We start from the raw sequence: 288,358 nt of genomic DNA, 5'->3' as shown, positions 1-288,358 counted from the left end.
AGAAACATCTGCTGTGGAAAGTTCCCAGCAGCCTTAAAGCTTGAGAAGCATCCAATGGTTTAGAAAAACCTGCTCATTGTTATTGATTGGAGTCTTTGTTGATTCCTGTGAACACGGACTGAATAATCAGTGGATTTTCTTTAGGGAGACGTCTGGGTCAGTGAACACAATAAATACGCTCCAAACTCTCAGTGAGGACGGCTGAACTGAGCAGCAGATAAGTGGCTCAGAGAAGTGCTGGATTAGCTCCAGCTCCAACAAAATGTCAGCAGTTATGCAGAAAAGCAGAGCAAACAGAGCTGAAGCTGGGAGCCTTCAGCAGGAGCTAACTGACTTGTTTTTACAGGATGAAGTACAGAGACAGACTTTATTCTGCCGCTCTGTCATGTGTGTTATTAGGGAGGAAAAATTGGAAAAAAATGTCCAACACAGCAGTGTTGTAACATAAAAAAGTTCAACAGTCATACTAAAAGAAATCCATCAAACAAGAGTGGAAGAAAGGTTGTCAAGAAATAACAGCAGCTTTCAGATGTTCTTTGGACACGGGACATGTGTGTTGGACTGTCTAAGGGGAAGGGGTGGGACAAATAAAAACAGGTAGCATCTGACTGCAGACTGGCACCGCCATGAAAAATGTCATGATGTACAGATAAGTCGAAATAGTAGCAACAGTGGTTAAGATCGAATTGTTTCATGATGTAACTCAGAATTAGAGCAGAGCTTCCAATATTAAACATTGATTAGCACGTAGCCCTTAGTTTCTCTTTTTGCTCTTTAATTGCACTTAACAAACTTAGCAAACTTTTCCTTTTTGGTATGAACTCTCGACTAATTTTACTGGGATGTTTTACATTCTTTTATATTTTTTAACTTTGTTTTTTATTTTATTTTACTGTTGATGTTGTCCTTGTATGTGTTGTTTTCAGTGTGCGTCTGTGGGACAATAAAGGATCTGAATCTGAACTCTCACAGAAAACAATCTTTGAAGCGACAGGCTTGCAAAGAGTTTATTTCTACTTATGAGCAAATATTGATGGTTAAGACTAAATAATGACATCACAACAGTCTCATCCTAATGTTAATTAGAGGGAGGAAATGTTTAAAATGTCACATCTTATAATTAAGAGAGAGAAAAAATAAAGATATGGAGTGCCCTGGAAGGTGCCCTTCCTGAGAAAAACATAATGCCATCTACGGTGTCTTCCAGAGAAGAAAGCCTTACTGAGTGACATCTGGTGTTGTAGTTTAGAAAACATGACACCAAGCTGAAATGTGTGACTTTAACATTGACAAAACGGAAGCAGTGCCTCTCAAGCAGAGAGGGTACAATGAAATACCCTCTAGAGAGAACTTTGAGTGGAGAAAATGAAACCCACTGCACTAAAAGGTGCCTCAAAATGGATTAAAATATGATGCTGTACCACCTGGAGCAGGGGGCTCCAAACTTTTCAGTGCCAAGGACCCCCAAATAGCATTAGCCTCTGACAGGAACCCCCCTCTTGCATATTATAACTATTCAGTTATTTCTACATGGCAATGGAAAATATAAAAAGTTAAAGCTTCCAACTTCTACATACGTGTATATGCCATATATGGATGGATAGATAGATAGATAGATAGATGGATGGATGGATGGATAGGGAGGTAGGTAGGTAGGTAGGTAGGTAGGTGGATGGATGGATGGATGGATGGATGGATGGATAGGTAGGTAGGTAGGTAGGTAGGTAGGTAGGTAGGTAGGTGGATGGATGATAGATGGATGGATAGGTAGGTAGGTAGGTCGGTAGATGGATGGATGGATGGATGGATGGATAGGTAGGTAGGTAGGTAGGTGGATGGATGGATGGATGGATAGGGAGGTAGGTAGGTAGGTAGGTAGGTAGGTAGGTAGGTAGGTAGGTAGGTGGATGGATGGATGGATAGGTAGGTAGGTCGGTCGGTCGGTCGGTCGGTCGGTAGGTGGATGGATGGATGGATGGATGGATAGATAGATAGATAGATAGATGGATGGATGGATAGATAGATAGATAGATAGATATAATAGATAGATAGATAGATAGATAGATAGACAGATATATAGATAGATAGATAGATAGATAGATAGACAGATATATAGATAGATAGATAGAGGGAAGGGTGACTAAAGGCAAGGTGTCAAATACTTAATGTCCTAGTTTTAAAGTCAACCACAAGAGCACTGCTTCACATTTTGTCCACTTAAAAACACCTCATATGGCACTTTTTGTTTTATTGACCACAGGAGCATCCAAGATGACATTTTAGGGTAATGAATGCACAAGTCCTGATAGATGTGGGCCCTTCTCTTTTATATGCCTTCAAGAGGTCATATTATTACGGTGGCCGGTAGGGGTCAAACGCTCAGCAACTGATAAAACGACATACATATAGAAAAACGTGCCTGGGGATGGCGAAAGCACAAAGTGTCATGCTGGTAAAGCGGGTGCAGAGGGATGAGTTGCAGCTCGAGCTCATAGCCCCAGAGCTAGCACTAGCTCCAGGCATCCCGGGGCTACAGCCACGGACCCACACTCGGCTCTCGTCCCCGATATTAAAATCCCGGTCAGACTCGCTTTAATCTCTGCGTTTCAGTAACATTGAAGTTATCCTGTGTCATTCAACGATACAACTTCCCTATCTAAACATAACTTTCTGTTCCTAGCTGTCTCTCTTACTCTATCCCGTAGGCTAAATGAACAGTTCCACAGCGCCCCTACAGGCCTGGAGCACTTCCGTTTAAGGCTGAACTTGCAGCGTTTCTGTGTTTGCAGTTGTTTTCTGGTTGTGTGTGTTTTGACTTAAATTTAATTTCTGTACTTGCAGCACGTTTGATGCTTATGCAGTTGTTTTGCCTATTTTCAAATTCAAATTCAAATTCAAAAAACTTTATTTGTCCCCGGGGGGCAATTCAAAGGCACACAGAGCAGTAAATTAACAACAGTGCAAGTACGAAATATTTTAACCTAAATATAATGTGTCAATTTAAATACAACTTAAAGTGGACAGTGATCGGACTAACAGATGTAAACAGATGTAACTATAATTATGTGCAGTAGTGACCAGATGTAAACAGAACTATGTGCAGTAAACGATAAATAAATATATATATACAGAGCTATGTGCAAGTAGGCAAATACTAAATGATAAGTTAATAAGGTGCATGGTGAATAATGGAACAACAGAACTAATATATACAATATAACTGTAAAGGTAAAAATGAGATAAATAAAGTGACCGTAGTGCAATGATGGATAAGGACACAGGAATAAAGTAACCAGAACTGTATGAATACTGATATAAAATGGATAGAATAAAGTGATGTAGTGCATGAGACCAGATAAAGCAGAGGCAGTTAAGGTGCATGGTAAGTGGAAGGAAGTAAAAAACAGCAAAGTTCACAGCTGAGAGTCTGCATTGGGTGAGAGGTGTTGGTGTCTGTTGGAGGGGGTTAGGAGTTGAGGAGCTGGACAGCCCTAGGAACAAAGGTTGCTCTTCTCCTCTGTGTCCTGCAGCAGGGACAGCGAAGCCGGCGTCCTGAGGGGAGCCACTCAAACGCTGGGAAGAGAGCGTGTGAGGGGTCCTGCATAATCCGACCTGCTAGCCTGATTGTCTGTTGCTCATAGATCGATGTCAAAGTCCTTACAGGTAGTCCAATGATCTTAGAGCAGACTGTGACCGTGCTCTGCAGGCGGTTTCTGTTCTGGAGGGTGGTGGAGTGGAACCAGCAGGTTATAGAAAATGTAATAATGCTCTCAATGAAGGAGTAGTAGAAGGTCAGAAGAATGTTCTTACTGACTCCAAAGGAATTGAGCTTCCTTAGGAGGTATTTTTGCTGCTGACATTTCCTGAGAATCTCCTCGGTGTTGGAGGAGAATTTCAGCAGGCTGTCAAAGATGGTACCCAGGTACTTATACTCCTCTACTAGTTCGACAGGATTCCCATGGATTGCGGTGATTGCTGATGCAGCCAGTTCCCTCTGCTTGTTGGAGAAGGTCACCACCATGTCTTTGGTCTTGCTCACGTTCAGTTCGAGGCAGGAGCTGTCACACCACTCCACAAACTCCTGAAGAACTGGTCCATGGTGCTGAGAGGGGCCTGACAGCAGAGACAGGAGAACTGTGTCGTCTGCGTACTTCACCAGGTGACAGTTTGGCTGTGTGGTTCTGCAGTCATCGGTGTAGAGGATGAAGAGCAGAGGTGAGAGCACACAGCCCTGAGGGGAGCCAGTTGAGGTGTGTTGGAGGTTGGAGAGGGTGTTGTTGACCAGAACACATTTTTATTTTTATTTGCAGCGCGTTTCAGCCTTTGCATTTGTTGTGGTAGTTTGCATTTGCTTTTGAATGTGCAGCGTTTCTATATATGCTGCGCGTTTTTCTAAATGCATGTCGTTTCATCAGTTGCTGAGCGTTTGACCCCTACCGGCCACTGTATATTATGCCCTTTTTGGGGTTCGTATATTTAATCTATGTACCTACTAAAGTATGTTCACAATAGCTAAAGTTCGAAAAAAGTGTCTGTTTTCATGTACTGCCGCTCAATGCACCGGCTCGCTTCTGACTCTCTCTCTAACGCTCTGAAGTGTCCGCGTTCAGAGTCCCCACGTGTGCCAAGTCTGATCTGATTGGTCGGCCTGTCGGCTCTGCCATAATTGGTCAGTCGCTCAGCACGGTTCTCGGAAATGTCACGCCCCTTTTACCATATTGGGAATGCAGCCACTTTTACGCCGAGGAGAGCAAAAACATTAGCACCTTAGCACTACTGTGCTACCGCAGGCTACGGCATATCGTGGGCGTGCTACAGAAGTTAATGGGCGTGCAACATGAGCTGCAGGGCTTGCCACAACGAGCCAATGGGCTTAGATCAGTGATATCACACTGACAAGACGTCACACTGGCAAATTTTTATCGAGGGGGGCTAGAACCGAGCGTTACATGCAGCTAATGCTGCAGCTAACAGGAGGACGTAGGAGAAGCTGCGTTTCCGCGGACTTTGAATTTTTGCACATAGATGTACCTAAACATGCACAGAACACTTGGAAAACACACTAAAGAGCATATAAAACCAGAAAAAGCAAAATATGACCCCTTTAAAGGGTCGGCCCTTTTTTAAAATAATTCACTTGAAAAGGAGTCATGCTACGCTGTCTGTGGCTCTGATCATTAATTTCAATTACATTTGTCAACATTTCTGAAAGTAGGTAGAGGTAGACTTATTGTTATGAGGAAAAGTGTATGCTTAAGAAATATCATATAGCATGCATGAAGTTCAAGCCTTTACATAAAATTTAACTTTTAGATTTAAAAACACGTTATCCGAGTTGCAGCTTATCCCAGTGCAGAAAAAAAAGGGTTTACGTTTGCAGCCATTAATTACCCTAACTGCTGGAACACATTAAATACATTAATGATGCATAACCATGTAGAGTTCTCCAAGGGTGGAAGGTTGTTTAATTAATTAGCAACAAATTAAAGCTGTGATCCACAGCACGGCTCTGTAATGGAACAAAGTGGATGACATAAACCGATTTCCAATGACTGAAACAAACAGGAGGGTTCCTCACTTGAAGCCGTCATGATCCCCCTGGAGAGTTTTATTTTGAAACAACAGTCCTACAGGAGCTGCCCACATCGATCTGTGTAGCTGGGTTTTAGTTGGCATGGAGCCGGACTCATTAAAAGGAACATGAAAGTCCGTTTTACACTCAGTCACTGCCAATAAACAAAGGAAGAGCAGAGCTGTGGACGAGGCAGGAGAACAACAGTGAAACTTCAGAGGAACTACTGTGAAGTACCAGAGAGCTTTTAACATGAAAATCCACTCTGTTGCTGTAGATGCTGTATCATCCAATAAAGGTTTTTTTTTTTTTGTTATAGAGGTGTAATTTATTTTTTGTTGAGTATCCACTAACCCCTGGGTTACTACTCTCTTTACATTTTTTACACGCTTCAACAAGTCACGATGGAATTATTAAGTTACAATAAGCATGATAGAAAAAAAAAAAAAACACCTGGACATGCAAACACTCAACGTTTTAATAATAACTATGCACCTACTTTACATTTTGTGAATTTCTACAATTTTAAGAAGTCAAGAACTTTAAAGTTTAAGGGGGGAGTCAGTGTAGGTGGACAGCAAATTAAAGCCAGGATAAAAGCAGATCGTTCTCTTTGACAAGAGGTAGAAGGCACAAAAAGACGATTTAAGCACCATCACACACAGGGTCAAGATGTTGTCCCTAATAAAAGCACCGCTGTGATCTGTACCAAGGCATGAGGCCAAAGATAATCACAGCAGTGCTTCTATTGAGGACAACATCTTGACCTCAAGTGGGATATTGCTTTTGGACAAGTTATACGAGCAGCAAACTGTAGAGAAGAAAAAAATCAACAACAGATGATTATTTTTTGCTCCACTCAACTAGTTCAACAACTAAACTGAAATTGAACTGTTGCCAAGCAACCCAAACATCATCCTGCACTGCCTCACCATGGTTACCACTGACCACTTATTTGGTAGTATGTGTAATGCTTGTAAAACCCCAAGATGAACCAGGCGGACAACGACGTAGCAATGTAGAGGCTTTTATCCAGAGGCTGCCGGTTACATGCACAAACAGTGACTAACTAACTTTTACTGTGCTACATGACTGCTCTATATAAATGTGTCACCCATAGATGGCGTTGTTGCTTCACTTAAAGCTGTCATTAACATTACATTGCTCTTTTTTTCTTTTTTTTTAACAAAGAAACAAAATGATGCAAATGTTGCTATACTGAACCTGCTCTTCAAACATGCTTCAAAACTTGCCTGATAACAGAACATTGCAAATCTGAAAATAAAACAGAATAGATCAAATCTGTCTGAAAACAGAAAAATCAAGTTTTCTTTTTTTTTTTTAACTGTTCTACTTTGTTGTTGTTGTTTTTTTAAACTGTAGAATAATTGAAATTAAGAAATTAACAAAAGTTGTCCATCTTGGTATTCCAATGTCATTGTCTCTCCACTCCACACATTTCAAGTAGCAATTGTTTATTTGTAGTCCTTCAAGTATGTGGGAGGACATCTGAGTCGTGTGGGGTATCTTGGTGTAGTTGTGGTTGTAGAGGCTTCACTGTATTAACGACCTTCGTCATCAGGATCAGCTGAGATGTCCAGTAGCTGTGGTGGTATCTTCTTGAAGAATGAAGAATTCCTGACGATGCAGTGCCCATCTCTAGCTGCTGTAACCATGGAGCCTTTGGTATTGGTCACAGTGTATGGCTTGTTGTTGTATGGTGTGGTGAGCTTGTTTTTCTTGGGCTGACGATGAAGTACAGTGTCCCCTGGAGTAAGTGTGTGTGGTTTGGCATGACGGTGAAAGTCAGCATGAGATTTCATTTTGTCCTTAGCCTTGTTGTCCTTTGCTCTCACTTCAGAATCTGTACTGTTACTCGGTGCTTGAGTGAATGAAGGAATCTTCGTGAACATCTTGCGTTGGAATAACAGTTCAGCGGGTGAGCTCTCTGTTGTGCTGTGAGGTGTGGATCGGTACTCACGTAGGTAGATGTTCAGTTGTTGTTTCCAGTGCATTCCCTGTGTGTCCGCAACACGGATAGCTTTTCCCAGGGTCCGCATGAATCTTTCAGCTGTGGCATTGGCTTGGGGCCAAAGCGGTGTGATCTTGCGATGTTCGAATCCTAGATAGTCTGCGAAATGGGAGAACTGATCACTGTTGAATGGCGGTCCATTATCGGTTTTTACAACTCTGGGGATCCCAAACATTGAGAAGACCTTGTCTATGACCGGAATGACGGTGTTTGCCAAAGTTGATCTTACACTCTCGACAACTGGATAACGTGTGTAATCATCTATGACAACAATCAAATACTCTCCCGTTGGGAGCGGTCCATAGAAGTCTGCACTCACACTGTGCCATGGAGATTCTGGTAGAACTGACATTTTTAGTGGCTCATTCTGTGTAACTGGTGTATTGACTTGACATGCGAGACAACTGCGTACTGCTGTTTCTGCTTTTTGATCTATGTCTGGAAACCATACCTTGGTTCTGAGTAGTGTTTTAGTTTTAACAATTCCCTGATGTCCTTCATGGGCTAACCGTAGCACTCTCTCTTGTAGGGAAGTGGGAATAACTATTCTAGTCCCCCGCAGTACGATGTCTGAGTCATGTGATATTGATAGTTCACTGCTAACTTGTTTGAACTGCTTTAGTATGTCTGCATTACGTGACTTGTCCATTTTGTTCCATGTGTTGTGTCTGATGCACTCACCAACCTCTTGAAGGATTGTGTCTTTAAGAGTCTCAGCTTTGATCTCAGCGAGTGTCATAGCTTTTGGTATCGCATTACTCACGATGAAGTTAACATACTCCTCTGCCACTTTCGTTGCACGTGCGTTGTCAGCTGTGTCAAAACGGATGGGGTGACGGGACATGTAGTCAGCAGGGTTGTCAACTCCTTTTCTGTACTCCACCTTGAAGTCGTAGGGCTGAAGTCTTAGTCCCCATCTCTCAATTCTGGCAGGAAGTTTTGATCTTGGGTTCTTCCATATAATCTCTAGAGCTTTGTGGTCAGTTACTAGAGTTTCAGGATGACCATAAATGTACAGATGGAAGTGTTCACAACTCCACACAATGGCCAGAGCTTCTTTCTCTGTCTGTGAATATCTCCTCTCCACATCGCTGAGAGATCGACTAGCATACGCTATTATATGCTTTTCTCCTTTTTCATCCTTTTGACTGAGAATAGCACCCAGTCCGACAGGGCTAGTATCCACAACTAACTCAGTCTCTTTGCTTGGGTCAAAGTATGACATAACTGTGTCACTTGTTAGACCGTTCTTTAGTGCTTGAAATGCAGCTTGCTGTTCTGGACCCCATTCCCAGGGCATGTCCTTTCTGGTTATCTTGCGAAGTGGCTCAGAGATAGAGGCAAAGTCTTTTATAAACCTGGAGCAATAATTGGCCATGCCCAGCAGGCTCTTGACTTCACTGACAGTCTGTGGTTCTGCAGCATGTTGAACTGCAGCGACCTTCTTGGGGTCAGCTGAAACACCTTGTGCTGAGAAAACAAAACCGAAGAATTGAAGCCTGGATTTGTTGAACTCACATTTTTCACGGTTAAGTGTGAGACCGCTTTCTTTGAGTCTGTGGAACAGCGCTCTTAGGTTGTCGTCATGTTCCTTCTGAGAAGCGTCGTAGACTATGATGTCATCACTGAGGTTCTTGACGCCAGAGAGACCTTGTAGTGTTTGACATATGGTGTTTTGAAACACCTCAGCAGCGGAAGATATGCCAAAACTAAGCCTTTTGTAGCGCCTCAATCCAAGGTGAGTCGTGAATGTAGTTATGTACCTACTGTCTGGATGCAGCTCTAGTTGGTGATATCCAGCTCTCAGGTTCAGTTTAGAGAACACCGTAGCTCCATTTAACTCATGTATCACGTCGTCCATGGTGGGAGTGATGTGACGTTCTCTTTCTATGGCCGTATTAACTTGCCGCATGTCAACGCAGATCCTTACTTTGTTTGGAGCTTTAGGCTTAGGAGCCGCGACAATGGGCGAGACCCATGGCGTCGGGCCAGTGACCTCTTCAATGATACCATCTGCCTCCAGCTTCCGAAGCTCATCCTCAACCTTCTAGCGGATATGGAATGGCACTCGTCGATGAGGTTGACATGTGGGTTTGATGTCAGGATTTATATGTAGTTTCACCTGAAAATCTTGTAACTTTCCAATACCATGGAACAGTTCTAGATTGTTTTCCACCAGCTCATCAGCAACTGTGCTATGCTGTGGTTTGGATGATACTGCAGTGACTATTTTAATCATACCAAGTGCTTTCGATGTTTTATAGCTAAGTACATTAAAACAGTCACCTTTAATGACATAGAATGTGCACCTTGTTTATTTCTGTCCCTTTTCCACACTGCACTTGAATGCACCACTGACAGGCAAAGGAACATTGGAGCGGAAGGGGTAAATCTTGGTCGCACTGTGATTGAGCTGTGGGCGTGGCATTAGTGTCTCAAAACTCACTTCGCTAATACAATTAGCTGAGGCTCCTGAATCGATTAGCACTTGCACATCACGGTCATTCAGCTTGATTTGCGTCTGTGGCAAGTCTGATGTATTGTCATCACTAACTGTGAACACATACTTATCATCACTGCTTGAGGAGTCATGTTGTGTTTCATTATCTGGTGCAGCTTTTGTTATGTGGTGGACTTTCCTGGAGTGTTGTTTAACGGTGTATTGGGGCTGTCTTTTGATACTGTCTTTGGATGTTGAGCGGCATTGTTTAGCGAAATGGTATAATTTTCCACAGGCTCTACATTCTTTGTTTTTAGCAGGACACTCACCATCATGAGGATATTTGCCTCCACAGTTCCTGCAGCGGTTGTTGTGAGTGAGATGCTGTTTTTCAGGCCACTTTCTATTGTTTGGATAGTGCTTATCCACGGGTTTCCTGTTAACTGCATTCACCGAAGGCGTAGCTGCTGTGTGTTTTTCCATGCCACTCGCTTGCATTTCCGACAGTTCAAGTGTCCTTGCGTGATCAAGGAGCTGATCCAAAGTCATATTTGGTTCCCTCAGTGCCTTCCTCCGCAGCCTGGATGACGTACAGCACTGTATTATTTGAGTTTTTATCTCCACCGTAGTATCTGCAAACTCACAATTCCAGCCAGCCAGCATCTTCAGTCTAGTGTGATAACTGTCCAGACATTCTCCTGGTTCTTGCATGGCTTCTCTAAACATATACACTTGTACTGTGCGTTCTTCTTGGGAGAGAAATAGCCAGTTAGCTTCTCCTGCATGTCTGCATATTTATATTCCTGTGCTGCTAACGTGTCATATATGTCATGCACACGTTCTCCTGCGATATGCAACAGCAATTCATAGCAGTCACATAATTCTCAAACCTTTGCACCCATTTGTTCCACCGTGGTCCAATAGATCCAGGATCTGTTTCTGTGTCGAAAGGTGGTAGAGGCGCGTGTGCTGCGGCAGCCATGCTTGCTAGTTTTTATCCAAGTTGTACAGTCACGTTGTTCTGCGTTAGCTTCGTGATCGCTATTAACTTGGTCTCCGTACGTCCAGTTTACTTTTCTTTCACTGAAAAACGCCTCTTTGTGTCTTTTCCTTTACTCCTCGTCGCCAATGTAATGTTTGTAAATCCCCAAGATGAACCAGGTGGACAACGACGTAGCAATGTAGAGGCTTTTATCCAGAGGCTTCCGGTTACATGCACAAACAGTGACTAACTAACTTTTACTGAGCTACATGACTGCTCTATATAAATGTGTCACCCATAGATGGCGCTGTTGCTTCACTTAAAGCTGTCATCAACATTACAGTATGCACATTTATTTATTTGTATGTTTGAATCTGTCCTGCAGCCAGTGAAATTAAAGTATGTTGTATTATTCAGAGGTTTGCCAGTTGTCACCTTTGACAGACATGCAGCGACTTAAAAATAGTCCTCCTCACTTATAAATCCCTTCATGCCCTAGCCCCCCAGTACCTCTCGGACCTCCTACACCCACACACCACGTCCTGAAACCTCTGGTCCTCGGACACTGGCCTGCTGTCCACACCACACACCAGACTCTGCACCTTTGGGGACAGGGCGTTCAGTGTCCCAGCACCTACCCTCTGGAACATCCTCCCCTGAGACATCTGAAATGACCCATCTTTGAACTCATCTAAAAAAACTTCTCAAATGCTATCTGTTCTCCCCCTTTAAACTCTGTCACCCCATCAGTCTCACATCCTTTTGCTTTACCTGTCTCAGGTTTTTTTTAGATTTTTGTTCTTTGTTTGGTCCCTCCATGTAAAGTGTCCTTGGGTCCATTGAAAGGCGATATATAAAATATTATTATTAAAAAGCAATATACAGCAAAACTAGAAGAATTCTTGGTTAGACACACAAACTAACACTTTAAGTTAAATGAATTGTCCCTCAAGTTTCTATTGTACCACTGAAGGTCATGTATCATCCAGCACCAGATCATCAAAGGCCAGCTCAGTCTCTGACATAATTTGGACACCTTGATTGTAAGGAGGACCTTCTTAAAGATCCTGTGAGGAGTTTTTAACTTGTTAATAAACAGACTGAAACTAATACTGAAGCCTCATTTTTGGCTACAAAAGAAAATAAATCCATGAGCACAGTTAACTAATTGTAGTTATTTATATGCCTGTAACCTCTGACACACCGAAGGTGTCAGACAAGATGATTGACATCAAGCTAAAATAAACAAGGGTTGTTATGTCACCAGAATTTTAAACTCTTATATGGTACTCGTAAAAATAAGTGATACAACATATTTTCCTGGGAGGTCCTGAGCTTTGTTGTCTTGTAGGATTCTCGGGATTGTTAGTCGGGATGGCCTGCTGCCCTTGTGTTTGTTAGGGTTAGCGTTAGGGGGGGCGATTGGGCACTACTACCACCCGACGTCCCTGAAGCCCAGCCACCTCCATCGGACTGTGTCGACCCCATAAACCTCCGCCGTCGTCATTCATGCACGGCCTGCTCCGACCTCCACCTCAGTGGCAAGGAAGTGTGGACAACAGGGACGCGAGGACTAAAAAGGAGAAATCCTTCCTGCATATTATCTCTCCCTATCCCATTTTTCTTTTATAATATACATTTGAGTACGGTCTTTCAGCTTCTATTTTAAGTGTCTTGAGATAACATTTGTTATGAATTGGCGCTATACAAATAATGATTGATTGATTGATCTTGAACCGCAACGGGCACCCAAAGTTCAGAAATTTTCTTGTTTTAAGATGCTCTGCTTTGTCCACAGGGGGCGCCAACATTGTAACAAAATAAAAGTTCCTCAGCTTTAAGAAAGTGGTGCCAAAAGTTCACAAAAAAAAAAATAATGTCATGTGGAGCCAAATGAAAACAAAACATCACAACCTTTATTGTTTTGTTGATCTCTGATGTTGTGAGAGTCTCAACCATTAAACATGAATGACGTTCAAGTTGTTGGGCTATACAATAAATACAGGTAATCATTTCAACAGGAAAAGGAAAGGTGGTGCAGCCCATTCCATGTAAGAGCATTTACATGATTCAACTTCTCCTACCTTAAATATGACTAACTGAACTAAATCATTGAGTTTACATGAGATCAATGTGTACACAGTACAATAGATACAATCTTTAGATAACAGTCTACATCCGTTTCATTTAATCATTTTGCTATTTTCCAATCTAGCTGATGCTGTGTTTGTTCTTCATATTCATCCATGAGGTGTTGACATTTGGGCAGCTGGTAAATATATTAGACATTAACCTTTATAAAATCCCTTTCACTGGGTCTCGTTGTTCCTTTAAAATATCAACAGAAGTTTGCTAAAGTTTGCCTCTAACAAGTTAATCAGTGTCCTAAATATCTCTAAAAGCAAATCATGAGATACATGTGTAGATAAATTAGCTGGAGCTTTTTGTAAACAGACCACACGATGTAGATTTCCAATCAGTGGCCGTAGCTGGAATCACATACACCAGTTACACCCGTTGATGCAGTAGCAGCATACACAGCTTTATGGAGTGGGACATTTTGTAATACTTTACAGTAAAGACACATTTTCTTCCCTTGGATCGACTCTTTGCTGAGGACAAAAAGGTTCAAGTTTCTGACAAAGTTGGTACAACTCAACAGGGTGACAGTGGACCAGTCGCCAAGAGCTTATGCATCATATTTTTGGATGTTTTAACGTTTTGTTCAAAGCAGCACCCGTTATTCTGGTCCCTGCTGGTCTGCACTTTAGTCAAAGACATTTAACAAAATATGGCTGCTGTGCTTCAAACAGTGCCTGTAACCTGATCTCAATCAGTTTACGTACACACATTACAGTGAGCTGAATGCATGAAGGAGACGTCACACACTCACACACACACTCACACAGACACACACACACAGTTTCTTTGGCTCTGTTGGTGTTACATATTCCATCTTAGTCCGACTTGTGTGGCCAGCAGGTAGCACATGCCAATCATACACGTCATTATCATCATGGGGAATCCTAATCTGTAATGAGAAAGAAAACAAAAGATCAATTATATGTGTGAACATCTCATTCTAACTGAAAATAAACCACATGTTGGTAAATACAGAGTGTTATTTTACACTGAGTAAAGAGGTGCAAATAGAGATATGAAGGTCTAATTTCCTTTAATTATGAATTTGATGCTGATGATCCTCAGATTTTCCATTTACTGTCCCAAATTTTGCAGCTCAGGGAAGAGTGCACAGAATTTATACTAAGAGTACGTACCCTTAAAACCCTGAAGTGATGTGGGCCAAAAATATTTCTGATCTTTAGAAGCGTGCGTACACATACCTGCACGTAATATTATTTTAATAAACCGTGATCCACCTCGAAATGTGCACAAGTGGAGCAGCCTCTGCACACAGTCTACATTCAACCACTAAAGTTCAATGCAAATCAACGCAAAGCCCCTCATGAATGAAAATGCATATAAATGAGCTGGCAGATAAAAAGTGTCATGTATTGGAGTGCACATCAGTCAATGCATTGATCCAACATTTGTTTTTACCTCACCACCACCAAAAAAACAACAAATAACAAACAAGAACACAGCGCTGCTTGAAGGCTTTATGTTTGTTGATAGTATTCTAATATAGATTTTTCTTCACACAGGTATCAGAGGGGAACTTGGTTTCAACCTTTATACTAAAGTCTGCGTATATTCATCAGTACTGGCAGGAAAAATGTGACACTTTAACATCTCATCTTTAACTTTAAATGTTCATTAACCAGAAATCACAGTGTGTCCAGTTCTGTCCTGCTTTAAAGGCTTTATATGTGATTTTTCACACTTAAATATAATATAAATCAAGTATATCCTCTGAAAATAACTCTGTGAGTCATGACTGTCTACAATGGGTGTAACACCCGAGTCCCACTGTCTGTGATGTTTTCAGAGTTTTCAGAGTCCTATCTTCACTTTGTTTATATCGCCAGGACGCCCGGCCATCGCATCCCCTCGTGTATAAAAGTTGTTTAATTGAGGGACTAGAGAAAAGAAAAATTGAAAGAAAAACTGCGACACTGACGGTCAAAACACAACAACTTATCAGAAAACATAAAAACGATACGATTGACGATACGATTCTCTTACAATCTATTTTACAAAATGAGACTGAAGACAAATTATGAGAAATCTGAATAAGATTCCTTTAATTTTCTTCATGAATACACCAATGCACCTCGTCATTTCTTTGGCTCTTGGACTTGTTGGGGCGAGCGGGGCTGCAAACCAGCAAACCTGCTGTGTGGTTTGGCCTCTGCAGCTGCCATGACAACGCTTGCTTGTTACAACCAACCACCTCCACTCTACAGCTGCTGACGCTCACAATATTATTGCGATTCATTTTTCAGAGTACAGATGTGAACCTTGACACCTTTGAATCGATATTCAACTGCCTCACACTTCCCTATAGAACACACAGAAGGCCTAGCGGTTATGTCGTGCGTTATATAGAGGCTATATTCTGGCCGTGGGTTCAAATCCGACCTCGGCCCTTTGCTGCATGTGCAATAAAATAAAAATAATAATAATAATAATAAAAAGGCAAAAAGGCCCAAAATATAACTCAGAAAAAAAGGCAGCTGTGATTTTATTTGGGGAAACTTCTGCACACAAAGAGGCGAGCACTGGCGTTAAAATGACTAACTCCGGCTAACACTCAAAACAATTTTTAAGACATATATCAAATAAGGAAAAATGACATAAGCCCCGCCATTTCCCCCACATTTCTCATCTTCAACAAAGTAAAGGTTAGTTTAAAAATGTTTACATGCAGATAGCTTCAAGAGAAGGAGGAGAGCTCAGTATGAAATTACGATGGAATATTAGGTTCACAGTAATTTTTGGGTAACAGTTATAATATTGTGTGAATAACAAGTTTTACCTTTGGAGAAAATAGTTGTAGTTTTTGGTCACGGATAATGTACTTGTTATTATGAGGGGGAATATCAGATGAGCAGCCAGCTGTCTGCATTACAACAAGGAACGTAGACAATCTTGTGATACTTCTGGGTTGGTTTCACAAAGATCTGAACTCGCATCAGCACCAAAATCTCAGATTTATTTTCTCCAATGTGACACTTATATACTAAAAAAAAAGTAGCTGTGGCAGGCGGCTTACAAACATAATATACATCCTGTATGTAGAACTGAACCTGACAAGCCTGCATCTTGCTCCTGTACTCTGCAGAGTTGTCAGTTAATCCCTCATTAATTCAATGTCTGTGGTGTATTGAGGGATTCAAGCCTTACTTGGCCACTACAGTGTTGTGTTTATTTGATGAGCTGCTGGCCTTGTTCCTGATGTGTTCATTTCCAATTGTCAGTGGTTTCTATTTGTTACCATGCAGTGTAAATGTATTTCTGCACACTCGTGAAGTAACCTCACGATGGATCATCTAGAGTGAAAAGCATCAATTGTATCGCTATTGAAGCCACTGGATGAAAAAAAAAAAACAGTCAGGCTTCTTTTCAACCTTAAAAAAGCAGCAACACAACACTGTACCGTGTCCTGTTGCACAAAAGACCATGAGCAGCGCATCAAGTGTGAGTGAGACTTTGGTATATCCTGTTATTCCCTCTTTTCTTTCATGGTACATCGTGTTAACCACACTCCAGAGTAAACACGGAGAGCAGGAACTCACTGTTCAATCAATTAGCAGTCTGTGAGCAGCTCATCTGACATTTAGAAACAGGTGTCTTCAAGCCGCTGTCTTTTTGAGAAGCTAATTTTTTGCTGTGAGGTTGAGCAGCAGAGAGAAAATGACAATGAGTGGGAAACAAATGGTCCTTTCAGAAAACACCTGTCTTTATATTCTAAAATTTGAAAAGACCTTTCACCTCATTGCAAATGTTTTCTTGTATTGGCTGCCAATATCTATGTATTTCTTTTCTATTCAGTTTACACTGTAGAATTTGAGATTGGGCTTAAATTATATCGATGAAATAAATAAAAGTAACTTTATTATGTAACCTTTACATAATAAAAAAGAGTGAAGTGTTTGTAAGGGATCACAATGAGTCCTCAGAGTGCATCAGCTTTAAATCAATGAGTAAAATGTGATTGTACTTATAAGATTTATTTGACTTTTTGACTTCTTTGGTTTTACTCAAATGTCAAATAAGATATGTATGTACATCAATGCATGCACAGAGAGGTCTTGACAAGTCTACCAAGGTCCAAGAATCCAAGGCCAAGAACGGGGTTTTTTGTAATGGTCCATGAATACCTGAATAGATCAGAGAAGACCTGTGATTGGTGCTCACAATGACAGGTAAGTATTAGTGCTATGTGTGTAACTTGGGGGATGATACGGCTGACACAGCATCAGGTTGTGAGGAGGAAAGTAAAGGGGATTTAGTGGCAATTTGTTCAATCAAAAGTCACAAACCAGGGGATGCCTTTCTGAGATTTACTCTGGGCTCAATGCGTGCAGAAATCGATGGACTGTCGAGCAAAGAGCCTGCTGTGTTTGAAAATCCGATGAGTCGACATGCTAAGGAGAAGCTATACTGAACTGTTACTAATAGATAGGTTGTCGATTGCTCTGATCAATTACTTGCAGCTATTTTTCCTTGAACCAAGTCTATAATGTTTTAGACAGAAAGTAAAAGAGCCTGCACATATCTTCTAAACTATCTGAAAGATCAGGAAGTTTAAAATACGTTTTCCATTCAAAACATGACATAAAGAGTTGGAGGTGACTAATTGAATGAAACATGGATACCTTTTTCACTGAGGTGGAAAAGGAGCAAGGAGAAAATGAATACAAAGTCCAAACTAAGCGGCTCTGGGTCTCCTTTAAGACAACTAATGAGCCCTTTGTAGTATTCGACATGTTGCAGACTATTAAGGCTGAATCAATTAAAACAAGTGTTTTTAACATTTTAAGACCACTAAAAACAGAACTCTGAAACATTAACATGAGTAAACATCAACTTTAAGAGTGGGCTGCATCTGACATAACAAATGATTTAACATTTGAGGGGTATTTTCTGAAGGAATTTATTTATTTATTTTATGTCGTAAGGTTGACTGAAAGTTAGTCTGAGTCAGGATATCCAACATAGAGGCTGCTGCCGATGAGCCTCCGGAGCCCCCTGCAGTAACAGATGGCTGACGTCACTCAGGCTTCGTCCTTTAATATTTACAGTCTATTGTCCAGGTTTAGTGTTTGTGTTGTCATTGTTCTTACTTTCTATTTCCTAAACAGGCAAATAGATCTTGAAACAGACTCGCTGACTATTTGCCAACCACACACTATTTTGGCAGAAACATCTACAGTTTAAAGCCCTTAAGTGACTGTAGGAAGTGTTGATACTGCGTTTACAGAGACCAGCTCTACTTCATTTTTATAACTCAAAAGCAGTGATCAAACAGGAGCAGTAAGCGTGCTAAATTATATTTATCAGAATACAGGTCAGGACAATCCTCAATTAGCATCATACATTTTAGATGTGTCCTTAGAAGTCTCCATATCTGCAGATGGTTTGTCATTTGGATGTCTACCATGTCCTATATGGACACATGGCTGCTCCAAGGGCCAGAGATCTGTTCGCCCTCAGTCTCTGACACAGATCAGTTTCAGAGGCCAAGAAGAAAAAATAAACCACATATATATTTAACACACAGCGATAGAAAAAAATTCAGTCAGAGCAGCAGAGAAGCACAACTTTAGAGCGGCACTCTGAGAAATAAAGAGAACACATATCGTTCAAATATCATTCTGAGCAGATGCTGCTTTGAGTGAAGAGTCAATAATAAATTCGATAAATAAGTGGGGACCAAATAAAGCAGAAAATTAGCACAAACACAGCGCTACAGCACATTCATGTTTATTAACTGTGCTTCTATTGAGATTCATGACTAAATGATAACAGCGTGTTGTTCCTGCTGTACGGCCAATTACAATCATGATGAAAAAATATCATGGCTACGAGGTAATGGCTTTCCTGTTTGGCTACTAGCTGTGGCATCAGACATAAACACACCGCTCCATGATATAGTCTCACATTTGAACATACTTGTATCTTTTTTGTGTGAACTAGCCAGAACACTGGAGCACTGGACACATTAAGACAAGGCCAACGACACAATTTGATACAAAAAAGGAGAAAAACTCAAAATGACAAAACAAGGCAGCTTGTTCAGTGGCCCAACTCTTGACAATGTATGTTCTCCTAAAATGTCTGTAATGCCAACGCAGGGCTCTGTGGTCAACATGCTATGATTTTATCTGGGGGATTTTAACTCATGAAAATAATGTGGTTCATTTAGTGAAATTACCATCTTGTTTGTGAACATTAAAGGGTAAACAGTAATGCAAAGAAGAAATAAAGAAAAGGACTCAGGTATATATCATGACAGAAGTTATATACTGCAGTGTATGTAAGTTTAGTTACTAATAGACATCAGGTAACATCACAGCCATATTAACCTATAACGTACTGTATGTTGCATAACTTAAAACTAGGTTAACCACTAAAATGAAGACTAACTTGTTTGGGGCAAATCGATTAACAAGCCAAAAAGGACAAGTGACTGAAAAGCTTGGTAGAATTGCAGAGCTCCCTCTGAGTATGTTAGCACCAAGTGCCTGACTTCCCGTCTCTCCCTCTGCTCTCTCTGACCTACACCAGTACTGCACTCTGACTCTGCCCCCCCACCAACACCACAGCCTCCACCTGTAGGCTCCCACTCGGGGTTTATGTTATCATCCCATCACTCCTCAAGTTTCTGCTTGTTAAACAAAAAGGACTAATGAGGTCTGACCATAGACCCCAAACACAAATATGTTCTGCTGCTGCAATAAATATTTTTTAACAAATACAAACATGAGATGTGTGACTGAACTTAAACTAAAGATCTCCCATGCGGCCAATTAAGGCTAGGCAAGATAAATATCTGGATAATTTTATTTATGTCAATTTAAAAGTGTGGACTTCATTCAGTGTCCTAGTTCACCATTTATCACTGCAATCTTTTGTTATGCTGCACCATAAAGAATAGTTTCAATCAACAATAGTTAGGGAAACAGGGGGATCTGTGAGCTCGTGTTTTATTTGCTCTGGCAAAGGTGTGTCTGGTTGCCCTCCTGTTAAGACCGTTTTTTTTGATATGTCTGTGAACGATTGGTCAAAACTGTCGGACTAATAATGCCACCTATGATGGAGAGTTACTTATTGCAGATGGTAAATAAATCAGAGTCAATGTCTGCAATTCCCTATCATTTTTATTGAACATTTATCCTTATTAATCTCCTATTAAACTGTTGATGTGTATATAGAGAGGATAATCAGCCTGACCTTTGTGACTTCATTCAATGGATTATTCAGGAAGTTTAACTCCGACAATTTGAATGCATCACCACGCTGAGTTAGAATCATTATTCAATCAATCAATCAACTTTTATTTGTATAGCGTCAACTCATAACAAGTGTTATCTTGAGACACTTTACAAGAAGCAGGTAAAATACCTTACTCTTTGTCTGTTAACATTACAAAAAGCAGGTAAAAGACCTTATTGTTATGTTACAAAGATCCGGCCTATCCATCATGAGCACTTTAGCAAAGCAGCAAAAGTTACAGTGGTAAGAAAAAACTGAGCACTTAATGAGCTTAAGTGCTTGACTTGCCTCGTTAATACTTAGTTCAAGTCCTTTTATTTACATTTCCACATACTGAATGCAAACTGCTTAAATGTATACATTCAGGTAACACATGGACCTACATTTATTAAATATACACTCAGAGACTCTCAGAACATTCACTCTTTTATTCAGGGTCCATTGGACTACTTAAATATCTCTCCCAGCTTCTTTAGTGCAAAAGACTTGACATTTTGGACTCAGTTAAAGGTCATCTTAAACGAGGGTGTCATGCGTCTCTGAATCTGAGGATGTTATAGAGAGAGAGAGAGAGAGAGAGCGAGAGAGAGCGAACAGAAACAGAAGGACAAGAGCTGATAACTCTACAACTCTCTGACAAAGGAACTCAAAGGAGAGGACGCTTGTAGTTTAGTCCTCGTTGCCTTTTCATAATCTGTACCGTTTGTAAAATGACGATGTTGTGTCTTTTTTGGGTGGCGAAGTCTTTACTAAACCATTTTCTTTTTTTGCTATTTTTGCAGCCATTACTAATAAATAAATATAATATGTAAAAGTGTTCATTTCAGTTTCACAAGGTCGAGGCCTTTAAATAGCCCATTAACATTAACAAGGACCACTGTGATTTTTATCTACATGGAGTGAATGACCTCTCAAGATGGATGAAGAGGAATCTCTAAACTGTAATAATAATCAGACGAGCAGAGGTGACCTCTACATGAGTGAATCTCTTTGCTGAGAAAATTCCATTCCCCCATCACAGTCACAGCATGAGGGGGGACAGAGGGCAGATAAAAAACTCGTCACAATACAGCACAGAGAGGAACAAGGTGATTTCACACATTGATTTAACTGCATATGATGGAAACTCTGTGAAAGTCCAGATAGAATCTCAAAGACTTTCTTTAGATAAACTAGAGGGACTCGCTCCTCTGACCGTGGAGTCTTTATGCTTTCACCAGGACATCACTGCTGCCTGTGACAATGCTCGCCCTTTGCTATTCAAAAAGCCGTCTGACTTGCAAAATGCTTCAATGTTCACTGTGTAGGGTGTAGTGGAGGACAGAACATTTCCTCTGCAACACAAACATCAAAGGTTTTTTTTTTCATCTTTATGTGATCTGGGTCTTCTAGTTAAAGAGCATGTAATGAGGGAGCACACCTGCGGTCTTTAGAGCAAGTGATGATTGTCCCCTGCACAGGTCTCCTCTGCAGATGCAGGGAGCTATATGAATGGGAGAATTCATTTATGTGGACCAAATGAATGCCAGTCCTGCTCCTCTAAATCTACTCACATTCTTCAATGTGATTTCATTTTGTTAGTTTACTGCACCTGGGGTCACTGCACAGTGAACTGCAGACCAGGAACTTTACCGAAGACAAAATCAAAACCTGAAAATAAGTTATGAATGTGATCGTTTCAGCTGTGATTTTGCTTTGTGATTGCTTTCTTTCAAGGCTGGGCAATTATCCTGGATACACCAGTGTGGAGTAAATGACCTCAGTTAACAATCAGTAGTTTACTGTGTCTGCGCCCCGTCATTACACTGCAGGGAGAAAAAACAACTTGGTCACAGTTAAGAGTTTAGACAAGAGTTAAAAGCCAGTAATTTAACCATTGAGGGGGAACGGCAATTACGTACATTTAGGCTGAAACGGCTTCAAACTTCCACTCCATCACAGTTCAGAATAAAATGAAACTTTAACTCTACATATGACATAAAATGTGTGTGTTAAGTTCATAACGTCATTTCTTGTTAAAAGAAGCCATGTTGTGCAGCCTGTAAACTTAATATTCAAATTGGGCCCCTCCTCCTGGACTCATCACAACCCAAAGAGTACGACCACTGCCTCTCACAGCAGTTGTGAGAGATGCCTCTGTACATGGGGCATGAGCTAAACGCTAGGCCATCCAAGAGTGTCTAATTTTTTGTAACAAAAAATGGATACTAGCAATTCAATAATAGTATCACGAGTCGGGACAAAGACATATTGTCATATCAATATTTTGTCCCACCCCTAGTAATAAAATGACTTTATATTCAGATTCTGCACTATTGAAAAATGTTGTCATTTTTATTATTACATTGTATTTTACTACACCTCCACAAGCATGGTTCACACTCTGTCAAGCTGGACTATGAACCATGCAGAATACATAGAGTTGGTACTTTTGGGAGTCATGAAGGAAGCAACAGGGACTGTAGCGACAAGCTGCAGAGCTATTCAGAGACTCTCATCTTCCTTTGTGATGGTCAATCAAAAATGCATCCAGGTCTCTGTGGGCTCATCTGGGCTCTGAATTGAAGCACCTGATACAGCAGGAGCAGCTGCCCGGAGTCTCAGATACACTTTAGTCCTCCTTACCTGTCTCTGTGAGCAGCTGTGACCCCTGACACTCACAGCCAATTACAGGCTCTGCTCCAGCCCACGGCGATGCTTCTGCCCAATCACTGCAGACACGACTACACTCCGACAGGCTGCGACTGCTCTGATCCATTTCAATCAAATCCCATGATGACCCATCCTCAGGCTTTTCTGTTACCTAGCAAGTTTGTCAACATATGGTGCTATAACTAAGTGTGATGACAATCAAGTACATTGATTATCTCTGAAGCACTGAAGCAGAGTGAGAAGGAAATAAAACAAATCTCAGGGCGGCTCTACGATCACAGGTCAACAAAGACTCAGCGTGTCTGCAATATGAACGTTTGAATCAACTTTAATGAAAGACATTCAACAGTTGTTGATAGAGCTGCAGCGAGCAATCGATTTATTGTGAAGTGTTAGATTAATCCTCCACTATTGTGACAGCAATAAATCAGTTTGTGTTTCTTAAAGTAAATAGAGGAGAATTTCTCTGATGCCAACATCTTCAACATGAATATTGTTCTGGTTTCTATCACAATAAACTGAATGACTCGGGGGAGTTGAATACGGAAACTTAGGCTTAACAACTGATAAACATTATAGTCTGGCAAAAGACACATTTTATTTTAATTAGTTAAGCAAGTAGTGTGGAACAAAGTGGTGCACTGACTAAACAGCTGTGCCCCCCCCCCCCCCAATCACATTGTTGTTGTATCTAAAATAAAAATAAAAAACACTAGGGCTGTAGCCGAAGATTGATTTCAGTCAAATCAGATTGTAATGGTTGAACATGAAGCTTTGACTATTTGTTCCTTTTTTGCTCAGTTCAGGATAACACCAATCTCCTGCAACAGTCAACACTGGAAATCGTGCCTTAGACCTGCCGACTTCTTTCTTTCTGTTTTTGGGGTTTATTAGACATGACAGCTTTAGAGAGACGTGGGGGGAGCGATCATGTGACTGCAGCCTCTGTACAGGGGGAGCCTGCTGTACCTACTGAGCTAAACCAGTGCACCTGGCCCACTATACTTTCTTAGCGTTTGAAGTCAAATCACTGTCGTTTCAACGAAATCATCAAAATAAATGAAGGAATTTTGTCTTCTGATATCTGGATCTCAAGGAAATAAGTCAAGCGTAAGTTAGAAGCAAATCAGCTTGCAGCCCCAGAAGAAAAAATGGTAAATCTTTCATTCACCATTTATACTGGTTTAAATCACTGGGTTTGTTAGTTTTGGAAATGAGAAGATTCCTGAGGATAATATGGATTCTGATAAATACAAAGAGGGACTATGAACACACAAAAACAAGCCAAGAACCTGGAAAAGAGTGAACCCAAAGCTGGGCTAACAGCACGTCCTGATATCTGATGTCTGGTGAACAGCTATCTGGTTTGTAAAGGGAATCCGCTTTATTCAGTCTTTTTACTAGTTTAATTATTGAACTGAATAATCCAAGGACAGGCCTTTGGATAATTCTGCTCCTGGTAAAAAAAATTTGATTATGAGCAACACTGAAAGGCAGTTTGACAAGTTGTTTGAGGAGATCACAGCCTGCCCTGCTTTGTCTTCCGCATTGCTCTGTTGTACAATAATGCAGCTAAAAAAATGTGTTTGGATAATTAAAAAACAAAGGTACACTGGCTCAGGGGCACTGGTGGCGCAGTGGTTAGTGCGCACACCCATGTATGGAGGCTATAGTCCTCAAAAGCGGGCAGCCCAGGTTCGAATCCAGCCTGTGGCTCCTTTCCTGCATGTCATTCCCCTCTCTCTCTCTCTCCCTGATTTCCAACTCTATCTACTGTCCTATCTCTCTATTAAAGGCACAAAAAGCCCAAAAATAAATCTTAAAAAAAAACAAAGGTGGCTCTTCCTCATTTTATTATGACGTGTTAACTTTAAAGGGTCCTAACAAATTCTTAAATCACAAGGATCCCATAGTGCTGATGTATGTTTCCTCTCAAAAAGTCTAAAAATAGAGCTTCATCTTAATCACACATGCAGACATTCACATCTCTCTTTCTTTTTTATCATCAGAACTAATACTACTCTCAGTAATGAACTGCTATTTCAATTCCATTACATATTAAGCCTAATCAAAATCATTCATCCATCTTTCAACATCACTGACCACTTCCTCTTAAGTATGTCTGTCTGTTTCATCACCAGATAGAGAATTATTAGTGAGCAGGTGGTGACTGGAGAGGCAGCCCACTCATCATCCTCCAGATAAAATGAAATTTTTCACCATCACTTGGATTCACCAGAGAGTTCTCGAATCAAGCTTTCCCTCAGTGTTTCACTGAGTAACTATTCAATCAGACACACGTGTTTTTTTACTGTTTAAATAAGTTTGGCTTGTTTTTTTAAAAACATCTGAGCCCACTTTGTGACTGTTTGGGTTTCCTCTACTCATGTCGTAAACATCAGTGCCCTCACAGTGTGACTTTAGAGGACACAAACTGAAATCACTGCCTTGACCAAATGACCATTACTCATGTCTTCCAGGTTGTTTCCTTGAGGTACTTTACAGACCGAAGGATACACCTGCTGTAAATATCCTGAGCTAGGTCAGGTGGTTATCCTTAAAAGAATTTGATTCTTCTTATACCTGACATAGTGTAGAATATGACATAACCTTATTATCTAAATGACGAAATCACAAGTCTTCCAGTTTCCCAAAGAGAGGAACAAAAAATAGCTTTAAGAGCAAAGATTTAAAATATGGAGTTCTGAGGTTCTGGTGACTTAGTGTTTAGTTTGCATGTAAATGGTAAATGGACTTGAGTATATATAGCGCATGTCACATGTACAGAGGCTGTAGTTCTCAGAGCGGCAGTATTGGGGTTTGAATCCAACCTGTGTCTCCTTTCCTGCATGTCATTCCTCACTCCCCGATTTCTGACTCTATCCACTGTCCTGTCACTCCAATGATAAAGGCATGAAAGTCCAAAAATAAATCTTAAAAAATCAAGTTCAACAAGGGTTTCATTTAGTCTGGGATTACTTTTGGCACAGAGGGCTTTTTTTTATATTATTCTTGCAAACATCAGAACTTTCATAGGGTATTTCCTTTTTTTCGGAGAGTGGATTTCCTTAAAGACATCCTCACCTAAGTCAGACATGGACGGCTGTGTATAAGTATAAGTCGTGAGGAAAATTGGCTGCAGACTGACAGCCTGAATATGTAAATCACTCAGATTTTCTGTTCAAAAAGTTTCAATTTAAAAAAAATTAAATCATAACTTTCTGCAAGATCATTTGCTGCATGTTACCTCGACACCTTTAATCCCTTCTACCGATCTGTTACTCTAGACGGGAAGCTCTTGTTCCAGTAAAATTGTCATGTAAGCTCAAACACCGTGATATCTCTCAGTATTGTCAGGAGGGTTTAAACAGTTTTAGAATAACTTCAATGACACCTCAGCAAGCTCTCGTTTAAATGCTATAATTAACTATAACATTAATTAATGAAAAGGATCCAGCCTGCGGTCTCACAGGAACGCATTTTAGGTTATACTCCTTTTTTAAATGCAGACGTGCATTTTTTATCCATTTATTTAATTTGATGTTATATAAATGTATCTTGCTTAGCCTGAATTTATTGTCATCATCTGTACCGACAGGATCGAGCATTATTTTGATTAGCCTTCCAAGCAGAAAGTTGTCTCTTGTCATATTTGATCAACAGTCTGTCAGAAGGTATCAATCAGCTTTAGTAGTGTTAGCCCACTCACACACGCACCACCATAACTCTGAAGCACTGACCCCCACATATATTTAACAAGCCCTGATTTAATACCTCTTCGTTTTTTAAATCTTTGGACTCCTTGATATTTGATTCTTTAATATGTTTTATTTCTTACCTGAAGAACTCCATGAAGGAGAAGCCGTAGCCGTGTTGTTCAGCTATTCCTGCACACACGACGTTGGCTGATGCTCCTATTAATGTGCCGTTTCCTACAGAGACACAAAAAGAACATTAGGAACAATAGTTTGTATATTTGTATCATCAGCTTTCACTTTTCCTGTACTATTTATTTCTATGTCTTTATTTAGAAAAGTTTGACTATTTTTAATAAGTGTCTGCAACATTTTGACAGTCAGGGCTGGTATCCATTGTGCGTTCGATACCGCTCACATCTCAAAGAGGCGTCAGTGTGGCTGATGGAGCCGGGCCGATCGATGTGGGCCTGTCACAGTGCAGTTGATTAAACTGAAACACTATGACAGCTCTCTTACTCTCACTCTCTTTGTGTCCTTGCCACCCAGACAGAGCCGCACTGTGCTGAAGGGGGTCCTCTGACCGGGTGTGGTACAAAAAGCACAGCCCGACCCTGAACCCCCCCTCCCCCCCGGGGAGTGACACAGCTGTACAAAGTGTGGCTGTCACCTAGAGCATACAATGTCTCCTTCTGAGGTGGTGCCATCAATAAAGATCCACACCTTTCACACGGGGATCATCTATAACGTCTTTGTTGGCTGTAAGGAACACTGAGAGGTGTTTTTTTCCCCAGAGGTCACAGTCCAGTCCCCTATTTTTAACACTTCAGTTTTTATCTTGATGACATACAGAGGATAAAAAAATACACGTACCTCCAAGACAGGCTCCCATGGCCAAAGCGAAGATGAGAGGTTTAACTGGCAGGTTCACATCTGCATCCTGACTGAGGTTGATGAGAACTGGAATCTGTAAATACAGAGGTAGCTCATCATAATTATTCACTGATTTTAACATCTTCTGGCACTCTTTTGAGTGCAAAGCTTTAATCCAATATCATGACTAGTTTAACACAAACCACCAACAGTAAGTCCTCTCATACTTTCCAATACAAGCAAACCTCAGTATACATGCTAACATACATAGGGGCTCCATGAGTGATATATATATGTATATGAATGTGAGGAGTTTTACACGCTACATGAGGCAGCTGATAAGCCAGATAGGACCCCACTCTAAGGGCCGAGAGTGTTGCCTCCATCGTTTTTGAATTTTCTGAATTATGGATTTTCTTCTTTAGAAGCAATCGACTAAAAACTGCAGCGTCTGCTCTGAAAACGAGTCCACAAATGAAACATTTAAGACTTCATGTGCAGCGGGGTGGAGTGCATGTCCATTGATTCCTGCTGGTGAAGCCAGACGTTGCATGACTGAATTATTGATGTGAATATCACTTTCTCAAAACCATGCCAACTGAGCATGCATATACTGTACATTTCCTTTTATCACCCGATGTCTTCTGCTGGTTGAGGGAGCAAACTCACTCTGAGTATTTACATGAACTATAAAAAAACAAAAAACTGAACTTAAAGGATGAAATGGTTTGCATTTTGACACGTGTGTAAAATTTAAAGGACAACATTTACGTAGACACACCCTTATTTTTGCAAAACATTACAAGAGATGTTTCTACCAAAAGATGGTTAAGTTTGGTCAATTCAAATTGTAAAGCTATCTTACAGAAAAATTTCTTTACTACAGCAAAAATAAAGGCTTGACTTTTGAAAAAAACTGATGCCAAACTGCTCAAGGAAGACTGTAGCTGAACCTTAACAAACAAACATGTGAAAAAACTAATCAGATCTTTCAGTTGTACATTTTGAAGAAGTAGTTCATGAAGTCGTCTGAAGGGGAAAGAAGACTAAAACATGCAAAACATGCTATTGCTATGGATGTAATTAGTTTTTTTAGGCTGGCTCAAGCAGACAGTGGACGGCACAGGAAAAACAAAGACACAGTCCAGCTAATGTGCAAATTCCTCGTGTGAGTCAGCATACCTGGACAATAACGCTGATTCTGGTTGGGTAATTTTATGTAATCATTCTACAAACAAAGTAGGTAATATATCCTTGTTATGATGAACCAAACAAAAAGCATTCACAAGGACAGCTAAAAACCTTCATATCTAAAAGAACCTCAGACAAACTCAGCTGACAGTGAAACGTTAACAAGATCTCTTGTTAAACTATAACACCTGCCTATTCCCCCACCAGCCTCACCTTATTTTACTTTCCTCAAATCCTCTACTTCAATGAAAAAAAAAAACTTTTAGCCATAGTCAGCCACAATCCAAGTGAATTTGCCAAAGGAAACTCTTTAACCCCCCATCGATACTTTCATGAATTCAGTATAAAAGATTGAACGTGTCAGTTATTGCGTTAAAGGTGATGGTAGACTGTTTGACCTTTGGACAGGACATGGGAAGCCGTTTCTTCTCCTGCCGATCTAACCAATGCTGCCAGCTATAAAGTCAGCAGGTGTATTTACAAAAGACAGAAGAAACAAAAAATACTTTGAGAGTTGCATTTAAAAGAGCGCCTAAATGTATTCATTCAAAAACTCATTTCCCAGGTCTGAATGTGGAAAACAAATCTCTCCCCAGCTTCGGCGTCGTGTGACAATCAGGATTTGCTTTCTTATCAGCTGTGCACTGGACTGAAAATTGATGCAGGTGGAAGTCTATTACAGGTAGAACAACACTTGCATGCATGTGGAAATATGGAAAACAGCAGAGAACAAGACATCTTTTTAAACCTCTATATTAAAATATCTGGCAGAATAATTCCAGCAAGCAACAACTCATTCTGTCAGTGGGATAAGGTCTTTTCCTTTTCTCTCTGTCATTTTAATTGAGCACACCGCCAACACCCTGAAACACTGATTTCTTAATACGATCTATTAATTTCCAGAGAAACAGACAGCTGACAGCAGAAGTGGTGAGGTGGCTGATATTTCTCACAGACAGTGAGCTGAATAATTCATGAATGTTGGAGAGAATCTCTCTGTATCCTTTGATATTTTAAGATAAAGTTTTTTTTTAATGGAAAGTTAGATTTGGTATAATTTTTAGGTATCAGTATACTCACGATCTAACTTCAAGTAAAGGATGTGTACATCATATGTATCGCTGTACTAGTGGATCTCCAGGAAAATAAAAACATTGCTGATATTTTTTCATGTGAATCTTATTCCTCGTCAGCCATTGACACAAGAATTCAGATGCAGTGTTTTATTTAAAAGTAGGCTGGAAGTCAAATGATGAATGTCGAGGCAGCAATGTCAGCACACACTGATTGGGGGATTATTTTCAATTGTGTCAGGTGGCATGCAGTGGGTGATGGTGTCGGTTGCACTTATGTTCATGGTGGTCATGTCTCAGTATTTCATGCAGGTATATTGGTAGTATAGTATAGGTCGTACAGAATAGAATGCAGCCCACTTTTAAGATAAAAAAAATGTATTTAAAGTTTGTCTTTTATAGTAAAACCTACAGTAATAATACTGTAACTGTAGAATGAGGGGGGCGCCAGATAGCCAAGCGGTAATGTTGCAAATTTTCACTTGAAATAAGAAGAAATTCCATGGAGTAAGTGAAGTGTCTTAAATATCTAGTACAGAGGTAATATACTGTAACTTTAAGTTTTATAACACACATCTGGAAAGTATTTGTATCTGAGGTGTTGTTCCTTGAGTTACCCAGGAAATCCTTAAATCTAAGACAACATCCCCCACAGTGGAAACAGATGTCCTCATGTGTCCTGTGACATTTTGTATAAATAGCACTCTCATTGTATGTTCGGGGGAGATCACTTTTGGCTGGGTCTCTCCCAGGTCGAACCATGGCGAGCCTGGAGATGCTGTTCTTGTTAATAAATAATCCTTTTTGAAAGCAAGTCAGTCTCAACAGCGAATTTCTTCATCATCAAACATATCAACAACAAGGAAATCCACATCATAAGGTTTTTTTTGCTTGTAATAAAAAAAAACACTTACTCCATGGACAAATTGTTCTACTTATTTCAAGTGAAAAATTGCTTGAAACAAGTAAAAATTGTGGAAAAACAAGTGACTTTTTAGGTGATGTGTCTTATTTTAAGTGTAATGAGATTTGTTTTGACTAGAAATAAGACAAATATTCTTGGTAAGATTTTGAGTTTTTGAAACTAATCCTAAGTCACAGAATTTCATTACTTCAAGTATGAAAATAACTTCTTGAAGTGTGTGTGTGTGTGTGTGTGTGTGTGTGTGTGTGTGTGTGTGTGTGTGTGTGTGTGTGTGTGTGTGTGTGTGTGTGTGATTATACAAGGATAAACTGGAGTGTGAAATTAAAGCACCACGCTGAAGCCTCTTACCATGGTGGCAGTGAAGGGAATGTTGTCGATGAGAGACGAGGCCAGAGCTGAGACCCACATCACCAAGATAATGGCTATAGCCAAGCGCTGGTCTTCTGGCACCGCCTGAGAGGGGAGATAATAAGAGTGACAGATAACTCTTACTTTTCATTGCTACTGAGAGACATTTACCCATCCCTCCCGTCCTCCTCAGGCCATCACTGATTTACATCAAACACACCAATTACGCTCCTTCTTTGACACTGAACCTCTCATCAGGGAGCAGAGGCTGAGTGGGTGAAGTTTGAATGTGTGACAGGTGGTGGTGTTATCTCGCTGCTCTGCTGTACATACAAAGTGAGGCCAATTCTCCACATGTGACAGGCATGATGTTCTCTGAACCCTCTTGAAAGCCTCTTTTCTGTATGCGTGACCTGGTTAGAGGAGGCTATATCTCCTCCTTTCACCTGTCTCTTACTTTTATCAGGCGAGGAGCCATTACCCCACATGTTGTCCATTGTGTGTGTGGAGAGGCAGAGCAGGTCAGAACCCCCGAATACGCACAACCTGTCACGTGTGATTATTAGACTTATAGAGGCTCCCAGTCTAAACACAAACTGACGCAACTATTACTGCTGCAATTCTCTACAGAGACACACCTCGCCTGCATGAAGCCCACAGGCTGAAATATGGCTGGAAATTACCCCAGACCCCTTCTTCAACTGCTGACAGGTATCAGATGTAAACAAAGTAATTGGATTCCGAGGGGCGCAAAACAAAAGGATCAATATGCATGAGACGCAATACAGCATCACCTGTGCCCAATTATCAATTAAGCCAGTTGCATGAAGCCCTGAGAGACGAATGTTCAGGTAGAGAATCAAAAAGAGAAAACTCACTTTTATAAGCAGAGCCGTCTGTACTCCGATATAGTCGATGAGCTGCAGCTGGGCTAAAGCCTGAAAAAGAAGAGGAGAAGATTAATATGGAAAAAATATCTGAGAACGAGTTACTGGTGGGACCGAACGGAGAAAGAAAGGCAATTTGGTTTCGATTAAGTGTCCTCTAAGCAGACAGAGACAAATTAATTCTTGTTATCTTTATTGATCCTAAGGAAGAAAAAAAAACAACGTTCATATTCATGTGGTTGGTTGTTCCTTACGGGGAATACTTTCGACGACTATTACGTTAAATATTCTCCAAAGGCTGAATGAAATACTTTTGTTAGGTTCAAACTGAGTTATAACTTCAGAAGATTTTGATTTTAGAGTAACAAGTTTGCTTTGTTGTAGAAAACAAAGGGTGTAACATAACAATAACTAGAGGCTGACTTACAGCTCCTGTGAGGATTCCCTCAGGCTGCTGGTTATGAAACATACTTAAATTAATATGAATGCCTCTGAATGACCTATTTAAGCCAATAAGATCATCAGGAGTAGGATCCTCTGTTTCTATTTTGTTATAATAAATGCCAGAAACTGCTGCTACAGGGTTGGTGTCAGTGACATGATAGACATTGCACATATTCTTGATCAGTGAAACTATTGATTGGTAAAGAAAGCCGGTTTGATCTTTTATGAAACAAAAAACACATTTAAGCATGTCACACTTTGTCCACAGGGACACAGAAAATCATCACAAAGTTTAAAGTTCCTCACATGAGCTTTAAACTATGTCAGACTTACAGTGAATGGAAATACTGCTTCCTACTTTGGGATCCTGCTGGCAAGTGTTTTTGCAGTCTACTGCTTAAAGTTAGCTCAATGACTGTCTCCACTGTGTATTGTAAAGCAAGTGTAACAGGATGTAATGAGGTATCACTTAGAGCAACCTCTAAAAGCCTCTGGATCAAATAATTGGTGTAGTCCTAAAGACAACACTAATGATGGGGAAAATAAGAGGAGGGAGAAACGTTCATTTGTTTGAAAAATGAGTCTGGAAATCATTCTCCATAGCTTATTAAGCTAAAAGGAGGAAAAAAATGACTTCAATGGCATCACTGTATCATTTCAAGATCAGCACTGAACCTTGCCTTTACATTACCTTTCATGGTGCTGATCCCAATGAAAAACCAGAGTGCAGTAATACGGACATGCTATGGGAACAGTTCTGCTTTTCTCTGTAAAGCACTTTGAATCGCTTTATGTATGAATGGTACTCTATGAATAAACTTGCTCGCCTTGCATGAGAATTATGAACAAAGACAATGTTCCCCAATCATAGACTGTACCTGGACGGTCCGACAAAATGTTTAGCTGCCCAAGTATATTTACTTTGAGTGTCTTTTATTGAGCAAGTAAATTCAACATTCCAGACTAATTTTCATGATCCTAACAACTGTGCATGCAACCCTAGAGTTGTTTGGAGCTCAAATATTTTAGTAGCCACAAAGGTCATTTTTAAATAAGGCCATGAGGAAATAAAGTGCAATAACATCTGATATGCCCAAGTTTATTTGATGACCATTTTTACATGGTAAGAATGACATCAACAGGCGCTGCATAGCCTAACTGTTATGTTGCACACCCCACGTACAGAGGCTATGATCCTCATCGTATTGGCCTCGGGTTCAAATCCGACCACGGCCCTTTAATATTTCCCTGAAGCTGGTTGTTGTCGGTGTTATTCTGAACTGTCTTATTTTGGATATGCAACATCATCAACAACAAGCCATGTCCACCTGAGCGTACAGATTATGGATTACTGAGTGATACCTTTCAAAATACTAATTTGAGTTGTTTAGGCGACTTCATGAAACATATCGCCGATGAATGTTGACAAAAGATGAGACACATAAAGGTCAAGAGAAATGGTAGCCGGTGAGGGAGGAGAAGTACGAGGAATAATTTATTCAGTGTATTACAGTCGTTTGTGAACAAACACTGGAGAAAAAAAAGCTAAATGAATATAAACTAACCTGATACATATAGGTCAATTATTTCATCAGACTCAACCTAATATCTGTTGTTGCTCTTTTTGTGTTTTCCCTCCTATGTGACTGTGTTGATCTTTGATCCTTGTGTCAAACACTTACAGTTTATTGGCATTATAGTGTTTCTAATTTGTATTTCAGGGATTAGTCTGCTTCCCATTGACCCCTCTCTTCATGTAAACCTTTTGTTTCTCCTTTTAGATGTAAATGATTTGGCCAGTCTGCTCCTGGTTCCTTTCTCACTTTTTTTCTGCCAAACTTGATGGAGATTAGGGAAACAACAGATCTGTCATCACACTGGAAATATGTTCATTATTCCATCTTTTAATTGGGGGGCTTATGGGTAAAGAAATGCTTTAGATGAATACTAGTAAATGTTGTCCCTACAGATCTTAGCACTGATCATGTTAGTCCAGCTAAACCCACATTCATCCAAGTCCTGGCTCACTTTTGGTTTCTAATAATGACCTCCTGTGATGAGTGGAAACTAACAAGAGATCAGCATCAGTTATTGGATTGACTTATTTTTTAGTGGAGCCCAAAATCTTTCGAGTAACATGGGGGGGAAATAGAGGCTCAAATACCTCCATCAAGACGAAGAGGCCGGCAAAGAAGAGTAACGTCGGCCACTCCACCCGGTGCAAGATGATCTCGAAGTCCTGAATGTCAGCCAGAACCAGGAGCCACAGGGCACCCAGGATGGCAATCCAACCTGAGAAAAAGAGAGAACAAGAAAGACACTGTGACATTTCTCTTCACAGATACAAAAACACTTCCACATATATAAAAAATGTTTAATGGTCGTATCCAGCAGACACTGAGCTCAGATTTATAACAAAGGGAGAAATATTACACGGGGCACAAGAGGAAATAAAAAGATTTCCATCTGCTCTGTTCACTTAAATCTCTTTAATCACACCAATCAAAAAAAGGCAACCTTTATCAAATGGTACTGATGCTGCAATCTGCTGAACAGTGAAAACACTGATAAACAGATCACATTATGAAGTGCTACTTGCCAAGAAAGAAGTATTTGGTCCGACTTTGTGAAACATGAATTATCACAAAAATCTCACCTCAACACATTCTAGTCTGGGGGACAGAAGTTTGCACAGACCTGGTCCTATTTATAATTAGAGAGATCTTGAAGGTGGGAAGAGTGTTCATCCACTTGGGAGAATTTGATTAAACAGGTGAGCAGTAGTTATTACCTCGGCCGACTGATGGAGATTATGCAGAGAGAGAGAGAGAGAGCAACAGGACACAAAGAGGTGAGTGACACAGAGATCGGTTAGAAGATCAAGACAAGCAGCGAGACTTTTAAGCAGCTGTTAACATGTTGAAATGTTCAGAGCTGGGCTACAAATGCATTTTTAAACAGGTGCTAATGGGCTGTCACGATACCAGAATTTTAACTTTGAAGCAATACTAGTAAAAAAAATGTAATGATATCGATAACTGTTTGTAAGCCACAGCAACACCATAGAAGTCTTAGGCACCCAAAACTTGAGTATCTCTTGTTTTTCAAAACCAACCTGTGCCAAACAGCCTGTGAATGATAGTCTGCTGTGTCAAGGCTGTTTGAGAGCAGCAGCTCTGACAGACGGCAGAGCAGACACACACATGGCAGACAGAGTGAAGCTCAGCTGTACTAAATGAAAAAACAGCACCTCACTGCAGGATTTTCGCTAAGCTGCAGATGTGTTTACAGGTTCTATAGATTGTAACTGCAGCGAAACAGAAAATCATTTATTTCTCTTATTTTCCCTTTGAGTGACAAAAAGCGGCAGTGTAGGAGGCAAAAAAACAACCACCGCTGCTCTCTCTCTTTTGCTCGCGGCAGCTTTGGGTTAAATATGACTGAAGACCTTGTTTTTTTTTATCTAAAGCTTTGGTACTTTGTGTGAAACTATCGATCATAAAAATAACGGACATTGTTACGTTTTAGAGCACATGGAATCAATAGCATCAAACATGTTGACAACCTCATAAGGTGACACCGCTTCTTTCTTTACATGCAGCCAAAGTTAGCTGGACATCTCTAAACAACTAAGCAATGGGAGAGAAAAATAAAAATACTGATGAATTGAAATGGATTTTCATTGTCAACTCTTATCTTATTTAAAACCACACAGTTCAGAGATAGAGTTCATTTTACTGCATAGTGTGCTTTAGTGACAATAATAATCATCATGTTTTTATCCAATTATCATCCAAGTTTTAGCTCACTTTTGAAATGCCGAAAGAAATATGAATTTCGCTTTCCTTCGACAGATTTGGAGAGAATAGAGAATCATCCGGAGTGCAGATGTGAAAACGGCTATTGACAAGACGGATTGGCTCAGCATCAGCAGTATGGGGGGTGGCAGTAGCTCAGTCCGTAGGGGCTTGGGTTGGGAACCGGAGGGTCGTCAGTTCAAGTGCCAGTGCAGACCATAATATGGATCATGGTCTGGTAGCTGGAGAGGTGCCAGGACACTTCCCGGGCACTGCCGAGGTGCCCTTGAGCAATTAATAAAGTACATCGAAAATTAAATTGTGGGCGTGGTGAAGAGGGAGCTGAGCCTGAAGGCAAAGCTCTCAATTTACCGGTCAATCTTCGTCCAAACCCTCACCTATGGTCATGAGCTGTGGGTAGTGACAGAAAGAATAAGATTGCTGATACAAGGTGCCTGATGAGCTTCCTCTGGAGGGAGATAGGGTGAGGAGCTCAGACATTAGGAGGAGCTCGGAGTAGAGCCGCTACTCCTTCACATGGAAAGGAGCCAGCTGAGGACGTTTGGGCATCTGATTAGGACGCCTCCTGGACGCCTCCCTTTAGAGGTTTTCTGGGCACTTCCAACTGGGAGGAGACCCCGGGGTAGACCCAGAGTTCACTGGAGGGATTAATATATCCTGTCTAGCCTGGAAATGCCTCGGAATCCCCCAGGAGGAGCTGGAAAACGTAGCTAGGCTGAGGGAAGTCTGGGTTGACTTACTTCACCTGCTGCCACTGCGACCCGACCTCGGAAAGCAGAGGACAATGGATGGATGGAAAGAAATATGGACTGTACTTAACTAGACACACCTGATCTGTCTATGGGACAATAAAGTAGAGACCTCCCCAGAAAGATGTCTCTTTTGTGCAAATATACATTTTTGATTGGTTATTTCAGATTTTATTCAGCAAAAGAACTCTTTCAACCCTTTTAGACTACACACTCACTTAACGTAAGTGAGAGCAATATTGAGGTGAATGGGTCTATTTGACAGATAGTCTAAAGCCTGAAGCTGAAGGGTAACTCGTGTACATCTTGAATGAGACCAAAAGGGCTGAGACAAAGTGTATCTCAAGACAAAGGAATGAGAACATATGTCGGTAAATTGTAATTTCCATTAGAAGTCAACTGAACTAAATTCAAACTTCCCTTTAAAATGACACTGTACCTTCGATTACAAAAACATACAGACAACTTAAATTAAGTCACATTCTGTGCATCTTTCAAGTAAAGGAGGTGACAAATAACATAAAGATGTCACTTTTATTTTCTTGCAGTGCAGTAATATTTTCTGAGCCTGCGTTCTGTTCAAACTGCAGATAAAAACCTGAAGAGCTCTCTGAACAAAAGAAGCTGTAAGGCAGGAGTGAGCAGTTTATGAAAGACTCATTTATCAAACACAGGACAACCATGATGAGAGAAGACGTATGCAGCGACAAATGTCTTGTAGCAGTTTTCTATATGATACAGAACAAAGTAAAATGTTTAGTGGATCAAGTCCAAAGCCAAAAGATGAAGAGTTATGGGCTCTGACTCATGTTTCTGGTATTCTCATGAGCGTCTGATCAGACAACAGACTTTGCTGTTAGAAGTGTACTTTTGCCTTGTCTAGATTTTAAAGCTTCTAAAAATGAATGTGTGGATTGTAAAATCAATCTGTGAAATTAGAAGTTACATTTCTAATATTTAAATGTTTAAATATATCTGATGATTTATTTTCTATACTTCCCTGCATTAAAATATTTCATGAAACATCCTTTTCTTGTCTCACTACTCTCCTGATTTCTGCACAGGAATCAATAAAGTTTCACCCAAACCTCTGCTGTAACCCGCACAAGTATAGACACATCACAGGAATCAAATGACCAGGCAATAATCAGGCTGGAATTAAATCTTACTGTGCAGAGTTAATGCATTTTTAATGAGGATTAATTCATAAAACAGGAGTGAATGAATAGACCCTGCTGGCTGCAGTAGTCAGCCCTGACTGTGACCTGCATGCATTAATGAGAGCCGTGTTTGGACAAGCGCCTGTCCCTCCACAGAGACAGAAAACATGCTGCTGCAGGGTCATTCCCATTTAATAAATGTCACACGGAGGTAGTCGAAGCAGCGGCTGTAATTAACCGAGCATGTTTGGTGGCTGAGTGGCCTCGGCAGCATTGGGAGAAGATGACAGGGGGTGTATGAAAACGGCCATCTTGATATAGGGATAGTGTTAGCATTAATGGTGAGTCAAAATATACTGACAGGATGAACACATGCAAGCTAACAGAGCTTACTGTAATTTATATAGGAACAATATGAGGTTAGGAGGATTTTTGATACTTTCCAAAAGTTTTAAAAACAACATGATTGCTTTTGTTTTAATGATTTAAAGTCTCCCAAAGTACTGAAGCTTTAGAAAGTACAGATCTTCAGTGGCATTTAAACTAAAATGTGCAACAAGTGTAAGAGAGAAAACTGTTAGCAACATTTCAGTAAAACATTGCTAATGTATTTGTGCAATTTAGACAGTGTGCAGGAGTGGCACGGTAATTAAAAACAAGACATTTCAAAAACTTTCTAAAGACTGATGCACAAAATCTCAAGCAATGGCTGTCAACCATAGACCATATCCCTGTGATGGAGAATCTAACCTACAGGTTGAAAAATGAAGAAGGATCATTGTGCAAAAGGCTGAGGGAAATGGTTAATAAATTTAAAAAAGTAGCTCAGTCTGCAGGGGCTTGGGTTGGGAACTGGAGAGCAGAGCTCGGTGCAGGTTTTGTATGGAAATTGGTCTGGTAGCTGAAGAGGTGCCAGTTCACTTCCTGAACATTGCCGATGTGCCCTTGAGCAAGACACCAAACCCCCCACATAGCTCAGAAGGGCTCCTTGTGGGCAGCCCCCTCATACCAACATCTCTCCATTAGCATGTGTGTGTAACAAGACTCAACAACAAAGTGTAAAATAGAATTTCCCCTCACAGGATTAATAAAGTTTGTCTTCTTCTTCTAATGGTTTATGATCTTTTCTGGAGCGTTTACAACTACGAGATAATCATTTTTGTTTTATTAAAGGTACACTCTGTTTCTTGAGTCTTATTACGGTCTTTCTCTGCCGCGTGAGATTTAAAACCACTTTTAAAAGTGTATGGTATTAATGTATCAAAGTGCATGCTCCAGATTCCTGGAACACTTTCGATACAAAGGTTTAAATTTAAGATTTTGAATATATGTAGTGCGGTCTAAATGCAGCTCAGTATCCATGTAATTTGTTGGTTGCCTTCTCTAGTCAGCCCATTATTTGGGCTCATTTCAATGCAAGCACAGAGGAAGGCAATTTTCATAATTACGCGACAGAACCTATAACCACACAGCGGGGCCTGTAAAGTTATAATGAGGTAGTGCTGCACTTACCCAGATCAAGATGAATGCTGGGAACGAAGGAGTTGACAAAGAACATGAAGATCACAACTCCAAGGACAGACAAGCATTTCACCAAGAGCACCTTGTCACTTATTTTGTGCTGTGGAGGAGAAAAATATATAATCTTTTATCATACAACCACCCACATTTCTCTTAAGTGGAGTTTTTCAAAGACTAGGCCAACTTCATTATTGTGATAACATCAATGCAGCGGAGTCGCATGAGTGACAAATCCGTCTGAGGTGAAGGATGAAAGCTCACCTTCTTTTTCAGTTCTTGAATGTTTTGTTCCCAGTTCTTATCCTCTTGAGAAATTTGTCTGTCAGACACAAAAAAAAATGCAATCTCATTTTCATTGTAGTTTTTCTTCCTATTGAACAGCTGGTATTAAACATTAAGCTATAGACCAGTCAGTAAACAGTAGTCATGTCAACTAAACTAGTCAGTGTCAATAAGTGTTCATTGAGGTGCATTTTTGGTACAACTGTCATATCCACTGGAATGATAGCGGGTGGGGAAATTGCTCTTCTCATTTAGAAAGCATGTTGGAGAAGCAGACAAAAGAAGACTTTTCTGTGATCCATTTCAAATATCTGCTTCACAAACTTTGTCGATTCGAGGTATTGTTTCCTTTCCCTAAGAAACATAAATACCTTGTTTTGTTCTTAGTGCAGATTGATATGCATACTATTTGAGCTGTGCTTTTTTTCTTCAGTCTTGCAGTAAACTCGGCTTTACTTTGTTTCTTTCCCATGTGCAGTGTTGAATAATAAATCCCCTAAGGTAAATCTTCAAAGCGTCCCATGCCATACCTGCAGAAGAAGCTTTTGGGACATTAGATTCTATGTGAAAAGTTTATTTCAGCCATGGGTTTTTATAAGCCCTGCATGAGAACAATGTGATGTGCAATTAGATTGTTCATTATTGCAATTGTTTCATGAAGTGCACTAAATACACAATTTTATAAGACTGCACTTAAGCAATAACTCTCACTCTTTTTGCCTATTTGCTTTCCTTATTCTTTTTAAAATAAAATGTACACCGATTAATCTGAGAGTGTCTGACATCTAGCTTAAGTTTCTGAAAAACTAGACTTGCATATATGGGCAGGGAAACGTCATTACAAAGAACACAAAATTATTTTGGTCGTTCATAAAGCTCCAACAATGTCATCATTTTCTGGACTAATGAGCATGTGTTTCTGTAAGAGGTGATCAAACTGTTCTTAACAATGACAGCCGTATGTTTTCAGAGCTTTGTTTGACCTTTGGAAGGTTTTCATCATCTTGCGGAGCAGATTTTCCAGGTTGAGGACTTTTTGCATCAGGAGACATTTCACAGCTGTCTCCTCTCTGCTGGCGGGGTTAATGCGCTGAGCCGTCTGCCTCCAAACCAGGATCTCATGCTTGAGTTCTGAAGGAAACAGGACAAATAGAGTAGGAGAGAAAACCACCTGTTTAGTGCATGTCAAACACATGGACGGCTCAGTGGTAAAGCTCACAAACAGTCTGAAGCACAGGGGATTTTGTTGATAACGGCACCTACGGCTGAGGTTCACAAAGGGGATATAAAGATGTTTTCACTTCAGTCAATATGCTGAGAGCCCCTATAGAGGGGCTAATGCAGCCAGGCGATGGGCGCATTGACCAGCTCAGGAAACAGCCAATGTCGAAGCAGAGACACAGCCTGAGGGAGCTGGACGCCTGTGTAGATATCAGTAGGTGTCATCCTCTTGCAGGAAGGTTGCTAGGTGACCTTAATAGGATCTAACTGGCACAGGGATAAAAAACATTTCTGTAAGCGAATCTGCACAATTACCAGTCGTGGCGGGGGCTTAGGAGCTGATTTAACTGCATGCACGGTGAGGTCGGCCAGGTTGGCGGAAGAAGCGGGAGCTCCGCAGGGTGGGATTTACTGATGGGCTATCAGGCCTGCATTGAACGGCTGCAGCAGTGATCGGCAGCAGCTTCCCTCAATCTGCCAGAGTCTCAGTATGACAATACAGTTCTAAACAGTCACTCTTCCTCGCGCCCTGAATGGGAGCGTTGTTGACGTCTGGGAATCTGTTTTAATGATCTTCAGCTGAGGTTCTCCAAGGGAGGGAGGGAGGGGGGGGGCACTGTTGGATTGCGGGTAAACACTGATAAGAGGTGACTGCGTTTCTGGCAGAAATGCAAACAATTCCACACAAACATTCCTGTTTTGTTAGTTTGCCCATTATCTACAGACCTGCTGTCTCATATGCAAAAGTCTTTAGCAGGGAAGAGATTTTAGGATGGAGGACACAGCTACCACCAAAACTAATCACACCCAGGGGGTTTTAATGTTACTAAAAAATATTGCACTACCACGAGAAAATATCTAGGCAGTGTTAAAGGGGACATATTATGAAAAATCCACTTTAACTATGTTTTTGAACATATATTTGGGTAACCTGCGTGTCTACTGACCCACAAAAAGTTATATAAACTCATCCAGTCTTCATAAGTCATCAAAGATGTTTGATGGTGGTATTTATACAGATTTAGACGGGAAACATTCACCATTACCTTCTTTGTCTTTGTTGTTTGTGCACTGATTTTGCAACAATATGACAATACAAATGTACTCAGAAGTTGTGAAGAATTTATGCCCTAATACCAGAATACCAGTTATACAGACAAATAAATCATTATTCCACTTTGTTGTTATACACAAGTTCTAAATCTACATGCAATTTCACACCCAGACCCCCCCTCCTCTTCGTATCCAGTAGAATCATCACCATCTAACAAACCGCCTCACCTGTTCTCCATTTCCTCAACCAGTATATAAACTTGTGCATGTCATAAAGAACTTGTATAGAACGTGTATTTGATTTATTTTAGTTCCTCTAACAGTTTCTGATCTTGTCTATAACTTTCACGCCTCAGCCGAACCTTTATTTGGATGCCTAGAGATTTGTTACATCATTATTTTCTAATTGAAGACTCTTAAATGTATTTTCTGCCTCTTGAGATGCTGCTCTTGGATCTACAACAGACCGTTTTTAGAGCATGGACAATATAGTAAGATGGACCAAAAAACAGCCACCTGGGAGTGAAGCCAATATATCTACAGCTCCCTCTGCTGACTGGCTGCAGTACAGGTCATAAATCCCACCCCCTCCTTGTTAACAGATTGTTCATAGGTCAAACTATAGTACCAATATGGGGGTGTTTAATGTATGATTTTACAAAGACGTGCTTGTTTTCTCCTAAGAATGTATAGCTCATAGCCTATCTTGGTATGAATAACACCTTCTTAATACTTTTAATGCAGCTCTGAAAACTTGTACTTTGAATCAATCTCCTCAGTGTGGACATGAAGAAATCATCCCAAATTATAGATAGAAGCATATTCATGTTTCGAGATTTTCATTGGCTGCAAGAAATGTCAGTCATCGGCACAGTTGTGTTCAAATGGCCATCAGAACAAAACATATTCAGTCAAGGATAGGCAAAAATCGACTTTGTAAATTCTCTTGAAACACTCAGCGCACTCTGACTTGCTAGCCCTGTTAGACTTACCATAACCTTTTTCACTAACCTCATTTTCAAAGTTTTTACTTGCATTTAAATCCTTTCAAAAGCCTTCGAAATAATTATGTCAATATAGCATAAATGTCTCATCATTTACATCATTACTACTTGGAAAGTCCTCCCCTCTATTAACTATATTGCCATAATCAAAAAATTGTTTCATCTGAGACCACAGGGTCATCTGATGAGTATTGTTTGGATGCAATATATTGAAAATCACCTGAGACAGGGGTGGGGGCTTAAATTCAGAGGGCAATATACATCATATGTTGGAGACAGAGGTCATACTGCAGACTTAATGAGGTTTCACTGAGGTCACTGCATTGCCTGAGAAGGTGAGTAGCACTGGTGAGTGGGGAATATGTGCACCGCTGTTTTTATGGGTTTATAGACTCCATAATATTAATCAAAAGCAACCATACATGATTTTAGATTGTGCTGCATCCAGAGCAAACCTGCAATTTAGGTTTCATTCCCATGACAACTTAATTACTCCCTGCACAACGTCACCCTTCATCACTGTTATATAGAATAGCTGTGAGATAGAAAAAAAAAATCTTCACTCACCAACTATTTCAATGGACTCTTTGTTGTAGAGTTTTTTGTTCCAGTAGAGCATCCGCAGGAAAGGAAATGAGGTGAGAAGGACGAGGCAGATTCCGAGAAACATGTAGCCTGTGAAACTGGCAAAATCAATTCCCTGAAAGACAAAGAATAATAATGTGTAAGACAACAAGTGTTTTTAGATTAAGAGGCAGCGTTTTATTAGATATACATAAGTTCTTGTACAAAGAAATCAGTTTTGGAAACAAAAAAAGTTTGATATGTATAGAAACAACATAGAGTCGTGTGGTCCAATTAGAAAGCACCGACTGACAAAATGTTAACTGAACCACCAAAGGTCCAAAGTGAAAATATCTTTTGTCCCAGGTTTCAACTTTAAAAATGTACCAGAAGTGATTTATGTGCTTCAGTACTTTTTTTGGAATCTGCCTGTGAAAACTGAAATTGAACTATTTTTAATATACAGCAACAGATATTCATGAACAATATGAGATACAAAATGCTACGACTGATCAACCAATAGGAATGTTCATTGCTGCAAGCCCCAACCAATGAGTTCTGTGTACTCATCAAAATACTCTCTCCTAAGCAGAGACTTATTGGAGGTCATAAAATGAACCTGGAACTTTAAGGAAGAGTTTAAAAGTTTTGTAGAGGGATTTTTTTTATTGCCATTACAACCAGAAAAAAGTCTCACCGGTATATAAGACACATTCTGTTTTTGGTCGTCTCCCAGGGGCAAAAAACAACGTGCGGTGCCTGTGCAGCTGTGTAGCTCTTTGTAGTAGCATCAATTTTCACCATGTGACATGCGGAGTTCCCAATCCTGCTAGCTACCAGTACAATAGTTGAGCACTCAGCCTACAGTAACGTTTATAGTTATAAAGTACGGACCCACAGCTGGTCACTTGTTATCTTTAACTGAGGAGTCCATAGGGTATATTTACTACACACCACCGTTTCCTTTAAAGGCATGATTATGACCCAATGAGGGAGAAAAGCTGATAAGCTAAGCTTGTATACCAGCATGCGGATGCTTATAATACACACTATATCGAGGTGAATTTTCAATCGCGTCAAGTGGCATACAGTGGGTGATAATGGCAGCTCTATTTATGGTTGTGACAGCGCATGTCTCTGCATTTCATACTGGTATTGGTTACATCAGTATATTGTAAGCAGCCCATTTTTCAGATAAATAAATAGGTCCTTAATGTGTATTTTATACACTGGATTATACTGTACTTGGCGACAGTGAGTAAGTTATCTACGGTAGTTAGTTGTCAACATGGACCCTTCTTAGAAAAGCCAGGGTTTTAGGAGAACAGCTGTTGGAAGGGTTGCAGCAAATCTAAGCCACCTTAAAAATAACATCAGTTAAAAGGAACACTTTTTTAAATATATTTTCACATCGAAAAATGCTATTATGACTCTGCATCTGTATTACAGCTGTTTGAGTCAAAACGTTCTGTGAGCTAAGACTAACATTACATTTTACTTGAACTCAGATCTGAACTGTCCCTGGTCCCTGACTGAGAATACACAAACTCCTATTGCATGAGGGGAAACACTTTCAATAGAAATGCAGCTGTTGGAAGGGAAGAACCCTGATGTGGGTGTAACCACTATTGCTATACGAAGCCCAGATGTTAAAATGAACACAGTGGCATTATGTGAATAGACGTTACAATACGTAAAAGTTAATATCACAGGGCAGTCATAGGAAAGTACAAAAAGACACTAAGAATGTGATCATAGCACATAAAAGGGTGATGATAATAGCATCCTCAAGGTTTTACATGCCCCTCCAAGCTGTAGACAGAAATGGAGCACATCTTACTTGCTGCATGAGTAAAAAGACCAAAGCCCCCGGCTGAGGCTGTCCTCATAATGGAGAGCTAATCTCTCCCAGAGAACACAATTTTATCAGATACACCTTTGGAAATGTGTCCCTCTCTAATTATTATAACAAGTTTGAGGTGAAATGCATAGTCGTATTAGAATAACAGACATTCTTTTGCCCCTGCCTCTTTCTACCACAATACAATAAAACACACAAAATGAGTACATCAGCCTCTCAGCAACCTGAGTGGCTTTTAAAAAACAAGAGCCTCTAAAAGAAGAAGATTGATTCATACTGTCTCTATTCCTTATACTTCCACATAGTAGAATAGAGCAGAATAGTAATGAAACTGTTGAACAGTGACCTCTACAGGATTTGCTATTTTTCAAGTTGCAACAAAAGTCTGAATGAAGAGGGAGGAGGGTTTGATACATTAAACCCTGCAGCAGGACAAAGAGGAAAAATATTCTCAGACACGGCCTTTAAGCTCTGAAATATCAGATATAGAGTATTCAATCAAGTCTGAGTGTGCAAAAGATCGTAAACATCTCATCAAGTCTGCAGTAGATTAAATGCAAAGGTCCCTTTCATGTCACACAATCCATAATTCTATCACTATGTCGTCTCATTGCCTCACTCATACAGCACACCGCTCTGCTTTATTCATGCCTCCATAGAGACCTGCTCTCGCAGTCTGCTGTGACCCTCTGGGCAGCCTGGTGGGTTGAAGAGAACTGCTCATGCTCAAGCAAGCCTGATAAAAATGAATACTTGAGCCTCTCCTAGATGGAGTTTTTGATCCTGATATGAGAGCAAAAACACAACAGATTACTTGGGCTGTAATCTGGGGCTGTCTCACGTACAATTTCGTACTATTTCTGTCTTCATTTTTATTTCAGCCTCATGCCTAACTCCTATGCAAACCTGAATAAGACTTATGTTGTACCTTTAAGACACAAAGCTGCTGTTCATTGGATATCCACAAATTTAAACACGCTGACTACTTTCTTACTGTTTTAGGTCACACTGTCAACGTTATGGCTGTTTAACCACATGAAGGAATGTAGTCAACTATTAAGCTTAAGTAAGCTCCACCTCAGCTGCCAGACCATTTTCTACATCGTTTGTGCACTCGTTTTTTTCATTCATTTAAAAAAAGGTGGATGCTCTGCAACATGTTCTGCAGACAGTGAGGAGAATATTATGAACTAGGGAGCACACTCTGCTGGACAAACTCTATGATGACACCATTTCTAAAACCACAGAGCACTGTTTTGTGAGATATCAGCAGTCAACATCGATTGATTTGGGATGTTATAAAAATCTCACTTGAAACTAAAAAAAAAGAAGATTACTTTAATCTTTGTCCCAATTCAAGACACATTTTCCCGATCACTAGTGGTAAGAAGCAAAACAAATGACTGCAAACGGCTAATTGACGTCAGTTTTTCCATGTGTTTGCTGATGTTATGTATCTCTGTTTGCAGCCATTATTGACCCTGTTGTGTTCATGTTTCAGGGGCCAAAGTCGACCACTCTACCGACCGGTTGGAGAAGATCCACTTGGCATGGAGAGTCACCAGTGTCCCTCAATGACATCATACCAAAATGAGATTGAGATTTTGTATGCGCCATGCTACTTCACTCTGTGACAACTCAAACACAAGGACACTCTTTTGAGGGCAGAAATGCACACTTCACAGCCAAGCTGTTCTTTCTATTTCTGGATTCCCCCTCAAAAAAATCCCCTCAACACAAACAAGCAAGCATGCAAACAAACAAAAACTCGCAGCCAAGCAAACCATGCATGCCCACACAAGCTGTCCTTATCAGAGGCCAGACATGACTGGATGAACGCGCTGCCGCCGTGTCCCCCGCTCTTCTGTCACCTGGGAAACCGAGCCAAGACATACTGGACAGCAGGCCTTTGGGAGCCCAGTGAAACAGGATGCTACTGTACACTGGAGGAGACCGCATACTGCTGCACCCGCAATGGGCTGAAATGTCACACGCCACCAACAGATGCCACATCAAGCAGCTGGGAAAATGTCATGTCTTCTAGTGGTGCAGCTTTTTGCCCCTCCGAGCATAAGACGAGTGAAGGTTATGAGAAGAGCCTAAGTCATTGCCCTTTTCAGACGGCGACAGGCTTCTCTGATTAACCGAGGGAAATGTTCTAACCGCTGTTTACTTTCTTCACAATCTGCAGACACGTTGAAAACAGTAAAGGAAGATCTGCTGCTGAATGTTAAAGTTAAATCATTTTCATTATAAAATGATTAAATTATAAGTGTAAGGCAGTTATCATTTGGAGCTGCATATCTGTATTTAATGGAGATTAAAACCTACAACTTTTCAAGAAATAGAATAAGGACGAGCCAGAGGAAGGAGGAGGAATGTATTTTTTTGTTCATTTATTGCATTCTAAAAATTAAGTCAGAAATAAGTTTGAAACGAGAGAATAAGCGACATGACAAGAAGATCACTTGAGGAGAATTAAAAAAAGATAGGGACAAAATGTCAAGATTTAAGTCAGACTGTTAAGGAAGGATAAACTCAAAGTTAGAAATACAGTTCAAATGCCTATTAAGTAAAAAATGATAAGTTAATTAGAGAATTCTGATACTTTCATAATAAACTTTAAATCTTGACATTATTCTAGAGATTGGAGCTGTTAATGCGAATGTGATAACAGAGACCTTTACTGGTTCATTATTTTTGAATGAAAATTAATAGTTTGACTCCTGCTTCAAATGCAAATGTACACTGAGTGTCGTTCACCTTAACAAAAAGGTGATGCAGACGCAGCAGAGACAGAGAGACCTGCGCTCATATTACAGAGCAAAAAGGTAAATGACAAATGGACTTGAGCTTGTATAGCACTTTTCTAGTCTTCTAACTACTCAAAGTGTTTTTACACCGCAGGTCACAACTACACATTCACACACTGATGCTATGCTAAGTGTCCATCAGTATTAACATGTCGCTGACAAAGCAGCGGGAGCAACTTGGGGTGAAGTGTCTTGCCCAAGGATACATCGTACATGTGGCTGAAGGAGTTGGGGATCGAACCCTGACCTTTTGGTTGAGAGATGACCGACTCTACCAGCTGAGCCACAGCCGCAGCAGACATTTCCCTATCTGATCATAACAAACCAAAGTTATGACACGTCTGTCTCCTCAGGACACATCTCCTTGTCGAGTTATTCACACTATGTGGAGACGTAGTAATGGTAGACTAAACACACGCCTATGTGCTCAAGTATGGCAACATCTGGCTAATATTGTGCAAATATTAAATGTAGTGTGTGCGTGTTTGCATTCATCGTGTTGCCTAATAGATGCCTTCATATGCATAGTGGTGTGTGATTTGAGCTTGATGGGCTCCGGTGATTTTGGCAGGGTGGGTCCAGAGAGGAGATAATTGAACCTTGATTGGCCACCAAAAATCAACTATTGGGCGCATGGTTGCAACTGAAAGCGAGCTACTTTTTGCATTTCAACGCAACAGATTTCCAGTATATTTTATAATTTAAAAGAAAATACAAGTATTTTGAAAACGTGATCAATCCTGATTCATCCAAGCATCTAATATGATTGATCAGAAAACATTTATTACTGACAGCATTACTCCAAATTCAAACTAATAACAAAAACATATTTGTATTATTGTTTCATCACAAATAAATGTAAAACACAAAGGGCTTATTTGATATTCAATGAGGAACCAAATTAATTTCTACAATACACAGAAAAACAAGATTACATCACCCTGATTATGACGGCACAAATACCTAGATTGTCCTCAGCCATCCAACACTCAGAGAGGGGTCCATGTGGAGAAGGGCTGACTGTCAGTTACATGCTTTCACACAGGATTGCATCAGGAGTGACACTGTCTCCTTCACAAGTTTAATCACACTGTAATCCCAAAGAGAGGGACTCCAATGTGCCCAGGCATGCCACTTATATACTGTATGTGACGAGAGCCACACCAACACAAGCTGCTGCTGCTGCTGCTGCTCCTGAGGTGTGTGACATGTTTCAGGAAGGGGAAGGGGTGGAGGCACTACTCCATACAAGAGGGACTTATAGAGCAGCTGGGATTCTTATAAGAATGCATGAACTGTATGACATCTAATATTAAAGTATGAACCAAACTGAAGGCAGACCCAAAGCCAAGGTTTATGGTTCAGTCTTCAAATGATATGCAAATATAAAAAGACTGCCACTTATCTGATCAAGGCGCTAAACAAGAATAAAAAACAATCAGTCGAATCACATGGGGCTGCTTGATATAGAGCTTTTTCTAATCATTTATTGTTTCTCAGCTCAGCACCACATCACACTCGTATACCAGCCAACATGAGCGTTGTATGTTACCTGTAAGATGCATAATGAGGATCTTTTTTTCCATTTATCTGCTTTATTCATTAAAACACACATTAACTTTGCTCTACGTACAATCACCCAGACCAGAGATTTGTCCTAGGAAAAAAAGCATTGTCCTTTTGACTGATGACTCAAACTTTAGGTGGCAGCCACCTCGACTTACGGTGTAACCAAAACAGAATTACAGTTACCTGACATTAACTATGATTTTGCCTAACTGAAGCATTATTGTTTCAGCTGTGCAATTATTCTGAATTTAACAACATAAAAACAATGAATCCCCTGTTATAATATTAAATGTTTGAAACAAGCGACATTATAGATTAAAGTGAGTTTGACCTGCTATAATTTAGACACAGGTGGAACAATCTGGCCAGTATTTTTGCTGTTTCATCAAAGCTGCTACTTCTTTTCACCAAGCTTCGTAAAAATGGGGATAGTAGTCCATAATCCAAGAACAAACAAACAGAGAGATCCATGAATAAACATTCAAGTGCACATAACCTCCATGACGGAGAGAGAAAGTAAAATCCTGTAAATGGCGGCTGTAGGAAGCGGAAACATTGTGTAACATTGGTACTCTAAAATAGGAAGGTGTTAACACTTGTTTTCTTTGCTATTCTGACATTTTTGATTCATGTGATTTATGGCTGCAGCAGCAAAAAATACAAGTTGTTTTCACTGCAACAACATCTTCATTTATCACCTGAACATCAACATGAATAAGAGTCATGAATAAGGACTGTAAAATACACTAGCAGAAATCTCACATGAACAACCTGCAAAAACAGAAAGTAACATCCACCTACGATGCATACACAGCATACTCCTAAATGTCTGTATCTACACTGTGAGGTTATTCACTGCAGGAGCTGTGATAGGTCATGAATGTCAGAGAAGGAATACGGAGGCTTTAGAGAAACTGTATGCAACAACATGACTGCTGTTAAAATGCTGTTCTGTGAAAGCACGACTACTCAACACACACTTCCACTTCTCTGGGATCTTTTTGACTTCCTGTGTAAAGTGTCTCGGAGTACATTCAAAAGCACACTTCAAATAAAAATCATCATAATGTTTTGTGTTCTCTACCCAGTGGTTTTACATTAACCTACTTTACCTTTTTACTTCAAGTAAAAAAGCCTCACAAAGGAGATAGAAACATCAACAGAGTGCTTCAGGAACGCAACTTTCAGAAAGAAAAGTTCAGTAAGCGCTCCAATGTCAACCCTGAACCATGAAACCTTCACAAAACTGTTACTGATGAAAATAATGAGACTTTCGTTTTAGAGATCTGGATCTCACATCCATTTAGCATCTGTTTAAGCACATTTGAGGTACAGCTAATCTACAACTACATTTCTGTTACAGTGACTATAACCTCACATATAGTTAGCTGCCCTTTATATTATAGTTCCACTGGTATATAAGACGCAGGCTGCTTTGGGGGGTCTCCCAGTGGGTAATAAGGTTTAAACTGGTAGGATCCATATTTACTTTTTTCAGAATCTTCCAGTGTCTCTATAAACCTAATTTAGTTTTACCAACTCAAAGAATCTCACTCATAATGCTTTTCCTCAGTTCATAGACCTGACTCTCCCTGACCACAGAGAGAATAAATAAAGGACGATTAGTGACAATACAGCCATAAGATGTGTTTCTCAATTTGTCAGTCACCTGTCTCATTTGTGCAGCTTGAACAGCCATTGTTCCTTCATCTTATTATGAGTACAGGGGGGTGAGGGTTAGGAAGAACAGCATCATGTTCACCTTACTAAGCGTCTGGTTCATGTGTCGGATTACAGCAGGCTGATCCGTTGCATTATATTAGAGCAAGTTTAGGCATTAGAACTGTGAAAGTGCTTACTTCTCTGCGCAGGTCCTGATTTGATACTATAATCACATTGGGTGGATCACCGACAGCTGTGGCAGCCCCTCCAATGTTGGTGAAGATTACTTCTGCAATCAGGACATGTCTGGGGTCTAGATTAAGCACCTCACACAACCTGCGGAATCAGATAAGAGACAGAAAAGCCCTTTAGCCCCGATTAGATTGGGACGTGTGGGAGAGAGTAATACAGCAATATAAAAAAGATATTGGAAGATAAAAAGAATTGGTCCTTTAACATTGTGGCTGTACAGGATATCCCCCATGCTGCCCTGATAACAGGTTGGAGCACCGTTTTTTCCAAGATCTGTGTCGTGTTTATCTGCTGTCTAATTTCAGTAGACACAAATATTATCAAGATTCTGACCTGCTGGCAACAAACTTGGACTTAATAATGGTTCTCTGTTTGGACTCGACTCAAGAGCAGATAATAGACCACAATGGGGGAGAGTAAGAGGTGGGCGGGGCACATACTCTTGATCTGTGAGACAGGAGGAAATTGTAGCTTCTGTGTTGCAGATCTGTTTTTATGGATTTAACATCTGTTTGTTGAGGCTAGGATGCATTCAGCTTGTTACAGAGAGAAGGATGTGATCCATCAGCTGACAACTTTAACAAATAATTTAGGTCTGCAGGGTAGGAACCCTACCCTATACAAGAACTTTGAGTCAAAAGGCAAGAAAAGTAGTTAGGTTATATTATTATTCCTGTTTTTAACTTTCTAAATTTACTGTAGCAAAAAACAGAAAACAGAATCAATGAAGTTTCTGATTAATAATAATAAATTATCTGGTTTACAGTGAATGTGAAGCTGCAGGCAGCAGTCAGGGGGGTCAGTTTGACAGAAAGAGTGGAGATAGCTAGCCCGGATATTACTGAATCAAGTCACACCACATCCTTCTGCTCACTAAGTAACATAATTATATCATTTTTATTTCTCCATATTTGAAAGCAAAGCGTCAGGTAAGGAGGTTATTTGTATGATTTGTTCATGTTTATGCATATCATTAAACCTTTACATATTATTTTTAATAGACATTATTTATATTGAACTCATGCAAGCATATTTAAGTGTAGGAATTACATTAACATAAAATGTCTTGATCACTGAAATAATATGAGTTAAACTAGAATATTAAACTGAAAGTAATACTGTGTCCTAACAGCACGAGAGCGTTGGATGTCACGATCGCACGCTCGCTGTCCACATCCGTTTAATATTTAATTCTCTACTCTGAGAATTTAGTTTCAAGGCAAAAAAATGTTTTTCTTTCGGTGTTGTTGACACAAGTGAAAGCATTTCAATCAGGGATGTGGATATAAGAGATGCACTGTTATCTCCACTTTGTAAAAAAAGCTAACAAGCTCTGTGAGCCAGTACTTTGTAGAGTGCCCTCGTTCCTCGTCCATCTGCACGAGCGACAGGGAGGAAAATACAAACAGGGCGTCAGACTTAAAACGGCGCCATGTATCGAGCTGCGTCACTTTAAAAAAAATTAATTTCATTATTAAAGCCTCTCGTATGATAGTTGTCAGTTTTTTACAAACATTTTTTAGACAAATTATATGTTCTCGTGACAACTTTGTTTTCCTGCCTGACCTCCCTTCTGTTTTTGACAACTATACACTCTGTAGGTCAACTCTTTTTATATTGAAAATAAGTTTACTTATTACTTTTACATTAGATTACACTTGTAATTATTTGGTGCCATTCATTTTTGTATTTAGAAAAAAGCTGCCCATAACATGGTGCCCATAAAGGATGAGTAAAGTTGTATGTACTATATTGTGTTGTATTGCCTCTACATGTTTGTGGCAAACTGTCCAGGATGTACTCTGAGATTCTCGTCCAATCCGAGTTCTTCTAAGCAGGTATACATTACAAACTGGAAGACATTTTAAATGGTTTTATGGTACCTTATAGTGACAGGAGTGAAAAGCATCATGGTGGTCACATTGTCCAGAAAAGCTGAGAGAATGGCGGCGATGAGACAGAGGATGATGATCATTGGCCAAACTCTTCCTCTGGATAATTGATAGGCCTGCAGAGAGAAGAAATATGACAAAAAAAAGACAACATATTAGCAATCAGAATAGCCAACAAGAGGATGTCTGATTGATTCCCAGGTTGATTGTGGAAGTAATGTTTCTACAGAAGATATCAGGTCATTCTGACATTAATAATCAGATTATTATCACAGTTGGGTACTTGTGTACCTCTAAAAAATAGCCACATAATAGATAGACTACCACATAAATGTACACTCAAGCTCAGTATGGCCCCGTTTTGAATGGAATACAACAATGTGTCCGAGCTGTTCTCAGGGGAGGTATTTTAATTTGAAGAGCCTGCCCTCAAACGACTCGCACTTAAAATTCATGAGCCTGCATAATCCCTCTGTTCTCCAGGTCTGAGTGCTTCTGCACCTGAAGGACGAAAGGCATTCGCCCTCCTTCACCATCTACAGCGAGTGTTGAGGATTAAAAGCGAGATGTTTTTCTGGTTGTAGGAGACCTTGACCTTGTGCAGACAGGATGAAGAGATTATCTTTAACTTTAGAATAAAATGTAAATGTAAGCCTGTGTATTATTTGTAGGGTATATGTGGTTTAACAGCAGAGCAACAATAGAATCAAGATGAAATTAAATATACATATAAATCCTGAAATGTTTGAAATACAGCTCCTAAATACCAACAGTTCATTTTTGTCCTCTGTGGGACAAACCACTGAGCCCTTTTTTTCAAACACCATGCATGAAATCTTTTTGAGTTCTACTAGCAAAAGTCTAATCTCCACACTCACAGACGCCACAGTCAATACACATTTAAAACCATGCCTTCAGAGTTTGACTCTTTTATTTTCAGTTATTTTACTCACATCAGCAAACGAGGATTGATTGAGGGAGGTAATATTTAATTAAAAAGTACTGAGATAAAGTCTGATATTGAGCTGTCAGGAGATGAGCAGTACACGTCGGCTGAGGAGATGCCTTACTAAGAAATGACAGACTTCACCTACGTATATCTGATTAGAGAAGCTTCTGGAGTTTGCATTATTGATTATTATCTCAAATACACAGCATATGAAAATGTATCATTAACCGTGTTGCACTTTTTTCTAATTGATGTGTGCACTGGAAGAAATGCAAAAAAAAAAACATCTTCATGCCATGTTCCTTCACTTCAATCATTTAAATAATAATAAAAAAAATAATTTAAACCATATTCTTCCTGGACTCTGTAGACTCTGTTTTCATTAAATAAATCTTAAAAGTGATGTCTAATAAAAAAAGAGCTCTTTTAAACGGACAGTCAGCGTTACTTATCACGTCTGAGTCTGGATGTAAACTCAGACATCTCAACCTTTTAGGGCTTCCAAATCATCTTTTTCATTTCAGACAGGTCAACATAAAAAAACTCTAACCCCGTCAATTATCAGTGCTAATTTTAGAAACAGCTCAAAGTCTCTCACCTTTGAAGCCGCTACTATCTAAGATGTTTCACTCAATATCCTGCACGGTCAAAGGTAATACTGCTGACCTATCATTAAGGAATCCAAAAAAACACTTACTGCGGTGAGGACCATCAGGATGTCAGTCTTTATGTTACAGATTGTGTTATTTTCTGTTTAAGTACATAGAACTATCATCATCATCATCATCAGTAAACCAACCTTCACGGCACAATAATCGAAGAAGCCAGTTTCAGAGAAAATGGCCACCAGCACCATCTGGAAGAAACAGAACATATTTTATTTTAAATAAATAAATACATTTTATTATGTAACAAGATTTTAAGTCCTCTTTATATCTCATATGTAGTCCCGACAGACGACAGGAGGGCAACTCAACACAACACACTTTTAAGAAATTTAAGTTATCCCTCGTTTATAGTTCTTCATGTTTTATATCCTTTCCATACTTTGATATTAAACACATGAAAACACAAAAGATGAGAGAAATGAGGCCAAAAACAGGCTCCTAAAAAAGATTTTAAAGGAAACTGCAAGCCTGGTAAATCACCTTACACTCGATGACACACAGAGCCTGAAGTCATCTAACATAAGTGACATTTAGTAACACTTTAAAATAAAGGTACAGTAATAAAGTAAATAATGACTGTCATGATGAGTTCATGCACAACTTAATCCTGTTGCTAAGCATTAACAAGAATCAAGTCCCTGTGACTTTGTGATGAATTCAGACTTATATATTCATTTTAAAAAGTAATTGATAGTCATGATGTTATCTTGTTTTTTTGTCAGATTAAACCTATTTCAAGCCCTATATATAGATTTTAATAACCTCTAAAAGCAGAAACATTAACAGACTTACAGTTACATTAATACAGCTGATTGGAAAACTACATGTAGTATAAAACAGTTAAGTAATAGTGAATCCTTCAAACTTCCTGCATTAGTTCATGAACTGAATTCTAATTCCTCATGCAGTGGTGAAGCATTTCCTCAGTATATCATATCTAACCTCATTGCAAAGTGTCCAACAGCTGGAAATATGTGATAATTCAGGATTTGTACGATACATAAACAGTCTGAAGTTGTTTCAAGCATTGGTTAATCATTTTGTTTTGGCCTTATTGTGAAGTGTTAAGACGTATTTGTAGAAAGTGCACATATGAATCCAACATATGTGCTGCCTGCAGGTTTGAAATATTTTTCACAAACTCCCTCCGCTCTGTTCTGCAGATTGGAATAAAAATTTTAGTGGCAGATGTTGACAGTGGAAGATATCCAAACGAAGCTGCCATCTGTGTCCACGCTTCATCATGAAATTCAGAATTCACTGACCTGCCAGGATTGTCCTCATGTGAATAATAAAAGAGGAATATTTCTTAAAGGTTAATTATCTGTTTTTAAAGTTAGAATGTGTCTGAAAGAAAGGTTTCAAAAAGATTCGGGCAAGAAAACCTCCAATTTATACCTTTACGTGACAGGTCATGCTTGTTTCCATGGAGACAAGGTTTTTAAAATGTCAGTTTTACTTGCCTCCACAGAAACAGATTTTACTGTCAGTGGTTTGGAAAAGTGTCAGAAAATGCATTGACAGGATTTAAGATGTCAGATGGTTCTCTACAATAGAGGAAAAGTAAAGGAAGATTTTTCTGCCTGTTCCAGGGTTCATTCAGTCCATAAACTTGTTTTTGAAAAAAATCTGAATTAAGAGTCTAACCATTCCAAACAGAAGAGCCAGAGTCTCATAGTCAATCCACTCGACCACAGTCACCAGGCTGGGCCGCTGTGTGAGACACAAAGAACAATATTAGATTCAAAACAACAATGATCACATCCTTGAGGAAACAAAAATCAATGAACTAGAGCGACATGTTTTATTTGAAAGACGAGATCAGGCAAATGTTATTCAGTAAACTTCCAGTAAAGTTGAACAAATGCTTAATTTGTTTTTGTTCACTGATATAACTCCTCCCCTGCTTACACTCTGCCTGTATATGGTTTTGTGTTTTTCCACCCTCCTGTTGTTTCAGCACAGGCACAGGTGAAACTCAAAACGTTGACAATGGTTCTGTTCCAGTAAAGTGTTCCAGTTCCTACTGGCCTAATGTCATCAAACTGGAACCAGAATTAACCATACTAATTAAAAAGTGTTACAGCTGCATGAACATGGAGCTCATTTCTGACCATTTTTAAAGTGATTACTCTGATTATAATCAGACAAGCGCTATCCTCATTCAAGCCCTCCAACATGAATCAAACAGGTGACATGATATTTGATACTGAATGTTTTCAATGCTGTAAAAGTAACATGAAAATCTATATGTGTTTAACTCTAACCCAGCTCTGTGCAACATGCTCACAGAAAATTATTGAACAACGATGCATCACAGGCAAGGCACGTTAGGACTTTTTTCAGTGTTTCTGTAGATGTTTCATGGGACTCATGCCACTTCAGTTAGGACAGCTACAGTCGTAAGCTTACAGCTATAGAGCTAACAAACTAACTCTAATCAACAAATCTGCAAGCTAATGTTATATTTCCTCTGCCAGGACTTCCGCCTGTTCTGCAGATTTTAGTTGGGCTGATTGATGCCGGGCCAATCACAACAGGTTATTTAGTGTTGGCTAAATTTGAAGAGCAGTTAAAGCCGTTTGATAAACAGCCAAGCTGCTGAGTTTTAAATGTTCTAAATCTGCTATTTCATTTGGTATCTAATTAACAAGTCGACAATTCAACTTACAAATGGTGAGTGCTGGCTCCTTAACAATGACGAGTTAAATGCCCTTGTGTATTTTGTGTGACTAAACCTCAGAACTTTGTTGTAATAACAAGCCACCTTAAGCCATGCAGCTTTGTACTGCCTCACACAGTTTGTTGCTCTGCTGGGTTTAAGCATCAACTAAACTTTACTTTCTGAAAATGAAAAATGAGCTGAGAGATTTACTATTTGTGAATTGTCTGAAAATCAAAACATTCCCTTTATTTTCATGCTGCAGTTTTGTTCCCTGAAATTGACATCAGATTGCAATCTCATTTCTCCACAAATTGTTTTTGGATGAGCTTCATTTTCCAGAAGATTAGTTTGAACAGTAAGAAAACTTACATCACCAATGAAAGCCAGAGCTGCTAAGGCTGCGAAAGATCCCAGCATGGCAGCTAGGGTGCGATGCACAATCTGAAAAAAGAAATATATACATTAATTTTCAATTATCTAACTTGGAATCAAAGAAGATGACAAGTATTATTCAATATCAACATTTAGACACAACCATTCCCTTTTATTCCAAAATAATCTCTATCTAATAATCTATAATACATTTAATAATAATCTATCTGTGAACAAATCCCGTGTTTAACAAAGTAATAACTATTTTCTGTGAAGTCCCAAGTGAATTACATTTAAGTCATGACTGCATATCAACACTTGTTCTAGTCTTTGTTGTTTGGGATATTATATGATATTATTTTCCTGCTTTTTGTTTCATGAATGGTCAATAGAGCGATTAAAAACAATTATTCTCAATTGATAACCCTAAGCTTTGTGACTTCCCCGGCCTATAGTAACACTGATGACTGGTTTATTCAAGCAGCTTCAATGGGCATGTGTGTTCTGCTCATAAGAAAAATGAGTTGTATTTTTCATGAGAAGCCAAATTGTCTTAAATACAAGCCGACCTTGTTGAATAGCTCAACAGTAACTTGGGACCCGTCACTCAAGATGAATAAAAGCTCTGACGCTCTTCAGACGTTCCTTTATTATCTTTTTGTCCAATCTTTTAAAATAATGCATAAAGGAGAACAAAAGCATTCTCCCTAATTTCCTCAGCCTTTGTTAGAAAGATACTGCGCTGTAATTCTCTACTTAAGATCCTTTTAAGAACATTTCACTAAAGTGCCCATTAAAAATAAGATCAATTATCTAATGGAGAAAAAATCAACGTCCTCTGCAGAGTGAGGCATTCAGTGACGGCTGACACCTGATGACATCTTGCTGATGTCTGAATAGCTGTGCACTGTATGCTCTCAGACTTTACAGACAATCGCTCGCACTTTCAATTACAGCCTCAGCAAGCTGACTGTCAGTAACAGTAGCTGACGCATGGGAGTGTGTGTGCCGAGTGTAACTGTGCTGTCATCTCTCATAGCCTGCTTCTCTCTTACACATCATAGTGTTGCCCCTGCAGGCACAGATTAGCGAGTTCACACCCTGTCGCACTGAGGGAGATTACCTCGTCTAATTAAAACCAAACACTGACTGGAAAGAAATTAAAATAGCAGATGTATATCCAGGGAGCTCATATCTTATAAAGGATCTGTAAAAGTGAGGAGCTAGTGAGCAACACATCAATGTTACAATTACGAATATGTAGGATGGAAAATAATGTTGTTTTGCATCTTAAAAGGCAATAACACTGAGCCACTTACAACAGACTAAATACATGTCTAATTGCCTTTTAGTTAAATAACTACATACTGTATATATGTTAGTATTTCTGTTTATTATTACTTGTATTTAAGTCAAACTAAACTCTCTCCATTTATGTGAATGGAGACATTTCCACTGATGATGATCATGTTGTTTTCCATTTGTCCTTAGCTAAACTCATCCTTCCTTCTTTCTCCATCTTTTTTCAATCTATGTGTTTTAAGATTTGACAAACCCCTGCACATGCATGAAATTATTTTACTACCACTATCTGAAATTTGACATTTTTTTAAATCAGGTCTATCAGAGATTTATTTGCCTAGGATACATTTCTTTAACATTAACATGATTCCACATCCCGAGGTACCAATAACCATCTTGTTTCTCTTAGGTACAAAAAGGAGCCTGAGGTGAAAGCAGCTAAATTAATCCAGCCAACAATATTTGTATTATTATATACACTTTTTCCTTTGCTATCATGACACGACGCCTGCTCATTGTACTAGTAAAATAAAAACCTTCAGGGATTTCACAGAGGTGTGCAGCACCGTCAAGGCTCATTACATTTGATAGCATTAAAATCAAACTTACCTCTGCTTTAATAACTACAGAAGTAAAGATAAATACAGCTATATACTGGATTGAACACAAAGTCAATCATCATTCATCCATCACTTTACCTCAAAGATGATGAGAACATAGACTCCAGTTAGGATGATGCCAGCGATGGCAACCTGTGTCTCCACGTTGACATAGAGCGACTGGTGTGTCATGGATAACGGCACCACCTCGTTCTCATGCAGAAAGGCCTGAACTGTGATGGAGATGGGATCACTGTGCAGGGAAGGAGACAACACAGAAGCAAAGGTTATGTACATGTGTGTCTTTCAGTGAAACTTTTAACTGTGTACGGAAAAAAAAAGTCCCCAACTCAAACTGTTCTCTATGTTACGATTCAAAGAAGCTATTGTGCATCTCGAAACCCATTAGCTGAAATCAAAACACTTGGTACCTGCTGATCATCTCGAAGGTTTTTGTTAACAGTATCTGGTCACTTCGTTCACCATGTAGAGGAATGGTCCAGTTATACATAACCTGTTCACAAACAGCAGGAGATAAATGAGTTTTGAACTTCACAGATGATACAACAAAAACATTAAAAAGTACCACATTGGAATGTTTCTCACCGTCTGGGCCCGCCTCCTCCGTTGTCCGGCCTGCTCAGTCTGCTCCACCTGGATCAGGATGTACTCCTGTCTGGTGAAGTCGATCATTCCTCCTGTGAAAGGCCCTCCGACCTGCAGCCTTAGCAAAGCATTGTCTCGAAAATCTGTCATGTTCATTGCTGTGGAGCAAGGACCGTCAAGAGAAACACATACTTTGAAGAGTGTTTTTGTATTTGATACAAGATCGAACAAAGTCTTTTTGCAGATGTTTCTTTTTTTTAATTTAAAATCCCTGAATGAAAACTAGAACAGGGAAGGAAAAGGAAAAGGACTAAAGTACTTCTCTACATAATGGAACTGATTAAATTCTCCAAAAGAAGAATAGGTCATCTAATAAACTGTGCAGTCCATTTTCAGAGAGTAAAAAAAAAGAATATTTTCTCCTTGAAAACGACTCAGAGATTAGAACAATGTAGTGACGACCATTTATTGGACTGTCAGGACTGCTAACACTCCCTTTCATATATTTTCTCTTGCAGGATTCACTCTGATTACAGCCAGATGAAGACCCTCATGGATTTATACCTTTCAAGGTCTGCATGCCCTCATACTCAAAGTAAAATGAACATTCATTATGTTCCAACCCTTCCCTTGTTGATTAAAGGCCTGCTGAGACATTTGCAGCCCTCTTTCTGTTTGTTTCAGAAAATAATAGAGATGCAGTGGGAAGCTGTGGGGAAGGATACAGAAACTCTCTGTTGAGGAGACCGCCAGCATCCTCCAGGGGTTATTTCGATCTGGATACATGCTGAAGAAGAGCTGAAAGCATAATACATTCATGAACGTGTTATTTCCTCTGTCCGCACAGTTCCTTCCAAAGATACAGTGATGCTGAGAATAATGGAAATGGGATATTCAACACACTTTGTGGAAAAGGTTGGACTGCTGATCAACAGGAGGCCTAGTTTCAAGTCCATTATGTTGTGTGAAATGTTATCGGAATTCAGTGCTGTAAGTGGACTATACTAAAAGTGGTCAAGTTTTGTAAACCATTACCTATGAGAGAGGGCTATAAGAGAGTGGTTAGCATGCTAACTAACTTATCACTTAAGATATCTTAGCAAAGATATCCAAGCAAAGTTTGAGGCTATTGTCAAAAGGAGGTTAGCCTAAAGGAGCAATATGTAAAATATTTACAGAATTAAATGATAAAATGACCTTACTTTGTCATCAGACATTAAGGAAACATGCTATGTTGAAGTGCTGGCCAGATGTCCTCCTCCTAAAGTTTTGATTCTGGTCCTGAATGGTCAGTTTTTATTTTTGAACTGAGAAGGTGGCGGTTTCAAGGCACCCCCACACCCTCAGTTTGCTGGATATGAACCCAGTAATCACGGCAAACCAACAGATGTTACAGTGATGGAAGCGGGCAAGCGAAGTGGTTCAGATATAACTGATTCTACCCGACCTAAAAAAGCCTTTGCAATTTTCTAATAAGCTCCACACAGGACAGTGTTAAAATTATGTTCAATATTAGAAATTATTTTGAAAAATAGAGAGAGGTTAGAGTGCAGAAATGTTTCAAGACCAATGCAGAGCTGGCTAAACACTGAAGCTTCAGTGTTGGCGACATGTCAACCCATGTACACATCAGCTCTAGGGAGGAGGGTGCGGGGGTTACCAGTTTTAAATACTACATGTCAGAGTTACATATTGCTCCTTTAAGAGTAAAAGTATTTTAAAAATCTAGCTTGGCTATTTCTAGGATTTAAAAAAAGAGTTTATTTTCAATATGATACTTTTATTCTCATCATAACAACAGTGTCAGTAACTCAAAATGAACTTATCCACTTACACTGCAGAAAACAAGAACAGTAAAGATTATGGCAATTCTGGAGACTGTTAGGCACCGTCTGAAACAACAAGAACAGTACTTTGTAAATACGTTAAAGTAGACGGTGCTCGCTGAGAAAATGTGCTTTAAAGCACATGAAACATGAAAAAGTTTATAAGCCACCAGTCATGAACTATTAACCAAAGGGGTCTCACCTCATGCTACTAGTGAGTCTGAAGTTGATGTTGTCCATGGGGTCCTTATCTGAGGAGCCGGAGCGGGACAGGGACAGGCTATTGACCTCACTGCCCAGTCTATACCTCCTCTCCAGGTCTAGAGGACCATTGTCCCAGGGCTCCCCTTCCCCTTCAACAAAGCTGGGTTCATGTAGGGTCATGTAGGTAATACTGGAAAAGAATAATCCCTGTCAGTCACTGGGAATAAAACAATACAGCTTCAGTGAAATAAACATTGGTCTTAAGGACACCAGCTGTTGTTGTAGGCTGGAATTGAATATTGTTCCTCCCCCTGTATAGGAAAACATGTTTGTAATAGACTAGCCTCCTACCATCACAATTTGATTACATTTGTTTTGCACAATGTCAGTTGAATCAATGTAAGAAGGGTTGTTCAAAGATGTAATAAACTGAGCCGTTTCATTAAAAGACACTGTTGGCGTGTCCTTCTTAATCTTCGTGACAGGAAATGATGAAAAGCAAAAATTCAAAATCATAAAATTTGATCAGACGACACAGATAAAACTGCTCCAGTAAAGATCACACACATTTTTACAGATTATGTTTTAGATAAAATAAGATTATTTAGGCATAATCATTGGGATTAATTGACCAGTCCTGATTTTAGAAAAACACAAGTGGTGTGGATTATAAAGCAGCTGAGATTAAGACAAACAGTCACAAGGGTGCTGTTGGGTTGTGTGAATTTGTGTTTGAGTGATGTTCATAAATACATCAGCAATAACCCCTTATCGCCTTTGGCAACACCAACGTGTTGAAACTCTGATCCTACAGATACTTTGGCTCCACACTCAGTAAAGGATTACTCACCTCTCATCTTGAGAGAATCTCAGCAGTGGCGATCTCTCTGAAAGGTTGGCTGAACTTGATTTTCCTCGAAACATATTAAACATGCCAAAATTGTGCCTGAAAAAGAAATAGATTACAATGAATCAAATGAAAACCAAAAATAGTTTCATCTTAATCTTAAAAGAAAAAAAACATGTGTGCTCTGACCCAAAAGCCCACAGCTGTCAGTCACTGGTTAAAAAGGTTTTCTAGACCCTTTGTAACCCATAGGTGGCAGAAAGGCGGGTGAGCAGCTGGTGATCAGACACCTAAAGAGAGATCATTAAAGCCTCTTTTGTCACCCTGCTGCTGCACTGTGTCCCCGAGGCCCCTGCAGGCTGCCTCCGCCAGGAGCCTCACAGCTGGGTCTCAACCAACAATCACATTCAGGCACATGCACACGCACCCACTCTATATCTGTCCACTCTATCATCTGTTTTTATGAAGCCCAACACACACACAGTCATTTAAAGCAGCAGGTGTTGATATTTATTATCCTAAAAAATGCCTTAAAGCATTACCATGGCACCCTCTTCCATACAAATTGCTATATTTTACTTCACCAAAAAACACTAATCTTCTATTTCATCAAGCCCACAGTCATCTCAGCAATTACTCTGACAACAGTTCAGACATTATCGTTAGAAAATGAAATAGCAGCCCCCAGAGCTAAAACTGTTTGATGGAAATCTTTTTGAAAATGAAAGTCCCTCTCGGCTAATCTTATAATCTTGAAGGGCATCCACCGTCTGCCTGTCAAAATGGTCGGTGCTGCAGTCTGTGCATCTCCTAAACTAGAAGCAAGCAGTTTTGTTTACTGTAATTTCTTCCCCAAAAGTGTTCTGGGTTAATTAATGTACCAATATGAGGTAAGTGTTGCACTGAAGATAATTCAGAAATCTATAATTCTTTTCTGTAGTTATTGTTGTTGTTGTTGTCTTACACATCTAGAGGGCATTACCAAACACACTCCAGACAGTTGGGGGCTCTGAATCAATGAATGCAGTGAGGGTGTTGGAAAAAGGAGTAGATTGCATTAGGGAAGTCTGCTACATCAATCCTCTTTGGAATCTCTTATACAACTAAAAAGAGATTGACTGCATGTCTACAAGTGTTTTCTTCCCTCCTCTTACCCTGATATGAATCTGATCTGATATGTCTTGCTGATAGTATTGTCTCACCTTGAGGAGGAGTCTTTATAAAACATTGAGACAGCCTTGATTTAACACTTTATGAGTTTAAGTCAGTGCAATTAAAAACGTCATCTGATAATATGACATCATATTTTATGTGAGGTGCTTTCCATCTTTTTCGGTGAACCTTAAAACTCTGTAAGAATTCATGCATTTGCCCGGGCAGATGTGTTCGGTTCATCTCCTGTTCAGACAGATTTGCATCCATCCAGTTTCAGCCAATCACAGCCTGTATTCAAATGTTGGGTGGGACAAAGGCCTTTATGAATGTGCATTCATAACATTTAGAATCACCCATTGCCTCTGTGTTTAATAAATTGAAGTTATATAATTCTGGAAAAAAAACAACATCCATATATTATAAGCTATATGAATTGATTTTTTAAACTTAGTTATCTAGCCTAACATCCTACCATGACATACTTTTTATTGTACTCATTAGTTGTAGCATCCAGAGGTATCTTTTGTTGAAAATTGAAGATGACAAAAGAGGTTCCATGCCAAGATCATTTTAATGTAAGAAAGGCTTTAACGAGCTATGTGACTGGATCCGTTTTTACTAAGGACTGTAAATAAACATGGACATGGTCTGAGTGTTCTGAAATCCTGACCCTTTCGAACTTTCCGTCAACCTTAGAAAAAAGGCTAAGAGCTTGATCTGAAACTTACGACAACGGAGTGGCTTGCAGTCATTTTGCCACGCCCCTAATTAGTCATAACTCATGTCCTTCATAAAATAAAAAGGTGGCCGCTTGTTGTTTACTTATAATTTAGCACCTTGAGTACAGCAGATAACAAAACAGTGACATATTTTCACCTAATATATTATATGACACACCTGTTTAAACAGTTGCTTATTTGCCTTACAAGTGCATTATTTGAGCCTTTTTTATGTAAATCTTTCAAATGCAAGTGTAGTTCATTCTAATATAAACTCTTTTTTGTCTTCTACCCATCACTGAAAGATGACTGGTCTTTTGTTTGCTGTTTCTCAGTCCTTGCGTCTGTTGTTAAGCTCTTAGCGGGTAACAGAGGGCTGAGCAATGGGCAAAGATTTACATTTTTCATGATACAAAATACAATATCCCTAATATAAATAAATCAAAAATAGGATTTAAAATACTGATGGCAGTAAATGTATCAAGATAAAATTTCTTTCTTTCCATGAAAAAGACATGAAAGTGCTTTTGCTGAAGTTGTACTAACAAAAGTTGGTACAAACAGAACAAAAGTTAGTTCCCTTAAAAAAGTAAAAGCAGGCAGATTGGCCTCCAAGTTGCTAAAATACTGATGACATTGTGTCTTTTACAGGATGTAGAAACACTCTCATCTCTTTCAATTAATTTAGCGAGTATTTCAGGTGTGTCCTGTGTGGAATGAAAATTAATCCTGCAAATGAGAGAATCTCTCAGCCAAAGCTTGACAGCGGAGGGTTGTGTTAAATTGAGCAAAAAAGGCATGATCAGTTGGTACTGATCCAGTACCAACCAGAGGAGAGATCCAGAGGAAGCTGGTCCCTTCTGGTGCCCCTAATTAAAATTGAATGCAATCTATTGTGTTATATGAGGTGTAGCCATGGTTTTTTGACCCTCATCCCATTATTATTTTTGATTTCTTATACATAGAGAAAGCAATCTGTGTGTTTGGCAAAAAGAACATTACTGCATTTTAAATATATTGTCAAAAATTATATAACATTTTAAGCCTGGTCTTATTACCTCTTAAAAATAATAAAATACTCAAAAGTATAAATAAAAAAAAGGTTATTGATAAACTGCCCAACTTTGACAGCTGGTTTTCAAGGCTTTTCCCCAACATCAGGTGCCTAGTAGAACTGAAAATTATTATGATGAAAGCAGAGAGAGAGAATAGACAGCAGGTGTTTGGCTGTAAAAACAAAACAACGTGCTTACACTGATCAGAAACATCTATTGTTTCTTGAATATCTACAAAGTTGTTGACTTACCGGTACTTTCTACTGGTAGGTTGCTATGAGTAACTTATTTCACATTATACACTTGTCGTGTCCATCACTGTTACTAACCTATAATTGTTACATGGCTGGATTCTTGTTGTGTGGATTATTTCCACACACTTTTTCTTTCTTTTTCTTCAGGGCAGACCATTTTCTTCTTTGTACACACTGAACACACAGCTAGTTAACCATGAGGCATATTCTGAGAATCTGACAAAAGTGTAATGGATTAGCATCAAATACCCCACTTTCAAAAGTATCAAATCAACAACCTGACAGTTACCGCCATTGCAGCATGCTTTTCAGTCGTAAAAATGAACAATATGTGTCACATTCCTTTCCAGTGTTTTTTCCCCATGATTTTTTTAAAGTTTGTTTTCAGTGATCCATTTGTATAAGCTATTTATATCTATATGAGTATCAGACACTAGTGTCATCTGCAAATTCTATTTTGGATAGCTTATTTGAGACATTGGGCTGGTCGGTAATATAAATAACAAAGAACAAGGGCCTGAGGATTGAGCCTTGTGGCACGACATATATACACATTGGTAAAAGAGACACCAGTGTAGGGAAAACAAAAGTTCACTGGCCCCTGAGATATAATCAGAAAACCAAGTTTAAATCCTCTGTGTATGTTGTAAGTATGGGATATCTATCCATAAACACTTGATTACTACTAATCCAGACTTCACCATAGCTTCAATGAAAGTTATCTTATATTAAGGAAAAATTAAAACTTTAGGCTTATCATTTTTCTTGGACGTCATTTGAAAGATATGACAATGGTTAGCAGAATCCATGCACAGATCAGATCTTGTTTTGTAAATAAATAGTCTATCAAGGTGGCAGATGTCCCAATTACTCTGATTGGTACTTGTCTCAAATTGGACAATCACTGCCTCAGCAGAAGCTGTGAAATAATCTCAACCAGGTTTCAGTTCTTACTTATAATAATATAATTTTAAAGGCTTCAAGCATAAATATAAATAAAAGGTGTAAGACTGTTTTGATTAAGTTTATGTCATCGTATTATAGTATGGCCAAAAAAACATGTTAAAGAATTCATACTGTTGGGGCGCTGGTGGCGCAGTCGTTAGTGTGCCCCATGTATGGATAGTGTTATAGTGGTGCCTCAAGCGGGCGGCCCAGGTTCGAATCCCATCTGTGGCTCCTTTCCCATCTGTGGCTCCTTTCCCGCATGTCGTTCCCCACTCTCTGGTTTCTGACTCTATCCACTGTCATATCTAGCCCCAAAATAAATCATTAAAAACTTCTAATGTAGATCATTTAACTTCCGTCGTTTCTGCTGTTGTTGTTACTTCTAAATGACATGTTTGAGTGTGATAGTATTTTTGTCAGTTGCTTTAGCTGTCTACTGCCAAAGATCCACCAAATATCAGATTAATCAGAAACATCCTGGATCTTTTGGTCTCTTGTATTCATATCTGGTCAGTATCACACTAAATTAGAAAACTTTTTAATTTTTGAAAGTGGTAGAACAGGTTTGAAAAAGTAAGGTGTTAAGAGCCCATGTTCATTTAGCTGCCAAACATGAAGTGCTGCCAAAAAGATCTTGTTTTATGCAGGAAAGAATTCCACAGTTTAATCCCAATAACGTCACAACCATAGGCCTGAGATTAGCACCCTTCTGAGTGGCTGAGATACACACCCACATACACACACGTAAGTCCCTGAGTCTGTGAATGTTTCAACTTCACAAGAATTCTAGTATTTTCCAGGAATACTCATACATCCCCAGAAAGACTTAACAACCGAGGTATGTGTTACATGATTCTGCACGTGTGGTTAAAACTGTTATGTTTTATATCCAGAAAACCTACTGCAGGAGACACTGAGTGCTTAACTCTTGGAAATCCCTTTCTAAACTAGAACACAAGAAAAACATGCAGTAAAAAAATTATATTCTTAAGCTCTGAAGTTTAAAGGTCACAGAAACATAAACTTTAAACCTACATTAGATTTGGTTGAGCCACTTAGGGGAAGCAGAACACTTAGACAAGTTATACACATACATATATTATTTTTCTAGGTTATACTTCTTGACATTGGTAGGACATACTTTTTTTTTCCTACAGAGTTCATGGTTATTCACAAAATGAGTAGGCAAATGTCTTGATTTAGAGTATATGTGGAAAAATAAGTATATTACCATTTTTCTTTCATGGAGATTCACAACTATTTCTTGGCCCACAAATACATAAAGTACACAAGTGACATAAAGATCCACTGTTGTCCAATGAACACGACAGAATCATTGTCTTACAATGTTCAATTATTACCATGAACCTGGGGACTATAATTTATACTTTTCCATAAAAATGCACCAAAAAAAAGAAGCTGAATAGTCCATAATTATTTTTCAAAAAAAAAAGAAAGAACATATATTCATGAGATTTTTTACTCTTTTGTAACCAAATCGGCTTCAGTAGAGACTACTGAAATAATATATGGTTGTTTTGATCAATTTTAAGCTTTCTCCCCAGAGGAATTCAAAAGACCTTAGTCAACAACCCTTTGGTGTCTCAATGATACATGCAGTCTGTGTTTGCATACATGCAGTGACATTTAGGAAAACTTGATGGGCTGGATTAAAGTTGCAACTTTACGTTCTTTTGGTTTTATATCTGCCAGCCTTCTTTGACCAATGAGTCAACTTCTTTAACATAACAAAGAGTAAGGTATTTTACCTGATGGGTACATTGTCTGTCTGCTAATTATGAAATATTAGCTCTGTGCCTCTAAAAATTGTCTTTTGATTAATGGATGGGTGTTTTAATGTTATTTAGTAAAAAAGGTACAAGTTTACAAACGCACAAGTCATATTTTTCATAACACATATAAAAAGTGATGAGATCTTTACTTATTTTTAAGTTTTGGCAGGTGTTGTTCAATAAGTGAATATTATTTCGGATATTTCAACTCAACTCCAAGCAACAAACCTTTTTGAGGGAGAGTACCACAGTGATAGGACCTTTATTGGCCAAGGTTTTTGCTTTTGCTTATCCAAGTAACCACTTAGCTCATCTACTCACTCATTGATATGTACTGTAGCTCAACCAATGTGGCCCACAGGAGCAGCTTTATCCTCAATAATGCTTCTAAACATTCCCTAAATCCTGTCAATAAACTACCATTAATGAGCAGAAACACAATTTGAGTAGTCATACCCATCCTCTTGTCGAACAGGGAGAAATCCATCATTATGGATGGCACACTGTCCCGTGGGCAGACCTGAAGACTGTAGCTTCTGGGTTTCTCTCCGCTCTGAGAATCCTTGCAGTAAAAGCAGCTCCTCAAAGTTCCCGGCGACGGCCTCTGGTGACCTCAGGCTACTCCTTCCCTGTGGGCCTTGGGCTGACGTCTGAGACAACTCAATATCCAGGTTGCTTTTGTTTTCCAAATACATGGTGAGACAGCTGGAGGGTAGGTAGAAAAGATTTGATTTAGTAGATATGTCAAAATGGGCAATTTCAACTATAAACATACAATAACTGATGGAATGGCCAATTGGCAACATGTCCTCAAATGAGAAGTACATAGCAGTTGCATACAATAGCATACAGTTGCTTTTTGCATTATCAAACAAATGGTGTAACACATTTGTAGTCATGTAAATAGTGCCATTAAAGAAGTCTAATATTTACTGTTTGAGCTGTCTTGCTTTTCAAGAAAAACATTTACTCTGTAGCCTCTTCATGCTTGAAGCTATGTCAAACTCCATTTGTTTGTTATTTATGCATTGTTCAAGAGTTGTGTTGGTACTTTATTATAAAGTGCAACAAAGTTCTTGAAGGAAGTAAGTTGGATAGCATATTTACCCAGAAAATTGCAATTTGAGTTCCCTGTATAACCAAATTTATTACCGTAATTTGCAATTATAGTCCAAAACACTACCTTGTTCTAAATCTCATCAAGTGCTTTAGGTGCATAGATTGAAAACAAAATGCAATGTCAAAGTTGGAAAACTACTGGGTAAGATTTAGGAGACAATAATGGTTAAGACTAAGGCTATACCTCAACCTTACTTTTGATTTATAACGGGACACAAACGGTGGTCTCCCCGAAGAAAAAGCAAAATGCACATTTTACATAGTTTTAAAGGTTTAGGTTCATCTAGAATATAGGATGTCCTTATGACTGTTGTGTCGTCCAGTCATTGTATACTGAGCAGGTAGTGTACTCTGGGTATGGGATAGTCTTTAGCTATGGAAACAACTCCCTGCAACCACTGACACTATATGAGTGGTGAGAGGTGGTTACACTTGATTTTTGAAAAGTTAAGAGACTTGTACAGGTTATTTCATTGTGTAGTAAAGAAATACAAATTCCTTGCAGGGTTGAGGTCTATGTGAAAAAAAGTTTTTGTTACTGATTTGTTATTTCAGCACAAATATCTTTCTTTTCAGGAAACCTAACCAAGTACCATTGGTGCTTGATCCTCAGCCCGTCTACATTTTGAAAAAGCCGCAGATAGGGTCAATTTGCTCGCAGGTTACGGCACAGATCATTGTTTGGCCTTAACAATAATATTTCAACATGGTCTTTAACTCTAATTACAAGACGTGAATGGAAGTCTCTTTGACAAAGGAGAAAAAGCGAATGCACATTCATGGGTGAGTTTACAAAAACCAAAGTAATCATTCCAAATGCTACCATATTTCCTGATTTGTTTCTAACTTTTTCTGCCTGCTAATGCCGTCTATAAGGTAGGTTGGGAATATATTCATTGACAAGATATGGTATGGTACTTCTACAAAAACTAAGTAGTTTTTAGTGCCTGCACCTTGCCAGATAAACACTATGAAACAGTCTTAGTTGGGTGTTAGTTTGGTACTAGGTTCAGACAACAAACCTACTTGATTTTCTTAAGGACATGAATCTTGTAGCTTAGGCTACGATAATATAAATTTGACTTCACACAATACTCAAACAGGATCTTCTGGGTAAAGGATAAAAAGTAAGCATGAGCATCAGTTTCCTGAATCTAGGGTGGCTATAGTGATATGACCCAGCTCAATAGCATCTCATCTAGCTAGTTGCGTACTGTTTCTACAAACCATTTGTTGACGTATCGGTAGTGCCCAGTTGGTACATTAGTGCTTTTTGCACAAAAAACAGCTGTCGGCAGCCACTGACATTCACCAGTGATTAGTGATGGAAACCCTCTCATCATTTATGTGTGTTAGTGATTGCAGTACAAAGTGTTTGTGATCTTTCATAAAAAATGGGCAAAGCACCTGCAAGAAATACGATTAGCTGGCTAAATTGATTTAACCTGTACTTACAAAGCAGAGTTCAGTATTAAGTCCATTTTGAAATCAAATGGATTATGGAAGTATTAAATAGCCCCCCAAATATGATCTTATCCAAAACCTTACCAAAGACTTTTGATCGCAAAACCACACCACCTTTAATGTTGTGAAAAGGTTGCAACAGGGTTCAGTTTGGTCACAGGTTTAAGGACCAAAACTACTTAGTTAGGTTGAGGGCAAAGACCATGGTTATGGCTTTAATTATGTCAGTGTTGACTTTAACAGTCTGTTTTCACATATCAATGGTAACCACCTCTCACCACTCTCATACAAGTTCTTACACAATGCTATCTAGTTCCTGAGTTATTTACTACATGCCACCATCTGCTAATTGGTGACGGGGAAGTGTACAGTTAGTTTCACAGTGAGAACAAGATTGCTGCAATTGCAGTGAGAGTGACCAAAAACACATTTTTTTCTTGGTGGATAAACAACATATAAGTCACATCCCTTCTGTTTTTGTCAGAAAAAACATAAACTTGAGCTACACTCAATTTTAGATTATGTTTAGTTTAAAAACTCTGGGGTTGGCTTTCACTGTGTACTTATTGAAACAAAGAATCTTGGAAATGATATGGCAAACAAACACCCACATTTGTTTTCTGATTGGGTCTTATCAGCCAAAACATTCCATACCCTGATTCGTCACGCCACTATCACAAAATCCTTTATTCAGGAAGTAATCAAACGACATCAGCCTCGACTTGAGGGGTTTAAATGAACATAAAAAAGTAATAACAGGAATTTAAGAACTTGTTGTCTTTTATCCTACATCTGCAGGAGGCTCCAAGCAATCCCATGTCCTGCTGCAATATCAGCACTACTGTTCTGCTCACTTCTGTTCTGAGAACCAATGCCTGTTAACACTGGCACTGAGTCCATGGGAGGTCATGTGACTTGTGCCTGTGTGTGATTTAGTATGGATGGATAATAGTTTTAAAATCGTACAAAAATGCTTTTCGTGATCTTAAACACCCTAAATAAAAGCTAAGTAAGATAGACCAAGATCTAAGATGCTCTTAATCTACAGAGAAACCACAGAGTGGGGCTTTTAAACTCCTGTGGGTTCACATACTAGTGGTCTATTGACCCACTATTAATGTAAAAATATTGATTATAGCAAATCCAAAGTTACAGGCATGGCTCTGACTTTTTAGTACACTTGCTCTTTTTAAATAGATTTCCTTAATTTCATCAAAGTGTATTCGTCTGCTTCACCTCTGTTGACCTTCAGAACTTTCCTCATCAAGTGACTTGAATGATGCAGTTAACTTACATCACATCCTTAACCCGCTCTATTTGATACGTCAGTTACACTAACCTCCCTTCCCAGGGGCAAACAGGAACAAGGAGCTCTATTGTAAAGCTGAGACCCTGAATCCTTACATGATTGAGCCTCAGGCCATAAAGTACACGCAGTCAACTTGTCAGCGACAGTATATTTGAACAGTATATATACATGTGAACTTTTAGAGACCACAATAGCAAAGGGGGCAACATGTTTTAACAGCTGACTGATTCACAGCATGAGGTCAGCTTCAGCAGACATGAGGTACTTGCAAACACAAAGGCTGCATGAATTCGATGGGATTATTGCTCACATGAAAAGGCAACAGGAACTCATGTGTGACATTTGAGTTCTGTGATAATAACCTCTTTGAGTAGTAAGGCCACAGTCCTGTAAGGCAGTGGTTCAGGATCAACCAACTGAACCGTCCAACATTTCCGAGAAAAGAACTCCTGAGGGCCATCCCTTTACCATTTCACATAGCATTGATCCATTGTCAATATAGATTAGGACTTAAACAGCTTTAGAGGTTAAAGCTGGACCATTGATAGTACATGAAAAAGTAAATACAAATGTCTTAACTACAGCCATAAAACCAACATTTTAGTAATTTAGTGATGCATAATTATTCTTACATTTACGTTCACCAATTTTTGGCACTCAGTAAAGTGTCAATGAATGCTGCCTGCTGTTCGGTTACACCTCACATAATAAGCTTGTCCAATGCTTGAGATATGGCTCACCACAGAGAAGAATCATCCTTTTTATATGACATCCCGCCTGTGGGCTGTGTGCGACGACAAACACAAACTGCTATCTTGATTTTCCACCCTCCTTCACAGCAATTACAGAACCTATATCAACTAGGCCTATAAAATTCCAAAAATACAAAAGTACCAAAAATAATGCAACAGTACGATGTTGTGCATCAAGTCCTTGGCTCTTCCCGCATTTCGATTTTCAGTATCAGGTATTGTCAGAAAATATAGAACATAAAATAAAAACCACACAGCCAGTTATGTATTAGTGGAATGAAAGGGATTTTTAGAAAGCTTTGTAGAGTTGTACAGCAGTATTAGGATGTAATGCCTAAAACCCCTCAAACAAAGCCCACTTCTGTATTGCAGTTGTGTAAATCCACCGCACAGGGAACGCAGGGCCAAATCTTAACTTTATACCGAAATGTAAACTTTTATTCTAAGAACAGAAAGTGACAGAAATGAAAGTGATCAGGCTTACCTTGAAAGTTGAAGATGGTAGTTGTCCTAGATGATGATGACAGTGATGAAGACAATAACAAGTCTGATGATATAAGTATTGATGATTTGATGTGATGTGAAAGATAAATATCCAACAACAAAAATCACAAATAAATCATTCTGAAATCCTGTAGAAATGCTGATGTTTCGTACTGTTTCTGGGATTTTTTTAAAGTTAAAATATTTATGAAGCTAAGAGTGGCCGAGTTTCTTTTCTACTCCTTTCCTGTGTTCCCCAGCGAAGGAGGGAGATGTTGCTGAGCACTCTGAGTCAGGAGGAGGGAGATGTTGCTGAGCACTCTGAGTCAGGAGGAGGGAGGGAGTGGCACAATTTTCTCTCTCCACTCAAAGCAGAAAACTTTCCCATTCAATCATTCTCTCCACTTTTTACAAGTGAAATCCCCACGCTGATTAGCTCCCCTCCCACAACCACCACCACCTCCACCACCGCACTAAATCAATCTGTGAGTAAAAACATTTCAAATCATGACAGTTACGCTTAACCAAAGAGATACACTTCTATTCACACATTGCAAGGTTATTTCATTTTTCTGAAAAAAGAGAAAGAATTTAGAATAAACATGTCACAAAGATATGATTTAAGGGTATCATCTCATCCTGATCACCAAAAGATTACTCTAAAGGTGAACGCATTCTAATTTTTTAATGCTATTATGTTCTGGGAAGGAGAGCTGTCAAATATAAAGCCTAACTAACTTCAACAGGTTGAGTCAACTTCACAGATTTAGGGTGAAGGAAGGTCAGACAGGTCAGAGACAGAGAGGTGAATTATCATTGCAAAAGCTTTGTAGAGCCGAGTCCCTCCTTTAATGTCTAGTATCTTTTCTGTGCCTGAAAAGTCTGTAACCCAAATCCACAAAAGCTTCTAACCATGTTATTTATGATCTTATGTACATAATATCAACTCTCTAAATGTATTAGAAGTTACCTTCCAACCATTTTTGCGAGTTTGTCATTTAAGCTTTTGAACATTTTTGGATGTTGGGTGTGAGGTGTGCAGGTTTAGCTCTGAGATTTATTGAACAAAATATGTCAAATCAATAATGAAAACATAAATCATGTCCAGCCAAATTAAGTGCAACTAAACTACTAATGCTTGTTTGTTTCGTTCCTGGTTGCACGTCCACTGGTGAAGATTGCAGCTTGTCTTGCAATAGATTTGGAGAAACATGGAGCTGTGTTTTGGTGAGCTGTGCCAGAGTCTTGCAAAAGCACTCCTGCGTATGCTGCGTCGATTACCCTCAATACCGGTTAACCAGTGTTATCTGGAAAGCTCTTGGCTTTGCCAAATGGCAGCAGCTGTCCTGCTTCCCCACACGTCAGCCTCTGTATGTGCCTGCCCACTGAAATCTAACAATACAGCTAGAGTCACTCCGCCCAGCTCCACCGGTCAACAGTATAACACCGTTTTCTTTGTGTGGATGACAGAAGATGTTAAGACAGTGTTCCACCTAGCTGCATTAGCGTGGCCAATACCTCAAGACGCTTTAAGCAAGTGGGACAGTTGCAATACAAATGGAATGGGGCCGAATTGGAATTGACACGTGAGTTGCCACGCCCACACAGTCCTGAGAAATGGTCTTAGCTGCAAATAAGCCTGTTCTGAACATAAGCTTTCCGGGAAGCTACGAATGTTCAATGTTATGAAAGTTATGAATGTTTATTTTCAGATTTTTGTGGACGCTCAATGACGATTCTGATTTAACATACAGATTTTAAATATTTCAAGTTCGGTTTCCATGGGTCATGCAATTATGACAAAATCATCTATAAATACAAGTTCAAAGTGTGTGTGTGTGTGTGTGTGGGGGGGGGGGGGGGGTGAAGTGAGCCCATTAAGCTTGACTAAGTGCAAATAAGGTCAGAAGGTCAGAGGGAATGGTTTAGAAAGCTGATGTGAAACCTGCCTCATTATCAGGGTTAGTCAGATTAGTGAAAAGAAGAAAACTGAGTCCAATGAGGGCTCAGGAATCAAAAGGAATCTATGCAGGGGAAGATCTTTAGGGATTGAGTGTACAAGGCCCTACCATTTTGTACAAAGCACCTGCTCATTTTATACAGTTTCAAAAAAAGTTTCTCTGGTTAAGCATCATGTGTCAATCACAGACTTTTAAACTTTGATACAATTGCAGTTAAAAAAAAAAAACAATATCAATACTACAGAGTAAAATCCTAGACACCAAATATTGGGTAATTTCTTGTTTTTAAATTACCTACAATTCCAGGTAAACTCCTAATTGCACAATTAAGGCCCTGTTTAAGCCATTACGACAACAGCGTTTTGGGTGACTGAAAATGCAAAGTCAACTTATGAACTGGCAATAAGTAGTTTCTCTGGAGAAAGAGATGCTTCGCACATGTAAGTACGTTAACAAAGGCTTACTCTTTAGAGTTTAAAAAAGTGTTGAAACTGAAAAAATCCATAAATGGTGAAAACACAAGGAGCCCCGAGGAACCAGCACAAAACTCAGGTAGGTAGACGTGAACTGACAACAAAAGGGGCGGTACACTGAAACTAACTAGACACAGAGGTAATCATACACAGGTGAGAGCAACGACACAGGTGAAGACAATCAGGGCAAAATGGAGGGAAACCAAGAAGTAAAGACAAGAAACACAGAGGACAAGCACTACAAAATAAAACAGGAAACCCTAGGAACTCAAGAATGTAACAGTAACAATACACACAGGAAATAGAGAAACACAATGAAAAGAAATGACAAAATAAAACAGAAATCTAAACACTGAAATAAAAAAACTATTCACTGTGTATCTTAGGTTGCTTCTTTTGATCTATTTCCCCTTGGCCCAACACATTTGAGCAGATTAGGATTTGAACATCCGGCCATCCATGAGCAAAGCCAGTGAACCAGACTAACAGGACCTAAGTAATTAGAAGCTCTAACCACTAAAACCTTCCCACAATTAAATTTATCTATGCAGTGAACTGGACAAAATGAGCGACAACTCATTCTCTCAAAATTAATTTTTAAGCCAATAGATTACAATGAAATTCCAGCATCTACTGTCTCTATTGAGAATCAGGGAGGACAATGTTTCCCATTGAGCGTGTGGAGTCACCTGGTCTGGACTGAGTGTTTCCTGCGACACCGGAACATGAAATCTACGCAGAGAAGATGACCTGGGGGAGACGGCATCCTGGTCTTGTGGGCTGAGGTCAGCTATAAAAGAGAGAACAGAGAAATCACATGTACAACAAGGAGAGATGGGAGTAAGCCTGGGGCTTTAAATAATGATACCACTTTCACTACTAACTCTGTTAGTTGAATGAGTTATGAGTTACTGCTTAATGTTGTTACTCTAACACAACTATCTCAGACATCTTCATCATCCTACAATTCTCTGGGGAATGTGAATGTGTTAATACTCAAACTGTACAAATTTTACAATGCACATTAAACGTTCTCAGTACTCATTTCCATACCTAGTCTTGAGTTTTTGCCTTCACCTGTTATCAGTCTTTTGTTGTGAATGTCTTTATATAGAAAGGTGTGGCCTCCCCTTTGTCGCACTAAGAGTGTGGACTATTTTTCCTTGAAGCAGCAGTAGACGTATGGTGATGATCTATGTACAGCAGTAACTGTGCTCAGTTCAGGCCAGTGGTGGACTGGGGAGGGGGTAAATCATGCTTCAGCATGGTACAGGGCAACTGTGCCTAGTGTGAGTGCACCCTTAAAGTGTAAAGCTCATCCTGATGAAATGATAATGAAATGCTAAATATTACTATAGTTTATTTATAGAGCAATTTTCAGACTACCCTCACACACTGGTTCCCAAAGTGGGGGTCGGGACCCCCTGGGGATTAAGACAGTAGAAGGGGTGTCGTGAGATGCCTTTCAAAAACAAATCCATATCTTAAATGACTTGAAATTGTATACTTTACCTATTATTGTGAAATTACATGCAAAAATGTTGTTCAATTTAAAATCAGTCCTTCAGTGAGATTTGTGCTGAAATCAAAATATTTGATAAATATTTGAGTTTGCACATGATGACTGTAACAATGAAGGTATCTGTTGTGCTCTTTATAAATAAAAATGATCAGATAAACTGAAATAATATAATTATTTTAAGGCTGCTGTATTCTTTAGTGTTGTTATAATGTGTTGGTGTGTTTGTGTTTGGATTGGCTTATTAGTGCGTGCTGCTGTGCGCAGCGTTAAATGCTTTAACCACTTCCAGGGACAGAGGGGGTCCCCAGTCTCTCGCATCGCTATTTTGGGGGTCACAGAATTAAAAGTTTGGGAACCCCTGCCCTAAGACACTCTAGAAAGTCAAAATGGGCATAAAAAACAACACAGTAAAAGTAGTTCAGTATAAGAGGCAAAGGCTGTGGAGGCGTGTGTTGGTGGACCAGGTCACTTAAGAAGGAGGTGGTGGGTGAGATTATGGTTGGTTTAAGCATAAGTGAGCATCAGATGCAGCAGAGTTGTGGAGTTTATTGGTGAGTGTCAATGATGTGAGAGATGTGGCGTCCTGCCATCTCTGTAGATGGGTTTGATTGAAAACACTAAACCTTTAATAATTAGTTGTTGTTTTTTTAAACGTGGTAACGTGCGCATGTCACTGCACAAAGAACTCAGCAACAGCGGTACATATACAAGAGAGATATACGGACAGTTGACCTTATCGCTGTCTCTCTCTCTGCTGATGTGATTCTTCACTCTTGTCCTTGAGTAGAGAGGGAAGTCGTTTTTTTTTACAGTAAACAGGAGTCGTGAGGTCCTCGCGCGTGTCAGCATGCAGCAATTTTATGAATAAATGTAGAATTAAATAAAAACAGGTCGGAAATAAACTTGGCCGGCCTGCCCAAGTATCTTCTTTGTGTGGGAACCACTGAGTTTATTTAACAAGCTGGCCGCCAGGCAGACAGGAAAACGCTAGCTGTGCGTTCTGAAGTGCTTGGACGAAAAGTGTACTGATAATAACGCTGTACATGCGTCATTCTGTATGTTATACTGTATATTTGCGATGTCTTTTTTTCTTTATTATGAGCATCAAACAGGATGCTTGACCGACTACTTTGTCTGGATGATGAGCATAATAATAATGATCAGACACAGAAAGGAAAATAAAAGAACACCGTTGACATCAGCAGCGCCCTTCTGAAAGGCTGAAAGATTCTCAACAAGAAGCGCTCGGAGCAGTTGGTTCCCCATTCCATCACACACACATACTGTACCTTTGTTCAATGCACAAGGCTGCTTGCATCACCCCTCTTTAAGGTTTAATCTCTCTACCTCGTCATCAATGTTTTGTTCGTCTCAAAAAAATCTTTTTTTTCCATTTGAATCAGTTGTCACAGCAGGTTAGCCGTGCATGAAGGAAGCTTCTCATCAATGGGACGACTGAAAAGAACGTGTTTCAAAATGAAAACTAAACTTTTACAAGCTTTTGAAACAGCTACAGGATTAGATATCATTTATATAAAATGGGAAAGATTGCAAATAAATATAAGTATTCAGAGTTTGGACAGACATTAGCAAAAAATAATAGTAAAATTAGCCTATGACATTTTTGACGTGTATTCATGTTCTCATGAAGTTTGCAGAGCTGCTGTGGAGAGTTGTAAGATAAATCACGTATGACATCAGAATCTAACTAATTAGCGTTGATTTTTTTTTACGGTGATCTACGGTTGAAGGCACTTCAAAGTCCATCCATCCTTTCATCCATTTCCTTCTGCTCATCTATGGCCTGGTTGTGGAGACAGAAGGCTAAGCAAGTTGGTCCAGATGTCTCACAACACAGCAATGGGTTTTAGCTCTACTGGGAAATCTCAAGGACTTCCCAGGCTAGATGAGATATGTCCTTCCAGCAAGGTCTGGGAAATGGCATTCTGAATAGGGCTAGTGTTTGATAAATATTAGCAAAAGGGGAATATGAGGAAATGCATTTGACTGCACAAAGAGGGCTCATCATTATTACGGGTTGCTTCAGGAAATGCCCAGAGGCATACATGAAGCGTGCACAGTGAGCATAAGTTTTCCCAATACGCTACGCAGATGGGAATGTGTCTGATGAATCAACAAATCAGTGTATTACCTAGATATACACAATAGAATTCTCTCATGAGATTTGTCTTTTTTGACATCTTTCATGTCATGTCTTTATTTTTTTTTAACCAAATAAAGTAGTATCGATAAGCAGTATTGGTATCGATACCGGTTTCAATACAATCCTTGCGATATCCATCTGCACATCCTGCTGGAGAAATTAAACTGCTCTACTTATCAACTAATATTGTCAAGTAATTCCCTGTTGATACATTCCAGTGACATGGTCTGAGTCCATCACTTCCACATACTTGAACTTCATTATCCTTTAAACATAAGGCTGCCTTCCATGGGCAAAAAGGTTAAGCTCTCAATTTGTTCTCTCAAAAGTAGCACAGACTGCAAAGTTTTGCTCCCATGATTCTCTGATCCTTTCCTGATGCAAAGCGCTGAACAGTTTCATAGGTCACGTCATTTAAACATGGTCACAAAACGTCAGGGGTATTACTATCTTACTGTACAAACACTCCTTGAGATCACTGATGACCAGGGTAAATATCAACTTGTTTTTGCCTACCTGCCACTGTGGCTGGTGGATTGAAAAATTTACCAGCCACTTTATTTTAAAGTAATTTGGTAGATCGTGTAGAAGAAACGCTCCCATTGGAGCCTTGTAGAAAGAGGAGCTGCTGTCTCAATAGCCAGAGAAAAAGCATGCATTCTTCCAAAGATATTAAAGGCAAAGTAAACCAGAACAAAGTGTATTCAACATTGGAGACCTAAGTGGAACAATTTTGGGAATAACGAAGAGTTGAATTTGGTGATGGACATGTTGATGCCGCTAGATGAAATAGCAGTAAAATAATTGAATGTGTAAATCATGAATATTATTTTATACATAAATGTAGGTTTTTACATGTAATGCCTCCATGACTGACTGAGGCCCAATGCTGAGAGGGAAGGAGGGAGGGAGAAAGAGAGGGGGGAAGGGAAAGGAGAGAGTGTGTTTGCATCACTGAGTGTTTAGAAAGGATTGTCTTTGAACTTGGGGAGTGTGAGAGAACCCACCTTGTTATCGGATGGGGGTCTAATTCACCTGTGGCAGTAGAAGTTGCAGGGGAGGGGGGGTCCGTCTGTTGAACATACATATTGAAAATGATTACCCTTTTTATATTAGGTTTTGTATTTATTTTAAGGTTGGTTGATACACTATTTTGCTTTTTTCTCTGACCTAATTGATCCTTTGTTGGTTCTGTTACACAATTTAATTTCACCTCGAAGGATTAATAAAATATATCTTCTTCTTGTCTGATTGGCGCCAAGATATTCTGTCTTACCTAATAACAGTTACTAAGGAGAGCCGGGCTTGACATAGGCTTACTTCAAGGTTTGGCAAAGGGTCAATTGTTGCTTTTTTCTGCTTAACTTTCTTCCTTCAGTTTTACTATTCACACACACACACACATCCATGAGTGCACCTCTACCCTCTAAATACACACAGTGCTTCTCTCTCTCTGTCTGATCACCTGCAGAACCAGAGTCCAACTAATAAATAAAAACAACAAACAAATGAAACTGTACATGCTGACCCGAGGCTTTGCTTTTTATACATTTTTTACTTTTGTAGCTGTAACTTTAGGTCTTTTAGTGTACTTCACTCGACCTGAAATGTTCATAGGTAAAGATTGCACAGTTGATTCCACATCCCACCACCCACAGTAAGTCACACACACAGCTTTTCCAGGAATGAATCATGATTATATATGGTTCAACAGTCCTCGTTATTCTGGTCATAACCATACATACTTTGATCACACAAGTTATGCTGCACTCATGACTGAACCACTCGGTACCATGCAGATGTTTATGGTAACTTACAGGTGCCTGAATGAAGAGAAAAACATTGGGCTACTAATAACAATCAGTTGTATTGTTTTTATGCAGTACAGGATTCTTGTTAGTGCAAATATATTATGTGAATAAAACATTTCACTACTTCTCTCATTAGACTAGAGATGTTTCTCTAAGCCACAGTGCCAAAGAGCAGATTAGACGTAACCATGTAGAAGAGAGGAAAAGCTGTTTGAAGGTGTCAGACACAGGATCATCATGCTGTTTGGTCTACTTCCCACATGCTGTCACATGCTGCTGCAGACGCACAGAGAGCTGCCTCTTCTGTGTCTCTCTGGCTGTGTTCACACTGCAAGCCCAGTGTTTCCAACAGGATGACGCTATACCTGGTGGTGGATTGAGCATGGGGGGGTTTACTGTATTAGGGTATATTTTAAATTTAGGTTTGTATACAGTAAATTGTGCTTCTTTCTCTAACTTATTCTAGTTTTTGTAACAAACTAAATGAATCTGCTGATCTTACTTCTGTTTCCCACTATTCTCATGTACACACCCACCAGGAGTACGTTAAAGAAGCTCTAATAGAGATTATTTGCCCTTTGAAAAGTTTCACTCGATATTCCTTTATCACATCAGGGGGTTATCGATGATGACGCAGCAAGCAGCTGCAAAAAAGTACTGAAACAAAGCTTCTCTTTTGACATGAGCGTTGCACCTCAATTGGTGCATTGATAAGAGGGATGCGTGGACAGTTGACTTTTCTTTCTGTCTTTTGCTCTCTTTTTGTTGTGTTGCACGGAGCCTCCAAAAACTGTGTATAAAAATATATAGCCATTAGATCCATACCAAAGGTTTGCAGCGTATCAGCTCCCTCTCTCTCCCTTGTTCTCTCACTTGTGCACAGTAATTGTATTTTGAATATATAAAAACAGGTCAGAAATGTACTTGGGTGGCCATAAATATACATTGGCGGCCCATTTATGTGTTGGAAAATGCTCAATTATATTTTTTTGGCTCAGACTCGATTTTTTGGATCGGATCTGTTTCAGGTAAATTTTGCCTGCAATGTTTGCATGCTCAGCAAATTCTCTTTTGACAAGATTTACGACTTGACATGATGATTAAACAGTAGTTAGTTACCTAATAACTTGAACTGAATAAGTCAGTTGTATGTTATAGTTCTAGTATCTCAATATAGGTATAAAAAAAGGCAGTTCAAAATACAACAGTGTTGGTTGCAGTTTTTCTCTGTATATCTGACTATACTTTGGACACTAGGGGAAGGTTCTACTTGTCAAAAAAATCAATAAACCTATATTTATTCAAAAATATGAGTGACTAGGGGCGTGGCACAAATTGTAACCTATTACTGACCTCATAGTCATAGTCCCATAGCTTTTTTGTACTTTTCTCAGACGATGTTTGAGATAAATTCTTTTTTAGCAAAGGACTGACCGTGGGATTATTGTATATCAATACATGTTTATGTGTCCATGCATATAGTGAGGGGTTGGGGGGCTTGAAAATAGTTACACCAGCCAAAGGGGGGCCGGCAGAAAAAGTTTGGTAACCTCTTGGTTGGTTCAGTTCAGTTCAGTTCAGACCTTTATTTTCCCTGGAAGGGAAATTTGATTTACTTTTAAGGGAAAGGGAGGCCATCCCCCAATTACCTTTGTTGTAGTTTATAGTGGTCAAAACCTTGGTTGTAAAAACAGACTTTGGTAAAGTATGGTGGCAGGGAAATTATATTTTTGTTATTGTGTGGGGGAACTGGATTATTCATAACAGGCGCTAATTATTTCAGAATAAATAAATTACTGGTATATGATTGATAACTCAAGTTATCATATGCACAACACAAGAACAGTATTTAAACAAATGTGTGCAAAAAATGTACGAACAAAATCACTGTCACCACAAAAAGCATCTGTGGATTTAGAAAACACCTCAACTGTGAGCAAAAAGATGTAGTTCTGCTCCAGTTGTATTTGGTAAAGCAGAGTTTCCTCACCTCACCTGTACCTGTAACTAGGTAACCTAGGTAACATTAGCAGGAGGCACACAGTAAGACAGAAAAAACATACTTTTAACTAAGGGATGTAATTCACAATATAAATGTTCCTAGTTCGGACACAGCTCTCCTTTATCCGCCTCATCTTCAAGTTATCCTCTTTGTTTCTCATGAAGTCTCGACCGTGTACTGCACAAACCAGAGCTTCTTCATTGCATGAGTTGTAAAGCGTTGCCGCGCCAAATTATGCATGTTCCCTTGTTTTTAATCGAGAAAAAAAGGAGTGGAAGGAAGACACTTCTAGTAACTTGTAAACCTAATACTATTAATGAAACATTTTAAAATCCCCCGCTCGGAGTTCGAACCGACCAACCAAACTGCGTAACAAGCAGCGACGGTCAACGGTCATCATCACTCGTGTTACGTCATTACGTAAATGATCACATGATCGCAGTTCTTAGATAATGGGGATTTCGGCTCCTTTTAGTCATTCAGATATTGGCTCAGGTCAGCAAAGAGAGCTAGGTCTTTCCCACACTCATCTTGAACAAATAATATTGTCAAATTAAGCACAGTTTTGACCTTTGACCAAGCAGACCTTACTTTGACATTATTTTAAAACTTTAAAAATTTAAAATTTTAAATAATTTAATACATAGCCTAATTGTGGAACTACAAAGATAGCTGTTTGACAATTCTGGCTCTTAATTTATTCACAGTGAATCATTTTTAGATTGAATCTTTAAAAACACTTTATAGGATCATCCCTTTTATTATCCTTTAAATTAATCAACCTAAAATAAATACTATACTGTACTGCACTGCACTGTACTGTACTGCACTATACTGTACTATACTGTACTGTATTGTACTATACTGTACTGTGCTGTATTGTACTGTACTGTACTCTACTGTATTGTACTATACTGTACAATACTGTACTGTATTGTACTATACTGTACTATACTGTACTGTACTGCACTATACTGTAATATACTATACTGTACTATACTGTATTATACTGTACTGTACTATACTGTACTATACTGTATTATACTGTACTATACTGTACTATACTGTACTATACTGTACTGCACTATACTGTACTGTACTATACTGTACTGTACTGTACTATACTGTACTGTACTGTATTGTACTATACTGTACTGCACTATACTGTACTGTACTGCACTATACTGTACTGTACTGTACTATACTGTACTGTACTGTACTATACTGTACTATACTGTACTGTATTGTACTATACTGTACTATACTGCACTGTACTGTACTATACTGTACTGTACTATACTGTACTGTATTGTACTATACTGTACTATACTGTACTGCACTATACTGCACTGCACTGTACTGCACTATACTGCACTATACTGTACTGTACTATACTGTACTGTATTGTACTATACTGTACTATACTGTACTGCACTATACTGTACTGTACTGTACTGCACTATACTGTACTATACTGCACTATACTGTACTGCACTATACTGTACTGCACTATACTGTATTGTACTATACTGTACTGTACTATACTGTACTGTACTATACTATACTGTACTGCACTATACTGTACTGCACTATACTGTATTGTACTATACTGTACTGTACTATACTATACTGTACTGCACTATACTGTGCTGTACTGCACTATACTGTACTGTACTGCACTATACTATACTGTATTGTACTATACTGTACTATACTATACTGTACTGTATTGTACTATACTGTACTATACTATACTATACTGCACTGCACTATACTGTACTGTACTATACTGTACTGCACTATACTATACTGTATTGTACTATACTGTACTATACTATACTGTACTGCACTATACTGTACTATACTGTACTGTACTATACTGTACTATACTATATTGTAATGTACTGCACTATACTGTACTGTACTATACTATACTGTACTATACTATACTGTACTGTACTGCACTATACTGTACTATACTGCACTGCACTATACTATACTGCACTATACTGTACTGTACTATACGGTACTGTACTGTACTATACTGTACTGCACTGTACTGTACTGTACTATACTGCACTATACTGTACTGTACTATACTATACTGTACTGCACTATACTGTACTGTACTGTACTATACTATATTGTACTGTACTATACTGTCCAGTGAGGGATCTTTATTTTGCATCTTGATCCAACATCTGTCTAAGATTTATTAATTTCTCCTCAACTCTTATTGCCTGCTGCCCCCCCCCCCCCCCCCCCCCCCCCGTATACATCATTTTTAATTGGGATTAGTTTAACTTTGAATTAATTTAAAACTGATGAACAAGCAAATGAATCCAAACTAACTATTTCTTTTGAAACAGCAGCAGTCCCATAAATTGGATTGGGCCCATACATTTTCTGCCCTCACACCCCTCCACCACCACTACACCCATTCATCAGATCTGAACAGCAAAGCAACGACTGCCTGCTGAAAATAACCCATCAAAATGAGGACTTTTACTTCAAGGAAGGCCGTACATCTTTAAGCACTTTCCTTACTTTTTGTAGAATTAAAGAATTAACCTCTGTAACTAGCTACTTTCCCAGTTTAAAACCATTAAGATCCCAGGCAAAAATCTCAAATGTAGAAATCTCTCATGTGTATTGCGCCCTGGGATTGCTCATAGTAAGAGGCTAATTGAGAAAATGTTTAAGGGGGCGTTGAGTAAAGTTCAAATATTTATAATCAATGTGTAGAAACCTTCTCAAAAGTGTATTTTCTGTTGGTAATATCACAGTGAGAACATGTATTAAGGTGAAATGTGAACACAGCCTGTGTTTACGTGCTGGTTTATGTAACAGCACGAGAGAGGTAGCGTTCATTCCTCGTCTCTGCCCCCCCGCCCCTTCTCCCTCACTGTACTGTGAGAAGCACCTGACTCCCACCAGCATAATGTTCTTTGTGATTATTACTGCGCACTAAGTCTGCAAAGAATGCTAATGATATTTAAGCCAAATCAAGCCTTCATAAAACACTGAGGATTTTTTCGCATTGCTTTGAACTTTTCTGAACTATGTACATATACAGGTTGTAGTAGGAGACTACACACGTGTACTTAAAGGAGTTAACCGCAGGCAGACATTATGAGGAATGTGTTCTTTAGTCGGCGCACGAGGCAGTGTAGGTCTTAAGATCCCCTTCATCACCTTTTCCCAGCACGTTGAGGAGGCACACCCCCCTCATAATGCTTGAGACAAGAGCACGCCACTGAGGTAATCACGTGAGATTTACTTTAATCCCATACAGCAAGGGGTTAACAGTGATGTAAACACAACCCCCCCATCTCCCAATATTTACAGTCTATGCTCCAAGCCCACTGTCCTACTGCAACCTTTGTACCATATACTTTATTGAAAAAGATTATTCAAGGAATCAAAAAGTTAATCAGATTTGGTGTTGGGCGCCGTCTGGTGTAAAGAAGGAAATAAAACCCAAATTAACCCCCGACCTAGTTTACAGAAACCGTTATTGATTCCCATCAAAGGAAATAAAGATTAATCCAGATTAGAAAAGTTGATTCTTTTAGCCTGTATAAACCAATAAATAGATGTAACTTTAGACCTGTTAAAAAACAGTTTGTGTTGCACCTCTCAGGTCCAGCTGTTTGTTCTGTCCTCTCATGTTACATTAAAGTAAAATTAACTAATTAAATATTCTAACCAATCAAGTTTCAGTTTTAATTTGTGAGTGTTTCTCACATAATGATAATTAAACTTTTGATGGGACGGGGAATATAAGTATATCAAAAACAATCTTCAAGGGGCCCTGGTGACGCAGTGGTTAGTGCGCGCGCCCCATGTATGGAGGCTGTAGTCCTCCAGGCGGGTGGCCCAGGTTCGGGTCCGGCCTGTGGCTCCCTTCTCGCATGTCATTCCCCTCTCTCTCTCTCTCTCCCTGATTTCCAACTCTATCCACTGTCCTATCTCTCAATTAAAGGCACAAAAAGACCCAAAAAATAAATCTTAAAAATAAAAGATAAACAATCTTCAAGAATTTCTTAACCAAAAAATCAGAATCAGAACCAGCTTCATTGGCCATGTATGCTCACACACACAAGGAATTTTTCTTCAGTAAACTGTGCTCTCTACATAAAAAGTATAAAAATTAAGTATAAACAATAAACACAAAATTGTCTTAAAATAGACTAATATGTACAAAACTAAATAAGACAACAGGGCAGTGGTGAGTAATGCAAAGAATACTGAAATAAACATGATAATAAAAAATGTATTTAAAAAAGGTAATCATGTGACAGATGGGTTAATTTACATGAGGTAGCGTTTTCAGTGTTTTAAAAATTTAAATTATATATACAGTACAGACCAAAAGTTTGGACACACCTTCTCATTCAAAGAGTTTTCTTTATTTTCATGACTATGAAAATTGTAGATTCACACTGAAGGCATCAAAACTATGAATTAACACATGTGGAATTATATACTTAACAAAAAAGTGTGAAACAACTGAAAATATGTCTTATATTCTAGGTTCTTCAAAGTAGCCACCTTTTGCTTTGATTACTGCTTTGCACACTCTTGGCATTCTCTTGATGAGCTTCAAGAGGTAGTCACCTGAAATGGTCTTCCAACAGTCTTGAAGGAGTTCCCAGAGATGCTTAGCACTTGTTGGCCCTTTTGCCTTCACTCTGCGGTCCAGCTCACCCCAAACCATCTCGATTGGGTTCAGGTCCGGTGACTGTGGAGGCCAGGTCATCTGGCGCAGCACCCCATCACTCTCCTTCTTGGTCAAATAGCCCTTACACAGCCTGGAGGTGTGTTTGGGGTCATTGTCCTGTTGAAAAATAAATGATGGTCCAACTAAACGCAAACCGGATGGAATAGCATGCCGCTGCAAGATGCTGTGGTAGCCATGCTGGTTCAGTATGCCTTCAATTTTGAATAAATCCCCAACAGTGTCACCAGCAAAGCACCCCCAAACCATCACACCTCCTCCTCCATGCTTCACGGTGGGAACCAGGCATGTAGAGTCCATCCGTTCACCTTTTCTGCGTCGCACAAAGACACGGTGGTTGGAACCAAAGATCTCAAATTTGGACTCATCAGACCAAAGCACAGATTTCCACTGGTCTAATGTCCATTCCTTGTGTTCTTTAGCCCAAACAAGTCTCTTCTGCTTGTTGCCTGTCCTTAGCAGTGGTTTCCTAGCAGCTATTCTACCATGAAGGCCTGATTCACACAGTCTCCTCTTAACAGTTGTTCTAGAGATGTGTCTGCTGCTAGAACTCTGTGTGGCATTGACCTGGTCTCTAATCTGAGCTGCTGTTAACCTGCGATTTCTGAGGCTGGTGACTCGGATGAACTTATCCTCCGCAGCAGAGGTGACTCTTGGTCTTCCTTTCCTGGGGCGGTCCTCATGTGAGCCAGTTTCTTTGTAGCGTTTGATGGTTTTTGCGACTGCACTTGGGGACACTTTCAAAGTTTCCCCAATTTTTCGGACTGACTGACCTTCATTTCTTAAAGTAATGATGGCCACTCGTTTTTCTTTACTTAGCTGCTTTTTTCTTGCCATAATACAAATTCTAACAGTCTATTCAGTGGGACTATCAGCTGTGTATCCACCTGACTTCTGCACAACACAACTGATGGTCCCAACCCCATTTATAAGGCAAGAAATCCCACTTATTGAACCTGACAGGGCACACCTGTGAAGTGAAAACCATTTCAGGTGACTACCTCTTGAAGCTCATCAAGAGAATGCAGAGTGTGTGCAAAGCAGTAATCAGAGCAAAAGGTGGCTACTTTGAAGAAACTAGAATATAAGGCGTATTTTCAGTTGTTTTACACTTTTTTGTTAAGTATATATTTCCACATGTGTTAATTCATAGTTTTGATGCCTTCAGTGTGAATCTACAATGTCAATAGTCATGAAAAGAAAGGACACTCATTGAATGAGAAGGTGTGTCCAAACTTTTGGTCTGTACTGTATATATATACTGTATATATTTAGATATATGTGCATTCACAGTGCAGGTTAGGTTGCATGGTTATTACACAGCGGTTGCGGTTCTGACACTCTGTGACTGTTTAGTGTTCATCAGATTGACAGCCTGGGGTAAGAATCTGTTCTTGTGTCTGGTTGTTTTGGCGTACAGTGTTCTGTAACGCGTACTGGAGGGGAGGAGTTTGAACAGTTTGTGACCGGGGTGTGAGGAGTCTGCAGTGATGCTACCTGTCTGTTTCCTGACCCTGGACCGGTATAAGTCCTGGATGGGGGGGCAGGTTGGCATCTATATTTTTTTCTGCAGTCCTGATTGTCCGTTGCAGTCTGTGTCTGTCCAGTTTGGTTGCAGATCCAAAGCAGACAGTGATGGAGGTGCAGAGAACAGACTGGATGATGGAGGTGTAAAACATGATCGGCAGCTCCTGGGGCAGGTTGAACTTCCTGAGCTGACGCAGGAAGTACATCCTCTGGAAGACAAAACAACACAAAAGACAACACAAGTGCAGAACTACTATATTCAGGAGGGACATATACCAGATCAAATCTCTTCCTATTTCTGATCTGCTGTCAAAAGAAGGGATGAACAGAGACACATTTACATGAGAAGAGTGAGGGGAGATTATCAGATAATAAACTGAGGCTGCCTTCTTTCTCTCAAACTAATGTAAAAAAAGAAACCTAAAACCTGCATGAGAAAAATGACAGAAGTGAAGAAAAAGTGTAATTTGACCTCCAAATATCTAACCAGTTCATCCTCAAGTCCCAGAGGACATTTGTGCCACATTTAAAGATATTCTTTGCCAGCGTTCCTGTGCCGTCAAAAAATGTGTTAATATCCTGTAAATGGCTAAAAAGTGAGTTTTCCAGGACAATATGAAGTCACATAGATCAAAGTTAGACTCTAACCATTCAGCAATTCACATTTCTATGAAACTGTATCATATTTCACAAGCCAATTAAAAAAGAAACAATTCATCCTTCTAAACTATGTTTTCATTTTGCACATTTACACAAAATTGATTTTATTGAATTATTTATTTATCACACATTATTTAAATGATAGTGACCTTTGACTGACAAAAATCCTTGTAGGAGCCACATAAGTGAGTTTCTTGTGTCTTCTCTGCTTCATTGTTTTGTTTTACTGTATTGCATGTTCACCTGAACTTGGGAAGTATTGGCCACATTTCTCTGTTCACTTCGGTTAGGCTTTGACAGTGAGAGAGGGAGAGCCTCTGTGTGTCTGGTAGCTAGCACCAGTTTGAGCTAAGGTGTTAGTGTGGAAGAATAAATAGTTGAATACTGTATCTCTGATGCTAAAGCAGATTATTCTAACAGCATGTCACATTGTGTTTAATCCCTTGTAGCGTTTTTACAAAGTCTACACAGGCTGATATAAGAAATGGTCCGCGTAGCCAAGGCAAAGAATGTGCCCTCAAGACTTTTCTGAGACACTACAAATTACAAGAAAAGGAACAGACTGTTTTAAGGACAGAGGGAGAGCAGGAACATGGAACGATTCACCAAAATCTTCTAATATAATAAAACTTCACAAAGTAGGCTAACGCTGTTTCTTTGTTTGATTTATTAACAGAAATGTATTAACATTTATTATGCAGGAATGAGACCTTCTGTGAATACATGGCACAATCATATTATATACATTCTTTAAGGAGACAGTGCACAGACATGGTGGGGGAGGGGGTGAATACAGGACTCTTAAAATGACCCTTCAGTGGGCTCCGAGTGACTCGAGCCGAGTGAGAAACACTGACTTTAAGTTAAAAATGTTTTTTAATAAAGAAATGTGGCTGTTACCAAGAAACCAAAAGTCATTCTACTGTTCTGTCATACATCAGTTTCTATATACAAACTAGGGACAGGTAATTCACACAAACCAGAGGGAGTATCTACCACAGTGCTAGGCTGGAGCCTTGATTTTTTTGACTCTTTAACTGTAACAATATACATAATTCCCATGTAACATGACAATTACATGTGCAGCTGATCACCTTACTTAATTTTAAAGAAACTAAAATCAGAGCAAACGTGTGTTTGATCCTCTCTTTAGCTTATAATGCTTTTAAAGCTCATTGCACATTTCCCCCCCACAGACGTTTGTGTCTTTTTATGAATGTGTGTTAACAGGTGAGATTAGTGCAGTCTCTCTGTGAATGATCCTCTTCTTTCAATGATCCTTCTAGAAACTTCAGTGTCCGGTTAAGTAGTCCTGGGTGGAGTCCGAGGCGAAGGAGTCGGCGTCTTCGTTGTCCGAGTCCTCGCTGCTGTCGTCAGCGGCAGGCTCCCCAGACAGGGCGATGCGGGCGTAGTCATCGGTGTCGATGGACTTGCAGAAGTGAATGGCGTATTTGAGTTTTTCCTCCAGCACATGTTTACACGAGTACCTGGGCAGCTTCAGCAGGAAGAAACACGTGTAGGACTCAGGTAGGAAGTGGTCAGGAGGGTTGTATTTATCCAGCACCTACAGGCAGAGATGAAAAAGTGTTTACATCTATTAGTAGGTAAACGATACAGCATAGTATTGCGATATTTTGTGTGTCGATATTATATCGATTCATGGCCGCCAAGTATCAATATTTTATTATATATATATACATATACATTTTTTGTCTTTTTTGCAAGACAAGAGATAATACCAGTTAGCACAGGCCAGAAAAGGGGTATATTCATGTTTTACGTGTATGTGTGTGTGGGGGTGTGTGTGTGTGTGTAATGAAGTGTTTAATAGACTCTCTGGTGGGAGGTATGAAGATTTTTAGAAAAAAAATCATGTTCAAGTTTGATTCGACTGAAATACCAACTGTTCAGATTGTGAAGTTCATGCAGCCTTTTACAGGGTTTTAGTTGTATCAGTGTTGGTCAGTCTGTGGGCTTGACTTGTGTAGAAATAAAAAGACTGAAGTCAGATGAATAGACTGAGATTTTTTACTTATTTGACAAAACAGTTCTTGATTTAGTTGTGTTGACAAAATATGCAGTGAAAAAAGTTAAATCGCAATATATTGTATCGCGACTCAAGTATTGTGATAATATCGTATCGTGGGGCCTCTGGTGATTCCCACCCCTATCTATTAGGTAAGAAAAAACAACAGTAGCAAATCTGAATTTCACACTGTCATGGATAAACAGAAAGTTAGACTCTAAAGTTAGAGATAAGTTTGCTAGGAGTATTAACGTCTACTTACCAGTTTATCACAACATACTTTAACCCCTATACTAGCTATATTAACTCTTGAACAGAGCTATGAGACACAGCTCCAAAAGTCACAGATCTCATTTCCTTATAAGGTCCATTTTACCTGAGCAATGCAGCACTGCGTTTAAGTAGACAATGATAGCAAAGAAAAAAAATAGTCCCATTCTCAGTATGTAGCCAGTGTGTGACTCGCTCGCGGTTTGGCTGCCATTCATAGTTTTAAACATGACATCCTGTTTATTATCAAACTCTCCGAACAATGTCCAACACACATTTGAAACACACGTTCCGAGCCAGAGCTGAATCACAAACCTTAAACATATTGCATGTGAAACAAGCTAGCTAGCAAGTCAACTTTAGCAATCAAACTGAACATGCTAACCAATTTAACATAATTAAACTGTTTAAAAAAAGACGAGAAAAAAGGAACATTAATCTATATGATGTGTCTTTATTAAGGTTCTTCTGCCTCTCAGTCCAGATGAAAGCTAGGATACTAGTATCTGCTCTAACATAGTGGGTCAGTGTTGACATCTCTTCCCTTGACAGTTGCACTAAACACACCCTCAGACTGGCTGAGAAGATTGTGTCTCTGAAGACCTGCAGTTGCAGTTCCTTCCCTTACCTGCACAACAAAGTCTCGCCCTCTGAAGTCAGCGATGGTGCGCGGCAGACGTGTGCGACCCCAGACGAACCTCAGGAACAGAGAGCGCTCTGTGTTGGAGAAGGACTCCATCACTTCCCAGAACCACTGGATGAGCGACGACGTGGGCTCCACTCCTTTATAAGTGGCCACTGACTTCAGCAGGTGGAGAGGGATGTCAGGGCTTCCACACACCTGAGGAGAGGGAACGCTTATTATCAAACCAGCACACAGGCAGAGGATGGAGCTTCAATGTCAGGACCTTCAACTGCTCTGACTAACCATCGTTTCCAGCTCGTATCCAGTGAACAACGACAATAAGGGAACAGGAACGACTCGAGCCATTCCCTCTCGAACAGCAGCGACCTGCTCGTCAAACTCATGGAGCCTGAAAAGGGAGGGGAAAAGAAAGAGACAGAAAGGTTAACTCACACATTACAGAGGTCTTCATTGATCTAAAATGAACCAGACCCAAATGAAACTGGGCAATTTGCTCCAAGCTTGATTAAAAATATTATTTTCAATTAAATAGACCTAACTTTTTTTCCCCTGAGAAATTACAGACCGGATCAAGACTGCAGTCTTTGGACCATACAAAAGCATGGTAATATAAATGCTAAACTTTGTTAATCATGACTAATACAACAAACTGTTTTTACACATCATACTGTTCATAATGTTTACCCATTACGTGTCGATTTTTATTTGATTTGACGTGAACTACTTTTTAAATATTTCATGTTGTGATGTGAAAGTGCTAATACCTTACAAACCAGGCTCTGAGATCAATAACAGTTTGTGAAATTTAACAGACTTCAGTGTTTACTGTCTTGTCTTCTTAGATCTTTTGTACATACAGGTGGGAAATAATCGATTTAAAAATCAAGATTCTTCTCTTCTAAGATTTAAAATCGATTCATAATTGAATTTTTTATTATTTTTTTGGGCTAATCAGTCACTCCCTGCAAAGTGCTAAGGTTAGCTCTTTAACTCAGAAGAATGACAAATAGAGCAACAAGAAATTCAGCCAGTCTCACAGATGACTGGAGTAGACCCTGAAGTATGTACAAATTCATAAATAGACTTTGAATCCATGGATCCAGAATCGTTTTGAATCGAAATTGAATTGAATCGTGAGACACCCAATGACAAACAGTATAAGCCACTTTCACACATGCCCTGCACTCCTGAAACTGTCCAGTACAGTTGCACCTGTGAACGCAAACGGACACATTCCCCACATTTCCGCTCTTTTGTTCATTCTGTGAATGCGTGAAATTACACGTAGCATTGATGTAAAGAGAAAAAACTGCCATCATAGCATCAGACTTTGTTTCTTCATCATCATGTTGGAAGCATTACACCGAGACATCTGCAGCATCGTTTACACTGTGCAACCGAAAAATTACCGCTGTGAGGCACATTGGTGAATGTATCAGGGTGTCCGGAATTTTTCCAGAAAGTGTCAGGATTGCATGTGTGAAAGGAGCTATAATGATGATTTGACCCTTGACCCACACTTGACATGAGTGACTAAAAAAAAAAACCTTGGGCCTGAACCTATACGGGTCTCTTCAAACAAACTGGAAAGTGTACGTTTTGATTACTCAGCAGGTTTTTTTCTCACCTGTAATTGATAGCCAGACGGACATATTCAGCTCGGTTCTCCAGGGTGATGTGGGAGTACTTGGAGCTGAGTTGGATGTCCTGACCGCTGGCGTTGGGCACTGTGAAGGGAAGCGTCATGGCCTCAAACTCCTCAGCTGTGGCCTCGTTGTCCCGGATGTACATCAGGCCGGGAATAAAATCCTTATCAACCTGAGAGATACAGAAAAGATCACCGCTTAATTCTTTATACAGAACTCTTGCAATCGTTTGTCTCTTTATTACCTACAGTATAATTTCCCTCCTTTTCATTCATCTATTTTGTATGCATGTGTTTGAGTGTGGATGGCCTTGTTCACAGTTCCCGTGAGCCTACCGGCGATCGAGTCTTCCTGAAGTCTTGTGGTGGACTAATTTGACATCCAACCTTTATAATATCTCAGGGGCAAAACTTGGAAACAAGAGCAGCTTTGTTTTCCTGCTCAAGTATTCTCCCAAAGACGGTTCAGGAGCTCATGATCACAGCGTGAGGGCAGGAGGCGACTCACGCCGACTCTTCAACAAAAGCTCAGATTGTGGGACGACTACTGTTTCTGGAATAAATATAGATTAACTTTAGGAGGAGCAGGCACAGTGTGACGTGACAAAACGTGTTTCTGACGGTTGTGCTCTTTGGAGCCTGAGGCTAAAAGGCTTAATATTTAATCTGAGCAGGAATGTATAGGAATGTGTTCTCTTTGCAGGTTCTAATGCAGATCATGAGGGTTTTGAAATGTTGTATAATAACGTGACATGAAGACATTCTTTTTGAACCTGAGAGGCAGACACAAGGGTTCAGGTTTTAGAGACAATTAGAGTTAAGCTGAATAATAGTTATGAACATTTACATAATGTCTGACACTAAGCTGCTCATCATGAAACAATGAGCCTCATGAAAGAACAATCTTATGTCCTGATCCTGAAACTTTTCTGTTATATTTCTTTTAAGGCTTTAAGTCTGCATCAAAAATCTCTCCTAACTGCACAAACTTCAATTAAACTAAAACAAGTCTCAATATGACAAATGTGACCTGTTGATGAGTAGGCTCAGGAGGAAGGCTTATGCCTCTTTCTGTTACAGTATATTCTAAGTATGAAATATAAAAGTTCAACTGGTTCATATAACCTCTCTATGTGAATGTCACAGCTCAAATGGTCGAATGAAATAGACTAAAGAATATTCTACAGGAGGACAGGCTGGACTGTCAAGTGTAACTGAGGATGTTTCTCTGAACAGTAACACAAGACTTAATAATAAAAGTAATAAAGGGTTTGACACTTTAAACGTTCTATTGGAGATTACTTTAAGTGAGATGAGAGATGGTTACATAACCTGGTGCAGCTATTTAGGCTTATTGTAATGAACAGTTACTTACCAGTCAGTGTTTGATTAGGAACATAAACGCTATTTCCATTACAGTGAAGTTCCAAGAATTTTTTTTTTTGTGCTGTTAAATTTAAGACGGAAATTCTGTATCAGCCAAAAACCGGTATCAGCAGGTCAGACCAGGTAAAAATCTGAAAAATGTGAATGAGTGCATATTAAGGAAGAGCTCAGCTTAAGTCATCCCAGCACTGATTCATCTTTTCTGCATGTGCCCCAGAGTACGTGTGTTTGAGTTTGTTGTTGTTTCACATTGAGGCAACCCAATTCCCCTGTCTTTTTTACCACTGTGGAGAAAGGCAGATTAATCGGTTTATGATTTTTATGACAGGTATGGAGCACTTGTGAATCTTCTTCTTTCACTAACTTGAAAATAAAGTTCTCTAAAATCCATTTAGAACAAATCCATTCATATCAGCGTTTCTAGCATGCAGGCCGGTGTATATTTTCACACTTCATCAACCATCTCGTGTGTGTACTAGATACACACTGAGCAGCCTGTGTGTTGACAGGAGAACAAGGCTGTGTACGTACCTCACTGAGGTCAGCGATGGTCAGGTTCATGCCTGCGAGCTGTTTCCACACCGGCTCTGCCAGATTCAGACTCAGAGGGCTTCCGGTCCGGATTGCAATACCCAGGAGGACTCCTGCAGACACGGGAAGATAGAGGGTATTACCCGCTGATCAAACAAGAACAATACTGTCACTGTGCTGTGCAACAAACCTGCATCCTAAACAGGAATATTCATATTTAAAAAGACATTCTCAAAGCTCACATTAGAAACTTTTAAATAGACGCTCGTATTTTCAGTGTTTGTTTGTCAAGGATTAACACAAAAGAAGACCTGAATGGGAGATTAACTGGATTATACCTAGGAAGCGGAACATGCTCATGTGAAGAGGGGACTTGGCAGCGGGGTTTAGCAGGAAACAGTCCCTGTTAGCGCCTGAATCGTCCCGACCGTTGGGGGTGACTATAAGCAGCGGGGTGAGGGCGTTCTGCAGCTCCTCGCACATCTCAGCAATGGACTCGCTGTAGCCTCCGCCACAGTCATCCACAGACTCTCCTGAGGAAAAAAAACACATCCAGAGTGAGGAAATGTTCACATAATTAGCTGCTCTTCAAAAAATATCTTACTACATAGGGTTTGGGTGTAGACATGGAAGTGCAACACATACCCACAAATTTGACCTTCCACACTCGATGAGGGAGCAGGAGACTATCTGGGCTGAACGAACTCATTTTGGCACACATCTGACCAAACACAGACTTGGTTCCATCAGGACCTGCTAGGCCCCCTTTACTACGAGACCGCTTCACCTGCAGGGGAAGGAAAAAGAGGGATGGACAAAGAAATTTAAGTTTGATCTATGCTTAAAAAACTCTTTTTAGAGAGAGAGGAAGTACTGATATGCATGAGCTACTGGATATGACAGCTTCAATACAAGCAGAGCCACACGGGGGGAGGTGTGCTTGTGTGGCGGGCAGTGGCCCGGACTAAACTTTATGTGGAGTAAAGTCTAGAGCGCAGTCCAGGAAGCCCTGCAGACAAGCCGGAGCACAGATCACACACACACACACCAGGAGAAATCCCCTTATGAAAGACATCACATGTAATGCTCAGGAGCCTGTCTGGAACATAGCCTCACAGTGGGAGAAGGAGGTGGAGATTACAGTAAGAGGGAGCAGGAGGCTTCAAGAGAGACAAAAGTGAGTGTGCAACAGATTAAGAGGGAGCACAATTTCAGAATGTGAGTGTTGTGTACGGCCCAACATATCTTACATTAGACTTTTTTAGCTTGATATGGGTCTTTCACAGACATATGTGGTGTAGGGTTGACCCCATATAATCAAATACTCAACAATCAGTTTGTCAGAGCCTCAGTGGACTGCCAGTCTCTTCGTTGAGCACAAGGATCATCCCATTCCAGCTATATGGGGGTGTTTAATATTTAATTTTACATAGATCTGCTTGTTTTCTCCAAATAATTCATGGCTCATGGTATGGATTTCACCATATTGATACTTTAAATGCAGTTCTTAAAACCACCCGTACTCTAAATCAATCTCCTTAGTGTGAACATGAAGAAATAACCACAAAGTATTGATAGAAGCAGCAGATCCATGTTTTGAAAACTTGAGATGTCAGTAATCAGCAGTCACGTGCAATTGGCTGTCAGAACAGTGAGCGGCCCCTCCTTTCAACAAAGGCTCTCATTGGCTGAAATAAAGTGTCATCAAAAGGCGAGCGGAATAGTGGAGTGTTTTGAACAGTTCAGTGGATTGTTATGGATCTAATGTGTTCAGATTAAAAATTTTACTGAATTTAAATCGTGGGGACTCATTTTTGGTGGCATTTTATGATCAGGAGAGTTCAGTCAATCTTCAAATGGTAAATTAAAAGACGTTGTTTGTTCATTGGTGGTATGACCTGAGCACACTGGGCCATCAGTGTGTGTGTGCCTGCTGTATTGGACATGTGTAATATCGTTATAAAGTCACATTAAAGCAGATTTAATGAATGAGAAAAAGGATGGATCAAGTCCTGTCATAGACTAAGTGTTATTCCAAGTCCTGAAGAAAGATAGTTTAATGATGTGGTTAAACTCAAATAAGAAAATCCATTGATGAGTGCAAATAACAACAACAAAACTTACGACTGCCAGTCTTCGCTAGGCAAAATCTAATGAATCAGGCTCAACTATGTAAATCCTCGGGGACAGGCCTAATGTGGTGGCATGTAATCTTTTTTTTTAAATAGAACATGTAATGCAGATAGCATTGCCTGCTGATTTATTAATCGTGTTTTCATGTCCCAGCACAAACCTTGAAGTAAAGTCCAGATTTCAGGTCATTTAGAAGCAGAAAAACCAAAGACGTACACTTTCATATCAGCACCAAATTTCACTACATCAGATGCAATGCAGGAAACCCCAAACATTTCCCCCATATAAAATCTATTTTGCCATTTTTCATCGTTTTAAAAATCACACATCAGACAGGCTCTAGTATGTAGCAAGTATTTCCTTCAGTACCTGTATCCTGTTGAGCTCCACCACAGGTCCATGCTGTCTGTCCCTCACCATCGTGGCTTGAACCACCTTCCTGAAAGCTGCTTCCTGTTCACACACAAAAGAAAAATGTTACCAAGAGAAAAATCTGATAAAAATGAAACACAGAAATAAAAACTGTTGTTGGAGTATTTTTCTGGGATCATAATGCTATCTCACCTTGCCCTGGGAGATGAGGATACCCCTGAGAGTGTCGAAGCCCACTGAGGGTCCGTGGCCCGTCTGACCCAGCCGACCCTCCAGGTCAAACATGGGGATACAAGGGCAGAAGAGCTCTGAGATGTGATGCAGAAGCAGCAGCCTGTTCCTCAGGGCCATGATGGGGATCTCCTGCAGGTGGTTGTACTCCATTGGAACCTTTAACACACCACACAGAGAGTCAGGCATTCGCAGCATGGTTATTTTCAGGTCTGCAATAGTGCAAAGCTTTACCGCCACCTACTGGAACATATCAATGGCAAACAAGTTCTTCAACACATATACAGTATGACAAGAGGGTACAGTACCTGTGCAGGCAGTTTCCCAGCATTTGTGGGCTTGCTGGTTGACCAGGCGAGGGTGTGAGCAGAACCACAGGCCACCCGGTTGATTTTCTTGCCCTGCAGCGCTGCAACTAGCCGCGGCCTCTGGATGGCGTTAGTGGTCCCATCTCCAAGTTGGCCCTCATCGTTGTCGCCCCAAGTGTACACTTCTCCTGAGCCAAACACAACACCAAAGCTTTCTGTGAAGGTGTGATGCAACCCAACCTGATCTTTTAAAAAAACGTACTACGTCATGGGGGTAATAAGTACAAAAAGATGAAAACTTGTTAAATCCTACCATCCTCCGTGCAGCACACACAGTGCAGTGATCCTGTTGCTATGGCAATGACTTTCTTCCCCTGTAGCCCCTGAACCTGTCTGGGTCTGCGAACGTGGTCATCAGAGCCGTGGCCCAGCCGATGATAGTCCCCTTTCCCCCTAAGAGTGACATGATAAACAAACACAAGTGAGCCACCTTTTCTTCAACGGCAGCAGTGATACATGACGCCATGACACATCTCCTGTGCACTGTTCTGTACGTACCATGTGTAGACTGCACCAGACTTTGTAAGAGCCACAGAAAATTGAGAGCCACACTCCACTTTGACAACTCCAAGGCCGGTGAGAGAATCAATCTAAAAACAAAAAAAACATATTTATCAGTCTTCTGCTTAAAAAAAAAAAAAAAAAAAAAAAAAAAAAAGGATCTGGAGTCAGGAGTCTGAACACTCTCACACTGTGTGACGTTCTGAAATGTCGTCAGCGTCTGAATCATTTATCAAGAACACAGTATTTGATACTCAGATTCTTGTCATTTCTGTATGAATCCATGATGAGCAAGTTGTTATTTTCTGTTTGGGTGATTTTAAATACGAAGCTTAGTGTACCTGAAAAAACACATTTCTATTATTCTGTCTGTAATAAAAAATAATCCTACCAGAACTTCTACCTAACTTTTTAGTTGAACTCTGGAAAGAACCAGGCTATCAGTTTCTCTGCGTTATTAGTCTTAAAGCAAAGCTGAGGCATCCAACAACTAGGGCTGCTCGATTATGGTAAAAATCATAATCACCATTATTTGATTGAAAGGAGTACAAAATGCATGCGGCACAACAATCGTTTATAGTCAGAAGCTTTTTCATAAAGAAATAAAACAGACTCATACAAAGGTCATGCCCCTCATCATCTGCTAATCATCACTTGTTGGTCTCCATACATGTGTAATGCAGAGACCCTGTCCTCTGCCTGAATTAGTTTATACTGGTCGTTTCTAGGCCAGGAGTGATGTGTTTCCCCCAGCCACTGAGAGCACACAGGTAAGTGTCTGGAGTGGATACAATTCAACGATTGGACGCCATTCAAACCGGCGCAATTAGAATTTTGTGTTTACAAGCTGCAACGAACAATGCATGTGACTCTACATTTAATCTCGATTAGTTTTGTTTTCATGATCCTAGAAATCAGCAAAATGGTAACAAAAAATGGAAGTAGGTGTTAAAATCCCCAAACTCTTCTAACCACAAAAAGGTTTCCTTCAGTGTATAGGGGCTTTTTAAAAAAAAATCATATTTCTGAGTCATTTTAGCAGAAGTTGATTAGCCTCACTGTTCACCATGTCAGGTTAAAACTCAATATAATACAATACAATAAAATGATGGACGATGGAAGTATAGGCTACTCCATCCCACAAGCTTTTGCAGACCTTCTGTGAGACCCCCTGCGATGTGAGAGGCAAAGCCTGCAAGAAAACTACCTTGGTAGCATTAATATCCTCCACTTCTTCATGTTAGAGTGACCATGGTTTAGAATGGAAATCTGGTTGCCTTGTTAATAGATTAAGTCTGGCTATCTACCAAATCCAATACTGGTACTTTGTTTCAAAAATAACCTAAGAAAACAATTGTTAAAAACCCTGGACTTAAAGCTATTATTGCTAAATAAACTTGCATGAAAAGTAAGTAAAAAGTATTAAAAGAAAAAAGCCGCCTCTCTGTTGCTAGCTAGTATTTTCCAGCATTTTCTGATCTCTTCCCTTCTAAAATAGCTAGGGGAAATAAGTCTCAATTATTAGGTGATGTTTCGGCTGACCTCCAGTGCACACCATTGAGTAAATTGCCTTACCTTCATGGGGATTTTGCAGCCGTCACTGCCTCCCCGGCCCAATTTGCCATAGTCCCCATCTCCCCAGGACCAGACCATGTCATCGTCTGTTAGACACAGAGTCTGGGCATCCCCGCTCCCGCAGGCTACATCGATGACCCTGTGACCCTGCAGTGCATCCACCTGAAAATAACACAGAGACGCTAACATCAGCTCTAGCTCACGGTGATTATCTGGGAAACCTTGTCAGAGTGATTCAGAGTAAACTGTGTGATTTCTGTCCAAACACTGGCTAAAACACATGTCGCTGAAACACACACAGCCTTTTCAGTGCACTTATAAACCCCGGTGTTGACTTTAAAGTGAGGGCCTATTGATCACTGACCAGCTTGGGTTTCAGCTGGTCCTCGCTGTCTCCATGGCCCAGTCGTCCGTATCGACCTTTGCCCCAGGTGAAGAGCTCTCCGCTGGCGGTGATGCAGGCGCTGTGAGCCCCTCCGGCTGCGATATCCACCACTTCCACTCCCCTCAGAGACTCAATTACTCGAGGACGATCGCAGGGGCTAAAGTCAGGAGGAGTCAAAGGTAGACCAGGAACACAAGCTTTAATCATGATTGTTACAGCTACACGGGTTTGTGTTAACGATGTGTGAGCGGTGAAGGTGCAATGAATCGTTATATTGGATTCAATTCAGACCTTCTGTTCCCATGGCCAAGTTTCCCGTCCTCAGCCTCTCCCCACGAGTAGACTTCTCCCTCAGAAGACAGAGCCAAGCAGTGCTTCCCTCCAGAGTTCACCGCCACTTTCCTGATAAAGACGTGTTGAATGGACTCCAGCAGAGTAGGTGTGGCCACGGACTCTGTGCCACCGATACCCAGTCTGCCTCCAGCGCCATATCCTGTTGCATACAGCTGAGGACAAAGACAAACAATATATTAGACTATGTGTTATATTTTTATTTCCAATTAATTTGCTGAGGGTTTTTACAATCCTCAAGACACAAGATTCAATTTGATTTAAAACATTTCAACTAAACAGAAAGAAGGTTCCAGGTTCAAATCCCAGGCAGACAGGGACTTTCTGTGTGGAGTTTAAATGTTCTCCCTGTGCTTGCATGGGTTCCCAACAGGTACTCTGGCTTCCTCCCTTAGTCCAAAGACATGCCTTTTATGTTAATTGGTTCCTCTAGATCAGGGGTTCTTAACCTTTTTGACCTCGGGGCCCAACTTTTCCAGTACAAAGTGGCCCGGGGGGGGACCCATTCAAATATTAACACTGTATTGGTTTAATTGATCTCACTCTTGGTTTGATTTCTATTCAATAACTACAGTTCACTTACAGTTTAACAAGGTAAAACCTTTTGAAATAAATTACATGAAACAAAGATATTAATGGGGGGGGGGGGGGGTTGCAGACAATTGTCATTTTTTCTTCTTCTTACTCTTATCTCAGGGTATATTTTAATATTAGGTTTGTATTTATATCACATGCATTTCCCCTCTAAATTAATTCTGTTTTTGCAACTTGCAAGTTCCACTCCTGCACGCACTTGCAAGTGCTCTCGCTACTCCGCTCTCTCGTGCTCTCTTGGTTCCCGTCTCTTCCTGCACAGAGCCATGAGCGTGCCTGCACTGACTCACGCTCTCTCATGCACGCTCTCTCTCTCTCGCGCACGCACCAATTTTTTGAATGAATGAAAATATAAATAAAAGCAGCTCGGAAATATACACGGGCAGCCATAAATGTACCTGGACGGCCCACCCAAGTATCGTCTATGTGTTGGAAACACTGCAGTCCCGCGGCCCTCGCGGCCTACAGGTGCAAAACTCAAAGATTTTTGTGGCCCTCTAGGTGGCGCTCGCGGCCCAACTGAGGGCCACGGGCCCATGGTTAAGAATCACTGCTCTAGATTACCTGTAGGTGTTTGGGTGGGAATGGGCATGTCACCCAATGACAGCTAGGATCGGCTCAAGCCCCAACAACCCCAAACAGGATAATGGATGGATTTTATAGCATACATGGCTCTGCCAATTAATACATTTGACTACAAACCAACTTTGATTATTATGAATAGGCTAATATTCTGAATCTTTTTTATCCAGTTAATTTTTCCGTTTCAATGTGTATTATAAACATCACTGTAAATATGCCAACATTAGCCAGCTAGCTAGTTCAAAGTGAACTACAGATGCATAGTTATAAACAGTAACTTTGATGTAAAGCATGTTAGTCACAGTAAGCAGAACACAGACAGCAGAGCATCTAATAGTCATATCAATATTAATATATTAATAGTCTTCCTACAGAGTGTTACAGCCAGTGTGAGTGCTACAGAGACGTAACACAAGAATCAAAAAAAGGAGTGTTAACTGAAATGTGGACATACCTTTCCATCAGCAGTGACAGCAAACAGAGTCTGCTCCCCACCGATAAGCTGAACCGGACGCAGTGTGGCGAGCGTCTCTGTGGGAGTGGGCACTTTGACCTTGGCCCCCTCGATGCCCCCCAGCTGTCCTCTGTGGTTGTGGCCCCAGCCGTAGATGGTGCCGCTCCCTCCAGCCGAGAGGGTCCAGTCGTCCGGTCGTCTGTTCATCCACTGGACGAGCTGCTCGTCGTGCTCGCGCCTAAACAAGTCGTGACTCTCGTGGAGGCCGTTCATGCTCTCGTGATCAGCCATAAGCTCACGGATTTTCTTCGTTACCTGTAAAGTTTTTAGGAGTGATGAAGGGATTAAAAACATTCTCAGGTTCAGGTGCAACAAAGGAAAGTCAAGGCCACAACAGCCAGACTCACTCACCTCGTCCAGGAAGGGTCTTGGTAGAGAAGTCCTCTTGTCTAAAGCCACAGCGACTCTGGAAGCGGTGCAGTATCGGCGGAACCAGGCCCATTTATGTGTTTCAGCGCAGCAGGGTAAAGTATCGAGCTCAAGGTCGCAGGCGAGAGCAACCAAGACCTGACCAAAATGTTAAAATGAGTCTCGGAGACAAAACTTCTAATCCTCAATAAAAAACAATCAATAAAACCTTAACCTGTTGTGCCAATTTGATGGTGAGGAAACTATTATAAGCATACCTTGAAAAATGGACTGTGAAGCAGCTGCTTGCCTCCCCTGACAATGGGGTCCTCATACTCATACTGCCTCTGCAGAGCCTCAGGAAGCCCCTTCACAAGGGCGGCCAGTGCACTGCCTGTGAAACTCTGTAGGAAAACACATAACCATCCATTAAAAATATAAACCTATAAGTGGATTGCCTCTGCTCATATTTCCTGTATGCTTATGTTCGGAAATAACATGTTAAACCAAATTGTGCAATATATTTATATATATATCAATCCGCAAGGAAATACTCCATTAAGGATTAAATAATCCTCAACAATTTTTCCATTAACTATCATTGCATGTAATAATAATAATAATAATAAATTAGTGTTATATAGCACTTTTCTAGATACTCAAAGACGCTTTGACAATGAATAACAATAAAAACAGAACACAACGACAACGAGGACAGTACAAAGAAGAAATAATGTAAAGGGAGGATGAGAGTTAGTGGTTGTAGGCAGTGTTGAAGAGTTGAGTTTTGAGGGATTTCTTGAAGGAAGTGAGTGTGGGGGAGTCTCTAATGTTTTTTGGGGAGTGCGTTCCAGAGGGTGGGAGCAGCAATGGAGAAAGCCCTGTCCCCCCAGGACCGATAGTTTGTCCTGCAGGGCGGGGGGGGGGGGGGGGGGGGGGGGGGGGGGGGGGGACCAAGGAGGTTTGCATCGGCAGACCTGAGAGTGAGTGCAGGTGGGAGTGTGCCGGTGGAGGAGCTCAGACAGTAAACAGTAAATATCTGAATTCAGCAGTTTTCATTTGTGCAATCACACTGTTCTCACCATAGAGCGAGCCTCGCCTTCGTTGTCGCCCAGCAGTCTGTTTATGTTGATGGACTGACCGAACTCTGTGGTCAGGAGCTTCCGTAGTCTCTGCAGAGCCCACATCCTGTGTCCAGCAGCTGCATCAAAGAAATATTTCAATTATAAAATAAATGTCTCAGTAGTTATTGTCTTAGTAACAATAATTTTGCTCTTTCCTCTGACCTACATATTTGCTGCCATTAACAGCTCTGAGTAACTACATCGTAGTCTGGTTTATATAAAGCAGTTTCAACTCTTTTTCCCACGTCATTTCTATCACAATCATCAATCTGTTTCAACACTCATCCATCAACTATTTGGTGCTGCCGCTATCTGATGGACAAGCACCGAGCAGTAGGCCACTTCCCAGAAAATGTTCAGTTTATATATGACCTACTTATATTTAGAAATTGGAATGATATATGCATGGTGTATCAGGTCTATCATACTGTACCTAGAGCGCTGAGCTGAGCACAAGCAGCCAGGGAAGCAGCAAGGCGAGGCACAATGCTTCTGTTGGAGGCAAAGTTGAGCCTGAAATCCAGCAGACAGGTGACCAGGTCCATGGAGGGGCAGGAGAGGATACAGCGATCAGACAGCAAGTCTTTGGGACCTGAGGAAAGACAAGAGGGCACAGGGTCACATGCTTAGTATTACTACGGAAACATACCCTCTCAAATGGCATGAATGCTAATGGTAACTGGTGTGTGTGGTTTAACCTCTGAAGACACTGATTCTGGAGATGTGTTTGGTGCAGCTTACCAGCAGCAGGCATGATGGGGTAGACAGTGAAGCGCCAGCCCCAGCCGTTCACAGAGCCGTCACTGGTGAATTTCCATTTGAGTTCATCTCCTGGGATCCTGAGCTCACTGGACCAGTCAGACCACTCCCGACCTAACGCACAGAAGTCATACAGCCACATTTATTTATTGTTGAATGGTTTATAGTCATACAGTTTTCTTTCACCATCTTGCTCTCATTACCTGATCTGACAGAGACAATCCTATTGGCTCCATCCATGATAGTCAATGGGTCATGGCGTCTCTCAGTTGAACACTGACGGTCAAACTCTATCCTTAGACCCTCAGCACCTACAGAAGCAAAAAAGCTGTGTCTTTCAAAAAAGTCCTATAAAGAAGGGCTGGACAATAAGACCATATAGATATGGAAAACAAAGATAAACTTTGAACAGTGTTTAATCTCAACATATATTAACAGGGTTTTAAACTTAATAAAGTGGTAACAGTCTATATGGGACTATATAAAAAAAACTACTGATCATATTTTCTTTTGCTTGAAACTAAAAATCCCTCCATCTGTGCTGCGTACCTGGGATCTTCACAGTACCACTGGTAGAGGTGTCGTCTGTGTACGGATGGCTGCTCTCCACAACAACTGGCTGAGAGGACAGACGGCCGCTCTGCGAGTCAGTGGCGACATCCTCCAACTCGGTGACACACAACTCCAGCAGCATGTCAGCAACCTGCACATTACAGAGACGTAAAAGTGTCAAATATTACAACGTCACCAGTTTTAACTTGAACACTAAATGGTGCAGCCTACACCATTGTTTTTCTTTGGCTTAATTGTATTTTTTATCAATGTTTTAGGTATATAAGCTCAATTTCAACATAATCTGTACACCCTAAACTCAACGGATATGTCACTAAATAAAAATAAAAAAATTATTAAATTAATTCATTAAAGTTTGTGTATTAAATTTTCATTTATTGTCGGATTGATCACAAATGCATCAATCCAATGTTTTTCATCAGATTTTGCTAAAACAACTCACACAAACATTTGGACTTGAAATCATTCTGAATATAGAAACTTGAATAACTTTGATGAGCATAGTGCAAATTCTTTAGATCTTTTCATCTGAAATAAAAAATACAGTGTCTTTTTTAGCTATTTATATATACTGATGTATTTTACGCAGTAACTTTAAATGTTTCATAACTCGTTAATTTGTAAAACCTAGAGGTTATTCAAGGTATGCAAGCACAGCTTTACCAAGTACAGTTTTCATTTAAGATCATTTCTAAGACAATTAAAGAAACTATGACATACAGCCAGATAGAAGCTGCCCTCTACTGTTGATGTGTTGTCACCACACTACTCTTTCAAACTCTACATGATCAACAAAACATCATGCTGTCATTTGTGGGCGGTCTGTCTGTTTTAAGGTTAATCACAAGAAAAGGAAAGACTTAAACACCTGTGGATAAGCTGTACCCATGCCAGACAGCACTGCAGACAGAACCTCCTTGCCCTTATCTCCGGAGCGAAAGGACACGGCCAGCTTGAGCAGGTCGACCATCACACGAGTATCATCGGGTATGAGCAGACTTGTGAACTCATCAAGGTACTGAGGCTCTGGACCGACCACTTTACTCTGGCTCTCAGAGTCCTGAAGATGAACAGAGGAAATGGTTGAGTTAGCGTCACACAGTGTGGGTTAATAGCTGTCCAAACACACACGCTTGGTTGCCTCACCTCTTTGGTCTTGGTCATGGTTTCAGCGATGATGCTGGCTGCTCCGGGGTCATCAGTGACGGGGATGAAAGGACGAGACGAGGCACCAGAGGCAGAGGGAGTTATAGCTGACGACGGGGTGACCGCTTCATCTGATGAAGGAGCCTGATCACACACACAACACAAATAACAAAGAACAATGAGAAACACGCTTTAGATATTTTTTTATTTCATTACTTTATTCAAGCTGAAATGTTATTTCTATTCTGAGAAGTTCAAAGAATGTATCATATCTGGAGAATCAAATGTAAGATGTTTAACATCTTGTGTGATTAATCATTCACATTTACAATAAAGATATTTAGGTTTTAAAAATGCAAACAGAAGCTTTTTGTACTTACATTACAGTTTAAAAGTTTAAATTAATCAAATATTATCACAAAAACTTCTGTCTATGTACCGTATTTGTAGTATATTACGGTTACGGTTATTTTTCACATTGTTATTGTTATCAAAGTCGTGTGAAATATTCCAGTGTTCCCTAGTTGGACCCAAATATAGTTTCCTGAAGGTTGCATTTATACACCTGGTCAATATGCGGGGGGAAAAAAGATGCACTCTGGATAAGATTTAGTGTAGATCAGCACAAAATGCAGTGGAGGCAGCACTTTCCTGACCTAAACTTTTGCATGGATGTGGCTTGTGTTTATAAATTCAAATCAAACTAAATCTATTTTACCCACCTCCCCTTTCTTGTCTTGCCAGGGATTTGGGCTGACTCGTTCCTCCGCTTCAGGCAGGACGGGAGGACCTTCTTCATCACTCACGCTGGACGAGGACGAGGAGTCTGACGGGGGAACGGGTGAGCTGGAAGGACACTCTGCTGGCAGGATCATACTGGCTGGCATCAGAGCACCGGCCACTGCATCCCTGAGGAAACACAACATGTCGTGTCAATAGTAAGACTAATAACAATTTCAAGCCAGCTGATTAAGTTACTAAGAGTTTAGACAAGAAGGTTGTTAAAATGTGGGATACTTTAGTACTTTCTCGATATTATCAATCATTAAAATAAATGTATGGTTTTAAAACAAATCCAATGGTATCAAAGCTTACAAAAAAATATTATTCAGTCTTTTTTTGGCTTGTAACTCCAAAAAAACAAAAAAATTCAGTGACAGGAAATGTGGGGAAAGAGTGCTGGAAGACATGGAGCAAGAAAGTGTCAGGATCTAGAGTTGAACCTGTAACTAGTGCAAGGAGGACTGCAGTGTCTGTACATGGGGAACCTGCTATATCAACAAAGCTAAAGTCATGTCCCATGTCTTTATACTGTATGTCAACCCCAGAGGGTGCTGATTTCTTCTGATCCTCCAAGAGACTTCATTTTAATCCGTGTGAACAACATACCTTGCATACATGATCTGTAGAGCTGACAGAACATGAGACAGAGCCTGTTGTTTGGCCAAGTTGCCGTCCAGACTGAGTAGAATCTTGGCCAGCGATGGTCGATTGGGCTTCACACTGCTCTGCCCGCTCATCTTGTTACTCACTGCTGATGAGTCACTGTCTGACTGGACGCCTGCGGAGAACAACACCAACACAAAAAGACACACACAGTCACCGATGGGAAGATCCCTTAAACAGCTCCAGACATCATCACTCAGCTGCAGCGCCAGCCGACTCAGCCCTTCAGTTCAAGTTGAACCTCTCGAAAAAATACAAAACAAACAAAACAGAGAAGAAAAAAAGGGGCTGCAGCCGTTTGGAGAGGTAGAATATTTACGATCTCGAGACACACACAGAATTACCTTCTGCAACTGTGCAGGAAATGAGCACTACTAATGTAGGTTTTTCTTTCATTTAGCTGACGTGTGCAGAAAGTGCTGTCCTTACCTACAGGTTGTCCTGTGCAGAACTGGAACAATATTTATCAAACTCCAAAGAAATGCACCGAGGAAAGAGCTAGTGGGATTTGGTATTTCTTTCTGGGAATGTTCTGTCTGTTATGTTGGTCAAATTCCACTAAAGTCAACATTGTGATTGTAAAATGTGTGCATTAGTGTAAATAACTGGTTAAACACAATAAAATACTATGATTCTGTAAAGAGCCGATTTATTCATAGGTTATAAGATGTTTCTAAAGTGCACAAAAAAATACATTTATCATTATCGTTTTTCTGAATTACAAAAAGTTGAGAGTAACCTTTCAAAGCAGCTCTAATGCGATCACTCGAGAAACATATACATGTTTCAAGCTTAGCTTGAGATTCAGAGGACAGGTTCTTAGTAACCAATTTTTACATTGTTACATAGCTCTTCTAAATAACCTGTAAACTGTTAAGACGTTTCATGCCCACATTTCTTTAAGGGAAATTGGAGTCAATCCTTTCTGACATAATTTTCTCGTCTCACTGTTTGACTATTAGTTTGTAAATCATTTTCATCATCAATGTAATTTATTTTTCATCATGACCTTACAAAGTTTGATAATCATTCCTAAATGTGACTAAGAAGGCTTTTTATCTATTTTAAGATTTTACTTTGAGAAGTTAGATAAATGCAGGCCAGACTTGAATATGTTGTAGTCAGAACAGCTCCCCCTTTTGGGCAATCTGTATACGACATATGTGTGAATTTAAATGGAAGTCTTCATGTAGGTGAGTAGAACATGTAATAGGTTGGTGGTACCGTTTTAACTGTAGGAAGAAAAGGCGGGATTACCTAAGTATGACGCTCCGAGGGAGTCCCTGGCTGTCTGGAAAAGCACTGGCTCGTGAACGGAGGGCGTGGTCACGTCCACAGTGGTCCAGGCCACGCTGTGGGAGGAGCCACAGGCCACTCGAGTGATCTTCTGTCCTTCCAGACCCTGCACCAGGGTTGGCTTCCTGTTCACTGTGGTGGTGCCGTTCCCCTGCTGGCCGTGGTCATTGTCCCCCCATGCATACACCTGACAAAGAAACACAACACCCTGATTATTGCTGTTTAAACATAGAAGTATTAAAGTATTCAGGATAACGTTGGTAAATGTTCTGAAATGTGTAGGACTAGGGGTGAGAACCGCAGGCTAACTTAAGATACAATACAAGACAAGAGGATATGAAATATACGGGTCCAGGATAACAATAATGATTGAATTTTAGATACACATACATATCACATTACATTGAAGAAAAATGGCTCTAAAAAAAGTTGAAGTGCAGGATTCATCCTCTAACTTCTTTTCAGCGCTGTCCAACATCATGCTGTCAACTTCTTCTTTGGCCAATAAACCTCTATGTCATCAGCGCCACCATGAGGAGTCATGCAGTAGTGACATGGTGAGTCATACTGGAAATCTGTTTTTTATATTACAATACTGGTATTTAGCACCAGTGATTTGATCATTGCATCACATGAATCAGGTCTCAGATTTATTGCTGTATGGATATTTGTAAGACTTCCTGTGTTTGGAACTTAAGTAAAAGCCACTCGAGACCTCCTCACTGCTTTAAGCTCTTAATCTGAATAACCTTTTAAAGTGGTCAAACTTTGAGTAGCTGCCTGTCATCATTAGAAGTGATGTGCTGACATTATTAAACTTTCTCTGAGGGAAGCTAATATATAGGACCAGATACAGTGTGTAACATCAAAGGTCAGGGGTGTCTGAAAAGTGGAGTGAGAGTCAATAAATAGAATACATTGGGAGGGGAAGGAAGTCACGCAGCTGGAACAGAGCCATGGCAGTAAACGGGCAGAGTGCCTGAGCGACGTGCTCCGCTTCATTACACACTGCTGGTGGAGGTCAGTACAAACCTGTCCTGTTTCTGTAACAGCCAAACAGTGCAGAGCTCCAACAGCAACATGGACTATCTTTTTCCCCCTCAGCCCCTCCACCATCTGAGGTTTCCGAACATGGACATCAGTGCCATGGCCCAATCGGAAATAGTCGCCTTTGCCCCTGTTTAAAAAACATAAACAGTTAACAATCATTGGAAAACAAAAAAGAGGAATGGTTTAGTATGGAACCGTCATTGTTTATTTATCTTACCAGGTCCACACAACTCCAGATTTAGTCAGGGCCAAAGAGAACTGAGCTCCACATTCAATCTGGCAGACGCCCTGCCCGTTCAGCCTCTCAATGTTCTGTGGGATGTTGCAGCCCTCGCTGCCTCCACGACCCAGCTTCCCAAAGTCCCCATCACCCCACGAGAACACCAACCCTGCCAGAAACAGACACAAATATGACCAACTAGAAACAGAGGAATCAAGGCATCATCAGTTTTGAAGAGAAAGTCTTAATGGTTATAAGTACTTTTTATAGATAAGGTGTCTTTACTTGAACAGTGTGTTTTTTGTACCATTTACATCGATATTTGCTCAAAACTAAATTCTCTTTAATGCCAGAGAATACTTTATCAACATACCTTCATCAGTGAGCGCGAGAGTTTGAGCATCCCTGCTCCCACAAGCCACCTGGATAACACGGTGTCCCAGCAGCACTTTCACCTAAATGACAGACACAGCGAGCAAGAGTTCATGATTATGTATCATATTCAATAGTATCATTGGCTTAAAAGCCGTGAAACATCATTAAGAGGGCACTAGTACTACACATGTTACAGCAAGTTAACGGATGTGGAATTTTTCTTTCTCTACATCAGCTGATAAAAAACAACATTCTTCTTACTTCTATTAGTCAGTGTCTGTGTAAAATAAAGAAAGGGATACATTGAGATATGCACACATACCAGTTTAGGCCTCAGCTGAGTGGTATTGTCCCCGTGTCCGAGGCGGCCATATTCCCCTAAACCCCAGCTGTAGAGCTCCCCACTGGAGGTGATGGCTGCACTGTGAGAGCTGCCACAGGCGATGTCGCGGATACGCTTTGTCTTCAGCGCCTCAATCAAACGAGGCTTGTCACAGTTCCTACGATAACAAACATAATTATCTTAAATCCAGTTTGTCAAAGCTGTGTGCAACACTACATCACCCTTACAGCTAAGACTTTATACCAATAAACTTCTACCATTAGGACATTTAAAGTCTGACCCACACTGACACCTTACCAGATGTTAAAATGTTAGGGACCCCACACAGCACACCACACACTAACAGATTCTGTTCACCAACAACCAGACTCCTTCCTCTAATAACTGGAAATCTCACTTAATCTCTCCGAGTCAAATGCGAAAGACTACACAGACAGGAAGAATTGGCGATCATTGTTTTTTTGACTACTTTTACTGAAAATTCCCCTCAAAAGAAATAATAAACACTATAAACTATGTGACAGAGTAAATATGAGCTGTAATGTCACAGAGCCTGATGGAGTTGAGTAAAAATGTATTTGTTTTTTTTCCAGGAGACAGAGTGCATGCTCGGCTGTCCTCTGGGTTTCCCACACACTCAGATCGTAAATATTAAATGTGGTTATTATTTACAGTTTGAAGTCAGTGTGGCCAACTGTTTTTATTTTCTATTTCTAGCTAACTTTATCAAAATAACTCATCACATCATAAAAAATAAATGTTGCATTTATTTAATAACTGACTTGATGTCAGAAATGTGGGATCACCCCTCTATGATCACTCCAGTATAAATAAAGGATAAATAAATAAATGAATGAATGAATGTAGGACTTTAAGCATAAGAGAAATTCAACAGTTATTACAAAACTACTGACTAGAAAGCAGCTAAAAACTAAAAGGCCTAACTAAAAACATGAGGTGTTTAGTTAGTTGTCAAACTGGAAGCTTCCTGTTTGACAACTTATTTGGAGAAGTGATAATATCCAAACAGAGAAAAAAGTCATGATGTAACCCTGTAGCTGTCTCCAGGATACATGTGCAGTGTTTTTGCGAGTAAACATACATTCTGCTGAAGTGTCCCAGTTTGCCGTCATCTCCCTCTCCCCACGAGAACACCTTCCCGTCCACAGTCAGAGCCATGGCGTGGCGCCCACCAGAGTGCACAGCGACCTTCTTCACCACGTAGTTACTGAGTGCGGTGATCTGACGGGGGATCGGGATGGTCCCACTGGATAGACCCAGGCCTAACCTGCCATTAGTGGCCTCTCCACATGCGTAAATCTTCCCCTCCACCGTCACTGCAACAGCAGCAGAACAGTTACAAACACCACACACGCACATTAAAGAAGTACGTTGACTCCAATTTCTTTTCCATCACTCACCTGCAAACAGGCTTTTGGAGCCACCGGCCACTTGAACCACATTGAGTGCAGAGAGAGTTTCAGAGAAGGAGGGCACCTTGATCTGTGGCGGTACAAACAAAAGGGATTAGAGGATGCAGCAGCTTCTGAGCGTCTCGCACAGGTTCCCAGGAAGTCTTAAAAGTGTTTGACAAATCCTCAACAAAGGAAATCATTTTAAATAATCACAATACAGACAATGAAACCAGGGAGCATTGTTCAGTAGTCGCTAGATGGAAGTAACAGTACCTTCCCTTAAGAGGAGCTGCATTACCATTATATGCTACTTTATACTTTTTTAAATGGATTATTCTTTCAGGCTCTTCATGCCTTTATTGAGAGGACAGGACAGTGGATCGGGTCAGAAACAGGGATGAGAGAGTGGCTGAAGTGGATGGAAAATGGCTGATGGTTAAACCTTGGTTCACGTCTTTGAGGGCCTCGGTAACTGGGACGCAAGATTTAACCACTGATATACATGCGCCCAAACTTAAAATACTGAACTAACAATTATCTAACTACTACAGTTATTGGCCTGTTTGATACACTTTCAAAGTGAGTGTGTGTCAGTTCCTCGGTGTGTGAGAGTGTTAGATTTTGGCCATCACATCGCATTAGCTATAAGAAGCAAACAGATGTGGATAGACTTGTCATTATCAGCCTCTACACAGAGAATGTAGCCTCCACCTTTATAATGAAGACTGGAATGTCTTAGCCTCAGTTTTATGTTTTTTTTTCCCCTGCTTATATAGTTTAACATCATAAATACATGACTACATTTGTTGTACAGCTTGTCTAAACTATAAAGAGGCACTATAAAGAGGACTTAGGATCAAAACAATGATGCACATCAACAAAAAATATTCTCCCCATTTGAAGTTTTAAAAAAAATAAGTATTTCAATGTATTTACAGGTGGAATACTCACATTCATGCTTAAATAACCCTTGTTTCCCTTTTAAAGAGTGGATGTGATGGTTGGACAAAGACTAGTTTAGCCATTGGCAAGTGTGGATCAAAACATACAGAAAAGATGTACCTTAGAACCCTTTAGTCCTCCGAGCTGATCTTTGTCATTCAGACCCCAGACGAACACTTTGGTCCTGATGGTGGCTGAAGACTCCAGACCTGATGACTTCTTCCGAGCAAGACTAACATGGCACAAAGAAAATAAAAAATAAAAATGTATTGATTAATACCAATGATCTGAGTGTTCTTGTTTTGATTGTGAGTATGGATGGGGTGGGTTCTATTCAAGTACGCAAAGCTCTACTGTATCAAACATGCTGCAAATGTGGCTTAAGCATCTTTCATAAGCCATGCACCTGTATATACAAATCTGCATTATCAAACTCTACCAGGTTATTCCTTGCTTGCAGAAGAGGATCAACACATTTTCAACCACACAGTCATTCCTAATGCAACAATCCTACACTCAAACAACGGTTTCTTAGCCTGTCTCACCTCCCAGAGGCCGTTTTGTCGTCATCGTCTTCCTCGTTATCAGATGCCAAGAAAGGCACTGTGGCGAGGTCTTCATCTTCTGCTCTGATCCGTCCAACGATGCCGAGCCCATGAATCTTACAGTCTATCCCAGAACTGCGACACTGCTTGATGGCGACCTCGATGTATCTGTGATACTGCAGGAAATATTGTTCAAGTTATTACAAATCAAATATTATGGGATGACTAGAAGATGATATTTTTCTAGATACACATCATACCTCAGTGCAGTCACTGAGCAGAAGGACGGTGGTGTCTGTGGGATTGATGTTTACGGTTTTCAGCTCAATCAAGTTGTTTAAAGAACTTCCACCTGTGAATTCAGAAAACACATTATTAAAGCTAATGGAAAACAGTTAAAACCATAAAAAAAGGTCTGTTTTTCAAATAGTATCTCTTGCCTTAACAACAAACTAAACACTATAAAGACAGATCATAAATGTCTGATGGAAAGTTTACATCACTTCATTACTGTATGTTTAGTTTCAGCACTCATCCATTCATACTAATAAACCTGAAACAACATTTCAATGAATCACAAGTTTAATTGAACTCACCAGACACCACGACTAGAGAGGGCATGTAGCTACTGTCTGCAGGGTCCACATTCATCTTCAGTCTGTGAACCAGAACGTCTGGGAAGAGCTCGAGACGAATCCAGTGCTGTAGGAGGGCAAAGTGAAAAAAACCTGTCAAGTGAAGCACTTTAAAGAAGCTAAACTAAATAGACCATAAGACAGCTTTTTAGCAAATCCAATCTCGTGCCTTTCCCTGCGATCCAGAGGACTGCCAACACTGATCACTGCAGTCGATGAGGCGTGAGGCCTGATTCACTGAGGATGACACGTTGAGGCTCTTGACGGCTCTGGACCAGTCGTCGATCAGCATCCCGCGCTGGCTGCTGTGATGCTTCTTGAGCTGTTTTCCTGAGCGGCCGCAGAATGCTGGGGACTGGCCTGATAGCAGGGGAGATGAATCACAGGATTACCTGCATGCACGCGCTTACAAATATCACAAATTAGATCAGTGTGAAAAGAGACTAACCAGGCTCGTTGATTCTGCCAAAGGAATGTCTGGTGTTGTGTTTGCGAGTCTTGAAACAGTTTTCACAGAAGTCGAAGTCATCACAGTTTCTGCATTTGAATCTGGGGCCGTTTATCGGGAACATTTGACAGCCATCACACCTGTGGAACAGGCAACGATGTATTGAGACATTGAGATTAGCACCAGAGCCCCAAAAGAAAGGACTGTGATGTGCAATAAAGCTGCAACACATCTAGATAAACTGTGCTGTCAGCCAAGGAAGTTACATTTTAAATGTTGGATAAGAGAATGTCCTTCATATTTAACCTTTTAGACCCATCTCTAGATGGTAAAATCAGTGTTCTCAGGCTTGTATTTAATGTATTTTGTTATATTCATTATGTTCTTAATGCTCTATTTTTAACTTTGGGAAGCACTTTCAATCAATCTGTGTGTGAATATTGCCTTATAAATAAACTTGCCTTGCCTAGAGATTTGTTATGTAGTACTGTAGTTGCTCATTTCTGAATTTTCATATCAATGGTCATTAAAGTGCTCTGTCCCTTAAAATAAATACCTAACATACTAAAATGGACTGACAGAAATCATGTCTCCATACCTAAAATAAATGTCTTATTATTACCTGACTCCAGGGTGAACGCTGGGCACCAGTTCCATTTCAGACAACAGGCCGGTCCAGTGGGACTGCTGGGGGAAGTCTACTATCACATCCTTTCCATTGGCACTGAAAGCTAAAACAAACCGTTCAGCTCCATTAGTGCAGATGACAGGGGATTCCAGCCTCAGCCTCTTAAATAGGGTTATCTGTTTAGTTTATGAATAGAACATCAATTTAAAGAGTAAAGTGCAAGTCTTACCTTTCACAAACCCGACACTCCTATGAGTGACTGAGCCCCATTTGTACTTTGGCGTGGTGACTGTTGGCTTCACCCTCACTTTGTCACCAATCTTTATATGGGAAGGAGAGCTTTGTGGTGGGAAACCTTGGGGAAAAAAAACAAGATTAAAACAAAATGCTGTAACCTTCATGTTACAGGTATAGGGTTGTGATTGAAGCTTACCTAGTAGTTCAATGTGGATGTAGCGCACCCAGTACGTTCCTCCTTTCTGCTGCCAGTCACACTGCACATTTAAGTCATGAAGTCCATCTCTGTCCAGCTTGATCACTTTCCCAACATCTCCATCATACACTTCCTCATACGTTCTGCAGCATTTCACCATCATCCCCACCTGAAAAGTAAGTTCAGCTTTCATAAAGCAGCTTGAGAAAATCTGTCTTGGGGAATCCAGCTACTTTTTTTAAAAACTTAAACCTATTTAAAGTTCTTAACAACAAATCACTACAAAAGGTTTAGCATTTCTTTCAGTAGAATGCTTCAGCCTACGCAGCAGAACAGGACGTAATGTCTGAAACATATTCTGTGGAGAGAAATAGACCCCATCAGAGCATTCAACGTAAAAAAGGATGCCCATAAAGAAGAGCCTGCTGTAATTTTTTGTTAGTGTTCTTTACTCTTCAAATAAAGGACGGTCTAACTTTGTTAAATGTTGTGCAAATTTTGGTCATTAATGCCCTAAAATATGTTTATATGACCCAGGTCCAACCCGCTAAGCATTTATTTTTAACCGGTCAATATAATAAATTGCATGTGTGTCATGTAAGCATTTGTTTCAGTATGTTTTTCTAATAACATGATTATTTTAGTACCAACATTCACCCCAATGCTGCACACAGCATGCTGAGACTTTCTAGCCAAATGGAAAATCTGTTTGCATTTGGCAGGATTTAATTTTGCATCCTGATATGACCTTCTGAAGCAGTTTTAGAAAATATTGTTTTAAATGTTGCTGGTCTCACCTGAATGTTCTCTCTGACATAGACAGCATAATCATCGTTGCTCTGGAAATCTGATCTCTTCTTAAACGTCTGGCTTTCAGTCACGACTGCACCTGGAGGCTAATGTCACACAGAGACATGGAATTATAACACAGCTGTTATTATTCATGTTATGGGATCATGGATTTGACTGGCTGAATGATTAATGCAGTGCATCATCAAGTAGCAGAAATTTTAAGAGAAAGTAATGTACCACAGGGAATGTCGGCTCGGCCTCCTCCAGCTCCTCCAGCACCTCCTCATCAGAGAATTCATCGGACACAGTGTCGACATCTGACAGCTCAGTGACATGAATGTCTGGATGGTCCAGGAGCCAGCCCACCAGAGCCTCAACACCTGGTGTACATATGCTCAATTACTCTCCACAAGTACATCTCAAAATATAAAATCACAAATTGACCCAAATACAGCAGACATACTATTTTTAACAAGAGCATTCAAATGTTTGGGTACAGTGTCATGTGAAATCATACCTGGGACACCAGACGCACTGCCTGTTGTTCCAGACAGTGACTTCAAGGCAAACTCAATGTTCTTTCTAGGGAAGCCCATCTCCATGAGCTGGAGGACTATGGGTAAAGGAGGGACAGGTGAGGTCTTCTGTTTCTTCTGTTTTGGTGGTCGAACATGTTGTACGGTGACAGGTGTGGTGGCCTCGCTGGAGCTGCTCTCCTCAAACAGCGGAGAGGAAGGGTGTGCAGATTCCACAGCGAGAAACTGACACACTGCCAAAGCTGCAGCCTGTGTATTCACACAACAACAAAAATAAAACATGTGGCACTGAGGTCAAGCTAAATGTACTAGCTCTAATATAAGAAGCATTAGCACTGACACTTGTTAAAAGAGAATCTGGTGTTGTCAAATGTAGCCTCATTTTTATTTAATATGAAGTCAAAATGACTAATGACTAATGTTCAGAACCGTTCAGTCATTTTGACCCTGATGTTTAAAAAAGAGTAGGGTCCAGGTTTTCAATAGGGATGAGTGTGACTAGATGACTAAATGATTAGTCGTCAACACCCTCACTACTGGGCACCATCATTACTAGTTGGTTTAACTAATTATGAATAATTTGATCAATTCAGTCCTGCAACGCCAGTACAAAATGGTGTGTATGCTTTCATGTAGCTGCCCATCACCAGCTAGGGTTGTAGCTCCGGCTAATGGCTGCTGTCATAATGCCACAATGCTCTACTACCCAAATATAAACCAACACAGTGAATGGATGACATCTCATAATGCGGGGTGGTTTGGCAGTATTTTATAAAATATAAATAGATAAAGTTGTATGTAGGGCTGTGTCCAGTTAAACCGGTATCTAAGAACTTCACCAAAGCAATGTGAAGCCAGCCTTGGCATGTGGACGTTAACCGGCAATGAGTACTGAAGGCTGGTGGTGCTAGCACTGCTAACATTGGCCACACTCTGCAAACTAATTTGACATTGTTTACCCACAGATGCTGTGATCCCTTGCTCAACCATGTTACAAAAAACGCTCAATTGTAATTGTGACTAGTGTTTTCTGATTGTTTCCTAACCTTTGATCAAGTTGACTGGCCTTTAAATTTGCATTTAATAGACTTTGAAATTGGTCGCAGAGGAACATCCCTAGTTTTAAAATATCAGAGTTCCTCTCCAACACTTGACTACTAAAGCAGAATGTATAAACTCACCTCCATCTCCTGTCTGTCAAAAATGGCTTTGATTGGGGAGGGCTGGGTGGCAGCGGACAGCAGCTGCTGCAGGAGGATGAGTGGAGGTAGAGGACCCTCAGGAGACAAGTCACCCACATCAGGAGATGATACCACTGGATCCTCTGCATATAAATGAAATAATAATTAAAAGGCAAAGAAGTACAGATAGTGCCTCAAGATTCACTAAAAATTCAAACAAAAATAGTTTTCATTTGAGAATTTTCTCAAACTCTCAAGTAAGGCTTCAAAAATGTCAATATCTTTTTATTGATATATAGTATTGGAATGAACCTAAGCTTAAATAAACAAACAAACAACAGTCATATTAGTCACATTAGTCATATTTTGAACCAAAGGCTGACGCAAGCAAAAGAAAAGTAGTGCTGTATTAAATTGCACAAATACCAGGGCAATTGTGCAGAAGTTTCCCTACAATTTTTAGAAATAAAAAATATATATATATATTGTGTGCCTAGGACTTCTTTTTTTATCAAGGCTTTTTTCATCAGGTATCAAACTCGTTTAGTTTTCTCTTATCTAATAAAAAAAAATGTATTGTGTCTTGACAACCCTTCTTTAATCTGTTCACTGGTGGAGGTCTTACCGCTGGGATTTGGTCCTATGTCCAGCACTGCCGCCTGAGAGAGGATCTGTCTGAGTTTGTCTTGATGAGAGAGAAGAGCCCGTCCGGCCTTTAAAATGTAAAGCCTCAGCTGCTGACAGCGCAGAAGATGGATGTCCACCTGGTCAGCTGGGGAAAAAAAAGCTTTGATTAAATCCACAGGACATCAGCTTTCACTTCAGAATAAGAAATTAAAGTCTCACCCACAGCTCAAAATATTTTTTTGTGATGAGAAAGGAAGCAAAAAAATCATGCATAATAAAAAATAAAGCTATGCATACTGTCAGAGCACTTTTCTAGAAAAAAGTCTAATTCAAACCAATGTTTATTATTTAATTGAGAATTTAAGATTGGGGCCATCAAGTCATAAGCATGGTTTCTGTACCTGTGAGTCCTCGACTCAGGGACTTCTTCATGCGTTGTTTCTCTAGTTTACTTCCAGCCAGGCTGACCAGCTGAGCCCAGACCGCCAGCATAGGATCAGAGAAAGGCAGGTTGTTCACACTGAAGGATACCGCAGCCAGCTGAGGGAAATATGGACAACAAAAATCCTTCATTATTGTCAAATAACTTCTTAGTTAGTTACAAGTTAAAGTAGAGTAAAAGTACAAACATGAGAATCTAAACTCTTCCATACCGGTTTAAGATGGCTGAGCAGGCAAACCCTGCAGGTCCTCATCTCATGAAACTGAACGGTGATGCGTCCTTTGGGAGTAATGCGAGTGACTGTTCCCTCTCCGTATTCTTCGTGTATAACTTGTCCTCCCAGCCGGAGGCGTGCATCGATTCCTCCAATGACTGCCAGCACTGCCATCAGACTGCCCACTCTGGGACCCTCGGTATCAGGAAAATAATCCTCCAAGAAAGACTGAGGCATAAAAGAGGACATTGATTATCACTGTTTTGTTAAGGCAGAAGTCAAGGCACTACATATTATTTCTTACCGCTTCAGATTGGCAGCCGGCCATAACATCTCCGATGGAGCTCAGCTGAGCGTTGATGTATTCATTAATCATGCTGTTCCACTGGCCAAGAGAGTGCAGAGTACGCAGGACAGCAACTATCTCCTCGGCCAGGGTGCTGCTGTGAGTGGCTGTAAGAGATGCCTGAGGGCGGGACTTCCTCCTTCTCAGAGACCCCTCTGGAGTGGAAAATTAAAGATACATGTAGAAAAACAGACTACACTTACATGTCTGTTTGTGAGATTGATAAACATACCTCTAAGAAGTGGCAAGTCTGAGGAGCAGGTGCTCAGCAAGCTCCCCAAGAAGTTGAACAACTTCTCCACCAGGAACCTCATGTCCTGAGAGCGCTCCGTCTTGTCCCATGAAGGTAAGACCGCCTGCAGGAGACGAAGAGCCAGAATCTGCAAGCACACACATAAAGGAACAGTAAGTAGGGCTTCCATTCAGATTTGTTTGGCAGAAGAAATACTTCCCAGTTTGACTTTTTTCTCAAAAACATTGTTCAACTTATTTTCATTGCACATTTAATCTGGCCTGTTTAGCAAGAGATTAAGATTTACTTTTATTGATCCCTGCAAGCGGAAATTCTGTTTTTACACTCTGTTAATCATGCAACAAACACATAGGCTGAAATATACACATGCACAAACAGGATCCTATGGACATGCACTAATGGAGAGATGTCAGAGTGACGGAGCTGCCCACAGCGGGCGCTCAAGCTAAATTGTTTCTTAAATCACATCTTAAAGAGGAAAATATATGAAAGTATATTAATACAATCTGTTTATGCAAAAATAAATATTTGGCCGGTTGTCTGAACAGCCATTTGTTGCATGCCAAAGAATCTGGGATCTTGCTTCTTTTGGGTTTAAGAACAAGAAAAAGTGCTGAACGAATTAAAATAAACGGCATGATCAGTCATCTGACACAGTTGAGGTATCCCACCTGTCTCTGCAGAGTGATGGCATTAAAGGACTGATGTCCTTCAACAATTCGGATGAGCAGGCCGATCCATGCAGACGTGCTGAGCGTGCTGCACATCTGTGGCATGAGAGCGATGCTACGGATGAAGCCCAGTGTACACCAGCTCCTGTGCTGCTCTCGAGACACCAGCCTGTGAGAGTGACAACCTGACGACAAAGAAAAGTGTGTAAGAACAAAATAACACCCGATAACTCGCCTTGTTTAAAGATAAAACACTCTTTTTTCTCTACAGAGAACCTGCTACCGCTACCTGACTTGTCATTAGCTCCACTTTCTACGAGCATCCTGAGAAGCCCACAGAGGGTCCGTGTGGCATCTGTTTGCAGCACCTCAGCATAGATCCCAGCTGACAGAGACAGTGTCTTCAGCAGGTTGACTGTGCTGGTGAGCATCATCGCTGTCGGGTGGCTGCTCTTCTCGATCAGCTCACCTTCTTCGAGGAACAGAGGTGATTGTTAATGTAAGGTTTTGTACCTCACACTTGTAGCTGCGGAGATGTGCACCGAGGCAGTACTGTAAACTAACCTGTGTCATCCTCTGTGTCTGATTCCTCAGTGGGGGGCTGAGCAGCTGGTGGAGGCTCGGCTAGTTTGAGGTCATATTTTCCTTCTTTTCCCATCCTGTAGGAGTTGGTGCTGCTGGTATCCCACTGCACCCTAATCCAGCCATCTTCACCCAACTCCCCAATGACCCGACCGAGACCTGGTGCTGGACCATCCTAGACAGGGCATGCACAAAGTCAAATACTGATCACTATCATATTCTTCCTAATAATTAATAATCTAGAGAAGTAATTCACTAACAAACAAAGACACTGTAAAATGGATTTAGCTACCTGATCTCCCCATTTCCAGTCAACTCCTCTCATGACCCTGGTGCCTATCTTCATCATAGCGGCTAGCTCAGGGCCAGATGCAGGTAGGGGGGCGGGGGCAGCCTCCTTTCTGGACTCCTCTAGTACTGTGGCTGAGCCTCCAAGTGCACATAAACCCAGGTCCTCCTCACTGCTGTCTGTGCTGGGCCCTGGAGTTACAAACAACACAGGATACATTAAACATCTCAATCTCAAAACATACCCTTCTGCTTTTTGGGTTTTATTTGGATTGAGGCTACTGACCTATGAGCCGCAGTATACTCTGTGTGAGGGCCAATACGCCTGAGTTCAGCAGCAGGCTGAGGCTGTTGGACCCATGTTTCAGGGACAGCATGTGTATCATGGCCAGAAGGAAGCGGGCTTGTGGAATGGTGCCAAGACTTGGTCCTGCTGGATTCTCATTGGTGATGGTCTGCAGTGGAACAGGCTGCACACCTGGATATGAATAACACAGCGGATGGTTTTTCAACATGAGTCTGGTTCTCCTCTAGGTTTCTGTCCATCTTAAAAGGCAGTTTTTCCTTGCCACTGTACCTTTGCTAAATGTTGCTTATGGCTCATGTTGTACTATTGTTGGGTCTTTGTAATTAAAATGTAACAAAGAGTAAGGTCTAGGTAAGGTACAGTCTGATTTTGAACTGTTGCATCCAAAGTGAAAAGTCTTAAATCCAGGCATTCTGTATGCAAATAGTTAAGCAGATCTTTTATACATCTTTACATCTACTGTATGAGTTTGTGTGCGTTTGTTGTTGAAACTGGATGTTGCTGCTATTCTTGACAAGGGTCCCTGATCTCGATGAATACACCCGCTAAATAAGATCAAACAAATAAATACACAAGTTTAAGTGTATTATAAGTCTAAAAACTTTTTATAGATTAACCAGCAATATAAGCACAACACTTACCAAGCTCTTTAAAGCGTGCGCTGGCCTCGAGCAGGATGTTGCGAACATTGTGGATGGCCCATGAATACAACTTGCCGAAGGTCACTTCCAAAAGCATGCGGTTAAATGGGGGGATCAGATCCACATCCTTCAGGCAGTCAGATAAGGGCTCTCTGAAATGGAGAGATGAAACATTAGAAGCAGGGCCGGAGCAGAACACTGTTCCTGAAATGGACTTGCTTAGTCGAGACAAGATTACATACTTTTCTGAAATTTGAACATCTCTTGTACACTGTTTTGTTTTAGTTTTTATTCAAAAAAAATATATATATATATATTCTCAAACTAAAAAGTAAATATAAAGCAAAAAGATGTTGTATAAACCTGAACACACAGTGCATTGGATAAAATCTGTGTATCCTCAATTTCTCCCTCTATATTCTGGAAACAAATCAGTCGTTCCACCTCAACAGGAGTGTTCATATTTAGATAAATAAACTGCTCTATAGAGTCATTTCTTTATGTCTTCTTCTTATTAAGTATCCAAATGTTTGACCTACCCAATGTTGGTCCCTTCTGGTATGACCCTTTGCCAGCCACAGAGCATTGCATACTGCACTGAGGGCAGCAGGAAGCTTTTGGAGGCCAACTTTAGCATGGTGTCGATGCCTTCCAGCCTGACTTCAGCCCTCTCCAGCTATGATACAGGAAAGTCCACATCCATCATGCTTTATTACTTCTTCACGTTACGAAATGATTTACATTTTGCAGTCTCTGAAATTGTTTTATGCTTATTCATATTGATAATTGGTTATAAACAGTCACCTGTTTGAGGAGACATTTCCTCATCTTCTCCACATCCAGCGGCTCCTCCTTCAGTGCAAACTCCACAATGGTGGCCATGAGGCTGGACTGAGAGAAGACACCCTGAACGCTGTGTTTCAGCCACCTGTACTTCTGAACATGGGCCACAGTGTTCAGAAGCGGCTGCCACTTGTTCTGCTATAAAATGAGAAAATAATAAGGGAATGTCAAACTGTAAAAAACCAAGGCTACAGTGTGGTGTGCTTTCTGATCAGACTTGCACCGAGTACAGTAGTGCTATACTGTACTGTGAAGTAGAGTATACAAAAATAAACTCTCTGTTGCATTTTTTATCAAATAAATCGTTTGAGTATTTATTCCCAGCTAAACTACCTTTGATGTCCTGCTAGTGGGTGATTTTCGGTCAGAAGGTGCAGGGCTGATGTGCACATTGATTTCCTCTTCATTGGTCCCCTCATTCTCCAGCTTTGGCTCTTCTATGTCAGCAGACTCTGACTTCTTAGGCACTAAAAAAACATAGTAAATCATTTAGAAAACAATACATGTTAACAAAATAAAACAGAATTACTATATTCTCAGTTTTTGAATATCCCACCTCTTTTTTTCCTGCGGTCCCGGATGAGTTTTTGGGCGATCCTCCTCCAGCGGGGCTGAGAGCTCAGCAGCTTCAGTTTTGACACGATGGACAGGTCGTTGCTTACGGCGGGACGCAGCTCATTAAACAGGAAGCGCAGACGCTCAATGACAGGCGCACACACCTCTTTGTAGGAGCGACCTTGTTCCTGATGGGTCTGAAATATAACAAACATGCCGTTAAGGACTATTCTTCCTCAGGAAACTTAAACAGGCCAGACTCATCTCAGCTGCTGTTGAGGAGAGGACCTAAAAAACTATCTTTTGTAACTGTGGTGCTATGTAGTTTTCCAGCTGCATTGCACAGAACTGGAAGGACTCTGATCCCAGACTTGGACACCATGTATGCTAGCTGCTTTCACAGTAAAGCTAGCAGCATCAGTAAAGACCAAACCTACCCAGACCACAGCTTAATGTGTTCAATATATTGAATGTTCTTATGGTGTACTTTTGTGGTTTTTTTTTACTATGTTTGTATCGTGCATCATAAATGTAATTCATTACATCGAACATGTACAACATCATCAACTTGCTGTTGTGTTGTTTGTCTATTGAAGTACACAAGTTACAAGCTGTGCTCATACCTTGATTAAAGAACACTTTGCCTGGTAGACCATGCGGCACACGTCAATCACAGATTTAGGGAGGGACCTCTGTTTCCCTTGGTCCACCCCCAAGGCACATTGACTGACAAGTGAAAGAGCGATATGACCTGTGATGAGAGACATTTGTCATTAAAATTCCAAAGTGAATTTGGAGATTATGGAAGAGCAAAAAGGAAAGATTTCAATGCATCTTTACACAACTGATGATAAAAAAAATCAATTTCAATGACAAAGTGAGCCAGAAATAGCTTTCTCAAACGGCCCATCTGAGACCAGTTGCTAGGTTACCGAGGTCTTGATGTTTGAGCAGGCAGCACAGCAGCAGGCGGCCAACTTCCTCCACAGGGTGCTCCGGAGGGAAGGTGATGGGGGTTATAAGATGGTACTGTTTGCAGCACCGCTCTATTTGGCATAGGAAGTCCTACAACGTAATGACAAAGAAACGCAAAATGAAAGCAAGTCATATATAATGTGGCTGTTTGGTCTATAGTCATTTTGTGATGTCTGTACCTTCACAGTGTGGTCCTGAGTGTTGTTGTCAGCGATTGCCTGCAGGAAAGGCTGTGCGTGGTCACTGAGGGTGATTCTTCTGGAGTAGAGTTTGGCCTTGTCTGGAGTGGTTGTCCCCATGGAGCTGCAGTGGTCTTCATCCTTCTCTTCATTGTAGTTATAGTGGATCTGACTAGTCTGCAGGCCTCCAGAGAATATTGATGACTGGAGCCATTCTGCTCAAAGAGATTCAAAATTACAACCAATTCAAAGGAATTTGAGGGATAAATATCTTGCTTTAAAATAACTGAACCCACTGGCACATTCGATCTCCATGGGGGACAGAGGGGTGCTCTTGGCAAGATAAGAGGCATGGAGACCCAGCAGCAGCCCCAGGTTCCTCTCTGTATCAATAAGCGGGGAGGAGAGACTGCTGAGGTCTGGAGTGGTGACTGTCTCCTGGTTGGGCTGCGGATATTAAAATATCACAATATCAAAAACTATAACCAAGTATGAAGAACAAAAATCATTTGGAAAAAGTGTTTTGGGATGGTTGTTACCTCCATGTACTGGCCCACACAGAAGGCCAGCATCGACTCTCTGGTGTCCTCAAACTGAAGAGCAGCTTCCAGAGCAACCACCGGGTCTTCTCCTGCAAACTGAGCTGTAAGACGAAATTCTTTGTTATACCACTTTTACAAGATGCAAAAGCTCAAATCTTGCTCATCTGATCTCAAATAAATATTTAATGGTTTTTTTATTTCACACTTACCAAGAATGCTGTTTCCTGCTAGAGACTGAGACTGAGCCTGGAAGTCCTTGATGTCGTAGACCTTTCCATCAATAACTGTCCAGAAACCACCGTCTTTGTTGTGGTTCTCTAGGTCTGCCTTGCGAATGAGGGAAATCTCTTCATTGTTCTTTGAACTTTGTCCTGTAAAGAAGGACCCTGCCAAGGCAGAAAAATTGTTGGTTAAGCTCTAATGTCAAAAATGTAATCTTCGAATCTAGGACATTTCAGATTTTTAAGATGTGTTCAGTCACATCTAGGTGTGATTACATACAAAGTCAATACATTTTTTTGCCAGGAAAATTGCAAATCACATGTACCGGTATTTGTCCTCTGCTTTAATTTTGTTCAACACAAACAAATCAGATGGCTATGCACTCTGAACCTGAACCAGAGAGCCTACGGTTTGTGTCCACCCAAGCAATCCCCAAGTAAACAGGTCATCAAGTATTCAAACACAGTAGCTGGAAGCAGCAGTTTATCAAAACAGAGTACCTCAAGAAAGTGACAACGTTAAACGCCACTGTGCTCTTTAGAATCTACATTAAGTGGTGTTTGGTTTGCACTGTGGTGAACAATGCAAATAAACAAATGATCCAACTCACTTGAGAAACTTGCGGTGCAAATTAGCTACAGATAAGTGAAGAATATCAGTGACAATGTAAGACACAGTTTGTGTTATACCCATAATGCCCGGCCAGGCCAGATCCTCATTATCGTCCCTCTCATGTCCTGGGGCCAGGTTGTTGAAACGGTCCAGGTGCTCCAGGAGTCCAGCCAGGAGAGGGATGGAACCGGTCTCCTGCATTACACCTGCATCAATGGTGAGCAGGAGGACGATGGAAACCACCAACTCAGGCAGCAGCACTCCTGTTGAAAAACAAACAGCAAGGAGTCCATTACTTTCCCACAAGTTTCTTAACAGGTGAGCATGCAATATGTGCTGCAGAGAAACACTCAGCATATTTAAAAGAGACGGTACCAGTTAGATCTCCTTCAATAACACGTGAAACTTCAGCAAAATGGCGACGACCAGTCGAGGCGATACTTGTTGCCACTGGCAGGATGTCTCCAATGTGCGTACACAGCAGGGCAATGTACTTTTTTAACAGGGAACCAACACCCAGAGTCTCAGGATCTGCAGAGAACCACAGACAAAAAAAAAAAACTTACCATCTCAAGCTCATTGTCAGGCTTTCTAGCTAGTTGAATAGAAAAAAACATTTGTCAACTTACTGTATCCATTGCCATTCTCTGTGCTGTTGACACCCAGGTAGAGCTTGCTGACAAGAAGCCTCTGGAAGCGCAGCAGCAGGTCCAGAGAGGCAGAGCGTTCCTTGCTGACATGCTCTGCCTCTAAATAGTTAGAGATACGCCGAGCAACATCCTTCAGCCTAGCAATGGTCTGGGAGGCAATATTCCTACAGAAAGCAAAGCGTGTCAATCTACTACCAGGGAGGGAGGGGTAAATCTGTACAGTGAGATACACGTAGCATGCCTTAGGCAAAGAACAGGTACCTCAACAGCTGCTGTACAAGCTGCACCAGGGGCAGGCTTTGCTTCCCTGCTGACTCATAGATGCCTGTGTTGATGAGATCTTTGTCCAGCATTGTGCGACAGCGGTGCATTGTGGAAGCATTGGCCTCCTGCTCGTCAATCTCTTTCTCCTTCTGAGCCTCCTTCTTGGCTTCAATGTCCTGTCAGGAAAAATAGATAAGTAATGTGACTCTTGTATCTAGAAGTTGCGGTTATATTCAAACTTTCTTTAGTTCTAAATGAGACTTCAGGTTCCCTGTCTACATTGGATGGGATCTCAAACCAAATGTTGTTTACATGGACTGGCACATTTATCTGATCAGCAGAGCAACATGCACAAAACTACAAATATAACATTGTGCATTTCACATCATTAACAGCAACATTTCAGTACCAGCTAAATTCAGCAAAATCTATTTTGTATGTGTTTGATCAGCTTTCTAAAGATCAGTATATATTGTCCAATAAACTTGCTATGGTGATATTCATGTCAAATTGCTTCTTATCTAGCAACAGCTTACAACATAAATGTTTAACACATACTGATAATTGTGAAGACAGAGGGCGTGCACAGAACGCACACAGCCACAGTGTAATCACGTGAAACTACCCATCTGTCTTCAACATGGACCAGCCCCTGCAAGTTACCACACTATTTTTATAAATACATATACTGTGATCTCTGCTAAAAAAGCCTAATCTAGGCGCTGGTTACTTTCTAAACCCCCCACGAGGGAGTGGATTGATTTTGTAAATCATATTAAGTCATGGAAATAATTTCTTTTTGTTATGATTTACAGAAAGTTGTCCATGAAACACACTGACCTGTATCTCAGCAGTGATGGCTGCGTTCAGTGCAGACTCCAAACCTCCATCAGCCATTAAGCTGCTGACCAACAAGTCGATCATGAAGCGACGTCCAGGGCTCACACCCATCTCATTTCCAGAAGCTGTGAAAAAATAAAGTTGAACCTCAGTGTCCAAAGCCAGAAATATTTAAACTTCAAACTAAAGTAAGATCATTAATAAAGGTAGTGTCCATCCTGTTTAATGAGTGTGAAGATGTTGTGATTGTACTCACCAGCATTAGGCAGAAGTGATGATAACGCTCTCGCTCTCTCCTCAGCAGTGGGCAGCAGCACTGACCAGCCGCTTTGGAGAACAGCTTGGGCAGCTGCTTGCACCGTGTTGAGAACCCCAGCATTGCTTGCTAGTACAACAATGGTTTGCTTGAGGTTATTTAATAGCACGCTGCCCAGTCCAAGTCCCAGCTCCTCTGGATCCACCTGGTTACTGATGGCTGCATGGAGCTGGGGGAGGGAGGTTAAACAAATATTAGTAGCAGGAATCAGATTTGTCTGTTGCAATGTGAGAAATTATTAGGGACAATTAGGATAAGAACATTTTTGGAGAAAACTGTTTCCTACCTGTAGCCTCAGTAGATTGAGTGTTGCAACCACCATGCACTCTTTTTCTTGCGGGGGAGGCCAGTCTGAGCTGCCGTCCATCCCTTCGCTGACCTGTCGCAGGAGCAGGTCCAGCTGCTCAAAGGTCATGGCACAAACATCGACCACAAAGGGAACACGCTGCCCAACAGACCACTCGGAACACGAGGACCAGGCAAAGCTCTGAAAAGAAAAACAGAGTTTCATATTGTAGCTTTTTCCACTATAGGCATGTTAACATCATCAATGAAAGTTATACATTACCTGTCCTGAGCCACAGGAGATTCCCACTATATGTTTGCAGTTTAGACCTGGGAGTGCTTTGGGCTGCTTCTTGTTATAAAAGAGTGTGTCAAAGTGCTGAAGTTTATCATTGCTGCCCCAACTGTGCACCTCTCCGTCGTCAGTGAGGGCCAGGCAGTGTGTAGATCCCACCGCAATGTCCACAACTTTCTTTCCTGCTGGCAAAAATATTACAAACTGATAAGTCTTGGTATTTTCAAAGTGTCTGAAGACTTTTTGCCACATTCATATCCCCTCCTTGTGTTGTGCGCTGCAGAGAAAGGTTGGTCTTAAATACTTTTTTACAGATAGAGTGTTAGTCTTTATCTCCTCCTCTAAATGGCACAGATTGCCTAGCAGTTAGGCCTCGCCCCATTTAGGAGGCTATAGTCATCCGAGCGAGCTGCACTGGTTCATGTCTGACCTGTGACTCCTTTCACACATGTCCTTTCCTACTCTCTCACCTGCTTCCTACTCTATCCACTGTACCATCAAATAAAGGTAAAAAGCCCAACACTAAATCTTAAAAAAAAATTTAAAAAGCTCAACTCACCCTGTAGACTGTCCAGCAACTTTGGATAGCGAACATGCTCATCTGTGCCATGGCCGAGGCGTTGATTGTCTCCTTTACCCCAGGTGTACACTTGGCCATCTTTGGTGAGGGCCACTGAAAACTGGCTGCCACAGCACACCTTCACTATGTCTAGGTCCTGAAGTTTCTCCACAAGCTTGGGTGTCTTGCAGCCATCACTGCCTCCTCGTCCCAGTTTACCGTAGTCTCCATCGCCCCAGGACCACACCTGACCGTTCTCCGTCACAGCAAGCGTTTGTGCATCACCACTTCCACAAGCCACATCCATCACCTTCAGTCCCTTCAGAGCCGTCACCAGCATGGGTGTGGTCTGATCCTCACTGGAGCCTAGAAAACCAGTCAGAAATAAAATCCTCAATCTCAGTAATAATAAAGAAGAAATATTTAGTAATCAAAGCTAAGGCTGTTAAAAAGGAGCATACCATGGCCCAGTCGGCCGTAGTTCCCTCTGCCCCACGTAAAGAGCTCTCCATCAGCTGTAATCGCAGCACTGTATGTACTCCCACAAGCAATCTGAACAACATGCTTTCCTGCCTGTTTCCCATTGAAGGCTGAAATAATTGCAGGCTCCTCTAAATACCTGAAAGAAATCATTGAGACAGGAATTATTTAATGTCCCTGCATTGCTGTAATTCTTCTTTTTTTTTTTTAAAGGCCGTCAATAGTTTTGGATGTTTATGACGTTGCTCAAATGAAGTTGCAGTGAAGCTTAGGAGGTGGGTATAATTTAAAAATTAATATAATAAATAGATTTGGGATTTAAAGTAGTGTTTTATTATTGCATCTGTTTCATCAATAATTTAATGATTCTAATAAAAAAATAAAAATAAAAGATTTAGAGGCCCAAATGCACAAATATTCAACATTAACAACACTTAAATTTTCTGGTAGTGACACAAGTTATTTGCTGCTTCATATTTCCAACATGATGACTTTAAGGAAGTGCAAAATAAAGGTGTCCCTTGAAGGAATTAAATCGGCTAGGATGTCCTTAAAAGCTTACGTAGTGTCTCCATGTCCAAGGCGGCCTCCATCACCACAGCCCCACGAGAACACCTCACCGTTGGATGTAAGGGCCAAGTAGTGCTGACCGTCAGGATGAGCCGCCAGCTTCACGATCTTCCTGCAGCTCAGACCGTGGATGAGCATCGGAGCCTGCAACAGAAAAATACACTGACTTCATTTGCAGCTGACACAGAGGAAAAAAAACAATTTGCAACCTAATCTTTTGAGAAGCTCATTTATAAGAGAAGTGCATGAAACACGTCAAACTGACCAGGGTTGTGCTCTTGTAGTTTTGTGTGTAAACAGCACCACTACTGGACAGGATAAGAAAGCCCTTTTCTGAGCAGACTATTTGTGTGACTCCGAGGCTGGACAGGGCTTTACACTGAATTGGCCCGTTAACGTTGGCGTGAAGCTTCCAGCCCAACAAACCCCAGGCAATCACCTCCTGCAGCGTTCCCTGGGACAGAAAGAGACAAACCAGGAGACAAAGTTAGTGGCTGATATTACTCCTTTAATAAAAATGAATAACCATTGAAAAACTTGATGCATACCATTTGTTTTAACATTTAATGTAAGGAGTATTCAAACCTGTATGAGGTCTGTTGAGTACCATGTTTATGCACACTTTTACCATCATTCATGTAAACAGGTTTAAAAGTAGACATGAAAGATATGTGAAGCACAAAGATGATAAAACAGGCTACCTTGAGCAAAAATTGAAGTAGCATCAGTGACCTAAATAATCACTTTCAAGCTTTGTAGGTTGATAAAAAAGAGGTAGCACCTTGTGTGATGTGGGGGAGTTGCAGTGTGGAGGACTAAAAGGAGATGCCAAGCGGTCCAGGTGAGCCATGATCACCACAGCGGTTTGGCGAAGGTCAATAGCCAGGTCGTTATCCTGAGGCAGAGTCAGGTACCGTAGAAAACTCTCATTGGGGCTCAGAGGGGCTGTGAGGATCTGGAAACCAGAGAATTCAACATCAAAGTTTTTACAAGCTAAAAACAGACAAAGTAAAAGCGGTCTATTTTAAGATAGGCGTTCTTATATAAGACACATTTTGTTTCTAGTTTGGTTTTCTTTCAAAGTGTGATATAAATAGAAAGAAATGTTTGCTTCCTCAAATTCCTTTGTTGTTGTACTTCAATGCCATTGAGATACACATATGAAGGTAGAAAAGGGCAAATGTTCACCTCAGCTTCTTCTTCAGCTACGGGCTCCTCCTTGCTGCTGTGTATGTTGTGAAAGCGCTGCAGGAGGGGCAGCAGAGGGGCGCTGGTCCCCTGTGTGGAGCGCTCATTGTCCATCTCTCTGGTGCCGCTTTCCCAGAGGCGCAGCAGCAGCAGGACAGCAGACAACAGCTGACTGGAAAAAGACAAAGATATCAAAAAACTAAGTGAGCAGTGAGTTATACTGCATTTCAGCTGCAGAAGCATATCAGTATAGGCAAATCATCAGGTATTGAGGGTATCTAGTTACCTGAGGGTGCCCCTCTGTACAGCCAGCTCCAGCAGGATAGCCAAGGCCAGGTGCTGGTCCTGAAGAGGAATGTTTCCTTTGCTGCTGGCACTTCCATGGACGTCACTGGTCCCAAAAAGATGAGACATGAGAATTATAATTGGTAAACAAAAGGTACACTACACACGTACAAAAATATAAAAAAGGATTGCATGTTTAACAAATGGGGCAGCTGTGACTTATGGTGAAGTGGGTGCTTCAATCGAAAGGTCAGCGACTTGATCTCTATTTCCAGTCTATTAACTCTTACAGACTGCCATTTGAAGGCAGAATACTTACAGTTTGACCCTGTTACACCTCACGTGCAGTGTGTAAAGCACAGAGGAAGAATGATGGGGCGAAGTTTATCTTCCCCTGATGTGTGACAGAGGCTTAATTCAGGGAACGAGCTGGCAATTTGTCACTTCGGAGCTGGTAAGGGGGAACAGTGCTTTGTATATGTGGAGCTCCCGCTGTTTGCTCACCTGCATTTTGCACTTCTTCTTGGTGTTTCCGCACAGTTATCATTCAATTGTGAATTCAGATACTGGGACACCAATATTACACCATTATGGATGCAATGTGTGAGTACAAAAGTGTACTGATGGAACTTTGGTATGGCGATGCAGACCTGCAATCTGTAAGCAGCTTATAGCCATCAGTGTGTGAATGATTCTTACAGATGGGCAGCTTGGTACTTCACTATGTGTGTAACGGTGCTTTGAGTGGTTTGAAGGCAAGAAAAGTCATTTATCATTTAAATGACTAACCTGAGGAACTTGGTGGCTCTCTCGACAACTTCGAGCCACACCGATGATACGGTTCCTTCATCAAACAGTGTTGCCTCTGGGAGGGCTCGCAAAGCGTCCAGAGACTCCTGGAGAAGCTCACTGCAAAGATCTGCATCGTCTCCTGAAAAACACAAAACACTATTTTTATATATATATATATATATATATACAGCAAAGAGACTAGCTGATACAGGAAAGAGGGCAAAAATATAAAATATACAATTTGCCAAGCCTAGCAAGAAGGCTTAAGAACAAGTAAGTGTTTTAGCTTACAAATATGTTTCCATATTCTGTTTCTCAAGGTCAGAAATGAAACGGATGCTTTTATAGATACATGAACATTCACAAAATACTTCAGATAAAGAATCCAGATCTAGTTATTCTTATTTATTGAATACCTCAGCTAAGTATGAAGAAAATAGTTGCCTGCATTTTTACTGTTCTTCTTCTGTATGTTTTTTTTTTTTTTTTAAAGTCTCTTCAGGTGTTTGTTGCATTGGTGAGTAACCTGAATTAACTGTATTCCCATGAATGATTTGTCCTCCATACATCTTTTGCACGTTTCACATTATAAGATTTAATCATTCAGCTCTCGACACTTTTTTGCAGTGCTCTGCATAAAAGCTTTGTGGGTAAAATCACCTGTCTGACAGCTGACGTGAAACAAAGGATTGGGCCAGCTGAAAATAGCTCTGTGTAGGTGATACAGATCAGTTTGAGAATGTCTTATCAAGTCCCAGTACCTATCTTTGAAATCTGATCAGGACAACTGAGAATCTTTATGAATATGGTATCACCCCTGCATGTATTAATAGACATTAATCTTCAAGGGTCTTGTATACAATCAGATCAAATGGTCTTATCTTTGCACTTAAATGATAACTTTATTTATAAATGACCTACAGAGTCGATAATATCCAGAATGTGTATATGTTTTCATTTGGTGGGTTACTGTGTTGCTTTAACCGAGTATTCCAGGAATAAAGCTAGACTGAGGATGAGAGGCTCAACTGTGTGTGTGTGTGTGTGTGTGTGTACACGTCTCATGTTACAGGAAGGCTACAGAGAGTAGGCCGGCTCATTGTTCCCACCCAGTCCCTGTGGACAGGCAGCTCTCAACCTCACATCAGAACACATTACAAAAACAGCATCTGTACTTGTCAAGCTCACAATGAAGAGCCTTTAAACAAACACAGCCTCAGCCAAACATGTTCATTTCTAAATGTAATCAAACTGTGTGATATGATAATTAAACAGGCTGAGATAAGGCCGACTTAACTGAACATTACTTGTAAAATAAACCCAACTCTCTGTTCTTTTTTTTGATCATAGTATTGGTATTGTATTGGATAGTCTTATATCAAAATGTTTGTACATGCATGAAGAGGAATACAGTCAGTCGAACAGATCTACATCTCACCATGTAAATATATATAACTTTCTAGGCAGGGATTGATCATCAATTTTTAAGTCATGATGATTAAAAACTACAGGTACCCAAAAGGACATTTTTAATGGTGAGATATCTGATACATAGCAGGAATGTTACGAGTCATGAACTCCAGCAGTCCTTCACCCACATGACACACAAGCTAGGGCTAAAAACATAGCATCAGAAATATGCCGGGTTGTTTACTATAAGCAGCATGTAACATGGTGCAACACATCCATGAACAGCTGTTGAGCAAAGCTCCATAACCATGACAGCAGCTTTCATCAACACAACTAGAGCACACAACGTCTTCACTGTCAAGATCCCAGGATGTTCTTACCCGACCTCCAGGCGCGACGCAGGAAAGCAAAGGCAAAAGAGAGAGCTGCCCTGGAGCCGACTCTGGCCAAACCTTCAACGCCCTGACTGGCCGGACGAGAACTGAAAAACACACCAAAACACACAAGTATTTAGAAAGCATGTAAGAGTGACAGTGTTTAAGAGGCCTCCAAAAAGAAAACAGGAAACAGTGTGTTCTAAAACACCACACTTTAAGTTGGAACTCCAGCAAACAACCTGTTAATCCTGCACACATAAGGTCCTCAAAAACTGTGCTGTGAACATTGCTGTAAACAACCATTTTCTCTTCAGAACACCAACACTGTGCAGTCACACAGCAATTATAAAAAACATTTTGGCAGCCGTTTCTTACATTTTTCCAAAGAGTTTTGTGACAAAGCCACAGTCTACTTTACAAAAACAATGAATCAGTCATAGTTAAAAAAAAAAAAAAAAAGTAGACTATTCCATAATAGATAATAGATTTATAAAACCATAATAAGTTTCTTTCCAGTGGGTTCAGATTTATGAAGCCCCCGGGTATTCATTCTAGTTCATCAGACATTGGAGCTCTGATGATCCCGCTGTGATGGGACAGTTGTAATCCTATAAACTCTCTCACTTCATCACTGTTACCTCTTATTGTCAGCAGCTGGCAGTGGCGGGGTTGGGGGCATCTTCCAGCCGACCAAGAAGGTCTCCTCCATCATGCTGTGGCTCAGAGAGATGAGGTAGCGCTCCAGGATGACCAGGCGCTGACGGAGGCGTTGGGCCGACAGGGTGCTTTTGGCCATCTGAGCTGAGAGCTTCTGCTGGTCGTCAACGAGGACGAGCAGACAATCCTTCAACTCAGTCTCATCTGTACGCACAGAGAAAATGAGTATGAATAAACACTAGGGCTGTGCTCAAAAAAATCGCTATGGAAATATATCGTCATGTGCTCCTTGCAAATACATGTATCTATGCAGATGTTACAGAATGGATACGGCTGCAAAGCTGTGAAGACAATTGACCTATGGTGCCGTTCACTATAACACATTAGCCCTAGCTCTGGGATTTAAATATTTTTATGTATTTCTACAATCTCCAAGGACCTGAATTGAAGTGTTTTAAGGTGCATGATCCTTAATAAGTCTCTGCTGTTATTCTCAACAAAAAAGAACAGCTGTTGAAGTGAATTCTATGTAGGACTTGGTCATTATCCAAAATCAATGTACAGTATATCACGATACGTATCGTGGCCTTTGTATCGATATATCATATTCTGGGGTTGTGGGAAATACCCAGCCCTAATAAACACAATGACATTTAGACATCAAGCAATCCAACTTTAACTTAAATTATTTAATTAAGTGTTATTTCAGTATTTGCATATAAAATTATTTTATTTTTACCATCCTCCTTACAGCTGTATCCATACTGTTTGAGAATAATTTACAATATTTAAATACAAGATTCAAAAAATTACTGAAATGAGGGGAGCTTGTGGGGCAGTGGTTAGTGCCCACGCCCCATGTATGGAGGCTATAGTTTGGCGTATATAGAAATATACATTTTTAGAGCTTTAAATTCAATATTGAGCTGTTGACATTTTATATTTTTTATATAAAAACTGAAGGTTACACTTTTCTAATTAAGATTACTTTCCTTTGCGAGTTGTATTTTATTTTCCATCAAATATTTTCTTCTAAAAAATAACACATTTCTGACAGATAAACTTGCTTAAATGTTTCTTTAAATGTACTTGCAGTAAATGCAAAACATCTATAATTATTAGCAAAATCATAAAACTTGCTGACGGAGAGAAGAAAATGAACTGGCATCTTTAAAAAAAGTATATCATTTAGAAAACGTGAAGTCATTTTCTTTTTTTGAAGTAATGTCCTGTTTGCTTTACAGTGAAAAAGTGGAAAAGTGACATTCTGTGAACTTCTAAAAATAACCTGCAGCATTTATAGCTCAGTCCTTGTGGACCCGCCTGGAGAACAGAGGTTGACTGATGAAAGTCCAGCACAGAACACTACAACATGAGTGTGGACTGGTCACTGGAGAGGTTCCAGTTCACCTACTGAGTACTATCAGGGAGCGCTTGAGCAAGACACCTTTTACTGCTCAGGGTGGCTAATAATCTGACAAACCCCCCTCCCCTCCGACATCTCTCCGTAGCGATGTATGAGTTTTGGTTCAAAGTGTGCATGTGTGGATATCAGGCCTGGGTGTGCAACAAAATGATTTTCCTTTTAAGGATTAATAAATTACATATTTTTCATCCAAACTCACTGCTTAATTTATATAATGCAGTAATATTCGTTTTATATTTTTAAAATGTTTAACTCTTTTGTTTACCTGCAACACAGTTATTTTACAATGTGTTATAAGTAAGGCCCGACTGATTAATCAGCTGGCCAATAATATCAGCCGATATTATCATATCCAGTGACTATCAGTACCGGCTAATTTAATCACAGTTATACGCCGATATTACTACATTAATTCACCACCAAATATCATTTAATTTAAGTATTGTTGCATTACACTAGCATTTCTCTTTCTGACTGTCACCAGCAGAGTGTGTTACATGGATTACAACAAGCATCACTCCCCCGAGTGTCAAGGGGGGAAATGTTTATAACTATATCTATATCTCTCTCTACAGATCGCAGATAGCTCTAAGAAAGATATCAGCCGATTTGTTGGTATCGACTATTTTCTCTTCCTAATATTGATATCAGCCCCAAAAATTCCATATCGGTCAGCACGGTATTTTAAGAAAGGGTCTTATGACACATGTGCTTATTGCTTGCAGACTTTCTAACAACCGACCCTTTGTTCTGATCTAGTTCAAGAGTAAAATGCTTTATAATGCTTCTATACAGAAACACTGCAGGGAAGATGAGATGGTTAGAAATAGCAGGTCTTAAATCCACTTGAGCTTTTTAAGCCAAACTGGCCTGAGGTTGTATGAGCCTCTCTGCAGTCAGCTGTGCTTGGCTGTCAGGTCAGCTATGTATCGTAGTCAGACAAAGTCTTTGACTATTCATTATATAATAGTCATGGTTTTAAAGTAGCTTGTGCTAAAGAACAACCTGACTCACAGAGGTTCATTTACATTTTATAAAGGATATCAAAAGGAAAAGAGAGAAAAATACATAAGAATCAGATCCTATCTGCCATGTGTCCCTGAACCATCCTGATTTCACAACAACAGGTCGGGTCTGTTCTCTTACGGTTGAGATAAACATATTCCAGATATCTGACCACCCAATGGAAAAGCAGGAAGTTTGCTGTTTGAACTTTAAGCATCAGAGTCAGAGCACTCTTACATGTAGTGACCGAGTTACTCACTGCACAATGAGACCTGAGTCATTTCCTGACTCTGTCTATGAAAAAGAGCAGGGCAGCCAGGTGGCTACGGGCAAAGCGTGGTTTTACAAGGCATGTAGATCCTCCTCGTCCCCCCCTGTCACCCCCCACCCATGTTATCTCCCAGTACAATGACTCTGTCACACCCAGTCCAGCCTGTAAACACAGCTTGGGGTGAGAGTTGCTACCCCATGCTGGTCCACATTATAACGCCTACCAAGATTACACTCTGAGGGGTAAAAATAACCACTCAGACCTTCAGACTGCAACATGTCATTTCAGAGTTTCCACGCCTCACGTACCAGAAAAACATGTTCGCGTCAGCAGACAGACAGACGTGAAATAGATAAACAGAGAGGTTGGCCATGTGTTGAAACGGTCAGTATCATTGCAGCTAGTTGACATTTAGGTGTTGTGAAACCATCTGCTGTCAACGTGGTATTAATTACCCTACTTGGAAACAGAGAGGCGTATAATAACAACAGCTATCACAGGAGAATCATGGCAGCATCGTAGTAGTCCCCCACTACAGATGATCTCACTCTCTCACCTGGCTGCCGCCCCCAGTCCCAGGTCTCTATGATGGAGTGATGTACAGATGTTGACGTCTCTTCCTCCTCTTTCTTCTCTTTGTCGTTGGGTTCATCCTTCTTCTGAGTTCCAAAGCAGTCAGTGCAATCCTCTGAAAGAATCAAAAGAGATTCTGACATTAACTCTGCAGTCCAAAAGCCTTTTTTGCTTGGAATGTTTTTGTTTTTTGACCAGTGAAACAACCTGGAAGTATCTATGTGGCAGCATGATAAGAGCTGGTCTAATTATCTCAATTCTAAGGAAAAGTGATTCAAATGTTTCCTTTATATCTCCTTTCAGATGAGGACACACTGCCAACTCACAATTTCTTGCTGCAGCACATTCAAAGTGAGCGAATAAATAAACCATGCGTAGCAAACAGATATTGTGTAAAAAAAAGTGCCCTGATAAACTAAAGGCGATGATGCAGAATGGGGAGGACATGAGACTGTTTCTGGGTGAGTTCACGCGCCCCCTGTACGGAGGCTCAGACCTTAAAGCGTGCAGCCCCAGTTTGAATCTGACCTGTGGCTCCTTTGCTGCATATTGTTCTCCACTCTCTCTCTCTCCCTGATTTCTGTCTCTATCCACCATCTTATCGCTCTAATAAAGGCATGACAAGCCTACAAATAAATCTTTTTTTTTTTTTAAGTCAGCAAACAAACGCACATCAGTTTTTCACACATCAAGTCGAATAGAAAACTCTGGATGCAATGCAAAAAGACTGGCAACTCTATGGCTCCCAAAAATATAAGTCATTTTCATTTACTTCATGCAATAAAAAATGCAATGTTTCAAGCCTGTAGTAAAAGGATGGCCATTAAACCCAGGCCTACGTCCACATGCTAAGTGAGAAAGAATTGCTAGTTTGCTTTAAATTATCTTTCCTTCTTTCCTGCAGTAAGTTCAGACTTTTGTGATGTGTTTATTGTGAATGCTCAAATCGTGATAATCAATAAAATTGCGATTAAATGTGATTCCCTAATTCAGAATAAGTGACAAATTCAAGTATATTAATAAAAATAATAAGACAAAATAAAACAGAAAAGGATTATTATGGAGGATCATTTAAAAAATAAAGAGTGAATGAAATAAAGTGAATTATGCATATCAATCATTCTTAACCAAAAGCCAGGCTGAAGGTAGGTTCAAAAGATAAAGATATCAACACCACAGATCCTCTGGAGGACTGCTCGAGCTGATTGGAGCAGAAAAGCTGCCTCGCCAAACCTTTTAGTCCAGAACCTGCGGATGGGGACCTGAGGAGTCGTACTGCTTCAAACACTGAACAGCTTGAGAACTAAGTAATTCTTCTAACCAGGGTTGTCCAAGTTTGTAAACTATGCAACAAGGGTGATGCAAACACATCTAGCAATAGATGATGTTCAGCAGTCTATTCTAAAAAAAACTCAACAAAGAGCACATTCAGTCAGATTCTTTAAGCACTAGTCTTTATTTTAAGACTTATTTTTTGGGGGGGCTTTGTGCCTTTATTGGAGATAGGACAGTGGATAGAGTCAGAAATCAGGGAGGGAGAGAGTGGGGAATGACATGCGGGAAAGGAGCCAGAGGTTGGATTTGAACCTGGGCTGCCCGCTTAGAGGACTATAGCCTCTGTATATGGGGCGTGTGCACTAACCACTGCATCACCAGCATCTTTTAAGTACTTATAAATTCTTCTTCACGTCTTTCCTTCACCTGAAGACACTTTCCCTCAAGGTCAAGGAAAGTAAACGGAAAAGACAGACTTCATACATCTGTATTCTTATATCTATACTGTAAAAACAAAAAAGTGGGGCACTCTGGAGGTTATCTCACCAATGATGAGTGTAAAATCATTTTTTTATTCCGTGTGAATACAAATAAAGTTTTTTTTAAACAGGAAAAGACATACCGGTAGAATTGTTTGACAATTCAACCTTTCTGGAATGAATTTCAACCCTGTCAGTTGCTCACATATCATCCATCCTAAGACAGCGTATTAAAATGAACCTGCCATTATAAACAGATGGCAGCACTGTGTAAAATGTGTAAGAAACAGAGAGAGGGCTACTGGATGCTGTAATCTGTGTGTGTCATACCTGGGTGAGCCGATTCTTCTCCGTTGAATGATATCTCCTCATCTTTTACCATTTCATTCCACATCTCACTCAGTCCTTCTGGAGAGAATGCCCGCTGCCAAGGAAAGTAAGAAACAGAAAATCAGCACAACACATTCACAGCATTCACTTGAAAGTCTTAATGTGCTTGTTTTGTAAGTTCTGCATGAGTATATTACAGACAGGCTATAATCACATTATGAGTGGACTGGAATCACAGCTTATATGAAGCCGGGTTAGCTTGTTTTTGTAAGCATTTGAAAATAACCAGTCCTTTGTGTGTGATTTGCCTTTAATTCTTTCTTCTCTAGATTATTCTATCCCTTTCACAAGTGGAAATAAATAACCCTAAATAATAAATGGAATAAAAATAACCCTAATCTGTTGTTAAATCTACATAACCCAGCTCAGAACAATAACACCAACAAATTAATAGCAAGTAGTAAGTTCCAACTTATTCATAGATACGTTCACTGTAAAATGTGTGTCACCACTCTTGTAGTTCACTTGTCATGCTTTACTTTACTGGGAACTATTGACAAGTGAAAAGCCAACTCTTGCTTTCTAGGATCTTATGACTTAAATGGCAAAAATATGTGAGCACATAGATGACAGCACTCAGAATAATCCAAACCAGACACATGACACTTAAGCTGCCTTAAGCACTGAGGAGATCACCAACAGAGGGAAAATATGACACTGTCAAAATGTAAGGCTGTGTTTTGTAGTGCAAAACAATGTTAGAAGGTCAGTGTTGGTCCAGACAGAATGTAGTTTGTGGAGATGAGTGCAGACAGCTTTTGGCACAGTGTATTTATAGTAAAGAGAAAGCAGAGCCAGAGTGTTTCCAATTCTACTTTAAATCCATCATATATTCACAAAAGACCAGAATTACCACCAATTATTTTTTGTTAACACAACAAAGATCTGTTTATTCTAAAGCACGCTTTACCTGCACCCACTGTTATTATATAACAGGCATCCCCTCTAAAAACAACAATCATCTGTGCATGAGGCCTGACACAGCTTGCAGATCACTGGTTGAAGATGTATTTTGAACAATTAAGTGTTTTTGTTTGACTCCAACCTTAAAACAGCAAACGTTTAGATGTCTATGTCAGATGTTGTCACATGCATTTGCTTTTCAGAATTGTAAGGACAGCACGTTGGAATAAAGGGGATCAAAAGTCATTTTTACTTTGTTGTTAAGAGGTTTTACAGTATGCCTCCTACATGATAAACACTGTCAAACTGACAGCAGTTAACAAAGTTATTACTTAAGAAATAAGTAATACAGTGTCTTGATACAAAAGACATTCTGGGAGTGCCGAAATAAAGGAAGGCAAACACAATAAATAATCTACGGTAGTAAAATTCTCTCATCTCATACAGGAAAATATTAAATCTAAGTAATTGTGGGGAATTGTTTTCAAACTTTGTACAATTTCGGAAGCGGCGGTAGTCCAGGTTCAAATCAGACCTGTGGCTCCTTTCCCGCATGTCATTCCCCACTCTCTCTCGCCCCAATTTCTGACTCTATCCACCCTTCTATTTCTAAATAAAGGCATAAAAGCCCCACAAATAAAACTTTTTAGATTTCCATATGCAACCAAGTCCACAAAGACATGCTGTCTTCTTAAATTGAAAACATAGTAATGTTACATGATTCCCTCCTATATGTACAGTACCTGTAAGTCTATCTTCAGCCATTTGTCATGAAATCTCAGCTGAGCATCGAGGGTAAAAGATGGAGAAGGCATCTTCCCCTCCCCTCTCCTGGCTGCAAACGCAGCCAACCTGCATAATAAAGAGATAAAGGCTGTTATATTATAAGACATATAAAAAGACTCAAGGTTAGATTACAAGCAGCAGAGAATGTGTGACATCATAGAGTGTTTGTACCATTACATGATAGGAAGGTGAGGAAGTCAGTTTAGGGGTTAGGGTTTATTGTGTTACCAACTAATTGAAAGAGGTCGCCTTTTAAATCTATCCAGTTATTCAGGTAATTGCAAGATTCAGAGATGTGGAAAAAAGTTGGGTTTTCTGTAATAATGAACCTGAATATATTTGTAATTTATTTTTGACTGCCTCCTTATTCGCATATTTTGGTTTAATGTAGAGCACTTCTTCAAATCACTGACTGGCCGATTGAAGAAAAGGGATATAATATATTTTTTATTATACGAATTGAACAGACTGTAAAAATTATTCACATGGAATTTATACGTTTTGTATGTGAAGCATTATATTCACAAATGTAGAACAAAAAAATACTACGATTCAAATAGAAATAAAGCACTACATCCAACCATTACATTGACTGAAAGCGGTGAAAACACTGAACATGTGAACCCCTTAACATGTTACTTTACTACTGTTTTTTATACCCCTATGTTTAGAGTTACAGATAGTGGAAAACGCTTTATCTTTTTTTTTTTCATGAATTTCTCGTTTTTGTCGTGTTTTTTTCTAAATAATGAGAGAAAAGATAGTAAAGTGAGGTCAGACAACATAATAATGCTCATTTCCAGGCCTGTTTGTAATTTTCTTATCAAAAGAATAGTTTGCCACCAATCTGTTTTAACATGAAACTTTACAATAACATTACCTCAAACTGATAAAATAACACAACCAGCCAATATCAGTGTAACAACCCACATTATTATCCAGATGTAAACATCAGGGAAGCCTAACACAGTTGGCAACCAATAGGATTATACTACTGGGTTTTTTTATATCACATGTTTTTTAATAAACAATCCAAACTTAGACAGTTGCCAGGTTTAATTACACATGTGTCTAATCTTATATGTTTCAGCTGACATGACGTACAGCTGCCTCAGCTGGGTTAACCTCTTCATTACATGCAACTATGTTTGTACTTTCTGTACTAAATCAAAATGCAGTATTTTGACAAGTCGGCTGCAGGACTCTTCTTGCATTAGCCTCAATAAAATATCTAAATGCTGGAGTTTGAGGCCAAAGACGAATCCGTCAGTAAAACACTAGACGAGACTTTGGGAGGAAAACGAGAATATCGCAGCAATAGATGCTAACAAGGACACAGTCTGCGTTAACCTTGTTATCATGTTTATAACCCGGTTATCAGACCATAGGAAAACATACTGGCTGGTGGAGAATACAGCACACTGACACAGGATCAGCAGGTTCACAGCGCAACACCTAGTGCCTGGTAACGATAACATTAGCATTGAGGCTACCGCTAACCACTTAGCTACTAGACCGCTAATACTAACTAGCTAGCTAACATTAAAGCAGCTCTCATTGAACAAGCTGAGGCATGACACTGCACACAAAGAGAGACAATGTTTCTGACAGTACGGCAACGCAATGTGCACAGAATAAAACCAGATGTAAAATGTACCTGCGGTGTCTTCTCGAGCTATTCTCGTCCCCTCAGCTGCTTTGCTGCATTAACGTTCATTATGATGTTTGATTGGCAGGTCGCGGACTGACGCACGACGCATGGAAACAAATTACGTCATCACGTCGTCAGGGAGAGACTCGACGCGGAGGGATCCTTCCCGACACAGCCTGCAGGGGCGGGGTTTCTTATTTGAAGGGAGAATTACAAAGACTGAACTTAACTCCGCCCGCTCGGTGCCGACTAGAGTCATAGAAGGAGCACTTGTTTTGTACTGGAGGCGGGACATAGGAGAGGCGGGGTTGACCTGTAGTGAAGGCAAAATGTCCGCTTGGTGGCAGTGTTTCCCCAGAAAAGGGGTGTGGGTATTTATTTCACAGAGCATTTATCATTCATCTTAAAAAGTTTATTTAATAATTTCTTTTTTGAATTGGCATAGAATATGCATAAAAAGAAAACATATGAACTCAACATTTTGGCTCAAATGTGTGCAATAATTACCCAACCGCTGCTAACCGTTCAATATTACTTGTGCAATAACTTTGTAATTCACTGATTTACAATTGTCTATTTATTTACTCAGTCACTGCACTTTAACTTTAACTGTCTATTTATTTATTTATTTATTTATTTATTCAGTGCACTAAAACTGTTTATTTACTCATCCAGTCACTGCACAATAATAACTGTATATACTCTTTCACTGCACCATAACTTCACTTATTTGCACTATATCTCTATATTTATATTTGTTTAATTAATCAGTCACTGCAAAATAATAATTGTACATATTCTTTCAGTCACCACAACTGTCTATTTATTTATTATTATTATCATTCATTCACTGAACAGCAACTGCTCTGGACACTTTTTGCATACTTCTCTTTCATATCACCACAAATATATTTTTGTTTTTGTTGTTGTTTTTGTAAACGCTGCTGCTTAGGATCGCTGCTAACAAAGTTTTGTTGTGTCCTTGTGTACAATGATAATAAAGATTCTATCTATCTATCTATCTAAATACACACTGAAATAACTACAGGTGAGCAGCACAAGATTAATTTAACAAATAAACACAAAGACAAATTATAATAAGATTATAATAAGTATAGAATAACAAAAAGCTTTGAGGCATAGTTCTCAACTCTCCAACACAAACCATCTTGTAAACCAATGCATGACATAAGTGTATAACCCATGTTCTACCAAAAACATTGTCTTTCTGCTAAATTTACATGTGATATATTCAAGTAAAACCCTATGCCAATGGGATTTAGACGGAACTTTGTCTCTAATCCACTTCAAAATAATACAAGGACAGATGGTTTGCATTTTGTAGAGGTTTCTTTCATATTTGTGAAGGGTCATCATCTGTCCTACAGAATCTTATTGATTTTCTGCTCTGTAATCTGTCAGATTGTGTAGTCATTTTATCTAGCCTTTGTGACCACTGACCACTCAGCTAATATTGATCAGTCTATTGACTACTAGTTAATATGAAATTCCATGAAGAGTCAAAAATGTGGAATGACAGTTCAAGTTTTCAACCTTTATTCTGCAGAATGAGCATCCAAATTTTAATATATTTCCTAAAACAGACCAGCGAGATTATCCATAAGAAGGATATTAAATAGTTCAAGTCTGATTTAGTGATGAACATAAACACAACGATAACTATCTAGGCAGATACAAGGCAAAATATCTAAGGGTGAAAGTTCCTTTCAGACAAAATCCTTGTTTTTTTTCTACTTCCTTTACTTGTGGATTTCAGATTTTGTTTGAAAAAAATGTGTTGTGTAGCCTACTATAAAGTGCCATGTTAAACTGAAGCTCCTTCACAGATACTATAAATATTCAGCTCTTTCTGTGAGTTTCAAATTTTAGAAATATAAATGACATGTTCCAAATGTCGAAATGATCCTCTTTGTAATATTGAAGAATTTAGTGAGGCACTTCATGGGGCATTTAGGGATAAAAGTAGCCTAACCTTCTTTTTTATAATCAGAAAAACGTTTTTTCTACATAACATTTTGTGATGGAAAAATATTGAAATTATTAACAAAAGAGTATTCAGTCCATAAAGAAAGTGTGCTGGTCCCTATAAACTCACACAAGAGCTCTTTATATAGGAAAATAGCCTAATAAAGAGTTTTTCATACATGAATAGTTTTGATCAAAATGTTTATGACGTTTTAAAATAAGATAGGCCTACTGTTTAAAATATATATATATATATACGTTAAGATCTTATTGTATATGCTAAATGTAATAAAATATTTAATGTAGCCTAATGAGTGTGGACTAGGCCTATATTATGCAAGTTATTGATAGGCATAGCCTAAGCATATTCATCTCTAGATAAATTATTTTTGTATAGGCATATTGATAACAAAGCATCATGTTATTCAAGTTATACGTCTTTACCAAAGTATTTTACCAAAGATTTAAAAGTTAGTCCAATCATTGTCACAAGACATCTCGTAGCATTAACCAAACACAATATCTAGTGTTTGATATGGCTTTAATTTACAGAAAGATTAGGCCTATTTGTAAATGACTGGTTTTAAATTACTGTTTCTTAATTTTTGTTTGACAACATTCATGTTGAAGCTGAGACATATTACAGTATACCCTAATGTTACGCACATTTATACCACTTCATATTTCACAGTAAGCGTCATTGATCAAGTGGTACAGCCGGGTGCTAAGGAAACCGCGCATGCGCACTGCTTCACTTCCTGCTTCCTAATCATAAAGTTGGGCTAGTAGACCTTCTGTCGCTTGGTATTTAAACCCAAAATAAAAAGTCACTGTAATGACAACTGAGTCCCAAAGTGGTGCTCCGCTGCCCGTTGCTGGAATAGTGATAGCAGTAGTATCAAGTTTCATCAATGGGTCGACATTTGTGCTTCAAAAGAAGGGAATTTTACGCTCTCGGGACAGAGGTACACAGAAACAGCGGGACACCAGCCCTTTGTAAACAGCACATCTCATATAGCTTTATAATCAGTCACACAAATTCAACTGAAACTCTGTGATGTGTGTGTTTTCCACAGGAGGGTCGTACCTAACAGATGTGGTGTGGTGGAGTGGCACAGTGTCCAGTGAGTATAGCGCCCTCTACCGACTGTGGATGTTCAAATACATCTTTACATCGTCCTGTATCACTTATAAAACAATGCTGCATATATATATTTTTATACATCCCCTTTTGTAATAGTGATTGTTGGTCAAATTGGGAATTTCCTGGCGTACAATGTGGCCCCTGCTGTGATAGTGACACCTCTAGGAGCCCTAGGAGTTTTATTTGGGTAAGTCAAAGAAATAATTAAATTGTCATCTACTTAGAAAAAGCTAGAACAACTCCAAGGAGCAGCTAGGACTTCAGGACTTACTTGCGCAGGCGTGATACCTATTGCGTCAAAGTGTGTTTCTTAAGGTTCTCATGAACATACCGTGAAAATAAAGGCATTTAAATTGCCTTGGAGTTTTTCTTGTTTTTTTTCTACGACTGTCTGCATCCCTATCCGAAGAGCACCTCAAACCTAGCCTACATTTTTTAGAGACCAGGGAGTCCTCCTTTCTACATTTTCTTGTCATCTATGTAGCTTTAGATTAGGATGTGTTTTGATCCAACTGGAACCATCATTAAGTTTTTACAGGAACAGATTTTAGGTTTAAATTTTAAGACTTCTGTTCTGAAGTGAAATGCCAATGTCAGTTTCAGTCAGCATTAATCTTTCTGGTTAAGTGTGAGCAAACAGTCCTATCTGCTTTAAAAAACAACAATTTGAAGCAAAGTTTTATTTTTGGAAAGGAGAGATTATGACATAACTTAATAAATTATACCTTTCACGTCTTTCTTGGATGCCTAGTCGGCCTACAGTCTGTATTAAGGACACTATGAAAAGGACTTCCCACATGACCTCTGTAATAGTTTCAAACAAAAAAAGATTAAGGAAAGTCACTGCTTATCGAGGTTAGCACAAGCAATCAAAAGCCGCAGATCTAATGTCAACTTGTGAATGTATCAACAAAAGACCATTGTATAAAATTACACTGACACTTAAAAAATAAACAAATCATCTGTCATGTCAGTGTTTCTGCTTTTGCAGTCAAAAACTGTTCTGCTCCCACGCTCACCAGCGTCCTCCAGGTGCCATTCATCTCCTTAAATTAATAAACAGTAGGGAGCGACTCTGACCTAAAGGCGGGAGCAAGGCATACAGTATATACCCCAATCAATTTACATTTATACCATATTAGATCTGTACATCAGCTTCTACAAATAAAACCAAATAAAGTACAATAAACCAACAATATAAACAAATCATTTTCATGTCTCAATGTTTGGCTCTTTTCCAATTAACCATTTCAGCTCCAACAGCTTCACTAACTAATGGAAGCTATGATCCATGAAACTAACTTGTGCATTGACAAACAGTCCTTTAACCATAAATGATGTAAAACAAAGGTCTATGACTTTTTTTAATATCGGTGAGATGTGTTTATGTCGTGCTGTTTATACAGTCGAAGATGTCTCATAATGTAAATGCTCAAGATTGTAACTCATGTAACTCAGGAAAGGGATGCTGACTGCAGTTCACTTAACAGCCACTAATGCCATTAACGACTATTTTCTTTAAGAAATTCCACATGGTATCTTTCATTTCACTGTGTTAATGTATTGCTTTGCATCTACCAGAGGGCAGCACGTCATGCCCTGGTATCATATCAATTGCTCTGACAGTACTGTCTGGACTCCAGAATGAATCCACATCCTGCAGTAATGTTTTTTGTTGTGAAACAGGGCTGTGCTGGCTTCTCAGATCTTGAAGGAGCATTTAAACATCCTGGGGAAGCTTGGCTGTGTGTTATGTTGCTGCGGCTCTGTTATGCTCATCATTCATGCACCTAAAGCAGAGACTGTAACAACAAGACTGGAATTAGAGGAGAGGCTTTCAGACCCAGGTGACATTTTTGTTTTTACTTGATTTTACTTTGATGCGTTTGTCAAAATGAATTATTAACTGTGAGCTAGAATTTTCTGGAGCATATATCTTTCTCAAAAATACTAAATATAATGCCGTTCTAAATGAAGATATACATTTTTCATCCTGCAGTTTTTGTACTCTATGCCCTCCTGGTGGTCCTCCTGCTGGTCATACTAATTGTGTGGATTGCTCCAGCATATGGCAAATCAAACGTCATGGTGTATGTCGCTATATGTTCCCTCTTGGGAAGCTTCACAGTCCCGAGCAGCAAAGGACTTGGCCTGGCAGCACAAGACGTTTTTGGGGATGCACCCCCGAGCAGCGATGCTCTGGCTCTCTTCCTCGGCCTCCTGGCGACGCTGGCCGTCAGCATTCTCATACAGTTCTTCTTCATCAACAAGGCCCTGGAGAGTTTCAGTTCCAACATGTTTGAGGCCATATACTATGTGACGTTCACTTCCACTGTGATTCTGGCTTCAGCTCTTCTTTTCAAGGAGTGGACCGCTCTCACTATGATGGACAGCCTCGCCATGCTGTGTGGTCTGACAACAGTGTGTGTCGGAGTCGTTTTACTCCGCATTTCTCAAGAGGCTTTGATCACTTGGAAGACGAAGACAGACTAATTTAAATATATTTACAGGACTTTATACTACTGCTTGATTACAGTACAGAGTCTACACTTGGTTTGTTCTACACAGACTACAAAGTAAATGACCAAAGCTTCGGTTTATTTCAAACTAATTTCATTTAACATTTTACTTGAATAACTTCACTGTTTCTTGTGAAACAGTTTTTAGTTACTATGTAACCTACAAATACAAATAATTTATAAAAAATATAATAAAATACATTCCTCTTTTGGCAAAAGTATTTTTTATTGTTGATTGTATGATTAACTAAAGCCGTTTTCACTTGTGCACTCTGTGAGTTACAGGAAGACTGCTCCTGAAATGCTCCTGATTTGATTGTTCACACATGAACCTTGCAGCGGGAGACTATCCCAGATGGGAATGGAATTTTTATATTTAAATGCGAAATTGTTTAAATTTCAAACATGGGATTAGAAATGGGATAAATCATATTTAACTATTGAAATGTTGCCATTGATCACAAAATGTTCTTCTATTAAAAAATACAGTTTTTGAGTTAAATTGCGACTGCCTACGGTAGATTTTTACTGAAGGATAAGGAGATGTCTGACTGTAAGGTGTTAAACCTAATAACTATCTGTGCACAGACCTTCATTTCATCCACTCATTTAAAAGTTGTTCCACAGAAACACAAAAATTAACAAATAACAACATGTGTTCAAATCTACCACATTAATCCGACAACTCTATCTTAATTTTAAACACTTTCGATATAAAAACATTACATTTGTATGAACTGTAACTAAGATTAAAATAATTTCCTGCTTTCCTTTTTTCTACGTAACTTTCTTCATTGTTAAACTTTTTTTAGTTCTCGCAGCAGGCCAAAATATTTCCAGAGTATCAGAGTTAATTTGCTGACTTCATGTTTTCTGTTAAAAACACGAGTATTTGAGCTGGAAACAATTCTGTGTTGCCCTCAAGGCTTTCTCTTAAAAGTTATTTCTTTCACACACTGCTAGACTGTGTCAGGATGGCATCACCTACACTTTGACTTATTTAGTGTTGCTCTGAATAATTTAGTGTGATTTCAGAAGCCGTCTCAATGGAACTGGAGATTTTTAGAAGATCAACAAAGTTTTTTGTCCAGTGGAGGGATTTGTAAAGCTGGGACATAAAATTATGATCTGTGGCCATGAGCTGATTTTTTCATACTATTAAAAATGGGAACAGTTTATAATTCTATCTAACCTTGAAGAGAATGTGTTGGTTTTGAAGGACCAATTAGAAATACACAATCCTGACAAGCTCTATGTATCTTAAATTAATTTTCATAATTGAATCGCTCCTTGAAACTGCAGTCTGACAGTTGAGATGTAGAGATAAAAGGATAGAAATATTGAGAAAAAATTAGAAATGTTGAGGGAAAAAGTCTTAATTTCCAGGAAAAAGTCAAAATACAATTTCGAGATTAAAGTAGCATGATTGAGAATAAAGTCACAAATATTTAGAAAATAGATCGAAAGTCGAAATGTTAAGAAAACACTCAAAATGTTGAGAATAAAATTTAAATGTTGAGAAAAAAGTCAAAGTGTGATGAATAATGTTAAATACAATTTTGAGAACAAAGTCAAAATATCTATATAAAAGTTGAAATCTCAAATTATGTTAAAATCCAATTTCAGGAAAAAGTCAGTAGGCCTGATGTTGAAGAAAAAGTGGACATATCAGGAACAAATTTGAAATGTTGAGGAAAAGATGGAAATGTCAAGAAAGAAAAGAAATATGAAGAACAAGGTTGAAATGTGGAAAGAAGAAATGATGACAATAGCTGCTTGTGAAAATATGCTTGTAAAGCTGAACTGGAAAAATGACATTTCTAAGGAGCAATGGGACAATTTTAGCCAGTTTATATCAGGAGGACGCAACACATCACTGCCAGGGTGTTGATTGACTTTTGTTTGTTTCTAAGCACATATCATATACCCTCCTTCTGGTGATGCACTGTTCATACTTTCTGCATCGTTGTATCTCATTTCTATCATCCATTTACTGTCTTATTATGTTTCCTGTCTGTTTTGTTGTTCTCTTTTAATCTGTTTTTTGTTTTTGTTTTTATAATTGTTTGCCATTATAATGTTGTTATAAAAATCAATAAAATATAAATTATAAAAAAAGAACGAGATTGAAATGTTATAAATAACGGTAAAATACAATTTCGACAATAAAAACAGTAAAGTGAAATTCATGGAAAAAAAGTTAAAATGTTTTTCTCTAAATGCATAACGACACAAATCCTCCTCCTCTTATATGTTTCTCCTGCCTGGCCCTGCTCCTCTTCCGGACACATTATCAGTGTGGTGGAGGATCCTCCGGAGGGTCACACAGTTCAGCGGTCACATCGCTCTGAGGTAAGCAGAGGAAGAGGCTCGCAGTGCGGCAGTCGGAGCTGAACGTGGAGGGGACAGCAGTATGACATGGTTAGCCTCACAACCAGGAAGCAGGCTAGCTTTAAGCTAACCTCCACCTGCTAACACTTTCGTCTTGTGTTTGGGAACGCGGCCACCTTTTGAACAGGTATTTACTCTCATTATGACTCCTAAAACATTTCCAGCAAAACACATAAAAAATCTTATTGAATGCCCATTGGCGTCGCTAGCGAACCAGTTAGCTGCTGTGCTAATAGATGCTAACACAGCTAACAATGGATGCATTCGCAGTTTAACACTCATTGAATAAAACATGTAACTCTTTAGTACCATAAGAAGTGTTGATTTAATTAGGAATAACTGCATGAATGGCCAGTTAATTATGAATCGGGCTGTTCAGGTAGACTTCACGCTAGCTTTGAGCTGCACCTCGCCTGCACAGGTTAACATTGGTGGCGTATCACTTCCGGTATTCTTGTGATTTCATATACAAGAATACAGAGACCGCAAATTACGGCTTTCTGTTAAAATAAGCTTCAAATGTTTACTTTTTTTGTCTGTTTCTCAGTGTTTTCTCTCTTGTTTTTTTGTTTTCAGGTTTCTGAGCTGGCCATATCTGCACTGTTGGTAAACATCTGCATTGTTTGGTGGTAAATGTGACAGACCACACAGCAACACATCCAAGCCTCACTATGGGTCAGGACAGGGGAAAGTATGATTTCTACATCGGTCTGGGGTTGGCCATCAGCTCCAGCATCTTCATCGGAGGCAGCTTTATCCTCAAGAAGAAAGGGCTTCTGAGGTTGGCGAGGAAGGGGTCGATGCGAGCAGGTGTGCACCTTAACTTTGTGTTTGATCTTTGACAAATGATCCGACTTTAGGCCACTCCCTGTGTACCTGATTACAATGGTCGCACTCAGGAATGTAGTGAAACCAGTGAGGAAAGTGCTGTATCGCACCTGGTCACACCACATTTCAGTCTTGCTTGGTTTTGCACAACTCTGCAGGGTGTGTTTATGTGTTTTTATGTATGTGTGAGTCATGAGTACCCAGCTCTCTCAAAAGTAATCATTAACCTGACCGTATCACAAAACCGTCATTTCAAAGTCAACTGCACCTACAGGATGATTGCATGCTTAATTCATGTTCTTTATACTTGAACTTGTTATTTAAATAAGTTGAATCACTTCAATTGATTTAAACATTTTTATTTACAGGTCAAGGTGGTCATGCATATCTAAAAGAATGTCTATGGTGGGCTGGTCTGCTATCAAGTAAGTAATGTAGTAACAATTTTAACTTTGTACATGCTCAGTTAGCATAGATCTGATGATTTGCAGGTTTAATGTTTACATTTTTGAGATTCCAACTTGGTTAAAATGATATAAAACCTGTTTTCCAGATAACACTTAAAACACAGACCTTTTTAAATAACCTTATTTTACTATTTTGTGACAGTATTTTGTCACTAAATGTTTAGAAATCATGAATTGTAACCAGAATATCTAAGAAACACTTGGACCAACCTTGAGACAATTTAACCTTGACTCCCTTATGACCTGCACTTACCTAACCTGCACTTACCTGGGAGACTTTCTTTCTGCTAAATATTGCTTCAACACACATACAGCTCAGGAGGAATTTCAGTGTGTACATCTGTCTGTCCTTCATTACAACTCATGAGTTATCCTTTTCATACTCATTTGCATACTAAAGGAGAATATAAGTATCTATAAACATGTTACCAGACTCCATTGACAAAAACAGTCATTTAACCGTGCAGAACAAAGCAGTAAGTGATTTACTCGTGTCTCAACCTGTAAGTTTGTTTGTGTCTTTGTGTGACTTCAGTATTTAAAATGATTGGCTTAAATGCAACACAACACACTTACACAAATTGTTTGACTGGTAAAGGCAACACTGGAATAACAACTTCTGTTTTCTGTGAGGTAAAATTACTGCTTCTGTTAATGCAGTCTGGTGGCTTCACAGAAAGCAATGTAACTGCTGTTTCAGGTTAAACAAAAAGTTCTTACTTTAACAAAAAGAAAATTCCTGTAGAAATCCTTAAAATGTGATATTTTGTGAGTTATTTTTTTTTATAGTAGTGGACGTTCTTTGATTTAAAGACGTTTGTTGTAGGATTTTGTTGCTGCGATAACGGCTCGCTTGTGGCTGGTTTAAGCAGTGTACTGTAGCTATTGTTAAAACTTTTTATTATAAATCATTGTGATTCCAAAATATGTGAAAAGGGAGATTCAACAACTCCCCTTTAATGTACATTGTTGTCTTACAGTGGGAGCAGGCGAAGCAGCAAACTTTGCAGCATATGCCTTTGCTCCTGCGACTCTGGTTACTCCGCTTGGAGCCCTCAGCGTGCTCGTCAGGTACAGATGAGTCACTGCATGCTGTGGACACCTTTCTCTAATATTTGTAAATGGATTTGTGGACTGGAGTCATCTTAGTTGACCTTAACTTTCATTGCAGTGCGGTGCTGTCGTCATACTTCCTGACAGAGCGGTTAAACCTTCACGGGAAGCTCGGCTGCCTGCTCAGCATCCTGGGCTCCACCACCATGGTCATTCACGCTCCGCAAGAAGAAGAGATCAGCAGCCTGGAAGACATGGCAAAGAAGCTGGTCGACCCAGGTACAGAATAAATACTACATCAGAGATCCAGGATAGCAGTGTTTTTATTCCTAAGGTTTATGTACTAGCCACTTAAAAACATCAAAGTTAAAATAACTAGGAGATGAAATAGGGTTGTTACAATACTGGATGCGTAACTTTTGATATGATTTTAGTTAAAATGAAAGGATATTGATGTCTGTTTGGATACCACCTGAACAAATACACAAGTCCTGAACAACCCAATATCAGATATTTTATTAAATTATAAATCATGACGCTTCTGGTCATGTTTGCTGTTGTAGTTCATAAAGAGGCATCAGTCTTAATTTCTGCCTGTTCATATTAAGAGAAAACTCATTCTGAACTTTTATCTAATCAGCCTACTGTTTTATTTAGAAAAGCCTGAAACCTGGCATTATTAAACCAATGTGCTAACTATCAATATAGATCAATGCAAAACCCTAACCCTTAACCCTTTGAAATGCATTTCATGGAACAACACCTTTTATATTCATGTCTTGTCTAAACACCTCTTTCCATTTTCCTCAGGGTTTATATTATTTGCCACTGTCGTCATCATCGTGGCTCTGATCTTCATATTTGTTGTGGGTCCTCGCCACGGTCAGACCAACATCCTGGTCTACATCACCATCTGCTCAGTGATCGGGGCGCTGTCAGTGTCCTGTGTCAAAGGACTGGGCATCGCCATCAAGGAAGCGATAGGCGGGAAAAGCGTGGCGAGAAACCCACTGGCTTGGATCTTACTGTTTGCTCTCGTGGCCTGTGTGAGCACGCAGATCAACTACCTGAATAAGGCTCTGGACATTTTCAACACCTCACTGGTGACTCCGATCTACTACGTGTTCTTCACCACGTCCGTGCTCACCTGCTCTGCCATCCTCTTCAAGGAGTGGGGTCACATGGGCACGGACGATGTGATCGGCACCCTCAGCGGCTTCCTCACCATCATCGTGGGCATCTTCCTGCTCCACGCCTTCAAAGACGTTAGCGTTAGTCTAGCTACTCTCGCTGTGTCCATCAGGAAGGAGGAACGTGCAGCCAATGGGACGGCAGCTCACAGCACCTATGAACTGCTTCACAACGAGTCCACTGAGGACATGGAGGACAGAGAGATGGGTTTGCCTTTTGAAAGTGTCTCCAGAAGAAACGGGGCGATGACTTCCTCTTTGGACCATTGAGGAACTCGATAACAGACTAACCAACCATGGCATTGTTATGGTTTAAACAATAAGACAATCAGCTGTTTGGGACTCTGACAGACCAGTGGATTGTATTTATTGTTTTAATTTGCCTTACTTTCTCTGAATATGACCCGCTCATATTCAGTTACAGTTAGAACTTAATTTCATTCCTCTGTAGCGCTGTAAATGAGTTTTTTAAGAACCGTTTTGTTATATGTACATGCATATCCATGCACTGACTTACTTTCTATAAATCAAATAGGTTTTAATATATATTCTATATGAGGTCCTGCTGACAATGACGACATAAAAAAAGACATGTCACTATGATTTGAGTTTTCGTGATACTTGAAAGTAACAACGGAGAAACTTTTTTTTTTACATGAAAAGCTCTTCAGATGAACCAACAGATTTGTTACATATTTATTGAATTAAAATGATTAAAACATTTGAAACACAAGGCACAGTGAATAAATGATTAACAGAAGTATGTTACTTTTCAGTTTCCTTTAAAATGGTTAAGCATGCATGTTCAAAAAATATAGAAAATACAGATTTACCTCCACCCACACGTGAAAACATGTCGCTGTTCACCCTTATTATTCCACCACTGCAAACCCTTAAATACTCATCTGATAAAACTAATTTCCCCTCTCTGATCTATAGCTTTCAGTATAAAACAAAGAATAGCTCATCCAAAAAAACGTCTATTCATTTCTGATAAGGCACAAGTGAATACAAAAAAACACATCATTCTGACAAAAAGTGGCCCAACTGCAACATTTAATGGTCCTCTGCTGCTAAAGACCTAGAGTAAATGAGGAGGAATATTAGAGATAGTGTGGTAATGCTGACAGTGTTTGGAAAATTCACGCTGGTCCACTGAATCGGCGGTGAACGCAGCCCCCTCAGCTGCTGGCGAGCGACTGGTGTATCGGTGGCTGGAAGCATCGGACGTGCTCCACCGGCATGTTCTCTCCGTCTCCAGACTTCAGGTACTTGTTCAGGATGGCAAAGATCTCGTTGTTGATGACCTGGAATTTGCGGATTCTGTCCACCATCTTCTTCAGTGGCTGAATGGAGGCAGAAAATATGAATACTTGAGTATCTCAGTGAAAACTATTTTTACATTAAAAGATTCATTGTGTACAGGTATAGTCAGAGCAAAAGTGAAGAGATTGTTTTCTAGTGACATTGTTAGGAAAGAAGCTAAAGATAAATCTTCCAAGTGTGTCAGAGAATTCACAATGTTGTCTGGTAGAAGCAATTGGCAGGAACAGGGTTGCAAAATGTTCCCTAAATCCTACACAATGAAGCTCTAATAAAAGACTTATTGAGTGTCTTGTGATGGTTGATATAGATTCTGGGCCTTAAAGGAAAAGTTTGACACATAAGGGGAATGTATTCACTTATTTAGCATTTAGGTCTCGTGATTCAGGAGATACTTGGTCAATGTTGGAGCTCAACATTTTATTGAATACATCCCTCTATTTAGTGCTCCTTCATCTCTCCTACTCACCACGCTCTTGATGACCTCGTCCTTTCCGTCATGTTTCTGCACCTTGAGGAGATGGTAGCTGAAGTCGAGGATGTCGAAGCGTCTGGTCTGTCCCAGGAGGGCGATGATCATGCAGCCGGCCCAGTGCAGGCCGTCCCCGAAGCACTGCCTGAAACACAGCAGCGTGATGTGTGTGTGAGAACAGATGTGGCACTTTTTAAAAATCACATTTCAAGAGAGAGGATGATTGCAGGGCTGCACACTCACTCCACGGTGAACTCGTGGGCCCCCACAGGGATGCAGTACACAAACTGCATGGCACTCCAGAGACGGTGGAACTCCACACACTCGTCCACGTGCATCACGCCATTGCTAGGCAGCGGGCCGCGCCAGATGGGGTCGTCCAGGAAGGCTCGCACGCGTGTGAGGATGACCTCGAACATGGACAGGCCGCAGCACAGCCTCTCTTTGGTCAGCAGGTCGCCCTCACGAGCGATGGCGATTTGCTAAGAGAAAAGCGAGGTGTTAAGGTCAACATGTTTGTATTTGTAACATGATGTTAAACTGAACAGCTCTTTTCAGACCGGCCCTACCTGTGGGGTGCCGAGGCGCTCTATCAGAGGAACCATGTGCAGCGCTGTGTATTTGGCCTCCAAGCGTTTCATCTTGGCATCAAGGCGTTCTCCCTCTGAGAGGAAACAAACAAAACAAACGTGAGATAAGTCTGCTCATGCACTACATTTATTACAAATCATACGTATATTGTTTTGTTTTATGTTGATTTGTATCTTCTGTAAAGCACGCTGAGTTTACATTTATACATAGAATGTTTTATATTAATAAATTGAAGGGAAATGAACAAATTAAGTAATGTTTGTGTATCCAAACTCACAACAAATCACACAAACACTTCCAGCTGACATGAGCACAGACAAAATTTCCACCACTGTAGTCACTGATTTTGAAGCATAAAAACCAGACATGTGTCTGATTTAAGACCAGATATGAAGCTGGACCAACTCTGAAATATAAACATCTGGTTCACACTGGTTCTAAAAAAAGAAAGAATTGACTCACACTACATGTGAAAAATATCTGATCTGTGCCTTTAATGCCTACAGTCCTAATCTAACCTAGATGACATAAAGCACGCTGTGACACCGACTCTCTAAACTCAGAACAGCGAGTCCTCTCAACACGTGATCTTTAAAGCTCTTACCTTTGACGTGGACACGAGGAAGAATGTTTTGAAAAGGTGCAGCATGCAGCAGATCACAGACCTCTTCCTGTGACTGAAGGAAAGATGTGTAAGAGGTATATACTTGTATGTCAGGATGTGAGAGAGAACATTTGAATGACATTGTGAATATTGTTGGTTTTGAGTGAGGGCCGTACCAGACTCTGCTCGCTCAGCAGACAGAACAGCATGGCGTTGCCCACCTCTCTCAGGTTCTGGAAACAAACCGTCTTCAGCTCAGCATACTCCACGATGTCCTTCAGCTGGTGGTGAAAGAACTCCAGGATACCTAAAGAAAAACAAACAGACTTAATATCTTATCTCACGCCTTGATTTGTATCAGTCAGCCATTGAAGTGCACATGAACAACCAATCAAAGCAGCCCACATGTACTATAAAATGGAAAAGGCCCCTTAAGAATCTCACAGCTGAGTCTCACTGTCATCTCAAGTGTATAGGTTAAAGGTGTCGACATAATGAGGGTAATAAGTAAATTAAAAATTGATCAAAACAAGCACCGTACCCATCTCTGTATATGTTCTTCTGCTGTACCTGGATAGGTTGCCAGATTATTTGCTTTAAGAAGTTTTCTCATATAGGATACATTTAAATGTCTTTAAGAATCTGACTTATTTCTCTCATAATGTGAAGCTTCAATTTAAGTTTCAAATATCTCCGGTTTGCAGTTACATGACAACAATAAACATGTCGGCTCTGTCATGGCATCCACCAAGACAAGACACGTCCCGTTACAACTATAAAATTCTGAATTTCTCCGGCTTTGATAATTGTTGTAAATATTTAAGGTAATGTACTCAAAAACAACAAAATATATAACATGGGTTTAGTCAATTTTTTTTATAATTTAGATGTTTTAATGTTAACATTGTAATAAACTTCTGCATATTGTACATTTAAAAGTTTGCAAAGAAGCACACTTTCTGTGTTTTAAAATAGAAGTTAGTCGATGCTTGATTGAAGGAGACTAGCTGGACATTCAACAACAGACCGAGAGATTATCTGATTATCCCTCCATCTACTTGACAGTTCATTCTTCAAATACACTTATATTCATATTTTCATTCTTATCCATCTTCTTCTTGAATCTATCTTGTGAAAAGACACATTGTGAGTTACCTGGTGAGCCATACTCATGGCGAGGGAGTCTGCAGATCTTGGGCATCACCTCCATCAGGGTCTTCACATACTGCATGATGGTGCCCTGAAGCTGTAAACCAGAAGAGGGCAGATACAGTGACATAGAAGAAAGAAGAAACAATCAAACTGTTCCTCTGTGTTTCTGTTCTACTCACCAGGCTTTTGACCACCTTCAGCAGCTCCTCCATCACCACGGCGATGCCCTGATAACCCAGCAGTCTGCACATGACCTTGATGTGCGGAGGACCCACAAAGTTCCTGTAGGCGCTGAATATGCTGCTGTAGGCCAGGTTCAGGGTCTAAATCAGAGGAAAAGACAGAAAAGGTTCTTCTCAGAGAGCGCAACACTTGAATGAATTTTGTAATATTTTAACAATCATGATGCATCGGAGAGTCGGGAGGAATATCTGAACACAGTCACCTCTCTTTAGCTTGAGCAGCTTTGAGGTAAAAATGTAAAATTGGGGACGGCCCAGGTTGAAGTCCGACCTATGGCTCGTTTCCAGCCTCTCCCTCTCTCTCTCTCCCTCCCCAGTTTCTTCTTCTATCAACTGTCCTATCTAATGAATCTTCGACTCCAGTACTGCCCACAATGGCTGCCTCCACATTACACTCGATAATGAAAATAATAGAATCAAACAACAATCCACCAGCAAACAGAGAAGCTTATACCACCGTAAACCTCAAACTACATATATGAGACATTACCCATAATGCACAAGATTTTTGTGTGAAGTTTAGATTTTAGCCTGACACCATTTCCTAACAGGAACATATAAACACCAAAAAGTGTTTGTTTTTTTACAGCAGAGAAGATGTTCTAACGTGCTCCATGTGTCAGCAAACAGGCCAAGCTGCTTGTCTTGTGTTTAAAAAACATCTCGCCCCGGTTCTATTGTGCAAAGTTCTGCACATCAGCATTTCATTTAGAAAGAGAGAAATCACAAGCGGTGCAAATTATAACAAATATCCCTTCAATCCTATATTTTGTCAACACCAGCACTAGTGTTTCTTTTCCTCCATGTATTGATGTTAATGTATGTATAGCATCACAGTCACATATGGGATATATATACGATAGAATCATAATCAGAGACACATTAGGACACTCTCTCAGGGAGGACCATGACTACCCTCATGACAATCTGGCTGGTTGTAGAGAGATTTTGCAGCTGAACAGATGGAACAAATCTCCCCCCCCACCACCCCGCCCACTATCCTACAGTTATATTTCTAACAAACAGCCTAGACAAAAGTTATATGGTGTCAAAAAACAATCAATATCCCTTCAGTCTGTAGTCAGACTGGCAAGGAAACATAGAAAACAATATCAGAGCAGCAACATTTCAAATGGTTAAATGATGAATGTTATTCTGTTTTCATTCTGACATCCACTAAAAAGAGATTTGAGGCCCCCCCCCCTCCCTTCCCCCCTCGATGGCAGAGATTAGAAGCTGCTGTTGCTCTAATCCAGCATCACTCTCACTACAGCAGAGAGATGAGAGCACAGATTTCAACAGCCCTCCTCGTAAGGAATAAACGCTAAGATGAGTAAATAACAGGACAAAGGATTCAAAGCAGAACAAGTCAGTGTGTTGACCAAGTGCTGCTGCAGGTCTCTGGTGAGTCTCCCTGTCTTTCATGTTTCTAATACATTATAACCAGGAATCTCTCATACGGTTGTTCTCATATGATCCTAGTAAAAATCAGAACCTGTTTCATTACCATGGCAACAAAAATAGAAGTCCTTTAGGCAAACAGTTTGGGGTAATTTGTTGTTTTAATTTAACGAAAAAAATTGCAGGCCAACATCTGCACACTGTCTAAACGTATTTGTGCTTTCTCTCTTTTGCTCTCAGCAGCTTTTGGTTCAAATATGACTGAAGATCTGAAGTTTCTTTAAAGCTTTGATACTTATTATAAGGCACTTTTTCTTTATTCAAAACAAGTGCAAATGAAAAGTATTCAAGTGTGGAACGTTTTGAAAACTTCAGATTCTTTAAAACAGACACTGCCATGTGGACAATGATGTCATGTTTCTAAAACGTGTGTCAGGAAGCTTTTAGTCAATCTTTTTCGGGTGCACAATCTGTGTCTTTTAAACAACCTCCCTTTTGAGATAATCTGTGTGTGATAATTCAGTCATTTTAGACATCTGATGCCCCCTCGCCCAGGTAAATAAAATACAGTGATGATGAAATATGGGCTGAGGGTCACGCTGTTATTGTATGTATTACAAGTTTTAGTATATTTCATTTAAAAATGTTACACTTCAAACCTGATCAGAGGGGTTTAAACTGCTCAAGGTCATCAGATGGTCCTCTAACAGGTGACTTCACAGCACGGATGAGCTTTACAAATTGTTGTGTGTTTTGTTTGCTGAACATCTGTGCATCGCTCACCTCCCTCCCTCCAAACCAACTGACTCACGCACCAAATAATCCTTCATACTGTGCCGTCACACTTGTTCTTTGCTTTTTTTTTTTTTTTATCTTCGGACATTTTGCATCAATTAAGCGACGGTTTTTGAAGTACTTGATTACAGTTTTATTGACTTATATGTGAATTTTTTGCTGATAAAAACAGAAAAAGTGCATCAATCGAAGGAGTCCAAACAGTTTGTACTGATTACAAACATATCATGAGACAACATCTGCATACCTGGAGGTTTTATATTGACAGTGCAATCACTAAACTCAACTGTATCAGCTCAGTGAGAGGATGACTCATTTGAATGTATTGCTTTTGTATTGTAGATTCATATACAGGTGCAAGGAACAAGGAATAGGAGGGGAAAAAGAGAAGGAAGGAAGCCTTTTTTTGTTTTGCATTCTTTTTTTTTCTTATACCTATGACTTATATTTATTTTAAAGATTATTGATGTGGAAATGAGGACGAGAAAGTGGGGGATAACTTGCAGTAAATGTCCGAGGGTGGGAGTTAAACCTGTGGATGCTGCTGCACGGGACAAATGATGAAACCTGCTGCCTCACCTGCTGCTTATGTTTGAGACTAAATTCATTTTTTTAGATGATTTGTTTTAGAAAAATCCTCCTCCACTAGTTTTAGCCGATGCCTGGCTGTGATACTCTTTCATGGTAATAAATGTTATTTAAATGTATCTCAAGTCTCACTCTTCGTCCTCTCTTTCTTCCAGTTGGGTTGCTTTAATTCCAGACTGCGGTAACTGAGGAATCACTCATAACTGGACTCTAGAAGCAGACGGACAACAGTTGCATCATGGGGATCACAGTCTACAACATCTCGTCCACCACCGCGAGAGTGAACTGGTCGCCGTCGCCCACCTGCCTGGACACCTTCTACAGCGTCATGTACCACCCCAACTGGAACAGCCTCGCCATGAGCTACAAACGCAAGAGCTTCATGCATGAGGATCGGATCCCGGTCAGCCAGACCAGCACGCACGTGGCCAACCTCCTCCCTCAGACCGCCTACTTCCTGTGTGTGACTTGTCAGGCGGCCAATCCGGTGCAGGATCAGTGCCAGGTGTTCAGCACCCTGAGCGAGAACGCCGAAGGTCACGACAGAGCCGGCTGGGAGTTTGCCGCGGGCGTCTGGCTGACCTGCTGCCTGTTACTGCTGGTCATCGCCGGCATCCTGATGTGGGGGTGTCTCCACAACATCTGCCCCTTCCCCGGTCAGGGTGGAGGCGGCTGCAACGTGATGACCAACTCGAACCACCAAGACATGTCCGGATCGGGACGTCTCTACACGCACAGACGCAGCAGCACAGACAGCTCGAAACACGGCGCGAACATCCAGCGGCCGCTCCTCTCCACGCAGAGAGGCAGCCACGTAATTACCCAGGACCATGAGCTGAGGACACTCGCTAAGCTGTCGGGCAGCGAGCCAGTATGAATCATCTGGATTAAGGTCATCACAGCATTGTTTTGCACGGACTGAAACGCCAACGAGTCCGATAATACACTAATGAAATCTTACCGAGCCCAGGAGGTGACATGGAGGGAAAAAAATCAATTTTCAATTTAATAATTTGAGCTCTCAGTGGGATACTGTTTTTAGCCTGATAAAGCCGATTTTAGGATAATAAAGATTTGTTTGTTTATTCAATGAAAGCTCAGAGCCACTCTACTATTCACATTCAGGAAAAATCAGGGATCCATGATGATAACAGCACCTCATCAGTATTGACTGATAAAGACTTTAATATTTAAGAGCAGCTTCATACGCACAGTTCTGCAAATATGACATGCAGATAAGCAAACATTTTAATTATGCAACATATCACAAGCTGATAATGTATATAGGTGATTATTGCATGCCATGGACCCTGATGCAGAAGGTTTTTTTTGCATTAAAACATGTACATTTAATAAGATTCTTTTTGGGACTTTTTTTTGCTTTCATGGACAGCTGGAGACACAGGGAGGAAAAGAGAGGATGACATGTAGGAAAGAGTCTCTGCAGGGATAACAGTTAGCCAATGCTGCAAGGACTCAGACTTAAGTCAAACCCGCTCTACCAGCTGAGACTCCGGGGCTTGAGTACTTGGGCAATCACAAAGAGTAGGTGTAAGTGTCATAAATGTGATATATACACAACAGAAGAGACGTTATGTTCTTTACGATTGGTGGAAATAACATGTGCATAAATCAAATATAAGCCCTCTGATTGACCAACAACCAGTCCAGTCCAGAGTTTACCCCGCCCCTCAGCCCCCCACGTCTAATGTTTGAATAGATGCACCTAATATAGGTATAGGCAATGATCAAAAATGAGTTGATTTCACTATATCTATATGATTTCCTTCACTGTGTATCTCTGTCAGAAAAATAAAGCTTTCACTTGACTCAGAAAACTCTTATTGGGCCATAAATAGTAATAAAATGTAATAAAAACACATTATCATAATTTGTGCTCATGATTTGAACTTTTGAAGGTACCAATGGCATATTAATGTGGATGTTTTCATTAAAAATGTACTTTAAGAAAAACCCCACATAATGACCATCAACTGTATGCACATGACGGTACGATTTCCGTGCACATAATAATTAAACTGCTGCATTATGCTTTTTGTTCATCAGTATTGTGACAGTTTGACTTTGAGATGTGATTTTATTTTGATCCTTTAATATTTTGTTTTAGGGGTGCCAGCCAGGTCTCTCTCCTGGCATTTAAGATAAGTCGTTGTTTTTGGCGTTTTAAGTTTTAGTTGAGTTTTTTGTTTGGATTATTTGAGCCAAAACGTCACACAAGGATTATACACGAAAAGTGTACACCCTTACATTCAATGACAAAACCCCACAGCTAAAAAACTCCACAACCAATGTAACAGTATGTTGATTCTGTAGAACTACAAATAGTATCTCATTTTAGCGCCGTAAAGCAGACAATGCTGCTTCCATGTGGTTCTTTTTTACATCATGTCTTTCCTCCCTGATAGTCTCCTGCTGTGAGGTGCATGTGTGAACAACCAGATCAGGAGGAGTTCAGGAGCAGTCCTCCAGAAATTTTCAGGTTTGCAAATGTGAAAACGGCTTAAATGTAGCTTTTCCCGTAATTTAGCTTTTTTTCACTTGTAATATACAGATTTGAATTTTGATATTACTAACATATTTAGCTCCAACTTGTGGATTCAAGGGAGATCACATATGAAGCCAGTCAGTAAAAGAACAATTCATTCGAGTGGAAATATGCCATATAAAATGGATCCATGATAATAAAAGTTAAGAGGACAATGCTTTCTCTGTATGTGTCTGACCTTTGATCCGTACAAGTACTGGGGCTGAGCGTTGGGCGGCTTGTCCCTCTGGAACTCCTGAGAGAAGGGCAGGATGGTGCGCACAAACCTAAACACACACACCCCAACAAAAAAAAAAGATTAATCAAACATGTAGCACTTCACCAATATCAGGGTTTTTACCCAAGTTAAGACAAAGGTGTAAACAAAGGAGGTTCGTATGAGCGAATTAGAATTAAATGAAGCATTTCTTGTTTGTACAGCAGTTAAAACAAGTTAAAACGTAATCTGTATAGAGCCTGTTCCAGTTTACTTTAAAAGACCTCTGACCACTCCCCTCTTTTCACCTGCTGATTAAAATGTTTCTTTTGGTCGGGATCCTGGATTCTAGTTCATATAAAATAATAGTCTGCTTCAATCGGGGATCTGGATCTATATGTCCTCCATATAAGAAGCTTAAGAGTTATTTTCTGCTCTGGTCCAGCCCGAATGCTGCGACTTTACAGTATTTCAACTTTTAATCTTCTAAACATCATAATCTGCTCGTGGATGCAGAGTGTGTGGAAGAGAAGATTCCAGTGTACAGCACTGACCAAGATATCAGTCCATGTCGAGAACAAAACAGGAAAAAAGCATTACATTCAAAACACAATCATCTGATGACAGTTTAGCTTCTGGCCTATCTTTAGCAACAGGAATCCTAAAAAGGAGGGCACATACACCCCGTTCCTAAACTTCATTTCTTAACCTAAACTCTCTTTCCCAAATCGATTTGCACGTTGGGCTGTAAACAATGAGCTGTTAGCTCTATTCTGGATGTCTGCTGGCGAACTGGTAGACCCTAAGATGCTAAATAGCCTGACAAGCTGACACCGTCATAGTGCACGGTCTGTGACTTGTTTTAACAAGGACAGACGTAACCCAATCCGGCTGGATGCATGCAGATAAGATGTTTTAAAATCAGTTCAAACTTCTCAGTGCAGCAGTTTATCACCACAATACTGAAACTGAAGAAAGGACAGGAGGAGTATTGACACAACAGCTGATTGTGACTCAAACCAGCTCACCTGTTGGTGGAGCCGTTGTAGCAGTAGTTTGGCAGGAAGTCATAGTTGAGCTCCCAGAAGACGTGCAGAGTTATCCGTCCGTAGGGAGCCGACACGTTGTGATTGGCCTCCCGAAACATGGCGTCCAAGCTGTCCAGAGTCAGATACTTACTGAGGAGGTTGTGTGTCATTCGGTTGATGTCCAGTAGACCTTCAAGTTCCTTTAAAAACAAGTAACACAGTAGAACAAACTTATAGCTGATACCTACTCAAAAGATAGAAACAGAGTATATCTCATTATTCCACAGAAGTGAAAACAACATGCCATGATTGAGGTGAGGTCCTCGCTCTCGAAGCGGTTTATGGCGAGCTCCAGAGATTTGTAGAGAGCAGCTGAAACCCTCTGAGTGATGAGTCTGTTCAGATCAATGGAGCGACCTAGAAGCTGCAATCACAAACAGTTAGTAATGTATCGACAACAAGATGGCAGGATAGTGAAGATGGAGGTAAAGAGAGGTAGAATGCATGATGATGGTCAGTACACACCTGGACGTGGCGTTGCTTCAGCAGGGTCTCGTAGCGGTTTGAAGCCGGCCAGGGGATGTTGGCTCCTTGATTCTTACAGTCAGCTCTCAGGCGTTTGTCCAGCAGAAGACTGAAATATTCAAATCAGCAGAGAAAAAGTCAAGTTTCCATAATGTGAGTAAAAACAAAACAGTGTCTTCTCAAATGAAGTGCATTACAACAGCATCTTTTTATTGTGATGCACATTGCCTTCATGGATACCACCTGACATGTTCTAAATCAATGATTATAAGCAGATGTAAAATACAGTACATAAAGTGCAAACACAGATTAACACACTTAACCTACACAATGGTATGAAAAGAGGAACTGTGTGAATATTTGACGTACCTTCCTGCTAGAATCTTGTAGTAGGCAAAGATCTGATCGGCTAACTTGTAGACGAACTGATCGAAGCACAAGTTCACCTGGAATGACAGAAGATCTTTGTTTGAGAAGAATGCTTCGATGTCAACAATCTTTTAGTTACTTGTTCTAAAAAATATGGCTCAACATGTTAATTCATGTCACACAATGTTTTTCTAATTGGGGGATTCAACACTGTGTTGGAAAGGATGCTTGGTGGAAGAAACATCTCAAGATACAAACAAATACAAAAACTTTCATATTCACATCCAGCTGGTACATAATGACTTTTAAATGCACTGTAATAAAAACACATAAAACGTCCTCTTTTTAAAAAAAACCTGTTATTCCTGATTTGACTTGTATATAAAAACAGAGTGAGACAGAATAAAATATGTTTCTGATTACCTCAGCTTCTATTTCGTCATAGAGGAACTGCTTCTTGAATTTGGTCAGGGCGTAGTGTGCACTGTCATTGTACAAATCCAGAGAATACAGCACATACCTGGAGGGGGTTGGAGAAGACAGATAGATACTTTATTAATGCTTTACAGGATATGACACTGTTACAGCAGCTGCAATCACATTTAAGACACACCATTAAAAAAAACTGGACAGAGAATATTTAGGAAAATAAAAACAAGACATCACAAATCTTTAAATCTGTTTTTCTTCAAGCAGACTAGAATTTATAAATTATAAATAAAATGGGAAATGGTAAAAGGACTTCAGCTTATATAGCGCTATTCTAGTCTTCTGACTCTCAAAGTGCTTTTTCACCACAGGTCACATCTACACATTCACACCCTGATGGTAGACGTGCCCAAGGACACATCGGACATGTGGCTGCAGGAGCTGGGGATCGAACCCTCAACCTTCTGGTTGAGAGGTGACGACTCCACCACCAACTGAGCCACAGCCGACCCATAAAAGACATCTTAGAAATGTGACTAACATTGTGTGTGCAAAATGTTGGTTATGTTTGAAATAACTAAAAACCCCAATGTACATATAGAAACACACAAATATAGACTTTATTATATTGTATGTTCCAGTGCATTTCTAAATAAAATAATATGAGCACACATACAGCTGTCCTGCACACAGGTGTATTCATTGTATTTAGACTGTTTGAGATTCCCTTTTTTTTTTAAAAAAAAGGAAGACTGACACGGTGAAATCTGAGAGCAACATAAAGAGAGGCCTCCATAAGATGCTGTAAATGAGGGGAATACAAAAAGTGCATCAAATCAAATCACATTCATGATGACTCATTCTAGACTGTATCACTTTCTCTTCCTCCGTGAACCACCACTTCACAAGTTGCATATTTTAAAAGTAACCCAAATGTGTTGGGTCTCATAAAAAGATTCATTCAGTATTAAATATTTTCTCTAAATCAGATCTTTTTTTTTCCGGGGGTGGTGAATAGTTAGTGAATGACAGCACTTATGAGTCGTGCCAGCTGATGTGCTTAATGGCTTACATAAAAACCTGCCTTCGTATCAACATAATCCTGAAGCAAAGATTTAAAACACACATTTATGGTTAATCCTAAATTTATTCATTTTTTTTACCCAGTCAGTCCAGAATGAGAACATGAGACGAGTTTCAAAGAAAACCCCTCCTGTAAGTGAACACCTCTGATCGGTAACAAGACAAAACGTGATATCAGACTGTCGCTACAACTTTAAATCATTCAACACTTTCCATTATTGGTGTCAATTTTGGATATTTAAAAAAAATTGTCCTTGATTGTGTAGTGACACTGAAGAGGCGGACAGGAAAAGAAAAACAAATCAATGCCTTTTTAAAATGCTGGCAGGTTATTTTGAGTGAGAAGAGAGTTTCCTCACAGAGAGAAGCGTAAGCAGCATGTCAGCAGAGAGGCAGCTTCTCTGCTCCATCTGTGTCTACACAAGATGCCTTCAGGAGCAGAAATGAGTGTAGGTCAACCACACTCTGGCAGCCCTCAGGCGCTGAGGAGAAGTGACTGATTTCCCCCCCCCCCCATCTCAAATCGTAGTTGTCAATAAAATCCAGACAGGACCTGCATGTTAGCCCTTAATATTTCTTGCATAGAACATTTAAGCATCGCCCGACAACCATTTCTGTTCTGTTATGCAGCTGTGAAATGGTTTAATATGCTCTTATGTTTTTGCAATTCTGTTTTCAAAGTATCACAAACTCTATTTTTAATTTTAGGTTACATGTTATTAAAAAGACAAATGAGTAACAGTGGAAGAAGCAATTAAATGTTGTTCTTTAGTAGCCATAAATAAAGTAAGTTAAAGTACTCACTCCATCATGGAAGCCTCCTTTGTCTCCAGGATGTGGTCTGTGAGGATCCAGGGCATGGACATCTCGATGGGGAACTGGATCCTTCGGCCCATCGTGAGCTCCAGGAAGAACTCCCTGAACCAGAGCTGGGAGAGGTCGCAGCAGTGCTGCAAGGTCTCTGCAAAGAGGGGAGGAGGATAACAAGACATCTTCAGAGAGTCTCCTTTAAGCAGCAGATAAACAGCAAACACAGGGACAGAGAGAGTCCATCTATATGACAAATACTTCTCTGTTAACTGAGATATCTCGATTCAGCTGATTACCCTCAAAATGTTTTTCTCTTTGTCTGAAAGGAAGGGCTTGCTTAAGGTAGTGTGGAAGTACTCCAAATCGGTCTTGGTCTCAAGACCAGTCAAGACCACCACTGATCAGCTATTTCTTTTTTTTTGATAAGAAGGAAAACGATCCTTTCTAAAAAAAAAAAAAAAAGGAATAACTTCAATTCATTCATAATTCGATTTTTATGTCACCCTGCCATGGTCTTGGTCTTGTCTCGGTCTCGGAGCACTCTGGTCTCGGTTGAGTCTTAGTCTCGGTTAGTGCGATCTCAACTACATCACTAGCTTAAGGAACAAGTTTAAAAAGCTGATAGACTGATTGTCTAAAGAGATAATTAAGCTTAAAGGTTTAAATTTTAAAATGTGTTAGTGAAGGTCAATATTATAACTGGTCCCCTAAGAGCAGTAAACTGTAGCTGCTGTATTTAATCTTAAGGTGTCCAAACTGGGTTCAAATTATTGAAGCATTTCCCTCACTGGTTCTTCATCCAACACTTTGGGTCGTGGGTTTTCTGCACTGTTCTGTTTTTAAAACTGAATCAGGACATTTTACTTTCATCTGAAATTTTTAATTTAGTTGTGTGTTTTAAGTTCCTTTCAAATATCAGAAATTGAACTAATAAGAGAATCTATTTTTATCTGTTTTTAATGTTCTCACCACTGAAGTTCAGCAGGTGGGTGTAAAAGAAGGACTCGCGGTGAAACTTCTCGATGTCCAGGATGGTGGGACCTTCCAGAGTGCTGCGCAGAGTCTTCTTAAAGCCGCTTTTATCCGCGATGAGAGACTCCAGCATCGTCCTCACCATGTAGAGCTGCATGTAAAGAAGCCATAGACGATTAGTAATTCAAGCAGAGAAAGAAAAAAGGATGGAAGTAAAATCTCATCAGTGGTAGCACCCTGCTGGTTTCACAAGATCCATCCCTTAAAACTCAGATTTCATTAGAGGTGAGCGACTTGTACAGAAGCTTTTCTTTCTGTGCTGTCTTCTCTATGATCAGACATAATTAGTAGGAGTGTTCATTTTCTGCAGATCTAGATGAGCTGCTACAGAGGAGGTAATATGAGGTGGGGGTATGAGCAGGATGTGAGACCTGTGTACTGGAGGGTCCGACTGCACGGCGAGGAACTTTGATATCAAATCCACCCTTTGGATCTTTCTCTCCACGGAGCGCAGGGTCGTTATGTGGCTCCCGGCCCGTCTCCCAGTCACACACCGTCTTTCTGATGGCCTGGAGGACGCTGCAGGAAGCACAGAATATAAAAAAAAGAGGGAGTAAGTTTTCTTCTTATTGGGATATGAGGTCTGTCCAGCCTTTGGCTCCTTTCCCGTGTGTCTCGCTTTACGAGATTTCTGACTTTATCCACTGCCCTGTCTCTACAATAAAGACATTAAAGGCCAAGAATAAAAAAAATTTAAAAAATGTATTACACAGGTTTAACTTTTGCAAAGTTGCCATCTCTTTCAGACCAAGAGAGCCCCTGTTGTGCAAATCAATCAAGAAATAAAGTCCAAATTCTTTCCAGGTTATAGAGGTTGAATAACGGATAAATAAATGATTAGTTTTCCAATCAAAAATATTTCTTTATATTATTTTTACAATCTTTTAGTCTCCTTTAAATAATATTTTCCATGTCTTTTAAAATCTGACGACCTTATGATTGGTTTTATTTTGCTGCTCTTGACCTGGATTTTAAACCAGACTATATTTCAAAGGATTCGATGTGTGTGAGCCGTACCTCTGGACGACGTTCTTCTTCTTCTTGATGGCCTGCCTCAGCGGGTCTCGCAGGGTGACTTGAGCAAAGTCCTGCAGAGCCGAGTAGATGGTGTGACGGATGGCGTGGTTGAACACACTCTCCATGCGTCCCATCAGCACCTGAAGTCCCTTTATCATCGCAATGACCTGCACAGAGAACATTTACTCAGTAAACGATTGTGAGTAAAGAAAAACAAAAGGTGTGTGATGGAGTCTTAACTGACCTCCACCAGAGCAAACTTCTCCTCGCTGGTGTAGTTGTATCTGGTGGCTCTCTCGTACTCCTCAGCGTTGTCGGGACACTCTTTGTTGGAGTATTTGTCCGTGGGGTGAACCAGTTTCCAGGAGTACTGTGGGGAAAAGCAAAGAGGTCTCATTTAAAAAAACAAGAAAGGAAAAAAACGACAGCCACCTTTAATCAATCAGGGAGTCATTTACTCCTTTTTCAAAGCTACTGCAGGTACAATAGTTATTATATTCACCTCTCCATCTTTTTAAAGTGTGGAAGAATTGACACAAGAACTGAAAAGCCACCAACATACTCAAGAAAAATCTAATCATGTGTGTTCTCACCACTTCCATGACGTGAGCGCTCCACTGGGAGAGAAGCTGCATGCCCTGCAGCGCCAGATCAAACAGCTTCCTGTACTCTGCATCCGTCTTCTGGGCCTCCTGACGTCCTGATCCAGTCACCACCTCAATTTTTTTTTTTTAAATGAACACACACCAAAAAAAGAAAACTAAATGTCCAGGTCCAAACATCCTAATAGAATTTTCTTTACTAGTCAGCATTTTTGATACACATGTGAGACCAATTCCATCATAATGCACTGAGCTATGACCCCTGGAAATCCACTGAGGCAAAACATAACAACATTCTCACATGGCCAATATCTCTCACATCTCTCTCGTACCTTAACATCAAAATCATAGACTGTATAAATGAAGAGGACGACCACTTTGTAACCTGCTGGTTTGTTGAGCTCTTTGAAGCCTTAAGTTTTGACTTTCAGCTGAAGCCATCCGTGTACAAACCAAAATCTGAAATACTGTTATGATACGAGCAAATTTTACAAAATGAAGGCCATGCTTCAATAAGAAGACTGGGACTAGAGATTGAGACAAGAAACTCAGAAAAATGTACAGAGGAAACTAAATGAGAGATGAATATGGTTATTGCAAACAGTGGAGTCGCCCCCTGCTGGCAGCTTCAAAGACTGTAAGGGTTAAGGACAATATGCACTGGGCTTCACTTACTGTGAGGCAAGATCCACTTGTTTTAAAAATGATTTTTACGGCCATATGACTTCATTGATAGGACACCCTGTCACAGAACCTCGAGACCATCCCCCCACCCTCTGGAACACTATAGACACCTGCAATGCTCCACCTCTGGACACGTTTAAAAAACCATTCTGTTCACCACAGCCTTCAACCTCTCATAACTCTGACTCTCCATTGGACCCATCCTCTGTTACTTGTCTCAGTCTTGTTTTTGTTTTCTCTTGTATTCTCATTTTTACTCCACTATATAGTGGACTGTTCTTGGGTCCCTTAAAAGGCACTGTATGAATTCAATTTATTATAGAAATGATTATTATAATTACAGCTGAAGAGAGACAGGAAATGTGTGGAGAGAAAGAGTGGGGGTGATATGCACTGAATGCTTTTTCTCACCTCACTGTTGCTGTATCGAGCCAGTTCAGAGATGAAGCGCATGTGATCCTCGCGGATTTGAATCATCTGCTCACAGATGTTGTACTGGGGACTGCTGGAAATAGACGTGCAGGTCCACCTAGAGAGAGAGAGAGAGAGAGAGAGAGAGAGAAATATGGTGTAAGGTTGAATGAGCTTGAATTTAAAGTTCCTTATAATAATGAAAAAAGCTTTTGCAAACCACCGTTCCTCATTACATTAAATATGTTTTTGCATCTCACCTGGATTTGTTCTCTTCAAAGTGAGCGCTGGTTTTGATGTAGCGAGACAACTCGATCTGCATGTCTCCGAACAGAGGGACCACCTGGAGTTGCTGTGAACATCAAGAACACACAGATTTGCATTTTAATAGACATACTGAACAGTGGAGCCAACACAAGCTCTGTCTTCCTTTAATGATAAAACATCACAGATTGCATTACGGTTAACAGATAGGGCTTTTTACACACAGGAGCTGTATGTGTGAACGCAAACAGACACATTTTTCACTCTGATTTAATCCAGAGTTTCTCCTGCAAGCCCCATGGTATGTTTTCCTGCAGAAAGTCTGAGTGAGCTGATGTGAGAAAGCAGCAGGATATAATCAGGAGAAATAACGTCACCCTTGAATAGTCTCCCACTGTGAGATGCATGTGTGAACAGTCAGGTCAGAAAATGTTAGGAGCAGTCATCCTGAAATTATCTAGAGACGTTCAGGAGTGAAATTATGAAAAGAGCAAACGTCGACTTATTTCACATCTGAGTGACATCAATCATTCTGATTCTGATCGGCATCTCCAGTCAGAGTCTGTGCAAAGGCAGCACATTTTGAGTCCTCTATTATTCTACACGTTTGAATCATTAATCAATACAAACTCTTCCAAACCTTGAAAAACTTGTCGATCTTTGTCAGGTTAATCCTCTTCTTGGCATCTAGTTTGTAGATGTTGCTGCTCTGTCCATCCATGAGGTACAAGCCAAACCCCATGACCTAGAGAGAGTGGAGAGGTGACTTGAACACTTTTGTTTTTTTTTTCATTTTCAGGTTTTATCAAAGTGTTTCAGAAGGGGCTCCACTTACTTTGAGCAGCATGTGTTTGTCACTGGGCGTGAGGTACATCTTGTCCTCGTAGTGATCCACACACAGGTTGACGATGTCCGCCAGCAGCTCCTCGTATCCGTTAATCACCTCCAGCTGCTGCTGCAGAGACTGGAAGACAGGACAGAAGATATTAAAGAAATGCAAGAAAACTGAAGCAGAGCCATGTTTTCTTTCTGCTTAAATAGACTCATTAAAGCAGCAGATGTCCCTCAGCCAGTGCCAGACATTGCGCTACTGTACAAAGTGCAAATAATGCATGAGCACTTTCTTTATATCAAATACATGTTTATATTCTGCTCTTAAATATTATAACTGGTTCTCAACAGGTGTGTTCTTTGCGGTCACGTGTCCTGTTTTTTTAACTGTCTTGTTCCTCTTCTGGTGCATGTGTCTTTTTTTGTTAGCCTGATCTGAGGAGAACAGCATTTCACTCTCATGTATGCTTGGATTATAATGAAGAAATGACAATAAACTGAATCTTGAAACATGAGAATAACAGCTTGGATAGTTCAGTCAGCTTTTTTTTTCCTTCCCAATGTGTGATGCACGTCTAAACCAACCTGAGTGATTTTGTTGTGGTTTGCCAGAAACATGGACAGATTCTGAGACTCCTGGATGGATGCAGGCTCAGACATTTTTCGGAGGAACTGAGCAGCTCTGCGAGACGCAAAGAAACACACTTTCTTTAAACACAACAAAAATCAAACCAGGAAGAAATTAAGCTTTTCAGGATAATACACTGATATCGGTCTAACACACACCTGTAGAGACAAACATAAAAAATAAAAAAAACCTTCATCACTTTAGGAATTGTTTTTTTTTGTTTTCTTCAGTAAATATGGATTTTAAAAATTGGACTCAATTGTATATTAAAACTAACTAACTGAATCTATGAATGGACTGGAAATGGTGAATTTTATTTTGGTTTTTTTAAGATATTAAACTATTTTACAAAGATAGGCTGAGATTTTGGCTCTTTGTAACATTGCTGGTTGTACAGCTGCATCAGCAACTAAACTTCCCTTAAGATTTTTAAAAGACTTCACCTGACTCTTGATAAACTGTCACATTGACCATCACATTGTTGGACTGGAAAATAAACAAGGAAGTAGTAAACCACAAAGATGGAACAGATGATGTCCAACAAAAGAATTCAAGATGATATTAATGTTTTATCCTGCATCAATAGAGCGCCCCCACAAACAGGCTTTATAGGCAGGCTGTCATCAGTGTGTGGCCAGATGTTTAAATACAGGACAACATTTTTTATGTTGTACATTACATACATCAAATAAGTGATTTCCTATTGTCTTATTGTCTGTTGTTTGCAGACTTTTCAAAGCTTCAGGAATAAATCTATCCCGTCAATCCTCCATCAGGATTTTCTTTGTGTTCTTATTGAAGTACATGCAGCAGACATCTGAAAACATCATGCACAGCTCGTCATCATCACAGTTTTAGGGAGACCTACAGACTGATTCATATACAGATATATTTAAAATGTGTTACAAAGACACAGGCGTGACTGAATTCAAAGGTGTGGAGTGGTGCTGCGTGATGCTGCCCTCTAGTGTCTGTTATTTTTATCAGATGTCTGAATGAATGCAGCACATCTTGGGACTGCTCCTGTTTACCGTTTGTAAGCCGAGTGGTCGTTCTTCACACTGCACTTCATGTTCTTCAGCTCATCCAGCACGGCGAACATGTTGATGAACTTCCCGAGGGTCAGCAGGTACGCCTCGGAGACAAAGTCCTTCCTGCGCTCCGTGTGACAGAGACGACGGACTTCCCCGCAGAAACGGTCGATAGCAGTACGCTGGAGGAGAATAACAGGAGAGATGTTAACTTAAGATGTGAGGGCCTACATAAAGTAGAAGTTGAGAAGAGTCCTGGTTTAATGTACGACGACATTTTACCTGGAAGTACATGAAATTCATCAGCTTAGTGACTTCAGGCTCCAGGACCTCCACTGTCTTCTCATAGATCTCCACTCTGTTCGGCTGCTCGTTGCATTTCACCTACGAGAGAAACACAACCACGCAGCAAGAAATGTTACAAAGAAACAGGGTTTCAGTGTGTGTGTGTGTGTGTGTGTGTGTGTGTGTGTGTGTGTGTGTGTGTGTGTGTGTGTGTGTGTGTGTGTGTGTGTGTGTGTGTGTCGAGGGACAGCAGATGGAAGCTAGCTCTAAGCTAACTCTAGTACAATGCATCAAATGACACCATTAATGTTTCATATTGTACATGGTCCCTTCACAAATTAAATACTTTTTAAGTAAATTCGTCAATCCTCAGGTTCCATTTCCTAAAATAAACTGATCAAATCAACATGAAGATAAGGTTTTTAAAAACGTTCTAAAGTTCTGATTGGTTCATAATAATTTGATCTTGATCAAACTTTCAGTATGACTTGATTTAAAAAGAAAAGATCACCCTGATGCCAGCAGAGGGGTCCAGTCAGGTTGGATTTCAAGAGCACGCGACTTTAAACGTGATCTTTTTTTTAAATTGCTGTTTAGGTTTTATCACATTTGAAAAAAAGATTTGTTTAATTTGTCCGGGGATAAAGTATAACAGTTTGAGTACAGTAAAGAAAAGGAGAAGAAAAGAACCCCCAAACTGTCTAAGTCATTCAGTTATATACATTAATGTGTTTATGTGTACTCTTTACGTCACATGAAGGAGGTGATCACTCAGTAGGGTTACATGGCGCTAGATATTCGAATTTCTGATCATATCAGACAATGTTTGGACTTTTTAAATGCATGTAAACATCTTAGTCCGACCTACATCGGACCAAAATCAGACCATAACGGACATCTCATAATCGTAAAAAACTGTTAGAGATAAACTGAAAACAGGAGATGTTCGGCTTTTATTGTGCTGTTTTCCAACAAACAAAATAAAAGCACTGGGCTACAATTAGCCTCAATTTTGATCAGTAGAACCATGTATTTAAAATATTCTGTAAACTTAAAAACTTTTTAATCAGGGTTATAGAAACCCAACTTTATGTTGCCCTGAATGTTTCCTGAATCACAAAATGAGAACACAGGTTTACAAAAAAGTTGCTGATTAATGAATTAAGTAAATACTACTTTCAGCTCTATATGTAATGATTTAATAAAGTTATGTAAATTCAAAATGTAAGCCGTGGCCGTGTGGTTACCTGTGGTATAGCACGTGAACAGCTCCTCCAGGTGTACAGCATGATGGCGTACTCCTGCCCCTCTTCCAACATCTCGTTCTAGTGCATCAAACAAAACCCGAAAATCACATCACACAAACAAAACATCAACATATAAATACATTTTACACTAAATCAAACATTTAAACACTGAACTTAAGTTATACAATAATAACAGGACTACAAAGTGGGTGGGCATTGAGGAGCATTAGTTATTCCAGCCGTCCCTGCCTCCATACAAAGTGCTGTTTGATTCAAGCCCACAGTAATTATCCCTCACTAATTAGACACAAAGCCCTGTGAAGACACCGCCTGAAGCACCCGTTTGTCCCGGGTTGTTTGCTTCTGGGTCTGGTTTAGACGCTGCCTGCTCCACAACAACAACAGATCCAGTTCATAACAAGCGTTTGACCCCATTCTGATGAGTTTGTTTTCCCCCATCAAGTCGTCACAGAGGAGAGAGGGAACTGATATTTAAGAAGAGGCTGCGACCCTCAAGTCGTCGTACCATGCTGGAGTGGACGGTGGCCTGCTCGATGTATCTGGCGATGCCGGTGACGAAGGCGTTTCGGTCCTCGAAGTTGGTGTTGAAGTTGGGCTGTGAGAAAGAAGGGAACAGTTGTTGTTTTTTTTTTTGTTTTTTTGTTTTTTTTACAAAAATGTTTTCAAACTTCCCTATAACAGAAATAACTGGACAAAGAAAGTGTGTTCACAACATGATAACATGTGAGAGAGGAACATCTATGACTAGACAAAGCAGAAAGTGTTTCACATCACACTGAACAGAAGATAGGTGATAAAAACACCGCCGTCAGCACTGACCTGGAACATGACCGAGGAGGGGAGGGGCTCGATGCATGGCTGCTGGTCCGGGAGGGGCAGCTCCTCCAGCAGGTCCACATTCGACAGAGCATCCTCTAAAGTCACTGTGGACGCCATGGTGCTGAAAAGGACAAAAAAAACAAAGCACGGTTATTACTTCAGCTGGTGGCAGGACTCGGTAGCTGTGAGCCCTTAGCCCTCCATCCCCTCTATGCAAAAGTGAAATCAAATGACAGCTCAGAGAGTGTGCACTGTGGCTGCAAGAGATAAAAAAAGAGAGGAACTACTTTTGACGCTGAGGGGAAAAAGCTGGATTAAAACATTTAGTTGGAGGATGGGTAAAAGAAAACTCAACTGAATTTCATCCCAATAATCCCCCAACAATCTCCAACAAACGTATAAGCCGATGCAGCTGAAGACAAAGCGACCCCTGCGGCTAAAAAAATGGTCCCTTCAAAGAGAGATTCACAGAGTGCCTTAGATTCTCAATTGTGAAAAGAGTAAAACGATTTTTGCAATAATCCCCGTGCTACCAGGGTTTATGTGGTTGCTGCAATACTCCCACAGGTGAATGCACAAACCTGGAAAGAAGCTTAACAGCAGAGCAAATTGCATACATCCATGGTCCTGCCAACACAGGTTTCCTTGCAAGGCCACTAAATTCATTTTGAGAGTTTTGAGAGAATTCAACCCTTGCATGGTACTCATGGCCTCTGCATTGCTGCAACAAAAACATGTATTTGCTTATCATGTTTTTTAAGTAGCTTGCAAACCTTGTTCCTGCATATGCCTCCTGCATCACACCAATGTTGTTCAAGCATATTATTTGAGATTCGACTTGCACTTGGTACATGTTTACATGTGTTTAATGGATCTACTCCATGAAGCGTGGTTGTGAGTTGGACAGTGGTTTACAAAAGAAGTCATATGCGACATCTTTTCATTTGCATGCTTGCTATATAAAGTTGATAACAAGCTGGTTGAGTTGCGCAGTAGTAGAGCTTTTTTTTTAGAATGAGATGGTGCAGAGTCATTCTTCATGCAATAATGATTTGTTATCAGGGATTCCCCCAAAAGAATAAAACTGTCTTTTTTACATTTTGATTTAAGAAATGACACTCAGTTTCCTTTCTGCACGTATGCAGATACAGATACGGTGAGCCACCAGAAACATCATGATGAATGTCGGTCTGCAACATGAAATCAGATGCAAATAGATCAGTACTGTATTATTAAGTGTTGTGATACGCTTTGGTTTGCAACGCTCGCTGTGCTGCTGACTACAGACATTCGGACGTCACTGAACAATCAAAAATCCTACTGCAATCAGAATCGACAGAGAGTCAAACAATCCGCAGCGACTGACGACAAACACAAAGAGCTGGCAGTGACAGGGAGCGCAGGACTCAAGGTCAGAGAAGGTCACTGAGCTGCTGTTATGCAGAGAAAAGAGCAGAACGGAGCTGGAAGGCTCTGTGGGATCATATGATTGCTGCAGGATGCTGATTGTAAAGGACGATTGTTAGCTCTTAAGATGTTTGACGCCTGGTTGGTTATGGGTCACTCTCTCTGCTGGGTGTGAATAACTCCATCAAATCAACTGCATTTAAATATACATTTTCCAGCTCATTGGATTAATTCAGTAGTGGTTTGAGAGGCTACTTAGATGTCTGATTTATTTTCCCTTCAAACGACCTCTGTTTTTAAAATGTTGCTCATAAATAAACCTGCCTTGCCTTGGACGGATTTTGAAATTTAGCTGAGAAAAGTCTCAGTTACAGCTGCAAAGTTTGACTCTGTATTTACCATAACGCTTTCCACAGTCCCACCCAATGACTCATGGGATTTGTGGTTGTTGAATGTGGCTGTGCAGCAGAGGAGACTACATATTATTTATCCAGGATTAGCCCACGTGTAGATAAATGTGAGAAAATAAAACTAAAAGAGATTCTATTAGAGCAGCAGAAAGCTAGCCCTTCCAATAGTATTAACTAGAGGAATATGATGCAATTCTTCATTAAGATTGAAGCTTAAAGAAAAGCATTTAGGGGATGTGGAAGGCTGATACAAGCTCAGACATGCACTCTTTAGAGATCTTACAGCCTGTGCACAGTGTGACCTGTGACCCCTGCTAACAGTGTCAGATTACAGAGGGCAGCTGCTCTTTACGTTTTAACAACGAGGATGAAAATGTTGCTTAATTAGTCGTTATGGTGGCTTTAACACTTCCTTACATTAAAACAACTACAAAACTACATTTATTTTATCATGGTTCAATATGTATCTTTGAAAGACTTCTGACGTTACTTTTATGTCTTCACCATGACCTCCGTTTAAACATTCAGAAGATCATTTATTTGAGTTCATAAATAAAAGACAGAAAACATTCTACAGGGGATCTACTGATTTTCTTCACCGTCATCAGAGGTAGTAACAGAGGGCATTACAGGGGCAATGTGGGATCAGCTGAGCGCTTCCACAATGTTCCAATTCTACAATTCACTTAGCAGACCCTTTTATCCAAAGCGACGTACATCAATGCTGTGAGGCAATGTGAATTCACAGACTTGAACACAAGCATTACGCCGTTGCAGAATCAATATTAAAGGCGGGATGACGGCTGAGTCTGAAAAGGGCAACTGATTAAAAAGTTGTTCTTCAACAACATCTAAAAGGATGCTCTATTGTTCTGAGCAGTGAATGCTCGGGGGGGGGCTTTTGAGTACAAGGAATTTATCATCATGCGCAAGAAAGAAGATGAGCTGAGCTTTGTGATATGGATAGTTATTCTGCTGAAAGTAGCCACTGGACAACGGGCCCATTGTGGTCAATAACTGTGAAATATCATGAGTAACAATTATCAAATAGTCTGTCTTTTTTTAAAACATTGTGCAGTCAGAACTTAAGGGCCTGAAGTGTGCCATGAAAATGATCCCCATAGACACAACCAGCAGCATAAAGCTCATCAGGCAGGACGAATTTACACCAAATTCTGATGCAGCAATCAAAACAATCCCTGCAGAAATCAAGACCCCACAAACCAGGCTATGCGTTTTCAGTCTTCTTTTATCTTATTTTGATGAGTCGGTGATAATTGCAGACAAGATTTGCTTCTCAGCTCACAGGAGATGCACATGTATGGTTGAATATATTCCTATATTACATCAAGTGGCTGCCCCCTGATCGGGGGATTACATATTTGCGTAAAAAAAAACTTGAACCAAAGTACATAACAAATTGGTTCATACACCTCGTATGGATGTGAACAAACTAAAATCAAAGCTCAGAGTTCACGCTTCAAAATCACAGCGATGGTTTGATTTCAGGTCATGTATGTGGGGGTTCAGTGGCCTGCTACCTACAGACTGGACTGTCAGTACTCACCACTCAAACATTTTCAAGTTAATCAACCGCATGGGATTGAAAATAGGTGTGGTTAGTTGTGTAATGCAGTTTCTAAAAGAGAGGAGGAAGTCAGAGGGGAAGTCATGTACCTATGCAAAGCTGTTTTGAGAAATAGTCTCATTCATGATTGTGCCAAACGTCTTTTTTTAGTGTGCAAAACTGAACTGCAAAACTGCAAAGTAAGCAACAAATGAAGGACGAAGGGGGAAGTATGAATCCCAGACAACCGGAGCACGTGATGCACTTTAGTTTTTCAGTGAACGACTCAACAGTTACTTTTACACTGAAGACAAAGACACTGTATGTAATCAATAATACACACACACACACACACACACACACACACACACACACACACAGCTCTGCATTAATTCAAACAATGCATTTTAGTATTTAGAAACTGTTCCTATAAAAAAACACAAGTCACTTTGACAAGAGTTCTAAGTAAAGCAGACTGAACTGTTGTTGAGCCTCTTGGTCAACCCTCATTAAAGAGAAACAACTTTTAAAATAGGGAACCGTGGTGGTTTGTGCTTTAGTGCACAGTTCCTGTTAAGACTTCTAAATGTGGAGCGCTCTCCTCTGATAAGAGTCAGAGTCAAAAAAAGACAAAGAAGAAAGGCCAGAAGCTGGCTGCCTCTTTAAGTGATCATTTGGCCTACCAGCTTGTTAGTCCTTACGCACACTGCAGGGGCATTACACCGGGTGTTTGTAGGACTCCCACATTACTGACACAGTAAGGAGCTTAAACCAGAATCAAGCAGGTGACCTAGGTGTGCACAGCAGGGAGGAAAAACAAGGTACTAACACACAGACTGATAGTAACAGTGACAAAGACACACAGGGTTTACTGTTTGTACACACTTCATACAGGGACGACCACGGGGGTACTTAAGACCTATTCACACTGCCGTTTCCAATCCGACCCTGAAGGGTGAGCTAGACCCACTGCAGTCCGTTGATTGGTCAAAAGAATCTTCACTTCCCGTGGGACAGTGGTAATAAAGGACAAACACAAAACGCACCGTGTTTAAATATCCTGCAGATTTGGATCAAGGGTCATTTTAAGGCTGTTTTTGTTTTTTTTGCCATTTCATTACTCTGTCACATTCTTTTAATTTGTTGAATGTATTGGCTGTTTGCACTATGTCATGCCTCTGTGGAAACGCAAGTCAGATCAGGGTTTACGGTACCAAACTGTACTGAACCACACCTGACAGCTTGGTGGAAACAGGGCTAAAGTGATCCCCTCTGTACTGTCTTTGAAGGTAGTAACAGAGGCGTTACAGGATCAGCTGAGCCAGCGGGGGAGTGCAGCGCTGTGTGCCTGCATGTCTGACTCTACACTGTGTAGCTCCCTCTGTGCCATGCGTCCGCATCGCCTAAACGGAATGTGAATTCACAGACTGGGACACCAATATTGCGCTGTCTCTGATTTCCGACTCATCCATTGCCCTGTCTCTACAATAAAGGCATAAGCTGCCACTCAGCCTCAAAAACTCCCTGCATAACAGAAACACAGCTGTATGTATTTATAACACAGTACCTGACTGAATTTTTTATTTCTTTGCAGAAAAACAAATATCGACTTAAATATGGTGTATTGCCAATTTATTAATATATGATTTTGGGTCCATATCACCAAGCCCTTCTAGCTAAAAATAAACTATATTAGAAATATATAGCAAGAAGTTGATCAATTTGACGCACCATAATTAAGCACCTTTAGGTGCAAGCAGCAGACAAATTTGTCCTTAGCCCGAGCTGCAATTGCCCGTGGCCTGCATTGTTGTGTTAGTGGGCTAATGTTAGCACACTTGACTTAGCTTGTAGCTTCACATTGCATGTAAATTTACACAGAATGACCTCGATTTAGAACGCGTAAATGAGTTTTAAATAAGCAGTGAGTATGTTATTCTTCTTTTATTTATTCCGTGACTAAAACAGCTTTAAACACAAGGAGAGGAGTCGGCCATCAGATGTAAGACAACGACCCAGCCAGCGGGACTCACGCTTCACACTCATTATAGACAGTCATGACTCAGGGAGGATTTACTTGATTTCTGCTATATTTGTGTATAAAATGTCGCAAAATCTGCCGTTAACTAGATAATTTAAAGAATTGAATAAAAGGTAAAGGTGAGCTTAAGTAATCAATTAACATTTAAAAAGTAATACAAGTCACTCAACCTGACATACGTTTATCAAAGCTAGATAAAAATGTTTGATAGCTAGCCAAAGACAACTGAAAAATAGTTGGAAAAGTTATCCAAAATAAATGGCTAAAAATAGTTACTTGAAACTACTTTTATAAGTTAGCTAATAATAACTGATAAAGAAAACACTTTCAGCAGCTATAAGCAAAAGATAAATGCTTTCAAAATCAAGGAACTCCAACTTGGTCTAAGTACAAACTTGAACATATCATCATAATAACAGTAAAGTTTTATGACAAACCTTTACTCCACTTTCATAGAACGCAATACAGAAGAATAACAGACACATTATAGAAGTATATTTAGATGAAAACAGACTTGAGTTTGTCTTTCAGGAGTGTGGAGGTAGACAAGAGAAAAACGGTTTGTCCCAACTGATTGACACGTCAAGACGCAGAAAAAGAAAGACAAAGGAGTGAAGGTCGCAACAGCCCACAAGGTGCCCGCTCTGCCACCAGAGTTAAACTGTTACCCCCTGACATGACGTTTTTAAAATGTCTTTTTAATGCTGTGAGCACCACAAAATAAATCCCACTCACCTCCTCTGTGAAGAGTGGCAGCAAAAAAAGTTAAATAAGGAAATTTGGATCGAACTGAAACTAAGACCACGGCTGGAGACCCCTGAAACTGTTGTATCCACTGACCCTTAGGTTAGTTACTGTGTGAAAACAGCAGCAGAAACAAAGGCTGGTAAAGTTTTGTTTTTAATAACACACTTGTGTCTGATCGAGCTGATGACACTTTTTTGCACATATGCAAACGGTGCTCAAACAGATCACACTTTTAAACTTCACAGCTGAAGATAGAGAGGAAGCTGTAGGTGAAGAACAAGCCCCTGCAGAGTATGTACCAACACTATCAACACAACGGTGTCACTGAAGGAAGTTGTTGATGTGTCTCCAGGGTGAGGTGTGAAATCGTACCATTCTCACTTTTTTTCCACAGAATATCACAGTTTCCATTTACGGTTAAATAAATCTTACAGATAGAAGTTTTTCCTGACAGATTTCTAACTAATGGTTTCTCCCATTTCAACCAGACAGTAGTTTTATTTAGGTGAACTTGGGGCACATGTTAATGCAAACATAATTATGAGGGAAAACAATCTCAGTTTGCAGCCTGGATTTGATTTGTATAATCCAGTTTTTACATTTGTACTGCCAACTACATTTCTTTGGACGCACTGAGCAAACCAAAGCTGAAAAACATTGATCTCACAAAGACATTTCTTAGATTTAAAGAGTTCCTAACAAAAAGATCTTTAAAAGATTTACAAAAAAAGCTGCTAGTTTGAATGACCAATTTAGCACTTTTAGCCTTTAAGAGCTTTTCTAAATCTATTTTTGGTCAAAATGTTTAAATACAGAATGCAAGTGGGACATGGATGCCAACTACTCAGTTTCAGTGGCTGCACCACCGTGTCACAGTTTACTGGTCTATCACATGAGATGTGATCTTCTTAATTATATTCAGAGCATATTCTAAGAAATTATACCACAAGTAGAAAACAACACAAAGCGATGTTCTGAAACATATCAAAAGATGTGGTTTAACTAACAGTATCTCCTTGTCTCATCAGCTCACTCCTTCCTTCCTTTCCTCATTTCCTCCACATTGTCACTGATAACAGACTAGGAAGTACTAAACAGACTAAAGTACTAAAAGTTGTTAAGCAATAATTAAAAGTGTAAGACCTTTCCCTTAAATTTATTTTAGTTGTTTTAGTATAAATACCAGAAATGCCAAAGATACTGCCTGAAATTAGAGAGCAGCTATTGGCCAGTACCCACTCTATGCACCAATCAGATACTGTCATTTATAAACTGTTATAAACTTATTTTTGAAATAAGCAAACAGCAGCAGTGTGGTTTTATTGGTCAGTGTCAGGATGGTCAGATTTAGCCAAATGTTTGAAACCCCCTGCGTTACCTCAGGACATCAGAGGGTGCTTAAAGCCAGGCTAACTCTAACTTTCTCTCATCTTGTTACTAAAATAAGGATAACATCGATGTCAATGGGTTGCAGTGGTAAGCGCGTTGCCGGACAGCGAGGAGGTTCCTGGTTCGAATCCGTCGGACAGGACCCTTTCTGTGTGGAGTGGGTGATATGTGGGTTCTCTCCGGGTACTCCAGCTTCCTCCCACAGTCCAAAGACATGCTTGTTAGGTGGATTGGTGACTCTAAAAGTGCCCTGTAGGTGTGAATGTGCAGTATGTGTGGCTGCTTGTCTGTCTCTATATGTCAGCCCTGTGATTGACTGGCAAACAGCCCAGGGTGTACCCCCACCTCTCGCCCAATGACAGCTGGGATGGGCTCCAACCCCCCCCCCCCCCGGGACCCCAAACTGGAAAAGTTGTATAGATAATGGATGGATTGATTGTTCATCCTTCACATGTTTTTTTGCCTGGGACCTGATTATCTGCAGGTCTCTTCCTCTCCAGTACAAACAGACCGAGTGATAAACATCCAGAAAAAAAAAAGCTGTCTTCTTTCGCACATTGATCAGTACTCTGTGTCGGCTGATTTCCCTCACCAACAGCGATTCTGATGTCTAATCTAGGGTATCTGAATTTTTTCATATCCTTCTACTGGTAGCCAGGAAAATGATCACTCTATCCCGGCTCAAACCTCCCACCCGTCACCATAACGACAGAGGGTAAAGAAAGTGTACTTCATGGAAAAACTAAAAGCAGACTTTCATGTAAAGGTGGTAAAGTGCTCCTGCAATTGCTTAGTTTAAACTGCTGATGAGATAAAAGACTGGTTCATGTTTTTTTGTTTGTGTGTATGGCAAAAAGACGTGTGAAAATTAAACACGTTTATAAACAGATATAGGCCTACACATATCCTTAATTTGCTCCTCATTGAAAGTCAGTCCTACCCACTTTTTTTTGGGCGTAATTTTCAAATCCCCTTTTTTTATGTGGATGTAGATGTTGTCATGAATTTGAATTTAGGCTACATGTTGGCCAAATTGTAAATGATTCTTCTCATTTTCTTGCTATGCTTTCTCTTAAAAACAAGTGAAGTCTGTGAATAAAAAAGTGCATAGCTCTGCACAAAAAAAACGTTTTAAAAATGAAATTATTTGTAAAAAAAAAAATTGTATGTGATGCACAGGTTTTCAAATGAATAGAAAAAAAGACTGATCTTTTACTGACTGGCAGTGACTGAGCAGTGAACGCAACATCATTAGGAGGGTGGGGAATAGCTTAAAGTGTGGTTCCTGAACACAACGGTAACAAAAGTAACAAATAAGACGGAAAGATCAAAGGGAGCAATTACTTTTGTACATGACAGTTTATAATCTTAATTATAGGCTACATGATTTCACTTTTTTATATTAAAAGTTAACAAACCTGGCGATAACTCTTAACTCCAACTCTAAATCAGTGACAATTCAGCCGAAAGCGAAGTTTAAAGCTGTAAAACTTTGAGTAAAAGTGGGATTTTGACGGAAGAAAGTCCCGGAACATGTAACTTTGATAATGGCAGTATCCCTGCTCCGAGCCGTGGCCTGAGATTAGTCACAGCTCGGGCCTGTGCTCCAGGAAAGTGGCTTTGCTTTGCGACAAGCCTTTTAACCTCCTCGAGATAATAACTCCACTTAAAATACGTGTTCATTTTTAAGCGGACATGCTATAAAAAGTAGAGTCAGGACGGCTACACCCAAAGCTGCTCCTGTTTTCTCCCACCGTGTGTTAGCTGGACGCTCACACAGTGAAACTAAACTTCACGATCAATCGGTGGACTCACCGGGGTTTGTTGACGGTCAGAAAAGGAAAACTTTAGTGTTTGGAAGCAGGACTAATTCAGCGCCATTTAACCGGAATGTCGGTCCCTCCAGCGGCTCCCAAATCCACTTTTAGAAGTCCTCAATGCGAGTTTTTTTCCTCACGTCGTCGGCCGGAGGAATCTCTCCTCGGTTGGTGTTATTATCATGGGCGGGGAAGAGAAGCCGAGCAGGGAGTTCCTGTCCCTCAAACAGGGAAACTCAACAGGAAACTCCGCTCAGAGCTGCGGTGCTCACCCTCCTCCACTAGCGGGCAGGACGCGGCGGGATGAGAGAGAAAAGGTGGAGGAATGTACAGTAAGAACCGACCTGCCCCCCAGGTATGGAGGGTGATTGGTGCCACCCTCCCCCCATTAAATCAGGATACACACACAGCACGGACTTGCCTACCAAAAAATCTTGAAACAAAAAAAAATAAAATAAAAAAATAAAAATTTATTTTTCAGTACTTCACATAGCCTAAAGAAAAAATAATTACAACTTTTTTTTTTTTTTAATCCAACATTTTCACACACTCATTCGAGTTCCCTGTAGTAGACTATATAGTTAATATAACTAATTTAGCACAATATAAAAATGTATTTAAGACACTACTTAGTTTCAACCTCAGGTGTTGAAAACAAAGCTAATGTGGGAGAGCAAAAAAAACTGCAGTTCCCCAAGTGTCCACTTGAGGCTGGCTTCAAAAGACCACAAGGTCACATACACACCCCATATCAAAATTTCCGTTTTGTCAGCAGAAATTAACATTTACAGCCTGGTACGAAAATTATTTTTGTCTTATTAGTTAATGTATTTATAAGCACAAACTGTACAGGGTGTCATTTTATAACTCGCCAGTTTAGATGTAATGAAAGATATGAGTTATGCATAGTGGCTGCGTTGTAGTGGTTTGTCAGGAGGCTTAAGACCCCCCTCAGCTCCAGCCCTTTGCCTGTCGTTCAGTTGACCATAAGTTTGATAGAGTCAGCATTTCCATTATGGCAAGCACCATGGATAGGCTTCAAAAACAGCCCTTCAGAAACCAATGGGTGACGTCACTCACAGGATTAATAACAACGGAAAATAAAGGCATGAATAACTAATATATACTAAGCTTATTTTTAATTTTATTTTTATACACCTCTTATTTATTTTTTTCTCTATTCTCATATTCTTATTTCTGTCCTTGTTTGTCTCAACTTCCTGAAGCATCGTGGAGAGCTGTCTAAGGACATGAAGCTCAACAGGTAGTACTCTGAGTCTTTGAGCTATGAGGAGAAAACCTGAGGATCGACAGCATACCTGCACAGACAAAGTGTGAAATGTAAACATCTAACTTTAAACAGCTGATTGAAAAAAAGAGATTGCTTTTGTTGACTGTGGATAGCAGCACTGGTCTACTAACCTGCCCTGAGTGAACTCTGAGATAAATGAGGCTAATAGGATGAATCTAATCTCACGCTTTACTACACACACTGAACAGAGAATAGAAAGTCAACACCGTCTGGAGTTATTCTAAGTGAAGTGTTAACCCACTTACACTAATGGTGAATTGAGGTTTAAATATTTCCTTTTTTATTGACTGCGATATCAATCAAAATCTTGACATATAGTCATTTTTAGACAATATCAGGAAAAACAAACCAGTGAATCCAGTCATGGAGACTGACTTTCTTGACTGCGGTTGCCAAACTGACACTGACTTCTGCAGTGGTGTCAGGAAGTGGTAAGTGACACACACATAAACAAATCTAATAGCATTTATTTACCTTCTTTCTCCACTAATCATGTTGTCTTTGACTTAACATTGAAATCTTCATAGCTCGATTGTTTAAGGACTCAGAAAGATGATGAATGTCCAAAATCACAATTTAAAGTACATTCAAAATGAAATGGATAACAGAGGAATACAAAGAAAGCTATACCAGTCCAAGGCCTCCTGTGACAAGGCAGATCCAAATATAGTTCAGGAGTTTGGGGTGGCCAATCACATTACTAGGATGGCCCTGACCACCCTTGGCTCCACCCCTAAGTAAAACAATCTAACTCAGTTTTACTCTGTAAACTCAGATTGAGTAGATTTAATTTATACAATTATGGACTTTGTGAGACATGAGCTTTTTTAAATTTGACTTTCTCATCTATTCAATAATATTGACACTTTTACCATCAGTAATTATTAAAAATACTGTCTTTATAAATCACTGAAAAATGTATTACAATAGTTTAAAAACAGAAAAACATGGAATACTAACAAAAGATTACATTTTTTTATTTAATATTAGCAGAATTATTATGAGATTATTTCCTTATATGTGGACGATAGGATTATTTTATCTTAAAACACAGAGTTACAACTCTGTTAATTTTCTTAAACTTTTTATTTTAATGCTTGAACATTGCTGTGCAAACTTGAAATACTGAAACATCTTTGAACCTTGATTGAATAATAACCGGTAAGTGCAAAAGTCCTCAAACAAGTTCTTCATTCTTAGCTGCAAACTCTTGTAAAAGTTGTTTACTATACAACACAAAATATTCTATTTTAAACCATAAAATCTGATGAGTTTTAATACCCTGTCCACTTTTTGGCCGTACAACTTGGTTGTGTATAATTAGTATACTCAATGGTACAAAAAGTATCAACACATAGGGGCAGCTTAGTTATGCAGAATAAGATCTGAGATTTAGAAAACTAAAACATGGAGTCCACAGAAAAAGGACGCAGGGGTGTTCAAGTCTTCAAACTTTTATTACAAAGCGACGGCACATGACATATGCATTGATGATTGTGCAAGATCATTTTGTGCTTTACATATACACACTATTAACAGCTCCTTAAAAAAAACACAATGTACAAAAAGTTGTAACTTTATAAACAAAGCAGCTAATGTATGTTCACAAGCAGCTGGTGTGACTGCGGCCCTAAATGATGAGCCTCCTACATCACGTCTGAACAGCCAGAGCAGACACAGAGTGACATCATATGGTACACATCATCACAGACAATGACAGCAGTCACCAAACAGACAGAGGAGTTCAGTCCATCACTTCAAAACAGACACATGCAACCTCAGCACTGCTCGAACCCGGCCATTAGAGAGAGAGCCAGAGACTCCACTGTTCCAGGAAGAAAAAACAAACAGAGATTCAGTATTCCTCAGGTGAATAAAACAGAAAGCAAAGCATCTATAAAACACACACTTTCTTTAAATCAGAGGGATGTATTCATTTAAAAAAACAGGATCAGAGTGGTACTCACAGTGAGGGAAGGAGCCTCGACAAACTGCCTTGTTGAGGATCGTCACCAGGAACATATGACAGTTCTTAAAATCTGATTCCATTTTATCGATTGACTCGATCCTGAAAGTGAAAGATCAACACAAAAAACAGGTTACTGAAGAATCGACAGCAGCACAGATTTTAGGGTTAGTTGTTGGTTCTTAGTATGGGGATTGGCTGCTCTTTCACAACAATGCAGCTCACTTTCCACTTTTCAGCGCAGGACAAATAACTTATAAAAGCAACAAAAAAAACTGTAACATAAAAATGGTTCCAGCCCAAACCTCCCAACAGAGACTGACTGGATGGGTATTATGAGGAATATTCAAAGTATGGACTTTGTCACTAAATCTGAGTGCAGGAGCCTTTTTTGCAATGCTGGGATTAATGGATTTTGTTGGTAACCTTAAGGGTATAACTGAACCACTTTATGAACTGACATGCACTTCCATCCTCACTGTGTTGTGTTTGTTTTTACATTTGTGTGCAAACAAATATATCATGTGAACAACAGATGTAAAGATGAATCGTAAAATCGTGATAAATCGATTCAAAGGTGTCAAGGTTCACATCGGTACTCTGAAAAATGAATCGCAATAATATCGTGAGCGTCAGCAGCTGTAGAGCAAGATTTTGAAATTGAGGACACACCACCGTCTTTTAAACCGGAGGTGTGGAAGCATTTTGGCTTCCCCAAGACAGAAAATGAAAGAGGTGAGAAGATAACAGACGAGACAAAAACGGTGTGCAAATACTGTAAGAAGACAGGGAACTAGACAAACAACACAACCAACATGATGCAGCATTTAATCCACACCACAAAGAGAAGCTACTATAGAAAAAACATTAAAAGGTCAAACCACACTGACAAGCAGGTTTACAGCCCCTAAAGGAATCTGATCCAGTCATAAGTTGTCTAAAGTCTCATTTTGTAAAATAAATCGAGAGAGAATCGTATCGTGTGTTGAGTGAATCGTTACACCCTAATGTGAACACCTCATCTTTGAACTATTTCACCTCGACTGTGAGTTTTTGGCACACCTCCTGTGACACAGAATACTCTGCGAGTTACAGCTCAGATTTTTCATTTCTCTCCAGCGGATATGAAAGCTCTTACTTCCAGGCTCCAAATCCAGCCTGCCATCGGTCAGAGAAGATGAGGACCAGATTGAGAACCTTCATTATCGCCTCTTTCACAAAACTGACCTGAAGAAAAAAACAACAACAACAGCAGTCGTCAGCAGGTGATATATGAAGTGAACCTGACAGTGTATTACAGAAATGAACTCTGACTTTGGGTCTGAAAAGTAAACATAATGTTAAGTGTCAATACACTGTGTTCTTTCTAATGGCCAGACTCCACAGGTTCAACAAAGATGTCTGACTGTTTCTGTAAAATCTGAAATATAAGTCACACATGCGACAGTCTGTTTTCTGAAGTTTCCCAGAGAGAAAAAGGATCAAACGAGTTCCATTGATTTTAGCAAAGTCCAAACCTTCAGTTTCTGTGGAGCTCTTTTAGTATCATCTGTTTTTGTCATGTGGAGTTTGCACTCTTACTAGCTACAGGTACGGTAGTAGAGCTCTTCGCCTAAGGGGACAGTTGTGAAGTACAGATCCACAGACCTCGAGTCCCGCTGCACACATCCGCTGGTCACTTGTTGTCTTAAATTAAGGAGTCTTTTCAAACCAGCACTCCAAAAAGTTAATTTACTGAACAATATACCACCATTTTCTCTAATTGCATGATAATGATGAATGGGGTGAAATGCAGGTCTGGTGCAGTGTGTGATGGTCGAGGCTGCACTTGGGGTGATGACTCCAGGGTGTCTCAGCATTTTAATCTGGTCGCAATAAATATGACGCAGCTGATATTCAAAGTGTTTCTAATACACCCATTTCTACAGTAACTTAACATGTTCCTACTAAGGGAATTATCTCATGGCAAGTTTCAAGTCTTCTTTTGTGATGTCTGTATGTCTGTCCTAAGACTTCTTATTTAGTTTTTGGTTTAATCAAAGTTTAAAAGTTACATTTTGGACACACTTATATGCGTTTGTGCTGTTTACCTTCTCCCTCAGCAGACACCGATCGTGAATGGTGGCCAGATATCTGTAATGGATCTTAATCAGCTGGTCCAGGTCCTTTGCTTCCTGTACCTGATGCTGAAACTCCAGCCCAGTGCTGTGCAGAATCTGCAAACATGAAGAGCACACACATTCAATTAGATGAACTATTATTATTATTATTATTATTATTATTATTATTATTAAAACAATCATACAAGATTTTTTTCCATCTGAAATGTCCCAGTATGTGCATTTCTGCAAATTGTTTAAAAAAAATCTGAGAATACATTTTCATTCCCTTCAGACTTGAAAATCACTTCTGAATAGCAAAGGAAGATTTGTAGTAAAAAGATGCATATTCAAAATCCTGGATTAAACCTTCTGTAAATACACCCAGATGTGATTAACCTGCAGTCTACCGAACCACCAGAATGATTAGGGATGTAAAGATTAATCGTAAAATTGTGATAAATCAATTCTAAGGTGTAGCAATAATATGGTGCACGTCAGCAGCTGGAGAGCAAAATTTTTAAATTGAGGACGCACCACCTTCTTTTAAATTGGAGGTGTGGAAACATTTTGGCTTCCCCAAGACAGAAAATTATAGAGGTGAGAAGATAACAGACAAGACAAAAACTGTGTGCAAATATTACAAGAAGACAGGGAACTACACAACCAACATGATGCAGAATTTAATCAACACCACAAAGAGACGCTACTATCACCTCCCCTTGTTGAAAAAAAAACATTAAAAGGTCAAACCACACTGAGAAGCAGGTTTACAGCCCCTAAAGGAATCTGATCCAGTCACCACTTGTCTACAGTCTCATTTTGTAAAATAAATCGTGAGAGAATCGTATCGTGAGTTGAGTGAATCGTTACATCCCTAGTTAATGCATAAAGAAAAAAAATGTACATTATTTTCAAATATTTTATTTGATCAGGACTAATGATAAAAGTATTTATAGCTGTTTTAACATATTCACTCCTGGAAATGTCTCCTGTTTGCATTCACACATGCTGCTCCTCCTTCAAATATCAGGAGTTTATTCTGAAGTGTGAAAGCCCTACATGATGCCTTTATAATGGAATAACAGGAAATATGACAGTCAGTCATTTCAGCTGCTTTGTCGTTAATGTTTTTGTTTCAATCCTGCTGTTCCTACTATGATAAGTGCAAAAGTCAGCAGGGAAAAGATCTCCTCCACTGTATGTCTCACCCTGGTTGTGATGTAGTTGTGAAGGCTGTTGACAAAGTGCATCAGTTTGACTCTCAGCAGACACATCCGGTGAATCTGCTGATTGATCTGCTCTTTGACTTTGACTTCCTCAGCCAGAGCTCCCTCCAGCTTCTTAGTGACGGCTGTGAAATCTAAAAGACAAATACACATTTGACATTAAACTGCTGACTCATTCTGCACAAGACACTGACTTAACCGTCATGTGTTCAACAGAAAATCTATGATATAATAATGTTTAAGTTCCCCTATAATAACTCCTACCACTGAATCGAAGCGTGTCCAAACTGTATTTGGCCCATTTAATCTGCAGCAGCAGGAGAAACACTTGATTGTAGATCTTCTGACACTCAGAGCTGATCACGATATCAACAGGCCAGGGAACCTGTGGAAGGGAAAATACTTTAATGACATCATGAAAGTAAAGAAAACGTGAATGAATGCATGATTCTGAATAGCTCACCTTGTAACTCAGAGTGAGAACCTCTAGATTATTTACAGGATGCTTTTTCCTGGCAGGGTCGATGTTCTCCAGGAAGATTGACAACCTACAAAACATGAAAGAATTAGGGGGGGAAATATTGAATTTTCAAAAATATAAACTAAAATACACCTCCTCCTGGTTATCATTAATGCAACTTTAATTATTCTTCACTAATTAATGTATGCATTACCGGCTGCTGTCCTCAGGGTAGCGCTGTCCAACAGCCTCCTGCAGCTGGACATTGAGGAAAGACAGTTGTTGCCAGCTCTCCTTCTCCTGCACTTTGTCAAAGATGGCCGTGTAAAAGTCATACATGGTGTCTCCAGCTTCCAGCAGGAAGTAGTTCCTCATGGCTTGGAGGTATTCCAGCAGTCTGTTTGAACACATGAAGGAATTTAAAACCTCTACGTGTGAGAGAGAAAAAAAAGAATTATATAACCTCAAGAGTTAGTCTCACTTGTAGTCTTTTTTCAGAGTCTTCATGAGGTTCCCGCAGCACTCGATGTACCTCCTCTCGATGTGCGGGTAGAGGCAGGAGCGCAGGGTGAGCTCAAACGTTTGGCAGGTGACAGACTGAGACGACCGGTCCACGATGAAATCGCCCCCAGAGAAACGCTCGTGGAAGTCGCTCTGCTCCAAATACAGCCTGAGGAGGAACACACAACACACACTCTTTAGGTTCTTACTTGATTGATTGATTGTTTTCTTCTTCTTCTTTCATTTACATCGACATATCTGGATTTGTCCCAGATTTCAGTTTAATGCAAAGGTTTTTCAAATCCAGTTTTCTCCTCTGAAACAGCTCACAGACTCATCAGAGGTGTTTTGATCATTTCAGAAATGTTTGATGTTAAGGATTCAAAATGTGAATAACTAAGTGGTCTATATATCTGAGAAGGATCACATTGAGAGAGAGGAGGTGATTGAACTCAAGAGTGCTACTGTTGACAGAGAACTAAAGCCCTTAGCTGACATTGTCATGATAAGCAGCATGAGAACACAAAAAGCTGAATCACCTGTTCACACTTTGCAGAGATTTTCCTGCAGCCCCCGATAAGTCTGTGTGAATAAATAGTTACTTTTACCTAAAGTGAGTCGGCGGAGTGATGACATCATTGAAATGGAGCAGAGGTTATCTACTTTCTACTCTTTGCCGCTCACCTAATTTGTCTGTATGTTGTGTTTATAATGTTACTTATAGATGTTGGAAAGACATAGACCCAGAAATGTAATTGTTGATTATGGAAGACTGCTCCACCTGCACGCTCTAACCAGGTGCCCTCCAAAAGAATGTGTGTGCATGAAAGTGTGTGAGACACTAGCACTTATCAGAGTGCATTTCAACTACAGCGCCGTAATGAAGCTTTGCTGTCATAACGCCTTAAAACATTCTTATTTATTCTGCAACAGTGTAATATTAGTGTCCCCATCTGTGAATTCAAATAGTCTTACGGCGTTGCAGAAGCGTGACAGAGCACAGCTGGTACTCCATCTCCCATCTCCCCTGTAACGCCTCAGTTAGTAGCACTGAAGACAGTACAGAAAGGAGATCACTTCGCTCCCCCATATCACAGCTTGAAACAGCAGTCTGTATAGGACTACTGACAACCTCTTTAAAGACTTTCCAGAACATATCAGGACATAAAGCCCTGAAATCAAGAAAAAGTCAGGATTTTATTTGTGAAATGGTTTTAACAGCTTCACCTTTACTCCAGTTCTCACTAAAGAATAAACAACCTGTGTTTGTGTCTACAATTTATCACCTAAACTTTTTCAGAGTTTTGCTTTTCTTTTGTTTTTAAGCAAAATAAATCACTGCATGACGTTATAGTCGGTCTCAGTCTACTTCCCCATGAGACCAAACATTTGAGATCATTCTCAATAATGCCCTTTAGTGAGTGATGCACCATTATTTTAATTTGCTGTTCAGTGTGCAGGTCTGAGATATTAAAGAATCCTCTCTGTGAAGTTTGTCCTTATGCGTGCAAAGAGGTCTGGTGTTTGTTGTTGTTTGGGATTTTAAAACTCCTGTAGTCTGAGCCCCGCCTGCTTTACTGACCCAAATCTGCAACAACAAAAATGTAAATCTCTTTAACATCTCATTGACTCTGAACCATTTGAGGGATTATAAAACCAGCAGTTGGAAAAATATAATATATAATGACATCTAAATGGAAGCACTGAGCTTTATAGTTGATAGGATAACAGATAAGGATTACAAACCTGTTTCTATGTTCTACAGTCTAATACTTTAATGTGTGCAATTTTTCATTTCTGAGCAGAAGAGTTACTTGTCATGTGAACGCAGCTGGTTGCTGCTTACCTGGCAAAGTTGATTGCCAACAGCGGGTCGTGGACATCTTCGATCTGCAGGTGCTGAGCTATGATGGACTGCATCTTTATGAGGCTCCTTTTAGTGGCCTGCTGCTCCGTCACCGTGTCTGTGGGCGACTCGTCCTGGCTGCAGAGACGGGACTGCACCGACTCCAGAAACAGTGTGTACAAACTCTTCCTCTCTGCGTCTGTGGGGACATAGTTGAAACATATCAATGGTGCTTCTTTCAGCAACAATTCATAAATAATTAAACTTCTGCAGTTGTGCCTCTGAATTAATCTGTGTTAATTGTTTAACAATTTGTTCCACTATAAGTTACAACTTCTGTACATGTATAAACTTGATCATCACTATATATGAATTGTGCAGATATTAACTGATGCCTGACTGTATATCAGCCTTATACTTTCTATTTCCAGGGTATGATTAACCATCATAGTTGACTATCTTTATTCGTTTCTTTCTCTTAACTCTGTTTTTCTTTGTAACTGATCATATATTATGTTACTTTATTTGAATGCAAGTTTCCCCCTGAACATGAAAAAAAAAAAACTTCTGCAATTGCTTCATATTATCAAACCTTGTTTATTTTATTTATTTATCCTCTACCTTCTATTTTGCTCGACTGCTATGTATTGCAGCAGACGTTTCAGACAAGGCCCTTCTTTAGAGGCTTCAGGAACACAAACAAACTCAGACTGACGAGTCACTCGCAGGTGACACAATAAAAAAAAGGTTTAAGATGCTGGTGTGCTGTCCTGAAATACTTTTCTACTAATTTGAAGACATTTTGACTTCTGAGAATCTGTTTTAGATATCTACAGAAGATTTGCAACAAGTTAAAATGATACTGCTGTGAAATTTCTTGGGTAACTAACTCATCAAAATGCATTTGTTGACACCTCAAACTGCCATTACTTCTAGTGATAGTGTTGATACAGGGAAGCAAACACTGACCTCTGGAGGATCTGTCGGACTGTTCAGTCTCTTTGCAGTCCAGATTTTTTAACAGCTGCATCGATTTCCCCGCCATGATGATCTGCTTGAGCACAGGTTTGAGGAAGGACACCATGGTGAGCTGCCTGCTGTGGGAGCCCTGATCTCCTCCCGAGCTCCCGCTGGCTGCGTCGTTCAGCTTCTCCTCGTTCTCCACCGTCTCAGAAATGCTGTACAGCGTGTAGGTGGCGTACCAGAAGTCCCTGTGGTTCACCGGGACGTCCTTGTTTCTGAGCAAAGAAAAAAAAATCAAATTAATAAGCTCAGTAAGTTACAACAGCTGATAAGTACGATCTCTGCTACACACCTCTGGATGATGAACTCCTTTGCAGGGTCAAAAAGATGACCATGAACAATCCACTCATCGACTATCTCCAGATATGGTCGCACTGTTTCTGTCCACAGAGAGAATAACAAAGCAACCTAACAAGAAAAAGATAGAACACAGACATGATCATTCACACCGTCCGTCTCCTCACAAAGATCCATTTATTCTTCTTCATGTGTTTAATTCACAGCTCTTACTGCTTGCTCCGAAGCTTCCCCGACGCTGTCGTACTCAATGATGGCTTTGTACAGGGTGTTCAACAAGTGAGAGGCCCGCACCACATTCGGGGTCTCGGGGGGGACTTCGGCAACCCCGGTGCAGAAGACTTTGTGCAGAACTTTGATCTGTGCCAGGTGAGGGTTGAGTCGCTCCAGAACTGCAGACAGAGTAACTGTCTCATCTGCAAAAAAGGAAGCAGCACATTAAACACATGCAAACATAAGAAATCAACCCCCTGTCAATGACAAAATGTCATCATGGTCATTAGATTACATTGAACCTGAAAATGACCTCACCCTTCAACATCATGACACATTCAGCTATGCTCAGGTATAACATTAACACCAGTCGTTTCCTTATGAAACACTGTGGCCTGTACTGTTGCCTTCTTGGCATTTCAGGCATTTGTTAGTTTAAGAGCCCTTTGTTCCATCTAGTTTTAACAGTTATTGTTTAGCCATCACTCTGCGGATATTTCAGGGTCAGGTAGAAGAATCCTATCGACTGACCCTTAAAAGGTGTCTGTATGTTTGCACGATATCGCCTTCTATAAACAGAGCAAACGGATGCGTCTAACCACGTTGTTCCACTTTTCATTTAAAATGGTTAACCAGTCAAATGTTCTGTGAAGAGAGAAACTATCAGCCAACAATCAGACATTTCAGAGTACATTTCCATTTTTTTAGGCACCTGCTGATCAACATCAGTGTGGGTGTCTTTCCTGTTTTCTGTAGGAATAGAATATAGAGAACCTCCTACACACAATCAGGGTATCAAATGTGGCTTTAACAGGATCCCTAACTATAGTTTTTAACAATCTGCTAAATAAAAAAAACAATCATTTGCACTATTCATCACTGCACCGTTTCATATTTAGTCATGTTAATATTAGTATTTTCTTATTATGTTTATTGTTGATATTTAATGTTGTACCTGTACATCTGAGAGCACAGTTCACCGAAGTTAAATTCCTTGTGTGTGTAAGCATACCTGGCCAATAAATCTGATTCTGATTCTGATTCTGAAATAAATATGGTTCAAAAGTCAACAGTTGACAGAGAACAGAACAAAGAGAGTTTGGACCTAGAAAGGGTAAAGGTTAAGCTTGTGAATAAACGTGTACTTGCCGTTGCATATGAGCTCCTTCTCTATCGTGGTCAGCTCTTCTTTAAAGCCTGTAAAGTACTTGTTGAGCGCCCACACAAAGGCCTGGTAGGTCCTGAAGGGAGGCTCCGAGCCCTTCTTTGAGCTGTGGGAGGAACAGGAGCTGGGTGGGCTGGGCTCCGAGCTGTACCCCGTCACCTCGTCTATGAACCTCTGCAGCCGGGACACGGCCTGCCCGTACACGGCGATGTGCTCCAGCACAGAGCGCAGACAGTTCTGAAGCACACAAGAGTAGAACGACTAACTTCAACATCAGACTCAAGATACATTTATTAAGATACAGATGTTTTCAGATTCACAAACTTACGCTGGTCAGGTGAGTCACCACCACGTTGTTCCTCACTGACACTTTTCCATCATGATGTTGAAAAATAAAATGTTTCTTCACCCCAGAGAGAAGCCTGAAACGTAACAATCATACAGCTCAACCTTTCTGGGAACACAAGCTCAAAGCGTTCACATGAACCTGAGATATACCACTCAAGATGATCAAGGATCTACAAGGTCACACGCCACAGCATCCTAACAACTTACCACAATGTCTCCCGTATCACTTGTGATTCTGTGACAAAAGCCTTCTCTTCTGGTAGATACAAAGGGTCAGTGTTGTACAAGTGCTGATCCCTGAGAAAAGAGACAGGGAGGGTTCACGTTTGAAGTCATGTTCACTTTGATGTTTGCCCACCAACACCACAGCTGTTGAATGGAAACAATATATTTTACAGATTTATTTAGTATAATAACATGATAAGTTTCAGATCACTTTACAATGTTAAGATCAACAGCATAATTGAAAACACAACTGTATAACATCTGTGGTACAACTATTATACTGCTTATTATCTACAAGTGATAATATATTACTTTGGAGTAATTTGATATGATGAGACTCTTACTATAAAAATTCAGCCGTTATAAAAATGTAACTCACTGTATGACCACCACAGTCATTATTTCGTAGTAAGTATTTTAAGACTGATACTATTTTTAAGTCATTTAAGGCTTTTTGCCTTTATTAGACAGAATTGCTGAAGATGGAGACAAGACATGTGGGAAGGAAAAGTGGAGGACAACTTTGAGGCTCTTTGAGATGTTAAATTAACGGTTCTTCCCCCTCGGCTGCTAAATCCCATAGACTGTAAATAATGATATACAGTCCATGCAACATACCAAGGGTTTGTTTTTTGACTGTTTTCATAGAGAAATAATAAAACCTCCCGACACACACTTATTCTCTCTCCCTCTCTCCCTCTCTCTCTCTCTCTCTCTCTCACATACATTCACCATGTTTGGTGTTCTCTGTTTGATGAAATTGTAATAAGATGTCAGGATTCTCGTTGAGTCAACACACGCACTTCAGTACGCGGTAACTGTTGCATTCCAATGCGCAAAACCTCATTTGGACAATCAGCCTTCTCTGTTGTAGGAGCTAAACTCTGGAACAGTTTACCCGCTGAACTGAAAATGCTGCACAGTTTGAATGTTTTTAACAAACGTATTAAATCATGGTTGAAGGAGAGTAAACGTACATGAGATCACTTCTTTTTATTTGTATCTGTTATTTCTAAAAGCCTCTCGTGGACAGGGGTTGCAAATTAGCATTTTGCTTAAAACACTAAGAGCAGTGAGTCTGGAACTTGTGCATGGTTAAATGTTACAGCATCAATGTTACTGTATGTGCATGTCAAATAAACAAATAAATAAATAAACATGTGAAGCAGCTGAAGAGAGACAGGATATGTGGGAAGGAAAAGTGGAGGATGACATGACGCCAAGGGCCAAAGTCAGGTTTGAACCCACAGCTGCTGTGAAGAGGACTACAGCCTCTGCATATGGCACTCTACATAACCACTAGGCTATCCGTCGCTAATGATACTATTTTATAATGGAAAATGTGATATAAAGACAAAGGGTTCCATTTTTTTTATATAAAAGATAATTAAGAACCACTCTTCCTACTATGCCAACCAAACTAAACCAAACCATAAACTATTATATCCAAATACAGGCGAGTAGTTAAAAGGCAAATGAAGACAATAAGTACATAAAAATAAATGGCAACGTAACAAAGGGACAGTCAGAGAATAAACTTCCCATGTACACGTGGCCTCATCCACTCGATGTACTGATCACATGCACCGTGTATTTATTATTCCAATATTCAATCTTTAACTTTAAATATTAAGACTTCATTCTTTGAAACTAGTCATAGGAAATGTGTCCCAAATACTCTAGGTAAGTGTGGCGGGGAATCTTGAAAGGAGAAGTTCAGCTTACTATTCTGTCAGAAGAGATAAGAGTCTTACCACACATTGAGCAGGTTGGAGTGTAAATGTAAGCTGTGAGGAAAACGCGGTGCATGAGCCACCCAGTACGGTGTCACCACGTGCTGTTCAAGCCAGACCCGGGCGTCAGGCTCACCCACTGGAAACACAAACTGGAATTATTTCATATTCAAAAAGCGCTGGGATTTGTCTTTTTTTTTTTTGGGGGGGGGGGGGGGGGGGGGGAGAGAATTCATTTCTATAAAGGCTTCATAAAGATTTATTAAAGCCATTTTTTCTTTGTGATCTGTTCACACCTGTCCATGTAACTGGAACTGTCTTGTTGTTGTTGTCCTGGTCTTCCTGTGGAGTTCTGTCCAGTTGGATCCCAGAGTCCTCTCTGCTGATTGGCTGCTGGCTGTCATCGTCCTCGCTCTCCTCCTCAGACCACTCCTTAAAAAACAGCCGGGACACAAAAAATATAAGGAAAGCCATCCACACTACAAAAAATGAGAGCCCACTCTTTGCTGGGATCTGCTTACTTCAATGCAGCTTTTGATCTAGTACACATACATGCAGGTGTAAAAGTTAGTCCTGGCTCTGTTAAAAAAAATGATGCTGCTTACAAAAAATGACTGACAAAATGTGAGCCAAACTCAGGATCTTCTTGACAGATAACTCAAGTTTTAGAGACAGACCTGAGTAGTGTTATTAAACTAAACCTAATAAGAGGTGTAATCAGCCAAAACGCAAGTCTTTTTTTTTTAGAGATATAAAGCTACAGTCATTGTGGTTAATAATCTCTATAAAAGGAAGGGTTTTCTTATGGTACACTCACAGGAGTATCTGGATACGGTCCATTGTCAATGTCCTCACCCTCTAACAGATAACTGGCCCAGTCGAAGTTATCCTCTTCTTCTGCAGACAAGATTTAAAGGCATAATAGATTAACGTCCCTTTGAATGGGTTCCTTCATCCTTTAATCAGTGAAATATTAACTCACCTGCCTCCTTCACCCGGGGTGTCTCAGTGAAGTTTGTGTTTGAGGGGGACCCCGATAAGAAGAGCAGCAGTGACAGTAAGCTGTAGTGTGCATCAGTCTACCAAATAAATAAAACAAACATGGGAAACTGTCCTGTTGCATCATTTTTAACATCTTTTGTTAGGAATAAAGAAATAAAGGCCAAGAGAAATCTAGCCATTAGGAGATTATCTTGTGGGATATATTCATTTCATAATGCATTATTTTTTTTCTTTCTGTCAGCTCATGTCTGTTCGATACCTTTGTTCCATCTGTATTTGGCAACGGTGAGTTCAGGAACTCGTCAGTCAACCTCATCCAGCTTCCTGCTTTACTCAAGTCTGAGTGGACCATGAGCTTTTCGTAGATTCTGAAACACGCAGCACATTATTAAGTCAGGGTTTCGATGGATTCGTTCCTCTCATAGCCACCCGTCTTGTGAAATAGATAGTAGTTCTTTTAAAGTTTCTGTAGTTTTCCATACTTTTGATTAGAGGTGTGACAATACACTCGGCTTACGAGACGACTCATGAATTTGGGTTCACAAGAACGAGACGAGATTGTAGACTATTTATCAGAAAACTTCAATGACAAAATATATGATGCAAAGTCTGAATATATGCAAAAAGATGTGCATTCTAAACAATAGCAATAAATGTGCATGGACTTGGACTAAATATAAATATATATGGTACTAACTTAGTGAAAAGATGGTGCTGTACTGTACAAATAACAACCTGTAATGTAATATATAAGTATATAAATATGATTTTCCACATGAATAAATCGGTCATTTACGTTTATAAATCTGTAACATCCTGTGATATAATTGACTTTAATATGAGGTATTGATAAGATATATATAGATATAAAGATATATAAATATATAGATATGACAAAATGCATCTCCTCTACAAAACACAGCCTGTATTTCAGGGTCTTGTAGAAACAAACTTATTGCACACAGTCTGTCATGTTTTGTGACTATATAAACACACACACACACATACCCACTAATATTGCGTTGCACTTTGTGGCTGTCCACGTCCAAGAAGCGATGAAATCTGTCAAAACACATGAATAGCATCACTGTTAGTGGCTAACGTTTTGGTTACACATTAGCAGCTAACAAGCTAGCTCACACCCTGTTTGTTATGGTTACTTACTTAAAATTCGTCCAGGCAAATTTCATTGCCATCTGAAAGTTCTGGTCCTCCTCGTCCTCGACCCCACTGATACATTTGATCAACTTCTTGGTTTCCTTTTCTGTCTCCTTGTCGAAGGTGCTCCAGTGTGCCATGTTGATATGGTGTGTTTAACTTAGCTTTACTTCATCTACATATAGCAGGGTAGTCGTCGGACTAGCAGGTGATCTTGCACGTTTAAGTGCTCGTACGAAAGAGAAAATGTTTATAATGCATGTCATTTATTGAACAGCTACGAAAGCTTTAGGTGTTTCTTCTTTGATTCATTCGGGTGCCGCGCAGCGTCTGCCTGCTGTCAACAAACGATACAAGAAAGTGCGCATGCGCTGTATCATCTCATCCGGGTACTTTGCCCAAACGATGCCGGCCCTGCCCCTTTCTGGATGAAAACATTAATCTAAATGAATGGCGGCAAATGGACAAGACGGAATCTCAAGCAATTTAAAAACTTAAGAAAACCGTACTGCTTAACGGATAATAGGGGGCCCAAATCCAATGGAGGTCAAAATATACATGACGACTTTTCCTTTTTCATTCCGTCTTTATCAAACTCATAGACTGGTAAATATTGGTCAAACTGGACAAACGAGCTCATACTGGGATCAGGGAGGTGTACATTATGTGTGTATATGAACCGTGTTACCTGGGTGGGATCGTAGCTTATAAATGCTTCGCTAACTTGCAGTGATTGCTTACACTCCAGCACGGTTACTGTGAGTGGTGGCTGTTGACACCTCTCCCCGCCTTCAAGGCTCTTTGAATAGTACTTACTGAGCACTCACCAAACTCCCATGAGTCTTTGCGCTCCAGCGTGGTTACGGTCCTTTGTTGTATTTGGAACATCTTTTCTTTTAGACTCTTTGAGATGTTAAACTCAACAGTTCTTCCCCCTCGGCCGCTACATACCGATGGTTTGTTTTTTTGACTGTTTGATAGATTAAATTATTTACATTTTTAACAGCGTACGATTACATTTACAATTTATGATAAACAGGAAGGAAAATATGAGGGACAAAAAATGACTAAAGTATAAATAACTGTAGAAATACGCTAATAAATGAATAAATACATGTAAAAATATATAAATAGCCTTTTTCGTTAACAAAGTGTATTTATTATTTATTCATTGATGTATTGTTTTCAGCATTTATATATTTATTCATATATTTATTGATGCATTTATTTAATTATCTATTTATTTATACATTATTGTATGCATTTCTCCCAACATTTATTTATTTATTTATACTTTAGTCATTTTTTGTCCCTCAGAAAAACCATTACGTATTTTGTCTTTAAAGGGGCGTGGTTAATACACACGTCTTCTCTCTCTCACACACAAACACACACATAACTTTACCGTAGCAACCACGGCGCTCACAAAGCGCTGCGTCGACCCTCCAGAGAAGACTAGTCCTCCTCCTAGCGCGGGGAAATGAAGAGGAGGCTACATAAGAAATACTTGGTTCTTATCCTGGCATATTCAGGGTTACTTTTGCTAATACCGTACGTGTTAGATTACCGGGATAAATCCGTGCAGCATGCGAAACACGGGCTCAGGCAGCAGCAGCTCAGATGTCCAGATCTGGAGAACACAGTGGCGCTGCTTTGGGATAATAACGGGTACAAAGTGAACGGCAGTGACCCCGCGGAGATCGCAGTCAACAGGAGCCAGTCTCGGATACACATCTACCTGCATGCCACATGGAGAACCGGCTCCTCGTTCCTGGGGGAGTTGTTCAACCAGCACCCCGACGTGTTTTACCTGTACGAGCCCATGTGGCACATATGGCAGGCTCTGTACCCGGGGGACGCAGGCAGCCTCCAGGGCGCCGTGCGGGACATGATGAATGCGCTCTTCCGCTGCGACTTCTCCGTCCTCAAACTTTACGCAGGGACGCAGAACATCACCACGTCGTTCATTTTCGGCTGGAAGATGAACAAGGTGATATGCTCGGAGCCGCTGTGTGAAGCGCACAAGCGGCACGAAATTGGTCTGGTAAGGGAGGACCAGTGCGCCAAGTGCCAGAAGCGGGACATCAGGGATCTGGAGAGGGAGTGTAAAAAGTACCCGGTAATGGTGATCAAAGGAGTCCGCGTTTTGGACCTGAGCACGCTGGTTCCTCTCATGAGAGACCCGGCGATAAACCTCCAGGTCATCCAGCTCTTCAGGGACCCACGGGCTGTGCACAACTCCCGCTTGAAGTCCAAGCAGGCCCTGGTGAAGGAGAGCATTCAGGTCCTGAGGAGTAAAAAGCAGGCTGATAAGTACAAGCGTTTGCTGGTGCCGAGCAACAAGGGGAACCGGGCTGAGAGCTACGTCTCCAGCGCCATGGAGCTCATCTGTGACAACTGGCTCAGTGACATGATGCTGGTGATGAACTCGCCTCCCTGGCTGAGGAGGAACTACCTCCGCATCCGCTACGAGGACCTGGTCCTGCATCCCATGGAGGAGCTCCAGAGGCTCTACCGCTTCTCCAACCTCTCCTCCTTCCCCGCGTTGGAGAAGTTTGCGCTGAACATGACGCACGGGCAGGGCTATTCATCGGACAGGCCGTTTCTGATATCATCCAGGGATGCAAAAGAGGCAATATACGCCTGGAGGGAGAGACTCAATGTGGAGCAGATCAACCAGGTGGAGGCTTACTGCAGTGAAGTCATGAGGCAGCTGGGCTATGAGAAGAACAACATAGAAAAGACAACATGAAGATGTGCCCTGAGGAATATGAAAACAGGTATGAGATCACACATCAGGCTTTGATTAAAGAGTAAATGGAGGCTGACATCCGCAGAGTTTTTTTAAAGTTCCCTCACTGCACACTCATGTTTTTTTTCAACCAGCCAGAGCAGGAAGTTGGTGGTTTTAACAGAAAACATTCTTCACATGTCAGGCCTGCTGCCGTGCTTTGCAGCTGATCCTTGACCTCTTGCCTCCATCTCACTGAAGCAATCAGAAAGCGGGGCGTCTATGATGTGGATACCACACATTTATTTTGTCAACACGGCAGATAGAGACAGGAAACCGAGTTTAATTTATAACATTTAAAGTCCCCCTCTTATAGAGAACATGTGTCACTGATTATTCATTCACTTTACTCTTTGACCTTCACTGTGGAGAGTGATTTATGTGCAGACACTAAAAGTTTGCTTTTACTTTGATCTTCTGAACGTTTCTCCATTGAACATTTTTTGCACAAGCGTGAATTTGCAACACAGACATACATTGATGCACTTACATTTGCATCATGCAACTTACACTGGGCTTAGAACAAGGGTTGTCATGATACCAACATTTTAAACCAAGTTACAGATCTAGTAAAAAAACAAAAAAACAACCACTTCTGATACCTCTTTTAATAATGAAACCCTACGGTGTCATTTCTGTTTTTGATTCTGTGTTTGACTAACTCCTGAAGTCTGAACTGCTCAGACACATCTGCAAAGTTTCAGTATCACAGTGACATCTCTCTCTCTCTTTTGATCACAGCAGCTTTTGGTTAAAAACATGACAAATTTAATACTAACACCCTGTATTCTGTGGTTTCTATTATTGTGTCCTGGTGGAGTTTAAAATTGTAAAAAAAAACAAAAAAACAAGTAACTATACAGGGCATGAATTCTCATTAACTTTCTTTCTGGTCTGGTTTTGTTGTAGGGATGTGCAATCAGTTTTATTGTGATAGGAGCACAACGAAACACAGCACAGAAGTCTTTACTTATTGCGGTGTAAGAAATATTATTCAGTCTTTCTCACTCAGCATGTGAACATAGTGGGTAAAACGACCATGCTTTCAAACCCGTTTTCTGGAGTCAGATGAAGTGGTTCCAATCCCGTGGTAAAATTATATTATATTTATATTATTCAGATTTATTTTGGATTCAGGAGAGACATTGTACAAACACAAGAAGTGTGTGAATCATCACAAAGAGCAGCTTGACAGAAAGTGTGAGTAATACGCACTTTTTCATTTTTTGTTTGTTTATTGGCTTTCATACTTTCATATCAAGCATCATCACTTATTACCCCTCTGGTCAGGCCTGTTTAACAGTTCATCATAACTGAAAAGTAAATAAACAAATATGAATCTACCAAGAAGGTTTTCCTCCCACCTCTCCTTCCTGAGTTAGCTGAGAAGTGTCAAAGTGACACAGAGTTTCTTCAGTGTTTATATTGGTTTCAACAAACAGCTCCAGTTGTTTTGGATAAGAGGAGACCTTTGTGGATATTTTGCCCCCCCCCTTTTAAAACACGCTGAAGGATTCCAAAAACGACTAGAAGAGCAGACTCAGGAAACTCATCTTTGATAAGAAACTTCTTTATTCAGTGAACGTCTGAGTACCGCTGCTTTTCTAGAACTGCATTGTTTTTGTTCTCTATTGTCACATGATAAATAACCTGACATCACTTCTCTCATACTCCTGCCTCATTAGATGCAAGTGTCAAACATAATAAATCAATAATGTCTGCAAATATAATGTCTTAACCTCTTCTTGTGGCAGCAGAATGCATGTTGCTGTTTCTGTTTTTGAGCTGCAAAGTCGAGTTTATTACCTGAAAACCAAGTCTACTTCTTTGGTGCTAATACAATCTGAGACTAACATGTTTGCTGGTCCAGTATTTCAGCCGTTTCCAATACAGAGTTTGTATCAAAACAACTCCAATCAACACGTTCATTCATTTAAATACAGCACAGAACTCGCCCAGTGCACAACTATCATTTTACTTTTGAGTGAATGTGTTTTTTTTTTTGTAGTAGTATGCAGAGTGACATAAAATCTACCTGTTGATTGTGTTGTATTTATCGGTCAGTCCCTCCATAACCATATCATCTGTAGTACTAAGATAAACCGGGCCTCAGCTCTTGTGATGCAGATAACATCTCTGCTTCACACCCAGAACCTCTAAACATGTCACTGCTGTTGTTCTCTTGTTGGAACTTTCCCTTTAAGTTTTTAAACATTAGATTTAACCTATTAAGGACAATAAAAACATTTAAGTTGATTCTAAAAAAAAAAGCATTCCAGCGTCAACATTTAGACTCAAGTGGCCCCTCGATAAGAGATTTTTTTAAATCTCCGTTGGAGCAAGACAGTCGCAGGAATATTTCCCCCCTCCTTAATGACGAACTGATCTGCTCTTAATAGAGGCCTTATTGTTTCTCGCTGGGTGCTCTCATGGATAGCAGGGGGGCTGGCAGCGACTCTCTGGGACCCGGACTCTGCTGTCAAGAAGGGGATCATTGTGCACGGCTGTGTGTGACGGGGATGGAGCTCCCAGGGTTACCACCAGCCTGTCACCGCCAGCTCTTACAAGCACACCCCCTTCAGATCCGGGGCTGGCTACAAGCCTTCTCCGGGGAGCACAAAAAGAGGGCGGAGGTGATGGGTGCACCCTTGTCTCGCGGGCCTCCACCCCGACTCTCGCACTGATAGATCTATGCAGGGTCAGCTGTGTCATAACTTGAAAGGCTTTTTATTTTAATCCTCAGCTAATATTTTCTCTCTTGCAGGGGCCTGGTATTGGACACTGAGGGCAGAAGGTGGAATAACTAAACAAGCAGCAGGAATGTTGTCCACCGGGGAGCTCACAAGCCTCGGCTCATGGGTCGTTTTCCTTCAGCCGAGCCAGGTCGATGAACTGGAGAAAAAACTTAAGTGGAAAGCGCAGCAGCCAATCACAGGAGCATGAATTTGAAACGGGGAGAAGGCAGCTTATTTGTGTAGTGTTTAACTCCAGCAGAGTCTGTGCTGATAGAAAGTAGGTGGGAGAGAAGACGTCAACAGGCAGAGTGAGATGAGGCTGGTTTGTGTTGCCGTTCCACTGGCCTGCCTCTATCCCTCTGTCCTTTTAGTAGCACTAATCCCCTCTACAAATCCTCTGCAGGCCAGGCCACAAAAAGCACCGGGATGGGTCTTTCTTGGGAGGTGGCTGCCATCCCGGGTGGCAGCTTCAGGTTCACTCTCACCTGCGTTACTTATCCGTCCAGACTCTGACTAAGCACGGCATTACTGACACCTAACCGCAGCTGGCTCACTAACAATGCCAATGTCAAGTTTGGGAAGAAGAAAGTACAGTATTTTTCCGAAAAAGGAGGCCCAACTGAGGAACCGTTGTTCCTCCTCCGGCCTCTCAGGAATCTGGACAGCTGCAGCGCCCCACTGACAAAACACTCACAGGGCTGTGAAATGTTCTAATATCTCAAGGACGTGTCTTGGAGGGGCTGCCTCTGCCCTGCCAACAAACTTTATAGATAGTTCTCACACAACCGACTGTACTCATTTCTGTTTTTTTTTTTATTGTACTGAATTTTTATAGTTTTTATCTAAAATATTGTTAAATGCTGCGATATCCCTCTGGTTGCTGAAGGGATACGACGTTAAGCAGCATCCATGTGTTCAACTTTAGAAGTTGGTTCGGTATTTAATGTTCTGGTTGGACAACCCTGAAGAAGGAAGACGTTCTCTTGTCAAAGAAAGTCATAACTTTTAAGACTATTTAAACTGACTTCAATAAAGAGTAAGTAAAAACTACTGAAGTGGCTTATCAAGAACATTCATGTGGTTTGTTTTTCACATAAAATAAAGACACAGATTATTAAAAGACAGAAGTATGCTAATGAAATAGAATACTAGATTAGTGAAAGGAAACATCAAATCATTTGTTAATGGCACCAGTGACTATAAATGAAACTATTCAGCCTCACTAACCAAAGTGCTTCACAGCAGAAGAAAACAGATCAGAAATAAAGACATATTAAACCTTATGTTTCTCATGTTCACATCCTGAAGATGTAAGCAAGCTGCCTGGCTGCACGGCCAAAACAACAAGTCTGAAAATGACTGACTCTCATGACACCTGTTGTTGAACTTTTTTGCTTTGTAACCACAGCAACATTATTCTTTTTTGGCTAACATCAGCACCCTTTGTCACAATACAAGAGTTAGATTCATGGACGAGAATAGCTTAGTTGATCAATCGTTTTTTATTTGTAGAGTGACGATGTAGAACAAGTGTTATAATGAAACTTTACATAAAGAGCAGGTCTGGACCGTATACATGTTGTTATATGATTTACAGAGACCTAACATTAATCCACCATGAGCACAACACTTGGCAAAATGTGGCAACAATGAAGGCCAATTAACACATTCACTGAGATAATCTCTCGCTTATAATGTTTAGCTATAAAACATGTGAACGAAGGTCAGTGGGCTAGCTGTATGTTGCATGCATGTTGCATGGTTGCATCTTAACATAAGATGAAAAAAAGTTCTGCAAACTTCAAACCGGCCAACTTAATGAACAGATGAGTGTGCGTAGAATGGATTAAATCGCTGAATCCACTCCAAAAAAAAGACCTTATTTATTGATCTTATCTAGAAATATTGTGTGAGGTCTATAGAAACTGAGGTCCAGGTGAAATGATGACGCAGTGTCACACATCCTGCCCTGAAGATTAAAATCTACCTAATGAGGCATCAGGCATCTGAAACAATTTTTGTGTTTGGAAGGGTTTCTTTGTGTGCACTGTTAAAGAAAAGATGATACAATAATATGCCAACTAGCCACATTACCAAACACATGATCTCCTGTAAAGTGGATTCATCAGCTGAACATACTTGCTTTAACAAGCTAAAAACAAAAAAAGGTAAATGATAAATCAAAGCCTTCCTTAAGTTTTAACCTGATGGATTATTTTTTTCTTCTTTGTACCTCGAGCAGACGGCCTTAACCAAATGAAACCTGTTGTGCTTTGTTGATGTAAGCATAAAGTATGCACTTTAAAGAAGCTGAGTTTTAAACCGAAGTGTTCTTGAGTACAAAGAATGCACATCCTTTAGATCTCCCAGGAAGATTGTCTGGAGTCCACTTCACAGAAATCAGTCCACAGGCTGCAATTGTTGTCCTGAAAAAAGAAGAACAAGGCCTCATTCTTCAAGTTTTCTTACCGTCTGTTCAAATATTTATGGAAGTGTATTGCATTCACCCCTGAAAATAAAAATCGTCCGTTTTTGTTAATTAAAAAAGATAGCTAGTTCAGAATTATGAGATTATTTTCCCCTGGGGAAAAATAAATAAAAATCAGCTGTTTTTCAGAATGACATATTTGTCATGCAGATTTTCATTTTATTTTTTACAAGCGAATGCAAAACACTTCCATACATACCTGACATATGAAGATAAATACATGCTAATCACTTCTACTAGTATCCGTTATCTACCAAGACATGCATACTTCCCCTTAAACTAAACTATAAAGAAAAAACAGACGGCTCTTGATGATTTGACAATTTTTATTAACATGTTGACATGCAATCCATGGCAGGTAGAACCGGGCAGCCAGTTGCTACAAGGAAACAACAGGTGCACATTTTGACATTTGAGCTACATCTCATATTTCTCAGGTACAGAGAGCTTTAAATATAGCCAGCGAGAGAACTGACAGCACGACAGAGAGAGAGAGTGCACATGAAGGTTATACGAGTGTCCTCTGATTGAGGTAAAGTGCCATTCCTCTGCTCACATATCTGACTGCATACAGTGAAGTCGTCCATGATGCTGCCGCCCATAAAGTGCTCCTGCATCTTCAAGTCTTTGACATGTTGACAAATGCAAGTTTCTTTTTCTTAAAATGATGTTAGTCGATGAAGCAGGAATTACAAGAACATTCTCACACTCTGTTTTCTTTTTTTTTTTTGCACAGTCCAGAGACAACACTGTCTCTGCTGTAAGATATATCTAGAAGGTGTGTGCCCCCTCTTTGCACAAAAAATGATTTTGAGAGCAGAAGTCCGAGTCTAACAGCTCAGACAAAATGGCAAATAAGTGATTATTTAATGCCCTAGATACAGACGAGGCTTTGCTTTCAAGAAAGAAGTTGTTGGAAAGCACGTCCTCGCGTTACTTCTCTTCTCCGGCTAAAATTAAAATGACCCACAGAGTGCAAAGAGCTCAGCCACAGCTTACATAACTACACTCACTTCCTCTCTGGGAGATCCCTCCTGAGACTTCAAACTTGTGCGGGAGCTTCTCCCTCCTGTGAAAAAACCTCAGATTCAACTCGCACCATCGAGCCTTTCACACCTGCCCCTCTGTACTCGAACATAAATGCAACAGGCGAAGGAAGGAGAAAACAAAAAGGCGACACGTGTTGTGTGTTGAATTTCAAACAGGGAGCGGTTCAGATGTCTAGACGTGGGAAAGGGAACACACGAATGTGGCAATGCCCTGAAACAAAAAACAAAAGTAAAAACCTCCTCATACTCTCTTGTTGGTTCACACAAGCTGCTCCAGCAGCCCACAGGGCCGGCATACTGCTCTGTAAACCCAGACAATCTGCATGTTATTATAATACTATTTACATTATTTAATAAGCACTTAATAACAGCTTAAGGGGAGGGGGGGGAATATGCAAATGTCTAAATGTTTCTCCTCTTATTCATGCTGCGTAGGAAGAATTCCCAAAGGTTTAGTACAAACAGTGAGGATATTTGGAAACTGATCTTTTGTAAAAGAGTATTGATGCAAATCAAGCTGCAGGAAATCACGAGGGTTCAGTTGTCTGCTGTGGAAAATGTCAGCCAACAGGGACAAACACTGTGACATTTAGAAACCGTTGTCTCTTATCGATGATTTGAATGTTGGCAATAGTTTTAAAACCATTAAAAAGAAACCCTCTGTGCTGCAGAGTATAACTGTTCCTCAGGTGAAACGATAACACACTTTCATTTTACAGCTAAGGAGGATAAAGAGAACAACATGTGTTCCCCCGTTTATGATCGGCACACTGCGTCCCTCAGGGAAACGGATGTTCAGGCTTCTTGTAATCAAACCTCAGGGAAGTCTCTATATTATCATCGTTCATTATGTGCATGCAGCTACTGCAACATAAATAGTCCGAGCTGCGTAATGAGTTTAAAGCCATGGGGTCAACCTGTTGGGAAATTAATCTGTTGGTCGGAATTTTTTCTCAGGAGTGCATGTGAGAGGTCTCAGCTGCAGCCTGCAGTCAGTTAGCTTAGCACGAAGACTGGAGACAGGGATAAGCAGCTTATCTTTTCAAAGGTAGCGAAATAGTGTCCTGTTTTGAACATTTGTAGTAAACATGCTTTAAATTTGGAGAGTGCAATCTTTACAAAAACAGATTCTGTTAAGTGGGAATTTAACCTCCTCACATTGAAGTAGACGAGCTGTTCCCCCCTGTTCCTAATCTTTGAGTTGCCAACTAGCAGCTAAAACTCTGTATTTACTTCACAGATATTTTAAAAGATAATTGATTTATAATCAAACCCTCTAGAAGATAAATCATTGTAGTGGTATAAAACATGCCAGTGGACAACGAACCTTTTGAAAACATTAGAGGAAAAAGTACAACAGGTTGATGTCTTTCTGCAGATCCTACAGTCCATCCAGGAATTTAGGTTCAAGAACTTACAGGTGAGACGCGTTAAAACATTCCACATATCTCCCATGTCTTTTCATGAGATTCATGAGATTCATGAGATCACTTAATCTTACTTGAAGTGCAAGAAGCAGTTTCAACAGGTACTGCAGGCTGATGTGAAAATTCTCAAAGAGACCATTGTTTTGTTGACCAAATGCAAACACTTGATGCTAAGGGTTAGCACTGCTCGGTGAGATGTGCGAGCTCCGTTTATGTGCAAGCCCTTCATTACAAAATCTCTCAAATAAACTATTACAAGATGAAATATTACAGGATCATCTTGTAAATCTCTCCTTGGCGTCTTTTCAAGTTGCACTTGTCAAAAAAAAAAACTACAATTAAATCTTCTAGTTAGAAACGTCTGAAGAACTACTCTGCAGTCTTTTTAATACAGACTGCATGGACTAACCTAATGCATCAACCAAAACATTTGAGTTTTTCAAGACAAAAAAAAAAAAAAAAAAGAGTCGAGTTTAAACTGGTTCCATCTTCTCCTACATGAAGCTTCATTGCACTTCCATGTCATAATAATTTTGTGAATACTTGTCAATGATTGGTTGGAAAGACAAGCAACTTGTTCTTGGGAATCCCAAGAAATTAGCATAGACAATTTTTTTTTCTTCACATTTCCTCTCATTTTTATATAGGCAGTAACTATCGGGGGAATTATCAGCATAGAAATCGTTTAGGAAAATAATTGTTAGTTACAGCCAACAAAAATGTAGGCATCTCATAACTCAAAGTCAGTATTATTTAGTTTGCAGATGGTTATCATAGCCTGCCCTTCATAATATGGTGTTGAAATTGCTCTTTGATTGCATCAGTGTCCTTCAATCGTGATTTTTCTCGCGTTTGTTTACAAAGTTTTGGGAAATATTGTTGTGATATTGGGAAACAGAAGAAATCGCTCTGTTCCAGATCATATTATTTCTGTGAAAAGCAGCTCAGAACACGGAAAGAGATCCCCTCCAAGACAAGATACAGAGGTGCTTTTTGTTACAGTCCAGGGGGGGTGATGCTCTAACAGAAGTGGTCTCACTAAAGAGGAACAAAGCTCAGTATTGTCGCTATTTACATGCTCACATTCTTCAGCCCTGTTACTTCACACACGGCAGGCTGAGGAGGCTAAGAGGGCAGCTCCTCCTCACACAGACTCCTCCACACAGATGCTTCTGTGCGACACAAAGGGCATCCTCACCAAACACATACGTGGTACATTCTTTAAACCACAGGACTCCAGTTTGATCTATTAAAGCTTGGTTTGTGTTTCCGCATCATTAAGTCGTTTAAATGTGGTTTGATGTCAGTGATATTTTCTGGTGGTCCGTGAGGACAAACACGTCAGATGAAGACAGAGGAGGGCCTCCAGGAAATTTTTCAACTTCTTTCCCACTGCAGCTGAACACAGAACAGCGTCAAATGTTCAAAAGTGCAGATTCGATCAAGAATAAGGACGCTTTGTCCCATTTTTTCTGCTTAAAAGTTTCCCTTTTGTTTATTCAGAACAAACTGAATTACAGCATAATAACATTTTGTATCTTCTTGTGCACATGAGGACTTGTGTCTCCTGGAGAACAAACTCCAGATCTGTAATGAGATGAAATGGCCCTCGAGCTCTGCTCTCGGGGGCTGAGATGTGGCTCTGTGACCTCCCGTCTTGTCTCCTCCCATATCTCTGCACGCCGTCTTATCTCTGAGGGACCGGTCGCTCTGCCTTCAGCACGTACAGAGAGAGCTGATGGGCGAGGCGGGCTGGGGGGTAAGGACAGGAAGGTTGGCGAGAAGGTGAACAGGAGGGGGAGGGTCAGACGTGGTCCTCCATTGGGAAAACCAGCCGCGTGCCTCGGCTCAGCAACTCTTGCTCGCGGGAGTCCAGCTCGCGCTCAAGCGCCTCCTCCGACGTGCTGCCGCTCCTTTTCCCGTTAACGCTCCAACCCGTCCCTCCGGCCGCGTCCCCACCACCGCCGCCGGAGGCCCCGTTTGCTGTGATGGCCGTGTCACCGAACGTGAAGGTCATGTCACCGTCATTGCGGAGCAGGTCAGAGTCGTGGTCCCTCAGCTGCTCGTGGTTCTGAAAACACATGCACAGTGAAGCATGAGGGGGAGGGGAGCAGGACATGAGGGGACACAAACACACACACACAGATGTAGGACACACAGAGTGGAAACATGTGGTGTGAACAGACTGACATTAACAGTGTAAAGGCTCATAAGGGACACTATGGATTTACAGAAGGGGGAAGGGAAGACTTTAACTTTAGAGTCTGTTTCTGCAACATCTGATAAAAATCAACCAAACACAAGTTCAGATTACAAACCACAAGCTGCAAAAGGACACAAACACAACCCCGCTGTGAAGTAATATGTGTGATGATAGCTGGGAAACAGACTTGTTATAAATGTTAGAAAAGTTTTCACACCCACTTTTGAAATCACACATTGCATTGTGGGTAGTGCATGGCTCTAAATCACTAGCATTGGTTCTCCCAGCTCTAATTGACCGGTTGACAATCGATAACCCGACCGTGTCCTCGGGGTAATCATGATGAGTGAACATCGGGTCAGCAGGGATTATTTAGATGAGGGACCCAAAAAAAAAAAAAAGATGTTGCATAACCTCTTCTTTCCAACAATTATCCAGGAGGACCTATGGGATCAAATAAATCCTCATAAATCCATCCCGCATTTTATGTGCACTACAAAAAAAATACAAAAGCAAGCGTTTTTTTTTATTGCTCTCACTTGTCCCCAGTGGAAATAAAAGATTTAAGACTTTTTTTCAGTGCACATATAAGTCTTAATTACATCAGTATGTGTTTGAAGTCGTTCTCAGTGTGCAGAATTAACAGCAGTTTATTACACAGGCGTGACTCGGGCTAGTCACCGTCTTATCGCACATGAAAAAGTTTGCCTGTGAATTGAAGTTTATTTCACTCCCATAAGCCACATCCAAAACAATTTCCAAGAATGGTAATGATTGTTAATGATAATTTGGTAATGCATCCAACCCCAGATTTGCAAACACAAACCAAATGTAACCACGCCAACACAGAATTTCCACATCCAGTTTCTGCACCTGCAACACCTTACGAAAACTGAACATCCAGACAGCTGATGCAACAGTTGTTTTGCACAACCCGAGAATCTCTGCACCACCAATCCCTGCTGATCTGGTTACATGTATTCATCCTTTAGAGGCCAGTTGGATGTACACCCAAATTCTGAAACAACATCCAAGAAGATCATTCTAATGAAATGAACATTCAGTTTACAAGCGACAGATCTGGTTGTCATTACTGCAGTCAACATGCCAACAGCACGCTTCTCCAAAACACAAAATCTGTGGCATTTTGTCTGGTGATAAAACTTCACATTTCAGCCCCAGACGAATCTTTGTAAAAGTTATGCTCTCTAAAAAAAATCAAGTTTCATGCTAAAAGTAACAACTGTCTTTGAAAATATCAAGAAAGTAATGAAGAAAGTAAGACACATGTAGAAAAAGTAGAATCATGACATGTAAAAGAAACTAAGGTTTAGGTGCACTTTGGTGATATCCTATATTTTTCTTATTGACAAGGATAAAACCCCAAATGAATTCATCCTTACACGTGTCGATTCTGTGGCAAAAGGCATATATTGTATAGTCAAAAACAATGAAAATTTTGTTCTTTTCAGAATCAGAAATACTTTTATTAATCCCAGAGGGAAATTTGGTCATTACAGTTGCTCCTAAATATACAATATAGCAGTAGAAATATAGTAATAAAAATATTAATCAAATAGAATTACCACAAACATGACCACTGTAGTTTAGTTTATTTTGAGCTAATTGCACTTAAAATGTTGTCCTGGTCCTGTTCAAAAAGCCAACTCAATAGATTTTCAATGGTTTATCTCTCCGTAGCTGAAAACAGTCCCCTGCAAAGGCACTAACTATTACACTATTAAGTCATTGCCTCACTTTTTGTTTTAGAAATCCCTTTTATTCTTAAAATGAAATTATATTTGTGTGAGCCAAGATTGAGTAAAAACAATCGAAACATCTGTTTGTGGAATTTCATTTGTTTTGGAAGACTTAAGTATCTTTTTAATTATTGAACCAGCTTTAATAATATATACTACCATCATATTTTAATGTTATACACTTTGAGGGGCACTAAAGCTATACTTTGAGGAGCCTTTTTATCACTTCGAAATTGCACAATATCCATAACCAAAGGGGAAGCAGGCGAGGAGATTTTATTTAATCCTGTCTCTTCCCATTTGGAGACACAGCGCTCTGCCTGGACGGGCCAGATTAAGTGAACAACCTACTAAATTCAAGGCTCGCTTGGCAGGAAGCTGCACACTGGGAAACTAACAGCATCAAGGGGGGGGGGGGGCATTTGTGGTGCAGATCTTGAGACAGAAATTAAATTTAAGAGAATCAAATGTAATATTTGTGTGTTCTAAACGGTAAATAAATACGGTTTAGATTTAGTACTTGTGACGGGCTCTTTGGGTTACAGAGAAGTAAAGTAAAGTACTTTAGTATTCCACATTAAATAAAAAGGAGAATTTTCCGGAGTGAATGCAAGTGTGACGGCTCCCTGAATGGATGTTTCTGTATTTAAAATATTGAAGCAAAGTGTCTCTCTGAACAGTGACCATCATTGAGAAGGCGCTGAAAAGAGCCCTTTGTCCCCTCTGAATGCAAAAAGGCTTCTTAACTGTCCATTTTCTCTCCTGCTGAAGGCTTTGTGCTTTGTTTACTGGCAGGCGCTGAGAATACTTTGACAGTGTTACAATTCTCTTGAGAGAAAAACATTCAGTATTCAGAGAGAGCCTCACTGAGCTCAGCTCCAAACAGAGAAAAGGAAAGGAACACCACCTCCTCTTACTTATGTCACAGCACAATTCATTTAGAGCTGATTTGAAAATTATTTAAAACGTTTTTTTAAGATTAGCAAAACATTTTTACACAATTAGGGTGTTTAAAATGTCATTACATGTAGAATGTTTTATAGCCTTTAGGGAAATGAAATTAAAAGAATAAATCGGGCCTTAACATAATTATTTAAAACTTTTTCCTGTCGAAAAACTGCACCTATCTCCTTATATCACCCTGCTCTGCTAGCTAACAACTAGCTAGCCACTGGCTAATAGACAAATGTTACTATACAATGGGCTGTAAGCTAGCCACTAGCAAACACACAAATGTCGTTTAATGTGATGGGTAGACAGCTTCTTAACCCTTATATCATTTAAATTCTATAAGACAGATTTGAAAAAATGTCCTCAAGATCAAGATGACTCACCAAAAATATGGGAAAAATATCGGAAATACCCTCAAAAAGGGTAAAAAAAAGAAAAGAAAAGGGGGGACATTTAGCATTTACCAAAACATTGATGGAAACTAAACACTGGCTCAAAAGAAAATTGAAAAGTATTGGTCATGTAGTCAAGCCTTTTTCATTCACCTCGTGCCTGTATGCTCAACATGAGTGAAGCCAGTTAGCTTATCTTAGCATAAAGACCAAAAACATTGGGAAAAAGTTAGCATGGCTCTCTCCAAATGAAACAAAGTCTTCAAATTAGGTCTGTCAGCATTTACTATTTAACCGCAATTAATAATGGTCTGAAATGAATGCATTAACTTTTTTTATTACGACTGATTACATGCTATTTGATCCCTTCAGGCGCATCGTGGATAAGCTTCTGTAGTCACAGTGTCTCCCTGTAGTCACAGTGATGAAACATTCCTCACAAGTTTTTTAAATGCAAAATAATGGAATTTTAAACATGTGATTAAAAGTGTGATTAATTGTTATTACCAATTGCATTTTTTTTATTTTTAAATTGTCTACAGCCCTCCGTCAAACTCTTCAGATATTTTGTGAATAAACAAACAGTATTAAGCGGTTATTGAGCTTGAAAGTTGCAAGTAGTTGGATTTTGTTAACCTAAGACAGAAGCACGCTGGCCCTTCACTCCTTCTCCTAATGATTTGGGCTAAGCTAACTGGTGCTCGCTGTCAGTGAGCGAGTGCTACATGCTTCTAATTTACAGCATTTTAGTTTAAATAAGGAAAAAAATTGCACATCTTATAAAAATTATATCAACAAATACACTTTAAAAGGTTGTTATCACCAATATAGTGAAAATACCAAGTTGTATTTGTTGAATGTAAAACAGGAAACACTTCATTCAGAAAACATCATGTCACATAATCTAACATTTATAATAGCCTACTTAAATTGTGCCATTATAAAATGTGTAAATCTGTAGTTAAAAAAAGATGTTGGACTGTTCCTTTAAATCCTCCTCTACAACGTGCAGATGTTCCTCTATGTGATCACACATTTTCCACACATCACTGGCCCTTCAGGAGTGTCACTGTGTGTTTGCTGTGTGCATATTGTTACTGTAATTATATTCATGCGTGTGGACACTCACCTCGTACGCCTGTGGGCTGGTCAGGCAGCTCGCCAGCGGCCCGCAGTAAGCTGGCAGAGTGGAGGTCAGAGGAGGGCCGCTGTGTGTCAGAATGGGCTTCAGGTAACTGAGCACTTATTAAGGACAATGACCCAAAGAGTTGGACAGTTACTTAACCAAGAAGAGCTGCTTGAATATCTTTTCTGTTTAATTTGACATACATATGTTAACTATTATGATAGATTAAGAAGCTGTAACTCAAACATTTATCAGAGGTAAATCATTCTAATGGTTTCTTAACTTTATGAGTCATGGCGAAATGGACATGTGGATTTCTTGCTTTAATTGATGAAGTCAATTAAAGCAAGAAATCCCTGTTTGATATATTGACAGAGAACTACAGACTTTACAAACTTTGTATTTCATCACACGTCTTTAAATCTGCATTTCTGGGACTTTGGTTAACTGTAAGGTTTCCTTGTTCATTACATAGTTTAAATGCCATTTATGCTGTTGGTTGAGTAGTTTCCTTTTGTTTTCTAATACAAGCAAAGATAAGATAAGAGGGCTTAAATGAGGCACAGGGTTAGCTCAGTCGAAGGGTCTTGCCACACCTTTGATGCATGTCATCCTCACTCTCTCTCCTTCAACATTTCTTGTCTCTTAAGCCGCCCTATCAAGATGAAACCTGAACGATTCAAAAATAAGTCTTGAAAAAAGGCATCCAAGTGGATATAAGTTGTTCTTTAGGACCACCAACTGCATCTAATGTCGGCACTTATGTAGTTAAAACACAACGTATTTCAGCTGCCCAAGAGAAACGGAGAAAATCACAACAACTGAGGGCAACTAGAGAAAAGTTTTAAAATCAGCCATCGACTTCTTACATGGGAACTTTTAGGTTGCCAGTTTTCCCGAAAAATCCCCAGTCTAGTTTATCTTATCGCTATCACAAAATCCAGCATTATCTCGCTTTGAATTTGAACAGCTTTGTATGAAACTTGACAGCAGCTTATAGCAGGTTGTAACTCTATTTTGGTCAATCAAAGCCGGAGTGAAATCCCCCATCTGTTCCTGCGGGGGGCTTTGGAGTCCCATCGATGGAGGTCGCCATGCTGGAAATGATGTCTCAACCTGATGACAGGCCGAGAGCTGGAGCTGAGGCGGGTTTAAAGCCTCTTGATAAACCGCTACACCGCACCCGCCTGTCAATCAGGTCAGCTAGGCGCCTTATTGTGAATAAAACTTATCTTTCATTAAACTTTTTAAAAGGGGTGTGTATGTGACTTCCGGTGCTTCTGCAGCCAGTCTCAAGCGGACACTCGACAAACTGCAGGATTTTGCACTTTCGCATTGTCTTAATTTTTCCAAACCGGAAGTTGCCGCTCGCTGACAGGTGGCAGAGCGTAATGTAGCTGTTTGACAGAAGGTTTGAGGCTTGTCTCACCCCCTCCTCTTTGCCCGTTTCAAGGTTGTTCCACTGCCATGGTTGTGCTTCAAAACGTCTCTGTAGAAACCAACCAGGTGACGTCACTGAGCTGGATATGTTTTCAGATCTGTGCAGTCCCCTGCGAGTAAAATCTTTTTGTTATGTCTGGCATTAGTGTAGCAGAGAGTGAACCAGTGAGCTCTTCGTCCTCTTTTTTTCTGCCTCTTTTTCTTCATTAGTCAGGCTGTATTGCATTCTTGGAAAAGACCAATACTCTGTTAAGCTGGTCGGGTCACAGCTAGCAGCGAGGACAGAGACAGTCTGCTCCGTGTCAGAGCATGAACGTTTGAACAAAACTCTAACTCGGTTGTCTTAAACCAGCTGTTTGATGCAAAGGTCACAAATAAAGTGACTGAACTCCCCTGTGTCTGTATGTTTACCTCAACGACGCTCGACCCTGCTCGTTTCAGCTGCGTCTCTCGCACATGTCACCAGGGAGAAAGTCTCCACTGTAAAACACAGCTGCTCAACTCCAAGCAGCCGCACAGTCAGCCACTCGGGATGCAACTGCTCAGCAGAGGGGGGAAGGAAGGAGGAAACATAAGAAGGGCAGCTAAACAGAGTTACTGAAGTTTGTTTTTGCAGCCTGTCTGAGCAGGGAGAGAAAATATTTTACCGATTCTTTTATGTTATTTTAATCCCATTCAGGATGATCCAATGAAAGAAACTAACTTTGATTGTGAGGGATTATACAGCGAAGAGAAAACAGGCCCTGGATTATCTTCCTGACTGGAAAGGAGACCTGATATTTTAATTTTTCATCAGAAAGAAATCACGATGCACTAAAAGACAGCCAAAGGATACTTGTGATCAAAGGTGTACCACAGCCTGAAGAGCCACGCACTCTCCTGTTTGGTCTTACTTTGTCCTTCACCCTGGGGACCATCCTGAAAAAACAAACAACAACAACAATTATTTTTTATTTTTTTACAAATTACTTCATAAACAGATCTGGATCAAGGCTAACATCGGGCTAAATGTATCCTTTCCATTGATTTGATTTCCTTTTGAGGGGGTAATGGTTCAGTTTGTACCTCAGTTTTTGGGGTCACAGTTCGCTTTTGTGTTCGGTTTAACAGGAAAACTGACAATAGTGCAGGTTACAGTTTGTTCCATCTTGTGTTAGGTAGAACTACCTGTGATAGTGTTTGAGTACAGTTTATAGTAAGTATCTGAAAATGATTAATTACATTCAACTGTACCACACCTGGCATTAATAATAATACTTCTTAGTTATAGATCTCAGTTCCCAGCATTTACAGTGCATGCTAACATTTTATCATGATGCAGATTGTTTTTTATTTCTATTTTCTGCTTTACAAGCCAATTTCAAAAGAAGCCTGCATCAGATTCAAAATAGGTATATATATTACATTTCTCATGTTCAACATTTGTCTTTATTTTATTAACAATAAAAAAATGGATTTCAATGCTTTACAATTAATTCAGTGATAATTGATTAATTTATATCAGTCTGTTTTTATTTAGACAATGTCCAAACTCTTTTTAAAAATTGGGTTGTACATGTTGCAGGTATATTTTATACCACATATTGTAGCTCCCATCACGACAGAGGGATTCAGTGCGTATTCATCATCAGAGAATATGACTGGAAACAGAGTTCAAGCATATTGCACACCATAACGAATACGACTATCCTTCTTCTACTGTCTCACTCAGCAAGTCAGAAGATGTGAAAATAGTTCAATCTGTCAGAAGAAACGGAGGCTGAATCTGCTGACTGTGACTTCTCTTGCAGAAAATTGCAGAAGTAAAACCAGTGCAGCACGGGTTTTAAGAAAAGCATCCTCACCCCCTGTAAGACCTGGAAGCTGTCTCCACACGGCTGCTGGTCTTGATCCGGATCCACACCAACCCTGAAACAGAGGAAACAGAAAGTATTAACCACTCATGAAATGCAGTTTAACTCAAGTTTGGTTAGAAGCTAATCAGCAGTATTTGTCAGCCTCTTTGATTTTCTGCTTGTCTTTGTATGGTTTGCCTCCACATCCCTCACTTATGATCTCTGCTCTTCTTTCTCTGTGCAGTTAGAATTTCATCAGATTTCACAGACTGTTCACTTTGACACAAAAATAATTCCCCTATCTGTGTCACTTCTGCACCTGCAGGATGTAGATTTGTTCTTTTCATGGCTTTGCTCGTGTATGAAGTAGCCTTAAAAGCCCAAACCTCAAAGTGCTGATTGCCGGAGCTTTCAGCAGCTTCAAAAATGCTGCAAATTAACATTCAGCCCCAGCACACACACACAAGCAGAGAGATATCACACAGTTTGTATGACTCAAAGAAAAGCAGATGAGGGAGATATTTTAAATGTGTATGACCCAAAGACCTAAACCACAACTTTAAAAACAAACTTTTCATTCACTAAAAAGGGAAATCCCCCCAACCCGTGACAGAGAGACATTTCAGCCTGCAAGAAAAAAAAAATCATGTGAATGACACGAGCTGCATTTTTACATCTTTCTGTAATTTTAGTGATAAACTGCTCTCTAAAAGGCCCAAGGTCAAATATGACCCATTTTTAGTCAATGAAGCATTCAAAAAAAATTGGGTTAAAGTCATTCCAGTAAAAAAAAAAGCATAACTGGGGTTTTTTGTACCCATTAATTACTGTTTGGGTATTAAACCTAAAATAAAATGTCAAAAAAGAGTACAGTCAGCAGCTAGTTAGCTTATTGTAAAGACCGGATGAGAACAGCCTGTCCAAAGCTGACTAATTCACTCTACCAGCAACTGACACAAACTCATCTAAACTGTAATAATGTTTTATGTGCTGGCTCGTTTTAGGACAGGTGAAGTGGCTGACTGTTTGTTTCCCCGTCTCAATCCTATGGAGTCAGATCAGTCTCAAAATGAATAAATGCACACTGAAGGATTCACAAACACATTTAAGGATTTATTTGTCAATGACTCTTTTGATTATTGTTTGCAATTCACACTTGAATGTTTGTCCTTCTAGATAATTTAGGACTGTCAGCATTAACTAGTTATCACAAATAATTAAGGTCTGAAATAAATGCATTCATATTTTTTAATCACATGCTATTTTGTCCCTTTAGGCGCACCGTAGATAAGCCTCCTCAGTGTCTCCCTGTAGTCACAGTCATGGGAAAGAAGGACACAGCTGCATCTTTGAGAGTTTTTTTTTTTTTTGTGAAATGAAGAGAATATATATATATATATATAAGTAATATATCCACCTCATGACATCAAACATTTACCTTTGTTACCGTTCCTCTGAGCTGTTTTCAGTTAGTTTTTAAAACGTAACGAGTTCCTTTTTCTGTGGTTAAGTTAATGTCGTATCCTTCGATCTACCAGAAGGTCCTTACAAAATAGAATCAGGGTCGACTTCAAACAGCAAGTAAAGTACTTTCAGCTTAAGACAGTACAAAATTCTAAATAAAAGCATATTTTGTTATTTTAAATGCAAAATAATGCAATTTCAAACATTAAAAATGTGAATAACTATTGACTATTGTCTACTGATCTGACTCCAAACTAATCTTTGTGCTAAGCTAAGCTAAACATCTGCTGAAAGAGTGGTATTAAATTCTCATCTACATTTCAGCAAGAACGCAAATACAATTAGCATTTCACAAATTTCCGATCATTACTCTTCAGTAGTGCAGCACATTTTTCCAGACTTTAGCTGGATTTAAATAATTTCCCCCCTGGTGTCTCTTACCAACAGAGAAGGATTAAACCAAACACGGGCAGATTTTACAGGGGCACTTTTAATTCACATAAGCTCTGGAGTATTTGAGTCTAATCCCTGAGGACAGAGGCCAAAGCAGACATGTGTAACATTTCATGGCTACATCTGAAACTACAACTGACACTGACCATACAGTGGGAGGTTTAAATGATGTGCACGGTCATCTTTAGACTTCTCCATGACAGAGGAAATATCCACTCTCAGTAAATCAGTAACTGCAGTTTGAGACAGAGCAGTCAGAGAGTAACTGACTGCCTTTAAACACCACTCTTAACTACTCGTTCAGGACCTTCAGGGGTCGCATGGAGGTCAAAAATCTGAGAAAACAATAACGTGCAAAGCTTGCTGGTGCAGCATTACAAAGGCTCTCTGAGGAATCTGCCCTGAGATTAAGACACAACTGTTGGGGGCCCCCAAGAGAGAGGAACAGTCTGCATATTTCCTCTGATAAGAAACAGCAAAGACCCCTCATGCATGTACAAAAACACATACTTAAATGAGGGGGGTGTTCACCCCGAGACCTTTAATCCTAATCTTAAACTCCCCCTCCTCCTCTCATTAAACCCAACAAATAAACCATGTGAACCAGCCTGTCTGCAGTGTTTTCTGTCCACTAGGGAATCCAGAAACAGAGTCAAAGATAAAGGAACACTCATGACACCGGCTCTGGTTTCGGTCTCATCTTCCTCTTTTGTGTGAACCTTTCAGATCAGTTCACGTGCGTCTGTCGAGCTTCTTCCTTGAAACACGATGTGTGCGTGTGATTTTTTATTTCTGCACGGCTGTGCGAAGAAAATGGCCGACAGTTCATAGAGACACAACAAAGACACCGTTTTTTCACATCACCCAGAGAAAGCCTTGATAAAAGCCCTCGGTTATGCAGCAGCGACTCCTCCAAACACAGCTGGTCTGGAGCGTGACGCAGGAGTTCCTCTGCTTCAAACACGTTTTTAAAATAAATTATTTCCTCTAAAGAATCAATTATTTATCCCAAACCAAACCAGCTGACCTAGCTTTTTGAAATAATACGTGTCATTAGAAGTTTCAAGACCCTTCAAAGGCACTTAATGTTCCCTTAAATCAGAAAAACAGAAGTAAAGAGTGAGAAAAAAAGATTCCCGTCTGATCCAACCACACACTTTCCCAACACCACCTACAGTCGACAGATTTAAAAATGGCACCTGAAGTACTTCCACTTGCCCAGTCGACGTCGCTCTTTCTGCAACGCTTTGGTCTCCCCAACTCTGTCACATCATAAACACAAGGTATAAGGTGGTATGTTTAGCATCTCTGTGGTGAAAATAGATATTTTGCTTGCAACAGAAATCTCTCAAATGTTCCATTTCTTCATGAATCAAAGGGTTCTGGCAGCCTTTCTGTAGTTTCTCTGATGAGCTTAAATGAGTGTGAGGATGAGAGGGTTTGTTGCTGCAGTGTTGGTAGAATGAAGGGCGAGACATAAAAGAGAGTTTAATCAGATAACAGCGTCTTTAACACCAAATTGTCGTTAAATCTGATCCTCTGTTTTTAGGGACATGAACTAATCCTCACACTTGGCACAGAGGTTGGGCAGATGTTCAGGCCTACACATAAAAAAATGAATATTTGACATTGTTTATTTATTCTTTTTGACAATCTAATCTCTCAGACTCTGATCGTATCATCACATACATCATTGTAACTGCTTTATGTCATTGTGTTGGTGTAACTGTTCATCGTCGCTCTTCAACTGGTTTCAGCACATGTACATTCAAAATAGTAACACCCCTTTAATCTCTGGTTTATGACAGTTCATCTATTACAGGGATAATAACACTTTCAGCTCACACTTTTAATTTGAACAGTTTTTATATCAACTAGATTTTTTTAACATCACATTGACTCCAAAAGTTAGAGTTTAAACTTGAACTGAATGTTTAATTTTAACAGCCATCAAACATCTTTAATAACTCTTTGAGCTGCCATGTTTTATGCTTCTTTAAGCATTTTCTACGTTTTCAAACACCCATTCAAACAGCAAGTCCAACCTCTTTCCAGAGTGGTGCTTTGGCAGCCACTTCTAGAGTATTTAAACTTCTTTTAGCAGCTCCACTTCAGAATCAGAATCAGCGTTTTTGGCCGGTTATGCTCAGACACACACAAGGAATTTGACTTCAGTGAACTGAGCTCTCAATGTACAAAAATTATAACCCTAAAAATCACCAATAAACACAAAATAAGTAAGCCTCATAGGTACGAGACTAAATGAGACAATAGTGCGAGGGTGAGCAGTGTAAAAAATGCTTAAATAAACATGATAGATAGATAATAGAATATGTAATCATGTAACAGATGGGTTAACTTGAGTGTTTTTACAGTGTGCATAGATTGATATCAGAAGAGGAGGATAATAATACAGCATTTACATCAGTGAGTTATTGACTATAAAATGGGTTTACATAATCTCATCCACAGTGCGTGTTTGGATTCTGGGTTTTTCTGGTATTTCACAGCCACAGTTCTGACGCTCTGTGACTGCAGCACTAAGCGTGACAGCCTTTCTGTCTTTTCTTGCTTTTGTCACTCTTTTGTACGGAAGCGTATTGCATTCATGTGTGGATTATTTTTTTTGCTTCAGCTTCTGTTTTTTTAACACTCTCGTTTTAACTACCATTTCCACAAATGTTATTCTAAGACTTCCTATTATAACCAACCTCACTTCACTTGTTTTAGTTTTACTGCTTCTCTGTTTTAAACCTTATTTCAGCATGTTCCAATTAATATTTCCGTTTCTATTCTTTATTTAGAGGATGCTTGAGAACATTTTATTGATGAACATCTGTTCAGTTACAGAGAGCACAAAGGGTCTACAGTGAATGATGTCTGCAGCAGAGATTTAGTTCTAGTATCTTTTATTCCATAGCTATAAGCTTTCAACTTATATTACAACTTCCTTAACTTTGCTTTTGATGAATTTTGTTTTACACCAGGACTGTTTCCTTGCCATCTGAAACCCTGGTGGTAAAAAATCATTAATTCATAATTAAATAAATTATAAATATTAACATTTTACATATGGAAACAGAACACTTCTTTTAGGCAGAATTTGTAACAAGTGATAACTTTAACTTCATTTTTTTCCCCTGTCACACTACCACCTCACTGCTTATTTCAACTTCCTTTACGAGGTTTCTTATGACTGTAACTTCAGTTTGTTTAATATTTCATCAATCCGAGCACGTCTGTTGTGACTTCTACTCGTTTCACTTATTATCTGAAGTCTTTAGATGATATTTTAGTCTTTTACAGAGTTTCAACTTTTTAAGAACTTCTCTCTTTTAACCGCCATTTTAACTGTTATTACAACTTCTTTTAGTTTTTATATACTTTCCAGCACTCCCTTTTCAACTATTATTTCGACTTCCTTCCCTTCATTTTGTTATAAGGCCAACTCAGCTTCTTTTAGCACTAAACATAGTTCATCACTTAGCAACCATTCAGACATCTTATATAATTATTTATGGCCAATTCAGCTTATTTCACTATTTTATCTTCTTTTAGCACTACACTATTTTAGCTGGCATGCAAGCAGACATTTGCAGCTCTTTCAAATGTTTCAGCTGCAAGCAAACATAAATAAACCCTTTCTTTTTTTTTTTGCATATATTTAGGCTGCACAAAATCCAAACCTTTCTACCAAACCACTTTTCCTCAACATTTTTAAGGCTGCAAAACCTTTAAATAATCTCTGCAAACGTAACCATAGTTACTACAAATGCATACAAAATGTTCCATTGCAGTGATGGATTAGCAGCTCTTCTCTGACCCAGCTGGAGCACATTGGGTCTCTTTCTCTCTCGATAGCTGCTCTGCCGGAGCTCCGTGATAATCTGCACGCCTACGTGCTTCCAAACTATCCATCAAAAACCTAATAACAGAAAGCAGCAGCGTCTCTTCTCACACCAGACATTTTCTATCCCAGCAACAGTCCTCCATCACAAGCTGCTCATCTGCCTGCTTCTCTGTCACTATTTGTCATAAATGACATCTTTGAAATGTCTTCTACCTAGTAATACATAAAGTATAAAATATGAATTATAAGCTGGATATAGTCTATACAACCATCAAGTCAAGCTTTCCACAATTTGTTTTTAAAAAGTGCACATTTCAGCACAGAGGATGACCAGAAACACGTCTGATATCCACCATTTGAACTAGTTACTGGGGGGGATTTTGGCAGCGCTCTATACCTCGACCAAACACAATGGTCCCTGCTCGTTCTGAGGAGGCATTACTCATATTAAACAGAGCCGGTTCACTCAGGCTGCGACTGCTGTTGTCACACAAATCATCAGCCCATAATCCGCTTTGTCATGGCAAATAAGCTTCTTGTGCAACAAAATGTCACAAAAAACAGAGAGGATGGTTTGCGAATACACGGAAAGCCATGAATGCAAAGCGTCACAGCAGCAGTCACTACAGGATGTGAAAGCTTGCAGCCTGATACCATGATGTTCCAATAAATAACTCAGGAATGAGCTTGAATTTAAATGTTTGATATAAGTCAAGAACCTTTAAAACATAGAAAAAGCAGGATTCCTTCTAAAAAAAATAATTTAAAAAAGACACACAAAAGTAGTACTTTTTTTAAAATCTTAAAACTTATGGAAAATGTAAAGTATTGCAGTAGGGAGCTCTAGCCCCACCTCCTGGACAATAAGGTCAGGCAGATCAATAAATGCTTATCATGTGGACTGAAAAGTAACAATATGTCCAAGAGAAAATGACAAAACAGAGCAACCGTCGCTCGCCTATACAAAGATTAGACAGCAGTAGGCTAAACACTGAAGCCATGAACCTACTTTTGTTCATGAACAATAATTTACTGTTATTGAAGATAATATAAAAAGGCAGTAGACTGTCCTTTCAGCGTCTTTTCATATTAACTTTGTTTAAGATGTAAACTTAATTGTTATAAAGCTAAAGCCTAAATATATCTGTTTTGCTAGTTGTTGTCCATATTTATATTGAATTCTGAATCATATTGGATTAATTTAAAATAAGACACAAGTCATGGTTTAGTTTAACTGTAAAACTATTAAAAACTGAGTCGTGTTCATTGCTATATGTGCTTAGACGGTACCGTAGCATTAGCTTAAGCAGGGGATTAGCAGTGTTTTTTTCTCCTTTAAAATGGGATTAAGGTTTTGCTTTATGTTGTTATGTTTACCTCATACTAGTACCAGAATCACTTGGAAAAGAACACTGCAATAAAAATCAATAAAACTATAGGTAAATTTAGTTGGAGCTAGCTAAGGCTAGCTTTTGCTAACTCGCTAGCTAGCTTACACAACTCTGGCTTTAGCTGCTTGTTGGTAGACTTATAAGAGAAATTATAAACTTTGATCGTTTAATATTTCTTGTATTGAAATTAATTTCAAGAAGTCAGATTTTGAAAAGTAATTTCTGTTTAAAATGTTTTAATCTGAGTCTTTTTCGCTTTGTTTACAGAGAAAAGCTTTGCACTTTTAAAACCTTATCTTACTTTGGATAATTTGATGTTAATTCATAAAATACTTAATATTTTGCCCAGAAGTAAAACCTATCATCCTGTCCTCCAATCACCTCACGATTTTGACTATTTGATAGAATTGTTCTAAAGCTTCTGTAGGTATATTTTTACCAGCATATAAAAAGATAGTTAGTTTTATACATAACAAAAATGAACTGTCACCTGATGTGCAGCCAGGACAGCATGGGTGTGGTCCCTCCACCGAACACCCAGACAGTGAAGAAGACGATGAGCAGCGTGGTGGTGAACATCATCTGGCGTGCGTAGGTTGCTGTGTCCCTGATGGCTAAAGCAAATGCCATCGCTCCACGCAGACCTGCCGAGGAGGCAGAATAATAACAATAATCAGCAATGTGTTAGAGAAAATAACACCTGTTTACAGACCTTAATAACATTTCTATACCTGCAAACATCATCATGTGCTGGAAGTTTCCCTTGATCTTGTGTCTTCTGCCCAGGTTGAGGAGGAAGGACAGCGGGTAGATGTTGAAAGCTCTTCCGATGAATATTGCAGTCTGATAGGCAGGTTAAGGTGTGTTTGGCTGAACAATTCAAATCTGAAGATACTCAGATAGCAGGGTGATCTGACTAACATGTAAGCAAAACAAAAATAAACATTAGGAGATCAATTTTTCTCTTTCTGGATGTAAATCTGCACAAAAAGCTCCAACAAAAAGTCTCGACTTTGGGCTCAAGGGCTTGGATCAAATAAGGGCTGTAACTTAAGATAAAACTGCAGCCCAGTCTTCAAATCATTATCAGACCTTATACTACTGCTTCAGGCAAATCTTAACATCATGGAAACATAAAAATGCATTCCTGCAGTGCCTCAAAAGGATACAAAAGCCCCGATGATGAAAATGGGGCTGAAAATGTGATTCTGGAAGGTGAACAGAGCCAGACCCATGTAGGAGAAGATGAAATTCTCTGCCAGGAAGTGGAGGACCTCAAAGAGCTGCATGGAAATATAACACTCATGAGGGAATTCAATTTAGAGATGCATGAATACAAAGTAAACGCCTTCAAATGTTCAGGTTCAGTGAGGGAATTTCACAGAAGGTTTTCCACACTGTGCTGCTTCAAGAAAAAAAACCTCTTCATCTGTTCCCTCTGAATCAAGAAGAGCCTTGAGAGTCGTTTCTTCTTTTCTCTCAGGCTGCAGGAATGATTACAGAACAGACTGGATCTGGTTCTTGCATTAAACGGGAGGCACAAAACAAAGACAAGCACGGCCTGGTTCAGAATATAGCGATTAAAAATTCATGCTTAATCTAAAGCAGCGTTTCTCAAATAAGCGTTCGTGTACCTAAAGGGATATTTTAAAGAACTAAATGATGTACATGATATTCTTTTAAATGTTAGTGGATTTTTTTTTTCAGTGGTTTAGGATTAATCCCTTAGGATTGTTGAAGTCTTCAAAATATATTTTTTTTGCTTGTGCAAAACAGATTTCCCTCTCACAGGTTTGAAGAACACAGGCAAACCTGTTCATACAGAACAGTCCATCTTACTATCTTCTAAAGTCTTGCTAAAGGCAAATAAAAAAAACGTTGTCATGTGAGCCGACAGACAGAAGAAGCCTTATGTCATCTCTTTGCAGTGTTTTTTTAGATCCTGCATCCCGCCTCTTCATAAATCTTTTACATACTGTATAATGTTGAGTATGTTATTTCGGCGTACCTCAATCATTTCTTTTTTCACTTGACTAAATATAAAGGTTTTACTTCAAATATTTGGTTTAAGGATCATGTTCTCCAACTGCGACATCCCCCTGCCGTGTTAAAGATGAACACCTGATGGTTTAAAGTCTGTTGTTTAGTTAATCAGAAACAGATGGTGCAGTATTGTGTTGTACCAACTTGTAGTTTTTTTCCATTTCTTTGGCACTGCTCAGAGGGCACTTGGATGAAAAAAAAAAAAAAAAGTATTTCCAAAAGGTGTTAATTATTGGAAAGAAAGTTTGAGACCCACTGATCAAAGTGCAGGACTTTAACCTTGCAGTTGTTTTTTCCATTTGCAGCTTTCTTTGAAACCGGAGCGTGCCAAGAGTCTTAAGAGCGCTGATCCAGAAGGTGTCAAGCTGCGTGTTGCCGAGGTGTTAATCTGTACCCTCTCCTTAAGACCGAACCCCTTCAGAGGAACTAAACAGACACGTCAGGAGGGATGTCCTCAGAGAACCCTGATTAAGGTCACAGCGGGCTAACACTGATCCTTCTGACACCCTGTTTAGACTTCGAGGGAGGTCAAAACAGCCCAAAATAAAAAGGGGGAGATTTCATTTCATGTACATAAAGTGGTTATGTGCTACCTGTTTGGTGCGTTTGTTGGACTCTTCAGAGAGGTTGTTGTACGTGTAGTGAGCCTGTGTGATGCCACAGAACAGCACGGCCACAACACCTGCAGAGGTCACAAACATGAAAACAAATGAACACACATTTTGAAGCTCTAAAACAATGGCAAACAAATAAAGTGAAATAAGCAGAGTGGGCTGAGTGATTTGGGAAAGCAATTATCAGAACATCCAAAACAAAGATTAGCTTTTTTTCCCCTGATTGCCTTTGATGCTACTGTGCATCAAATTATCAGTTCATTTCATCTACTGCACATCTGATGCATAATCTGCATCTTAATCCCCCCCATCATATTTCATTTGATAACAGACGGACTGAGCTCTCTGAGGTGGGTTTAGCAGCACTTACTTTAAACAGCTCATTAATACGTTAGTCAGCATAATCAACAAGGCGAGGAAGTCGAATTTAGAAGCTCTCTCTAGATCACAGTTATACAAAATATAATCTGCATGTAGACGTTCGACATGTTACAAATACAGGTTTTTATGAATGACAATGTTTTCGTCTTTCCAGCTTTTAATTCCCCACCGGTCGGCTCAGGTTATGAGAAGGATATTTTAAAAACCCAATCATAAATTTGGGGCACGGAGTCTAAGAAAGAGGCCAATTAAGAGAGTCTAATTAAAGATGTTATTAAGTTGCATTATGGGAAATGTAGGATACAGTGATTTTGTAGCTTCATCCAGAGCAAGGACGCCCTCTGCTGCTTTAACGAGATCATTCTTTTTTTAAACTTTGTCTCTGTGAGGACGGTTGCACAACATGACACTTTTAAAGTACTATAACCTCCTCGGACTGAAACATGCTTTAACAGTATCACGAGATACAGTACGAATCAATAATTATCAACAAAATCAGTTATAATAAACGTTGAAAGAAGAAAAATAACAAATGTTTTCTTAGCAGTTGACAAATAATGTCTTCAAACGGCAGAAATCAAATGTATATGGTGCGAGTCAAACAGTTGATTTTCAAACAATGGTTTATTGTTACACCCTTTATCAAGCTGCAACCCTGATATTGATCTATTGTATTTATAATTTGTATTAAAATATCATAGGTGTTGCTTTTAAATACCCGTAATGAGGAAGACAAAAATAAATAATTAATCAGAATAAATGTGATGTGCATACTGTTCATAATGACAGGAAGTGTGGTACATTAACTAATGTTAAAGAATCTGTATTAGCTTCAGCTAAAGCTTTTTGCCAAATGTTTATTGTAAATACAAAATAAATAAAGATTATTTGAATTCATAAATTGGCAACAGTTTCTCTGAGAGTGGCTGATAACTTGAGATTCTTCTGACTGCATTAATGGTGTGAGAGTGAGTTAATGTACACAGTTCAATGCTTGTTTGCATAAAATAATGTTCAGTTTTCTATTTTCTTAGATTACATCAGACACATGTTTACTGTGAATGCTCATATTGTGATAATAATACATTGCAGTTTATTGTGCAGCCCTAATTTAAATGTCACATTTAATCATTTAAGACAGAACAATCACAGCTAGACGTAACCCGGTCCTTAAAGGTTTGTAGAATGGTTTTTAAATGTCCTCTTTAAATGAGTTTTCTGCCCTTTGTCATGAAGCTTTCAATGTCTTCTGTGAAGCACTTTGAATTGCCTTGTTGCTGAAATGTGCTAAATTAATAAACTTGCCTCGCCTTGCATTAAAAAGAGAGAGCAAATATAAATAAATAAAAAGTACAAAGAGTTTGGATAGAGTAATATTTAAGACTTTAAGTAATCATTTCTCACTGTGAGTTTCCTCTAAATCCAAGTCATAAAAGCGTCATTTATTAAGGCAAAGAGAATTCAAAAGATACTGAGCATGCACACTTCTTTAAGGGTCCTAACCACAGCTGTCTGGTGCCTATTTCCTAAATGTAAAACCCCGTCCTTCCTCCTGAGAGCTCACCTGTGAACCCGCAGGCCTCGGCCATCAGGAAGGTGCTCCAGGACATGAGGAAGAAGAGCGCCGTCTCCAGCAGCGGGAAACAGTGCAGCTTGGTGAACTTTGTGACGTGAGACTCCAGTTAAAGACACAACACAGTTTTGGATCTTAAACAAATTACACCTATAACACATCATCATTTAAAAAAAAAAAAATCTGAATCTTGGACTTTATATTTGTATTTTCATTTCAAAGCAGATTTGAGAGGAAGGATATGAGTGCTGTGACAACTCCTGTAGCTGCACCCATCACAAAGGAGCCGCTGAAAATACCCAGAAACACCCCCACAGACTTGAAAAAAGCTGCGGCATCAAACATGTGAGTGTTCGCTCCGCTGGGCTGGTATGCAACAATAGACCTGAAATAGAAAAGAAACGCATTTGTCATAAATTTACCAATTACTCAACTTTGTTTAGGATTGATTCATCTCCTTATAAAACACACTGTTCGGCTCTTTTGTGTCTGTGTATTGATGATCATTTTTTCTTACATTCTAGAGTAAAAAAAAACTTGTAACAGACTTTAATCGTCCACTAGAGGGAGTCAGAGAGCCATCTGTCTGTCAGGAGGAGCAGTGATGCTCGGTCTCTCACCTCACTGTAGAATTTCAGCATCAGGAGGGAAAAGCCCCCAGAACCAACATAATATATATTCACAGTTTCAATCCCTTTTCAGAGGAGGTGTAGTGTTAGAGACAAAGCAGAAGTCTGACTTACGAGGAGAGCACGATGGCCACAGCATCGTTCATCACGCTCTCTCCAAACAGCAGAGCGTACAGATCCCCGTCTGCGTGGAGCTCATTGAAGATGGCCAACACCGTCACTGTAAACATTTGATTTAAAAAAACAGTCAAGAAACAGATTTATTGATATTTTAACATGAAATTCTTCATTTAAATTAACAATCTGCTTTGGTAAACGTATTTAACATTTAAACAGCATTAATAGTAAATACAGAAATCAAAAACAGCTTTAATACTTGTTGGATTTCAATGTCTGCAAATCCATCATGTGACCTTGATTGTACATCTATCATTTTTTATCTATTTTTACTGTCTCTTTAAGGCCCCCCCTCCCCACGTGCCCACTGTCTCCTGATTGGCCAGGTCTCTGGAAGCCTTTTGGGGGGGGCGGCTGCAGGGCTGCCAGGGAGGGCTGCTCTCTAGTGCTGGGAGAAGAGAGCCTTTGTAAGAGGGCTGCTTGAGCAAAGGCTTGAAGCTGTCTTATTCTTATCATAATATCATTATCAAAATATCACCTGTAATATGTCGGGCCCTCGCCCATCAACAGACACGTCTGTGATATTCCATTAAATTCAGTTTAATTGGAGCAGCTTCTGGTGTGCAGACTCAGTTATTTTTCTATGTTTGGATGATTTTTGTCTAGCAGCCAGTACTTAAACTTCACAGGATGTGCGTGTCAAATTTGTGTGATTTGAGCAAAAGCTTCCCCCCTCTGCAGATTTAACCTCAGATTACGTCAACAGACATTTACCTCATGATCTAAAACTTTTACTTCCACGTTTATTGTCACACTATATGTGAGTTTTTAATTGGGGATCACTCAGTCTGATCATTTGTATATATTCCATGTATTACCCTGGTCAGCACGTGTTTGTGTCGTACCTGGGTCTGTAGCAGAGATAATAGCTCCAAAAAACAGACAGTCTGTGTAGTAGAACTTGTCCGTCAGCTGTCCGACCACCTGCATCAGTTTGACCACACCGTACATCAGGTTCCTGAAGACAAACATACAGGTGATTAAAGGCTACAGATCAAAGAGCAGGTAGACCTTGATTACATCTGCAGGATTGAATCCTAAAGCTCCTCATGCGTCTGACATTTCATTAAAACTCACCCGATAACAAAACAGGAGATGGCAGTGCCAAGAAAAGCGTAGGTTATAATGGAGCCCAGATTCCTGAAGAAATGTCTCTGCAACAAGAACAAATAAAAAGAATGAGATGAGACGAGGAAAGGAGAAAACACTACAGTCATTTATCTATTAACACATGTTTACATGACTTTAAATGCACCAAGTACAAAGTCAGCTTCAGATTTAATCCTCAGAAAATGTTTATTTTTTTACACTGAGCATGTTTTTTATATTTTGTCTCATCATTCTTCTTCTTTCTCCTCTATTTAATAAAGACAAAATATTTAAATATCCTTAGTAACTATAACATTTTACTCTTACAAAACTTTCACAGATGTTTGTCTTGTTTTTACAGTTTTTAAATGATCTTGCCCTCCCCACCATTCAAAGATTTTATCCAGAAAAATAAAAATGACAGGATCAACACCAGAGCACAAACCAGTGGAGACTGATATACTGAGGAATTGATCTGAATCTAGTCAAAAAGTGGAGTCTATAGAAGCACACTTTACTGGAGCAAATGACCAGCATATATCCAGACTGTGACAACATCACCTTTAAAAGAAAACTCATTAAAAACAAACCAGTCAAGTACTCATGTATAATATCTGTCTCTTCTGGTCCCCAATCCGGGGGGCTTCTCAATCATACTGCATTTGAGCTAATCGTACATGCATCTCTTATTTCTACCGCAAAAACTTTAATTGATTGCCTGACCTTTTATTTACCTTGTAGTCTATGATATGAGCCTGCCTTTATTATTTATTCATTAAGAGACAGGCCTTTCATTATTTAAAAACAAAACTTGTACACATTAAAGATGGGAAAGACTATATCATTTATCTTGAATATCAACTCTGTACACAGTTAGTATATCCAGAAACTAAGTTTAAACTCACTAATTTCACCTGGCTTTTTAAAGCAATGTGCAAACCTGCAGCACAGCTGGAACGCATACCAGCTTCATTACGTCTTTCCTGGACAGATGTTGAAGTATTGTTTGTGTCTCTCTGCTTTTTCTCTATATATTTGATCCGCTAACTAATCAACACTAAATGCATTGAGAGCTGCCTTCATTTGTCAGAACATGAAGCTACAGCAGGTTAGTAACAGGGACTGGGCCTGAAATTAGGATGAGCTTTTTATTTGAAGTTTTACAGTATAAAACAAATGCATCCATTTTGTTTGTAAAAGAGTGTGTGAGTTCTCCTGTGTGCTGTCCTGTAGTCTGTCCTGTAGTCTGTCCTGTGAGGGGTTCTGTGTTATATGATTTGTGGTAGTACCTGCCTGAGGACCACGGATTGAATTTAGATTTTGTGCCAATTCGGCATATTTACATTGAAGTCTACTGATGATCCGTCGATCAATGTGCACTATCCTAATTAAATAAATTCAACAAATAAACCGCAGGGTCGATCCCTCTGAAACTAACAATCATCTACAGACTTCAGTGATTGTAATGTGTAAAGAAAGGTACTTCAATCCATTTGAATGAACTTCTTTCATTTTCTAATTATTTTGATGTCAGTTGAAACAAAACATCCCTTGAGATTAAGTTGTTTATTTCCCTCAACAGATCATCAGCTTTAAGTGAAGGACTCGATGAGTTATCTGCAATCTACAAAGATTGAAATGTCTTACAAGAGGAAACGATTCAGGTCAGTCAAGGCTGCGTCTGAGTGAGTAACTCGTTAAACAGGACGAGAGACATACACACACATTCCTCTGTTTGACAGGTTGTAAAAACACACAACAGCAAACATGAGAGCTTCTCTGGATCACTTCCACAGAGCTGGATCTCTGATCTCAGATCTTCTTCAAAAGCGTCTGTGAAACAACAAAATGCTGATTCAGATTTCTGAAGGAAACAGACTTTTCCTCAGCGCCTGTCAGGAGTGACTTTTGTGAAATCAAACATAGAAAGAATTGAACAGAAAGGGGGGAAAAGCTTGTTTAGTTTAAGATATACAGACAGATTTTCTGTAAGATGACTAACAGATGATTAGACAAACATTTACACAGGCATGTGTGTTTTACTACAACGATCAAAAGCAGACGAACAACTGAACCGACGAGTAAACAACCCAACAAGCACAAAACGGAGCGCTGCATCTTTCTTCTTTCTCCCTCGAAGCTGTCAACACTGAGCTTCATATAAAATCTCCCTGCAACAGATTATTGTAGAAAACAGTCTCTACGAAAACAGACTTAGACGACTTGCTTCCCGTTTCCTGAGGCCTGATGTCTGACTCAGCAAATTCCAACTCGAATGAAACTTTAACCAGAAAAACAAAACGACCCGTCAGTACAAAGCTTCAATATGTCAGAGAGATTTAAACGACCAGCTCCAGGCATCTTGTTCTCTTAAAAAACAGAGAGCTAATAGTTGGCACTGATTAAATTGATCAGACAAAAAGGAAAGGGGCTTCAGATTTGGATTTTTCTGCTTTTATATGTTTTTGTTTTCAACGTCTTCTGTCACTTTTATAGTGTTGTTATGCTCTCGGTGCAAGGCAAAGTCCCCCAGGGGCAATAAAGGATTCACTCACTCATTTTATTGACGTTTTATAAATTAATTTGTTAACCTGTAATAGCACATATTATCCACTGCATGCAGCCCTGCAGTAAATAGAATATATTTATAAAAAGACATGTCCAAAACGCTTCAAAATGGATAAGCATTTTATCAGATTTAGTAAGCCGGCTTTACTCAATCTGTGAGATAAGAACGATCAGACTGCTCAGTATGCAGGTTAAATATGGTCCAGTGAGACACTTTTCTCACAGAGATCACATTGCCCACATCTTGCCCTATATTTTGAGTTTTCACTTTTTTTATTTTTATAGTGTACAGAAGCTGTTTTTAAAAAAGTACTGTGTTTGCGTTCAGTGTGCCTTAGTGTTTGTAACCACAGGGTAACTCTTGATATGATGATGTCGATATTTACCAAATATTTATAAATATAAGAATCATTTTGTTTGTCAAAGCTTAACCTTAAATCCTCCTGAACTTAACAAAATAAAAGTCTTTATTTACTGTGAAGAGAATGAACTCGTCATGATACATTATGATTTGATGTTTTATGATATGCGATATGAAACACAATAGGATACACGATACGACACATAATACTCGATACGTGATAGGATATGTAAACCCATATGATATGATACCCAATAAAACAGGATGTGACACAATAAGAAATACACAATAGGATATGTGATCCAATATATGACACAGTAGATGGTACACAATATGAGGGCCACAATAACATCCAGATATAGGCGCCAGAGGCCGAGCGGTTGATTTGGGGCCCCATGTAGAGGGGTTCGAATCCGACCTGTGGCTCCTCTACCGCATGCCATCCCCCACTCTCTCTCTCCCCAGCTTCAGACTCTATCCACTATCCTATCTCTCCAATAAAGGCCCAATAATAGATCTTTATAACAAAGAAGATAAATAACCAAACAAGAAAATCAATGGAAGAAAATGAAACCTGAGCAACAATATCGACTGTCACAATCAGCACAAAGCAAACAATACATGTTGGAAAAGGAGTGAAGGATGAATATGTCGATTCTAGAGACAAATAAAAGAACAATGTCAAACAAGCTATCAGTCTTTCCCTCTGCTCTATTCCTTTTCAAAATGTTTCATTTGAACAATTTCTGAAACAGAATTGAGTTTGAACTCTGCTTGAGTTTAATCATCAAACTTTACCACTGATCCATCCCACACATTGTCATTCACTTGTCAATGGTGTGCAAACCTGCAGAGCTTTAAAGGTTAAGGTTTCCCCTTTAATTATAACCCCCTTTTATGTTTGATATAAGTTAGAAGTCATTAATTTAATGTCAAATCCACCAGCTCCATAAAATCTAAGACGTTCATTTTGTGTGTTTTTTTTAATTATTATTTAGTATTTTTGTTAAAATGGTTGCACTGGAGATACGTGGTGTTGCCATGATAGCATTTACTCATTTAGAAAAACACACCAAGGTAGTGAAGAAGTTCCTACAATACTTCTCGATACCACATGTTTTCAAAAGATACAATCTTGGTAAATTTAATGATGGAATATAATCCAAAAGTACAAATGCCTTAAAAAAAAACGTCACCTCTTCAGTCATGTTTTAAAGCCAAAGCTGCTGCAAGGAGAGGGGAGTGGACTTGTATTTTTGTTGCCATGGTATCAAAAAGAAATCGATATGGTTTCATTTTTATTTGAATCGTTTTTAAAAAGTTTTAAACTTTAAAATGTCAGGTTGGAGAAAACAAACCTTCTCAAACCTCAGCCCCTTCACTTTAACTCCTGTTCAGATGCTTTTAAGATGCTCACTTGTTTCTCCTTTACATCCTCCGTCACTGGATAATAGGATAAAGATAAAATGCACTCTCATAATAATAAGAGCATAGATCAGAAGCCATCAGTTGTTTCACACATTTCACTCTCCATTGATTCAAGGTCGGGGATCTGAAGCAGCTACGCTCGAGGTCTACAACCTGCACTTCTCACACTTAACACCAGTAAATATCATTAATCATGAAGACCACAGATCCACCGCAAAGAATTCCCCCAAAATAAACCAACCTGACTCCTACTGTCAACGTCAGCCCTTTTTTTTATTTTGCCAGTACAAACGACAGAGAGGAAGTGAAAGACATCTGCTCTGGACTTACCCTCAGAAGAGCCACTTATGTTCAGTACACACTGAATACCCCCCCTCCCTGTCCAATGAGGGCTGCACTTTGAAAACCACCTGTCTGATGAGACAGCAGGTAGTGGCAGCATGTGCACCTGGCCCCCATAACAACAACAACAACAACAACAACAACAGTCAAATCAACTCATGTTGCCCTTCATCAAACAAGTTGAGCTCACAATCAGACCATCGTTTCACATGACTCATCTCACCTTCTTCAGACTGTATCCAGCGTGGAAAATGATCGGAGGCAGGAGGATGTTGAAGAAAACTTCAGGGTCAAACGTTACCTGGAAACAAGAAACATTAGAAAGAGTCATTCTGAGATTTTTAAATCAAACCTGATAAAAAAAAAACTTTTAAACATTCGGGGGTTTACATTTCTTAGATGTATAAAACATTTATACAGCTTTACATTCACATGGTGTATGTCGAGACTTAAAGTTGCTGCATTAAACAAAAGACATTCTTAAACAAAATAGAAATCTATAGAAAGCACTGAAAGAGTAAATTACAGTTTTTAATGCTCAGAAACTACATTGCCCACACAAATCAGTCGTTGACTTGATCACTGACGTTTAAGTCTTTAAGATAATTCATAAAAGGCCGTCATATATTCTCAAAGCTCTGCTGTATGGTAGTTATCCTTTCTAATTGAAGGCTTGATAACATCTGTCTTATCCAATGACTAGTGCTCGGCCTTTCAACATTTGTTGCATAAACGCAAACTCGGGTCAATAGACGCTTGTTCATTTCTGCTTTAAATATTTCTCTGGGTATAAGCCCAGCAGAAGAAGCTTAGGGTCAGTAAGATTGATTTAGAAATACTCCTTTGTTATTCTTACCTCTCTTAAAAACAGTTTTATTTTCCTATCTTCCCAAATGCAATGAACGTACGTCCCTCTCATTCCCCGACATTTCGTTCAGATATCTGGAATGGTTGTGTAATATTGATGTAAATTTGCTGGTGTAACGGCATTAACCGCTCATGCTGTAATAGTTTAAGACGTGTAATTAAAGACTTAGTCTGAGCACCAGCACAAGCTGCTTTCCAATCTTCATCCGATATTGCAGATTGCAAATTTCAGCTGATTTTGATATGAAGAAAATTCATCTTTGTATTTAAAGGTCTGTTTCTTTGGAGGTCCCTATCGTCACACACTTCATAACAACAAACTGAATGTCTGTGACAAAAACAAAGTCCGTACTCACTGGTAAGAAAAAAACACTTTTAGTTAACGTACTTTGATCGAGCGTATTTGCCTCCAAATCCAAAGATTACTTTTTAGCCACTACAGCAATGTACTAAAGCGAAACTAAAACTTTGTGACGCTATTGGTCTCTTAGATCCCAAAATATATGTAAAATTAGTCAATAAAAAAATAGGCCCATTTAAACAGTGTAAATTTGGCAGAGATTGCTGTCTTTATTTCTTACCTTGCGCAGCATGTCGTTTTGCTCCACATTATGAATTTCTCTGGAGTTGATCTCCCCTTTCAGGGTGTACTCAAAGAACTTCCCGCTGATGTTGAGCAGCAGGGTGCTGGTAGGACCCTCCTTCAGTGAGCAGCTCGGCGGTGTCTTGTTGTGGTAGCTGGTGGCAGGGATGCCGTAACGCAGAATCACACCGACCAGCAAACCTGAGCAGAGAATGAATACAACAACATGTGAAGTGGATTGTAGAGATGATTAAAAGATGGACGACATGACAGTTTGTCAAAAAGTGATACCAAAACATTTGGAGCTCCCCCTACTGACTGTCTGCAGTACAGGTCATAAGCTCCGCCTCCTCAATTTCAACAATGTGGTTCCAGAAGTAAAAATCTTGTTGATTTTACACAATAACAGATTTGATTATTAACCATAATGTCTGAATGCTTTTACAGGGACTTAAGTCTCCTGGTTTTTATCATATTGGAGATATTGCATTTACGTTCCATTTAAATTATGTCTCCCATCTAAACTTCAAATTATCTTTTATTCTTTCATTACCTAAAGGCAAAACTCAATTTCTACATCGCTCCAGAAGTAAGTTGCTCTTGTTGCCACCGCCATGTGTATCATGCTGGTACATCACTTGGCTGAAGCCATGACTGCTTAGGTAGTCGGAAGCTCTCAGAAATCGGGTAAGGCGAATATATGCCACACTATCCCGTTTTCATTATCACTGAACCTGGGGGGACAGAGCCTTCTCCATAGCTGCCCCCTCCCTCTGGAACTCACTCCCTACACATATTCAACACTGCACCGACCCTCCTACTTCACAATCACTGATCAAAACTCACCTCTTCAAACAAGCTTTTAATGTATGATTGTGATGTATTTCCTGTTTTCTGTAGTTTACCTTTATTGTTTTTATCTTTATGATTTGTGTGTAATGTTGCAATGTCTGTTAGTCTGTCCTTACTGTGCTGTTCTTTCTGTTTTTTAACAATTGTACAGTGTCTTTGAGTTTTTGAAAAGCGCTTATAAATAAAATGTATTATTATTATTATTATTATTATTATTATTATGAGTCCTCCAGGTAGCTAAATCAGGTTTCTCAAAATCAGGAGTAATGCGTATCACAGTTTCTGAAATCAGGATATGATGTTTACATGCACAAATACAAAAACAGGATACTTAAACTGATCAGAACAGATTTATCTGTAAGTGTAATGTGTAATACAGTAGCTCCACCAGCCGATCTCTACTGCACAAACTCTGTCTCCAAATGCACAATATACTGTATGCCACCACCGTCCATCAAGGGAGGATTTTGGCTGTTATTTTTGCAGAAACGGAGGAGGAGGAGAGGCGTTGTCCATCTTTGTATATATAGTCAAAGTATCAACAATTAGCCCAAAATAAATGCCATTATATTCAAAATCGTCCAGTTAACTGCTCAGTGCCACACAATGTCCCAGGTGCTGCTCTACAGGCAGAAACACACACAGAGAGCAGCAGAGCAAAGGAAGACAGATGTGGAGATGGTAAGGAGAAGCTGGAGGAACGATGCAGGCAGTTATCGCAGGCAGTACACACACACACACACACACACACACACACCAGGTGTACTTTCAACCATCATTAGGAATAGATCCGCTTTTTGTCTAAATCTATTGTAAAGCAACTTCACATTTCTGATTTCTGAAACTTTAGGTTCTTTCCAGCATGTGGCATTTAAAGGAAGAACCATCAGTGACATCCTGTTGTAAAAAAAAAAAAAATCTTTCAGCTGGCACTCCAACTTCTATAGATGTGTTCCTGAATTTACTTATAAGGTGAAAATAACAAAATGAGTAGATACCAACTGGAAAACAAGCTTTTCTGTAGAGTCTGCTCTTTGTACAGAAAATCAATGGCTGCACTTGGCAGCATTTTAATACTGGTGAGAGTCCAAGAAAACAAACTGTGATCTATTTAAATAAAACATCATCATACTGAACTGAATCCACCAAAAATTATTATTCTTAAATACTTAAAAATGAATCACCTAGTGAAAATATTAGGGTTAAATAGACTATTTTCACATGTTTATCTGTACATATAAGACATTATGTATCGCTGAAACTTTGTGCTCCCTCTTCAGAAAACAGTTTGTGTTTTTGGCCTTTACTGTCTCGACATGTTTGATGTTTGTAAAGCAGAAAAAAGGAAACTATACAACGGCAGTTTGAACTGGAAGAACGCCAACATGCACTTCACTTTTTAGGGATGACATAACAAATCAAAGTCTGTTTTATGTGATGTTTGCTGCACTGACTGACTTCCACTATGTTATGTTGTATGCTATGTGTGCTATATAAAACACAAGCCGATGTGGTATAGCTGATTGAAGTGAGACAATATCACAGGAACAGTTCAGTTCACCATGATCGGGTTCTTAGATTTTCTTGTTGTCTGATAATAAATGTAAACAGGTCTTTGATCATCCACCTCTCTGCCTGGTGGGGAAACTTATACAATCAAATAGCAGCTTATATGTTAGATTGTATTGTGTTTAGGGAATCTTTAGTGCTTAATGTTGACCCCCATGAAACACAACTTCAATCAAACCTCAACTTCATCATCCCTGAGGGGATATTTGTCTTAAGCCAGGTAGAAGACATAATAAATGAATGAGTAAATAATAAACTAATATATCATTATGGGTCCATACATGATGAAATAAATGATCAGATCTAGTACCATAGACACAAAGTGAAAACATTTCTACATTTCTTTAAGATCAATAACCCATGCCTGGAAGAGCTGTAAAACCATTTTTTGTTATTTGTGAGTTATATGTATTTAACTGATGATTCAACTGATTAAACAGGTCTTTTTGTGTCATTAAAAGGTTAAGCTAATGTTGTCATTATATTGTGTTATAATGTGGATATTATGTATGAGGTTAGAAAGTAAATTATTAGATATTTATCCCACTTCAGGCCACCCCTGCATAAGTCAGTGTCCCAGTCGGGCCACCAGGACAAAAAAGTCTGTACATGCCCCTGAATGCCAATACTGCATATTCCAAACAATCAACAAATATCGTACAGCAATAATCTTATTTTTTCCCTGTTATTTAGTGTTAAAAAGCATATTTTAAACTGACATCAAAAACCATCATTAGCCACCTGAAGATAAGTATTTAACTAATCATCAGCTAGATCATCATGAGCATCTCTGTGGCCTGAGAGATGAAAAAATATGAGTGGTCTTAAACTGTCTGTAGGGTCGGAACTTAAATTCTTCATACAACTAAGCAATGAAGTCAATTGTCTGGAGCCTTCAAAGTTGCTCTGTAACAGAAGATTTCAGACACATCAGGCAGTCAAACACGAATGGTGTAAAGGGCCACTTTCACTTTGTGTTGCAATTTCTTTTTGTCACATATTGAGTGACTTTAATGTTATAACAATGAAGGTCAAGACTTCTGTAGCATGCAGGAGTAAACACCGGCACAGAAATACTTCCAGGCCATATATGGGTGTGATATAATCTACTTTGTTGAAGGGCTGCAAAGTAAATCACATTTGCCATCACGGGGATATAAACATGTACAATAAACAAACTGCGAAAGACAAAAAACAGCCTGATACACGATAAGCAGGAAACAGAATGCATGGATTTGTAGCACGCAATTACTATTGACAAACTTTAAACCACAGCAGTGGCTCAAAATGTGCAATGTTTGCAATGACAGTTGGAAACCTCCCCTATAGGGACCCTTTCTGACAGAAGTCACTCATTGAAAAGAATGACTGAATGTTGTTAGTCTAGCCCTAAAAAATTAGAGAGAGGTACTTTAATTACAAAATGTCCGCAAGCATTATATGATGGTGTTTGTGCTTTTGATTTTTTGATGGTCTTTATAGTTATATTTTGAAAAAATATTAATGTAAACTTTGAAACATTTTTAGTTAGTGTCAGATTATTTATAACATAGTGGTGATGGTGATGGACCCTGGCCCAGGGAATTTTTGCAGACTGCAGAATCACCACCTGGTGTTGGCTTAAAGAAGGAGAGAAGAGTGAGGCAAATGATGATGAAGACCTCGTGGTGAGAAACGCACTTCTGCTGAAACATGGATTCAGAAGAGATGTGTTGAAAACACTAGTAGTGTGTAACATGTAAGTGCAAAGACAAATGTTAGAAGTAAATTGTGGCAAACATTTTGCATTTTAGTTTTTATAAAAGCCACCTCAGAACACATTAAAGTCATGCATACTGAGCAACATTATTGTACATTGCAGATTTTAATCAAACCATGCAATCGTACTTTGTTTCTATTTTGCTGATGTTTTTGGTTCCCAGTATATAAAGTAATCTCTCTTTTTAAGATGCTAGATTATGATGGTCAGATAAACATTAGTTTTGCATTGAAAGCATGAACAACAAATTCATATAAATGGTATGTAGCCTACATCCATGCTGTTACCTGATAGATTACCTATTCCTTTATGATTTCATCTGAGATTTTAAAACATGTTATAGACTATGCCCTGCGTTAAGGTCACTTGAGTGTAATTAAATACATCATGTCTCTGTGAGGCTGCCCTCATATGTCAGTCAGGGATGCAGCTGCACATGCAGTAAACCAGCTCAGAGTTAAAAAGAGCTGCGCAGCTGATAGCACCTTCCAGAAATTAGCACTGGCCCAGCTAATTAGAAGCAGTGTGAGCTGGTGGGAATGCGGAGGCGCTTCAGCTTCTGAGCATTTCTTCAGCTTTAAACCAACTCTTTCTCTTCTGTTCTATCTTTCTCATCGCCTGCGTGCAGCCGCTACACAACCACCAGGGACACTGAATCATGCAAAGCCTACGGGAAGGTGGTGCTGCTGGTGGTGGTGAAGGAGAGAGTGTGTTTGTGCATTCAATATTTAATCCTATAAGCCTCACCGTAAATCATAGCCAGACCGGTTTCGTGAAGGAAACGGACCCGTCTGTGCTTGAAGAGCCATATGGTGAGGATCGTTAAGGTCAGCAGGAGAATGAATGTCAGCAAATTAACGCTGTCCTGTCGGTGACTTTCCTCCGCCTCCTTCTCGGTGGTAAGTTCTTCCATCGCGTCGTCCTCCGCCTTCAGACCCGACACCGCGCTCAGTAAGATCCACACGGACATCGTGGTGCTCAGCGCGGCGCAGGCTGCGCGTCGCTGCGGCCGCCGGAGAGCGTCCATGGTGCAGGATGCTGCAGACGGACAGCTTCACCGCCTGTGTGCCATGTCACTGCTGCTGCTGCTGCTGAGCCGAGCGGGGACACGATCCGGTGCTCAGAGACCGGCGAGCTCAGCCTTTTAAAGAAACACTGCGCGGTGAGAAGAGAGGAGGAGACAGACTGCGCTGCCCTGGTGGAGGAAACCAAAATGAGACCACTGCCGCCCTGAAGCCCCCCTTCTACTGATCTACTTAGTCATTGTCCCGGGATTGTGATGATGGTGCAATTCAGATGTCGGTCCTCTTGAAAACAGGAAACTCACTGTCGTTAAAGTCAGCCTTTAGGAAGAGAAGTGAAAGTGAATATCCGCTCAGGATGATGTGGCATTGGTAGTGGAGGGGTGAGAGGTTGAATTATAGCAGTCGGGGGAACAGCTGGAAGGGGGGGGGGGGGGGGGGGGGTGCAGATATCAGATAACTAGATTTCCTTAAAGGGCTCAATTCTAATGCTATAAAGCTGCACCAGTATTTTACATAAACAATACATCAAGCATGTGAAAAACAGTATGGTGGAGCTTTTTGTGCCAAAAAATAAATCAGTTGAATTTACCTCTCAGCGTTTAGGTTTCTTTCAGCACATTGTTTTGGTTCATTCCAGCAGAAGAGCTGTGAGGCGTTTTTATAAGGTTATTAAACAGACAGACATTAACATTGATCCCTCTCAGTGAGCTATAAATAGAAGATGAGGATGAGAATGTCCTTAACAAAAAAAACTACTAATGTAAAGGACAAAATCAGCAAAGAGATATGAGGTACCAATTTGTCCACAAGGGGCACCAGGCTTGACAAAAAAACGGAAGTGGATAGTGGAAGGATGGGGAGCAGGCCTGCTCACAGAAATGGCTGGGCGGTAATTGGGCCCAGATGTCATTTAAGAATATCAGAGTGTGCACATTGGATCAGTAACACTTGGGCTAGCCTCCTGACTTATATAAGTTAATATTAAACAGCTTTTAGAGCTGACTAAAAACAAGTAGGTCTTATGGCTTCACAGTCCCACTGTCTTTACAGTGAAGTTCAATAGGCCTGTCAAGAAGTGACATTACTAAACAAATGAACAGACAAAAAGAAGTTTGTACCATTTTCAGAAGAGATGATTTACATTTTGAAACAGTCCATAAAAAATAAATTGTGTATTTGTATTTTCTTCAATGAGTAATGGTGAATGCATTTTAAACTAAAATGTGGTTATCATGGGGCGCTGTTGGCGCAGTGGTTGGTGTATGGAGGCTGTAGCCCTCCAAGCGGGCGGCCCAGGTTCGAATCCAGCCTGTGGCTCCTTTCCTGCGTGTCGTTCCCCACTCTCTCACTCCCTGATTTCCAACTCTATCCACTGTCCTATCTCTCTATTAAAGGCACAAAAAGCCCAAAAATAAATGCAGCTGGGCCCCAGAAAGTTTCCCCCTCTTATGCGCTTCTGTGACAGGGAGGAGGAGGGTCACTCATGCCCCAGGCTCCATAACAGGTTAACCCAGCTGTGACTTGTGCCATCATGTGCTAATACAGAGGTGTTTCTGGGCCTTTAGAGTTCTGCACAACATATATATTTCTAAGTAAGGTCCACTCAAGACACTGCTGGTGAACCTTTGGACAAAGAACACAATGTTGCTGTGTTATCACAGGATTTGTCTGCACTAGACTGACATAACCTCCTGTGATTAGAGGTTCAGGTGAACTCAGCAAACTGTCTCTACCTTATCAGTGATTAAACCCCTTATTCTGTCTGTAAGATTGTTTTCCTTTCTCTTTCCCAGTCACTGGTATGCATCATACTATATTCCTCAACTAGCCTTACCACACACCAGTTAACTCACAACAGTTCAACAGTCACCTGAGGGCATACGGTTGCACAAAAGAGCATCTCCCACGGAGGCATGATGGGGATTATCTATTATTAGAGTGGCCCAGTGGCTTAAATTACAAGATAATCTGGTGTCTGCTTGGACATGGTTACAAGATGTTTGTTATTTGTTGTGAATGTTTATGTTCTCTTTATCTATAGGCCACACATACAGTATGAACATTGCAAATAAATAAACATGGCTACTTTGAACACATGAACTTGCTTGCATGATTTTAAATGTATTAATTCATCAAATCATCTTATTATTTAAGGTTTTATTGAAGATTCTTTGGAAGGAATTTCTTAATAAGTATAAGAAGCTTTTTTGTGTTGAGGACAACACCCAGGGAGGTGTGTCCAATGTGAAGATGGCGGTGCGTTCAGGGTAATCTGGTTTATTATGCACCCTTCGTTCTATTTAGCTTACATGGTTCTCTTGGACATGAGGTCAATGAAATTTGAGATTTGCCTGCTTTCTAATGTGAAATATGTCGCTTTATTTTGGCAGCAGACATGTTAAAAAGAGGAGGAATACCTTTGTTTTTATGTTTAATTTGAATTCATTTTGATTAGTATTGTATTTTTCATCACCATCTTCTGGGTAGAATTTGTACTTGATTGGACCTGAAAATACTACTGACACATAGTTTTATCATTTTTATATTTATTTATATATCTATATATATAATATATAATATAATATAATATATATATATATGTATATTGCTTACATTAAGCCGAATTCTATTTGTTTAATTATTTTTTTTTACAATTTATTCAGTATTTTTGAATTAACAAACACGCATTCAACTGTTTGACATTTAAAACAATTACTCAAAACAGCATATTAAGATGCGAAATAAAACATATAACAACAAAACTGACCAGAAATCAACAATACAAACATATTTAATGACTTGAAATAAATCCAAATAAAATAAAGTTAAATGACATAAAAGTAAAATAAAATGAACTAAAAATACTATTTGGGGTGTTAATCAGTGTAAAATTAAAGGCTCACGACACTTCTTTTTTTCTCTCCAATTTTTTACATTAAGTCAAATTTGAACATTTGTTTAACTATCAAGCTCATCTCAGCATTTTTGCACTACTCACAGCTGCACTATTGTCTTATTTAGCTTTGTATATATTAGTCTTTGCTTATATATGTTTATATTTAATATTATACTTTTGGACACTGAGAGCACATTTCACCAAAGCCAATTTCCTTGTGAGTGTAAGCATACATGGCCAATCAAGCTGATTCTGATTCTGTTTAATAAAATCCGTCTCGGAAATTATTAATTTCTGTTTGTACTTAAACTAATCATGACGCCATCACAATTTCCGAGACTGTAATTGGCTGTTGTAACGACCAGCGCGTCACTGATTGGTTGGGAAATGAAGATCTGAAACAGGAAGCTAGAAAAAAAATCTTGTCAACTTAAGAGCACGTAAGCTTCTCTCTCACATTTTCTCGTGTTCTCCAAGCAAACGGTGCGGTTAGAAAGCTGTCTGAGCAGGACGCCACTAAAACACCAACATGGGGTGCTTCTTCTCCAAGAAATCCAAAAGGAAGTCGCCCGAAAAAGAGGACCGAACGCCAACAACGACGACTGTCGAAACTACGACGACAGGCAACGCGGTTCCCCTTGGCAACAACACCGACGAGGCACCAAAGCAGTACAGCTGGGATAAGAGGGAAAAGGTAACCTAGGAAACCAAAATTAATGCGATGGACGGAAACAAAGCCAACCCTGCTGGACAATGTAGTCATACATGATGAATGTTTTTTAGTGTGTTTTAACTTGTGTTTAAAGTCGCTTCAAGCCAGCTAACTAGCTGCTGTTAAACAGCAAAGGATAGCTACAACTACACCTTTAATATACGCAGCGGTTGGCAAGTAGCGGTCCGGGGGTCACATACGGCCCCTTCCTCTCTCACGGCAGCCCGCCAGTCAATCATTTTAATCAATTAATCAATTAATTAAATTAATCATTTTATCAATTTATCAATTTATCAATAAATTAAAAACAGGAAGAAAACATGACAAAATCTACCATGCGGATTATAACCTGGGTTGCCAATAAGACACCATGCAAAAAGCCCAAATGCACTAGAACAAGAAGCAGAGAAATGTTTTACTAATACTTTTCAAAACAGGAAATAGTTTTTTGCAAGAAATGTAAAAAATAAGAGATATTAGCAAAATATACGTTATTAACCATTAAAGACTCAGTTCAAAGAACTGGAAAGGTTATTAAAATTGGCTATAATTCTGACTTTAGCTAAAAAAATGTTTAACCAAATATTTTTATTTGCATTTTCATTTAGTAACACAGTAACAAAAAAAAGACAAACCTTCTTGTCTTCTTTTTTTCATGTTTTTTTTTCATATACTGTCAATAGATATTCTGTGCATATGTTGAGAAAAGAAGCACAGAAACATTGTCATGCATAAATCTGTGTCCTTGCAGTTGTCAATTAACATGTATACTTATATTAGCGAATGCAGTCCCAACAGTAAAGTGTTCCCTCTTAAACATGACACTTTCTTTACACAAGCTTTGAGCAAAGACACTTCCCATTTACAGCAAAAGAAGAATGAAACTGACATGCACACACCTTCTACTTGAACATATCAGAGACAAAGAGGAAGGAAAGCTTAAGAGTTTACTCCTTACTAGCCTAGATTGATGTGTTGCAGCACTTTCTCATGGCACTCCATGTATTCAGCTTTACACGAGAAGTGTTACCTAACCTGCCAGGTGATGCATGCAACGCACATTATAAGTTAACAATACTCTTGAGTTTTAGTCTCAAAGCCTTGTCCTCTCTTTGTCTCGCTCTCTCCATGCATCCAGTTTTATCTCATTATTGGATTACTGCGTAACACTGACTGTGTGGTTCACTGTTACACAGCTAACCACACTTAACATGACCTGTGCTCAGGCATTATCAAAGCGGTAGTTCAACTTCCGTTTTGACTCATGGGATGTGGCACCTTCACATGTTATACTGAACGATAGACTTTAAAAATGCAGTATCCCGTGGTGCAGTATGAAAAAAAATCTGATTCTGATGTATGCAAGTAAACAAGTCATCAAAAAAAAGGATGATCATCTAAAACATAGTGAAGAATCACAACGGTTCAATAAAGGTATTAAGGTGATAACACAGTACGATTAAATGTGATATATGATTGTGCATGTTTATTCAAATGAACATGGGTCTCTATGTAAGCTTGTCCTGTCTGCTATAAAAGTGCAGGATGTGGTTGTGACTCTGAGCTCTGTTTTATTAAAGGTACAGTCACAATCATCAGGGTTTTCTTTAAGGCATTTATTTTGCAACAAGCTGCAACAATACCTGTATTTTAAAAGAAGAAGAAGAAACATTTCCAGGGTTTCTCATTGAAAACGTCGATAACAAATGCATTCCCAACAGTAAAGAGTGTTCCTCTTAAACCTGACATTTTCTTTACACAAGCTTTGAGCAAAGACACTTCCCATTTATAGCAAAAGAACAATGAAACTGCCGTATACACACCTAGTAATGGAAACCAGCAGAGACAAAGAGGAAGGGAAACTAAACTTTAAATACAAAGCTCATGTGCATCGAGATGAAATGAAAATACAAAAGGCTATGTTATGTCATATGTTGTTAAATATTGGAACGCTTATCTGGTCTGTTTTCTGTTTTTTTTTTTGTTTCCAGGTTGATCCTAAAGACTACATGCTCACAGGGCTCAAAGACGTCACGGTGGGCCGTCTGCCTGGCAAACTGAACGGCCAACAGTTTGTCATCCAGGAGTGTGAGAACTGCAACATCTACGTGTTGGACCACTCGGCGACCATCACCATCGACGACTGCATCAACTGCCGCATCGTCCTGGGACCCGTCAAAGGCAGCGTGTTCTTCAGGGACTGTAAGGACATTAAGTGCGTGGTGGCCTGTCAGCAGTTCCGCACGCGGGACTGTAAAAAGATGGACGTGTTCCTGTGCTGTGCCACTCAGCCCATCATCGAGTCGTCCACGGGGATGAAGTTCGGCTGCTTCCAGTACTTCTACCCCGAGCTGGCCTACCACTTCAAGGACGCTGGGCTCAGCATATTCAACAACAACTGGAGCAACATCCACGACTTCACGCCTGTGTCTGGAGAGAACAACTGGAGCCTGCTGCCGGAGGCTTCAGCAGTTCTGGATTTCGTCCCGGTGCCGGACCCGGAGTCTGAATTCAAGTCTCTCCGGATCTCCGGTGATGCCTCACGCAGCATCGTACCTCTGACCAAGGGAGGGAGACGTAAGGACAGCGAAGAGTCCTGCCTCTTTGTCTTCTTTGCTGGAGAGTACAGCACGGCGAACGCTCGCAAACTGATCGATGAGGTGAGAAGAATGAAAAGAAGTTTCACTTAGTTTTGAAAAAAGGGGGAAAAAGAGGCTTACTATAACTTACTGACAATTCACTGAGGAGGTTTGTTTTTAGCTTTAACTTTGCTAACTGTGAAGTATTTGAAGAGAGTTAAATGATAGTCTGCATCATTTTATTGAAAGAAAAGTATAAATCTGCTTCCCCTGATTGGTGCTTAATATTGACGACATCTCTCTTTGAAATTCTCCTCGTAAAAAAGAAACAAAAGTCTAGAGTACTTCCTCCTCCTCAATTACAGCTGTTGCACTTAAAAGTCAACTACATTTAAATAAGCATTTTGTCATTCTAAGCATATCATGAGGAGCTGCATCTTAATATATGAAATCCTTCTTATCTTATCTTATCTTTGTCAAGCTGACTGTAAACTTGTCGATTGATCTGAAATGCTGAAGCCTGCTGCTCAAACATTCCAGTGATGTTTGAGTTGTTGCCAAACTATGCATTACTCCATGTCTAAAGCTCGAGACTGGATAGCAATGTGGGGCAGTGAGGATGTATTGTTGCTAGACACGTTTTACTGTTTATCTTTGCTTTGACGGTTGTCAGATACAAGAACTTTGACTTTGGTGAAATACTTAATGGAATTACATTGTCACCTGTTCCAATACTGCCCATCTTGTGAAACTTCTAGTCACACTCTGAATATGATTTTTAAAACTCCAATGCGGGGGGGCGGTTGTGGCTCAGTTGGTAGAGTCGGTCGTCTCCTAACTGGAAGGTTGGGGGTTCTTTGGCAAGACACTTAACCCAGGTTGCTTCCTTTGCTTCCTTTGCTTCCTTTGCTTCCTTTGCTTCCTTTGCTTCCTTTGCTTCGGCGGCATGTGAGTGTGTATGAATGGGAATAGTTGCTTCTGATGGACACTTTACACAGAAACCTCAGCCATCAGGGTGTGAATGTGTAGGAGTGACCTGCGGTGTGAAAGCACTTTGAGTAGTCAGAAGACTAGAATTGGCTATACAAGCTTGAGTCCATTTTCATTTACCGTGCCTTCCAGCTTGAGTTAAATAAGACAAGTGTTTGATTATTTGCCTGTTTTTGTCATTAACTTAGCTAGGAATGAAAAATAATGACTCTGTTTGATAAAGCCTCGATCAGAAGTCTGAGGCGGACCTTACTGAAGATAATTATAATTATTATTTTTTTTAAATAGCAGGCTAACTCCTGCACACTGACTTACTTGTAGACCTTTCAGTATGAAAACATTGCTAATGTATTTGTGCAGTTAAGACAGTGTCTCCTCTGCTCTCTTTTTGAAGGAGACATAACTGTAACATTTCATCTCCATTAAAGAGATCAAATGACTTTAGTAACATCAGTATCTGCCTTTGACCTATTAACCATTTCCTTTGACCAGTGGCTCTCTCTCTCTTTCACTCTCTGCAGCTTTTAGTTAAAAATAAAATTGAAGATCTGAAGTTTTTCAGATCACTTTTTGGTACTACTGATCATTACACTAAAATGAAACTGACATGTATTTCAGTACAATCATTTTGACAACCTTAGGACTTGGAAATGGATTATCTAACTGTGTCTGTCTCATTTGGTTCAGGCGTCTGTTAAAGGTTTGAAGCTGATTCAGACGAAGGAAGTCTCAATGCGACCTGAAGATGTGAAGAGAGTGTTTCAGAACAGTGCAGAGGATCTGGTGGAGTGGATCACCAAAGGTACGTCTCTATTTGTTTTTCAAAGTGTGGGGTCTTTGTGGGGTTTTTGTTGTTGTTTTTTAAAATATCTTCAGATCTTATCTTACAAAGTTGTGTCATAAGCCGTCAGCCTCTTGCAGCTTCAGCTTTGCATTACCAAGAGTATACGCTGTGTGTGAAATAAGCTGTGTGGGTCTTAAAATACCATTACTGCACAAAGTTTGTCTAATCATTTCCAAGCATCATTTCTGGAAAAGAAACGTAGTTCCCTCTCAGACTTAAAGTAGCTGTTGCTTTTATGATTTTTTGAAAGATTGGTCAACATGCTCGCATGATTTTTTTTTATGACACCATCGCTGACTAAAGCCTGTCCATGGTTCATCTGATACAAGAAATCTGGTGACTCAGCCGGCAGATTGGAAGCTGGAAACTCTGAGAATCCACATTGTGGCTACAAAGTGTGTGTTGAGGAAACAGGATTTTGCATTATGGGGGGACAGGCTGATTATAAGTCTCCCGTTTTTAAGCCTCAAATTTGGCTGAATCCAAATTTCCGGACTTAGCCGGACTACAGACTCGCGGACTTTGTTGGCACTTTCTCTGGAAATCTACAAGTGCTGAGGACTTTCCAAATCCACCGTTCACCTAGTTCACAAGGAACCTTAAACCGACTGCCTCAATCACCCACAATTTATTGCATAACAAATGTGACATTACAGTTTATCTGATTTCCCATTTGATAAAGAACGTACTCTGAAGACAGGCTACACATGATATTCAACAGTATCATGATGCAGAAACAATCAGCTGTGCATTTCATGTTTTGAGTCTTCAGGCCGGGAAATTTGAGTCTAAGCAGTCTGCGGTCTTTTTATAAAGATTCAGGTCACATCATGTACAATTAAAGTCTGAGGGCTCAGCGCACAAGTCTGCATTTGACATTTACCCATCAGTTTCCTGTTGTTTTTTTCAGGCCATGACAAGCCATAATTATTACATTGTACATATTCAGTATATTTATTTTTTCATGGGGCTGAAAAACCCCTGCCAGTGTGTTACTGTCCAAGTGTCCATATTTGTAGTCCCTTTCACTGCTGTAGCTCTTTTTCTCTCCCAGGTATCCACACCTTAAAGCATATCCTTCTTTTAACAATTGAACTCTAAACAGGACAACAAATTACAAAATGAACATCATCTGTGTTAAAGAAGACTTCAGACTAGATATTGAGACCATGAACTCATGAGGAAATGTAAAAAGGAAATAAATCAAGTGAAAAGAAGGGGACTGCTTTCCAATCAGACTTCCCTTTGCCATCAGTGTAGTCGCCCCCTGCTGGCTGATTGAAAGAATGCTGCTTTAAGGCACTTCAGCATTGGCTTCACTATTGAAACAGGTTGAATCCACTTCTCATAGTCTATTGGAGAAACTCTTGTATTAACTGCACTGAACATATGGCTTTGGAGGGTTTTGTACAGTTGTACTGTAAGTATTTAAACTTTCATGTGTTCCCTCTGAAGGTCCGGTCATCGCCCTCGAGCTGAACGGTGACGGAGTTGTGGAGGCCTGCAAGAGCCTCGCTAACGACGTGTTCAGTGGAACTAAGGTAATGATGGTTTTGACTTTTCTAATTTCACAGATCGGTTTTCTTTTTACAGCCAAAACTCCCTTCTGGAAAATGTTATATCTTTTTTTTTTTTTTCAGGTTTATGTGTCTGATAACAAAAATACGTCCTCTCGAGACGTGGACAACTTCTTCAACTTTGCTGATATGCAGATGGGCTTGTGAAACTGCTAGTCACAAACTGAATATGATGTTTAATCCCACCATACCTTCCAGCTGGGGTTATATAAGACAAACGTTTGATTATATGCTGGTTTTTGTTATCAAAACTTAGCTAGGAATGAAAAATAATAATGACTACGTTTTGATAAAGCCTCGATAATAACAATTCAGTTGAATTCACCTCCGATCATCCACAAACATTTGCTGTAAACCACTGAACAACCATTAGTTGCTATGAGTGCTGTGAATATTTATATTTCTATGAATGTATTCAGTTATTGATTGTGAATGTAGCTCTTTGCTGTAGAAGTCATTTTAATTTATAGCATTTGTTCTCGTTGTTGTTTGAAACAATCGTTTCAGCGGGGAAAAAAAGCACAAGGATGCCTGAGGGAAAATATTTTATATCAACTTAAATCATATTTTATTCATTGTCAGGATTGATCTGTGGACGTCATAAAGAACATATTCTGAAATGAAACAATGTGTATATTTGAAACATGCTGTGTAGACAATAACATCTTTATTGATACCTGTTAGGCCAAAGGTGAATCATTTAACAATGTTTTTCTTTGTTGCTGTCGTTCAGATAAACTGAAAACGTTGCTGTTTATGATGTTATTTTGTAACATTTGTTTTATACTCTACTGAATGTTTTTGTATAGACATAAATTCATGTTGTTGAATATCATTTATAGTAAAAGTTTCATTACATACAGTCACGACTCTGTTCTGTCATTATTACAAACACAAGACGTTTTTAAAAAAACAATCCAATAAGAGTTCATAATTAATCAGGTTATTGTGGGGTCTTTAGTATCTGTCAGTGAGTTTAATAAGCTGCTTCATTCATCCATCGTTAACTTGTAAAGAGTTACTGCTTGTCCAGTGTGAAGCATTTAAACGAGCTCTACAGTTCAGTAAATGAAAAGTTATGATTACTACTCATCAGGTTCAGAAGTAGTTTTACCACCCGTTGACAGAAACACAAAGTATAAGGGAGAAGTTTTGTTTTTGGTAACAGAGGGACGTTCATTTTTCTGGAGAAGAATGAATCATACGTTTGTTAAAAATGTCTTCCTACGCAAACTTTGCAGCTTTCACTTCTGCTGTAAAACTTCCACCTACTTCATCTGTATTTTTATTATTAGGGTCTATATCAACGGACTTTTTCACATCTGTGTTAGGGCTTTTTTTTTTTTTTAATCTGTAGAAGCCCTTAGAGGCAGAAAAGCAAAAACATTACGATCAAATATTCAAGCTCTAATCTATATTGTTTTCTTTTCTGTTTAGGGCAAAAGAACGGATTGAGAAATAATTTTGCCTGATTTTTATACGTTTTTATATCTATCTCGGAAAAACTTGTTTTTCCTGGATTATTTCTCTCAATAACTGTTTTTTTTTTATTATTTTTTTTTTTACATTTTTTAACTGCTTACAGGTTTTTATTTTAAAGCAATCAGTGTGTTTGAATCATAGACTGTGAATTATCTTATATACAGTCTATGGCTTTATTGCACATTTTATCTTTAATTTGAATATGTGACTGAGTATTTAAAATGTATATTTTATTGACTGTAAATCTGTTCAATTTAATTTTTGATCAATCACTTAATGCGTGAGTCAATATGTCAGATCGAAATGTTGATCAGTCTTCACTAAGACAAAGATGAAATCCATTTGTTATTTAGATTCACTTTATTGATACATTATTCTTTGTACAGAGGCAAAATGTTTAGTTTACAGCCAGTGAAAACAAATATTTTTTCTTAAATTTATTTGTATTTTGGTTGAAGTATCTTGTGAAACCCAACTAAGGACAAAAGTTAAAGTAAGTAAAAGCTGAAAACAGTAGCCTACAGTAAATCAGATGTCTGCTGTACTAGAACCATGATAGATTGCATCATATAATAAAAGTTTCAATAAGTATTCATACTAAAGAAACTGAAATCCCATAATCAAAAACAAACAAACTGATTAATCAACCATCGCCGGCAGATTCGTGCGGTTGAAAAACTAGTCTATTAATTGCTGTACCCTTGTATTTTGTGTTACGCCGGTGGATACACCGAGCGCACCCGGGCAGGCTGGAGGGAAAGCGGCGGGGTTTAGGACCCGGCGGAACGCGCGGTACAATAGAGCTGTTGTGCCGTGGTGGTGGACAGATTGCTGCCCTGGAGATTCCCACTGTGGTGGGATACAAAGCCCAACATTTTCCCCTTACATACCACCAAAGTCCCCGTTTTTAAAGGTGTGTACTGAAGGTGATTCCTGGACTGATTGGTGTCGGGAATAACGCGGACAGGAGGTAAGATGGGAGGAATGTGAACAATATGTTCAGTGTGCCAGGATTTACCCTGGATGGTTTATCCAGGCCACGGGGCCTGCTCCTGTCCTGCTTTCACACAAACTATTTTTGCTTATTAATGAAATGAAAGTTATCGACCGTGTGTTTGGTACTTCAAACTGAATAGTTTACCCGCCTGAGCTGAATGAATATCGGTGTTAATGGCTGTAGGAAGTGACATCTTTGTATGGTGGTGGCGCCCATGTTTGATTTCTCCACAGTCTGCAGTGCAGCCCGCTACAGGCCTCGGTGTGTGTTGTGTGTCTGTGTGTGTCTGTGTGTGTTGTGTGTGCGTGTGTTTGGCGCCAACCGGGCTCTTTGGGCAGGGCAGGCTCTCCAGTGTTAAAGATTATATATTATTATATTATAATATTATAAAACCACCAAGTTCATTTATACTCCAGCCTGGTAACAGTTAGCATATTTAGCATAACACAATAAATGAGTAAAAAAAAAAAGTAAACAAAGACTACAACCACTATTAAGTCATTGTTTCCTGTTAAATGTCTGTTCTTATCACAGTGACGTCATTTCCGTACAGATTGACAACTTCTATATACTGTACTGAATGTATGGAGAGCATAGACTGTAAAGAGACATGGGGGGCTGACAGTGGGCTTTTACATGAACAAAATAATCATCTCTACCATTTAAATAGAATACTGTGCAACTTTTATTACTGACACTACCAGAGAGGAATTTATTAAACTCTACCTTTTATCTGTAGAGGTTGTAGTTTGCTTTCTTGGCTCATAGAGTGTCACTGCCATTGCTGTCACAATCTTTCAAAATGAATTGATAATAATGATCCACAATTAAAAATCTGAGACTAAATACTGATCCCCAAAGTCATCTGTTTAATGTGTTTTTCCTTTAATATAATAAAATATATATTATTCTTTTACTGAAACAAGATCATATTTTTTTATTTATTTGTGCTTAACTTGAATAACTTATTGCATTACATTTGTTTTTTATATTGTCTCATTTCAATGGCAGGCCGAACTTTAAACCACAAATCGCCAGACTTTGTGATACCGGCAGCAAGTACTACATTGTTGTCCAAAAAGTCTATGAAGATCTGTATAGTGGTGAACATAGTGATTTACAGTCCAGTTGAACTACAACACGTTTAAATACGTTTTCCCAATATTTTGTCCGCCCCTTTTTATTTACTGGTTCATAAAGGGGGCAATTTTTTTTTAACACCCCTTAATTTAAAAAAATAAAATCACTGCATCCTTAATTCTAAATATAAAGTATTAATAGTAGTAGCATCATGTGAATTCATGGCAGAGTTGTTACATTACATCACATAAGATTACCTCTTAAAGTGGATGTGAGTGTATTTTCTCTCTGTGCTGATTTCTCTTTTCCTTCAGTGGATAGCGGCTGTGGATAGCAAATAAAGCTAGCGTGGGCTGTAATTGAATGGCCCTGGTGTACGGAATAAAACAAATCATGTGATGGTTTGCGCGGCCTGTTTTTCTGTATTCAGCAACACTGAGCTCAAAGAACTTATCTGGAATAGGAAAATGTATCAGAGGCTCTGAGGTCAATGATATATATATCTAGCGGAACAAATAAGCATACGAGAGTTGTATTAGTGTAAGATCGTAGTGTGCTCTACATGTCTGAAATGTAGCTAAACAAGTAGTACTTAAAACACTTGATGTACACATGGTCAATAAGGCTAAACTAAGTTTTATTTTACTAAATGTCATCAGGTTTTTAACAGACTCTCTTTGCGTCTTTTTCAGAGTTGCTGCTTCACATTCGAGCAGGCCAAACTTTTTGCATCACCTACTCGTTGTTTATTTAGGGGTCCCCAGTAACTGATTACACAGACTGTGCTGCGTTCAGAGATGGAAACACTCGTGTCATTAACAGATGTCGGACAGTTTGAGTGCAGCTGCAGCGACTCTGCTGTCTCAGTGGACACACGCTCTACTGTGTTTGTGAGAGTTTATTTCAAATGAAGCAGAGGGTTTAGATTAAGTAAACTGGGAGGAGAGTTTGCAGACACACTACTTTTCATTTCAATGTGTCTGTGTGTGTGTGGGGGGGTTTCATCCCATCTGTGCATCTTATATGTAAATGTCTAATTCAGGTTTATTTAGATTTTATTTTACACACATGGAGGACTAAAGAAACATCCTGGAGTTATTGATAATGACAGAGTTACAGCATTACAATTCAGTGTTTGTCAGACGTGATTCTCTGAACACTCTCTGTGAGGTTGATTTCTATCTGATTATGGTATTTGTAGTTTTTCTCAGCAGTTAGCATCTATGTGTTTCACTCCTATGATGGCTCTGAGTTGAATCGGCCTCGTGCTTATACCTTCCTGCCTCTCCTGTCCTCATGGGGAATGTGAGGCATGTCCTGTTGGCTGAAGCAGCTTACTGTATGTGGAGCACGTTTGGGGTTTTGAGTCCCTCATCAGAAACCTTTAATAAGTCGTCCCAGTGGATCAGTGGGCTGAAAGCAAACACAGTGAACCTGTGCAGTGTGTCCGCTCTGTTTTACTTCACATGAAACTGTCGTAAAATAAACAAGTATTTCAGAAACATATGCTGCTATGATGAACTAAAGCTAAACACAGACACTCTCTGATAATGAATGTCTCATTGTACATTTAATATGCATATTAATCAGATATTTACAGCATGGCTTTTAGACAAAGTATACAATTAATCATAATTAGACCTGGTGTTGAAATGTATCAGATCAACTTACTAGAGACGTTTGGAAAATTATATTCTATGTCTACATCAATCTGTGGACCTTCATAATATAGAGATAATATTTGTGTGTGTGTGTGTGTGTGGGGGGGGGAGGGGGTGGGTATTCTTGCTTTTATGTGAGAGGTCAGCTGAAGAGAGACAGGACATGTTGGGAGGAGATAGTGGGGGATGACATGCAGCAAAGGTCCGAGGTTGGAACCCACGGCTGCTGCGACGATGCCTCACTTCATTGGACACGGGTCATAACCACTGTGCTATCCGACGCCCTGCGTAATATTCTTATTTAGGGTTTAGGATAAGCCGGGCTGTGCATCTTAACTGGTCTAACAAGTCGACCCCATTACGATTATCCTGTCAACATGTCGATTGGATTCGATGTCACCATGCATCACAATGCATCCTGAATATTCAACATTACTGCACATGGCTACTTTTTCATCAATGAAGACATGAGTTCAATAAATATGAACTCCTTTTTTTATTAATTAGCAAATCAATGTCAACATGTATATGTCTTAACATTGTAAACCAGAATAAATAAATTCTAGACGTCCATCCACAGCCAGAAAATCTACATGAAACATTAGATCGCACCGATCGATTTTGTTTGGGTCACTGCGTCGATGCAGAATTGTCCACATCAAGATACGTTATAGATATGATTTCTACCAACACCTCTGATATCAATCTACTCTCAAGTTGTAGCGTACCCCTGCTTTTCAGATTCTTCTTTTACTTTTTCTGATTTTCTTGTCGTTTGACCTTAGTTCTTCTTTTTTTTGCAGGCAGAAAATTAAGCTGTGCAGAGTTTTTCAGAGGAATCCTTTAGCATGCTCTTCAGTTTGAAATTTATGGTAAGAACTTTCTTCTCTGTGTGCACGCCGTTTGTTAATGTGTCAGATGGTCCAGTGTAAAAAAAAATTAAAACGTGGAAAAATAAGTGCAATATTTTTCAACACCTCTTTTCCACACAGAACAAAAATATTGTTTGCAGTTTTTAATGTCCACTTTCTTGTCTTCCTCAGGATGTTACAGGATGAAACGTCTCAGGTCCTCGAGCAGCAGCGACAGTTCAGACAATGAGAGTGAGTCATCTGTCTAAAGGATTGGATAATCTTAACATGACATACTCTTTTACTCAAACCCTCTTTTCTTTGTTTTCTTTAGGTCCCTCAACCTCCTTCTGCTCCTCCAACAAATATGGCGGCAAACCTGAAACCCCCGCCTCCAACCAGAAGAAACCGGCTGAAGTAAGTTCACATCTTTACTAGGACTTCAAAAAAGATTATTTGGGATTGAAAGTTTAATAAATGACAGTTTTTTTTCATTTGATAGTTGATCAGTAAATCAAAGAAGCTCTGATCCTTGTTGACCCAGTGCAGTTAAACTTAGCTGACGTGTTCTTCGATCTCTCCCACAGGTGTTCAGAAAAGACCTGATCAGTGCCATGAAGCTGCCTGACTCCCACCATGTGTCTCCTGAGGACTACTACCTGCTGGCTGACACCTGGAAGATGGAGTGGGAGAAGGGGGTCCAGGTGCTGGCTAGTCCTGACACGATCCCTAAGCCGTCACTCAGGTAAGTCTGTTGTTTACACACAACACTTGGTACTTTGTTTGCAATCTTACTGCACTACATTACATGAGTCACCTCATTTTAAAAACACTTCTAGTCTTTCAGTGACTCATTTGTTTTTGTGTCTCTGTGTTCAGGGTTGTTGTAGAGAAATCCAAGGAGGTGCTCTACAGTCATCAGAGAAAATACATCCAGTGCTCGAGCCAGGAGACGACAGATCCAGGATACGTCAACATCAAGGAGCTGGCCGAGGCCATGTGTCGCTACGATCTGGATGACATGGACCTCTACTGGCTGCATGCGCTCAACAGAGAGCGACTGTGCATGGGTGAGGAGGGGGAATCAAACATTTACATTGTGCTTTTTATTAATTGAAAACGTTTGATTTTTAAAGACTCTGTCTTGATTTAGTAATGTAAACATTTAGACTGCAGACGCCCCGACAGTCTGCTGGGGTTTCTCTGACCTTTTCAGGGTTTTGTTTTTGTGTCTCTCCAGGGGAGGAGCCCATAGACGAGCTGACGATGGAGCGCACCATGGAGGCTCTGGAGAGTCAGTGCCATGACAACATGAATCATGCCATCGAGACGGTGGAGGGCCTGGGGATCGAGTACGACGAGGATGTCATCTGCGACGTGTGCCGCTCCCCCGACAGTGAAGAGGGGAACGACATGGTGTTCTGTGACAAGTGTAACATCTGTGTCCACCAGGTATAAATAATCACAACTCTTTTTTTTTATCAGATCAGATTATCAGATTTGTGTAAGCCTGAGAAGCATCCTCGAACGAGGCAGAAGGCAAATACAACATACAGAGAGACAGAAAAACTGACTTGACAAGTGAAAGGTTAAATCTTTATGTTCTTCATTGTCTATAGAGGTTTGGATGATTTTACTAGAAAGAGAATGGAAGAGCTGAGTTTAAAGACTTGTCTCTTCTTTTCCCACAGGCCTGTTACGGCATTGTCAAAGTGCCTGTTGGAAACTGGCTGTGCAGGACGTGTGTCCTCGGCATCGACCCGCAGTGCCTCCTGTGTCCTCAGAAAGGGGGTGCCATGAAGGCAACACGAGCGGGCACAAAGTGGGCACATGTGAGCTGTGCACTGTGGATACCAGAGGTAAACAAACAAACACTGTGCTCTTCTTTTCTGCTCTTTAACTTTTCTTAGTGTTACACAACGAGCATTACAAAACCTTTCATCACACTGTATGTTTTCCCTTCCTTAAGGTGAGCATCGCCTGTCCAGAGAGGATGGAGCCCATCACCAAAGTGTCCCACATCCCGCCCAGCCGCTGGTCTCTTATCTGCAGTCTGTGTAAGCTGAAGACAGGAGCATGCATCCAGGTAAGAGTGGAATCAATCAATCATTATTTGTATAGCGCCAATTCATAACAAATGTTATCTCGAGACAAAAAAGCATATGGGCTAATATGCAGGCAGGATTTCTCCTTTGTATTCCTCGTGTTCCTGTTATCCACACCTCCTTGCCGCTGAGGTGGAGGTCGGAGCAGGCCGTGCATGGATGAGGGCGGTGGTGGTTGTGGAGATGACACAGTCCGATAGTGGTGGCTGGGTGTCAGGTGGTGTTTGGGCCGACACAGAATCTGGATCTGTACCCTCACTGAATTAATCTATTTTATGATAATCAAGCGTTGATCAGGTTTTATTTGTAATAATGGGATGATCCAACAAAAATGTTTCTCTTGTTTATTTAACATGCAGATATATAACAGTTGTTTTTATACATTTTGTATCTTTAACCATAGACAGTCTCATACATAAACGTAGTCTCAGTGACCCTCTTCAGAGTGTGATTCTGCAACAACTCGGTATACAGTAGAAGCACCGCCATAATTATGTCTGTGTAAATTAATAATGTACAAAGACAGTCTGTGGATTCACATTGCCTTACAGCATTGGGGAAGTGAGAGATCACTGCGTACCCCCACGCCTCATTTGAAGGCGAAACATCACAGGGTGTAAATATCCCGCCTTGAACAGGCTGCCTGAGTAAAACTAGTGACCTTACCCATTGGTTTCTCAAGACACATAAAGCAGAAAGATGGCAGACGCCATGTTGGAATTGGAAATGCTGACTCAACTAACTTTCAGCTAATCAGGAAACAGGCAAAGACGTGGAGCTGAGGCAAGCCTTAAATTCTTTCTAGCAAACGGCTACAACCCGTTGACCTCGACCTGTCAGTCACATCAACCACGTTCCTGATTATGCATAACACTTAGCATTAATATATTCAAAATGATAAGTAAAAAAAAACGTCCATACAGTTCATATTAAATAAAGAATTGAGTTATTGAAACCAAAACAGGTTTGTTTTTTTTACCCAGAGTGTAAAGCCGACATAAGCAATGAGTAGTTCAACATGGACTCTACTGGGGATACCTGTTTTTTTGGAGCTAGCCTCAAGTGGACTTCATTCTTCTTCACCTGAGAGGTCACTGCTTGGTTTTAAAGTAGATTTTAGAATTACAAGCTTTACAAATCTGTGAAAGTGATGAAGGGCTGTGCAGAAGAAGATGGTAAATAAAACACAGCAGGAGGGTTTGTTTAGTGTGCACAGAAACCTCAGAACATGTTTCGGGAAGATTAAAATAATCCTGTATGAATAAGTGATCAAACGATAAAAGGAACAGAGCCTGAAACAGAGATAGTATTGTTCAGACCATGTGGTATCAAAAAGTATTGAAGATGTTGGTTTCCTGATGCAGCTCCATATTTTAGTGTACAGAGGTGAAATTGTTATTGTTTCATCAAACTGAAAGGAAATGAAATGAAACACTAACTCACTGAAAAAATGATGTGAAACTCCACGACTCTTCTTCTACTTTTGTAATAAAGCCACTAATCCACCATCACGACAGTAATCTAATTATTTCACCAATCCTGTTAACTGAAGCTGTGGAAAGTTCCGTCCTGCATAATTCTTAAATGCTGCTTTTATCTTCATTTTTTTTATTGTCGCAGTAACTGGCTGATATTTCATTTTGATAACCTTCCCCCATCTCTGTCACAGTGTTCGGTGAAGAATTGCACCACACCTTTCCATGTGACCTGCGCCTTCGAGCACAGCCTGGAGATGAAGACCATCCTGGACGAGGGCGATGAAGTGAAGTTCAAGTCTTACTGCCTGAAGCACAGTAAATCTAAGACTGGGGAGCCTGGCCTGAGTCCAGCTCGCGCTAAACCCCCCGCCGAGTCTGAGAAGGTGGGCCAGCGGGCTCAGAGGCTGCAGGAGCTGGAGGAGGAGTTTCACACTTTGATCCAGCCGGAGGACCTGGCCCGGGTCCTGGGACTCTCTGAGCGCCTGCTGGACTTCATCTATCAGTACTGGAAGCTGAAGAGGAAAGCCAACTTCAACAGAGCTCTGCTGCCCCCTAAAGCCGATGAGGAGAACATGATGCTGCAGCCGCAGGAGGCCAGCATCCACACGCGCATGAGGATGTTCATGCACCTGAGGCAGGACCTGGAGAGGGTGAGTGCTTTTTTTCCCCCCACAGCCCTTCAATAAGATGGATTAATAAGTCTTGGTATTGCTGGTGTTACCACCTGGCTCAGGACTGGTAACAAAAGAGTGAGGCCACACAAAGAGATTCAGTCAAAATGATCTTCATTTTCTATCCAATATATGAACAAACTAATGTGAAATGTGAGTATGAAGAATCAGTCATGTTAGAAATGTCTGTGTGAGTGAAATGTGTGATGTTAGTGATGAGTGCAGCAAACCAAAAAAAAGAAAAAGGCTGTTGCAGAAGGTCCAGCTGAGAGAGAATGAGGGTCTCTCTCAGGCAGGCCTATGTGCCCTCCTGAAGGCCCCGCTCAGCTGAGCAGGTATCAGGACCCTCCCAGCTCTACCCACATGCCAACTCCAAGCAAAACCAATAGGCAGGCAGAGTGGGAGCCAAGAGGGAGGGGATGTCACACTGGTTACAGTACAAATCAATAACATCTTAATTTTTGTATTAATTTCATTAAATATTGCTTGAATTAATTTTTTTACAAGAAGCCAGTGATGCATTTTAAATGTTGACCTTTGAACTCTTGACTACACATGTTTTAGTGGGCTAACTGTGGTAGCAGATGAGCTGTCTGTCATTGTCTGATTTAGTCAAGCATATTAAAACAATTTAACCATAATTTATGTCCTTTAATGTCCTTCTCAGAAAACTCCCCCTGAGTAAATTTGCTTTTTTTTAAAAAACAGTCCTAACCCCTCCATTGACTAAGATTTAGAAACAATCTATTTATTTGTGTAAGGAAGTTACTGAATATTCTGAGCGAAGCTAACAAAAACAACATGATTTCCTTTTCTCCTTTTTTTTTATAAGGGGGGGATGGGGTATAAAACATGGCATCAGTGAATAAATCCGATCTCTACTCATCTATTTTTGTACTTCAGGCTTACAGAAGTAGCAGAAGATGTGTTTAAAACAGAGAACTTTATTGAAGCAATGATTTGTGTGAGATCCTGGAGGACAACTTGCTGCAGTCTGCAAAAGAAATGAATTATTTTTCAGCAAGCAGGTTAAACATAAATGACTTCAGAACAACTGGTTTGGTGTCCTGGTTCAAACAAAGCCCGGGGAAAATCTGTGCCAAATCAATAAGTTGGAGGTTAAAGCTGCAGCACTCAAACCAAGCTGATGCTCTCTACACACTATTTTCTATTTAATGCCTCTAATGTTGACCACAAAGGAGGAATGGAGATGTTGTTAATTAAGAACATTTCAGTTCTAATTCTCTTCTTAGTTGTGTTTTAATTTGGATCAGTAAAAAAATAGATTACTTTTAGTTTTTATTTAAATAAATAAATGTCCATTTTTTTATACTTCTTTTGGTTATTATTGTAAAAAGTAACTAACCCTGTGTTATTCAGAGTTTAAAAACACATCTTAAAATGACGAGAATGTATCCATTTAGAGGCTAAATATATACATATATATATATATATATGTATGTATAAATATATAATAGTTTTATAATATTCAGGAGCATCAAACCAGAGAGTCTCAGGCAGGAATTGTGGAATTGGTTTAGTATTTGAGAGGACACTGAACAATGAGTTCTTGTTTTTAATGGATTATGTTTTGATGTTTGCAGGTGAGGAACTTGTGTTACATGGTGAGTCGGCGTGAGAAGCTGAAGGTGCTGCAGAGTAAAGCTCAGGAGCAGATGTTCAACCTGCACATGAAGCTCGTGAACCAGGAGATCGCTGCAGGTGAGACTTCTGACCTGCTTCATTTTTGTGTCTGCAAGAGACAAAAAAAATGTTCATTCCATTCTTACTTGCTGTGGTATTTATATGGCTGCCCTCTTAGCGTCAATGAGGATTTATCATAAAAGAAATCATCCTGTCCTCTTGCATTATGTTGGTCAAATATCAAGTTAGCTGGCTAACCTGACTGTAACGTTGTATAAAGAAGTTTTTTGTGCTTTTTTGTCGACACATGACATCAGGAGGGGCTATGAGCTGTGAAGCGGTTAGCTAACTTGTAGGTGCTCAGCTTGTTTTGGTTAAAACTTCCATCAGTGTTGATTCTTGTTTTTTGTTACTGGAAGCAAAATCATCCCCAGAGGTCTGAAACAAAAAAAAGGCCCAGTGATTAAAACTTGTAAAAAACAAAAAACAACGTCAGGTTAAAGTCACTGTCTCCCAAATGCTCCTTGGCGGGGCCTGCGAGTCGTGCTGACTAAAATCCTCTATCATATTAAAGGATACAGACTAAACCCCAAGAGCAGCAAAGTAGTTTTCTGGAAATCTTATGATGAACATTTGTCTAACAGGTAATGCTGATATAATGAAAAAGGAGGCAATGGTCTTCCAAGTGGGTGTCCCGGGTTTTAGTTCGACCTGGGGCTCCTTCCTCCATGTCACTCCCTCCTGATTTCCTGCTCTATCCACTGTCCTGTCAAAATAAAAAGGCAAGCTGGAGTTGAATGTAAATGCCTTATTAACAAAAAGGGAACCTGTAATTGAATCTCTGAACTGAACAATCACCTTGGATTCAACTGGTAAATATTCAAAGTTGTTTTTTTTAATCTGACTGAGTCTGTCTGTCTGTGTTTGTCATTAGGCCTTCAGTCGTCATTCCCAGTGGAGAGTATGCTGTTTCGTCCTCCTCCCAGGATCACTCTGAAGCTGAAAATGCCCAAATCCTCGGCTCTTGGAAATGGAAGCTCTAAGTCTGGAAACGGACCTCTCTGCCTGGACAATAGTTTGAATGTTACTGAGCACACAGGTGAGGGGCTCGGTCAGGGGAAGGGCCTCGGTCAGGGGAAGCCTCAGCTGCACGGCGGAGGGCGAAGGGATGAACGTTCAAACGGACGCCTGTCTTCCTCAAGCAGCATGGCGGCACCTGTTAAACTCTCCGGTAAACCCTTATCCTTGCATGCAGCGCTGCACGGCCACTCGTCCAACAGTAACGGCAAACTGGAGCAGGATCGAGCGTGTGCAGTAAAAGCCAACGGCCTCTTGGAGAAGTTAGTGGCTCAGAAGGACAGCTCCTGCCAGACACCCAGTGACCAGGACGCTTCAAATCAGGCTTTGGACAAGAGCAGCTTCAGGAAATCTGCCATGGAGCACTTCGGCAGATCCTTCAAAGAGGCGACCATTAACCTGGTACGGACCACAGAGGACCTGCGGGCCTCTGACAAACTGTCCCGAAAGGGCTCAGCCAAGGAGAGAATATGGGCCAAACCTGTTTCTGAACAAAAAGTCAAAGGCAGTAGATCGTACCAGGACAGTGACGGGTACTGCCCCGACCTGGAGCTCAGCGACTCGGAGCCGGAGAGACACAGAGCTAAAGGGAGACACAGGCGACCGGTCGGGACGCCTCAGCAGGACGCTCCGAGGAAAGGAGTCAGCCGTGGGAAACAGTCGCTGGGATCCAGACACTCCATGCAGAGGTGACAGCCGTTTGTTCACTCCGCTCACTGCCGCTGTTTACTCCAAAGTGCCGGGCAGTGTCTCTCCATCAGGGACCAGACCAAGACGCAGAGCTGTACACGCGAAAAAGAAGCGTGACTCTGCTTTAAGAGGAAGAGATATGTCTGTTTGTATGACTGACTTCTGAGATTATCATTCTTGCCTTTCATCACAGCCAGCATCACATTTTGTACACTACTTTTCTGAAACACTCCTCTCCCCCCTGCACACAGATTCAATCTGCCTTTTGACTAAACCTGCTGTACATAAGATGTGGGATGTAAATAATGTGTACCCGAGTCACAAATGTTCCACATTAACAACAACAAAAAAAATTAAACGAAACCGACAGATGTGGTGATTTGTAGCCTCTGCTGCGCCCGTTTCCTTCACATTCTCTGTTGCAGTTAAAACACCTGATGAACTGGATTTATGACAAGTCATGGAGCCATTATTATGAACGCTAACCACCTTGTGTGTATAAATCATAGACTTTATATAAGAAGTGGATGTAGCCAACTATGTGTAACCAATTGGTTTGTGTTCTGCTGTATTTAAGCCTGACGTTGGATATAAAGTGAGGAGCAAAGTTAAAAAACAAAAAAAACAAAGGCCTGGCTTTTCAGAAAATGTGATTTAGTGAAACTAATTTTGGCTCCATCCATAAAATCCAAATCCATAAACCTGCCCTGCAGCTTACCCTGCTTGATGGTCTATTGAACTCCAAGCCGGATCAGAAATGAACAAAATGAACATCGTGCTGTGTTAATGATTTGACTCACGATTAAGACCTTCAATGTATATGGAGTAAAAAATAATGGGGCACTTTCTGAAAGAATTACAGATAATCATTTTTTTGCTTAAGTGACGTTGCCCCCTGCTGGCCATCAGAAAGAATGCAGGATTGAGGCACGTCCCTTTTTAAACCAAGATGATATGTCCACTTCTTGTATACAGTGTATGGTAGGAGAGCTGCAGTTCAGCAGGTTACAGTTTCATCATAACGCTCCTAAGACAAAATAAATGTGAGAAGTGTTTCATTTTCTCGTCTTAAAATGGGAAGCAGTGTGGTTATAAAAGTCTAATTACATTCACCAATGTGATCTTTTAGGGTTGAACTCAAAGTTCAGTGCATAAAAGCAAAGAACAAGAACAGATTTGTCATTGGTTGCCTTCAACGGCCTCAGATCATCACATGATCAGCTTTCTTTTTCACAAACTGAAAACTGACAAGAAACTTTGTTTTGATGATAAATGTCCTGCAGGCACAACTCAAACACCAGGTCTGGAGACTCTCTTTGATAAAGAGACCATTTCAGTTCTTATATCTTACTTTGCAAAGTCAGGACTAATCTTAACCTCAAAAAGCTGAATTGTTTTTGTTTTATTGTTTTTGACGAGTGCCAGATTCCTGCAACAGATTGGTGTTAAATATCTAAAACAAAATAAAAGGAACAAAATCAGTATTTAAATAAAGGTGTTTGATCTAACACCGACTAAACTGACCGATCGTTTAAGGACAAATAGTCTAAAAGTTCTGCCTTACATCAATCTGGTAGTATTTCTAGTGTTAGGGGTCTTCCTCTGTGAAAGGGTCCATAAGAAAGTATGTCTCTGCACACCACATCCCCACTGTGCAGCAGTCATGAAAAACTTTATAAACACATTTTTCTGCCTTTTTTAATTTCTCTCTCTTGCGGTCTGAAAGTATCCAACAACCCACCCTGCTGTGACTGAAGTGGATTGTACACTTCAAGAACAAACTTAAACACTACCACGCTCATTCACTTCTCTTTGTTTTCAATCAGACATTTCATTGCAGAAGCATTCTCATGTTTTTTTTTATGTTTCTACTGTGGAAAGAAAATGTTTAAATAAAGTTTTTAAATTAACAACTGCCATCTGTGTGAAGATTATGTTACACCTCGTACTATAACAAGTATTTTTCTGCTCAGAAGTTTTTCAAAGTGGTTAATAAAAAAGGTTTATGTTCATAAAAAAGTTTACAGTCAGAAGGTGAGATAATAAATGTTTGATGATACAGAAGTGTGATTTGTGTTTTTAAGCCTTTCTTGTTTTTATTTGTAATGAGCTCGATAGCAGCAGTGTGTGCCTCACCTAAAGACGTTTATAACATATCTAAAGTGTTGCAGACCGCCTGTATGTACGTGCATAATGCTCTTCATATAGCAGGGAAAGCAGCAGAGGAACAACAATGAATAATGTTTGTTTTCAGACAAATCCAGTCAGTGAGCCACAGCAGCATGCACAACATGAAGACCATTTAGTGAACACTACTAAATTATATATTTTATATTTATTTGTAAAGGTTTGTTTAAGCTCTTCTGAGATATTTTAATTTATGAGATACACAAATAAAACGAAAGTTTGCATTTTAAAACAGATTAAAAGAAGATTAGAAAAAATCAACAGTGTATACACGGTCACTTGTACTGCAAGTAAACCGCTTCATTCATTTATTTATCAATCTTATTTTTAACATAATATACATTTATATACTTTAATATATTCAGCTGGTTATACTAAATGAAAGGAAAATAAAGATATTTAGGAATGAAATGAATAAACTTAGCATATTGTGTGTAACGTATGAAAACAGTCGATATAATGTTTTAATAAAACTTTGACCACTTCTAATTCTCATATTAGTAATAATGATGATGTTAGAATAAAATACCATAAATTCATTTTTAAAAGTTCATAAAATGATTATTTGAAAAGATAAAAAGGAAAATGGCACTGATAAGAATGTTTTTTTACAGAACATATTAAAATCAATAAAAATTATTTAATTAATGACCAGGCTGATGATAATAATGAGATAAATAAATACATATAAACTCTTTACGTGTAATCTATTCAGAGAATGTAATCAAGTACAAAGACAATAATTTACAAAATTGTTTAACATGAATGAATTAACCCATAACCTAACCTAAATATAACTGAAATATTTTAACTTAACATAATTAAATACTAATAGAAAACACACTTAGTGCACGTATGTGGTTAATCCTGTAGGTTTAACATGGAAGAAAGGGAAATGTAGCCCTCACTGATGTGATTAATTCAAGTCGATATAACTTCATTTAATTGTGTGTAATCTCATTAGAAGAGAGAGGCCGAGAGGTTAAAACTCTGCTCTCACTTTGATCCTCATCAGCAGTCAGTCTGGACGTTATCGGCCCTCGTGCTCCTGAAGCAGATTGTGTCCGTGCTTAGTGCTGTTTCAGAGTTTATTGACCTGCTGAAGATGCTGAAAAAAAAGACAAACACACAGCTCACTCTCCTGCAGAGTCCAAGTCAGTACAAAGGTCAGAGTTCAAACTATCTTTACCTGAGTGCAGCTTTGAGCTGAAGGTTCAGATGTGGAAGATCACCTGTCCGTCAAACTGGGACATGTTTTTATTATCATTATTATTTATTTATTTGCACAAATAACAGAATAGACGATCATATATACAGTGCAGGAAGAGCTAAGATGAGTCCTCCACCTTAATAATGTTAATTCAAAATAACACAAAAAGGATTGCTTCACTTCCGCATTGACATCATTCATCAGTCGAAGGCGTCTCTATGTTTTTAAAGTAGTCTATAATGTCATGATAAAAGAAATGACTGCTAACAGCTCTGCAGCAGATTGAACAGTGTCAGGTAAGCTAATGGGAAACACCTGCTGTGACGTCACAGTGTCAGGGCTTTTGGCAGGGCTGCGGTATGTTTTGGAGTTCCCATCAGAGACTTACAGTCTAGGAGACTTAACATGCGAGGTGTCTCTTTAAGAGGAGAGCCTCTCTGCATCTGCTGATCTGTCAGCCGGCGCGGTGCCGCCCTCCCCCTCCCTCCCTCCCCTCCCCTCCCCGCCGACTCTGCACCGGTCGGTCGGTGAACACAGAGACTTACCTGGGGCAGACAGCACATCATGCGTGCGTCCTCGATCCTTATGGATAATCAACGATCTGAGCTACAATGCGCCGGGTCCTCTGTTCTCGTCATCCCGGGCTCTGCAGGTGTAAAAGATTAGCAGACTGCAGGGTTGGGAGACACGCTTTATCTCCGGATCACATCATACATGTTTCATGTACAGCTATGACATTTCCTTCCGCTCTGGCATGGATGAGTCCTCGTGGCTCGTGCCTGTAGTGTCAGTCCGTGGATTATTTCCTCTCTGTGGAGGTTTGACCGGTTCAGCGGGTTTGGTGTTTGGAGGGAGCAGCAGCAGTCTGATCAAGTAAGTATGAGATAAACAGGACTACATTTCCCACTGTGCTGCGTGTGCAACTGAACACAATGCTCAAGTTTTTCTGCACACAATCAATCCAATCTAGTCCCCGTGTTACTCTGCAGCAGCATTATACTGTTAAATGTGTGTTCACTGGCGGGCTGCAGGTGCTGAAGCTCAGCATGTCCTCCTCGGTGGTTTTGTCCGGAGCGAGGAAGCTGAGTCTGGGAGAGCTGCCCATGGAGAGCTGGATGTGTCACCTGCCCTGTGCTCTGTGGGACATCCCGCTGTACCACCTGGCCATCCCAGGTAGGCTGCCTGCCATATGACAACACAATATATTGTTAGTTAACATTTCTTAGTGGGTATATTTCTGAGGGGTGTAACTACAGCACAACACAGTGTAAGACTACAGTAGGTGCTGTTTTGGGACTGCCATGATAGTTCAAGTTCTTTACTGAACGGTAACAACAGTTATTGCCAAAGCAAACATTATTTAAATACAGAAAAGTAAAAACAAACAAAAACTCACAAGCAAATAGACAAAAGCTCAAACAAATTAAAAAAAAACAACATCCTGACAAGTTTGACTCAGATACAAAGTTGCACCCTTAGCTATTCAACACAACACATTTCATAAAACTCAACCTCATTTCTTAAAAACCATCCAAGGACAGAGACATCGCAGCAAAACAAAGACAACCCAGCCAAATAAAGACAATTACAATCGAGTAAAGAGAGCGCAACTAAATACGGGACAACCCAACTATTCAGACCATGCAGCCAAATTCAGATATTGCACTTAAAAACAGAAATCACAAAGTTTCCAACTATGCAGCCATGAATGAAAAAAGCAGCCAGAGACCTTTCACAGTTTTCATGTTTTGTTAAGTTGTACTTCATAAACAAAAAGGTAAAATAACCGATATGTCTTTGTGATGATTTATATTTATTATCATCCCCCCCCCCCCCCCATCAGGCAGCCACAATGCAATAACCTACTGTCTGGACATGAATGACAGATCTCCTGTTGACCTCACTCAGCCAGACATGCTTCAAAAGCTGGACAAGTACATGAAGCCTCTGATTCGCCCTTTTGTGTACAAGTGGGCCATAACACAGGTGATAAAGGAACACATGCATTTATATTAAATACATCGATTTTATTTTAAGCCTTCAGATGCAAACTGTGCCTCCTGTGTCTTGCAGGAATTCACAATAAAGCAGCAGCTGGACTGTGGGATCAGATACTGTGACCTGAGGATCGCGCACAGGCCGAACGACAGCTCCACTGATCTGTACTTCTACCATGGTGTTTACACCTCGCTCACTGTCCAGGTGAAGTAAAGACTCACTGGGCTGAAAGATCAATCACAACCACACATTATCACACTCTTCTCTCTGTCATGGGATACTGAAGTTTCTGTCTCTGCTCGTTTACGATTTAACATTTTAATTAGATTCCTCTCTTTTCAAATTGCACTACAATAAAGTGTACATCCTTCTGTATCGTACTGTATCATATCATATTATATCATATTGTACTGTTTGGTATCATATTACATACATACATCATATCTTACTGTATTGTACAGTAGTCTGTTAAACTGTACAGTTTGGTTCTGTTCTGTGTCCTTATGATTGAATCAACGTTTTATTTTGAAATTTTCATATTGTACCAAAATTCTACATTTTGGTTCTAACTTTTATTTTTATAATAATAACAATGTAACATTACAATGTAGAGTGGTGTTAAAAGAAGGCTTAGAAGAGTTATCTAAGCATTGTATCATATCCTACATATCGTAACAAGCCTTTCATATCAAAGTCAGAATCTTACAATAAGGTTGTCATTTTTTAACATTGTTACAAAAGAGGCAAGAGTTGTGCCTGTAAAGGAAGGCTTTGATTCTTCTTCAAGACAAGAGTAGTAATGTTTATTATAGTCAAAACTTTTTTAAATTCTAGTTGGATCAGACTTTGACAACAGCTAAAACACCAACATGTATTGAATTGAGTCATTGTCTTTTTCATATCTAAGAAAAAGGAGGTGTTACTTCTTATTTCATAGTGACAGAGTTTCACTTTTTACCATGTGTCTAATCATAACAAAATCAGCATTATTTCCTTTAAATGTGAATCATTTTTCCAGAGATCTTTGCATAGAAAACAGACCTGAATCCATGAGAGAGTGGACATTAGGGGGGCTATTTGTAAGAAGTTCTGACATGTGATACTCAACATATAAAACAGAACAGGCTGCAGAGTAACAGTGACGATCTTTAAGGTGGCTTAAATGAGAAATGTGAGCGTCCTTCACCTCACCTTTGCTCCTGCAGAGTTGACAGGTGGTGAAGGAACAGACCCTGCAGGTTGTTACGCACCTCTGTCATACTAAAGATAGGCCTGAGTGTGAATGCCAAAAATCAGGTCCTATACCAGATCACTGAACCATTTCATGTGTGTTCAAAGCTTTTAAAACAAGGCTGTGAATTAAATGCTGTAGAAGCAGACTAAACAGTAACCTGTGTTTTTTTTTTTTTCTGACAGACTGTTTTAACAGAGATCAGAGAGTGGCTGGATGCTCATCCCAGAGAGGTGCTCATCCTCTCCTTCAGCCACTTCCTCGGCCTAAACCAGGAGCTCCACATGCTGCTGCTCACAACCATCCGCAACACATTCACCTCCAAACTTTGTCCCAAAACGGTACGACATCTCCTCAGCTTTTATAGAAGTGCTTAAAGGATGTGGCTGTGTTTAATCTATATTGTTCTTCTTGTAAATAAACAGACTTAAGCTCCATGAATTGGTGCTAATAATAAGTATTGTTTGTGTAACCATACCCTAATTTACCTAATTTATCTATGTAATGGAGCTCCATTCTTAACCGAAAACAGCACTTCTATGAGCCCCACTTAGTTCTGAGTGACATTTCCCTTCATTACTTCGGGCACACACTGTGTAGTTTGTTTTGACTCAATCCTTCACACACCATCCTGCTGCCCCAAATATTCACTAGAGCACCAAATGTAGACTAATGTGCAGCTAAAAATAGTCCCCTGACAAACGCACAGTTTTTCTCCTGTTGTGTTTGCTACCACCTAGAGTGTGAAGCTTTTGATACTGTTGTATTTAAAGGCTCATTTTTAGAGATCATAAAACGATCTCAGTGCTGACAGAATAGAGTTCAGTGAAAGTACAGTGAGCCGTGTGAAATGTGAACTTCCACAGTCAGTAGCAGAAGTGACAAACCACATTGAGAACACACCACCACTCTGGAGGTTTTTACACAGCAGAGTTTATAAAAGGGATGTAAGAAATATGTCTCTACTCTTAAAAAACCTCTAATGGTTTTTCTTATAAGACTTTACATGCAAAGATAGTTTTTGCTGACGTAGGCCAACTAACACCTCTTTGGTCCATTTTAAAAATGTTATTCCTCAGAGTTCATTCTTAGTTCAGGTGTGCGCCATACCCGCAAAGTTTCATAAAATTACGTTAAAAAAAAATCTCTATACAGTGTCACCATAGTACATGCAACAATATTAGAAATTGTGATTACAGTATCATAATAGTGAAATTGGCAGATTATCTTGTGTTCAAAGCCCAATTTATAAATAAAGGACACTTCAGATGGGGGGCTTTTTGTTTTTATTGGAACGGACAGCTGAAGAGAGATAGCAAACTTTGGGAGGAGAGAGTGGGGGATGACATGCAGCAGGGCTGGTCGGATTTGAACCCACAGCCGCTGTGATGAGGACAGTAGCTTCTGTACACGGGGTGCATGCCATACGTAGCTGTTAGGCTCTACGGCGCCCCACGATGTGGAGCTTTTGTTATTTTAAAGGTTATGAATTAAACATAGTTACGATGTTGAATCTGTACTTGCAATAGTCATTGTACAAACATCGATACGTCAATATATCATCATCCTGACTCCTGTGATACAATTATCAAATTACTGTTGCCAAATATCGATACTTTAATTATAAAATAAGACAAAAAAAGTGACCCTGGGACATTGACTCAGCGTCACTGTTTCATTACTCCTCATGGTGGCGCTGTGAAGTGAACCTGAACAGATGTTAAATGGCCAAAGAAGATGATGACAACGGGTTAATGTCAGGCAGCTGGGAAAATACATTAAAGAGATGAAGCGTAATAAGAGGGGAAACCTATTTGCTGTGAATAGAAAAATAAATCCTACACTCGACCTTTTTAGAGGCGTTTTGTAATCAGAAATCTGGATGTTTCTTTAAGTGATTGTTTTACTGTTCATCAGTTATCTCAGAAGCTTGACATTATCGTTATCCTGAAAATGTATCACCTATTGTATTGTATTTTATTGTGAGTTACCTTGACTCCTAACACTAACTGCAAAGGAAACCTTTGACAAACTACAATTTGTTAAAGCAACTTCTGTAGTGGGGTCAGTTTGTCCCAGAGTACGGATAGTAAACTGCTTTGTTTAATGATGAGAGATTACATTCAGTACAGAAACTATGAACAGCATGAGTTTGTCTTACATGGTACTGTATTTTTTTTGTTTGACTTCAGGAAGTGTTAACTCTTCGAAACCTGTGGGCTTTAGGCTACACTGTGATCGTGTCCTATGAACACAACATGGCCAGCTCTCACAGCGACCTGTGGCCACATATTCCTTACTGGTGGGCAAATAAATGCAAAGCAGAGGCTCTTATTGAGGAGTTTGAACACAGGAAACAACACGGCAGACCAGGTAACGAGTCGATCATTCATGACGTTTTATTGCTTGTTAAGTGACGCTGTGTCTGTCCACACACAGTTTTTAACATGTGTTTTCCTGCTCTAGGTGGCTTCTTTGTCACAGGAATAAATCTGACAGAGGACCTGAAATACATCTGCACACACCCCACAGAGTCCCTGAAGGACTTGGTGATGTCCACGTACCCGGCGCTGCTCGGCTGGGTCAAAGAGCAGACTCCCGGCTCCAGAGTCGGATCTCTAAACATCATCGCAGGGGACTTTATCACCGAGAGCCACTTCGTACCCACTGTTGTTGCACTGAATGAGAAACTACTGAAATGGTCGTCGTGACTTCTCAACATTTTTGCATTTAGAGACGAATGTGAACCATAGCATGATATACACACAAGCTTGTTTTTAAAGAAACATTCTACTTGAATTATTTATTAATGCACTCGTTGAAGGCTGTTAAATATACATTTCAGTCTTTAAGCTACTTGAATACAGATTATCTTGGTACTTTGATCTGCACTTGTCTGTTTACACTCAGTTGACTATTTATGCACTGTATCAGTTTTTCCACCAGTTAGCTTAGCTAAGCAGTTTTATGTTACGTTCTCCAAAGCAATAAAGATCCAACTAATCTTCCATTACAGTAGACATTTAGAGGAGTAAGCACAAAGCATTTATTCTACAAGCACATATGATGTAATGTAGGCCTCAAACTTTTATAATCCTGACAAGCAGGCAGCAAATAGTTTCACCTAGAACACATGTACTGTTCAAAAGAGAATGTAGAGAGGACTTGAGACATATGCAAAGTGCATGACCGTTTATTTGCATGAACCCAACCCTCAGCGATGAACTTATAGATCCTTTTAGCCAACAGGTTAGGCCTTGATTTAATAACATGCTGCACCGCTGTGCCTGTGGAGATGAGCTGTTCCAATAAACATGAGCCTTTTTAAACTAATCTCTCACTTCTCCAATCTTTCATCATCAACCAGTGGTACACGGTGAAGAAGAACATTTACTTGAGTTCTGTATTTCAGCACATTTTATAAGTTTTTTTTTTACTAAGAACTATATTTGAAAGACAAATATCGTACTTGTGACTCTACTCTACTACATTTCTATGAATGTTCTCATTACTCACTTCTTTTGCTCTGAAGTCAGCTGATGAATTGTCTTTGTTCTGGAATCTGATCCAAAAGACAATAAACTGTGGTTCTGCGTGTGGTTTATCTGAGTGGTGTTGCTGCACTTTGTATGTCGCACGTCTCCATGGTTGAACACAGAGCAAACATCACTCAGATCAGCCAGTTCATTGAGTGAAATACAGAGGTTGTCTACGGAAGAGGATTAGGGCCACTGAAACAAAACATTTTGGTTCTGATTTTTTTTTCTGACTTTATTAAAGTCAGAATTCTAAAAAGAAAAATCAGAACCAAAATGTTTTTTTTCAGTGGCCCTTATCCTCTTCCATAGGTTGTCACAGTCTTTTCTTTCTATATGTTTTAGTATTTGTTTTGTGCTAACACTGCTGCAGAGAAGTGAACAAAAAAAGGAAAGGGAGTTTTAGCAGCACCAGGAATTAGAGTATAATGCTGCTCAGTTACAGATTCAAGAGGCCTTTCACCGACTGAAATGGGGGTTTAAAAAACATGAATGTTGTCTCACTGTGGAAAGCCTGGCTGACATTCTCCCTGCTCATCAGGTATTTTTGGTTGTTCCCATTAATGTCCCATTTATTTTGGAGTGGCCAATCTGGAGGTCTGTAGCATGTGAGTTTAGAGAATGTAAATAATGTTTTCTAAATAAACACAACGAAGTACAATGTACACCCATGTATTCTTGACTGCACTCACTCGATGTGAATACTAAAGTATTTTTAAAAGCAAGTCCTCCAGGACTTCAATTCAAGAAATCATTTGACTGAACCTTCAACCTGCATTTGACTGAATTTTTGACCAGGAGTATCTATAC

The 288,358-nt window shown here is 39.9% G+C and overlaps 12 protein-coding genes across 17 annotated transcripts; 7 read left to right on the top strand and 5 right to left on the bottom strand.

Moving 5' to 3' along the window:
* Window positions 1-12,920: 12,920 nt before the first annotated feature.
* On the bottom strand, window positions 12,921-75,326 carry oca2 (oculocutaneous albinism II). The gene is made up of 24 exons (XM_061030237.1): window positions 75,028-75,326; window positions 70,356-70,604; window positions 63,979-64,074; window positions 63,127-63,318; window positions 62,933-62,990; window positions 61,824-61,896; window positions 61,099-61,256; window positions 60,924-61,006; window positions 60,592-60,745; window positions 58,589-58,660; window positions 57,202-57,267; window positions 55,686-55,742; window positions 53,929-54,053; window positions 51,991-52,129; window positions 43,892-44,024; window positions 41,030-41,177; window positions 40,026-40,083; window positions 39,756-39,864; window positions 34,681-34,808; window positions 32,064-32,123; window positions 31,186-31,290; window positions 27,649-27,742; window positions 26,919-27,012; window positions 12,921-14,057 (listed from the first exon to the last, which is right to left on the bottom strand). The coding sequence occupies exons 2-24, from the start codon at window positions 70,592-70,594 to the stop codon at window positions 13,970-13,972; spliced, it is 2,529 nt and encodes an 842-aa protein (XP_060886220.1). The 5' UTR covers window positions 70,595-70,604; window positions 75,028-75,326; the 3' UTR covers window positions 12,921-13,969.
* A 17,210-nt stretch (window positions 75,327-92,536) lies between these two features.
* On the bottom strand, window positions 92,537-148,317 carry herc2 (HECT and RLD domain containing E3 ubiquitin protein ligase 2). Of its 3 annotated transcripts, none has more exons than XM_061030214.1 (90): window positions 148,265-148,317; window positions 146,565-146,673; window positions 144,859-144,952; window positions 142,758-142,889; window positions 139,481-139,703; window positions 138,846-138,946; window positions 137,053-137,194; window positions 136,265-136,369; window positions 135,979-136,150; window positions 135,572-135,745; window positions 135,056-135,244; window positions 134,783-134,934; window positions 134,202-134,359; window positions 133,741-134,106; window positions 133,170-133,363; window positions 132,888-133,088; window positions 132,542-132,770; window positions 132,286-132,410; window positions 131,443-131,621; window positions 131,161-131,345; window positions 130,907-131,062; window positions 130,609-130,794; window positions 129,907-130,083; window positions 129,695-129,798; window positions 129,452-129,602; window positions 129,156-129,370; window positions 128,934-129,066; window positions 128,625-128,752; window positions 128,003-128,198; window positions 127,780-127,913; window positions 127,408-127,584; window positions 127,143-127,279; window positions 126,604-126,755; window positions 125,942-126,133; window positions 125,660-125,847; window positions 125,350-125,542; window positions 125,075-125,257; window positions 124,786-124,970; window positions 124,094-124,241; window positions 123,820-124,016; window positions 123,513-123,743; window positions 123,261-123,399; window positions 122,858-123,004; window positions 122,233-122,375; window positions 121,033-121,300; window positions 120,753-120,895; window positions 120,521-120,619; window positions 119,724-119,892; window positions 119,520-119,645; window positions 119,285-119,393; window positions 118,663-118,802; window positions 118,384-118,574; window positions 118,176-118,281; window positions 117,840-117,931; window positions 117,580-117,755; window positions 117,155-117,266; window positions 116,099-116,180; window positions 115,780-116,014; window positions 114,657-114,834; window positions 114,333-114,414; window positions 113,957-114,128; window positions 113,722-113,866; window positions 112,651-112,876; window positions 111,337-111,508; window positions 110,670-110,856; window positions 109,948-110,091; window positions 109,670-109,861; window positions 108,778-108,931; window positions 108,432-108,539; window positions 108,211-108,342; window positions 107,903-108,061; window positions 107,428-107,546; window positions 106,624-106,749; window positions 106,349-106,504; window positions 105,938-106,252; window positions 104,248-104,462; window positions 103,936-104,113; window positions 103,572-103,733; window positions 101,994-102,085; window positions 101,749-101,888; window positions 101,436-101,623; window positions 101,089-101,286; window positions 100,894-100,977; window positions 99,037-99,178; window positions 98,730-98,924; window positions 98,392-98,504; window positions 96,457-96,647; window positions 95,112-95,217; window positions 94,812-95,024; window positions 92,537-93,451 (listed from the first exon to the last, which is right to left on the bottom strand). In XM_061030214.1, exons 2-90 carry the CDS (start codon window positions 146,634-146,636, stop codon window positions 93,179-93,181), a joined length of 14,490 nt encoding a protein of 4,829 aa, XP_060886197.1. In that variant the 5' UTR covers window positions 146,637-146,673; window positions 148,265-148,317; the 3' UTR covers window positions 92,537-93,178. The 3 variants fall into 3 exon arrangements, with proteins under 3 accessions (XP_060886197.1, XP_060886206.1, XP_060886211.1); XM_061030223.1 differs by having other exon boundaries at window positions 101,436-101,620; XM_061030228.1 differs by having other exon boundaries at window positions 125,075-125,254.
* A 2,677-nt stretch (window positions 148,318-150,994) lies between these two features.
* On the top strand, window positions 150,995-154,128 carry nipa1 (NIPA magnesium transporter 1). The gene is made up of 5 exons (XM_061030201.1): window positions 150,995-151,209; window positions 151,321-151,368; window positions 151,485-151,575; window positions 153,075-153,235; window positions 153,388-154,128. The coding sequence occupies exons 1-5, from the start codon at window positions 151,080-151,082 to the stop codon at window positions 153,879-153,881; spliced, it is 924 nt and encodes a 307-aa protein (XP_060886184.1). The 5' UTR covers window positions 150,995-151,079; the 3' UTR covers window positions 153,882-154,128.
* A 2,077-nt stretch (window positions 154,129-156,205) lies between these two features.
* On the top strand, window positions 156,206-160,594 carry nipa2 (NIPA magnesium transporter 2). The gene is made up of 6 exons (XM_061030292.1): window positions 156,206-156,425; window positions 156,875-157,108; window positions 157,495-157,551; window positions 158,574-158,664; window positions 158,765-158,925; window positions 159,457-160,594. The coding sequence occupies exons 2-6, from the start codon at window positions 156,970-156,972 to the stop codon at window positions 160,104-160,106; spliced, it is 1,098 nt and encodes a 365-aa protein (XP_060886275.1). The 5' UTR covers window positions 156,206-156,425; window positions 156,875-156,969; the 3' UTR covers window positions 160,107-160,594.
* On the bottom strand, window positions 160,517-192,517 carry cyfip1 (cytoplasmic FMR1 interacting protein 1). The gene is made up of 31 exons (XM_061030245.1): window positions 192,259-192,517; window positions 182,883-183,003; window positions 182,569-182,658; window positions 182,043-182,120; window positions 180,793-180,894; window positions 180,511-180,692; window positions 179,437-179,533; window positions 178,856-178,984; window positions 178,661-178,765; window positions 178,017-178,108; window positions 177,757-177,874; window positions 176,653-176,775; window positions 176,304-176,429; window positions 176,060-176,226; window positions 175,414-175,561; window positions 174,980-175,133; window positions 174,005-174,161; window positions 172,112-172,208; window positions 171,689-171,765; window positions 171,320-171,428; window positions 171,099-171,218; window positions 170,795-170,994; window positions 169,749-169,836; window positions 164,158-164,301; window positions 163,982-164,072; window positions 163,003-163,133; window positions 162,827-162,899; window positions 162,201-162,295; window positions 161,875-162,113; window positions 161,629-161,776; window positions 160,517-161,182 (listed from the first exon to the last, which is right to left on the bottom strand). The coding sequence occupies exons 2-31, from the start codon at window positions 182,997-182,999 to the stop codon at window positions 161,018-161,020; spliced, it is 3,762 nt and encodes a 1,253-aa protein (XP_060886228.1). The 5' UTR covers window positions 183,000-183,003; window positions 192,259-192,517; the 3' UTR covers window positions 160,517-161,017.
* Window positions 165,496-168,052, top strand: LOC132956714 (fibronectin type III domain-containing protein 9). The gene is made up of 2 exons (XM_061030319.1): window positions 165,496-165,624; window positions 167,160-168,052. Exon 2 carries the CDS (start codon window positions 167,243-167,245, stop codon window positions 167,879-167,881), a length of 639 nt encoding a protein of 212 aa, XP_060886302.1. The 5' UTR covers window positions 165,496-165,624; window positions 167,160-167,242; the 3' UTR covers window positions 167,882-168,052.
* Window positions 192,518-195,010: 2,493 nt separating the features above from the next.
* Window positions 195,011-209,210, bottom strand: tubgcp5 (tubulin gamma complex component 5). The gene is made up of 23 exons (XM_061030189.1): window positions 208,844-209,210; window positions 208,688-208,741; window positions 207,939-208,047; window positions 207,660-207,756; window positions 207,495-207,574; window positions 206,974-207,109; window positions 206,699-206,816; window positions 204,927-205,016; window positions 204,700-204,793; window positions 204,356-204,608; window positions 203,207-203,409; window positions 202,989-203,104; window positions 202,643-202,911; window positions 201,674-201,872; window positions 199,808-199,996; window positions 199,541-199,723; window positions 199,330-199,414; window positions 199,131-199,251; window positions 198,849-199,000; window positions 197,629-197,754; window positions 196,677-196,765; window positions 195,540-195,640; window positions 195,011-195,397 (listed from the first exon to the last, which is right to left on the bottom strand). Exons 1-23 carry the CDS (start codon window positions 208,975-208,977, stop codon window positions 195,351-195,353), a joined length of 3,045 nt encoding a protein of 1,014 aa, XP_060886172.1. The 5' UTR covers window positions 208,978-209,210; the 3' UTR covers window positions 195,011-195,350.
* A 1,007-nt stretch (window positions 209,211-210,217) lies between these two features.
* Window positions 210,218-215,413, top strand: chst7 (carbohydrate (N-acetylglucosamine 6-O) sulfotransferase 7). Its single transcript, XM_061030177.1, has 2 exons — window positions 210,218-211,617; window positions 214,393-215,413. Exon 1 carries the CDS (start codon window positions 210,318-210,320, stop codon window positions 211,587-211,589), a length of 1,272 nt encoding a protein of 423 aa, XP_060886160.1. The 5' UTR covers window positions 210,218-210,317; the 3' UTR covers window positions 211,590-211,617; window positions 214,393-215,413.
* Window positions 215,414-216,281: 868 nt separating this feature from the next.
* On the bottom strand, window positions 216,282-254,453 carry slc9a7 (solute carrier family 9 member 7). Of its 3 annotated transcripts, none has more exons than XM_061030164.1 (17): window positions 253,775-254,453; window positions 248,846-249,048; window positions 247,621-247,698; window positions 242,687-242,763; window positions 242,455-242,567; window positions 241,547-241,652; window positions 241,042-241,188; window positions 240,795-240,895; window positions 238,829-238,917; window positions 237,362-237,475; window positions 236,924-237,035; window positions 236,683-236,836; window positions 232,151-232,213; window positions 229,044-229,107; window positions 228,035-228,117; window positions 225,763-225,868; window positions 216,282-216,789 (listed from the first exon to the last, which is right to left on the bottom strand). In XM_061030164.1, the coding sequence occupies exons 1-17, from the start codon at window positions 254,052-254,054 to the stop codon at window positions 216,721-216,723; spliced, it is 1,959 nt and encodes a 652-aa protein (XP_060886147.1). In that variant the 5' UTR covers window positions 254,055-254,453; the 3' UTR covers window positions 216,282-216,720. The 3 variants fall into 3 exon arrangements, with proteins under 3 accessions (XP_060886147.1, XP_060886130.1, XP_060886137.1); XM_061030147.1 differs by lacking the exon at window positions 216,282-216,789 and adding an exon at window positions 217,160-221,398 and having other exon boundaries at window positions 253,775-254,451; XM_061030154.1 differs by lacking the exons at window positions 216,282-216,789; window positions 232,151-232,213 and adding an exon at window positions 217,160-221,398 and having other exon boundaries at window positions 253,775-254,449.
* A 2,903-nt stretch (window positions 254,454-257,356) lies between these two features.
* rp2 (RP2 activator of ARL3 GTPase) lies at window positions 257,357-264,512 on the top strand. Its single transcript, XM_061030135.1, has 5 exons — window positions 257,357-257,642; window positions 259,652-260,320; window positions 261,917-262,031; window positions 263,529-263,614; window positions 263,714-264,512. The coding sequence occupies exons 1-5, from the start codon at window positions 257,478-257,480 to the stop codon at window positions 263,795-263,797; spliced, it is 1,119 nt and encodes a 372-aa protein (XP_060886118.1). The 5' UTR covers window positions 257,357-257,477; the 3' UTR covers window positions 263,798-264,512.
* Window positions 264,513-265,918: 1,406 nt separating this feature from the next.
* jade3 (jade family PHD finger 3) lies at window positions 265,919-277,481 on the top strand. Of its 2 annotated transcripts, XM_061030112.1 has the most exons (12): window positions 265,919-266,102; window positions 269,674-269,742; window positions 269,914-269,973; window positions 270,056-270,138; window positions 270,309-270,466; window positions 270,601-270,791; window positions 270,962-271,173; window positions 271,413-271,580; window positions 271,691-271,807; window positions 273,496-273,954; window positions 275,580-275,697; window positions 276,554-277,481. In XM_061030112.1, exons 3-12 carry the CDS (start codon window positions 269,925-269,927, stop codon window positions 277,387-277,389), a joined length of 2,391 nt encoding a protein of 796 aa, XP_060886095.1. In that variant the 5' UTR covers window positions 265,919-266,102; window positions 269,674-269,742; window positions 269,914-269,924; the 3' UTR covers window positions 277,390-277,481. The 2 variants fall into 2 exon arrangements, with proteins under 2 accessions (XP_060886095.1, XP_060886103.1); XM_061030120.1 differs by lacking the exon at window positions 269,674-269,742.
* Window positions 277,482-281,300: 3,819 nt separating this feature from the next.
* On the top strand, window positions 281,301-287,345 carry plcxd1 (phosphatidylinositol-specific phospholipase C, X domain containing 1). The gene is made up of 7 exons (XM_061030100.1): window positions 281,301-281,656; window positions 281,815-281,956; window positions 282,627-282,769; window positions 282,857-282,985; window positions 284,198-284,353; window positions 286,205-286,385; window positions 286,479-287,345. The coding sequence occupies exons 2-7, from the start codon at window positions 281,830-281,832 to the stop codon at window positions 286,721-286,723; spliced, it is 981 nt and encodes a 326-aa protein (XP_060886083.1). The 5' UTR covers window positions 281,301-281,656; window positions 281,815-281,829; the 3' UTR covers window positions 286,724-287,345.
* Window positions 287,346-288,358: the final 1,013 nt, after the last annotated feature.

The sequence above is a fragment of the Labrus mixtus genome, chromosome 3 (genome assembly GCF_963584025.1).
Source record: "Labrus mixtus chromosome 3, fLabMix1.1, whole genome shotgun sequence".
In the NCBI taxonomy this organism is placed as follows: Eukaryota; Metazoa; Chordata; class Actinopteri; order Labriformes; family Labridae; genus Labrus; species Labrus mixtus.
Note: the sequence above shows the minus strand (reverse complement) of the source record. Positions and strands in the feature narration are given on the sequence as shown.

Bases quoted from the DNA above. Each gene is read 5' to 3' on its own strand.
- chst7 (XM_061030177.1), top strand. From the start codon at position 210,318: ATGAAGAGGAGGCTACATAAGAAATACTTGGTTCTTATCCTGGCATAT.
- tubgcp5 (XM_061030189.1), bottom strand. From the start codon at position 208,977: ATGGCACACTGGAGCACCTTCGACAAGGAGACAGAAAAGGAAACCAAG. The intron at 208,048-208,687 runs GTATGTGTGTGT...TGCGTGTTTCAG, and splicing joins GTGCAACGCAATATTAGTGG to AATCTACGAAAAGCTCATGG. The intron at 199,997-201,673 runs GTAAGCAGCAAC...GTTCCTCCTCAG, and splicing joins TTGGCAATCAACTTTGCCAG to GCTGTATTTGGAGCAGAGCG.
- jade3 (XM_061030120.1), top strand. From the start codon at position 269,925: ATGAAACGTCTCAGGTCCTCGAGCAGCAGCGACAGTTCAGACAATGAG. The intron at 269,974-270,055 runs GTGAGTCATCTG...TGTTTTCTTTAG, and splicing joins CGACAGTTCAGACAATGAGA to GTCCCTCAACCTCCTTCTGC. The intron at 271,808-273,495 runs GTAAGAGTGGAA...TCTCTGTCACAG, and splicing joins AGACAGGAGCATGCATCCAG to TGTTCGGTGAAGAATTGCAC.
- herc2 (XM_061030214.1), bottom strand. From the start codon at position 146,636: ATGCCTTCTCCATCTTTTACCCTCGATGCTCAGCTGAGATTTCATGAC. The intron at 129,067-129,155 runs GTACAGACATCA...ATTACGTTGTAG, and splicing joins CTCAGGACCACACTGTGAAG to GACTTCCTATGCCAAATAGA. The intron at 100,978-101,088 runs GTGAGATAGCAT...GTGTGTGAACAG, and splicing joins TCCTCATCTCCCAGGGCAAG to GAAGCAGCTTTCAGGAAGGT.
- plcxd1 (XM_061030100.1), top strand. From the start codon at position 281,830: ATGTCCTCCTCGGTGGTTTTGTCCGGAGCGAGGAAGCTGAGTCTGGGA. The intron at 282,986-284,197 runs GTGAAGTAAAGA...TTTTTCTGACAG, and splicing joins ACACCTCGCTCACTGTCCAG to ACTGTTTTAACAGAGATCAG. The intron at 284,354-286,204 runs GTACGACATCTC...GTTTGACTTCAG, and splicing joins CCAAACTTTGTCCCAAAACG to GAAGTGTTAACTCTTCGAAA.
- cyfip1 (XM_061030245.1), bottom strand. From the start codon at position 182,999: ATGGCGTCCACAGTGACTTTAGAGGATGCTCTGTCGAATGTGGACCTG. The intron at 171,219-171,319 runs GTGTGTACTGAC...TTGTGATTGCAG, and splicing joins TGAAGCAACGCCACGTCCAG to CTTCTAGGTCGCTCCATTGA. The intron at 164,073-164,157 runs GTGAGTAGAACA...TCTGGTTTACAG, and splicing joins TGAAGGTGGTCAAAAGCCTG to CTTCAGGGCACCATCATGCA.
- oca2 (XM_061030237.1), bottom strand. From the start codon at position 70,594: ATGTATTTGGAAAACAAAAGCAACCTGGATATTGAGTTGTCTCAGACG. The intron at 41,178-43,891 runs GTGAGTGAAGAT...TGTTTCCTTCAG, and splicing joins AGAGTCCATTGAAATAGTTG to AACTCAAGCATGAGATCCTG. The intron at 32,124-34,680 runs GTATTTGAGCCT...CTTCTTTTTCAG, and splicing joins GCCTCTTCGTCTTGATGGAG to GCTTTAGCCCAGCTGCAGCT.
- nipa2 (XM_061030292.1), top strand. From the start codon at position 156,970: ATGGGTCAGGACAGGGGAAAGTATGATTTCTACATCGGTCTGGGGTTG. The intron at 157,109-157,494 runs GTGTGCACCTTA...TTTTATTTACAG, and splicing joins GAAGGGGTCGATGCGAGCAG to GTCAAGGTGGTCATGCATAT. The intron at 158,665-158,764 runs GTACAGATGAGT...CTTTCATTGCAG, and splicing joins GCCCTCAGCGTGCTCGTCAG to TGCGGTGCTGTCGTCATACT.
- slc9a7 (XM_061030147.1), bottom strand. From the start codon at position 254,054: ATGGACGCTCTCCGGCGGCCGCAGCGACGCGCAGCCTGCGCCGCGCTG. The intron at 229,108-232,150 runs GTGCCATTTTTA...CCTCTGTTTCAG, and splicing joins GGCAAGTGGAAGTACTTCAG to GGTTGGTGTGGATCCGGATC. The intron at 225,869-228,034 runs GTATCCTTTGGC...ATAAGTGCTCAG, and splicing joins TGGTACACCTTTGATCACAA to TTACCTGAAGCCCATTCTGA.
- nipa1 (XM_061030201.1), top strand. From the start codon at position 151,080: ATGACAACTGAGTCCCAAAGTGGTGCTCCGCTGCCCGTTGCTGGAATA. The intron at 151,210-151,320 runs GTACACAGAAAC...TGTTTTCCACAG, and splicing joins TTTACGCTCTCGGGACAGAG to GAGGGTCGTACCTAACAGAT. The intron at 151,576-153,074 runs GTAAGTCAAAGA...GTTGTGAAACAG, and splicing joins GCCCTAGGAGTTTTATTTGG to GGCTGTGCTGGCTTCTCAGA.
- rp2 (XM_061030135.1), top strand. From the start codon at position 257,478: ATGGGGTGCTTCTTCTCCAAGAAATCCAAAAGGAAGTCGCCCGAAAAA. The intron at 260,321-261,916 runs GTGAGAAGAATG...CATTTGGTTCAG, and splicing joins CTCGCAAACTGATCGATGAG to GCGTCTGTTAAAGGTTTGAA. The intron at 262,032-263,528 runs GTACGTCTCTAT...TTCCCTCTGAAG, and splicing joins GGTGGAGTGGATCACCAAAG to GTCCGGTCATCGCCCTCGAG.
- LOC132956714 (XM_061030319.1), top strand. From the start codon at position 167,243: ATGGGGATCACAGTCTACAACATCTCGTCCACCACCGCGAGAGTGAAC.